General features: G+C 43.4%; 1 protein-coding gene and 1 non-coding gene across 4 annotated transcripts; one reads left to right on the forward strand and one right to left on the reverse strand.

Annotated features, from left to right (window-relative positions):
* Positions 1–3728: 3728 nt before the first annotated feature.
* LOC127006495 (HMG box-containing protein 4-like) lies at positions 3729–187206 on the reverse strand. Of its 3 annotated transcripts, none has more exons than XM_050876429.1 (9): positions 187046–187206; positions 176431–176561; positions 140454–140505; positions 133547–133734; positions 120766–120867; positions 110594–110669; positions 60858–60922; positions 49330–49547; positions 3729–3891 (listed from the first exon to the last, which is right to left on the reverse strand). In XM_050876429.1, exons 1-9 carry the CDS (start codon positions 187083–187085, stop codon positions 3744–3746), a joined length of 1020 nt encoding a protein of 339 aa, XP_050732386.1. In that variant the 5' UTR covers positions 187086–187206; the 3' UTR covers positions 3729–3743. The 3 variants fall into 3 exon arrangements, with proteins under 3 accessions (XP_050732386.1, XP_050732385.1, XP_050732387.1); XM_050876428.1 differs by lacking the exon at positions 3729–3891 and adding an exon at positions 30011–36309; XM_050876430.1 differs by lacking the exons at positions 3729–3891; positions 49330–49547; positions 60858–60922 and adding an exon at positions 99239–99458.
* On the forward strand, positions 112884–112960 carry Trnav-gac (transfer RNA valine (anticodon GAC)). Its single transcript has one exon. It is a non-coding gene; the product is annotated as a tRNA-Val (tRNA).
* Positions 187207–206654: the final 19448 nt, after the last annotated feature.

Consider the following 206654-nt stretch of genomic DNA (forward strand, 5'->3'; position numbering starts at 1 on the left):
TCCCAGACAAATACGTCCCCGTGACGCTTAAGCTGGTCCATAACACACCCATTGCGGGTCACCCAGGAAGAGACAAGACGCTATCTGTCACCAGACGAAAATTCTACTGGCCCACATTACGGGTTGATGTAGAAAAACATGTCGCACATTGCGTCGTTTGTGCTAAGCACAAGGGGTCCGTCAAAGGGCCAGCACCTATGTTGCAATACCCAGTACCAGAGGAGCCATGGGATGTTGTTAATATAGACTTATTACAGCTCCCCCAGAGCCAACATGGCTCGCGCTACTTATTGGTGTGCGTCGACCAGTTCTCTAGGTTTCTAGTTCTAGCGCCTCTCAAGGACAAGACAGCCACACGCGTGGCCCATGCCCTCGTGACTCACGTGTTGTGTCCACATACGTCTCCTCGAATTCTTTTGAGTGATAATGGCACCGAGTTTAGGAACTCAGTATTGAGCGAAAGATGCGCTCAGTTTAACATCACGCAATCCTGCATCACAGCTTACCACCCAGCTGCTAATGGGTTGGCGGAGAGGGCTAATAGGAAAATCTTACAGGTCCTCAGGCCTATCGTGAACGATCTCCACGATAACTGGGAGGATTGGCTATCGCATATAGCCGCTTCCATAAATACGTCGGTAAACGACTCTACGGGGAAGTCTCCCTACTACATCTTATATGGGGTGGAGAAACGTCTTCCGTACGACTTCCTAACAATCCCACAACAACCTCTCTACAACATTGATAGGTACGCACAACAGCAGATGCATATGTTTTCCAAGATACACTCAGAAGTTAGGTGTACGTTAAAAGCTACGAAGGTTGAAATGATGTCAAAACAACACAAACAGGCCGTCCCGGTGAATTTCAAAGAGGGTGACACAGTCATGATTAAGCAAGCGGAAAGGAGTTCGAAACTGGGGGCTAAATTTGTGGGTCCTTACCGAGTTGTTCGGAATGTCAGGGGAAATCGGTTCGAGGTTCTCGAGTCGAATAGTGGAGTCAGTCTAGAAGTTCACAGTGATCGTCTGAAAGTAATTCCCTCACCTTTGGACCTTGATATTGGTACTTCCCCCTCAGAGTCAAATGTTCAACAAGATAATCCCAACACCCATAGCTATAACTTGAGACCACGGGTTTAAATGCTTCATTCCCACCACTTTCAGATCATGATGTTGCGTTTTCTGACCATCTTGTTGTCCCTCGGCTCCCTGCTTGCAACAACACCCATCCACCTGAAGCCTGGTGCTCTCACGGCACACATAGGAGAGGTCTTCCTTATAGAAGATGTGCTCCTCGTAAAATATCCATATACTTCCTTGACCAACACCACGGACACAATCAGGATAGTCTCAGAAAAACTACTCGGCATGGCAGACGCCATACGGACTACCAAGACTAGGGAATCAAAGGCACCTTCTAGTACCAACTCTCTGACTCTTTTTCAACTACTGGAGGATAGGATTCTGTTCTTATGGGGAAAAGTTGATGAGGTAAACATGGATTATAGTTTTCACTCAGTTCACTCTCGGGTAAAGAGGGGGTTGCTCAACATCGTTGGGTCCGCCTCAAAGTTCCTTTTCGGTACGGCTACCGACGAGGACGTTCGCGATTTGCGGGACCACTACGCTCGTGTACTTTCCTTTGCTGCTCGAAATCGCAGGGTGATCAACGCCAATTGTAGAAAACTTGCGCGATTGCATACTAACATTGAGGAACTGCTAGAGCAGACAAATCAGATGGTAGAGGTTATCAACATAATTGTCAAACAGATCGACCAGGTGAATCAGTTTCTCCTCCTAGATCAGGCCTTGCATGTATTGGAAAACGTCATTAACTCCGTCGCAACGGCTAATCAGCAGGTTATTAGCAACATGGTTGATGCAGCGCACGGTAGAGTCACACCTGCCTTGTTCCCTCTACACGATTTGAGAACGACTGTCCAGATCGGGTATCAAAATTATAGCCTAACACCTTTATTCACCCCGGACATGAGTCAATATTTTTACCCCTTGATTGAGTCCAGCCTCACCCCTGATGCCATAATCATTCATGTTACATTTCAGACGGCGGACGTGTTTGAGGCACACGAAATTGTCCCGTTCCCTTTTTCAGCAAATGACAGTGTGTTAGCCCTGGACACGTCCCCGTCTCTTGTTCTAATCGCGAAGGATTTCGCTCTGTATTCAACGGGTAGCTACTCACTCTTGCAGTATTGCAAGGAGACGGTCTTCGGGCGATTCTATTGCTCTGCGTCTCTCTTTGCCTTCCTTCCAGTTCGGGGAGGGGTATGCGAGATCGCCCTCACCCGCGTGAACGCGTCTGACGCTCTTTCCCTGTGCCCTTACAAGCAGCTAACACCAACGCCTGTTTTCCATAAGAACTTTCAGGGTCTGCATTATTTTATTTCCCTCAGTCATTCTATGTATCGGTCTTCTGCCCGGAGGGTACCACTTATCAACGGGTTACTGGTCACTATGCCATAGCGGAAGCATGCTATATCCGCTCCACTAACATAACAACGTACTCGTCCCGGATCCGTCTGGTTTTCACGGCTAATATTTCCCATCGAGTGTTTCCTCTACGGTCTCTCGATGACATTCATTTCTCCAGCATCTCGTATGTGACTAATTCCCTTAATTCATTGTCTTTCGCAAACAAAACAGAGTTTGCGGAAACCCTGGAGGAAACGCTGCCTGATTATTTGCATCTCCCCTACCTGTACCCTGGATTTTTGGTACCAATGTTTCTGATGTTCGTCAGTCTCGTCGTCATGTGCTACCTTATTAGGAGAAACTCTGTCCTGCACGATTATTTGGTTGTGCAGACACGGCGACTGGATGCAGGGAGGCCACTGGCAAGGTAGTTTTTCCTTTTCTCAGACAAGTCAGGGGACAGAAACCTGGCTGCTCCTATACTTAACATTGTACTATGTTTCACTACTGTATTTTTTTTAGGAGCTAGATCAACGTTTCATTGTCTGTACCTATGCCAGTTGATAGCTTCTTATACATGTGTCCTTATATTTATCTTTTGAGAGGTTTCTTATGTTTCATGTCACACACGTTGTGGTTTCCCTCTCACTGTTTATATTATAACTCCACATCTGTTCTTACATAGCCAGTGTTTTAATATAATTGTATCATAGGCAGTCTAGTTGACAAACTCCCGCTATGTAAGTTCATGGTAACTAGACTGCTATTTAGATTTTTGTATATCACGAGGTCGCGATCACTGGTAGGTGACCGAGCAGTGTTATAGTAGGATATCAATGTATTATTATTATTTAATATCACCACGAATTAGGCATACAATTGTCAATGGAAAAACCCACTACAGATAGATCACGCCACCTTATTGGAATGTCGTCCGTCAGTGTTTACCGTCTCAGTTTTGTATACTTCGCACTCCGATGGTGCGTGGAGTCCTGCTTGACATACGTGACCGACTGTAACAATTATTTTCCAACCTGTAACTCGCCACACCTTCACGAGAGTCCGACTGACACACAACGACAGTCGCTCTCTCCTCCGTTTCTTGTACATAAAGGCTACGAATATAATTCGCCTTAAGGAAGCTGAAGTCTTAATCAACACCCTTTAAACGCCCCCCGACAAGCCCGTTACATTCTGAACTAAGCACCTCAATGGAATGTGTAGAGATTATTGCATGTATACTCATATTTTTTCCACAGAAAAATCAGATTCCTCCAATTTCAGACACATCTTTCCTTACAGTTTCAATTATCCACTTACCTCATGTTCCTTCAGCTTTTGTCCAATGTTGTTTAGAGACTCTCCCAGTAGCTTGATGTGTGCAGCCACATCTATTGGGTTGGTGCCTGTGACTCGGTAAGGAGCAGGGGAGGGCAAATCTGTCAGCCGTTGGCCCCTGCAAAAGGAAAATAGAAAAATAAAATTTGAAAATAAACATGAAAAGGATTCCATTCTATTACAAACACTAAGATGGGCTACATAATTATTGCTATATATGGAAGGAAAAAATACTACAGTAAGCCCTCTATAAATTGGACTAATTGGAGAGACCTCATCTGGTACAACCAAAAATCCGAAATATCTGAAGGTTAAAAAACAGAAGCTCCTGCGTACTCAAGCAGAGCTATTTCAGGGTTTACTAGTGATCTTGATTAATACTTGCATAAAAAAATAAGACACCACAGGAGAGGTGGAGTAGAATAGGCTGTATTAATATTAATTTATACGGCTCTGGAATACTACACTGTTATGCAGTGGAATGCTGGTGTTTGTAAAATTGTAAACAAAGATAAGTATGAAGGGCGCCATGCATGTGTGTCATGTGTGTCGAGTGAAATTTGAAAATAAATTTAACTATTGTCTATGTGTATGTGTGTAAATATGACCGAAAGATAAATTCAGCCAATGAACGGCCATGTTCCTTTTACCCTGTGCTGATGAAGGTTCAGGAGGGAAAGCACGTGAGAGGCTGACAGACTTTGCTTTGAAGTCACGTGGTCCAGACTCGCTCTAAATTCCTCGCTATAAACTATATCTTTATTTTTTTATTTTTTATTTTTTTTTACAACAAAGGAGGCAGCTCAAGGGCACACAAAAAAAGAAAACAATAATAAAAAAAGCCCGCTACTCGCTGCTCCTAAAAAAGAAACAAAAGAGGTGGCCGAAAGCAAGATCAAATACGGGAAGAGAGGTGTCCTGATACCCTCCTCTTGAAAGAGTTCAAGTCGTAGGCAGGAGGAAATACAGATGAAGGAAGATTGTTCCAGAGTTTACCAGCGTGAGGGATGAAAGAGTGAAGATGCTGGTTAACTCTTGCATAAGGGTTTGGACAGTATAGGGATGAGCATGAGTAGAAAGTCGAGTGCAGCGGGGCCGCGGGAGGGGGGGAGGTATGCAGTTAGCAAGTTCAGAAGAGCAGTCAGCGTGGAAATATCGATAGAAGATAGAGAGGCAACATTGCGGCGAAATTTAAGAGGTAGAAGACTATCAGTATGAGGAGGAGAGCTGATGAGACGAAGACTTACAATATCCATCCAGACACTGTTCAGACATGCGAGTATGTCCCGGATTCTTATTCAGTTTACGGATATGTGTCCGAAGCCCTGAAAGTCTTCAATATTCGGAATGTAGAGGTCCAGTTTATAGAAAGGTTACTGTGTCTTCATGTTTTATCTGTCACTTCGACTTTGATATTTGTTCAATAGAAACATAATCAAAATACCACATGCAAGGGGTCGCCATTATTCATCGCTAAATAAACAGATACAGAGTCATGTACTACAACACATTTATGCTGCAAACTTTTTCTTGTTGACAAATGCTGCCTCTTCCTGTTTTGGTGCCACTATTCTTATATGTCTGCAATCAATGACACCAATTACATCTGAGAATTGAGCTATGGGTACAAATTCTTCCTTCTTCCTTCTTCCATTGCAGATAATCATGAATCTCCTCAGTAAATCACCATTTGATAAGGCATTCAGAGTTTGTGCAATGACTACTGACGGTGGACTGGGACACTCCCATATCATTACTATTGCTCTTTCCAGTGGCGAGGTAACGTAATGTTAATTATGACCTATGATCTAGGTATACCTCTGTAAATCTCTGGAGTCAGTGCTTGGTTCCTCTTCGTATCACTTTGCAGAGCTTCCAGTACAAGATGAGTGACAAAAACTATGCCTGTACGGTTCAGACGATACCTCTTAAGTTCTTCGTCACTCAACACACGAAGAACGTCTCTCCTGGCACGGAAAGTCCCGAGTTGGGCTTCCCGGAGAATTTGTGGTGCCGCCATGTTGTCCGCTTATGTCAAACATACGGATCGCTGGGGGTGCTTCGACCTGCCATTATGCCTATGGTTTATTTTATGGCAAAACCATAGTACTTATGACTGACTTGGCAGACTTATGGTTGAAATCGGCCAACTTTCCTGCATGCTTATGACAAAAACATAAGCCCATGAAACTTTTGTGCTTACGGGCCCTGATGGTTGGCCCTAGCCCGTTGGTGGCCGGTAATGAAGTCACAGGAAAAAAAAAGTCACAATTTTGGTTAGGAGAAAAGTCACAATTTTGGCTAGGAAAGAAAGTCAGGTAATAAAAAAAAATATTCAAGTCATATGCAGTCGGCAGACTGAAGGATGGTAGTGACCAACGAGGTTGAAGAATTTTTTATTTTACTCTTCTCATAAGTTGTTGGTATGGGCATTGTTGTTCATGGTGGCGTCATGCACATTCCAGAAATGAGGAGCAAACATAGGTGGAATGTGACGCATTCTCAGAGGCATCAGGGCATCAGTGGACATGGCAAGTAGCTGCTGCATCAGTCAAAAGGAGCCACTAACATAAGTACAATCAAAGTACATGAGCAACTCCTCGGCTTCAGGTTTTGAGGTACCTCATACCTTCACCAACGGCCTCTAGGGGCAAAAAAGCTAGAGCATCAATCATGCCACAAAACTAACGAAACTCAGCATTGATATTATACTGTGATTTCAAACCCAAGTTTAAACCCAGTTTCTGGATCTAACGCCAAGTGGACTGCGCAAGATGATGAAAACAACCTCTGCATTCTACGTCGCGGCCAAACACTGCAAGAACAGCTCTCAGTACACCATCTTCAAAGTCAGTTACCACGGTCTGCATACTAATAGATTAGTTTAGGTCTGCACACTCATCAGCTAAAGCATGAAAGAGTTCTTCGTAGGTGGCACGAGTCTTGTTTGGAAGATGAATATACACTCAAGTAATAGCTGTATTACCAAAAGGCGCACGGATGACAGAAATCTGTTTGAAAATATTTGGAGCCATAGCAAAGTTGCCATCCATATATAAAGTGAAAACAGTGCTAACACTGCCCTGTATCTTTTTTTTCTGTTACTTTTTTTTCCTGTGACTTTTTTACCTGTCACTTTCTTACCTGTCACTTTTTTTTTTACCTAGATTCCAGCCCGTTATGGCGCAGGCAAATGTTTATAGTGACACCATCTTGTTTGGCTCATGCTGCCCCCTGGGGAGCTCATCTTTGATCCTCTCTTTAGAGAGAAAATCTAGAGTCCAGGTTGATAGGTGGTTTTCATGACAGCATGTGGGTAGTTTTAGGCAACTCGGTAGTGACTGAAAAATCGTGTGCAGAACTCGAACCCTGTAGGACGCGGCGCCAGCATGCTAACCACTCAGCCACTGCCTATAAACAGTATATTATTTAAACTGTTTTGCCTCGTTGTATGGCACTAATTGTGAAATATATACTGCAAAAATTGAAAGAGGTGAAATATAGAGGATCTTCTGTTCACATTTATTCACTAATGACTTTTAAATATTTCATTACCGCAACCTACTTAGTAGGAACACATAATAGTCAGAGGGGGGCCAAGAAGAGACAACGAGAGAGAGAGAGAGAGAGAGAGAGAGAGAGAGAGAGAGAGAGAGAGAGAGAGAGAGAGAGAGAGAGAGAGAGAGAGAGAGAGAGAGAGAGTGTATGTGTGTGACACTGACAGGCGAGGCAGAGCAGAGGCGCAGAGGAGGGGGGGCGGAGCTTGAGAGCCAGCCGGTGAATCAGAGAGGAGCGCGGCGCAGGACTGAAAACGTGTGCGACATCTCGTGAATATGCGTCCGGGCCAACGCTCGGTAACGATACCAATGTCGGTAAGCAGCCTTCTCTTTGGATCCGGGCCCAGTCCTCAGTCTACTCCCTGTGCAGGGATCAGCTGTTCGTCGGTACCTGGGCCCGGATCCACAAACATACTCACTGACTACACACTATTGATTGAGCGACCGACGTTAACTTCAGATCCACGAAGGAAACCTTACATTGTAGTTAGAGGCAGCTAGGCCGCTGATTGGTTGATGACGTCATTGGTCTTGCAGCGAATCACAAGCATGTTTACAGAACCGTCAGCCAAGCCTCCAGCTGCCGATTCAAAACAATACGTTCTCTTTACCCATTTTCTTCCTTTTTAGGTAAACTGCGCTAAATCGTAATCTAGGAACTTAATTACACTCAGCCCTCGATTTAACGGATTAAAAGGGGGGGAAGGGTGGTTCGTTGCTTGAAAATACTTACATACGATAAATACCATACGATAAATGCAAGATGGCGCCACTATAAACACTCGCCTGCGCCAGAACGGGCTGGGCCGACCATCAGGCCCCACCTGGAAGAAGCCTTGGGCCGACCATCAGGCCCCACCTGGAAGAAGCCTTGGGCCGACCATCAGGCCCCACCGGGAAGATGCCTACCGGCGCAATAGGCAATCAACGTAAAAAAAAACACAATAAAATTAGTGTTAAAAAAAGGTTAAGATTCGTTTTTGTACCGTGCCAGTATTTCATTACCTACCTTATGAGACATCACTAGCTCTTCATATATCTTTATTACAAACGTTCAACAATCATGGAAACGCTTTCAAAGTCCAATTCAAGGACTAGTTATTTTTGAAAATAGGGGATAATATTCACGAAAGCGTAGCCTCCTTTGGCGGCGGACGCGGCGACGGTGCAGCTGGTGTTGCGAGAAATACCTCCTCGCAGAAGTAAATACGCGTATGAGTAAAATTCTACAAGTGTGTTAGTCTCAAATGGGCAGATGAAACATTTTTTTCAGTTTTCAGTGTGTTATGAAATAATGTGATAATTGTTTCTGTCACAAATCATTAAATGACTGACTTTTCAATGGCTGTTGCACCCGCCGCCGCAGCCGCAAAACAACTCACAGAGAGAGGTTCAACATACATCCTGTCTATTCATTTCACTCACCGCTCACATTCGGAAGTGGACACACTAATTGAACAAAAGCAGGTAAATTAATATTTTTCCTGCTGTGTATTCCCCCCGTACGCATGGGTGGTGGACATCAGCGCGACTTGTTTTTGCAAGGAGGTATTTCTCCCAACACAGGCCCACGAATTGGACCACACACGCCGCCGCCATGTCCCGTCCCGCGCTTCGTATTTTCGCCGCCCGAAACCGCAAGCCAAATAAATTTAATCAAACCTAACTTAACCTACCTAACGGGAGGAGGGAGGGGGGGGGGGTGCAAGCAGTTTTGATGAAAAATATCTCTTTCTGTGATATTGTTATTATTTTAGGGTTTCGATGTTTCTAAAGCCGGTGTCACACCGGTCAAATCTATCCAGCAACGGACAGCATGTCCGTTGAGATTTTGTGGTCCGTTAAATCCGAAATCCGTTAAATCGGGGTCCATTAAATCGAGGGCCGAGTGTATTTCGTTGTTTGCTTCACAATTACGTCAAGGTAACTGCTGCTCGATGTCTTGTTATCTACGAACATGCTTAAGGGGAAGAAAAAGAAGATAAGGACGAGATTGAGAAAGGAAGAAAGCAAAGAAAAATATGGGACAAATATCGAGGCAGACAGGAACGAAGGAAGCTGGGGAAGTTAAGACTGCCTTGCTATCACTGCAGCCCAAATCATGGGCTGTCACCCAATAAAGGTCCATAGTCCCTCCATGGAGGGACAAATCTAGAGATGAATGGATGAATGGATGAGGAGGTAGGAAGATGAAGGAGGAGGGAGGTCTGGCAATCCCTTGGCCGGGCGTCGGTGTTGCCATACCGCCCACACTTATCATATGCCTCTCAAAGTGTGTATATCTCATCATTTTATAAAGAAATGGGCTTCTCCTACTCGCAAAGTTATATTTCAAGTTGAAAAACGCGATTTATAAGCATTTATATGTAAATATAATAATATTGTTAGCGTTTACTACACCTCCGAGGCAGTAGTTATTTAACAACAAATTTAGTGTCACACAGCGCGACGAAAAGCTTTGTGGATCCGCGCGGTAAATTGTGACGTCATCAAATAGTTGGTAGTTATTCGCAATTTTGTTGTCGAGCCCCAAGGCTACGCACTAACAGTTTGTGGATTCCGCCCTAGCGCGCGGATCCACAAAGCTTTTCGTCGCGCTGTGTGACACAAAATTTGTTGTTAAATAACTACTGCCTCGTATCATATTTACATATAAATGCTTATAAATCGCGTTTCTCAACTTGAAATATAGCTTTGCGAGTAGAAGCCCATTTCTTTATAAAATAATGATATACACACTTTGAGAGGCATATGATAAATGTGGGGGGTATGGCAACACCGAAGCCCGGCCGGGGGATTGCCAGACCTCCCCCCTACTTCATTTTCCTACCTCCTCATCCATTCATCTCTAGATTTGTCACTCCGTGGAGGGACCATGGACTTTTGTTGGGTGACAGCCCACGAGTTGGGCTGCAGATATAGCAAGATAGTCTTAACTTTCCCTGTTTTCTTTCTTCCGTTCTTCGTTCCTGCCTGCCTCGATATTTGTCCCATATTTTTCTGTGCTTTCTTCCTTCCTCAATCTCCTCTTTATCTTCTTTTTCTTCCTCTTAAGTATGTTCATAGATAACAAGACATCGAACAGCAGAGTTGCCTTGACGTAAATGTGAAGCAAACAACGAAATAATTAAGTTCCTAGATTACGATTTAGTACATTTTACCTGAAAAGGAAGAAAATGGGCAAAGAGAACGGGTTATTTTGAATCGGCAGCTGGAGGCGGCTACCTATGATTGGCTGACGATTCTGTAAACAAGCTTGTGATTCTCTACCAGGCCAATGACGTCATCAACCAATCAGCGGCCTAGCTGCCTCTAAGTACAATGTACGGTTTGCTTCGTGGATCTGAAGTTAACGTCGGTCGCTAAATCAATAGTGAGTAGTTATGTTATAAAAAAAAAAAGTCTGTTCGGAGCATGAAGTCGGTTCAAGGTGTGGCAGATTCCAGAATTCCCATGAGTGCAGCGCTGCCAGTTCGACCGCCAATTATCAGATTAGCACTCTCTCCCGGCCTACCCACCCACAACCCACCTGTTTATCTCTCTCTCTCTCCCTCTCGACCCGGGGGAGGGACCTAGGGGGACACACCGACCACAACCACCACCACCACTACCAACACCACAATGTGGCAACATGGGAAAAAATCACTGCCACATGTCATAGAATTTATACAAATCCTTGTTATAATCCTAAACATCGACACTCATTGTACTATGTAGCTTCCTTTACTATATACATAATATATAAAATATCGCTTTCAAATAGCACATGGATGGGAAATAAGAGAGAGGCGCATGTACGAAGGCTGATTTGGCAGCATGGGTAGAGGTAAACGACGATACCAGCTCCACCCTGAACCGACTTCATGCTCTGAACAGACTATAGTGTGTAGTTAGTGAGTATGTTTGTGGATACGGGCCCTGTGACTTTTGAGTAAATGAACCTGGCAACAATGAGTGGGGTGGTGACCCCTTATACCCGCACCCTTGAGTGCATAATATCCATTGGAAAGGAGGGAAGCAAGTACCACTACTCAGAAATACCTGCAGAATACATTATAAAATGCAGAAATAGCATATCAAACACATATATCACTTTTGGCTGAATCACAGTACATTCACACTGATTATGGTAACTTGAAATGTAAAAACGACGAATTCTCAAAATATAAGTTATTGACAATATTAGTATTACAGTATTGCTGATAATCTATAAAACGTATTTCCAAACGGACGTTTATTCAATATGGCAATGGTAAGAGCACATTGTGCCGTAAGCAATCCTTCTAAGCGGCATAGCATTTTTTTTGTGTGTGAAATGATATTTTACACCAAAAAAAGTAAATTTTATTAGTCAAGCGAGAAAAAAATAATCGGGGGAATCCAGGACAAAACATAGCACAGAGGTTACTTTTCAATATGCCATGAAAATAAGCTGTAAAGACATTATTGCAGCCCACAATATAAACTTTCAAATGTAGACTAAAAGTACGCGTCCCTTAAAGTATTCTGCAGACTTGACCTGCATTTCAACCATACTTTTGAATATAATGATTGGTTTGGTGGTTGTGGTGGTGGTGAGGGATCTTGTAGTTGCAAGTATCTTGAACTTGAGCTTGAGTTTTGGCGGGTAGCAGTTATTTGCATTTTCCTTGTATAAGCTGCCATTCGGCGGTTCTTCTCCACATGCCGTTTCCGCATTGACGTGATGCCAGTGAAGGGCTTCAGGGCAATAGTAAATGATCTAATGCCTTAGCAAGAGCTCACGAAGGAAGATCGCGGTATAAACAAAGCAGTCTTCCCTCAGGCACCAGTTCATCTGAGTGGGAGGTAGGAAAGCCGTGGTGGGTCAGGGAGAGGCTGCCAGATGCATGAAAATACATTGGTATGTGATTATTCTATCATAGTTATCAAAAATAATGTAACGAAGCGATTCCTGCCACCCCCACTGGGACTGGCTAGCCACGCCCACTTATTAGGCATTTAAACTCAAGCTTGGGGGGACATTTAAATTCGTGGGGGAAAAAATAAAGCTGCTATTTAATAGCTTATACATAGACGGTCAAACTAAAGCATTTAAATTATTTTCAAAAAAATTCAAATAATTTCTTAAGTTAAAATAGGGTGGCGGATCCTCCCCTTGAGGAAAGGGTAGCAAGTTGGCAACCCTAGTCTCAGTCCGCGAGGTAAACTCGTAGAAGTAGCACCCATGCGCTCGTGTCCGATTGCATTTGTGCTTTGGTATGCAATTTTTGCGTTTTCAGCACTGCATTACAATGTTTTTTTTGTTTTGTTTTGTTTTTTTGGTACGACAAGTAAAAAACACTATTTTTACGTGAAATCTGAATTTCACCTCCATGTATGAGTGTAACATGACAAGTGTCATTACTTGTGTACATTACTTTAAAAATGGAATGTTGACTTATTTCAATTTTCATTTTATTTAGATTCAAATAAAAATATTCCGAAATCTGAAAAAAAATCTGAAATCCGGAACATTTTCGGTCCCAGGAATTTCGGATAAGAGCTTCTCAACGTGTACTGCATTAACATTAAGTTAAGGGAAAATGTGGAGTTTTTTTCTAAATATATTTCGCCAAATTATATGTGCGTCTTATGCTCCGGTGAGTCTTATATGGTGGGAAATACGGTAACGGGTGTAGATATAAACAAAAGTTGTATGTATCAATAAAAGTGTATCTGATTTCTACCCATATATTTACATCATTCCATATTATATACAGTCTAGACATAGAAATGCAATTGGTGATTCAAATACTATTTAAATCTTCATTATACATATATCCCTCATATATCACTGGGTTGGCTATCGCATATTTCCTATATCACGGTAAAATAAAATAAAAATAAAAACTTTGGGGGCATTGCAGACATTTCTCGTGTATTGTGGGCATGTATTTTGATTGGTAGTGACCGATCGGAGTCTTTCGCTCCAAGACCAAGACCAAGCCCCAACCAGGCTAGGAGACCACTGAACTTAATAAAACTGGATTGGCTTTCTCTGTACTAGCCAGGTAGGAATCTTGAGGCCCGCAGCCACCTTCTTTAAATTCCCATGGGCCGAGGTATCTATATAAAAAAATTCCGGCATCATTGCTTGGTGAGTGGCAGTAGGATATGATAAAGCACTTCCTTATGATTTATTGAATTTTTCAATGCCCTAACTACTAGTTTTTCATTCCTTTATGTAAAAACAAACTCTCGTTACCAATCTCCATATGTCGTACGAAACAACACTTTCACGTTCTCTGACTATTACATCCTCTATATATCAGGGCTACTCAACTGGCGGCCTGCGGTCCGAACCTGGACCTTCTGACTGTTGTAACTGGACCCCGGGTTCCAGGAGTAGAAAATATAATTAAGTAACATTAAGGTCCTGATAATGGATTCTTGCAAGTGTGTTTCCTCGACTGACTGTAGGCCCTGCAGTCAGTCCAGGAAATACACTTGCAAGAATCCATCATCACGACATTCATGTTATTTAACTACAGAAGCCCCCCGCCGTTCACGGGTATTTGGTTCTGCAAGATTCCCGTGATCCGCGAATCCGCGATCGGCGGGACTATAATCAAATAGGGAAAGTAGGGTTTCGTTCTACCATCTAGATCGAATAAAAATAAAAATAAAGATTTCTAAGGCATTTCTAAGCATTGTTATATAGTTTTACATGCGCATAAATCACAAATTAAATAGGGACTGTAATAATTTAACACTCACGTTCAGGCAAGGGGTAATGTAGTCCCGGTTTTTCTCTATATATGTTGTGTTTAAGCTACTATTGCCGCTCTCCTGGTGATCTGAATTGTCTGATGTGATGATTAGTTTTGTTATTTAATGTCCTGACCCGCCCAGTAGGCGAGAGTGAGTATGTATAGGTTCGGGGCCTCACCGTCCTCGCCGCGGCCGCCATCTTGTTTGTTTTGTTCCGGTACCCGAAGCAAAACAAACAAGATGGCGGCCGCGGCGAGGGAGAGTGAGTGTGTAAAGGTTCGTGGCCTCACCGTCCTCGCCGTAGCCGCCATCTTGTTTGTTTTGCTCCGGTACCAGGAGCAAAACAAACAAGATGGCGGCCGCAGCGAGGACGGTGAGGCCACGAACCTTAACACACTCACTCTCGCACATTGTATATTCCGTTTCCTGACCCATAACTATTGCATAAAACATCCCTAATTAACGGTTTTAACAATAACTTTAACTGAATATCGTTATTAGTGCGGGGGCAGCGTTGCCAAGCTTGAAAGACCCGAAAAACATATGTGTATCATACTTAAGGATTATTTCGCTTACTTTAACGCTGTAATGTTCCGTTTGGGAAGGAAAAAAATGTTAAGTTATTCCAGTTCAATTAATCATGTTTTCTGTGTCTCAGATTATTGAGTTTTCACTACAGTGCATGTAGGATACCCCTTTGTGTTAATACTCATATGTATATCCATATACATTCAGTATATTATTAATTAATTTGAGTGTTTACTGGGCCCTTGGAAGGTCCATTTGTTGCTGTTCCCGGCGGTACGCCCGTACAAACTTTATACCCGTTACCCCTCCGCCACTGTTGCAGGCTCCGCCATGTTTGTTTACTCCTCAAAGCAGTAGCCTCGAGTCTCTAAGAAGGACCAGTTCTGGCAGGTCCCAGTAAGTATCAAGGATTTTAAATGTATAATATTGGGATTTACGACCGTTTTCACAGTCACTTTTCTTTGTTCTGATCGTTACCAATGAGCGGCGATCGACGCTACGTATAGTATTTCCACGTGAAACTGGCCGATGAGGTAGTGGCGGCTGCGGGGCAGCCCCGCCCCGCACCTTGCCACACACACTCAACACCTCGCTCCCTCTGCAGCCACAAATACCCCATCAGCCACTTTCACTTGGAAATACTGTAGCGGTGATTGCCGCTCAAAGGTAACGATCAAAAACAAAAGTGACTGAAAGTGGCACTTCGTAAGGATCAGACCGCGTATACGCGAGTTTTCATCCGCGTTCGGCGGGGGGTGTCGCAATGGACCATATTGGCTATACAGGCAGCACCACATGTGGCCACTCAACTCCAAGCTGAATTTTCCAGAGTTCAAGTTATAGACTAGAGTGCGTCCGAGGCTGTCTCAGGGATACACGGCCATGTTGCCGCCGTCACCCCAAGCCGATGATAGCACACACTTCGCTCCTACCCGATTTCAGTTTTTCTCCATGTCAAATAGTAGAGTCAGGAAATCGGGTAGGAGTAAAGTGTGTGCAGTCATTGGCTTGGAGCGGTGGCGGCACCAAGGCCTTGTATTCTGGAGGCAGCCTCGGACGCACTCTAATACACAACTTGAGTCCTATGGAAAGTACTGCTTTGACAGTTCACTGAGTGGCCACGTGTGGCGCTACCTGTATAGCCAATACGGTCCATTGCCCTACCCGCGTATAAGCGAATCCGTGAACGGTGAGGCCGCGAACAGCGAGGGGCGTCAGTATATAGTAAACTCTCAATATAATGGACTAATTGGAGGGGACCGTAGTCCGTTATTGCCGACAGTCCGTTACAAGAGGCGGAAATTTTAAAATACAGACAATAATACCGATGAACTTAATAAACGTAGGTATAATATATTTATCTATTGTGTATGTTTTCTGCATATATATTTCCATCGTATTTACGCCGCCCCACAACACACTTGGGGACGGACTGCGAGGCACTGAGGCTGCCAGATTGGCAATGGGGCGCTGTGGGAGGGCCGTATTGTTACGGGAATGGATAAAATTTTACAAGTGCGCCAATCTCGTACAGGCACACGATTTTTTTTTTTTTTTTTTTTGGGGGGGGGGGTTAGTTTTCGGTGTTATGAAATAATGTGCTAGCTGTTCTTGTACACCTGCCACCGCCCACCCCCTCAGCCGCAAAATAGCTCGCAGAGAGGTTCAACTTGCTTACTAGTAAAACAAAACCAGGCAAATTAATATTTTTCTTGATGTGTATTCCCCCAGTGCGCATGCGTGGTGGACAGCAGAGTGACTTATTTCTGCGAGGAAGTATTTCTTGCAACACCGCTGCCCTGTCCCGTCTTGCGTTATGTATTTCCGCCGCCCCGCACCGCTTGCCGAATAAATTTAAACTAACCAAACCTAACCTACCTAATGGCCGACCCCTTTAGCTGTGTCAGTACCGAAACTCACAAACACTTGGATATTTTCCATTACATTAACATCCTGGAAAGTGCATAAGACTTTCTAGCTTGTGGAGTAAATACGTTCATTTGAATGGGAACCACAAGGCAGAAAATATTTCATAAGATGGGCTCAAAAAGATTACAGTAACCCAAGGATGGGACAGCAGATAAAGGGAGGAGGGCGAAGTGGCTAGCAGTCGATATTGTAGTTACCGGATGCAGTTGGTTCAAAAACCATTCTCGGTTGGTCTCTGTGGATTTCTGACTGTCTGACCTTGTCTGTTATATCCGAAATTCGTTGTAAGCGGGTCCATAATATTGAGGGTTTACTGTATTTTTTATACTCCTGGAGCCTGCATGGGGTCCAGTTACACTATTTATCCAGACCTTTGCATACATTTGAACTTGTTGAGCAGCCCTGGCATATATATGTTTTGTTTCAAAGTACTATTTAACTGGATTGAGAAAGAACAAATGCTTGCTTGAGTTTACCTCCCCCCCAAAAAAGACCACGAAAATATTATCTGCATGCAGCGGCGTACCGAGGGGGGGGGGGGGGGGGGGCATGGGGCCATGACCCCCCGCCTTTTGCAAAGAAAAATAATAATGAATAAATAAATGTTACAGGAAAATAATAGGAATATGTATATTAGTATTACGATTATGAATGTGTGTGTGTGTGTGTGTGTGTGTGTGTGTGTGTGTGTGTGTGTGTGTGTGTTGAGAGCTCAGTGGCACCGAGTGACCGAGTTATTTCCCCTTTGGTTTTGTTTTGAGTTAATGGTAGGATATAAGGTGTGCTCTGAGTGAAAAAAAAAGTAAGGTGTTAAATGATGGGTTCATAAAATTGTGTGTAGAGTGCGATGTCAAGCTGTCAACTGAAAGCGGCGGAGGGGTGTTTGTAGCGGGAGCGGGGAGACAGGAAGAAGAGGAATACGAGATTGGGATGGCTCTGGCAGAGAGAGAGAGAGAGAGAGAGAGAGAGAGAGAGAGAGAGAGAGAGAGAGAGAGAGAGCACGAAAGTCGTAAGTGTGCCTTCTCTCCTTCTTGCTTCGCATATTTACTTATTTTAGGTGTAAGGTGCAGTCAAAGTGATTGGAGGACTATATAATTATACTGTAGAGGCACCAAGTGAACTTGTCTGATGACAGTGGTGAGTATGTAATATGATTCTGTATTATGACGGGGATGTCATATTCAATGTTCTGTTCAAGAAAAAGAATACCCATAATTTTAGTTAGTTTTTGGTTATACGAATTCTTTACGAATTATAACATTACCTTCTACTAGTTAGGAAACGTACTGAATCCTGGATCGGCTACAGTGAAGTTAGGTGCGCCTATTGTCGAAATTAACCGTCTCTGGAGAAGAGTAATCTATTAATAGCTTGCATGCAGGAGTTAATTTGTCTAACATGTTTGTATAATGACTCGCCCATAATTTTTAGAGCATTAATCTTGTTGGGTGCATTCCATGATTGTTTCGAGACAAGCGAATACCGTGACTCGAGTAGTGCATGCTATACTAGTGAAACCAATGCCAACGTTATCTTTCCATTTGGATGATAAGTCAGGTTTATAATCAACTATAAATCTATCATAAGGGTTAGCTAAGTTTTACGTAACCTCCTAGGCTCAGTGGAGCCGTATGTGGCGATCAGTCAGTGGGATTCACTGATATCCGAATCCTGAGTGACTCATCACCGCAAGGTGTTTACCATTTTGTCTCTTAAATGGACGAGATTTTAACTCTTCACTTGTGTGTGAGGTGTTAAAGCATAATTTCATCACCCTAAACACTACAAAATATTATAGCTACATACAACACATATCAATTCACTTCGACTAAGACTCCACCTGTGTGTTTCATGAAGCGTTACTGTGCCAGCTCAAATTCTACGCCTTCATTTACGAGTCCCGCTCACTTGGTTTTGGTAAGTGAACCCACACCCAACGCACGCAGTGATACCAACATCAGTAGCCTGTTCTCAATGGCTTCGTCCTTGGTGTCAGTTTGTATCGTGCTGAATGTGTAACGATAGTTTTTTGAGTGTGTGTACCGTCCCTTCGACAATGTAGGCACGGCCTCAGACCGTGCCTTCAATCCTTACCACAAGTCGCTCGTTGAAGGTAAATGCACATACACTCACTGCAACCTTCTTTTTACCTACCAGATCTAGTGCACACACACACATACAAACACACAGTGCTATTCATGGTGCTATTACAGCCATAATATTGTCCGTTTCATTCCGTCTGTCCACTCGTGAACGTAGATGTGGCACCTGCGCATTGTGAGTTTGTGTTTGCGTGAAGATCATTTGAATGTTTGTGTATTCAAAAAATCCTTAAACCATCGTATATAAACCGCAAACAGAAGATTTTGCATCGATAATATTCCATACAAGGACACGAAGAAGCAACTTGTATATCAAACAGTATAGTTTGATCAAACTCGAACGATCTATAGCCTTCCAGATACTCATATTTCATCTCAATAAGGGATATAAAGTGACATGCGACTCTGCAAGTGTCTATACATAAGGAATTTTGATGTTGCATGTATAAATAACATGGGTAGCGTAATATTCGAAATAGCCTAGCATCGCATTCAACAGTTATTATTTATGATTTCATGTTTTTTTCCCATTATTAATCGTTATTTACATGCAGTAAATTATTAACATACCCTTTGTTTGCACTTGCAGAGCCAGTGTCTTAAATGAAATGAGAAAGAATTTGAAAAAACACAGATCGTAGGAGAATGTGAGCCACGAAGGTTCCCGCCTGGCTGGTTCCTCTGTGCTTTGAAGGCGCGTGCTGTTGTTGTAAACGAGACAAACATATTCGCTGCAACTATAATATACGACTCTCCAATTAGGGAAAATATTTCATCAGGTTGTTTTAACTGAACTGCAACTATTTGCCACGCCAAATTTAGAAAATAAACATTTTTCCTCGAAGGTATGAGGGAAGACACGGGGTAGACCTTGCCTTCCCTTCGTCTCTCCCGCAGACTTTCGTTCCAAAAATGCTAGTGACTATAGGTGCGCACCGTCCTTTCCTTCGATGTTCGTCGCTAAACCTTCGTGACTCTTGGTACGGCCCCAAGACCCCAATAAAACCTCCCCCCCCCCTCCCCCCCTCTTCTTGGAGCGTGGGAACTAACTTGTCAAATGGAAAAGTCGCTGGGTTGTCGTGGTCCAGAGTCGGCACAGTGTGACTTAGAAGAGAATACAAATTAGTTTAATGGGTAACTATAGTCGGTCCAAATTTGCTTGGCCAATTTGCACCGAGAAGCCCCTCCCCCCTTTCACCTGATTGGCTGTTGATGACATCATAGATTGTATCAAAGACACGTACCAAATATATATGATTGAGATAATCTATCTTCTTTCATGATTAAAAAATATTCGAAACTTAATTGAATAACGACACTCTACTTAAACAATCAACGACATCACCCAAGAAACAAAGTACAATCATAATACTGCGAGTTTTTAAGGGAGAACGGGCCCTGCTAAACGAGCACTGAAGGCGATGATAGTTGGCTATCTATAAATAGCCTTTTCCATTTAGCGTAACCCGTTTCTGGGTCATGATCTGTAGAGTCCCTTGATAGATAGAGTCCCGACAGCCTAAGATTTGGACGCCATTATTGGCCCTGTCTTCGCCGCGAGACCGTGTGCTAGTGTTTGAAAAGCGCGGCGAAAACACAGGGCCAATAATGGCGTCCAAATCTTAGGTTGTCGGGACTCTATGAGGGACTCTACAGATCACGACCCAGAAACGGGTTACGCTAAATGGAAGATGCTAAAAGTAATGCACACTTTCCTTCATTATTTCCTACATAGCTCATTCACATAGGCATACCAAATATAATCACAAAAAAATATACTCTATAATAACTGAATACAGGTAGGAATCATTATATTGAGGAATAAGATATGTATCTGTGGCTTGGAGCGACGGTAGGCTACGTATGTACGCTCAGCGCAACAGCCACAGATACGAAACTTGTTCCTCAATACAATGATTCCTACTTGTATGAAGCTACTGTAGAATATATTTTTATGTGATGCATTATTTGGGTACATTATTACGTTAGTATTTATATATTTGGTATATTATATATGAAAAAATGAAGGAGCTTCAACCAGAATGGGAGGGGCTTCTCGGTGCAAATAGGCCAAGCTAATTTGGACCGACTATAATGCCTATTACACTAACTATAGTCGGTCCAAATTAGCTTGGTCAATTTGCACCGAGAGGCCCCTCCCCCATTCTGGCTAAGCTCCGCCCCCCTTTCACCTGATTGGCTGTTGATGACATCATAGATTGTATCAAACACACGTACCAAATATATATGCTTGAGATAATCTACCTTCTTTCATGATTAAAAAATATTCGAAACTTAATTGAATAACGACACTCTACTTAAACAATCAATGACATCACCTAAGAAACAAAGTACAATCATAATACTGCAAGTGTTCAAGGGAGAACGGGCCCTGCAAAACGAGCACTGAAGGCGATGATAGTAGGCTATCTATAAAGTAATGCACACTTTCCGTCATTATTTCCTACATAGCTCATTCACATAGGCATACCAAATATAATCACATAAATATATTCTACAGTATTCTACAGTTTTCCCCGCATTACACTTCGGTTTGGATGTAGCAGCCACCGCTGAAAGCTGTGTGCTCTGCTTCCCCGGTGACCCAAGAAAATGTGGCGCTGCAGCGCAGACTCGTTAAGTGTATTTTCATTGTCGCTGTCCTCGTCTCCCTGTCTGTCTTGTGCGTCTTCAATGTTTGTCTCTCTTGTTACTCGTTTATCTTCCACTGTCTGTCCTCGTCCTCCTATTGTTAACTCATATATATTGTTTACTACACACACTAACATTTATATGTCATCTACACCATACAAGATTCATACACACGCATACACACACAAATACCTTTTCTATGTGTTTTGTTTGTCCCTGTGATCTGTACGATTTTTATGTCAATAAACAACCCTGACGGATATTGACTTTCTCTATCCGTGAACCAACTAGCCTTAGAACACTCGCTACCGCCAACATGGCTTTCAACTTGTACCATTCTAGAGAACTCTTTGCCCCCACCCTCTGGCTCCAGTCTACCTTGCCCCTCTCCTGAACTTTGTCATTCACTTTACGCTTCACTTCCTTCTCCTCCCGCCCTGGCATCATCTCAGAGTGTGAAGTCCTCCAGCTCACATCTCTTCTCCCAGCGTATGCTAGACTTGTTCCACTTCGTCCCCTGTCCCGCCCACTCATATACCTTTCGAGCCCACCTATTCTCACTCATCTTTCTTAGCCTAGCTTTGTACTCTAAAACTGCTTTACCTATTCTTTCCTCAAAGGTGCTCCAGCCTACCCCTCGCACTGCATCTACCGCTGCATACCTATTGGCACCCAGAGCCAGCCTGCCTACTCTGTTCTGTACTACCTCTAGTTTATCTAGCTCTTTGACTGTCCACTATTCTTGGCCGTACAAGAGGCCTGGTACTGCCATGCCCTTCCATATCCCCTTACCTCATACCTATTAGCTCTACATCTAGCCATGCTTCCTAGCCTTCCTACCCACTGGTTTGCCCTAGAAATTCTATTCTGTTTGGTCCTATCAGTCCCATTCTCATCGACTATGATCCCTAGGTGTTTGTATGAACTCGTACGTCCTATGCTCATCTCTCCTAGCACCCAGGTCCTTCCCTCGTCCATAGCCTCAGCATTTACTACTACAACCTGACTCTTCTCTCTACTAAACTTCATATCAAAGTCACTCCCATAGTGTGCTACTACATCCAACATTTGTTGCAATTCCTCACTATCCTCACTCATGATCACAATGTCATCTGCATACAGGAGACATCCTAACCGTTCACTCTGCACTCTTATCCCATAACCCAATGTCCTCAACCTCTCTGCCAGCTCCTCTGTGTACAGACCGAACAGTAGCAGGGGGACAGCACACACCCTTGCCTAACCCCTCTACGACTGTTGACCCACTCTGTCTCTATATCCCCTAGGTTATATATTGCCCGTGTGTTCTCATACATACTATCTATTATCCCTGATATCCTCTCACTCACTTCTATCCTAGTCAACAATCGACTTAACAAACTCTTATTTACCCTATCATACGCTTTTTCTGTCAAGGAAAGCAAGGTATACCATTCCCCCTGTTCCTTTCATTCTTTCAATCACTGTGTTAACTACAAACATGTTGTCCTCCCCCCTTCTGTCCTTACGAAAAACATTCTGTTCCTCGCCCATTATCCTGTTTCTTTCACAGCATCTACTCATCCTGTCACTAAGCAGACCACTGAAAATCTTTCCTATTGTGTCTGTGACAGCTATCGGCCTATGATTTTTAACTCTTTCCTACTCTTGTGCCCCCTTTGTGTAGTAGTCACCCTACCTTCGTTCCACTTTCCCGGCACTTTTCCCTCAAACCAAATCTTTCTAAACAACTTATACAGCCCCTTTATTACACCTGGACCTTCTTTATAGAACTCATTAGGAATCCCATCCTTCCCTGTTGCTTTCCTAGCCGAGTTTCTTTACTTATTCCCTATCTCTTCCCTACTGAAGCATTCCCCCATAGTCTCAAATATTTTTCTGCTAGATTCCAAGTGTACCTCCCCTAACTCAACAGGATCAGTCATACTGTAGTGCGGCGACGGCCTGATGAACAAGCCTCCCATAACCCACTTAGCCAGTGGGGTACCTCTTTGGCCGACTCGGTAAGGAGTGGCTCTCCCGTCACGCTGGTCGCGGGTTCAATCCCAGGCAGCCGGGGAATACCCTCACTCTTGATTAATTTCTCGTGTTATTTCGATACACGCAGAGGCCGTGTTGAGAAATAGGAAGGATTTAGAAAAGAAGCTCGTCGGGGCATTACAATACCCACTATCTCCTCCCAGAAGTTTTGATTTCCATTTTTATTTCTTCTGCCCCTTTCATTACTCTGTTTCCCACTACTATTTATTCTAAGTTGGGCTGTTCCCTATTTTTCTCCCCCCTCAGGAAGGCATACCAGTCTCTTCCCCCCTCCTCTCCCTTCTCCCTGAGTTCCTCTACTATCTACCTGTCTCTGCCCTTGACTTCTTAATGAGTCGCTTTACCTCCCTTTGCTTGTTCCTATACTGCTGCTATGTGTTTTCATATTCCACTCTTCCTGCATCACCGTTCATTTCTTTCCTTAACCTCCTAGTTCTTTTATTCAGCTTCTTTCTCTCTTTCCTTGCCTTTTCAACATCTTTATTCCATCACCTCTTTCCCTGTCACCTACCCCTTCCTATCTCTAGTATTTCTATCCTCCCCTTGGCTATCTCATTAACTATCCTCCACCATAGCTGAGCACGATATCAGAAAACCTTATTCCCGATAACCGATAACTGATAATGGAAAACCTTGTCGGGGATAACCGACATTCGTTAACTGGAGACACAAATATAGGCGATAACTGATAACCGATACCCGATATAAATCCACAATTCCGATACTAGCTAGCGATAAGTCCGATAAGCGAAAAGATACTATATTGATATATATATAAAAAAAAAAAAAAAAAAAAAAACTAGATGAATTCAACTTTTCATTATTTGTATTTAGGAACCTTACAAAACCTGAAAACCACACGTTGACACATACATATGGACGGTAATACTAGAAACGCCTGAACCGGTGTTGTGTTATTTGGCGTCCCCACCGTCAAAAGCTGGCGCTTTTGTTTACAAACACTGGTCTCTCGTGAACTGCGCATTCTCAGACCAGCAAGCGTAGACCTGTACAGTCTCACAAAGTTTTTTAACCGTAATTAAGAGTTGCTGGAAAGCTGAATCAGACATACAGTACCACTACCACCATCCCCGCTGTTTCTAGAACGACACTCTGTACGCGTTATATTTATATGTACAAAGTGGCGTTCTAGAAACAGCGAGGATGGTGGTACTATATGTCTGATTCAGCCTTCCAACAACTCTTAATGTGTTAAAAAGCTTTGTGACACTGTACAGGGCTAGGTTTACTGGTCTGAACATGCGTAGTTCACGAGAGACCGGTGTTTGTAAACAAAAGCGCCAGTTTTTGACGATGGGACACCAAATAACACAACACCGGGTACCTTCAATACCATGGCATGCTCACAAACAAATATGGAATATCAAATTTGAGGCAGTGAATAATCATTTTGGGGGCAAAGTTAAATGATTTTTCTCTGATATATTGATTTTTGAGTCTAAAATAAAAAAAAAATAACCTAGTGTTTTAATGTTGATGATCTAGGTATGAAATCTATTCACCGAAGATATTTCATACCCCGAAGTTTTTTCATACAACACCGGGCGCCCGGGCCACGCATGCGCAGTAAGGAGGAGACAATGGTTTTATTCTGAAAGGTGGGAAAAAGTAGCGATTATCGCTAGTTTGGTTACAAAAGTAACGAAGATACCGACATATATTCAAACAAGTAGCGGATGTCCGATAACCCGATTTTGTTATCAGCGATAAAGTATCGCGATAACTTATCACGATAACGCCAAGCTATGTCCTCCACATCCTGTCATTCATTTCATCCACACCTCATTCTACACATTCTAGGTCTTTTCTAAAGGTCTCCCAGTCACCCCCTCTCATGTTCCAGTGGCAGTCTTTATTCCCGTTTCCCCCCTCCTCCTTTTGGCCCTGGCTAACAAAATTCAAGCCCATCATATTGTGATCACTCGCTCTATCTATGAGCCCCTCCTTGTCTATCCACATGTCCCTGACCATCATCCTAGCCTTCTCATTTACAATAATATAATCTATAGCTGACTCCCTTCCCCTTTCTGCCCAGGCTACCCTTTCCTCCACTATGGTTAAATTTACTCTTTCTAAATCATACTCCTCCACAAACTCTAATAACAATGTCCTATTTCTGTTTATTTCCTCTCCTAGGATACCAATAAATCCATTCATGTCTCCCATGAAAATTACGTACCTGTTCTTGCCTATTTTCTGCTATTACCCTCTCTATCCTCTTATACTTCCTTTCATTTTCTACCTTTGCACCCGTCCCTTCCACTGTCATGTAGCACACTACAATGATTAGGTGCTCCATCCTACCTTGTCCCTGTACCCTATTCTCACTGCTAGAATATCCTCGCTTGTCTTGCTGCTACCCACATCTAGTTCCTCAAAAGTTAAGCCTGAGTTCTGTTTTATAAATAAACCTACTTCCCCACCCTTCCTTGGGTTTTTACTCCTTCCCTCAGCTATGAAATTGTAGTCCCCTGAACTGACTTTTAATCTTTCCCTCAGCTGGGTCTCGGTGACCCCCACCACATGGAAGTCCCCCTTCCTCAATTCCTTAGCCATGTCCTCTAACTTCCCTACACCCCATCCCCTAACATTTGGACATCCGACACACCTCCCTCCCCTGCTCCCTTCTCTTCTGTCCCTGCCCAACATAGCTAGGGTTCTTGTTCCCCTTACCCCTATTTAAGTCTAGTTTCCCTGCTGGAGACCCTCCACTGCACCCTCTAGCAAGTTACTTTATCTTTCCACACCCTTCCTGCTAAGGTGCTAAGGTTCATCCACTGCAAACAGTTCCCCCCGTCCCTTGAAGTTATCCCACCCGTCCAGTTCACCTCAGGTCTTCAAGGTGATAGCCTCTGATAGGACATGCTCTGGCTAGCTCTTGGGTTGACCATGTCTGGTGGGATGAGTTACAGTGGTGCAGTGAGGGGAGGAGGCGGGGCCGGTGGGGGTACAGTTGAGTTGGTGAATTCTCTCTTCGAGAGAATAGAAGAGTTGGAGAAGACTGTGGAGGCCATGAGGAAGGAAAATCGAGTCCTTCGTTCATCAGGTCCTCAGACCGGCGATGTACATAGTACACCGTCACAAGATGGGGGCTGGCAGGTAGTCAAAAGCCATGGCAGCTGCTTAAGGTTGAAGAGGACCAATCCTGCGGGTGTGGAGTGCCGCAACTCCTTCCAGACTCTCTCTGAGCTGAGGGAGGGAGTGAAGGAGCAGGAGGCGAAGGGGAGGAGGGCAGATGACAAATCCCTGCCCAGAGGTGACATTTTGGTTGTTGGGGATAGCCAGGTCAGGTTTTTAGATAGGGCCTTCTGTGCTAAAGATAGGACACGTAGGACCAGGGTGTGTTTTCCTGGGGCGGGGATTAGGGATGTCAGCGACAGGGTAGAGTCGTGCATGTCAGGCGAGGGGGTCAAACCCATCGTCTGCCTGAGCGTGGGAGGGAACGACATAGGCAGGTTAGGTAGTGAACAGCTTCTGCGTCGCTACATGGAGGCTCTTCGAAGAGTTACGTCCAAAGGCGGGGTTCCTGTGGTGTGTGGGGTTCTGCCAAGGCGGCGGGTTGGTGCCATTTGGCTGTCCAGGGCTATTGCATTAAACTGCAGGTTGGCAGATTATTGCAAAGCCAATGGATGGACATTTGTCGACGCCTGGGACAGCTTTTTTGGCAAGAACCACCTATACGTACCAGAGGGAAGGGGTTCACCTTTCATGGGAGGGGGTACAGATCTTGTCTGACGCCCTTGAACGTGGATTGGGGGCCCTGCAGGGTTTTTTAGGGTAAGTAAGAAGGGGCCTAAGATGGCAATACCAAGTGGGAGCACTAAATGTAGTAATAATAATAGCAGCTGCAGGGTAAGGCAAGGGGTAGGTCTAATTGTGTACTATACAAACAGTAGAAGTATTAGGAATAAGATAGATTTTTTTTTTTTTTTTTACAGCAAAGGAGACAGCTCAAGGGCACAAAAAAGTAAACATTAATAAAAAAAAGCCCGCTACTCGCTGCTCCTAAAAAGAATCCAAAGAGGTGGCCGAAAGATAGGTCAGTTTCGGGAGGAGAGGTGTCCTGATACCCTCCTCTTGAAAGAGTTCAAGTCGTAGGCAGGAGGAAATACAGATGAAGGAAGATTGTTCCAGAGTTTACCAGCGTGAGGGATGAAAGAGTGAAGATGCTGGTTAACTCTTGCATAAGGGGTTTGGACAGTATAGGGATGAGCATGAGTAGAAAGTCGAGTGCAGCGGGGCCGCGGGAGGGGGGGAGGCATGCAGTTAGCAAGTTCAGAAGAGCAGTCAGCGTGGAAATATCGATAGAAGATAGAAAGAGAGGCAACATTGCGGCGGAATTTAAGAGGTAGAAGACTATCAGTATGAGACGAAGAGCCTTTGCCTCCACTCTGTCCAGAAGAGCTGTGTGAGTGGAGCCCCCCCACACATGAGATGCATACTCCATACTCCCCAGATTAAGTGAGGGGAAAGGCGTGTGTAGAGAAATTTTATATGATAGCGATCACAGTCATGGATAAACACTGCAGACAGACACTTTCTCCCAGAATTAGAGATTGAAGGGTATAAGTTATTCCACCAAGATCGAATAGGCAGGAAGGGGGGTGGGGTCGCACTCTTCGTCAGGGACAATCTTAAGTGTGTCATTAACAACTCAATCAAGGAAGATAGCAATACAGAATCCCTCTGGGTAGAAACAATAGGTAGGAAGGAGAAGCTTGTCATCGGAGTACTTTACAGACCGCCCAACCTTACCAGGGACAGTAGCCAACCCCTTTTACAAGAAATTAGTAGGGCGTCAAGATATAGGAATGTGTGTGTAATTGGGGATTTCAATTATAGGAACATAGAGTGGGATACTTTATCCGGAGACCAAGAGGCACAGGATTTGTTAGATGTGATACAGGATAGTTTCCTTAAGCAGTTAATTAGAACACCAACGAGGGAAGAAAATATTTTGGATTTGTTGTTAACTAATAGAGAGGACATAATAAGCAACATTGAGGTTGGGGATTCATTAGGTAACAGTGATCATAAGGAAATTAGATTTAATATTAAATGGGAGGATAGAGTCAGCAGTAACAACACATTAATACCTGACTTCAGGAAGGCGGACTACGAGGGGTTAAGAAAACAGCTGCAGAGGCTTAGGGGAGTGAGATCAGAAGTAGGTCAGGACCCAGAGCAGGGAGGGGTGTTAATCTCTGGTGAGGTCACTAGTCAGGTCAGTAGCTTGGAGGGTGAGTACAATAGTCTGGTCAGGGAGATTAAACTAGGACGGAAACAGTTTATACCTCACAGGGAAGTCAGGTCAACAGGTAATTACCCCCGATGGATGACAGACAGGCTAAAAACTGAAATAGGAAGGAAAAGAGGATTATATGTTAGAATGAAAAGGGGGGAAACTCACCTAAGGGATAGTTACAACGATTTAGCTAGAGCAGTAAAGAAGAACACACGTATGGCAAAACGTAATCATGAGATTAGAATTGCCAGGGAAGCAAAGACCAATCCAAAGGGCTTCTTTCAGCTTTATAAGACCAAGGTTAGGGATAAGACAGGGCCGCTTAAGTCAGGAGAATCACTGATTGATAGTGATGAGGAAATGAGCGAGGCGTTAAATAGATATTTCTTAACTGTATTTACCAAAGAAAGATTAGATGATATACCTCAGGGAGAACAGATCTACAGGGGAGAAGAGGTAGACGAATTAACCGACATCAACATAAATAGGGAGCTCGTGATTAGACAGATAGATAGACTTAAAGTCACTAAGGCGCCAGGGCCAGATGAACTTTTCCCCAGGGTAATAAAGGAATGTGAAACTGAAATAAGTGGGCAGTTAACAGAAGTATTTAGGAAGTCACTAGACACAGGGGTGGTGCCTGTTTCATGGAGGCAGGCACACATTATTCCAATATTTAAGAAGGGAGACAAATCTTCTATGGAGAACTATAGGCTGATTAGTTTGACATCAGTTACAGGTAAAATGATTGAGTCAATAATAGCTGATAGTATGTATTAGGGACCATATTGACAGACATAATTTAATTCACGACTCACAGCATGGGTTTATTAAAGGAAAGTCGTGCCTCACCAATCTTATATCCTTTTACAATAGAGTATATGAGGCAGCTGACAATGATGAGAGCTATGATGTGGTTTATCTTGATTTTAGTAAGGCCTTCGATAAGGTACATCACCAGAGACTGTTAAATAAAGTCAGGGCTCATGGGATAAGAAGGAAGGTATTTGATTGGATTAAGGCGTGGATTAGCGACAGGAAACAGAAGGTTACCATTAACGGTAAAAAATCCGAATGGGGTAGTGTTACCAGTGGGGTTCCTCAAGGTTCAGTTTTAGGCCTGTTTTTATTCATTATCTACATCAATGACATAGACAATGGGATAACTAGTGACATAGGTAAATTTGCAGATGACACCAAAATAGGACGCACTATTAGGACAGGGGAGGATGCTAGAGCACTGCAGGAGGATCTCAACAAACTGTCAGCTTGGTCAGGGAAATGGCAGATGAATTTTAACATTACCAAGTGTAGCATACTTAGTGTAGGAACACGCAACCCATTACACAGGTATAGTTTAGACTCCACAGCGGGGGGTGTTAGTGAACTCTGACCTAAAACTAAGGAAGCAATGTATTAGTGCAAGGAAAAGGGCTAACAGGGTATTAGGCTTTATTAACAGGACGGTAACCAACAGGAGTGTAGAGGTCATCCTCAGACTCTATCTAGCGTTAGTTAGACCACACTTAGATTATGCTGTCCAGTTTTGATGCCCACACTACAGAATGGACATCAACTTGCTAGAATCAGTTCAGAGGAGGATGACCAAGATGATTCAGGGGCTGAGGAACCTCCCATATCAAAATAGGCTGAAACATCTAAATTAACATTCACTAGAAAGATGAAGAGTGCGGGGAGATCTGATAGAAGTATTCATATGGGTCAAGGGTTACAACAAAGGCGATATAAGTAAAGTACCGAGAATTAGCCAGCAGGATATAACTCGCAGTAATGGATTTAAATTAGAAAAGTATAGATTTAGGAGAGATATAGGTAAGCATTGGTTTAGCAATAGGGTGGTGGGGGAATGGAATAGACTCAGCAATCACATAGTTAGTGCAGGGACGATAGCTTGTTTTAAGAGTAGACTGGATAGCTACATGGACGAGGACGACAGATGGCAGTGAGGTGTGGGTGCAGTAAGGAGACAGGGTACTGGAGCGTACGCCTGTACCGAAGGTGAACGAGGATCAAGCCTCTACCTGTAATCCCTGAAACTACACCTCACCCATCGTGAGTAGTGGGAGGGATTCTGGAACTGCCCTGTGTAGGCCACCCGGCCTCTTGCAGTTTCCCTATGTTCTTATGTTCTTATGAAACTGACCCTCCATGCTCTCACACAAGGCTTTCACCCTGAGGTTCAGGCCCATGAGCCGTGAGGCCCATTTCCCGCCACACTTGGCCTTAGGCAGCACACTGGACAGGATGAACCTCCTGCCACTCTCCCTCAACCTACCAAGGAGCTCCCTGTACCTCCTGAGTAGTTCCTCTGACCTCACCCTGCCCATGTTCATGTTAATTATAATGCAAATATATGTATTATGTACCTGATAGATGCCCTGCGCATTACTGTCCAGATCCAGATCCAGATTCTTTTCCAATTCAATGATAATGCTGTTGACTGCATTTGTCATTCACACAAAGGCTTCAATGTGGCCAAAACTGTGACTGATTCACTCAAATTAATCTCAACTACATATGCTTTACTTACCCATTAAACTGCTTCATTTTTTCTTTTACATCTTAGATTTAAAATATTGATAATCTTTCTAATGGGTAATCAAAAGATGTAACACAAAGACATTATTTTCGTGGTCTTTTTTGATAAACTCTTGCATTTGTTCTTTCCCAATCTGATGAAATAGAACTCTGAAACAAAACACATATCATATGTGCTATACAGCGGATGAAACAGTGAAATAATGCAAAAACTGTTGTTTAGTGTGACATTAGCGGGACAGGGAACGAGTGTTTATTTTTACATAAACAAATGAAAAGCTAGTAGTTAGGGAATTGAAAAATTCAATAAATTCATTAAGAGGTGCTTTATCATGTCCTACAGCCACTCAGCAAGCGTTGATGCCAGAATTTTTATATGATTACCTCGGCCCGTGGGAATTCAAAGATGGCGGCTGTGGGCTTCAAGATTTGCATGAAGATAACCAATCCAGTTATATTAGAGATCAGTGGAGGAGACAGTTTGTAAACAAACATCGTAGTTAATGAGTGTGGCCAGTGTCACCTCTGTCGCAAATGGACACAGGGCAATCCTGCATAGTTAATTAACCTGTTAGCAACACAACTCCTGCAGGCGAGCTGGTGTGCCCAGCAAAACTGAGGCTCAGCTGAATACAACAGAAATGGTATTCTACAAACAGCTTCACAATATTCCCTCGGCTGCTCTTACAAGTAACCCTTTACAGGAAACAGCAATCATAGCTGTAGAAAACATTTGTAGAAAGTAAAAAGATGCAGCAGAGGTGACACTGGCCACACTCATGTTCTCTTCTTTTTCTTGAGTGTTTTAGGGGGCTAGTTGGGCTGTGGAACCATGGCCTCTAGACCCCATCAGTGGTAAATGCTAGCAGATGTTGTTAGTTTGTCGTTCTGTCACCAGGGTAGGGATTAGATCCTGTGGAGTTGCCTCGACTTCTGTAGGAAGGTCTGTGTATGCTTGAGGGCTTGGAAGGCAGTGTTGGAGCTGAGGGTGTCACTGCCCAGCAGGTCCTCTAGAGTTAGTCTGTGAATGTAGAGCTTGTTTAAGGATGCTCTAAGGTTGGTGTGGAGGGCAGTGAAGCTGGAAGTGTTCTGGTATGTCAGGCTGCGTGGGACACCATGGGCAGTGTGGGTCCTGGACCATGTTCAGTCTGTGCAGGTGTGCACTGAGGCGTGTGTCCAATTCTCAGGCGGATGATGGCTATATCCAGGGGGTGACTGGGGGAGTAAGTCCACCGCCAGTGCAGGGTGTGGGAGTCTATGATGACTGAGGGTGCTCTGTCTTAGGTCTGCTGTCAGTCTGGTAGTCCAGTGTCTGTTGGAGGTCTATCGTAGGTGAGTCAGTAGGTCACTGTGGTCTGGGCCACCATCTTGGCAAAACCTTTCAGCTGAGCTCCATTACTGAAGCCATACATCTCAATCCCATGCCTGCAACTAGACTGATGGTAACTTTGCACTACACTGCATGGTTTAAGGCTCAACTGAAGGCAGGGCAGACCTACTCTGGAAATTATTGAAGTGTGGTAAGGGTATTTCAAATCTTGTGCCGGTCAGTTATTCGTAATTTTTCAACAATTTTTCTTGGATTTTTTTCAATCTTTGACCAGCCAGATTTATGCCAGATATTTGGGGGATTCTGGATATTCAAGATTTTACTGTATGCTGTTTTATTATTCAAATGTTTAGCTGGTTGTATGTTACTATTGCCTCTAAAAGTGAGAGAATGAGGGGAAGAATGGGGAAGATATGGTAAGTTGGTGAAGTCTCTAATTAGAATATATCACGCTTATTCTATTGTTTGACTATCGAGATTTTCTATATAACGGAGGCTTTGAAGCCCCAATTAGGTGTGGTATATGAGGGATAGATGTACTGTTTTTATTGTTTGCTACATCATGTAGCTTTTCTCCATCTCAAGGAAGCTTCACACATGCTTACAGTAAACAAGACCAAAGAGGATAAGAATAATAATATACATATATTAACAACTTACATGAAAAAATATTGACCAAAAAGGCTGAGTATACTTACTGCCAGGCAACTTGACCCCTGATCCCCAAACCCTCCTTCATCCTCTTTTCAGGATAATGTAACTTTAATCTTTTCTTACTAATATGATGATTTTTATGTAGGTAACGTTCTCAATCATAAAAAAAATTGCTAATCAACAATGACTCGATGAAGGGTTATAGTAAGGATTAGGGGACAAGTTGCCTAGTGTTGAGTCAAGCACCTAGACCCATTTTAATAATGCTGTTTTAACTACGACAGCTCCCTCTCTTGAGAAAGATCGAACTCAACTCATCCTATGCTTCTGCAGCCTCTTCCACTTCTTTGATCTAATGGAGGTTCTCATCTAGTTTTTCAGTTTTTTTCTTTAATTTTAATCCTACATCCTCATGAGATATCCACTTCCTTGATGCAGAGGAAGTCCTTATTTAGTATTCCTGCTGTCTTCTTATTCTTAATTCTGTGTCTCTGTTGGCTCTTCCACTTCTTCTTTGATCCAAAGGAGATTCTCATCAAATCTTGCTGGGGTTATTTCCTCATTTTTAATCTGTTTTTTCAGTAAACCTAAGTTGGTAAAATCACACATTAGATCTGAGTCCCCCATGCTATGTGGCTGGGAGCTGGGTGCATTGTCTTCTAGTAAACCTGTATGGACATTATCATAGGCTATATGCTCTGTCTGATGTGAGCTCACCCGTGAGTCTGACCAACTCTCTGGTGCCTGAAATTCACAGGTAACTGATGAACCCAGCTCTTCTTCTGGTGATTTCTCTAAGGTGTTAGTGGGTGACCTCATACTTACCATTAGATTATTGTGTATGTGGATGACCCTTTCAGACTCCATTACAGATGGGTCAGACAAAGGATCTGGACCCACATAAAGAGGGTCACATGTTTCACTCAAGTTATCACAAACTTCTTTATCCTCCCACCCTGTGCATGATGCAGGCCTTTCATGATTGTCAGGTGAACTTGGGATTGATTTAGACAGACTAAATCCTTCCTGAACTTCAAAATTTAGTAATGAGTCATCTAGTTCTCTTTGAGTTGAGTCATCTGCTGGTGATCCAGAATTTGACATACTATCACTCTCCATTAACACGACCTTCCCCGACTCCATCATGGAAGGATCACAGGTGGGATCTGGAGCTACACAGTGTGGCTCACATGTCTCATCAAAATTTTCATCAATTATGTTTTCCTCATCCACCTGTTCAGTATATGCATGTTTCTCTTGATTTATATTTACTTTGTCTACTATTGAGACTTTTTGACAGAGTTTTGCAGAGAGGAGGTGATAAATGGTGTAAAGTTGTGGTTCAGGGTGATAAGGGAGGTCTGCAAGAGCATCACCAGCTGCTAAGTAGGCCTTGAGTGGCTGCAACAACAAAGGGGGAAAATATGACATTTTGGAGTATTTTGCAGGAGGAAAGTGTTTAGGCCCAGTAAAGGGTACAAGGCCAGACTTTTGGAAAGCCTCCCCTGCCAGGTTTTCTTTGGACACCTGAGTCCAGGCATCAGCCAGGATAGATGGAAGAAGGTGATCTGGCAGTGGATGGATGCCAGTGAGAACAGTTAGCTGTTCCTGAGTATGGGCCAAATGGTGAAGGAGAGGTGGGAGGAGGTGGATGAATGGATCCATGGGATTGATAGGACTGTGGTGATGGGAGTGAAGGATGATCCTTTTAGCAGAGCAGAAAGCATCAGCAGCTGGTGATGCATGTGCAGGATGACCATGGACAAAAAGAATCACTGGCCGAGACACCCCATTCTGTGTCAGTCTTTCCTCAAAAAGACGTAACCATGATAGGAAGAGCAAGGGATCCCATCTACCATCAGGGGAGGCAATGAGGTCAACACTGTCCTCAGAGAGTGCCCACTGTGGGCTGTAATATCCCTTCTGAATGATGGCTGGCGAGTGAAACTGGCCTGCAGCAGAAAAGGTCAGTATGGCCCGAGCTACTCCTTGGTCCTTATGAGTCAGACAGTAGAGGTTGGATCTCCCACGTGCAACTATGACCTCAAGAGGTAAGTCACCAAGTCCCACTACGACTTCAGCACTGGTGAACACTCGAGGTCTGTTCTTGGAGGTAAGGAACTCACGTGGGTTCATGCCACAACGAACAAAGATGTGATCCTGGAAGTGACTGTGCCACTGGGTGGTGGCTGAAGGAGAAAGGACAGCCCACTCCTCCTGAGATACCCCTTCTTCACCGTACAGCTTGATGAAATTACCTGTGCACCCCTTTATCTTTCCAAACTTGCCCATGAAGCGAAGAACTTGCTTAACATCGGCATTCACAGGTAGGCGTCCCATGCGCCTCATCCTCAACAACCACTCTCTCACAGCTTCACGGGTTGGGTACCGACGCATTTCCTTCACCAGCTGGTCATATTTCTTACACTTCCCATCCCTAAGTATGCTGATATATGACAAGCACATCTGCAGTCGTGACGGAGACACACAGTACAGAGTGGATGCTTTCTCTAGTGTCAGTTTCTTCTGTGTCACACCTGCCACTGCCCGTACAAGGGACCAAGGGCAATATTGTGATCCGTCTGCAAAAATATCACGAAAAATGCTGTCCATGGTGTATGGTTTACCTCTTACTTCAACAAAAGGCTCAGGTGACTGGTCAACAACACTGGTTGGCTGGTGGCAGATACTGCTGTTGATCATGCTGTCATCTGTCATCACTTTTGTTTTTGTCAAAGCATTATTTGCGGTACAATCTCTTCCCAATATACCTTTTAGTTCAGGTCTTTCTCTTAACTCTTCCCTCATATTCTTTGCTTCCCTCCTTCCTTCCATTTCACCTCCAGTTCCTTCTGCCTCCTTTCCTCTGGTCACTGTCTTCCACCTCCCTTGTTTCTGGTTGCTGGAGTCAAATTCCTTGTTGCCTTTAAAGTGTTTCTTTCTCTGTAGGGGTGAGCCAGATGGTGCAGGGCACTTGGAAAGGTACTCACCCAGCCCCATCTTGTGCACAATGGTGTGTGATTCTTTGGGTGACATTTGGTCTAGATATTTCTTTTTGAAGATTGCTGCACCAGTGGAGGGAGATGTTTGAGATAAGTGAAGTGAGGGATATACACCTAGCCTTTTTGGAGCAATGGCAGCAGGCGACTCTTGGGATTGAGGCCTTTTCCTCCTAGACTGGGTGTTTCTGCAAAGAGGGGACGTCACTGATTTTATCAATGCGACCATACTTGCTATAATTACAAGTAAATAATAAAGGCTGATCAACACCTTAAACATTTGTTTAACCTTTTCAGTACGGCGACGCCAACATTGGCGTCACCGTATGGAAAGGGTTAATCCTCTTCTAAACCTCTTAATCCTCTTAATCCTCTTCTAAACCTCTTAAGAGAAAATGGAAGAGGATTAAGAGGTTTAGAAGAGGATTAATCCTCTTCCATTTCCTCTTAACCCTGCCCATACTGCGACGCCGACGTCTGTGTCACGTATTGAAAGGGTTAAGATTTTGACTGAAATGATGATAAAAAAAATAATAATATAATAAACTGAGGACTAAATTTTTGGGGATGTTTTAAGAAAATTATTTTGATTATTCATTTGTTGATAATTACCATGCATATATATTTGTGTAAAAGTCTAACTTTTTAGTGGTTATTTTGGGACCAACTTTAGAAGGTCCTTTGACATCATTTCTATTTTTCTACTACTACTATAGTCTAGCTCAGCCAAATGTGCGGCTGTGACGTAGGTCTCTAGGGCATAAGCGGGAGTACAGTGTTGTCATGTTTTTAACCCCACGTTGGTTCTCTCTCTCTCTCTCTCTCTCTCTCTCTCTCTCTCCACCTTTGCTGTACTGTACTGACGCATAGATCAGAGTAGATGGTAAAAACAACAAACAGCTTAGATAGGACCAAGAGGTCTGTTGCTGTTTGCTTTTCCGTTGTATTCCTTTGTATTTTCTCTCTCTCTCTCTCTCTCTCTCTCTCTCTCTCTCTCTCTCTCTCTCTCTCTCGTTTATTCAACCTGATTTATTATGTTATAATACAGAAATTGTGGGAAATTATACAAATAAAAAATCTCTCCACCTGTGTGGATGCCGGGAGTGTCTGGGTGGTGGCCGGGAGTGTTACCGCCACAAGGATTTGAATGTATTTTTTTTTTTTTCATACCTATGTCAGCTTATTTTAACGTACATTCCTCAATGATATAATTTAAATATAATTGTGAAACTACTTATCCATCTCAAAACGTAAAGGAAACTCAATAAGAAGTATAGCTTTTTTAAGCAACACTGTAAAATATGTATGCCACATTTCTTTATATGCTTATAAATATTTTATCCATAATAAGTTAACTGTTCTTTCATACGTTATAATGCTAAGAATAAATGTGTATGTATATTTGCTAATCATATTTGCCATGGTTTTACTTATATTAGAACATTTCTACATCGATGGCTAGGAGACACACGGCAACGCTGTACAAGGGATCCTGTACGCTGAACCCGCCCACAACCGCACATTTAGTTGAGCCAGACTATACTACTACTACTACTACTACTATTACTATTACTACTACTACAGTAAACCCTCAGTTATCCAAGTGCACCGTATCCGACCTCGCCCGTATCCGGGAGTTTTAAAAAATGTGATTCCCCTCCCCCCCCACCACCACCAAAAAAAAATTGTCGCGTGCCTCCAAAAGTCGTTCAAATTGCCCGCGCGATGCCTCTAAGTTCTGCCCAGGCGGCGTACCGCACCACCAAGGTGAAGAGATTCTCTTTACCTTGCGCACTACAACACAACAAGCGCCCTGCCCGCCATTGTTTACATTCACCATGGCCCAGTGAATTGCTTTTGTGTGTGTGTCCAACCTTCTCCAGGCATTGCTTTGCCTGTGGGTGGTGTTTGCAGTGCTTACCATGGCGCCATGATATATATATATATATATATATATATATATATATATATATATATATATATATAGACATATATATATATATATATATATATATATATATATATATATATATATATATATATATATATATATATATATATATATATATACAGTAATCCCTCGCCATATCGTGGTTCACTTATCGTGGTCTCGCTGTATCATGGATTTTTAAATTGTAAATATTTAGTTTCGTATCGCGGAGTTTTTGCTATATCGCGGGATTTTGCGGTATTTAGGTATTTTAATATATTTATTATTTTACTTATTTTGCAGTAAAAGAAGCATTTTCTACCCTAAAAAATTGTAAACAATATAAAAAAATTAAGAAAATATTAATAAGAACATATTAGAAGAATATTAAATCGAAATAAAATACATAGCGTACAGCAGATGAGTAAAGACTCGCGCGTATGGAAAACGCAGCTACGGCTGCTTCCGCTTGAGCTAGTTTGGAGTTTGTCCACGTGTGATCGTACACGGCACACTATTGGCTGATGGATGGGAGGCGACCAACCAGAGCACTGTGTTCTGTATCCTGGGCGCTGATTGGCTCAGCGACCATAGCATTTGTTGCTTCATCAGTGGTTAGCTCGGAGACAAAGGGAGAGTGTGTTACAGCTTGCTATCGTTAAATGCTCGAGAACTTGGCAGTGAGGACCCAGACAGGATGAGACAATGACTTAACTTGAACAAGACTTGAGTCCTAAACTTGCTCAACATGATTACTCCAAGCTTATCTAGTTTCGTGAACTCTTTGCGGCCGGAATAAACACGTGGAGAGCTACTGAACCGAACAGCTGAAACACTCTTCTTCTTCTTGTGACCACAACTTACCGACCACACGAGTAACCAACATGTTGGTGACAGAGTTTCTGACTAGAATTTTGATGAGTTTCCCGTGAAATGTAGGCGACTTTGAATCTCTCGAGAAACTAGTGGTTGGGTGACCTTGTTCACACGGGCTGAGGCGAGATTCACAGAGATATGCGTGCTTATATAAATAACATATAAAATATAATTATAAATTATATAAATAAAGTAAATGTAAGGTCGCTACTTCGCGGATTTTTGCCTATCGTGAGGGCTTCTGGAACCCAACCCCCGCAATAAACGAGGGATTACTGTATATAGGTCAGGTGTACAAAACCCTGTTAGGAGCGAATCTTGACACCCGCGTCCTTGGGGCCTTGGCGGGTGCTGATCAGAACCCCGCAACACCCCAACAATTTTTCTTACGTTAAGTCACTAATTATCGTTTGCAAGAGACGCCACGACGCCAATGCATTTACCGTGGATGGGAAAAGGCTTGCCTACACTAGCGTTAATGTAGATAATTTAATATTGCAAAAAACAAGGTAGGTAAAACCTTCTCGGGGCAGTTTGACGTAACCCATAATATTTTTTCGTTTTTACGGCTATAATACATCCTTCCTGCACTCGTTTCATATATCCACGTTTGCACAGGTGTAAAGGGCTGATGTGGGCGTATGGACGTGAGCTTAAGTAGCTCCGTTTGTGAGATAATAAGGATATATATTCTCAAGGCGAGCGGGGCTGGGTGGCTGCAGCGCGGCTGAAATGTACCCCGTAACATATTTTTCTTGTTTACGGCTATAACATATCGTCCCTGCACTCGTTTCATATATGTACATATGCGTGGACGTGGAAGGCTGTTGTGAGCTTACAGGCGTGATCTTAACCTGTCTGCGTCGGGTGACGGGAATTCCCGCTCGGGCGGAAAGCGTCGGGTGGCGGGAGTTCCCGCCATCCGACGCGCACGGCTTGGCCAAAAATAGCACCTCTTCCCAACATCATATCTATGCCGTGCTGCGACGTAGACACCTCAAATTTATTTAATCGTGGAGAGGAAGGATTGGCGATGAAAAAACAATATAAATTATTATGTTTTCGTTTGAAATTGCCACACGGGGCATTGATGAAAGACACCTATTTTACAAAATCTATCAGCACCGCCCGTGCGGTGCGAGGACGACAATAGTCCTCTAGCCCGACGCTTATGGGTTAAGTAGCTTCGTTTGTGCCGATGATATACTAAATGCGGTAGGCGAAAGTTGGGTTTTTGGGTCCATAGACTTAACCTACACCATATCCCGGGTGCCCCCGTGGCTCTATTAAAACGGATACCAGAGGGTTTACTGTACTACTGCAGTAAACTACCTTCATTTAGTGAACTCATGGTTCAGGCACCTCTATGGAGCAGTCGTCAGTATGCCTGGTTTAGAATTCACGGAACTGGGTTCGAATCCCAGCTAGGGCAGTCGATGTACAGCTCACCAAGTTGTTCATCCTCCTTTTCAGGTTGGTTGATAAATGAGTACCTGGGGAGACTTGGGGAAGGTAAACTGTGGCAATGCTGCATTTCGCATTGACCAGTGTCCCGGAGTGACGGGTTCTTACTTACTACAGGCGTCTGTTGTGCTAGACATATCGAAAGCCTTCGATAGAGTCTGGCACCAGTCTTTGCTTTCTAAACTGCCCTCTTTTGGATTCTATCCCTCTCTCTGTTCCTTTCTGGACGTTCTATCTCTGCGGTGGTAGACGGTCACTGCTCTTCCCCTAAATCTATCAACAGTGGCGTTCCACAGGGCTCTGTCCTATCACCCACTCTCTTCCCGTTATTCATCAATGATCTTCTTTCCCTAACAAACTGTCCTGTCCACTCATACGCTGACGACTCCACTCTGCATTATTCAACTTCTTTCAATAGAAGACCCCCTCAACAGGAAGTACACGACTCCAGACTGGAGGCTGCAGAACGCTTAACCTCAGACCTTGCTATCATTTCTGATTGGGGCAGAAGGAACCTTGTGTCCTTCAAGGCCTCAATAATTCAATTTCTCCACCTATCAACTCGACACAATCTTCCAAACACCTATCCCCTATTCTTCGACAACACTCAGCTGTTACCGTCTTCAACACTAAACATCCTCGGTCTATCTTTAACTCAAAATCTCAACTGGAAGCTTCATATCTCCTCTCTCGCTAAATCAGCTTCCTCGAGGTTGGGCGTTCTGTATCGTCTCTGCCAGTTCTTCTCCCCCGCGCAGTTGCTATCCATATTCAGGGGCCTTGTCCGCCCTCGTATGGAGTATGCATCTCACGTGTGGGGTGACTCCACTCACACAGCTCTTCTGGACAGAGTGGAGGCTAAGGTTCTTCGTCTCATCAGCTCTCCTCCTCATACTGATAGTCTTCTACCTCTTAAACTCCGCCGCGATGTTGCCTCTCTTTCTATCTTCTATTGATATTTCCACGCTGACTGCTCTTCTGAGCTTGCTAACTGCATGCCTCCCCCCCTCCCGCGGCCCCGCTGCACACGACTTTCTACTCATGCTCATCCCTATACTGTCCAAACCCCTTATGCAAGAGTTAACCAGCATCTTCACTCTTTCATCCCTCACGCTGGTAAACTCTGGAACAATCTTTCTTCATTTGTATTTCCTCCTGCCTATGACTTGAACTCTTTCAAGAGGAGGGTATCAGGACACCTCTTCTCCCGAAATTGACCTTTCTTTCGGCCACCTCTTTTGATTCTTTTTTGGGAGCAGCGAGTAGCGGGCGTTTTTTTATTATTGTTTTCTTTTTTTGTGCCCTTGAGCTGTCTCCATTGTTGTAAAAAAAAGAAAAAAAAGTTAACGATAGGGAGATGAGCACTGTGGCCATGTGCAGCTATAACGTATGCATCCACCTCTACCTTTGGTTTAGCAATAAGCGTTTTTTCCATTACTTTCCCCTAGATTTAGTGGAACAGTCCACTAAGTCAACATCTAATAAAATATTTCACAAAATCAAGATGCAATTTAGTGAACTACCTCTATTTAGTGAACACATGGTTTAGCAGTATGCACTTTTCCCATTATTTTTCCCTATATTTTGTGGAATAGTCCACTAAATCAACATCTAATAGAATAATCCACAAAGTCAAGATGAAATTTAGTGGAGTAAATCTATGTGTAAATGGCCGAAAGCATCAATCTTTGATTGACATAATAATGATAATCATCAGGGAGTAGGGGCTAGTCTATCCTGTTGAGTACATAGTGCAACATCTCCAACCTACCCAAACTGCTTTTTTCTCTCCTTTCCATTCAAGGTTTCTTTTATGTGTAGCCAGGGGATTTGTCTTCTCAGGGATCCTGCATCCTTGCCATGTGGCCAGCTGTCAGCCCACCCCCTGATTTGGGTTGTTTGAGGTCAGGGTGTGAGCCTCAAGTCTGATCTGCTTTTCAAGGGGGTCCAACTAGTGAGCTTTCTTAATGCATCCACATCAGGAGAGCCTGCTGTCAGTGGGGGGAGTAGGGCTAAGCCCACAGGATCCCCACATCTTAAAGGAGGAAGGGCCCCCTCGTCCCTCTGTTTTGGGGGTGGCTGGGAAGGGGCAGAAGTGGTACTCTTTCACAGAACCAGTCCCAAGATTAATCTATGGAGGGTTATGTGTGTGGGCTCCTCAAATGTCTTGATCCTATTGGACGATTACCGACTACCCTACCTACTGAATGACCTCAGAGGGATGAAGGTGGATACAGAAGAACTCTCTCAGACAAGGAGACCTGGCAGTGGTGGGGGTACATCTACTACTAGTCCGGCATGAATAAAGGTGCCCATCTTACAAAAGGAGGTACAAGTACTTCCACCCACCTGCAGCTATTTGTGGTTGAGGTTACTTTGGTTGCAATGTGTGCTCATTCTGAGATGGGCAAAACTGAGAAGAAGGAGGTGTTCTATGTTAAATTTGACTTCATAGTAGACCAGTGCCCTCAGGACATGCTAATTTTCTTGGCCAATTTCAGTACTAGTACAAGCACTGACAGGGTTGGCTCTGAGTTGCGTTGGTCCTCTTGGGTCATGTACCAGGAACACCTACAGCTCTTTCCTCCTAACTTTAACTCCTAAAGGGTGGGGGTGTAACGTGAAATCGGTTCTCCCCGTACGGCAGTGTTCTGACGTTTTCCTGAAAACTGCTCACTTTCCATCATCAATTTCACAAATCTCCCTCAGCCAGTAGTTCTAGATTTATGAGCATTCGCTTTATCCATCCAATCTCTTCAATCTGCCACAAACCTGAGGTCTCTATGTCATGAAGTGTTTCCATGGTGATGTGATGAAGTGCAGTAACTTTTAGCTCTCAGCAAGCCTGTGTTTGCAGCGGTGCATAGGCTGTGGTTGGAGCAGTGCAGCCAGCAGCCCTTCCCTTCCCTGCACTCAACCCTGCTACAAAGCCCCTTCATTAATCTCACAGTCTGAACTTGATAACCCTGAAGGGTGAAAGAATGCATCTTCAAGGGCCTCGGTATCACTTCCACCATCACCATAATGAGATTGATCTAGAGGATGGCCACCAAAACGGGGTCGCACAATAACGGGGCTCAGCCTTCCTGATAAGACAAGTGGTTGGGGTTCAATGCTGTTGATGTCACTGTCCACAACAAACACCACTTATGAAGCTTGAAAAAGTCACTTTCAGCTCTCTCCTAATTGTGCTCACACTGAGAGCTCTTTTGGGAGTAGGAGGAGGCTTATGAGGAGTTGAGGTCGCTGGCTGTGGACACTCGGGCATGAAATCAGATGAGGAAGATCCAAAAAAACCCTCCTCCTGCCATTGTTACAGTTACAGAAACACTGAGAATGGAATGGCATGGAGGAGTTGTGTGGCAGCCTAGGAGTTATGCTGACCCACAAATCACCATGCAAACTTCAAAATTACAGTAGAAAAAGGCAGACTGGAAAAATCCATCACCAGCCCTTAACCCCCAGGGTTGCCAGTGCCGTGTATTTACGGCGGCAATTTAGAAAAATCGCCGTGGTCTTATTTTGACTGAGAAGCTTTTTATACTTTGTCAGGACACTTTTCATAAATTTACCCCTCCTAGTCACTGATCTTCACCACCCCACCAAGCCTCAGGGATCCCGAGGGTACGGGTCCCTTTCCTGGAGGGAGGATGTCTCGAACGCCCAACTTTGCTCATGCCCTTGATGAGGCCCCTAGTGACTTCACAGATAGTGATGCGAGTGACTTTGAGTCTGATAGTGACCTTGATAAAGATTATGTATATAGTGATAGTGGTAGCTCGAGTGGTGAAGCGAGTGTGGTGCTGACGCCTCGCCACTCGCATTATGCCCAAGCAAAAAGGAAAAAGGCCGAAGTTTGATAGACGAGCTCCCTGGGGGGAGTAAGTCTACGGGATGTAACACTCCAAATATCGGAAGCTTCCGGCGCCTAGAAATCATGGAAATTTTAAGACATGAGTACTAAAATGTATCAATTATGTGTTGTTTAATTATTCTGAAAACTTTTCCGAAGAAAAATCCAAATTTGCTTGGCACCAGGGGAAGGTCTTTGCAAAAAATGCTTGGCATTGGGGGTATCACACTGGGCTATATTTCCTCCGACATCCTACCGCCAACCTCCGATTTCAGCCGGTACCTCCAACACCTCCTAGCACACACGTTTGTTTATGTTTATCTCCAGCTCCAGCAACAATGGCCGACCTCTTCAGGACGACGGGCTTCTATTCGAGAACCATTTTCGCCACAGCGCTTTTACTTCTTCACTGCAATGAGCTTGAAGCCAAGAAAAAGAGGCGTGTGTGGAAGGCGTGTGTGGAGGTGGCAGTGGTTAGCAAGGAGAGAACAGTTTGGGGCTGTTTATGTTAAGAGGTCAACTGACAACTAATGATGTTCTATTATAAAGTTTTGTTTTGGTTTCTTTTTTTTCTTATTCATAATCCTTATTCTATTGAAAGTTATGAAAGAAATAAAATCACCATGGCACACTAATTTGTTTTCTCAACAATTAACATGGAATGTCAGTTGACTGAATTTTCCTCCAGCAAATTGGTTCCTTCCTGAAAACTACGGGCTGCAAGTTTGCTCCAACAGTCGGCGGAAAAAGTGCTGGAGGTGGGCAGTAACGCCGATTAATCAGAGGTTGGAGGAAAAATAGCCCAGTGTAATAGCCCCTTTAAAGGCGACATTTCCACTTTATTTCAAAATTCAAATAATGAGCCGAGATATTTACAAAATATATAAAGTATTGTCATAATATATACGGTCAAGTCTTAATATGATAGCCGCAGAAGTTTCCGCTCAAAAAAAAATGTTTTGATTTTTGCCCATTTTTTTGGAACATTTTTGAGACGACACTTAACTACTATTTATGGTTGTATTCTTTTATTTTTTTCCTCCAGTAACTTTTATCACTTAAATAAAGTCTCACAAGTTTTTCAGATAGCTATATATAATATATATAGATACAATATTTTTTTTCGGCATTTACATTTTTTTTCATTTTTTAGTATTGTTTTTGCTATATAATTATTTTTTTTATCTATAATTATTTACTCTCTTGGGATTTTAGTCCTCTCATTGTTGTTTTGGGTGCAACAAACCATTTTGAAAAAGGTTTATTAGTTTTTACATAATGTCATTGAAATATGCAAAAAAAAAAGTATTTTGAGAAATTGGCTTTGAATGTTCTATGTCCTCAGTAAGTCAGTGTGAAGTCATTAGTGGGTCATCAAAATTTCTAGTATTTTTATGTTTATTTTACATCACGTATACATCTATTTGAGAGCATTCTGGCACCTGGTTTCTTCCTCTAATAAGGATATTATGCACTCGTAGGCACGGGTGTCCTGGGGCGCCATTTACTCTCATTGTAGTCAGATTGGTGTTCTGAAGTCAGTGGTCCCCTGAATGGTGCCTAAAGCCCTTCTGGCTTGTAGTCACTGTCATCCACCCTTGTTTTCTCCTCTGGCTGCTTCTTGTGTGGTGATGTATCATGCTTTCAAAATGACACATTCTGCTTTCTTGTCTGCAGTGACAGCTTTGGGGATGGGAATCTGTCATATAAACTTGGCAGCTAGTGGTGTATCAGGTGTTGAAGAGGTGCCAGCAACATATATTGGTGTATCAGACACTGAAGAGGTGCTAGCAATAGGTGTGGGGCAGGAGGGGGTGGTTACAGCAGAAACAATGAGACAGACCACACCAGGGGTGACAGGTGCCAGCTGACTCTCCTCTTCCTGTTCTTCCTATCTCCCTCTCTCCTTCCTCAGCCGTAGTTCATTCAGTTTCCTTATATTCCCCTGCATATCAGGGGTCTTTATGAAAGCCTTTGGAATTGATGAGTGCGTGAAAATAAGTATTGAGGTAGAAAAATGCAGCAGCATAGTCTTGCATTTCCAATAGCAAGCCTGCTTGCTAAACTCCACCCACAGATGACACAGAGTTTCATATTGCTCAATTTCGTAGAAATATAACGAGAAAATGTTTGAAAGATGTCTATAACAGAAAAGGTGGTGCACTCAAGTGTCAAGGAGCATGGTCCGCATGGTGGTGGGGTCGAAAATGGTCAAATATTACGTTATACAATGAAGTTATGACACCAGTTGCTTTACTATAGTCATCCTCAGGAAACCATAAAACAGAAAATTATTTTTTTTACGAAAACTATAGGAAATGTCCCCGTTAACCTGGCAGCCGGAAAAAAACTGTTACCCGCCCTTAGGAGGTTCATAAGATTCAGGAGGTTGACCATTGCAGGCTCTTGTTACCACAGACCAGAACTGCACTGATAGACAAGGTATAGCAATACTGGAGGAGTAGCTAAGGAGACTGACTATATTACATATCTGTCTACCTGTATTCAAAGGTTACTATGCAGGGATTTACCCCAAAAGGCACAGAAGCAGTCAAAGAAGAATTTTCCTGGTGTAACTCCAAAGAAAAGGATGATGTATACATGCGTATAGCAGCATAAAATATCATAAGTAGCATTATTCATCATTAAATTATTAAATGAATCATTAAATGAATTGAAGGAAGTTATCCAGTTGACACCCTCTTTCTGTAAAACCCAATTAAAACAAAGTGGCAGTTATTTAAATGAATACAAAGGAGGTGACCTTATATGAAGAGGAGTCAGCTTGTTAATGTCTTTTTTTTTTTTTTTTTTTTTTTTTACGTCGCGGCCTATAGCGCTGGTAGGCTTCTTCCCGGTGGGGCCTGATGGTCGACCCAAGGCTTCTTCCCGGTGGGTCCTGATGGTCGGCCCAGCCCGTTCTGGCGCAGGCGAGTGTTTATAGTGGCGCCATCTTGCTTTGGCTCATGCTGCCCTCCCGGAGCTCATCTTTAATCCTAGAATCTAGAGTCCGGGTTGATAGGTGGTCTTCTGGACAACATGTGGGTAGTTTTAAGCCACTCGGCGGCGGCTGAAAAATCCCAGCTTGGTGGCACCGGGCGGGGATTGAACTCGCGTCCTCCTGAACGCGGTGGTGTTACTCTGTCGATTCAGCCTGACTGGGCAGCATGGCCAAGGTTGCCAAGCAGGCCGGTTAGTTTACATCATGAAGGGTTACCAAGTGTAATTTCATTATATCTGAAATTATACAGGTAACTCTCGATTTACGCGAGTTTGGTTTACATGTTTTTTAAATAGCGCGGGGTCCAAAATCCAAATAAATGTTTAATTTACACGTTTTTTTCACTTAAACGCGATATGTTATGGAGTGGCCACCAGATGTCTCATGCAACTGGACTCACACAGCGCCGCGGCCACACAGCTGAGCTCAGTTCTTCCTGCGCGCCACTTGAACAACAATACAGTGCCCACGCTGTCAAGCTACTCAACAATAGAGGTGCGCAGATACCGGTACCAGCTATATGGTACGGTAGCAGTACCAGACTGCTCGGTACCGGTACCAATACTAGCCAGTCGCTCATGGTGTCCCTCTGATCCTCTCTCTCTCTCCTCTCTCTCTCTCTCTCTTACCTCTTCTTTGATTTACATTGTTTTTGATTTTTTTATTGTTTATTTGATTTATATTTCACAGTTGTTCGACTACCTCCTCAGAGTTCAGAAAGGACACAATGCAATAGGCCACACACACCAATACACCACCTCATCACATATGGGCTGATCACCCTCCTGCGGTTTACCTACGACTCCCTGGTCACCCTACTTATCCCATACCTAATACCCACCCCAAGGGTCACAGCACTCGCTTTTGTTAGTCTGATTTTGTAAGGTGGTCTGGAATAGTGGTATGAGTTGTCCGTGATGTGTGGATAAGTACGTGTAGTGGAAGGTAGTAGCAACTAATGTAGTACTGCTGTATGTGGTGCCACCTATGTGCAACTATGATATGGGTGTTATTAATTGTGGAAGTTTACTTACAGACTGCCAGCTGACTGCCCATGTGAAGTATGGCTACTGGCTACCCTGACTATGGCTGTAATACTGACGGCTAGTCACTGAGGACTCAGGAAGGTGAGCTGGTTTTTTAACCGTTCTTTCATCAACTTGAAGATTCACTTGAGCAGCTATTATTAATGCTTTGTTTCGCTAATAGATTACCAACAATTCCCAAACAACCCTTAATTCCTAACAATAGCAAAAAAATATCATTCCTTATACATCCCAACACTGAAATTCTGTGTGTAGTATTTGGCTTGTTTTGCTATATATCTTGCTCTATGCTTAATGATGGTGACTAAAATGTTCCCAATATTATCTTAGTTTATAACACACATTTGATGTATGATTATTTTTCAAAATATTGAATTTTTATTGAATTTAAGTCAAAACTAAAATACAAAGTTTTCTCTTAAGCTTGCTTGATGATTGTGAGATGGTATTTAAGTTATATTATATCGCGTGACCACATGTGGCTACCCAAAGAACTGTCAAAGAGGTACTTTTCTTAAGGAACTCCGTTCTTTTTTCTATTTCGGGATTCCAGAATGCAAGTTATTGTTTGGAGTCAAATGTCAAAACATGGTTATTCTTAACAATTATAATCATCTATATCTTCTCTAATTTCAAATGGTAGATGCAAGAATTTCATCTGAATTCTTAAACTAGTCTTATACTTCTCCATGACTTCAGTAAATGGTATTTGCCAACAACAAACTTTCATCTCAGGATGAAGAATGAAAACTTGGGCCAAGACATTTACACAGTCATCTTCACAGTAATCAGGAAAATCATTTAACTTCATGCTCCATATGAAGCCTTACTTATCCTTTTTATATATTTATTTTCATTTATATATAAGGGCTCAATCAAGGATAGGAGGCACAAACCAGTGCCTGGTGTGTCTATTGATTAATTTACACTTGCTCTTGTGCTTAAGGTTAATGGTTCCTGCACAGGCTGCACACTTTAAAAGCTATTGGTTGCTTTTTTAAATCAGAAATTCTTATACGTACAAAATGTAACACTTACTTCTGTCCCGGTTGTCGATGGTGTCCTGCCCCTTGTGAGGTCAAGCTGGGTGGAGGGGGGGTTGGGTTGGGGTCTGGCCTAGGGGCTGGCTTTACTCCCCCTTTGTTGATGAGGTTGGCCCGAGCTGGGGGTGGGGGGCGGGATGGACGGCCAGTGGAGATGAGGCCGCCCTTCTGATTACCCTTGGCTGCTAAACGTTTGGCCCGCCGCTTCCAATTCTGTCATTGATTGTTAAATAGTTGAAAACACTGAGTTCAATTCTAATAAAATAATGTATGTACTCATTGAAAAGTCAATCTCATTTAACAGTAAACTCCTCCAATGCTATATTTACATTAGAGAAAAATGTAATTGGCTGAGGGATTTAATTTCTTCAGAGGTTCTGTGTCCCTGTATGTACAGGGCAAGCAGTCATCTCAGTTCTACATTGGTTGGAGTGAAGATTGCATAAAACATATCTTTCAGCCTAATACAATAAAGAAGGTTGTAAAGATAAAGTTGGAAACATATGCTATAACTGTGTGTCCGTGCTCATCTCCGTCTCATTGGCCTTTGAACCTGTGGTGAATAGGAACCCATTACCCCGGGACATGGGGCTAGTGTGACAATCGGGTTACCACAGTTTACCTTCCCTCCATTTCCCCAGGTATCATTAGGGGAAGATGCACAAAAATGACTTTTTGACTCAGACATCAAAATTTGGGTTTTAACAGTTCTGGTACCCTTGAAATGTTCCAAGTTTTCTGTGAAAACAGCATGCTGATATCTCAATTCCTTCTATCTTTGATTTGGCCTTGTTTACGTTCATTTAAAGAGCCCCGCCGCACGTCAAGCCACATGTTTTGTTGTTGCTCATGACTGAAGGATTTTGAAGCATTATTTTATGTTTTTTTTTTATGTTCTGGTAGTATTTTATAATATTAACCACCATCTGTCAATATCAAGCAGCTCTGGGTGGTAAGTGAGGTGCATCAGTAAGTAACACACTCGGCGTCTCCTCAGACCCTTTGAGAGGAGGGAGTGTTGACGCTTTGTTCAATTGCTGAACGCCTTTCTCTCTTGTTTGACTGTCCACCTGTTTCTGAGAAGAGTCATGGGTCGTCAATCAAAGTTAAAGACGAGGCAGAGAGAAAGAATGGAGATGATAAACAAGAGTGAAAAGGAGTTAAGACAAAGAGACCCACCACACATGTGTGCAACCATCGGATGCTGCTTCCTCGCCACCCCCATGAGAAAGCATCAGGTGCCAAAAAAGCCTGAATATTATATATAATACACACTGGTTTGCCTTAGTTTGTCATTCTTAGCCATAATGTGTAAAGTTACGCTACATTAAGCCTAAAAACATCATGAAAGACACTCTTCAACATGAAACTGCTCATAACTTAAAACTAACATTATTGACATATGGAGTGCAATTACTCTGTTTTTAAAGTAACTGTAGATATAAAGGTATCATTGGAAAGAAGAAAGGGAAAACTTTTCATCATGAGACATTTTTAAAAAGATAAAACCAAATCCCAGTAGATTTCTTTATAACAAAAAATGAAAGAAAAAATTGTCACCAAATTTTCATATCTTATTTTTCGTATATGAAACGCGATAACTAAAATCTGCTATATGTATCCGTTGTCTCCAGACTTAATTTCAAAACAGTTGGTTTAAAAATAGTTAAGATTTTGTAAAGAATGTTAATGTCATTTTTTGGCATTTTCGGCGTATATTATAAATACGTACTATTCTTGGCAAACAACCAAACCCATGCCTTCGATACGTATACAATACACGTACGGCTCTGGTATTCTCGGGCTCTTGCAAGTTGCAACCCCGTCAGTAGTCACTACTCAGTACACTCTGTTGGTCGTGCGGTTCTGAACTCGCCACAATGTCTAAGTGGAAAGGACAATACGATTCTTGGAGAAAGTTGGAAAGTTTTGTTTAGTCGGCGCAACATCTATGGTCATATGCCGGAGAGAAACAGGTGGGGAAGGAATTATAGGAGAAGGGAACAGATCCCAGGAGACGGGACACAACCCCCGATTAATACCTGGTACCCATCCACTGCTGGGTTGAGAGGGGCGTAGGGTATCTGAAAAGCCGCCCAAATATTTCCACTCCGCCCGGGAACCGAACCCGGGCTCTCTCGGTTGTGAGCCAAGTGTGCTAATCACTGTACCACGAAGCCCCCGATTATAGGAGAAAGTACCAGGATACGTGGGAGAAGGATAATGGCAATACATGGCAACGATAACATCTTCGATGATTTATACTTAATTAAGGTAAGTTTAACTATTGGAATTAGTTCATTTTTTTCCACTCCGCCCGGGAATTGAACCCGGGCTCTTTCGGTAAGAAAAGTGCGAATAAGCAGAAGAGAGGAGGAGGAAATGTGCAGGGATAAAACCGTACAGGTCACAAGAAGAAAAAGATGTGGCCACGTGGCGCAGCTTGAACACCAAACACAACACACAAGACACACCGCCACAGCGCACCAGTCACCAGTGTGCCGGGCACCTCAGTGGTGATGGTTAAGGCGGCTATTACTCAGGAACAATATTGGTGGAGCAGGGTGCTGCCTGACAGGGCTATTCAGTGATTGTGGGGCGGACATGGGCGGATTAGTCTGGGGGTATTTCTGCTGTGCAGCGACCCAGTCAGCTGACACTTTCTATGGTACATGTGTGTTGCCTTCAGCTTCAATCCTCTGTTTTTAATATAGTATTACTATCAAGTGAGCTTCATAGTTGTTAGGGTGACGCAACACAATGTTAAATTGTTGAGAGGTTTATTCACATTATGTTGGTATATAATGGCAGTGAGCTTATGGAAGTTAAGTAACAATATTATTTACAATTCATCATTCTGTTGGTAATGGTAGCGAGCTTACTGAAGTTAATTAACAATGCTATTGACAACTCATTATTCTGTTGGTTATGGTAGCAACCTTTTACTGAGTTACAGGTAACTCTTGATTTACGTGAGTTTGGTTTACGCATTTTTTAAATAACGCGGGGTCCAAAACTCAAATAAATGTTTAATTTACACGTTTTTTCCACTTATACGCAATATTTCATGGAGTGGCCACCAGATGTCTCACGCATCTGGACTCACACGGCGCCACGGCCACACAGCTGAGCTCAGTTCTTCCTGCTCGCCACTTGAACAACAATACAGAACCCACACTGCAACGCTACTCAACAATAAGGGTACCAGTACCAGTACCAGTGCTAACGGTACCAGCTATACGGTACGTTACCGGTACCAGACTGCTTGGTACCGGTACCAATACTAGCCAGTCACTCATGGTGTCCCTCATTTCTTCCTCACACAAGTGAGACTGAGACTTAGTGCCTGAGTGGATATCTCAGTGATATGGATATTCTCTCTCTCTCTCTCTCTCTCTCTCTCTCTCTCTCTCTCTCTCTCTCTCTCTCTCTCTCTCTCTCTCTCTCTCTCTCTCCACTGAATGAAGTGAATATTTATTTTTCAATAGAAACCTACCTCTTGTTTGATTTACATTGTTTTTGATTTACGCGACCTCTTCAAGGACACAATACTCACGTAAATCAAGAGTTACCTGTACTTTACAATACTGATTACAACTCATCATTCCAGTCACCAGCAGGGCATACTCTTCACACAACATTTCATAACATATATATATAGATTAGTCCTGGCCATAGCTAACAAAACTTTTTTTGGTCCAAATTAGCTTGGCCAATTTCCACAGAGAGGCCCCTCCCCCATTCTGGCTAAGCTCTGCCCCCCTTTCACCTGATTGGCTGTTGATGACATCATAGATTGTATCAAAGACACGTACCAAATATATATGATTGAGATAATCTACCTTCTTTCATGATTAAAAAATATTCAAAACTTAGTAGGCGCACCTAACATCACTGTAGCCGATCCAGGATTCAGTACGTTTCCTAACTAGTAGAAGGTAATGTTATAATTGTATTTTGTAAAGAATCCTTATAACCAAAAACTAATTAAAATTATGGGTATTCTTTTTCTTGAACAAAACATTGAATAAACAACAGAACAATAATTTGAAAAATTGGCCAAGCTAATTTGGACTGACTATAGTCAAGTTTCTATGGTGCATAAAATGTCTCCCTTCAACCACCGATTGTTATGGGTTCACAAAGATGATCATGGGGGCAAGGGATTCGTGTGGGGTAATTTTTTTTTTTTTTTTTACAACAAAGGAAACAACTCAAGGGCACACAAAAAAGGAAACAATAATAAAAAAAAGCCCACAACTCGCTGCTCCTAAAAAAGAATCAAAAGAGGTGGCCGAAAGAGAGGAGAGGTGTCCTGATACCCTTCTCTTGAAAGAGTTTAAGTCGTAGGCAGGAGGAAATACAGATGAAGGAAGATTGTTCCAGAGTTTACCAGCGTGAGGGATGAAAGAGTGAAGATGCTGGTTAACTCTTGCATAAGGGGTTTGGACAGTATAGGGATGAGCATGAGTAGAAAGTCGTGTGCAGCGGGGCCGCAGGAGGGGGGGAGGCATGCAGTTAGCAAGTTCAGAAGAGCAGTCAGCATGGAAATATCGATAGAAGATAGAAAGAGAGGCAACAATGCGACGGAATTTAAGAGGTAGAAGACTATCAGTAGGAGGAGGAGAGCTGATGAGACGAAGAGCCTTAGACTCCACTTTGTCCAGAAGAGCTGTGTGAGTGGAGTCACCCCACACATGAGATGCATACTCCATACGAGGGCGGACAAGGCCCCTGTATATGGATAGCAACTGGGCGGGGGAAAAGAAATGGCGGAGACGATACAGAACGCCCAACCTCGAGGAAGCTGATTTAGCGAGAGAGGAGATATGAAGTTTCCAGTTGAGATTTTGAGTTAAGGATAGACCGAGGATGTTTAGTGTTGAAGACGGTGACAGCTGAGTGTTGTCGAAGAATAGGGGATAGGTGTTTGGAAGATTGTGTCGAGTTGATAGGTGGAGAAAATGAGTTTTTGAGGCATTGAAGGACACAAGGTTCCTTCTGCCCCAATCAGAAATGATAGCAAGGTCTGAGGTTAAGCGTTCTGCAGCCTCCAGTCTGGAGTCGTGTACTTCTTGTTGTGATGGTCTTCTATTGAAAGAAGTTGAATAATGCAGAGTGGAGTCGTCGGCATATAAGTGGACAGGACAGTTTGTTATGGAAAGAAGATCATTGATGAATAACAGGAAGAGAGTGGGTGATAGGACAGAGCCCTGTGGAACACCACTGTTGATAGGTTTAGGGGAAGAACAGTGACCATCTACCACCGCAGAGATAGAATGGCCGGAAAAGAAACTGGAGATAAAGGAAAAGAGAGAGGGATAGAAAAGATACCAAGGGGGTGATCACAAGCCCACACAAAAGGGGATGTTCACGTACTACCAAGTAACACACAACAAGTGAGGTACCAGCTCAGTCAGTGTGCTAGGGAACCTGTGGTGGTGACCCGGGTGAGGTGAGGACGGTGTGTGTCAATTCAACTCTTTAAGTAACCTTAACATTGTATCAAGAGAACACACTAACAAGCTTGGTCCCTAGGAGCTGAGTTCAACGTACCTGTGGGGGTGAGGTCGAGACGGTGTGTGAGGGAGACTCCCTCACACAGTCGGCTTCTCACCTCCCTCCCACTGCCCGTGGCTAGCCAGAGGCTAGTGAACGCATTTATCGGTGGTTTAGTTAACGTACAATTGGCCTGCTCTACCAGTTCAGAAGGAGTTCCGAAACAACTGGTTCTCTCTCACTCAATACAGGTGAAAAATTCTGCTCGTCAATCCTCCGTGAAAAAACTAACTAATGATCATTCGGCACCTTCAGCCGAGGCGTAGTCATGCCACCAGCTCCACATCTGGTTCATCTGTCTTGCGGTTCGTAACCACCTGATTCACGAGCAACACATCAGTTATTACAGGTTATTGATTTCTCAGTTTTCCCCGCATTACACATGTTGGAAAGAACGGATAGCTGTGGATGACTAAATTGTATACCAGTATTTATCGTATGTAAGTATTTTCAAGCAACGGACCACCCTTCCCTACTTTTAATCCGTTAAATCGAGGGCCGAGTGTATTCAAGTTCTGTAATCACTCCTGCATCTAACGGTGTTAACCAAAATGCCCTATCTAGTGCATGAGGTGAGTTATGGGCATAGCTGGGCATTATCGCAATAAGTTATCGCGATACTTTATCGCTAATAACAATATCGGGTTATTGGCCATCCACTACTTATTTATTCATATATCGGTATCTTCATTACTTTTGTAACCGAACTAGCCATAATCGCTACTTTTTTTCCGCCTTTCAGAAAACAAAACGTTGTCTCCTCCCTCCTGCGCACGCATGGCCTGGGCGCCCGCCGTTGTGTGAAAAAAACTTTGGGGTATGAAATATCTTCGGTGAAGAGATTTCATACTTTAGATCAACATTAAAACACTAGATTATTTTTTTATGTTAGATTAAAAAATCACTATATCAAAGAGAAAAATCATTTAACTTTGCCCCAAAAATGATTATTCACTGCCTGAAATTTGTGATCCCATTGTATAGAAAGCAAACAGAGACCAGCGGCTTGTGTTATCACGTGGCACGTGGCCTCTCAGCTGCGTCTTGAGTGACGAAGTGAGTGCCAGTTTTCTGGGTTCCAGTGCTTCAGTGCTTCTTTACTGAAGTGACTGTTAAAGTGTTAATGGTGATAAGTAAGAATAACTGAATAAGTAGTAATGGGCCAGTTCACGAGAGACCAGTGTTTGTGTTTGTTAACACAACATCGGTTCTGGCGTTTCTAGTATTACTGTCCATATGTACAGGTCAACGTGTGGTTTTCAGGTTTTGTAAGTTTTCTAAAATACAGATAATGAAAATTTGAATTCATCTATATTTTTCTATTTGAAATATCAATATAGTATCGTTTTCGCCTATCAGACTTATCGCTACCTAGTATCGGAATTGTGGATTTATATTGGGTATCTGTTATTGGTTATCGCCTATATTTATATCTCCAGTTAATGAATATCGGTTATCACTGATAAGGTTTTCCATTATCAGTTATCGGGTATCGGGAATAAGGTTTTCTGTTATCGTCCCCAGCTATGGTTATGGGTCTGTGATGTCACTACTACTGACTAGGCAAGCTCACAGGAGAAAAGTTAACTATCAACTCTTCTCACAGCACGGCCTCCCAGCTAGTGTTTTCACCATTACTAGTCTGTTTACTGAGGATGCAAAAAAAATGCAAGGAGTGGTGGAAGAAGAGGAACTCTTCATCAAACCAATGTTTTCCTCATTTCTGGAGAGCTTTTGTTAAACCTTTCTCATGTTTGTTTTTCATATATATATATATATATATATATATATATATATATATATATATATATATATATATATATATATATATAACGGTAAGCCCTTATTTATCGCGGGGGTTAGGTTTCAAAACCCCTTGCGATAGGCAAAAATCCGCCAAGTAGCGACCTTATATTTATTTTATAATTTATAGAATCTATAAATTATATTTTAAATATATTATTTCTGTGAATCTCGCCTCAGCCCGTGTGAACAAGGTCACCCAACCACTAGTTTCTCGAGAGATTCAAAGCCGCCTACATTTCACGGGAAACTCATCAAAATTCTAGTCAGAAACTCAGTCACCAACATGTCGGTTACTCGTGTGGTAGGTAGGTTGTGGTCACAAGAAGAAGAAGAGCGTATCGGCTGTTCTGTTCAGTAGCTCTCCACGTGTTTATTCCACTACCGCAAAGAGTTCACGAAACTAGATAAGCTTGGAGTAATCATTTTGAGCAAGTTTAGGACTCAAGTCTTGTTCAAGTTAAGTCATTGTCTCATTCTGTCTGGGTCCTCACTGCCAACTTCTCGAGCATTTAACGATAGCAAGCTGTAACACACTCTCCCTTTGTGTCCGAGCTAACCACTGACGAAGCAACAAATGCTATGGTCGCTGAGCCAATCAGCGCCCAGGATACAGAACACAGTGCTCTGGTTGGTCGCCTCCCATCCATCAGCCAACAGTGTGGAGTGTACAATCACACGTGGGCAAACTAGCTTAACCTGAAGCTGCCGTAGCTGCGTTTTCCACACGTGCGAGTCTTTGTCTACTCATCTGCTATATGCTACGTATTTTATTTCAATTTAATATTCTTTTAATATGTTCTTATTAATACTTTCCTAATCTTTTTATATTGTTTACAATTTTTTAGGCATGAAAATGCTTCTTTTACTGCAAAATAAGTAAAATAATAAATATATTAAAATACCTCCATACTGCAAAATCCCGCGATATAGCGAAAAATCCGTGATACGAAACTAAATATTTACAATTTAAAAATCCGCGATACAGTGAGACCGCGATAAGTAAACCATGATATGGTGATCCACGTGGTGTCGTCTGCTAAAGTAAGGGCAGTCGCTCATGGTCACCCGTGGTACAGTTGGACAAACCTATAGCTTCTGGTAGTTTTCTGTGTTATTTTTTTTATTTTTTTATTTTTTTTACATTGCAGCCTATTGCGCCGGTAGGCTTCTTCCCGGTGGATCCTGATGGTCGGTCCAAGGCTTCTTTCCGGTAGGTCCTGATGGTCGGCCCAGCCCGTTCTGACGCAGGCGAGTGTTTATAGTGGCGCCATCTTGCATTGGCTCATGCTGCCCTCCCAGAGCTCATCTTTGATCCTAGAATCTAGAGTCCGGGTTGATAGGTGGTCTTCTGGACAGCATGTGGGTAGTTTTAAGCCACTCGGCGGCGGCTGAAAAATCCCAGCTTGGTGGCACCGGGCGGGGATTGAACTCGCGTCCTCCTGAACACGAGGCCGTTACTTTGACGACTCAGCCACCGCCTGGTATAATCTGCTAACTCTTTCTGTTATATGTCATCAAATCATTAACATCATGATTGACTTTTCAATGCCTATTAAACGTAAACTGCCGCCGCAATCGCAAAAAAGCTCGCAGAGAAGTTCAACTTGCTTACTGCTTCCATATTTCCCTCACTGCTCACAAAGATCACAAGCAGACAAAAAAGAACAAATCCAGGCAAATTAACACTTTTAATGCTGTGTATTCCCACAGCGCGCATGCGTGGTGGACAGCAAAATGACTAATTTCAGCAGGAAGATATTTCTTGCAACACCGGCCAGTGTAGTGGACCTTTTTTTTCTTTTGACCTGTAATGCTTTGTATCGCTTCTTAGGTCCTCCTTCTTCACAATTCACAATTTATACTTCACAACATGCACTTAGGGCTGCCTTCACAGTCATTTTGTTTGTTTTGATCGTTATCAGTGGTGGGGATCGCTGCTCTAGTATTTCCACATGAAACTGGCCGATGGGTAGTGATGTGATGTGATGGTGTCGGAGGTATTGCCTTTACAACGGCACCTTGTGGCGGCTGTGGGGTTAGCCTCGCCCCGCACCTTACCACACACTCTCAACACCTGTCGCTTTCTCTGCAGCCACCACTACCCCATAGGCCAATTTCACGTGGAAAACTACAGCGTTGATCACCGCCATTGGTAACGATCAAAACAAACAGTGACTGTGAAAGCGGCCCTTATTTACTTCACAGTGCGCACTTATACACTTCAAAAGAAGAAGAAGAAGAGGAAAACATCACTGGGAGATCTACAATTTTCATAGACTCGAGAAAAAAGTTTTTTGGACTGTGGTTCCCCAGCACGGGGTGTTCTCTTATCTTGTTAATCAAGTAGTAAGCTAAGCAGCTCTGCCAGTCCATTTTACGAGTCTCTTGGCGGGCCATCTTCCACTGCTCCTCACTCCTCAGCCACTGCCGTCATCTGTTTGTTTACATACAACCGTAAGGTACCCACATACCCACGCTCGTACCCACAACCGTTTTCTATTCATACGGACAACCAACAACTCGCTCCCGGTTGGGCATACGGGCAACCGCAGTTGCCCATAGCCCCAATGGTTGGACACCGCCTTTTAAGGCAGCACGTGTGACGCCGATGCTAGGTAGACGTGACCCGAACATGTCAAAGGAACGTGAAACTCGTGGCGGTAATGCGTGAAAGTCGTGATGGTAAGAATTTAGGATTAAGCGCTAAACTCGAGGATCGCGAAACTCGAAAGGGCACTGTATATATATATATATATATATATATATATATATATATATATATATATATATATATATATATATATATATATATATATATATATATATATATATATATATATATATATATATATATATATATATATATATATATATATATATATATATATATATATATATATATATATATATATATATATATATATATATAGTATGAAAAAAATTATTTGGTGCACACGTGGGTCTGACTTTTGGGTTTCATAATTACTCAAAATAATCACTCACATTAAAAAAAAAACCTACGATTGGCTGAGCTCTGAAAACACGCTTGTGATTCGCTGGGAGTCCGATGACGTCATCGCCGGCGCTCACCCGGTCAGCGGCCTCGCTGCCTTAAGGCAGTATCACACTTGGACAACCGGCAAATCCAAATTTTCCGGGTGTGCGTCACACACGGCCAAGGTCAGTTGCCCGTATCCACGTCCACAACGTAAACAAAGCACTTGCCCTGTATCAACATGGCGTCGTCTGCTAGAGTAAGGGCTCTCGCAGCTTGTGCCGCGCATCATGGCGACTTGTGCCGCACATCATGGCGGCTTGTGCCACGCATCATAGCGGTTTGTGCCGTGCATCATGGCGGCTTGTACTGCACATCATGGCGGCTTGTGCCGCGCATCATGGCGACTTGTGCTGCGCATCATGGCGGCTTGTGCTGCACATCATGGCGGCTTGTGCCACGCATCATGGCGACTTGTGCTGCGCATCATGGCGGCTTGTGCCGAGCATCATGGCGGCTTGTGCTGCACATCATGGCGGCTTGTGCCACGCATCATGGCGACTTGTGCTGCGCATCATGGCGACTTGTGCCGCGCATCATGGTGGCTTGTGCCGCGCATCATGGCGGCTTGTGCCATGCATCATGGCTGCTTGTGCTGCGCATCATGGCGGCTTGTGCTGCGCATCATGGCGGCTTGTGACGCGTATCATGGCTGCTTGTGCCGCGCATCATGGCGGCTTGTGCTGCGCATCATGGCGGCTTGTGCCGCGCATCATGGCGGCCTGGCACAATTTTCAAAATTCAGTCGTGGTGGCTGCTCGCGCTAACTGAGCCTTTCGCGCTAATTAATTTTTTTCTTGGTAGATGGTGGCTCGCGCTAATTGCGGTTCGCGCTAATTGATCTCGCGCCAAGTGGGGCTCTACTGCATATATATATATATATATATATATATATATATATATATATATATATATATATATATATATCTATATATAGATATATATATATTAATTGTATATTTACCATTATCTTTCTCCTAGATGCTAAATTAATGAAGCACATTGAAATAAAAGCTTAATACAAAATGGGTATAACAAGACTTACTTCAAACTTTTTGTGTTACATTGACATACTACTGTAAACATAATATTAGCACACTCACATATTTCTGTGTGGTCGGGACCAATGCCCAGAGCTCCCCCAGTCTCTTGTTAACAGCAGAAAAATCTAAAAAAAGAAAAGCACAAACATTACTGAGTGTCTTAACAATGGTAGTGAGGTCTGGTGAAGAAAATACACACACACACACACACACACACACACACACACACACACACACACACACAGGTTATTCATCACCTGTGGGTATTTACCAAATAGGTAAATACACGCAGGTGATGAATAACAGCTTCCATAGTTTTCACAAAAGAAGACAAATTTGTACAACCACCGGGCCAGGAAAGAGGAAGGGTTATGCAGGAGATACAGTTAACAGTGCAGGAGGTCAAGGAAAGTTGAACAAGCTGGATGTGTGAAAGGCGACGGGGCCGGATGGAGTATCAGGGTGGATCTTGAAAGAATGTAGTGAGCAACTCGCAGAGAAACTGCACTCCATAATGAGTGCCTCCCTGAGTGAAGGAAAGGTACCACAAGATTGGAAGGGAGCAAACACAGTACCAATTTTTAAGGGAGGCAAGAGAGAGGACCCATTAAATTACAGACTGGTATCACTCACTATAGTTTGTTCACTTAAGCTAGATTCCTGGCACCTAGGCAGGTTGGTAAGCTTGCAGCTGATTGGCTGCTCCGCTCTCCCTCTTACACTCATGTTGGACCACATCTTTCATGCTCGAGTGAGACATGTTTCTTTATTATATGCCATAGCTCACCTCATATATGAGCTAGCCAGTTTTGGTTGACACCATCAGACTCAGCAGTGACTGTAGAATCAAGATGTATTTTAAAAACTCGACAAAACAAATAAGAAAATGGTATTACAATGAGTTGAACCGTGAAGATGTTAAAAAATGTATATAACATGTTTTACCTATGCTCACTGTTTTCAACAGTTGTTCATTGACTGCAGAAATATATTATTACATCATGTAGGAAAATTTCTCATGAACACGATAGTGTGATCAGAATGCAGTTAAAGCTCTATGTATTGAAAACACAGAGTTATTTATAGCAACATTTCACTCGCCCCAACCATCACAGCGCTCGAGACACCCTGTATGATGATGTTAAAAAAAATGAGTGTCGCGCGCCATGATGGTTGGGGCGAGTGACATGTTGCTATAAACAACCCTGTGTGTATATGGTTGTCAAGATTAAAAAGGTCAAGGCTGATGAAAGCAATGTTTTAATATTACGATGTGATTATTGTGATTCTTATATGTTATATATTGGATCTAATTCTTGAGTTAGAAAAGCACAATGCAATCAAAACTCAAGGCTGGATGATTCTTGAAGATATGCGAGAGCCTGGTTAAAAACAGGTGGTCGGATTTCTTAAAAAGAGAGAAAATTATCTCAGATTGCCAGTTTGGATTCAGGAGAGGGAGATCTTGCGTCACCGACTTGTTGTGTTACTACTCAAGGGTGACAGATTTGATACAAGAGAGAGAAGGCTGGGCGGATGGAGTGTACCTGGATTTGAAAAAGGCATTCGACAAAGTACCGCACAGAAGACTAATTTGGAAAATTAAAAATAGGGGTGGAGTGGGTGATGGACTGATTAAGTGGCTGGAGGACTTCCTAACTAACAGGGAAATGAAGACAATAATCAGGGACAAGGTTTCCAACTGGTGCCCTGTGATGAGTGGAGTCCCGCAAGGTTCGGTGTTGGCAACAATAATGTTTGTTGTTTATATAAATGATACGGTGGATGCAGTGTCCAGCTATGTGAGTTTGTTTGCAGATGATGCAAAGCTATTGAGACGAGTGAATAATGTGAAGGATTGTGAGGCATTGCAGAGCAGAGGGACCTGGATAGAATATCGGAGCGGAGTGGTACATGGCAGATGTGTAATGCGGGGAAAACTGAGAAATCGATAACCTGTAATAACTGATGTGTTGCTTGTGAATCAGGTGGTTATGAACCGCAAGACAGACAGACGAACCAGATGTGGAGCTGGTGGCGTGACTACGCCTCGGCCGAAGGGCCGAATGATCATTAGTTAGTTTTTATTACGGAGGATTGACGAGCAGAATTTTTCACCTGTACTGAGTGAAAGAACCAGTTGCTTCGAAACTCTTTCTGAACTGGCGGAACAAGCCAATTGTATGTTAACTAAACCACCGATAAATGCGTTCACTAGCCTCTGGCTAGCCGCGGACAGTGAGAAGAGGTGAGAAGCAGACTGTGTGAGAGAGTCTCCCTCACACACCGTCTTGACCTCACCCCCACAGGTACGTTGAACCCAGTTCCTAAGCACCAAGCTTGTTAGTGTTATCTTGATACAATGTTAATGTTACTTAAAGAGTTGAAATTGACACACCGTCTCGACCTCACCCCCACAGGTTCCCTAGGATATTGATTGAGCTGGTACCTCACTTGTGTGTCATTATAAAGAGTATGTGAACATTTCCTTTTGTGTGGGCTTATGATCACCCCCTTGGTATCTTAACCCCACACGAATACCTTGCCCCATGATTATCTTTGTGAACACATATCGATCGGTGGTTGAAGGGAAATATTTTATTGTATAATTATGTACCATAGAAACTTGACTAGGGTAGTTTTGTTAGCTATGGCCAGGACTCTGTATCTCCATTTATTTTATGAAATTAACTGTGATTGGGTGAGCCCTTTAAGGTGATTGGAATGATGAGTTGTAATCAGTATTGTAAAGTAACTCGGTAAAAGCTCGCTACCATTACCAACAGAATAATGAGTTGTCAATAGCATTGTTAATTAATATCAGTGTGCTCACTACCATTACCAACAGTGATGAATTGTAAATAATATTGTTACTTAATTTCAATAAGCTCACTACCATTATATACCAACATTAGGTGAATAAACCTCATAATTTAACATTTTGTGTTGCGTCACCCTAACAACTAGGAAGCACACTTCTAGTAAAATAATAAAGACAGAGTTGAAGGCAACACAGATGTAATAGGCGCACCTAACAATACCATAGCCGATCCAGGATTCAGTACGTTTCCTAACTAGTAGAAGGTAATGTTATACTTGTATTTCGTAAAGAATCCTTATAACCAAAAACTAACTAAACTTATGAGTATTCGTTTTCTTGAACACAACATTCAATAAACAATAGAACAATAATATGAAAATACGTATAGCCACTGTTGCCAGATTGTTGTACTCAGAGCACGGTATTGAACGGTTTCTGACGCCTAACTATTGCCAAGAAACATCAGGATCTTACTCTTTTAACGATAACTATAAATTAGTTTCGTTTTTGGAGCCCAGAAGACAGTCTTGGGGCAGGAAGTCGGGAAATGTAATCGGCTGAGTGTGACAATCTGGCAATAATCTGTGGCCGAGGCAGCAGCAGCCTGCCATATTGCGGGTATCAGATACCTAAAGTAGCATACTTTTACTGCGCAAAACAGGTGATGTCACTTATTGTGACTTCGTGAGCTTTCATACTTATCTATTTGTGTATATTTCATGGTGACAAAACTTAAATTACTAGTTTCATTTTTACAAGTGACACAAATTTGTGACTGTTTATCACAATAGAATTTCACTCTAATAAGTGAATCAGACTCCACAGAAATGTTACCAGTGTGTGTATGAATGAATACAAAGATAAGCACATACTTTGATTTAACTTTAGGATGTCTCGTGGATCATTAATAAATAAAAAAAATAACCGGCTAAGCTACTCTTTAGCCATTACCTTTAATGGCGCCCAAAAAAAGTCCCTCCGTTAAGTTTGTACCCCACATTTGGTAATGTTAGGTGCACCTATTCAACCTTGGGAAATGTAAAAAAAATGGAGTTTGGTAGGAGTGGTAGATGATGTGAATATGAATGTGAGATGGGAAGTGAGATAATATGCAGAGAAGTGGAAGAAAAAGATTTGGGAGTGACTGTCTCAGAGAACATGTCACTGGACAAACACATCAACAGGATAACGGGACAAACTCTGAATTTGCTGAGGAACATAAAAACGGCATTTGTGTACTTGGATGAGGAGATGATGAAGAAAATAATAGTTACAATGATAAGGCCATGTATGAAGCAGTGGTCTGGTCTCCTCACGAAAAGAAGAACATAAGAAAGCTGGAAAGAGTGCAGAGTGTGGCAACTAAGATGGTACCGGAAATTAGAGATTGGACTTATGAGGAGAGACTCAATAGAATGGGGCTCACAACCCTGGAGAGAAGAAGAGAAAGAGGAGACCTGATAGTGGAGTACAGGGTGGTGAACGGAGTGGAGTATTTGGACAGACAGGACCTGTGTGTGTGGAATGAGAGAGAAACGAGAGGACGAGGAAAGAAGTTGAGGGCGATCACGTGTAGGAGAGATGTGAAGAAGTTTAGCTTCCCAAACAGAAGCATTGAGCTGTGGAATAGACTGGAGGAGGAGGTGGTTTGTGCAAGAAACATTCATGATTTGAAGGAGGAGTTGGATAAGAGGGGATATGGAGACGGGACAGCGCGAGCGTAGCTCTCTTCCTGCATGTTACAACAAGGTAAATACAAATAAGTAAATACACACACAAACACACACATGTGTACAGTGGAACCTCAGGTCACGAATGCCTCTCATCACAAACAAATCGGTTCACGAACAAATTTTCCGAGCAAAAAACGTCTTGGGTGACAAATGGTGTCTCGAGCTACAAACACGCAAGCCAGCAACATCCTGGGGTGACAAGCCGGGAGTATCAGCGGGAGACCATCAGTTGCTGTATAGCTTTGGCTAAATACACAATATGGAAGGGACTCCCTTTCCAAACAATAACATCTCTTCCCTTTCCCTTCCTCACCACCTTCCACTTATTAAAGCTTGTGTCACACTAGGCCTTTTTCCTTCAACTGCGTTGGCAGTAGGGGCAACTAGCAACTCCAACTTTTCAAGTTGTGCGTCACATATGGCCAAGGTCAGTTGCCACATCTACAATGTAAACAAAGCAGTCGCCCTGTATCGACATGGTGCTGTCTCCTAATAAAGTAAGGGCTGTTGCAGATTGTGCTGCCGTTACCCAAGTTATGAACTTGTTGCTGCAGCTAAATGAAAGGAAGAAGTGGTTGTGGGCACAATCATGACTTCAAATATGGGAGGACAGGAATATTTTTTTTTCAAATCTTGTTAGAGAACTGTTGAGAAGACTGGGAGTCCTACTATTTTGAACTGTGGTTCCACAGCATGGGGTGTACTCTTATCTTGTTAATTAAACAGTAACAAAGCAGCTCTGCCAGTCCACTTTACAAGTCTCTTGGTAGGCCATCTTCCACTGCTCCTCACTCTTCATTCACTGCCGTCATCTGTTTGTTTACATACAGCTGTGCGGTTGCTTGCACCCGCAACTGTTTTCCACCCATACAGATGGACCCAACAGTTGGGCGTATGGACAACCGTGGTTGCCCATAGCTCCAGCGGTTGGAGGAAAATGGCCCTTGTGACACCGCCTATTGCGCCGTCAACTCTCCTCTGTACAGGTACGGTAAAATAAAAAAAAAAAATTATGTTTTTGTCTATATTTTATTTGTTTAGTATTGGATTCCTCTTTTCTGTGTTAGATTTATTGATTTCCACTGGTTTTGTGTTATGAAATGTGCACAAAGTACTGTTATAAAAGTTAAAATAAGCTATCATCTAGGGTCCAGGAATGGATTAATCAATTTTACATTGACTTCTATCGGAAAAACAGTTTCGGTTTATGAACACTTCGGGTGACGAGCGCCCTTCAAAAACAAATTAAATTTGTGAACCAAGGTTCCACTGTATATCATACATTGATATATACTCATATAAGTTTCACTTTTGACATTTTTTTAAATCAAATTCACGAAGTTGCTTAACCCTTAGATTACGGTGATGGTATATATATATATATAAGTACACTACCACATGCCCCACCCATACAGGGACCATATATATAATCATCACACTCTACGCTCCCTATGTTTCAAATATACTGCCCATTTTTTACTCAAAAGAATGGTGGAGGCATCTGGCATCCGTACACACTCTCATTCGTCTCAGCGCGTACCCTACTGAAGGCCACAGATCATTTTCCACTTTTGTTCGGAATACATCTGTCATGTCTCGTGACGCATCAAGCAGTTCCTCTGCTCCGGGCGGAAGTAAAGCGCGGGCAAATCAAGGTGACAGTGACTCTGATGACTGCTATGGTAGTGACACTGAGAGAGAGAGAGAGAGAGAGAGTGTGTGTGTGTGTGTGTGTGTGTGTGTGTGTGTGTGTGTGTGTGTGTGTGTGGGGGGTACTTCCACTCAACGGGTCACGGCCACAAGAAAATGCGCAATACAGGTAACTCTTGATTTACGCGAGTATTGTGTCCTTGAAGAGGTCGTCTAAATCAAAAACAATGTGAATCAAACAAGAGGTAGGTTTGTACCTTTATTGCCTACTGTATCACTCTGACTCCTCTCCCTCTCATGGTTCCTCCTCTGGTTGCCCTTCCCCTCGTGGTAGCACAGCAGCGAGGGTGTTGTTGTTGCCGAGTAGTGTGGCAGCGTGGGTACTGTATTGTTGTTCAAGTGGCACGCGGGAAGAACTGAGCTCAGCTGTGTGGCCATGGCACCGTATGATTCGAGTTGCATGAGACATCTGATGGCCACTCCATAAAATATCGTATTTAAGTGAAAAAAACGTGTAAATTAAACATTTATTTGGATTTTGGACACCGCATTATTTGAAAAGCGCGTAAACCAAACTCGCGTAAACCGGATTACCTGTATTTTCGGCTGTCATAACTTTTTTATCATTATTAGGAGAGAAGTTTTATTACACCACCATATATACTAGATCATCATCATCATTTCATCGACGCCTGCTCCTAGGAGCTCCCACCAGGGGATGGCCACAGCAGAAGAGCTTCCAACTTTCTCTATCCAGACACTCCCTCCTTGCCTGCTCAATGTTTCTCAAAGATCTTTCCCCCCTCTCCCTAATGTACTCTTGCACCCTACCCCTCCATTTCACTGGAGGTCGTCCTCTAGCATTCCCTCCCTCTATCTCACCCACATACACCCAAACCACTTTAAAGTCTGTCGCTTCACTTCTTCCACCATCACTTTACTTTTGTTGACATTTACTTTCAGCTTTCTCCTGTTACAGACACTATCAAAAACACTGACCAAATTTTGTAGGTCACTTTCATTTTCTGCAATGAGCACCGCGTCAGCAGCAAACAGTATCAAATTCAGTACCCACTTCCTTCCCTCATCGAACAGTCTTACTCCAACTTCTCCAACTTTGCCCTTCATCTCTCTAATAACACCATCCATATAAATATTGAATAACCATGGTGACATGACGCACCCTTGTCTTAAGCCCACTTTTATCTCAAAATGTTCACTTGTTTCTCCAGTAATTTTGACACATGCAGATGCATCCTCATAGAAAGACTTTATTGCACTAAGCAGTTTTCCTCCCACACCATAATTCTTTAAAACATCCCACAATGCAATCCAATCGACTCTGTCATAAGCTTTTTCCAAATCCATGAAGGCAGCGTATAGTTTCTTTCCTTTTGCTATTATTTTTTCTACTACCATCCTGAAGGCAAATATCTGAGCCACACATCCCCTTCTCTTCCTGAAGCCTCCTTGTTCTTCACTGATTTTCTCTTCTGTAAGTCTTTGCACCCTCTCTATTATGACTTTTCCATATACCTTTTCGGGTATACTCAGGAGACTTATACCTCTATAGCTCCCACATTCCCCTCTCCTGCCCTTCCCCTTGTAAACTGGGACAATGATGACTTTTGTCCAGTCTGCTGACTCCCCCCCCCCCCCCCCCTCCCATGCTACTTCACATATCTTGACCATCCATTTAATGACCACATCTCCTCCACACTTCAACATTTCTGCTGTGATTCCATCAATTCCTGCTGCCTTTCCATTTTTTAATCTTTTTATTGCCTGATTTACTTCTTCATATGTTATACTTCTTTCTTTATATACTCCTCCTCTACCTCTACTCAAAACTGCTGCTGTTACAGCTGCTGGACATCCATCCTCAAAATTCATTAAGTTTTTGAAATATTCTCTCCATCTCTCTTTCACAGCTTCCCTGTCTTTCAAAATCTTTCCATTCTCATCCATAACTCCATTTATTTTACTTGAGGAGATATTTTCTGCATTTCTTTCGTTTTTTACTTCTTTCCAATATGATTTCCTGTTCCCTTTATATTTTTCACTTAAGTCTTTTTCCAAAGTCTTCATCAACTCTCTTCTTACTTTCTTTTATTGCTTGTTTTAATTTCATTTTGCATTCTCTATATTTCTTTTCCTTTCCCTTTTTACTTGCTCAGCCACATTTCTTTCTTGAGTTTTCTTAAAAAGTTCCCTTTTCTCTTTTACTATCCTCCTTATCTCTTCTGTCCACCATGAATTTCCTTTTTTTTTCCATCTCTCACCACTTTCATCCCTAACACTTTTTGTTGTGGTTACTATTATTTCTTTAAATGTTCCAAAACCTTTTTCAATATTTGCATTATCTTTTACACTTTCCCATTTTTCACTTAAGGCCTCTGCCATTTCATGGTTATACTCATCTTTTATTTCTTTTTCCTGTAACTTTTCTATCTTCAATATTTCCTTTTTTTTTTTTTTTTTTTTTTTTTTACAGCAAAGGAGACAGCTCAAGGGCACAAAAAAGTAAAAATTAAAAATAAAAAAAATCGCTGCTCTAAAAGAATCCAAAGAGGTGGCGAAAGATAAGTCAGTTCGAGGAGAGGTGTCCTGATACCCTCCTCTTGAAAGAGTTCAAGTCGTAGGCAGGAGGAAATACAGATGAAGGAAGATTGTTCCAGAGTTTACCAGCGTGAGGGATGAAAGAGTGAAGATGCTGGTTAACTCTTGCATAAGGGGTTTGGACAGTATAGGGATGAGCATGAGTAGAAAGTCGAGTGCAGGGGGCAGGGGGGAGGCATGCAGTTAGCAAGTTCAGAAGAGCAGTCAGCGTGGAAATATCGATAGAAGATAGAAGAGAGGCAACATGAATTTAAGAGGTGAAGACTATCAGTATGAGGAGGAGAGCTGATGAGACGAGCCTCTCTGTCCAGAAGAGCTGTGGTGGAGCCCCCACATGAGATGCATACTCCATGAGGCGGACAAGGCCCTGTATATGGACAGCAACTGTGCAGGGAGAAGAACTGGCGGACGCCCAGCCTCGAGGAAGCTGATTTAGTAAGAGATGAGATATGAAGTTTCAGTTGAGATTTTGAGTTAAGGATAGACCGAGGATGTTTAGTGTTGAGGAAGGTGATAGCTGGGTGTTGTCAAAGAATAGGGGATAGTTGTTTGGAAGATTGTGTCAGTGGATGGGTGGAGAAACTGTGTTTTGAGGCGTTGAAGGACACCAGGTTCTTCTTGCCCCAATCGGAAATAATAGTAAGGTCTGAGGCTAAGCGTTCTGCAGCCTCCAGCCTTGAGTCGTTAAGTTCCTTTCTTTTCAAACACCCACTTTTCTTTCAGCTTTAACTTTGCCAGCACTGCAAGATGGTCAGATCCATCGAACATTCCTCTTACTACCTTCGCGTCACAAATTTCTTTTCTAAGCCTTTCATCTACTGCCACATAATCAATCAATCCTTATTGCTCATTATCTTCTCCCCTCCTCCATGTGTATCGGTGGATATTCTTGTGCTGAAAGAAGGTGTTTGCTAGGAACATTCCCTTCTCAGCACAGACATCCACCAGGCACTCTGTTTTCATTCTTCCCAGGTATCCCCCATTTTCCCACCACATCCATCACACATTCATTACCCACTTTAGCATTCATATCTCCCGTCATAATAAGTTTCCTTTCTTTCTCAAAACTCTTCAAACATGCATTCACTTCCTCCCAAAAAGCTTCCCTTTCTCCAGTCCTTTTTTACTTTTCACATTTACTGGTGCATAAATACACACCCATGCATACTTTTCTAAACCTACTTTTCCTTTCACCACACAATTCTTGATCCCTTCCAACCATAATCAGTCACACCATTCCACACTCTTTCAGACATCACAATAGCACATCCTTCCTTACTCCTGCCTCTATACTTCTCATCTATCCCCATCCATACAACTCCCCCAGGCACACCCTCCCACGTACCCTCTCTACCATCACTCACACCAGATCCTCGAATATGTTTCACTCACTCCCAACACATCCACTCTACCATTTACAAAATTTTCAGTCATCACTCTCCTCTTTCCCAAGACGAGATGATACAATTTCCTAGATGACTATATAATTATTGCAAAGAAGAAAGATACCATTTCCACCTCTTTTAAATGTCTAAATTTTCCCCATGCACAGCATCCAGAGAATTATCTCGCCATCCGTACTCTGAGGGTTAAAACAAAGACACTTCTCAGGAATATTCTGCTGGTAATCTTGTTTTCCTAACTGATTCCTAATAAGAAGGTGGTGGATGAGGGGTCAGCATGCAGGCATGGTGTCCTGGAAGACCCAGGTTTAACCCATTCCAGAAGCAAAGATGCTTGCCAACCTCCTGGTGCCAGGCAATTTAAATTTTTTTGGGGGGTTAGTCACTATATTATGACACAAAACAATAAATATGTGCATTTTGGGTACTTAAGTTGATGTTTTCTATGACAGAATGGCTTGTGCAGTTATGATATCGGGGGTGAAAGTTGGTGCCCCTGGACCATGGACTCAATGAATTTTTGGGTAGATACTGTGAGGTTTATAGTGATGTAGTTTCTAGCGTACGTACTCTCATACAGTAGAATCTCTTTTATCCAGCATTCAAAACAACGGCACCCTCAAATGGATCTGGAACCCGAATTTATAAAATATTCTTCCTTTTTTTTTTCATGCTGCCTGTAGTGCCTGTAGGCTTTCTTGAGGGGCCTTACTGACGGCCCCAGCCCATAAGAGGTGCAGGCTGATTTTGTTTAGAGTGGCTGCCATGATGCATGACTCTTGCTGGGTCCATGCTGCCCCCTGGTGCTCCTCTTGACTGAAATCACTGAAGTTAGGATTGATTGAAGATCCAGTGTGGCAGACTGATTGTTCCCCCCTGGTCCCCCGCCCTACTGTGTATGTGCCTTCCTGTGTTTACATGTGCTACTCGGCCCACTCCAAAATAGATTCACCTCTGGAAGAATCGGTCCGCTGAAGTTCACCAGTACCAGTATAATGTGCGAGATGATTGTGTATGCACCTATTGGTGCTCTTAACCCCTCAGAGCCGCAAGGGTTTTTCTCAGGTGATCTCCCATGATGCAAAAAGTCATCGAAAAATACACTTTGAAACTGAGAAAAAGTCATAAAAGATGTTTTATAGAAAATTTCCTGGTGCACCCTGCTGTGAAATCCGTTTCTTCCTAGGTTTTCACATTTGGCTGGAATTCCATGATTCCAGAAAAATTCCAACTTTTTACTGGTATGATGTACACACAAAAAAATTGAAGAAAAGTTGCTCATTTTATCAATATAGAGTCTGAAAAAATATAATTTATAATCTTTGATGAGGAAATTTACTGCCTACAGAGAGCCAAAGTTGTGGTGAAACTCAATAAAGTTTTGGTAAATTTTTGTATTTTTTTCATTCTGGAATGAATATTATTGAATTAAAGTTGTAGAAAATCATCCACATAACTCATCTGTGAAATCAGATTATGATTTGGACTGATGTTTGGCTGGAATTCCATAATTCCCGAAAAATTCCAACTTTTTACTGGTACAATGTACAGGAAAAATTATTGAAGAAAAGTTGCTCATTTTATCACGATGGAGTCTGAAAAATAGTTTATAATCTTTGACGAGGAAATTTACTGCCTAAAGAGAGTCAAAGTTGAAGTGAAACTCAAAAAATATTTTTTGTGGTTTTTCATTCTGGAATGAATCTCATTTTATAATAGTTGTAGAAAATCATCAGTATAACTCAACTGTGAAATCAGATTATAATTTGGACTGACCGTTTGGCTGGAATTCCATGATTCCCACAAAATTCCAACTTCCACTTCTCACTCCTTTGAACACTCCTGTGAACAAGATATTGGTTCATCTAGAACAGTGGTTCCCAAACTTTTTCTGGTCGTTACCCACTTTTCATACATGATCCTTGTCCATGGCCCCCCCCCACAACCATAACCCGTGACTGTCTACAGTCCTACACTCATTAGGTCCATATAAAAACCACTCTAGCAAATCCTGTAATTTTATTGATTCCATTTGTTATTTTTTCTTTTATTAATTATTAATAAAGAAATTTATTTTGCCTCTGCTGAATCACATACAATTATTGAAATGGTACCCAAGAAGTAATATAATGCACATAAAAAATCCATAGAGTAATAAAAAATTGCATTATTGCGAAAAGCTGTTTCAGCAATAATCAAAAAAAATAAGAAACAAAGAAATTCCACGGGATTGAAAAAGTGTATTAATCCCATAATGTGATCTGATCTTTGAATCTTACAAATCTGATAACTTTGTAATTCTGAAATGAAATGCTATCATAGGAGTCATAATTAACTGCCACAACCATGGCCTTCAGTGGCCACACCCACCTCCTCCCAGACCATTTGCTTCTGAACGTTCATGCCACGTTCATGTTTCCTTCACTTTTGAATCCCCATTACACTCAGTGTGAAGGGTGATGTTGCAGATTATCAACAAGCTTCTTGATTCTTGGTTTTGTTTCACTTAAATCACACCGTGGGTCATGCTTCACTTCAAGTCTGTTCGATATTTCGTTTTAATGTGGAGTAGTTGAGAGAATGCAGCCTCATGAGAATAAGTTGATGAAAATGGTAGGAGGTGGCAGCTAAGTCACATAAGTTTGGGTATGAAGCTGCCATTGATGACCAAAATACTGTGAGAGATTCAGTTTCAAACTTCATCTTAGCTCCTGAATCCTCCTGAAGTGTCAACAGCTCAGTTTGGCCATCATCATTGTCATCAGGAATGCATGTCACTGCAGCAGTGAAGGGGGCCCTTACTAGCCGAGAAGTTAGGCTTTGGATATCTGGGAAGTATCTTTTAAACTCCTTCCAAGGCCTCAAGATGTTGGGTAATCAAGTTCTGCGTAGCAACATCACTTCTCTACAATTTCTGACACTGTCTCCAGCATTGCCAAGTTTCCCATTCAACTTTGCGCCTCAATTCTCCATCTTACGAATGAAAGCTTTGATTTTGTCCACAAAATCGATTATCAACTTCCTTTCCTTGGAGTTCAGGTTCAGTGTGTTCAACTGTCTAAATATGTCAACAAGATAGGCTAGCCGTATTTGAAGCTATCTGCAGACCATGCTGACAGCAAATCTTGCTTGTTCTGTATTCTGAGAAAGAGGCTGATCTCTTCTCTGAGCTCAAATAAACGTTGAACTACATTTCCTTTTGATAGCCAGCGAACTGCTGTATGAAATAGGAGGGTCTCATGAGCTGCATCCATATCTTGGCAGAGTCTCTTGAAAAGGCGTGTGTTAAGAGCACTACCTTTTACAAAGTTAACTGTCTTTATAATTGTATTCAGAGTGTCCTGTAATTCTGAGGGTAGCGTTTTTGATGCAAGAGCTTGCCTGTGGATCATGCAGTGAAGAGGGATAGCATTTGGTGCTTTTTGTATAACTCTTGTAACAAAACCTGACTGAGAACCCAACATGGCTGGAGCCCCGTCTGTGCATATCCCACAAAGATTGCCCCAGTCAAGACCTTCAGATTCAAAGAATTCTGTAAGTTTCTGCATTACATCTTCACCTTTTGTAGATTGTTCAAGAGGCTCACAAAACAAGAATTCCTCCTTCAGATCCTCATCATGAACATACCTTACAAAAGCCAGGAGTTGTGAGCAGGACTGGACGTCAGTGGACTCATCGAGTTGAATACTGAATAATCCAGCTCTTTTGATTTCCTGTATCACCTGCTCTCTGATGTCATCAGATATTTGGGAGATTCGGCATTGCACTGTATTATTTGAGAGTGAAATAGCATTCAGCTTTTCAGCACTTTTCTCACCCAAAACAAGCTTTACCATTGTTTTGGCACATGGCAAAATTAATTCCTCCCCAATTGTGTGAGGCTTCTTTTTCTTTGCTATTTCAAGGGCTACAAGAAATGATGCCTCCACTACGGCAGCATTTGTTGATGAAAGGAACCACTGGCATCAAGTCGCTGTCTCTTCATGTTCAATTCTTGTCGACTAAAGAAGGAACGATCTTTGCCAACATGTTGAGGATGCTTGGTTTCCAGATGTAATCTAAGCTTACTGGGCCTTAGTGATTCAGCTGTGAGTATTTTGTGACAAATCACACACTGAGGCTTCACTACACCTTTATCAGTGATGCTTGTAAATCCAAAATCCAGGTAGTTGTCATCATAGTTGCGTTTCTTATTAGAAGCCATCACTGTACCTGCAATGCACAAACAAAAACTGCTATTTCTAACACAAAACATATGTCATCACCCATGATTAGAATAATAAAATGATAAATATGAGGTAGAAAGGAAGTTAGATTTAACGTTACAAAAAAGTTATAGAATGTGCATAAATACAGCAGATATTATTTACCTTCTTAATATACTTCATGATGCAGGGCTTACTTACCATTAAAGTGGTATTGATGTTGGCTTAAGTTCATATAATACTGAAGTATTCACAGGTGGGAGGAAACTGATTATATGGGGAGGCACACACGGTGATCAATGTTGTAACTGTGAATGTCTGGTTAACTGAATAATATGAACATCCTTGCTGATACGTAAGATTCAAGACCAGGTTATCATACAGAATACACAGCTTAGGAAGCCTTAGATTAGAATTATGTTGAGTTAAAATTATCTTGCTTCCCTAATACATCCCCATGTCTTGTTTTATGTCAAGAACACAGAATCAGATAAAAAGAAAAAAAGGGACGTATTACCCATGTGTCTGGCAGCAAGGCATTGCACAAACCTGTACTGAACCTGTAAGTTCCCTCCACTGGCTACCTACCCGCTAAACTCCTTTGGTTTTATTTATGCATAGCCTCAGATTATGGCCCCCTACATTCTGCTATATGGCCCCCCAGGGGGCCATGGCCCCCAGTTTGGGAACCACTGATCTAGAACATCAGGTAAATCAGTGGAGGTGTCAAGACTACGCTCAGCACACACACAACGAGCAGAAACTAATGGAAGACCACAAAAACAGATACAGTACCCTCTCAAGTTTCGCGCTCGCTTTGTTCCGAAGGTTTAGCACTAAACTCGAGGTTCGCGAAACTCGAGGTATTGAAAACACTGAAAAAGTGCTTATCTGTTCTGTCCCATGTTTTTATTTTATTTTTTATTTTTTATTACATGTGGGCTATGGCACTGGTAGACTATCCATATGGGCCTGATGGTCGGCCCCGAGCCTGCCATGGCCCAGGCAACTGTTTATTGTGGCGCTATTATAACTGGTTCATGCTGCCCCACGAAGCTCACTTTTTTTCCTCCTTTACTCCCTTGTTATCTCAAAATACATACCTTGGAAAAAGGAAGAAAACAGGAAGAGAGAATGGGTTGTTTTAAAGCCACAGATGAAGCCTTACAATTGGCTGAGCTCTGAAAACACACTTGTGATTCGCTAGGAGTCTGATGACACCATCGCCGGCGCTCACCTGGTCAGCAGCCTCGCTGCCTCGGGGCAGTGTCACACTGGCCGTTTTCTTCTAGCCGTTGTGGCCACTGGCAACTCCTGTGCGCCCATCCGGGAGCGAGTTGTCGGTTGTCTGTAACCTGCTGGTGTCTCACTGGGCCATTTTCTTCCCACCGTGTTGGCGGCAGCTTGGGCAACCGGCAAATCCAACTTTTCCGGGCCAGGGTCGGTTGCCCGTATCCACATCCACAACGTAAACAAAGCACTTGCCCTGTATCGACATGGCGTCGTCTGCTAAAGTAAGGGATGTCGCAGCTTGTGCTGCCATTACCCAAGTTATGGACTTGTTGCATCAGTTAAATGGCAGGAAGAAGCTGTTGTGGGTGTGGCGTGTCTGTGGATCCTCCGTGCCAGTTCTCATTGTCACCATTGTGCGTGAGCGGCCAACCCACCCATCTAGACTCTGACCACATAAACACATAGATCGAGTAACAAAGACACACACACACACACACACACACACGCACACACCAGAGTGACCAGACTCATCATGAACCATGGCAGATGTTTCTCACAAACAAAAATGGCTTTGCCATTTCCTAGAGTGTTAGAACTTATTTGGTGAGTGGTTCACACAAACCAAACATACCCAATGGCAAGAAGAGAGCAGTGTTAAAGACGACTGCTCTTTTCTTGCCAAGAGCCAGGTTTGGTTCATGTGGGCCACTCACCAAATGCGTTCAAACACACGCAAAGAAATGGTGAAGTCGTTTCTGTTGGTCAGAAACATCTGCAATGGTTCTTAATGAGTCTGGTGTGTGTGTGTGTGTGTGTGTGTGTGTGTGTGTGTGTATTTGTTTGTTTGTTGTTATTCGATCCATGTGTATGGGTGGGTTGGCCGCGCACACACAGTGGTGACAATGAGAACTGGCATGGAGGAGCCACAGGCTTGCCACACCCACAACTGTTTCTTCCTTCCATTTAACTGCAGCAACAAGTCCATAACTTGGGTAATGGCAGCACAAGCCGCGACAGCCCTTACTTTAGTAGACGACGCCATGTTGATACAGGGCAAGTTCTTTGTTTACATTGCGGATGTGGATACAGGCAACCGACCATGGCTGTGTGTGATGCACACCAGGAAAGCTTGGAGTTGCTGGTTGCCCTAGGTGGCGCCAACGCGGCAGGAAGAAAAAAGCCCTGTGTGACACCAGCTTACGGATAACCGTAAACTCGCTCCTGGTTAGGCGCACGGGCGTTGCCCGTAGCCCCAACGGTTGGATGAAAACGGCCACTGTGACACCGCCTTAAGGAAGTGAAGCCGCTGATAGGGTGGGCATCGGCGATGACGTCATCGGACTCCCAGCGAATCACAAGCTTATTTTCAGAACTGTCAGCCAATTGTAAGGCAGCCGCCTTCAACTGCGACTTCTTCAAAACGACCTGTCCCCCCCCCCCCCCCTCTCTCTCTCTCTCTCTCTCTCTCTCTTGCCATAGCCACAATGTTTGGAGGAAAACGTCCAGTGTGATACTACCTTTAAAGGTAGCGTGCGTGACGCCAATGGTAAGTAGACGTGACCCGTACGTGTCAAAGCAGCGCGAAACTCGGAGTGATAATGCGCGAAAGTCGGGATGGTAAAAATTTAGGATTAACCGCGAAACTTGGATGGCGCGAAACTCGAGAGGGTACTGTAGTCTGAGGGAATATAATCGCTCTGCAGATGCCATGATGCGTAGGCAGGAACTGTAGACTATTTTTAGCACGGAGTCATCTAAGGGGCAAAAGAGGTGCCAGTTAGTCACTTAGGATCGACATATACCGTATTTCGCGGCGTATAACGCGAACCTCAAAATTTAAGAACAATTTCGAAAAAAAAAAGTTCTTAAAATGCTCAGAAATATGTATGGTTAAAGAACACTGGCGATGTACAGTTTCCTGAAATTTATATATCTTTGGTGTAACCTGTACTGCTTGAATTGACGTGTCTTTGAGTAAAGCAATGAAAATGGCGGCCGGGCTGGTGTTGTGAGAAATACATCCCTGTACATACTGATGATGCACAGCTTCTGATATCATAATTAGCATATTATTCTCACCATCACTTGTAAGTTATGACATACAACTAGGCAAGACACAATTCACACGGTTCTGGTGACACGCGGCATACAGCTGTTTGTTGTATGGGTGTGGTTGTGTGGTTTTCAAACAATGCAAATGGCAGCTGGGCTGGTGTTATGCAAAATAACTCCTTGTACAACTCATGAAGTACAGTTTCTGATATCATATTTACCCCATTATTCTCACAAATATTAATAATTAATATATTATAATGTTTCTTCCTTTTCTTAGCAGCAACTCCTCATTGTCTACTTCTTCCATTTTAACCCTTTCAATATGATGATGACTACGTAGGCGTCATGAAGCCCCAGTAGCATATACGATGACGCCTACGTAGGCGTCATATTTCTATTTTGTTTCTTCTTCTATTGAGTTGTCCCGTACAGGTAACTCTCGATTTACGCGAGTATTGCGTTCTTGGAGAGGTCGCGTAAATAAAAAACAATGTAAATCAAACAAGAGGTAGGTTTCTGTCGAAAAATAAAAACCGTATTTTTCAGCGTATAGCGCGCACCTTTTTCACATAAAAAATGCCTGAAAGTTTAGCCCTGCGCCTTGTACGCCGAATGTACAAATTTTTAATGATTGTTTTCTTCTTTGGGGTGTTTTTAAGGGTCTTTTTTGTCTTATCCAATAACAACGGCAAACTTTCCTTTATCATTGTATATAATCCTTCATAGTCCGTAGCTGTCTCATAATATGTTACCATAGAATACAGGGTGATCTAATAACTACTATACAAAATTGAAATCGATGGAGGATTGCCCATGCCTTGTTGTTATCCCGTTTTTCCGACGGGCGCCATTTGAATGATCTTGATCTTGATGTCATAGGTGGCTTGATTGTATGACTAAGGAGCAGTACAAGCTACATAAAAAATCATATTGGAAAAAAATATCCATGTGTTCATTATTAATTATGAATATTAGTGAGAATAATGGGGTAAATATGATATCAGAAACTGTACATCATTAGTCTTGTACGAGGAGATATTTCGCGCAATACCAGCCCGGCCGCCATTTGCATTGTTTACAAACCACACAACCACACCCATACAACAAACAGCTGCATGGCGTGTGTCACCAGAAACGTGTGAATTGTGTCTTGCCTAGTTCTCTGTCATAACCTACGAGTGATGGTGGGAATAATATGCTTATTCACTTCATTCAATGGAGAGAGAGAGAGAGAGAGAGAGAGAGAGAGAGAGAGAGAGAGAATATCCATATCACCGAGATATCCACTCAGGCACTCAGTCTCAGCCTCACTCATGTGAGGAAGAAATGAGGGACACCATGAGTGGCTAGCTAGTATTGGTACCGGTACCGAGCAGTCTGGTACCGGTACTGTACCATATAGCTAGTACCGTTAGTACCGGTAACTGCCCACCCCTATTGTTGAGTAGCGTGGCAGCGTGGGTACTGTATTGTTGTTCAAGTGGCGCGCGGGAAGAACTGAACTCTGCTGTGTGGCCGCGGCGCTATGTGAGTCCAGTTGCGTGAGACATCTGGTGGCCACTCCATAAAATATCGCGTATAAGTGGAAAAAACGTGTAAATGAAAATTTTTTTTTTTGGATTTTGGACCCCGCGTTATTTAAAAAACGCGTAAACCAAACTCGCGTAAATCGAGAGTGACCTGTACTTTGTGTTGGTTACTAAGTAAAGACGCCGTATGCTGTCCTTGAAATCCTATTGCTCCTCCCACCATCCTTGTTCCCACCAATCACAAAAAATGAGCTACAGTATGCACCGCCTTCTTCCCGCCTTGTGTCTAAAATTAGGAAGTCTCATTGGCTGTCTCTCTCTCTCTCTCTCTCTCTCTCTCTCTCTCTCTCTCTCTCTCTCTCTCTCTCTCTCTCAGACACCGAGGCGCCGACACCATCACGTCTCGCCCACCTCTCTCTCTCTCTCTCTCTCTCTCTCTCTCTCTCTCTCTCTCTCTCTCTCTCTCCCAGACACCAAGGTGCCAACACCACCACTCCTTGCCTATCTCTCTCTCTCTCTCTCTCTCTCTCTCTCTCTCTCTCTCTCTCTCTCTCTCTCTCTCTCTCTCTCTCTCACACACACACACACACACGTACACACATACATTGTCTGTGATGACAAAGGAGTATCTGGCAGCTCTCTGACTGATGATAACAGTTGTATTTGCTGATAATTTCTCGACATTCTTCCTCCTCTACACAATCATCTGCTTTCTCTATTTCTTTCCCCCTTGCCCCTTTCTCCCCTTTCTTTATTTTGCTTTTTTTTTAATTTGCATTGACGTAATTTATATTATGCATAGCAGGTATATGTTGACTCGTCGTGTATGCTGCTTTGCAAATACGGGATAAATGTAATGAGGGCTTTCAGCAGCATAATGTACACCCTCTGGACCCACCGAAGAGGCGATGCTTCTGGCATTTTGCTTCAGCTCGGTGGGACGACCTGAGGATGTACTCTTCCGATTTCCCGTGGAATGATTATTGCTTCCAGGATAGAGACCCCTCTGTGTGTGCTCAGCGCATCACAGAGGTGATTGTCTCTGGAATGGAGACATACATTCCTCGTTCTTTCTCTACTCCTCACGCTAAGAAGCCTTGGTTTAATCATGCTTGTTCTCGTGCTGTCAATGATAGAGAGGTAGCTCACAAAAGGTACCAGAGCCTTCAAACTAATGCTAATTATGAACTTTACATTTCTGCCCGAAATCGTGCCAAATCTATTCTCCGACTAACCAAAAATTCTTTCATTAATAGAAAATGTCAAAACCTTGCTTTCTCTAACTCTTCCCGTGACTTCTGGCATCTAGCCAAAAACATCTCCTCCAACTTCACTTCTTCATCTTTCCTCCTCCTCAGTCCTGACAGCAACACTGCCGTCTCATCTATCTCTAAGGCTGAACTCTTCTCTCAAACTTTTCTAAAAACACCACTCTGGACGATTCTGGGCATATTCCTCCTACTCATCCCCCTCTGACTCCTTTATGCCTGTTATAAAGATTCTTCAAAATGATGTTTTCTATGCCTCTCTGGCCTCAATCCTCAGAAGGCTTATGGACCTGATGGAGTGCCTCCTATTGTCCTTAAAAACTGTGCCTCCGTGCTGTCACCCTGCCTGGTCAAACTCTTTCGCCTCTGCCTGTCAACATCTACCTTTCCTTCTTGCTGGAAGTATGCCTTCATACAGCCTGTACCTAAGAAGGGTGACCGCTTCAATCCCTCAAACTACCGTCCTATTGCTTTACTTTCTTGTCTATCTAAAGCTTTTGAATCAATCCTTAACCGGAAGATTCAAAAGCACCTTTCCACTTCTGACCTTCTATCTGATCGCCAGTATGGGTTCCGCAAGGTGCGTTCTACTGTTGATCTCCTAGAATTCTTAACTGACTCTTGGTCATCCTCTCTTAGCCGTTTCGGTGAAACTTTTGCTATTGCGCTGGACATATCAAAAGCTTTTGATAGGGTCTGGCACAAATCTTTGCTTTCTAAACTACCCTCCTACGGTTTCTATCCTTCTCTCTGTACCTTTATCTCCAGTTTCCTTTCTGACCGTTCTATTTCTGCCGTGGTAGACGGTCACTGTTCTTCCCCTAAATCTATTAACAGTGGTGTCCCATAGGGTTCTGTCCTATCTCCCACTCTTTTTCTGTTGTTCATTGATGATCTTCTTTCCAAAACGAACTGTCCTATCCATTCCTACGCCGATGATTCCACTCTGCATTATTCAACTTCTTTTAATAGAAGACCCACCCTTCAGGAACTTAACGACTCAAGGCTGGAGGCTGCAGAACGCTTAGCCTCAGACCTTACTATTATTTCCGATTGGGGCAAGAAGAACCTGGTGTCCTTCAACGCCTCAAAAACACAGTTTCTCCACCTATCCACTCGACACAATCTTCCAAACAACTATCCCCTATTGTTTGACAACACCCAGCTATCACCTTCCTCAACACTAAACATCCTCGGTCTATCCTTAACTCAAAATCTCAACTGGAAACTTCATATCTCATCTCTTACTAAATCAGCTTCCTCGAGGCTGGGCGTTCTGTACAGTCTCCGCCAGTTCTTCTCCCCTGCACAGTTGCTGTCCATATACAGGGGCCTTGTCCGCCCTCGTATGGAGTATGCATCTCATGTGTGGGGGGGCTCCACTCACACAGCTCTTCTGGACAGAGTGGAGGCTAAGGCTCTTCGTCTCATCAGCTCTCCTCCTCATACTGATAGTCTTCTACCTCTTAACCCTATTCGTTCCGACCCGGGCCACATTTGCCCCCCCCTGAGGATTTTTGTCAAAACGATCATTTTTTTTTTATTACCAAGTTTAAAAGAAAAACAGACCTACTGATAAACGTAGAAAATACCGTAGATTAAGATGCGATATCAAAAATAACCATAGGAGCCTCCGTTATCTTGCTAAACACGAATATTTAGAAACACCGACGCGAATCATTTTGAAGCACGGCGATACGCTGTGAAAAAAAACCCAACGTTCAAACGCCTCCGGATGACGATATTATTACTGTTATAAGTATTAATATACCTGTATTGTATAGTGCTATACTGCATGTTCTGCATCTTTTATGTTAACAAAGCTTTAGCTGATACACTAAACAGACCAACAAACAAGCTAGCTGTAATAAAAACATAATAAAAACGTACACAGCCCGCTGTGTACGAGAGTTATTCAACGGCAGTTGGCGACACGAGCTTGTGATTGCGGCGAGGCGATGACGAATTATGGCACATACAATACTTATTTTGACACTACCATAAGGTGATAACTGTGTCTCGTACATATGTTAATTTCTTGTACTTTGGCCAGACAATTCCTATATATAGCTAATAAAGAAAAAAACGTACGTGCTTGGAGTCAGAGAGAGAGAGAGAGAGCCAGTCATAGGCTATTTGACCGTTTGAACCTAGCTCCCTCTCTTCCATCTTTCATATATATATATATATATATATATATATATATATATATATATATATATATATATATATATATATATATATATATATAACCAGGCAACAATGATAATACCCAAAATAATATCAGTGCCAGTGTCACTTGCTGCGAAATTTTCATGCCATTCATATTCAGTTCCTTTCAATATAAGCAAATATACTCTTATCGGCAAAAAATTTTTTAGCGTAATAAAAAATACTATGAAAGATGGAAGAGAGGAGCTAGGTTCAAACGGTCAAATAGCCTATGACTGGCCTCTCTCTCTCTCTCTCTCTCTCTCTCTCTCTCTCTCTCTCTCTCTCTCTCTCTCTCTCTCTCTATATATATATATATATATATATATATATAAATACTATGAAAGATGGAAGAGAGGGAGCTAGGGTCAAACAGTCAAATAGCCTATGACTGGCCTCTCTCTCTCTCTCTCTCTCTCTCTCTCTCTCTCTCTCTCTCTCTCTCTCTCTCTCTCTATAAATAAAGATATAAATATATATATATATATATATATATATATATATATATATATATATATATATATATATATATATATATATATATATATATATATATATATATATATATATATATATATATATACCCAAAATAATATCAGTGCCAGTGTCACTTGCTGCGAAATATTCATGTCATTCATATTCTGTTCCTTTCAATATAAACAAATATACTCTTATCGGCAAAAAAAAATTACTTTCTATAAATCACTGGCCTCGTATGGTTTATTTTGGGGGACCTGGATGCATTGAGAGAGAGAGAGAGAGATTATTTTGGGATATCAAGACGAATAGGAAAGCGAAATTTAGCGTAATAAAAAAAATACTATGAAAGATGGAAGAGAGGGGAGCTAGGTTCAAACGGTCAAATAGCCTATGACTGGCCTCTCTCTCTCTCTCTCTCTCTCTCTCTCTCTCTCTCTCTCTCTCTGACACTTATCATCAACGCCACCATCACGACCACCATCATCACCACCATCATCATCATCACCACCATCATCATCACCACCATCATCATCACCACCATCACCATCATCACCATCATCATCATCACCATCATCACCACCATCATCACCACCATCATCATCACCACCATCATCATCACCACCATCATCATCACCACCACCATCATCATCACCACCATCATCATCACCACCACCATCATCACCACCATAATCATCACCACCATCACCATCATCATCACCATCATCATCACCACCATCATCACCACCATCATCATCATCACCATCATCACCATCATCATCACCATCATCATCACCACCATCATCATCATCACCACCATCACCATCATCACCATCACCACCATCATCATCACCACCATCACCATCACCACCATCATCACCACCATCATCATCACACCATCATCACCACCATCATCACCACCACCATCATCACCACCATCATCATCACCATCATCATCACCACCATCATCATCACCACCATCATCACCATCATCACCACCATCATCATCACCACCATCATTACCATCATCACCATCATCACCACCATCATCATCACCACCATCATCACCATCATCACCATCATCACCACCATCATCATCACCACCATCACCATCACCACCATAATCATCACCATCATCATCACCACCATCATCATCATCACCACCATCACCATCATCATCATCACCATCACCATCACCACCATCATCATCACCACCATCATCACCATCATCATCACCACCATCATCATCACCACCATCATCACCATCATCACCATCATCACCACCATCATCACCATCATCACCACCATCATCATCACCACCATCACCATCAACACCATAATCAATCTCACCATCATCACCACCATCATCATCATCACCACCATCACCACCATCATCATCACCACCATCATCATCACCACCATCATCACCACCATCATCACCATCATCATCACCACCATCATCATCACCACCATCATCACCATCATCACCACCATCATCATCACCACCATCACCATCATCACCAAAAAGGAGGAAGAAGAGGATGAAGAAGAGGAAGAGGAAGAAGAGGAGGAAATAGAGGAAGAGGAGGGAGAGGAGGAAGAAGAAGAGGAAGGAGAGGAAGATGCAGAAGAGGAGGAAAAGAGGAAGAAGAAAAGGAAGAGGAAGAAGAAGAGGTAGGGGAGGAAAAGGAGGAAGAAGCTAGAAGAGGAAGAAGAAGAGGACGAGAAGCTAGGAAGAGGTGGAAAAGAATAGAAGAAGAGGAGGAAGAAGATGAAGAAGAGGAGGAAAAGAGGGAAGGGGACAATAAGGAGTAAGAAGAGGAAGCAGGAAGAAGAGGAAGACTAGGAAGAGTATGAAGAAGAGGAAGAAAAGGAGGAAGAGGATGAAGAAGAGGAAGAGGAAGAAGAGGAGGAAATAGAGGAAGAGGTGGGAGAGGAGGAAGAAGAGAAAGAGGAAGAGGAGGAAGAAGAAGAGCAAAATCAAGAAAAAGTAAGAAGAAGATGATAATGAAGAAGAAAATCAAGAGTGAGAGGAAGAATCAGCAAGAACAGTAGGACGAGAAGCTAGGAAGAGGAGGAAAAGTAGGAAGCAGAGGAAGAGGAAAAGGAAAATGAAGACGAGGACGAGGAGGGGAAAAGAGGGAAGAGGGAAAAGGAGAAAGAAGAGGAAGAGGAGGAAGAAGAGGAAAAGGAGGAAGAAGAGGAGGAAGGAAAGGAGGAAGAGCAGGAAGAAGAGTAAGAGGAAGAAGAGGAGGAAATAGAGGAAGAAGAGGAGGAGGAGGAAGAACAGGAAGAGGAGGAAGATGAAGAAGAAGAGGAAGAAGGAAGGGAAGAGGAAGAAGAGGAAGAGGCAGAAGAAAAGGAAGAGGAAGAAAAAGAGGCTAGAAGCTAGCGAGAAAAGGAAAAGGAGGAAAAGGAGGAAGAAGAGGAAGAGGAAGAATAAAAGGAGAAAGAAGAGGAAGAGGAGGAAGAAGAAAAGGAGAAAGAAGAGGAGGAAGAAAAGAAGGAAGAAGAGGAAGAAGAAGAAGAAAAGAAGGAAGAATAGGAAGAGGAGGAAGAAGAAGAAAAGAAGGAAGAATAGGAGGAAGAGGGAGAAAAGGATTTTATTTCTTGAGAGGTTCTTTTCACTCATTATTCACTATTGCTTTACACCATTGATTAGGTTGCAGTACTTAGTGTTCACGAGCGTTATTGTTGTTCAGAAAAATCAATACGATGCTAGCTATACGAGCGCGAAAAATCTCAAGGGGTCGGAACGTATAGGGTTAAATTCCGCCGCAATGTTGCCTCTCTTTCTATCTTCTATCGATATTTCCACGCTGACTGCTCTTCTGAACTTGCTAACTGCATGCCTCCCCCCCTCCCGCGGCCCCGCTGCACTTGACTTTCTACTCATGCTCATCCCTATACTGTCCAAACCCCTTATGCAAGAGTTAACCAGCATCTTCACTCTTTCATCCCTCACGCTGGTAAACTCTGGAACATTCTTCCTTCATCTGTATTTCCTCCTGCCTACGACTTGAACTCTTTCAAGAGGAGGGTATCAGGACACCTCTCCTCCTGAAATTAACCTCTGATTTTGGACACTCCTTTAACCTCTGTTCGGGAGCAGTGAGTAGCGGGCCTTTTTTTCTTTTTTTTTTTCTTTGCGCCCTTGAGCTGTCTCCTTAGATGTAAAAAAAAAAATAAAATAAAAAAAAATTAATAATATACGGAGGCGACAAGCAGATACATGCCGGCTCAGGTTTCCCGCACGGCCGAGCACGCCGTATATCAGCCAGGCGGGCTTTTTGAACATCCGGCGCGAAGGGGTTAATCAATAATTTATAAAGTTGTATTAGGTCTCCCCTTTCTCTTCTTTGTTTCAGTGTTAGTAGGTCCATTTCCTTGAGCCCTTTTTCATATGACAATGCCTCCAGTTCAAAAATCATTTTTATTGCCATCCTTTGTATTCTTTCTAGTTTCTTTATGCGTTTCTTTTTATGGGGAGACCACACAGTTTCTGCATATTCCAATTTTGGTCTAATCATAGTGGTTATTATTTTTTTCATCATATCCTTATCCATGTAGTGTAATGCTAATCCTATATGTCTTACCATTCTATACGTATCCCCGGATATCCCATTAACATAACTCTCAGACTTTTGATTATCCTGTATTGTCACTCCCAGATCTCTCTCTTCTTGAGCTTCTTACAATATTTCTCCATCTCCCATTCTACATGTCCCTTTTGGTCTCCTTTCACTCTTTCCCATTTCCATTACATGACATTTCTTCACATTGAACTCCATCTCCCATTTCATACTCCAGTCCTAAATCTTATTCAGATCCTCTTGCAAAATTTCACAGTCATTACTCTCTCTTATATGTCTCAGCAATTTCACATCGTCTGCAAACAGGCTCATGTAACTGCTTACTTTCTCCAGCATATGATTTATATATACTAGGAAAAGTATTGGTGACAATACTGATCCTTGGGGCACTCCACTATCTACAATTTTCCATTCTGACTTCTTGTCATTTACCACTGTTCTCATCTCTCTTCCCTTTAAGTAACTTTCCATCCAGTTTTTCATTTTCCCTTTCAATCTTCCTTTATTTTCAAGCTTCCATAGTAATCTTGTATGTGGAACTTTATCAAAAGCCTCCTTCAGATCCAAGTACATGCAATCTACCCATCCATTCCTCTCCTGTGTTATGTCTGTCACTCTTGAGTAAAAGCTCAGTAGGTTTGTTACATATGAGCGCCCTTTTCTAAAGCCATACTGTTTTTCTGTAATTATATTGTGTTCTAGTAATTTTGTCCATAGTTTCTTTATTACTTTCATGCATATTTTACAAACTACACTGGTCAATGACACTGGTCTGTAGTTCAGAGGTCTTTCCTTTTTCCTGCTTCTATATATAAGGACAACCTCAGCCCTCCGCCATTCCTTTGGTAATTTACCAGTTGATATTGAGCACTTCATACAGTCGTCCCTCAAATAGTACGGTTTCGGTTTTATATGGATTGTCATGTAAGAATTTTTTTAGGGTTTTTAAATTTCCCGCTCATCGCATCAAGTAGCCATGGCGTGAGTGGCAACACTGTTCCAGCAAAACACCTGCTGAAAGCACCCCAAAGCATTCGAGAAAGCTGTTCACCTTGCAGACGAATTCAGATTTAGGAGAAGTTACATTTTTTGCAGGGAGAGCAAACCACGTGAATGAGAGCAGTGTTCGCTGAATCTATCTTAGTGTAAAAGAAATTCTTGCCGCAGTAACTGGCAGTGCCCCAAGAGTGCTGCAAGAGTGGAGATAAAGGCCGTCCTTTTACTAAGCCTCGTCGTTGCTACGGTAACGGCGTACGCTGATCTTCCTGGTGACACATAACATGCATTACTAGCTGTCCTGGCTGATGAACTCCTTACAACAGAAGATGAAAAGGAAGCTGCAGTGGTTATGGTGGCACAGAGAGGTGAAATGCAATGGAAACACTTATATGTGTTTGTTTGGGCCGCCATATTTGGTGATGACGTCATCACAGCACAAAGGCGCTCCACCTCTCAAAGGCGGGAGCCAGCGGATGTGTTGAGTTGGCAACTCGTGCTGCCATGTCACATTTGAGAGCACTCGTGATGTTCCGAGAGTCCCGATTCCCTCTCTCAAATGCACCCCAGGAGTATTTCTAGGGGGGGCACTAATTTTATACGGATTTTTGAACAGTACGGAGGTCCTGGGTCCCTAACCCCCGTACTATTTGAGGGACGACTGTAAGCATTTTTTCAATATAAAACCTGAGACTCCATCCAGTCCTATTGCTTTCCTCTCTTCCAGCTCCTCCATTGTTTTGTATATCTCCTCTTTAGTTACAATGACTTCATCCATATGAACATTTATCTTGTCATCTCGTGATACACTGAATTGCGATTCTTTTGTAAAAACTTGCTGGAACCTCTTGTTTAGCAGCTCTGTCATGTCTTTAGGATCTTCGATTATCTTATTTCTATCTTTCAGTCTTTCTATTTTTTACCTTGGTTTGATTTTTTTCATATATGAATCAATACAAGTTTAGGTTCTTCCTTGCACTTTTCAACAATATCCTTTTCATATCCTTTCTCTTCTTCTCTCCTTATTTTCACATATTTATTTCTTTATATCTTAAAATCTTCTTTCTTCCTTTGATTCATATTTCTTTTCAATCTCTTCCATGCCTTCTCTCTTTTTTCCTTTGCATCTGCACATCTTGCATTAACCCATAAGAGCTCAGCATTGATTTACTTACCTTTTACTCCTCCAGGTCACTAAAAAGGCAATTTTTTTTTTGATCTCATATAACTCAAAATGGTTACAAAAATAAAGAGTTGAAGCTCGAAATCGCCATTTTTAAATGTCCAGCTGGAGCTTTAAATTTGGCTCGCTCAGTGATGCTGCCAGACCTATGATTTTGGAGCGAGGCAACCTTTTTTTTTTGCATCGTTTTTTCAATATTTTTTCATCTGCGAAATATATGTGTATAATAGATACTTATTCATAAAGAAAAACACATGTTTTCGTACAAAAATGATTCAATTTGCAAAATTTGAGTACTTTTTCCCAAAACGTTTTTATTTTTATTTTTTATACTTACATACTCTACCCTAGCTTCTCAGAATTGCAGCAGGGTATGATATTCTTCAAAACAAGGCTCAATGTCTAGAGGTACAGTAGAGCCCCATTTAGCGCGAGAATTAGGTGGATGAACGCGGTCGCGCTAACTGAATTCGCGCTAATTGAATAAAGTAACCAATATGAAAAAAAATATTTGATGCACCCGTGGGTCTGACTTTTGGGTTTGATAATTACTCAAAATAATCACTCACATTAAAAAAAAAAAAAACCTACGATTGGCTGAGCTCTGAAAACATGCTTGTGATTCGCTGGGAGTCCGATGATGTCATCACTGGCGCTCACCCGGTCAGCGGCCTCACTGCCTTAAGGCAGTATCATACTTGGCGGCTTGTGCCGCGCATCATGGCGGCTTGTGCCGCGCATCATGGCGGCTTGTGTCGCGCATCATGGCGGCTTGTGCCGTGCATCATGGCGGCTTGTGCCGCGCATCATGGCGGCTTGTGCCGCGCATCATGGCGGCTTGTGCCGCGCATCATGGCGGCTTGTGCCGCGCATCATGGCGGCTTGTGCCGTGCATCATGGCAGCTTGTGCCGTGCATCATGGCAGCTTGTGCCGCACATCATGGCGGCTTGTGCCGTGCATCATGGCGGCTTGTGCCGTGCATCATGGCGGCTTGTGCCGTGCATCATGGCAGCTTGTGCCGTGCATCATGGCGGCTTGTGTCGTGCATCATGGCGGCTTGTGCCGTGCATCATGGCAGCTTGTGCCGTGCATCATGGCAGCTTGTGCCGTGCATCATGGCAGCTTGTGCCGCACATCATGGCAGCTTGTGCCGTGCATCATGGCGGCTTGTGCCGCGCATCATGGCGGCTTGTGCCGTGCATCATGGCAGCTTGTGCCGTGCATCATGGCAGCTTGTGCCGTGCATCATGGCGGCTTGTGCCGTGCATCATGGCAGCTTGTGCCGTGCATCATGGCGGCTTGTGCCGTGCATCATGGCAGCTTGTGCCGTGCATCATGGCGGCTTGTGCCGTGCATCATGGCAGCTTGTGCCGTGCATCATGGCGGCTTGTGCCGTGCATCATGGCAGCTTGTGCCGTGCATCATGGCGGCTTGTACCGTGCATCATGGCGGCTTGTGCCGTGCATCGTGGCAGCTTGTGCCGTGCATCATGGCAGCTTGTGCCGCACATCATGGCGGCTTGTGCCGTGCGTCTTGGCGGCTTGTGCCGCGCATCATGGCGGCTTGTGCCGCGCATCATGGCGGCTTGTGCCGTGCATCATGGCAGCTTGTGCCGCGCATCATGGCAGCTTGTGCCGCACATCATGGCGGCTTGTGCCGTGCATCATGGCGGCTTGTGCCGTGCATCATGGCGGCTTGTGCCGTGCATCATGGCAGCTTGTGCCGTGCATCATGGCGGCTTGTGCCGTGCATCATGGCGGCTTGTGCCGTGCATCATGGCAGCTTGTGCCGTGCATCATGGCGGCTTGTGCCGTGCATCATGGCGGCTTGTACCGTGCATCATGGCAGCTTGTGCCGTGCATCATGGCAGCTTGTGCCGCACATCATGGCGGCTTGTGCCGTGCATCATGGCGGCTTGTGCCGTGCATCATGGCGGCTTGTGTCGCACATCATGGCGGCTTGTGCCCTGCATCATGGCGCCTTGTGCCGCACATCATGGCGGCTTGTGCCGTGCATCATGGCGGCTTGTGCCGTGCATCATGGCGGCTTGTGCCGCGCATCATGGCGGCTTGTGCCGTGCATCATGGCAGCTTGTGCCGTGCATCATGGCAGCTTGTGCCGCACATCATGGCGGCTTGTGCCGTGCGTCATGGCAGCTTGTGCCGTGCATCATGGCGGCTTGTGCCGTGCATCATGGCAGCTTGTGCCGTGCATCATGGCGGCTTGTGCCGTGCATCATGGCAGCTTGTGCCGTGCATCATGGCGGCTTGTGCCGTGCATCATGGCGGCTTGTGCCGTGCATCATGGCGGCTTGTGCCGTGCATCATGGCGGCTTGTGCCGTGCATCATGGCAGCTTGTGCCGCACATCATGACGGCTTGTGCCGCGCATCATGGCGGCTTGTGCCGTGCATCATGACAGCTTGTGCCGCACATCATGGCGGCTTGTGCCGTGCATCATGGCGGCTTGTGCCGTGCATCATGGCGGCTTGTGCCGTGCATCATGGCGGCTTGTGCCATGCATCATGACGGCTTGTGCCGTGCATCATGACGGCTTGTGCCGTGCATCATGGCGGCTTGTGCCATGCATCATGACGGCTTGTGCCATGCATCATGACGGCTTGTGCCGTGCATCATGACGGCTTGTGCCGTGCATCATGGCGGCTTGTGCCATGCATCATGACGGCTTGTGCCGTGCATCATGACGGCTTGTGCCGTGCATCATGACGGCTTGTCCCGTGCATCATGGCGGCTTGTGCCATGCATCATGACGGCTTGTGCCGTGCATCATGGCAGCTTGTGCCGCACATCATGACGGCTTGTGCCGCGCATCATGGCGGCTTGTGCCGTGCATCATGACAGCTTGTGCCGCACATCATGGCGGCTTGTGCCGTGCATCATGGCGGCTTGTGCCGTGCATCATGGCGGCTTGTGCCGTGCATCATGGCGGCTTGTGCCATGCATCATGACGGCTTGTGCCGCGTATCATGGCGGCTTGTGCCGCGCATCATGGCGGCTTGTGCCGTGCATCATGGCGGCTTGTGCCGTGCATCATGGCAGCTTGTGCCGTGCATCATGGCGGCTTGTGCCGTGCATCATGGCGGCTTGTGCCGTGCATCATCGCGGCTTGTGCCGTGCATCATGGCAGCTTGTGCCGCACAAGCCGTGCATCATCGCGGCTTGTGCCGTGCATCATGGCAGCTTGTGCCGCACATCATGACGGCTTGTGCCGCGCATCATGGCGGCTTGTGCCGTGCATCATGGCGGCTTGTGCCGCGCATCATGGCGGCTTGTGCCGTGCATCATGGCGGCTTGTGCCGTGCATCATGGCGGCTTGTGCCGTGCATCATGGCGACTTGTGCCGTGCATCATGGCGGCTTGTGCCGTGCATCATGGCAGGTTGTGCCGTGCATCATGGCGGCTTGTGCCGTGCATCATGGCGGCTTGTGCCGTGCTTCATGGCGGCTTGTGCCGTGCATCATGGCGGCTTGTGCCGTGCATCATGGCAGGTTGTGCCGTGCATCATGGTGGCTTGTGCCGTGCATCATGGCGGCTTGTGCCGTGCATCATGGCAGGTTGTGCCGTGCATCATGGCAGCTTGTGCCGTGCATCATAGCGGCTTGTGCCACGCATCATGGCGGCTTGTGCCGTGCATCATGGCAGGTTGTGCCGTGCATCATGGCGGCTTGTGCCGTGCATCATGGCAGGTTGTGCCGTGCATCATAGCGGCTTGTGCCGTGCATCATGGCGGCTTGTGCCGTGCATCATGGCGGCTTGTGCCGTGCATCATGGCAGGTTGTGCCGTGCATCATGGCGGCTTGTGCCGTGCATCATAGCGGCTTGTGCCGTGCATCATGGCAGGTTGTGCCGTGCATCATGGCGGCTTGTGCCGTGCATCATGGCAGGTTGTGCCGTGCATCATGGCAGGTTGTGCCGTGCATCATGGCAGGTTGTGCCGTGCATCATAGCGGCTTGTGCCGTGCATCATGGCGGCTTGTGCCGTGCATCATGGCAGGTTGTGCCGTGCATCATGGCAGGTTGTGCCGTGCATCATGGCGGCTTGTGCCGTGCATCATGGCAGGTTGTGCCGTGCATCATGGCAGGTTGTGCCGTGCATCATGGCGGCTTGTGCCGTGCATCATGGCAGGTTGTGCCGTGCATCATGGCGCTTGTGCCGTGCATCATGGCGGCTTGTGCCGTGCATCATGGCAGGTTGTGCCGTGCATCTTGGCAGGTTGTGCCGTGCATCATGGCAGGTTGTGCCGTGCATCATGGCAGGTTGTGCCGTGCATCATGGCAGGTTGTGCCGTGCATCATGGCAGGTTGTGCCGTGCATCATGGCGGCTTGTGCCGTGCATCATGGCAGGTTGTGCCGTGCATCATGGCAGGTTGTGCCGTGCATCATGGCAGGTTGTGCCGTGCATCATGGCAGGTTGTGCCGTGCATCCTGGCAGGTGGTGCCGTGCATCATGGCAGGTTGTGCTGTGCATCATGGCGGCTTGTGCCGTGCATCACGGCAGCTCGTGCCGTGCATCATGACGGCTTGTGCCGTGCATCATGGCAGCTTGTGCCGTGCATCATGGCAGGTTGTGCCGTGCATCATGGCGGCTTGTGCCGTGCATCATGGCAGCTTGTGTCGTGCATCATAGCGGCTTGTGCCACGCATCATGGCGGCTTGTGCTGCACATCATGGCGGCTTGTGCCGCGCATCATGGCGGCTTGTGCCGCGCATCATGGCGGCTTGTGCCGCGCATCATGGCGGCTTGTGCCGCGCATCATGGCGGCTTGTGCCGCGCATCATGGCGGCTTGTGCCACGCATCATGGCGGCTTGTGCCGCGCATCATGGCGGCTTGTGCCGCGCATCATGGCGGCTTGTGCCGCGCATCATGGTGGCTTGGCGCAATTTTCAAAATTCAGTCGTGGTGGCTGCTAGCGCTAACTGAGGCTTTCGCGCTAATTATTTTTTTTTCTTGGTAGATGGTGGCTCGCGCTAATTGCGGTTCGCACTAGGTGGGGCTCTACTGTATATCACACTCATGACAGTAGTAGTGAGTGTCGCTCCGTTTTCTTGGTCATCTTTTTGTGTGACTGCAAACATGACAGGCTTTCTCGACTTTTTTCTTTTTCATGTCTGGTCGTGGCTGCAAGGTGCAGGGAAAGTGCCGCCCTGTGAGGCGTACAGGATTGTCAGCAGCATGACGTCCTGGGGTAGGGCGCTCCACAGCATTTTCTTCCAACAACTGACGCACCGCTTCGAAGACAAAATCTTGTAGAGTAGGATTCTTGCTTGTCTTCTCTTTGAATAATATGTGAGCATTCAGCATCGTTATATCAACTAGGTGGAAATTAGTTTCTTGTACCACTTGAGTGTTTTATGGGCACATTCTATGGAGGAAATCATAGCGTCAGATTTGTCTACTAGACGCATGTTGGTATTGTGGTCAAGCATACACTCTGGTTTCATAATGCGTTGTCTGGTGGTACTATCAATGTTGTGGCTGAGAACCATTTGAGGGTGGTGGATGATGGTGAGAAGTGTTACCTCTCATTTATCTTTCCATATAACTGCGAGTGTCTTTGGCTTTCTTGTAGGCACAGTCTCCCTTGTTTGATAGAGGAGGAAAATATGGCATGTATTTTCTATGCTTCCTCACAGTTCCACACCCACCTGTCTGTCTAGACCCTAGAGGAAAGAAACTCAAATAGTGCTGGGCTTGTGTACCAGTTGTCTACGTATAGTACATGATTTTTTTCTAGATATGGTTCCATAAGTGTCATTACTATAGCTCCTGACAGTCCCAGGCTCTTATCATCAGTGACCTCTGTCCCAACCCGTGTATACAACACAATGTCCTGCACAAAACCAGTCTTGCAGTCACAAAGTGCAAATAATTTAAGGGCAAACCTGTGGCGTTTTGATGGTATATGTTGGCGGAGACTGATATTTCCACGCAACATCAAACTCTCGTCAATGTTGATGTTTTTGTGGGGATAAAAAGCCTCCTTGAACTTACTTCTCAGATGATCAAAGACTGTCCGAATCTTGTTAATTTTTTTCAGTTATTTTGTCTGCATATGCCTCCAAGTTATTAGTGCTTGCAATATATTGACGAATCTGTTCACTGGCATGACTTTGCTGAAAATTGGTGACTTGGCTACAGGGTCGGTAGTCCAATAATCCCTGTAGTTATTTTTCTTGACCACTCCCATCAGCATCACCAGAGCCAAAAACATCTTCATCTCAGGTACTGTAACATCATACCATTGATATTCGCGAGACTCAGGACTCAACATTTTCCCTCCTCTCATGAAATGCACATAGCAGTTTGACTCAGTTACAATTGTTTCCAAGACATTGTAATAACAAGGGAGTCAAGTCGAAAAAAAAAGTTATTTTTTTCCACGGGTCGGAACCCATAAGCTCTTTTTCATGGATTTCAATACCTTGAGTTTCGCAATCCTTGAGTTTAACACCATACCTTCAGAATGAAGCAAGCGCGAAACTCGAGAGGGTACTGTATGTTGCCTACATTTTGTACGAGCCAGAACAATGTAAGTATACTTATATGAATACTCATACGTAAACATGCGCGAATACATGTAGCGACACTTAAAATTACACAGCACCATTAATACAAAGCCAATCACTTTCATTTTTTGGCTGTGAATAGTCTTTAGGTATGCCTAGAGCCCTATGGAAAATATTCTGAAAGTTTCCCATATAGAAAGGCATAATGGTATTTCTTTTAGTATGTTCATCAAACATCGCTTAAAATCGTGTTTTTTTGTCACTCTTTCCTCTTAATACTCCTATCTCCTTTACCCTATCAACAATATCTAATCATAGGTCCCTAGCTACTTGTACAATCAACACTCCCTGCACTTTTCACGTAAATCTGATTGATTTTAGATTTTCTGCAATTAAAAGACAAAATTTAACCTTTAACTCGGTCCATTTAAGCCCGCGCCAGACATTTAATACTTGCGCTACGAGAAAAACATTGCTCGAGGATTATTTCTAGATGGTATAAGAACATTTTTAACCCAGTTTTGCAAAATGCTATATTTTGACCAAAACAGCCCCCCCAGGTGTCGCGTGCCCCCTTAAGTACTCTTCATTTCACTGAGTATACCATAGATGGAAACAAGTGTATTTTATCAGCGATATTGAACTATAATACATTGTCATTCGCATTGGAATTCGGAAGCAGAGCAAAAGTAAAGTAGTAAACAAAGCATATTTTAGCTCTTATTCTTATTCCTTTATTGTCCACACACATGTGTATGTTGTTTCTTTCTCATTAGTTTTGACCTTTCTTATCTTCCTCTTTCTCTCTCAGGCCATAGGCCGTTTTGTAGTGAAAACACTCCATTTCCTGCTCAGTGAGGGGAAATATGAAAAGTGTCGGACCACAGTTTTGCAGCAAGATGTATCCCACAGAGAGAGAGAGAGAGAGAGAGAGAGAGAGAGAGAGAGAGAGAGAGAGAGAGAGAGAGAGAGAATGATAAAATAGAGGTTACAATGAAGAAAAAAAAAAAAAAGATATAGTATGTACTATGGGCTATTTTATGCATTAAAGAAAAAATTGTATGGGACGAGATTGAACGGTGATCATGTTAGTGCTTGCTTGTACTGTTGTACACTGCCATGTACAGTCATCGTCAGAGGCAGTCATGGCGCGCCGCCTTGGGTTGAATGACGAACAAATTTACTTGGAGTTATTCATTTAGTATTTAATTTTGAACAATAACTGAAAAGTCAGAATGATTGAATCACTGATTCTGGTAACTGATACCGATTGACTGATTGAGTACGATTCACTGAAAAAAGAAAAAAAAAAAAAAAAAAAAAAAACCCTCAGCATGCTGCGCTGCAAATGTCTTCGATAGTTTTCTAAGTACCGCAAAAAGTACCGCAGGATTTTTTAATGCGGTCTGCGGTAGTGCGGTATTTTCAGAAAGTTTGCGGTAGTGCGGTACTTTTTTTGTGATGCAGTACTACCGTACTAACTACCGCACTTGCCCACCTCTGGTAAATACACACAGCCGAGACACCAAAAGAGGCACACGCACCGGCAGATAGCTCCGCTGATGAGCTGATTGGTGCCGTACCAATGGGGCCTAGAGTAGTGTTTACAAGGGACCTGGGTGATGAACACTGTGGTTCTGTCTCCTATTATTGTAAGATGAGTGGGAGGGAGGATGATTTGGGGTGAAATACACCGAAGGGAAGAAGAGGTGGAGCATGAAGGAGGGTATGACAGTGATGATGGAATGTATGATTCTGCAACTTTTTTGGGATTCGCGAATAAAGAATCGGCTATTTATAAGAGAATTTTGCTTATGGAGATGAAATTGAAAAAGTGGATCAGAACAGTAAAGTTGCAATTAAGATTGCAGAAGGCAACAGAGGAATTATTGTACAGAACAATTAAGTTAAGGGAAATAGAAGGATGTAAGGAAGTATATATAAATAAAAATAAAAATGAAGAGGAAAGGAAGAAATGGAATCAACTTCAAGCAGAGGCAAAAGAAAGGAATAATGCACGATCTGAAGAGAAAAAAAAGAGGTATTTTTTTGGCGAGTTCTGGGAGATTGAATCAAGAAATGGTACATAAAGGAAAAGCCAAAAGAGAGCAGAAGCTAGACAAAATTGAAACTAATATGGGATTAAGAGTGATGTATACGAATGTAGACGGGTTAATATATAGTAAGCTGGAATTACAAGACTACCTACAGGAAAAGGAGCCCAAGATAGTATGCTTAACAGAAACTAAACTAAATGAGAGAGAGAGAGAGAGAGAGAGAGAGAGAGAGAGAAAAAATAGGCTGCTCTCTCTCTCTCTCTCTCTCTGGGATACATCTTGCTGCAAAACTGTGGTCTGACACTTTTCATATTTCCCCTCACTGAGCAGGAAATGGAGCGTTTTCACTACAAAACGGCCTATGGCCTGAGAGAGAAAGAGGAAGACAAGAGAGGTCAAAAATAATGAGAAAGAAACAACATACACATATGTGTGTGGACAATATACACATATGTTTGTGGACAACATAAACACGTGTGTGGAACTCCTCCTCCCTTGAGTTGCCAAGCAGCCAGCCAGCACACTATATCATAAGCACCCCAGGGGCAACGGAATCGTGTGTGTGCATGTGAGGACAGGAACACAATCCAGTGGGGAAATGCAGAGAACATAAGCAACCTTGCTAACCGATTAGCAACATTGTTATGTGCAATAGCAATGTTTTGGACTTGCAGAGAGCCAAACAGTGACGTCACGACCTTGCTAGAATAACAACTGCCTCGGAGCAGTTGTTATTCTAGCAAGGTTTCATACCTTAAAGTTTTCTTTTACTTAAAATAGCAATTCAAGAGTATAGAAAGCAAATCTATGTAAAACTTTGATATGTCATACACAAATACGAGTAAATAACAATAGCTGGGGCAGTTTCTCGCCCTCCGGCAGTCATGGAGTTCCTTTACGCTGTATGGTATGCTCGCGCACACAGGAGGGAAAGGCGTTTTCGCGATCGCCTTCACCCTTAAGTGATAATGAACTCATCAAACACTACTGGTTCCCTTGATGTAAGCTGATTCAACTCATAGAAGAATTGGAGCCGGCACTGCGAAGGAGGACAAGGAAGGTTCATGCTGTTCCTCCTCACACACAGGTCTTGATAGCCCTGCAAATATATGCAAGTGGTTCCTTTCAGCACGTTATTGGAGACGTTACTGGTAGGTTATTTCCAATGTCTTTTGCATGTTTCTATACTGCGGTCCCCACAGCCTTGTGTACAGTGTGTGATTTGTCTTTCCTCCCTCTACTCGTGTGATGGGTGTAGTGTCAGCCTTCCCTCCCTTCCCACCTGTCGACTTCTGTACATACCCAAATTTTGAACCATAAAGATGTTGACTTGTTGAGTTTATAGCAAGGTCAGTTAACACTTGGTCCATCCCAATGCCAGTCAATACAGCTTCCACTGAAAATTATTCCTTTACATGAGTTCAATTACTACTACTTAGGAGGGACACACCGGTACCTTATGGGTATTATTTCGGTCTTTCACCAGTCTCAACATGGCTTTTCTTACCCTTCTTATCAGATAGATCTTCTCATTCTAAGTAATTTCAACCCCATATATGCCTACCACAAATCATTTAAAATCCTGACAGCGATTTTTTAAAGTTAGTGGGTTTCTTGCAGGCACCTCGGGGAGCAATGTGGGGGGCTGAGAGGGAAAGCGTAACACCCAGGGGGGTTGAGTTCAAAACAGGCTGAAAACTACCAGAAAAAAATAGTTTTGTCTGGAATAGAGAGACTGGTGAAAAAACGAAAATTTACCATAACGTGTGTGGAACAACAATTAAACCCAATCAAACATCAAACCAGTATTTTTTTTTTTTTTTTTTTTTTTTACAGCTAAGGAGACAGCTCAAGGGCGCAAAGAAAAAAAAAGAAAAAAAGGGCCGCTACTCACTGCTCCCGAACAGAGGTTAAAGGAGTGTCCAAAATCAGAGGTTAATTTCAGGAGGTGAGGTGTCCTGATACCCTCCTCTTGAAAGAGTTCAAGTCGTAGGCAGGAGGAAATACAGATGAAGGAAGATTGTTCCAGAGTTTACCAGCGTGAGGGATGAAAGAGTGAAGATGCTGGTTAACTCTTGCATAAGGGGTTTGGACAGTATAGGGATGAGCATGAGTAGAAAGTCGAGTGCAGCGGGGCCGCGGGAGGGGGGGAGGCATGCAGTTAGCAAGTTCAGAAGAGCAGTCAGCGTGGAAATATCGATAGAAGATAGAAAGAGAGGCAACATTGCGGCGGAATTTAAGAGGTAGAAGACTATCAGTATGAGGAAGAGAGCTGATGAGACGAAGAGCCTTAGCCTCCACTCTGTCCAGAAGAGCTGTGTGAGTGGAGCCCCCCCACACATGAGATGCATACTCCATACGAGGACGGACAAGGCCCCTGTATATGGACAGCAACTGTGCAGGGGAGAAGAACTGGCGGAGACGGTACAGAACGCCCAGCCTCGAGGAAGCTGATTTAGTAAGAGATGAGATATGAAGTTTCCAGTTAAGATTTTGAGTTAAGGATAGACCGAGGATGTTTAGTGTTGAGGAAGGTGATAGCTGGGTGTTGTCAAAGAATAGGGGATAGTTGTTTGGAAGATTGTGTCGAGTGGATAGGTGGAGAAACTGTGTTTTTGAGGCGTTGAAGGACACCAGGTTCTTCTTGCCCCAATCGGAAATAATAGTAAGGTCTGAGGCTAAGCGTTCTGCAGCCTCCAGCCTTGAGTCGTTAAGTTCCTGAAGGGTGGGTCTTCTATTAAAAGAAGTTGAATAATGCAGAGTGGAATCATCGGCGTAGGAATGGATAGGACAGTTCGTTTTGGAAAGAAGATCATCAATGAACAACAGAAAGAGAGTGGGAGATAGGACAGAACCCTGTGGGACACCACTGTTAATAGATTTAGGGGAAGAACAGTGACCGTCTACCACGGCAGAAATAGAACGGTCAGAAAGGAAACTGGAGATAAAGGTACAGAGAGAAGGATAGAAACCGTAGGAGGGTAGTTTAGAAAGCAAGATTTGTGCCAGACCCTATCAAAAGCTTTTGATATGTCCAGCGCAATAGCAAAAGTTTCACCGAAACGGCTAGAGAGGATGACCAAGAGTCAGTTAAGAAGGCTAGAAGATCACCAGTAGAACGCCTTGCGGAACCCATACTGGCGATCAGATAGAAGGTCAGAAGTGGAAAGGTGCTTTTGAATCTTCCGGTTAAGGATTGATTCAAAAGCTTTAGATAGACAAGAAAGTAAAGCAATAGGACGGTAGTTTGAGGGATTGGAGCGGTCACCCTTCTTAGGGACAGGCTGTATGAAGGCATACTTCCAGCAAGAAGGAAAGGTAGATGTTGACAGGCAGAGGCGAAAGAGTTTGACCAGGCAGGGTGACAGCACGGAGGCACAGTTTTTAAGGACAATAGGAGGCACTCCATCAGGTCCATAAGCCTTCTGAGGATTGAGGCCAGAGAGGCATAGAAAACATCATTTTGAAGAATCTTTATAACAGGCATAAAGGAGTCAGAGGGGGGATGAGTAGGAGGAATATGCCCAGAATCGTCCAGAGTGGAGTTTTTAGAAAAAGTTTGAGAGAAGAGTTCAGCCTTAGAGATAGATGAGACGGCAGTGTTGCCGTCAGGACTGAGGAGTGGAGGGAAAGATGAAGAAGTGAAGTTGGAGGAGATGTTTTTGGCTAGATGCCAGAAGTCACGGGAAGAGTTAGAGAAAGCAAGGTTTTGACATTTTCTATTAATGAAAGAATTTTTGGTTAGTCGGAGAGTAGATTTGGCATGATTTCGGGCAGAAATGTAAAGTTCATAATTAGCATTAGTTTGAAGGCTCTGGTACCTTTTGTGAGCTACCTCTCTATCATTGACAGCACGAGAACAAGCGTGATTAAACCAAGGCTTTTTAGCGTGAGGAGTAGAGAAAGAACGAGGAATGTATGCCTCCATTCCAGAGACAATCACCTCTGTGATGCGCTGAGCACACACAGAGGGGTCTCTATCCTGGAAGCAATAATCATTCCACGGGAAATCGGAAAAGTACATCCTCAGGTCGTCCCACCGAGCTGAAGCAAAATGCCAGAAGCATCGCCTCTTCGGTGGGTCCATGGGGTGTACAGGAGTGATAGGACAGGATGCAGAAATAAGATCGTGATCGGAGGAGCCCAACGGAGAGAACAGTTTGACAGAATAAACAGAAGGGTTTGAGGTAAGGAAGAGGTCTAGAATGTTGGGCCGATCTCCAAGACGGTCGGGAATACGTGTAGGGTGCTGGACCAACTGCTCTAGGTCGTTGAGGATAGCAAAGTTATAGGCTTGTTCACCAGGATGGTCAGTGAAAGAGGATGAAAGCCAAAGCTGGTGGTGAACATTGAAATCTCCTAGGATGGAGATTTCAGCGAAGGGAGAGTGGGTCAAGATATGCTCCACTTTAGAATTCAAATAGTCAAAGAATTTTACATAGTTGGTAGAGTTAGGTGAGAGATAAACAGCACAGATGTATTTAGTAATAGAATGACAGTGAAGTCTTAACCAGATGGTGGAAAATTCAGAAGAGTCAAGGTCGTGGGCACGAGAGCAAGTGATGTCGTTGCGCACGTAGGCGCAACATCCAGCTTTGGATTGAAATTTAGGATAGAGATAGTAGGAGGGAACAGAGTAGAGATTGCTGTCAGTAGCCTCAGAAACCTGTGTTTCGGTAAGGAAGAGAAGGTGAGGTTTAGAGGAGGAGAGATGATGTTCCACAGAATGAAAGTTAGAGCGAAGACCGCGAATGTTGCAGAAATTGAGAAGAAAGAGGTTCAAGGAGTTATCAAGACACCTCTCGGGTCGGCAGCCAGAAGGGGAGTCCTCCCTGGGGGAATTTGTGGTCCCCCCCCCAGTCGGGGACTCCGAGGCTTGGTGTATGTGCGCCATTTTGAAATTTTAATTTTGGGAAAAGGTGTACATGGGGGTCGTCTAATATGCGAGAATATGGGCGGTTCAAAGCCTCGCATATCGCAAACTCGCATATTAGGAACCTTAAAAAGCATGTAAATAATGGTATATGGGCGGTCAGCCACATTTTCCCAAACTCTTTAACCTAGTATATCTTTTTCGTATCATATAACTAAGTGGAGATACACATCACCAATGTACACATAATCCACAGTAGATTCACCCATACCTAACTCCCGTCCAAATGAAGAATTGCCTTTTCCTTTCTTTTTCATGTCTATCACTTTTAACTTAGTTTCCAATGTAATAAACTGCTTTTTCGAGTTCTTTGGAGGCGCCATAATGGCAACAACAGCAACAACAATAGCCCACAGGCTAGCTTGCACACAGCACAGACACAGCTTGTGAGAGCAATGGCTGCTTTAGACGTACTGATGAAGAGAACACGTGGAGCCGTCTCACAGAGTAGAGTTGCCAGATTGCGCCATTGTTTATTTCCCTTCGGGAAGTGAGTAACAGCAAGTTCATTATTTGGTAGGAAATGGATGTTAGCGAAGTCGGGAACATGAAATGAATGAAAAAAAAACTTTTCTCTTACTACCGAGTCAAGTCACCGCTCCCACGTGCTCCACCCCCCAAGGGGGGGAGGGAGGGAGGAAGGAGGTCGCATATGAGGTGGTTCGCATATCCCAAGTTTGCATATCAGGCGACCCCCCTGTATATGTTGTGTGAATGCAGTGTGGTGTGGATAGAGAGAGGATCTGTCTTTAGAGAGCATGCTGAACTACTCTCCGGTGTTGGTGAGACAATAGGGAAACGGTTTGTGAGGACATGGGAAGGGTCTTTGGAGGGCTTCAGCTCCCTTCTCACCTCCCATATATACCTTAAGTAGTATAATTTATTATTTATAACGTAAATTACAGGGTTATCTCCCAGCCCTCAGATGACAGCAGCAGCAGCTCACTATAAAACTCACTACGATTGGTTGTTGACTCCGATGACATCATTGCAAGCCTCCTGCCAATCAGTTGCCTTTCCATCATAGCAAGGTACCACCAACCTTGCTATGCCTCGTTTCTACATCCCGAGTTTAGCAAGGTTGCCGAGTAATGCTGTTAGTACTGTTGAACCTCACTAACTCGGACCCCGGCAACTCAGACTTTGAGCTAAGTCGAACTCTGACCGACCCAGGGACTAAAGTCCGAGTTGTGGTTGTGCTCGACAGTACAGACTCTGACCGGCAGGTGGCCATCGGTCCGTGTTGTTTACATAGCAGCGTCGCAAGCACCATGTGGTTGCTGCTGTTACTTCTATTATTTTCAAGCCAGATTGTGATTGACACATGTGACTTTTTGTGCCAACATGTCCTCAAGAGCTTCAAGACCAAGTGGGGTGAAGAGGAAGGTCACCCCCGCATTGGCGCCGCCTGGGCAGTGTTTTCGTTGGGGCCCGCGTGTGTGTGACTGTGCCCACCATGGGCCTGGGCTCCTCAATTTACGAATTCTTGTTTTTCACATGTTGCGCGGGACCCCCCTCCCTTCTTCCATCTCTTCTTTCTCAAATAGAAGAGATGGAAGAAAGGAATGGAGTCCCGCGCAACATGCGGAGGATGGGAATCGGCAAATTGAGAAGCCCAAACCCACAACAAATAAAGCCATGCATGCTTGGGCAGCGATGGGGATTCCACTCAGGCGGCGCCGAAGGGGGCCTGGATGCCAACGCTCATCATGGCCATCACCATCATCAGCCACCCGTCAGCTGTTTGGGCCCAGCGCGCGGCCGTGCCTGTCTGCACGTGTGCGCTTGGCCGCCCGGATGGGTGGCCAAGTGCACCAGATAAACCTACCCAGCCGTTAAATTGAGGGTCAAGTGTATTTTAGGTTTGCTTTTGAGGTTCTTTGTTTTTGTTTTTGTTTTCAAATCCGTCTATGTCAGACATTCGTGTCGAGGCTCAACAGTATTAGCAAGGTTTTTTAGCAATGCTTTCTCTGCATCTCCGCACAGGCAAAGACCCATTTACTGTAATCCTCCCCTGCATGAATACAGATGGAGAGAGACCACAGGGAAGAGGCAGGAAGGAAGGAAGAAAGAGAACAAAGACAGCGGAATGGGTGTGAGGGGGAGGCAGGGAGGGGAGGCTGCACCTCCCACGTGGCCCCACGTCTCAGAGCCCCAGATCCGAAGTGGTGGTGAGACAATGCACTATAGTCCGGCAAATCTTAAGTGGCGGCTCTGACGTAGACAGCCCGGTAGACACTGGTGCTATGTCTCCAACTGACCTCGCGCACCGTGCCTCTCACACCCTTCTCTCTCTCTCTCCCCGTGTCTCTCTCTTTCTCTCTCACTCTTGTATAAAAACAAATATGGTTTTTATGATTGATTCTCTATCTGTGAGTGAATACAAAGAAATTTGTACAACACTTGGCAGCGTTGCCACCGCGGCGTTGTCAGCTCAAGTCAACCCAACACACCGCAGTTGCCAGTTGCTCTGCCTGCTTTAATTATCGCATTTCTGCCATTTTTTGGTGTGTGTCTGCCATCTGCCATACAATATCAGCCATATGGCATAATTATGATAAAATATGGAGACTGTACCTATATATGGAATGCCAGGACCGTCAAGCAAATTTTGATGTGAGTCATCCAGGTAAATGGTGAGGTTCCGCTGGAGATGGCCAGGGAGTGGGGAAGGAGTGGTCGCTAAGAACATTAAAATATTACACTTTGACCTTATTTACACACCACCCAAGGGGTAAAGAGTCTTGGTGCATTTTTTGAAGAGGTTTATTATTAACGATTTTATAAGCCGGGCTAGTGGTGATAGATTTTGTAAATAGGTGTCTTATGCAAGCTCTGATGTGGCAATTTCAATTTCATCAATAATTTATCTAATTTTTTTCATCACGCCAATAATTTATATTAAATAAATAAATCCTTGTCTACGATTTAATGTGCAGCATAGATAAGATGGAATGTTGGTTATGTTGGGCCAGCTGGATGCCGGATGCGCGGGAACTCCGAACTCCGCCACCCGGCCTTCATGGCGGAAATTCCGTCCACCCGACACGGGTTAATATTATTATTATTATGCATTGTCGTGCACCATACTCCCCGAATGAGAGTACACCCCCACTTTTCTCGCACACACACACACACACAGAGAGAGAGAGAGAGAGAGAGAGAGAGAGAGAGAGAGAGAGAGAGAGAGAGAGAGAGAGAGAGACATGGTGTGCGAGTTCAGTTGGAGACGTGGCAACAGGGTCGAGCGGGCTGTCTACGTCAGAGCCGCCACTTAAGATTTGCCGGACAATAGCCAGCCACTTGGCAACTCGAGGGAAGAGGAACTCCACACATACACATGTATCATTTCTTTCTCATTATTTTTGTTATTTTCTGTTACAATTGATTGTTATTGTGAGGTACAAATGCGTGCAAGACACACTTACGTTCTTACACAATAATAATAAAAATGAAAGTCAAATAAGACACTGTATCATATACTATCGTACAATATCTGGGAAGAAATAACACATATGTTGGCTAAAGCATGCCAGGAAGCAGGAGACGCGTCCTCAGATATGGTACTTGGCACGCAAGGATGCAGTATACGCGTCTTGTGCTGAAGGGGTTAAACCTCGCCTCTTAAGCTTGTCTCTTATACATTTTATAGTTTTGTGGATGCTTTCACTGACTATAATTTTGCAAATTTGAGCTTCATGCCAATTACATTAAAATTTGGTGCAAAACTGTGTGCATCACTGTATTCTTGAGGTGTCCGTTTCACTGATTAATTTTTTTTAGGCCAATTTTTATTATTTAATTATACAGTAAAACCTCACCATTTGCGCCCTCGCCATTTGCGCGGCCCTAATTTGCGGCCATCATCCCACCATTTGCGCATGGGTCTTGTCATTTGCGCACCTCGCCGCTATGGTAACGGCATCTCACTGGCAGCAAAATGGCATCCGCTAATCTTCTGAGGACGTTTACTAGCTGTTCTGGCAGCAAAATGGCGTCCATTGATCTTCTGAGGATGTTTACTAGCTGTTCTGGCAGCAAAATGGCGTCCATTGATCTTCTGAGGATGTTAACTAGCTGTTCTGGCAGCAAAATGGCATCCATTGATCTTCTGAGGATGTTTACTAGTAGCCTTTTCCATTTAGCGTAACCCGTTTCTGGGTCATGATCTGTAGAGTCCCTTGATAGATAGAGTCCCGACAGCCTAAGATTTGGACGCCATTATTGGCCCTGTCTTCGCCGTGAAACCGTGTGCTAGTGTTTGAAAAGCGCGGCGAAAACACAGGGCCAATAATGGCGTCCAAATCTTAGGTTGTCGGGACTCTATGAGGGACTCTACAGATCACGACCCAGAAACGGGTTACGCTAAATGGAAGATGCTATAGCTGTTCTGGCAGCAAAATGGCATCCATTGATCTTCTGAGGATGTTTACTAGCTGTTCTGGCAGCAAAATGGCATCCATTGATCTTCTGAGGATGTTTACTAGCTGTTCTGGCAGCAAAATGGCGTCTGCTGATCTTCTGAGGACATTTACTAGCTGTTCTGGCAGCAAAATGGCGTCCGCTGATCTTCTGAGGACATTTACTAGCTGTTCTGGCAGCAAAATGGCGTCCGCTGATCTTCTGAGGACATTTACTAGCTGTTCTGGCAGCAAAATGGCGTCCGCTGGTGAGCTACAACTGTCTACCACCCCCGCGCCCTCTGCTGCCAGTGAAGAACACTGCCAACGTACACAACATGTCGTTTCCCGCCTTAACCCGATCGCCTCTCCTCGTCTCAAGGTGACTGTGATTATTCAATGTTTTCTGCCTCACCTTTGCACCACCATCATGCTGCACGCAGCGTCATCGAAGCCTAAGCCCCGGAAGAACCCGATGATGACCATAGCACAGGTGGAAGGGATTAAGAAGGTGGACAGTGGAAGAAAAAAGCGAGAGATTGGCCGTGAGTATGACGTGTTTCCTGCCAGCAGACTTTTCTTTTTTTTGCTGGCAGGGGGGGTTTTGGGCTGTGACCGCCCATATGTATTTTTCCCTATAGGTTATTAAGTTCGCCATTGGCGCACCTTCAGACCGCCCATATGTGTGCAAATGGTGAGGTTTGGCTGTATGTTAATTGGGGTTGTTCTGAGATGGGTCTGTGCAGTTTTCAGTGGAATTCGAATAGTTATCAGTTTAAACGTTTTTTTCAGGTTTTCCACCCTTAACCCTTTCATTGTTAAATCCTCGCAGCGAGGACTAGCGTAACTTGCCAATGGTGCTAAATCCTCGCTGCGAGCTCCAGTCGCACTCAAATTTCCCGTGTGAGTGATGCGACTATTTCTCACCCCACAGCATTGCCAATTCAGTGTTTTTTCCTCCAAAGCTGGTGGAAAATCAGATCAGCCTAGTACGGAAAAGTGCAGAAAATCTACAGACGAGTAACTGGTGGATGTTGTTGTCCAATATAGCGGCATTGTTGCATAGCTTCACCTATCACCTGACTGATATTTTGACCAAATAGTTGTAAATTTTGCAGTTGGCAATACTACCCTGCCAGCACCCCATCAAGATATCTACTCAGTAGTGTCATGCCCCGGTAGCTTATTTTTCTATCTATTTCCCAACATGACCTCCACGTGTATCGAAACAACACACGAGAAATTAATCAGTACCAGGAGAGGGTATTCGCCGGCTGCCTGGGATTGAACCCACGACCAGCGTGATGAGAGAGCCACTCCCTACCGAGTCTGCCAAAGAGGTACCCCACTGGCTAAGTGGGTTATGGGAGGCTCATTCATCAGGCATAGTCGCCGCACTACACGACTTTCCCCTCTATGTAGATTAATTTCTGTGTGTTGAGACCTTAAGACTGTGATCCATTGTGGTGCACTATTTCACAACGTCCCGTAGAGACAAACTCCAACACTTCCCATTTTCTATTACCCGTGGAGCATGGGCCATCCTACCTGTTGCCCCTTCAGGGAAACTCAACAGAACTGCAGGAGAGGATGCCCACGGCTATGCCACCACTCTCATGCCCCGGGAGCTTATTTTTCTATCTATTTCCCAACACGACCTCTGTGTGTATTGAAACAACACACGAGAAATTAATCGATACCAGGAGAGGGTATGCGCTGGCTGCCTGGGCTGGGATTGAACCCGCGACCAGCGTGACGAGAGAGCCACTCCCTACTGAGTCGGCCAAAGAGGTACCCCACTGGCTAAGTGGGTTATGGCATAGTCAGGCATAGTCGCCGCACTACAGTAGTTGCCTCAATATGGCTGACTGCCGCACACGCATAAATGTACGTCTTCACAGGCAACACCCTGAACGTGCCTGTCCGTTCACAGGAGAGGCTTATATAACCGAATCTTATAGATCTTGGCCTCCTCTTTCCAATGTTTTTTTTTAGTTTTTCAGCTGTGATGAACAGTTTTTGAGATACAGAGGTTGAAAGATCTAGCACTAGAGTCACTTACTGAACGTGCTTGTAAGTTCCTGAGAGAGGCTTACATAACCATATCTTATAGATCTTGGCCTCCTCTTTCCAATGGTGTTTTTGTTTCTTTGCTGTGAAAGGTGGGTTGATAGCTGAGACATGTGAGGATGCAGAGAGCACACCACAGCTCTGACTCACGATTCAGAGTTCCCAGCTAGGAAATGAGCAAGTGAAGTAGAAAATAAAAAAAAAAAAATGGGGAAAAAACAATATTTGTTGATTTTTCTGCTAAGAGTACCACACATATGCGCATGAAAGCTCAGCGCTCCGAGACACGCTGGCATGGTAAATACAGGTAATAAAAAAAAAATTTCCGACCCAATTTATCTACGTACATATATGATAGTATACCATTGAAAAGACATGCTTTCTGTATTTCTATGTAATTTTTTTGCAGAAAACAATTTTTCTGAGGTAAACCCTTGACACGGATCCCTTAATTTGGGTTTGAGTTGATTCCACAAAAAGAGCCATCCAGTCCCAGATCATTTTATCCCCCCTGCTAAAGAGCACAAATCCCATTTGATGTGAATTCCTTTGGTATCTATTTCATGCTATATATAAGGTATACTGAATTATAAAGAAAAGAGGATATGGTAATAAACTGAGGAAGACAAGGTGCCTGAGGGATATCAAGAAACACAGATTTCTCATAGATGAACTGATACCTGAAATGACCTTGAAAAGGAAATAGTACAAACTGTTCATGAACTTAAAGCTTGATAAACTGAGATTTGGAGATATGTACCTTCAGTTTAGCTTGATTCTCATATATCACAAGTAAAATACTCATATACTGACACAAACACACACACTTACCCATATTCGGGTTTGCTTGAATAATTCCAGGACGGACTTCTCTTGCCCACAACATGTATGCAGTAAAACGAGACTTCTGTAAAGAGATATAGTAATTGGTAAATATCAGAGCTGGGCATCGCTAACGAATTTGAACTTCCATTATCACAAATCCGCTAACTTATTCCATAACTTTCGCAATCACAATTCTGCAAATTTTGAGATTTTGTTTAAATCACAATCGAAAATAGCTACACATTATTTGCAGTCTTCTGCCACAAAACTTAGACACCACAAACGCAATCCACAAACAAAAATTCTTTTATCAATAGCCCTCGAGTCTCTTTTCACTCTATTTGCGACGTAATGCTATAGCTAGGCATTCAAAGTTTCAATTTTTTTTAATGAACAAGAGTATAAAGAAAACTATTTTTTCATGCCCAGCTTTGACCATACATACGCTAATGGTACTTCAAATATGGATGATTTGTAATCATACTAATTAATTTGTAATATTCTGATATGCATCTATTTTAAACTTATTTTTAATGAGAAGGACCAAAGGAAGTTCATTAGTGTGACTATTTCCATATTCATATGCCCTGTCTCCTTCAAAATACTTATAATGTTTATAATAAGATCCCCTCAGAGGTTTATGTGAATAAGCTTTTTGTAAAAAAGTAGAAAAGGCAACAACTTAAAAAAGTTTTGACGTTACTCAGTTTTTATTTTAATATTTGAAGAATCTATCAGATTGAGGCTGTCCCTTACATACATCAAAAGAGATTTAAGAGTCTAAGAAATCCTCCTCCAAATTCTCCATTGTCACCTCCTCCACTTCCTCCACCTGCTGTTCCATGGTGACATTAATTTCTGGCTGTGGTGCATTGGACAGCTTCACCAGCTTGGCTTGGTGTAGGATCTGTAGGCCTACTAGCCACGCTAGATATCTTTAGGTATTTGTACATGGTCACGAACTCACGCACAGGCAGTGCAAGAAGTTGGGGCAGCGGATGTGAACACATACGTGGTCCACTACAAAATGACATACTGGCCACCAGTAGGTCTGTCATACAACTGAGTTGCGGGAGATGAAGAGCCAGTACATGTTCACAAAGGCGAAGTCAGTGGCGATTGGGAGGCAACTTGCCTTAAAATAGAACTGCTGGCCAGTGACTTGTAGTACACGACTTGAATCTCTACTTGCCTCATGTAAATTAGCCTTTAGCAGGGGTAGGTGCACTGGGAACCACGCTAGCTCTTCCACATGTCAGCAGAGGTTAGCGGAAGTAATACCGCAAATGCTAAGCCACAAATTAGCAATCTTTTTGTAGCATACGCAAATCTGCAAATGAAATGGATCTTCCGCTATTGCGGATTTGCGGACTAATTAGTGGAAGTGCCTAGCACTGGTAAATATATATATATATATATATATATATATATATATATATATATATATATATATATATATATATATATATATATATATATATATATATATATATATATATATATATATATATATATATATATATATATATATATATATATATATATATATATATATATATATATATATATATATATATATATAAAATATATATAAAAAACTACACTAGAGAGAGAGAGGGAGAGAACGGGAAGAGAGAACGGGTCGTTTTGAAGAAGCAGTTGAAGGCGGCTGCCTTACGATTGGCTGACAGTTCAGGAAACATGCTTGTGATTCGCTGGGAGTCCGATGACGTCATCATTGACGCTCACCCTTTCAGCGGCTTCACTGCCTTAAGGCAGTATCACAATGGCCGTTTTCGTCCAATCGTTGGGCCTACGGACAACACCTATACGCCCAACCGGGAGCAAGTTCATGGTTATCCATAAGCTGGTGTCACACTGGGCTTTTTTCTTCCCACCGCATTGGCGCCAGTTAGGGCAACCGGCAACTCCAACTTTTCCTGGTGTGCGTCATACACGGCCAAGGTTGCTTGCCCGTATCCACATCCACAACGTAAACAAAGCACTTGCCCTTTATCAACATGGCGTCGTCTGCTAAAGTAAGGGCTGTCGCGGCTTGTGCTGCCATTACCCAAGTTGACTTGTTGCTGCAGTTAAATGGAAGGAAGAAGCTGTTGTGGGTGTGGCATGCCTGTGGTTCCTCCATGCCAATTCTCATTGTCACCACTGCGCGTCGCGGCCAACCCACCCATCTTGACTCAACAACATAAACACATGGATCGAATAACAACACACACACATACACAAACACACGCGCACGCACCAAACTCATTAGTGTGTGGGTTTCCACCTGGAGGTGGGCGTGGTGTAACGGGTAGCACGTCCGCCTGACATGCGGAAGGTCCCGGGTTCAATCCCCGGGTAGTGCCTGCCTTTTCTGGTGAAACCCCTGCCACACCCCACCAACATGGCGCAGTGAGTAGGATCCAGAGCAGCGATACTCATCCCCCGGAGATGTGTGGGTTCTCACCTAGAGGCAACCATGGTGTAACGGTTAGCACGTGTGCCCGGCAAGCGGAAGGTCCTGGGTTCGATCCCCGGGCGGTGCCTGTTTTTTCTGGTGAACCCCCCTACCACTCCAACAATTAGGAACTATTTCAGATGTTTCTGACAAACAGAAATGACTTCACCATTTCTTGAGTGAGTTAGAAAGTATTTGGTGAGTGGCTCACATGAACCAAGCCTAGCTCTTGGCAAGAAGAGAGCAGTCATCTTTAACAGTGCTCTCTTCTTGCAATTGGGTATGTTTGGTTTATATGAACCACTCATCAAATAAGTTCTGACACTCTCTAAGAAATGGCGAAGACATTTTTGTTTGTGAAGAACATCTGCCATGGTTCATGACAATCTTGTGTGTGCGTGCATGTGTGTGTCTGTGTGTCTTTGTTGTTACTTGATCCATGTGTTTATGTGGTCGGAGTCTAGATGGGTGGGTTAGCCACTCACGCGCAATGGCGACAATAAGAACTGGCATGCAGGAACCACAGGCATGCCACACCCACAACTGTTTCTTCCTTCCATTTGACTGCAGCAAAAAGTCCATAACTTGGGTAATGGCAACACAAGCCACGACAGCCCTTACTTTAGCAGATGACGCCATGTCGATACAGGGCAAGTGTTTTGTTTACGTTGTGGATATAGATACGGGCAACCAACCTTGGCCGTGTGTGACGCACACCCGGAAAAGTTGGATTTGCTGGTTGCCCTAGCTGCCGCCAACACGGTGGGAAGAAAAAGGCCCAGTGTGACACCAGGTTACGGACAACCGACAACTCGCTCCCGGATGGGTGCACTGGCGTTGCCAGTAGCCACAACGGTTAGAGGAAAACGGGCAGTGTGACACCGCCCCGAGGCAGCAAGGCCGCTGACCGGGTGAGCGCCGGCGATGACGTCATTGGACTCCCAGCAAATCACAAGCGTGTTTTTAGAGCTCAGCCAATCGTAAGGCTTCATCTGTGACTTTAACCCGTAAGTGGTCAATCACATACAAGTACGTGAAATTAGAGGTTACTTCGAGTGGCCAATCACGTACAAGTACGTTTGTCACTTTCCCGCCTTCTACTGGTTGGAAATGCCATCTAGCTACATGAATTATTTTTCTGGAAGTGTCAAGCATATATCAACACAGCGTCCTGCCATTTGAACACACGCGTGAGCCTTCCCACCCCAACCCCCCTCTCACTGCCCACATGCTGCTGCTTACGTAACCCGTCCCCGGCCATCACTTGTCTCTGAGTCACAATGGCAGGGAGGCGTCACCGCTCTCTAACTCTCGCTGAGATTGATGAGCAATTACTGTCTTGAAGAAGATATTGGTGACCAGGACAGTGACATCAGCAATGATGATAGTCATGATGACCCTGATTAGGTATTTGATCATCAAATAGAGGAAGAAGACAAGGAACTTGAGTTGAAATGGGCACCCATAATACACATACTTATCGTAGATAATCATTTGTAGGTATAAAAAGATCGGTAAACGACAAAAAAATTCATACGTCTCGCAGCACCGCCCAGCAAGCCAAGTTTAAAGGCCCAACGGGACATTTAAAAATTGAGATTTCAAACTTTAGCTTTTTTTTTTAGTTCTGGGATCATTTTGAATCATACAGAACAATACAGTACCCTCTCGAGTTTTGCGCTATCTGAGTTTCGCGATCCTCAAGTTTAGCGTTTAGTCCTAAATTCTTACCATCCTGACTTTCGCTCATTACCGCCCCGAGTTTCGCGGTGCTTTGACATGTACAGATCGCATCTACCTACTGCCGGCGTCATGCGTGCTGCCTTAACCCTTACATTGCGTGCAGTGTGGACGTGACTATCCCCTCAGGCGCAGTCGGGCAGCCCAATTGGGGGTCTCTTTTAACCTCTGTATCTCAAAAACTATTCATCACAGCTAAAAAGCAAAACCACCATTGGAAAGAGGAGGTCCAGATCTATAGGAGTCGGTTATGTATGCCTCTCTTGCGAACGTACATGCACGTTCAGGGAGTGTTGAATGTTAACACTTACATCGGTGCGTGCGTGATGATCAGCCATATTGAGGGAACTGCGGGCATTTTTTTCTTCAGATTCTGGCAAGGGAGTATTGCCAACTGCAATATTTACAACTATTTGGTCAAAGAATCAGTCAGGTGATAGGTGAAGCTATGCAAAAATGCCGCTATATTGGGCAAGAACATCCACCAGTTACTCGTCTGTAGATTTGCCGCGCTAGCCTGATATGATTTTCCACCAAATTTGGTGAAGAATCCACTCAATTGGCAATCCTGTGTTGTGAGAATTAGTGTTGGAACATTCTCATACGCGGGAGATTTGAGTGCGGGTGGAGGTCGCAGCGGGCGTTTAGCGCCACCAGCAAATACGCCTAACGCCCACTGCAAGCGTTTAGCAATGAAAGGGTTAAGAGGCGGTGTCCAACCACTGCGGCTATGGTCAACCACGGTTGCCCGTATGCCCAACCGGGAGTGAGTTAATTGTTGGGTGTCCGTATGAATGGAAAACGGTTGTGGGTACGAGCGTGGGTAAGTGGGTACCTCACGGCTGTATGTAAACAAACAGACAACGGCAGTGGCTGAGGAGTGAGGAGCAGTGGAAGATGGCCCAGCCCACCAATAGAGTCTTAAAATGGACTGGCAGAGCTGGTTTGCTTATTACTTGATTAACAAGGTAAGAGAACACCATGTGCTGTGGAACTATAGTCCAAAAACCTTTTTCTCCAGTATATGAAAATTGTATCTCGGTGTTGTTTTCCTCTTTTCCTTCTTCTTCTTTTGACCTGTAATGCATGGCAGCGACGGTGAGAAGTAATAGTGGAAAATAGCAAAAGGGCATAGAAAAGGACAGAAAAACACCCGAGTTCAGGGTGAAGTGAATAAGTGCACACTGTGAAGTAAGTGCATGTTGTGATGTATAAAAGTGTGGAGAAAGAGGACCTAAGAAGCGATATAGAGCGTTACAGATCCTCTCTTTATCCACACCACACTACATTCACACAACATATACACCTTTTCCCAAAATTAAAATTTCAAAATGGCGCACATACACCAAGCCTCGGAGTCCCCGCCTGGGAGGGGGACCACAAATTCCCCCAGGGAGGACTCCCCTTCTGGCTGCCGACCCGAGAGGTGTCTTGATAACTCCTCGAACCTCTTTCTTCTCAATTTCTGCAACATTCGCGGTCTTCACTCTAATTTTCATTCTGTGGAACATCATCTCTCCTCCTCTAAACCTCACCTTCTCTTCCTTACCGAAACACAGGTTTCTGAGGCTACTGACAGCAATCTCTACTCTGTTCCCTCCTACTATCTCTATCCTAAATTTCAATCCAAAGCTGGATGTTGCGCCTACGTGCGCAACGACATCACTTGCTCTCGTGCCCACGACCTTGACTCTTCTGAATTTTCCACCATCTGGTTAAGACTTCACTGTCATTCTATTACTAAATACATCACCGAAGAGGCGATGCTTCTGGCATTTTGCTTCAGCTTGGTGGGACGACCTGAGGATGTACTTTTCCGATTTCCCGTGGAATGATTATTGCTTCCAGCGCATCACAGAGGTGATTGTCTCTGGAATGGAGGCATACATTCCTCGTTCTTTCTCTACTCCTCACGCAAAAAAGCCTTGGTTTAATCACGCTTGTTCTCGTGCTGTCAATGATAGAGATATAGCTCACAAAAGGTACCAGAGCCTTCAAACTAATGCTAATTATGAACTTTACATTTCTGCCCGAAATCGTGCCAAATCTATTCTCCGACTAACCAAAAATTCTTTCATTAATAGAAAATGTCAAAACCTTGCTTTCTCTAACTCTTCCCGTGACTTCTGGCATCTAGCCAAAAACATCTCCTCCAACTTCACTTCTTCATCTTTCCCTCCACTCCTCAGTCCTGACGGCAACACTAACGTCTCATCTATCTCTAAGGCTAAACTCTTCTCTCAAACTTTTTCTAAAAACTCCACTCTGGACAATTCTGGGCATATTCCTCCTACTCATCCCCCCTCTGACTCCTTTATGCCTGTTATAAAGATTCTTCAAAATGATGTTTTCTATGCCCTCTCTGGCCCCAATCCTCAGAAGGGTTATGGACCTGATGGAGTGCCTCCTATTGTCCTTAAAAACTGTGCCTCCGTGCTGTCACCCTGCCTGGTCAAACTCTTTCGCCTCTGCCTGTCAACATCTACCTTTCCTTCTTGCTGGAAGTATGCCTTCATACAGCCTGTACCTAAGAAGGGTGACCGCTCCAATCCCTCAAACTACCGTCCTATTGCTTTACTTTCTTGTCTATCTAAAGCTTTTGAATCAATCCTTAACCGGAAGATTCAAAAGCACCTTTCCACTTCTGACCTTCTATCTGATCGCCAGTATGGGTTCCGCAAGAGGCGTTCTACTGGTGATTTCCTAGCCTTCTTAACTGACTCTTGGTCACCCTCTCTTAGCCGTTTCGGTGAAACTTTTGCTATTGCGCTGGACATATCAAAAGCTTTTGATAGGGTCTGGCACAAATCTTTGCTTTCTAAACTACCCTCCTACGGTTTCTATCCTTCTCTCTGTACCTTTATCTCCAGTTTCCTTTCTGACCGTTCTATTTCTGCCGTGGTAGACGGTCACTGTTCTTCTCCTAAATCTATTAACAGTGGTGTCCCACAGGGTTCTGTCCTATCTCCCACTCTTTTTCTGTTGTTCATTGATGATCTTCTTTCCAAAACGAACTGTCCTATCCATTCCTACGCCGATGATTCCACTCTGCATTATTCAACTTCTTTTAATAGAAGACCCACCCTTCAGGAACTTAACGACTCAAGGCTGGAGACTGCAGAACGCTTAGCCTCGGACCTTACTATTATTTCCGATTGGGGCAAGAAGAACCTGGTGTCCTTCAACGCCTCAAAAACACAGTTTCTCCACCTATCCACACGACACAATCTTCCAAACAACTATCCCCTATTCTTTGACAACACCCAGGTATCACTTTCCTCAACACTAAACATTCTCGGTCTATCCTTAACTCAAAATCTCAACTGGAAACTTCGTATCTCATCTCTTACTAAATCAGCTTCCTCGAGGCTGGGCGTTCTGTACCGTCTCCGCCAGTTCTTCTCCCCTGCACAGTTGCTGTCCATATACAGGGGCCTTGTCCGCCCTCGTATGGAGTATGCATCTCATGTGTGGGGGGGCTCCACTCACACAGCTCTTCTGGACAGAGTGGAGGCTAAGGCTCTTCGTCTCAGCAGCTCTCCTCCTCATACTGATAGTCTTCTACCTCTTAAATTCCGCCGCAATGTTGCCTCTCTTTCTATCTTCTATCGATATTTCCACGCTGACTGCTCTTCTGAACTTGCTAACTGCATGCCTCCCCCCACCCGCTGCACTCGACTTTCTACTCATGCTCATCCCTATACTGTCCAAACCCCTTATGCAAGAGTTAACCAGCATCTTCACTCTTTCATCCCTCACGCTGGTAAACTCTGGAACACTCTTCCTTCATCTGTATTTCCTCCTGCCTACGACTTAAACTCTTTCAAAAGGAGGGTATCAGGACACCTCTCCTCCCGAAACTGATCTATCTTTCGGCCACCTCTTTGGATTCTTTTTAGGAGCAGTAAGTAGCGGGCTTTTTTTTTTATTAATGTTTGCCTTTTGTGTGCCCTTGAACTGTCTCCTTTGCTGTAAAAAAAAAAAAAAAAAAAAAAAAAAAAAAAAAAAAAAAAAGGTCCACTACACTGGTACCATTGTAAAGGCAATACCTCCGAGTCGCTGACACCATCACATCACATGGCAGCGACGGTCGGGTCCACTACACTGGCCGGTGTTGCGAGAAATATCTCCCCGCTGAAATTAGTCATTCTGCTGTCCATCACGCATGTGCGCTGTGGGAATGCACAGCAATAAAAGCATTAATTTGCCTGTTTTTTTTCTAGTTTGTCCACTTGTGATCTTTGTGAGCGGTGAGGGAAATATGGAAACAGTAAGCAAGTTGAACCTCTCTGCGAGCTATTTTGCGGCTGTGGCAGCAGTTTACGTTCAATAGGAATTGACAAGTCAATCATGATGTTAGTGATTTAATGATTTATAACTGAAAGAGTTAGCAGATATCATAACACACAAAACTACCAGAAGCTATAGGTTTGTCCAACTGTACCACGGGTGACTGCGAGCGACTGCCCTTACTTTACCAGATGACACCACATGGACCACAAACGTGTCTCCAGAACTGCCAGCCAATATTGTAAGGCAGCCGCCTTCAACTGTGGCTTCAAAACGACCTGTTCTCACTTCCCATTCTCTGCCTATTACCAAGGTACGCATTTTGAGATAACAAGAGAGTAAAGTCGAAAAAATTGTGATAAGGGAGTAAAGTCAAAAAAGTTTTTTTTATGGGTCAGAGCCAATAAGCGCTTTTTCATAAATTTCAATACCTCGAGTTTCGCGGTCCTAGAGTTTAGCGCCATACCTTCGGAACGAGGCAAGTGCGAAACTCGAGAGGGTACTGTATATGAAAACTGATTTTCAGTGACCAGGATGAGTATATGGGATGTAAAGGTATGCTGACCTCTTAGGGTTAAAACGACCCCATTCTCTCTTCCTGTTTTCTTCCTTTTTCCAAGGTACGTATTTTGAGATAACAAGGGAGTAAAGGAGGAAAAAATGTGAGCTTCGGGGGGCTGCATGAACCAGTTATAATGGTGCCACTATAAACAGTTGCCTGCACCATGACAGGCTCGGGGCCGACCATCAGGCCCAGATGGATAGTCTACCGGCGCCATAGCCCACATGTAAAAAAAATATAAATAATAATAATAATAAAAAAATAAAAATAAAAATAAAAAACTTTGGGTCAGAACAGATAAGCACTCTTTCAGCGTTTTCAATACCTCGAGTTTCGCAATCCTCGAGTTTAGTGCCATACCTCTGGAACGAAGCGAGCGCAAAACTCGAGAGGGTACTGTAGTATGTCATAGTTTTCATCTCTAAGTGATACCTTACGCTGAACCAAAGGGTGCCCTGTGACTTATGCCCTTTTGGAGTCTTCATTCACGTCTTGGACCACTGCACGGTTTCCCTTCTCCCATTAAGATCAATTTCTTTATGCATTGATTTTTCTCAAACTTCTCTTAAATGCACATTTTCTATGGTTGTGAAACCAGACAGAACCTCTTTGAGATGCAAGCTATCCAATTTGCTGTTCTTACACGAAGATATGAAAGGCATGAAAAGATCCACTGCTAACCACCAGTGTCATGGGGGTGGTATTTCCACTTCTCAGAGCACATGACAACTTCATCTGTTTGGTAAAATTACAAATTTACAAACATTTACAAACATTTTGCTTGGGATTCCAACCCAGGCCTCTGAGACAGGAGGTGGAGGCTTTAGTATCAACCCAAGGGGTACCCCATGGCTTAAGGCCTTTTGAAGTCTTTCTCCTGTCTCATGCTATTACAGTATGACATATTCCCTATCTCACTTAATGTGAGGGGGTAATAAAATCAAAATACATTTTACCATCGACACATCATAGTTGATCGATACAGATTGAAAAATGAAGCAAATGCCCACTTTATGCTGACACAATATACAAGTTAAAGGTAGTGGGAGGTAGCTGTTGCCATTGAGGGAGCACTGCTTTTGACAGACTCACTAGGACAGGGTGTACAGTTATATGCTTTCCTACCCCTTTATCCTTGCGCTGGGCCTTCTTTCTCCGCACCACTTGTCCTCCCTTCATCACAATGCTCTTCTTTCCTTGCTTCTCAGAGAAGTAAAGGGATTGTGCCTGTAGAGGAGATTAATATTAACACACAAGTAGCATGGCACACTAACTGTAGTATTCAAATGTATTATGGAATTCAACAAGGGTAATTATAACTTGATAAGGAAAAGCACTAATAATAGATATTAGAGCTGAAATGATGGGTACAAACTGGATAAATTTGGGTTCAGGAAAATGGGCAAAAAAATGTTCATGAGTATTGGATGAGTGGAACAAGATAAACAAATGGATAGTTAATATTAATATGATGGAAAGTTTCATATGGGCATAATACAGATTTAATGATGAGGAGATCAAAAGGCAAGTCATGGATTCTAAGGAATTACTATGTGAAGAATGATTTGCTCTAGCAGACATTACTATACCCTTCTGTATCCTATAAATAAAAAAAAACGAAAAAAAACCTAATATATATCTATATATATATATATATATATATATATATATATATATATATATATATATATATATATATATATATATATATATATATATAAATATAGATATATATATATATATATATATATATATATATATATATATATATATATATATATATACATATTGTTACGCCGGACGGGTTACTTGGGTTCCGTGTCGCCCTCAGGAGACTCCGTGGGATGGGGATATGTAAAACACCTTGCACAGCTTCTGTAGTTTAATATTCCTCCTTAGTACAATTCACTCTGACTCTTCACTGACTACTAGCTGACTATGACTTACTATGAGTGTGACTGACTCCTCTTGCCCTCTTCTCCTATATATATACTGAACAGTACAGTCTAAAACGTTACAGTATATTTGATCATACAAGAATGAACATGTAGCAAAAATTTGTGCGAGTTGGCAACACTTCCCGCCTGGTGCCTGACCGTGCCCCGCAGGGCGCGAACAGGGCCTTGCTCCCCGCCCCCCTGCTCGCTCCTCCCGGAGTCTTTCAGAGGCCCACAGACCCCGGGGGAAGCTTCCGGCACAACAATATATACAGTGGATATACCTCATGATTTAAACTTAACCCTTTCATTGCTAAGCGTTCGCAACGAGACTATCCCCTCAGGCGCGCTCGGGTAGCCCAATGGGGGGTCTCTTTTAACCCTTTCAGTGCTCCGGACCACGATCGTGGCTTTCAGGGAAATGCCTCCTGACCACGATCGTGGTCCCATATTTGACGAGCCACAGAATTAAATTGCGCGCCTCCTGGCTGCTGCTTGTGGTCAGCTGACACTCTCCCATCCTCGCTCGGCTCATGGGACGCGTCACTAGTTGTGTGGTTAGGAAAATATAGTCACAATGGCAATCACACCGTAAGTTATCAAATGCCCATTTTTTCACAATTATTATTATTTCCAGACGTCGCTAGCGGCTATTTGTGCATTTATTTACTGAAATAACATAAGTAATGATAAAATCTTGTTGTTAGAGAGCAGATATGCCAGATATAATTCATTTATTGGTAGTATAATGCGATTTCAGATATTACCATATATGGGCATGTGGATCCTAGCTAATGACTTCCTCTCGATATTGTTTACATAAAACATTACAATGTACCCGAACACAAACAAAGGAGGAGGATTGTATGGGACCCTCAGTCCGTGTCTGTCATGAAAGATGTGTGATTCTCGACCCTCCACCTCTCGTGGCCACCTACCTCCCCAGCCGCCTGATACGCACTCCGTGCGGCTTAAAAGGCCCACAATTGTTAGCACACCAGATGCTATTGCCATGATTACAGCATCTGGAGATGAATACTCAGATGAGGAGGAAAATATTGATGAGATAGCACCTGATGTCTCCAGCACTGAAAGTGAAAACTCATATTCTGAGGCAGACACCGAGTCATCTGATGCCGTTCAGATCAGCCTCCCAGCCCACCACCACTGCCTCCTCCTCGTCCTCCTCCTCCTCCTCCCACACGTGATGCGCAGCGTGCTGACGCCTCCTGCCTGCCCTCCGCCGACGCGACAACAGCCTGCATTTACATGGACAGATGGTGATGATTTTATTCCAAATGAGTATGATTTTGATAATGCATCAAGCGGAATTTCTGACGCTAGTGGCATCACAGATGACTCCACTATCCTAGATTTTTTCAAGCTGTTTGTGGACGATGCTGTCATAGATCTGATTGTTTGTGAAACTAATAAGTATTTTGTATATTGTGGTGGTTTCACAAACTTGTCACCCTTCTCAAGAGCTAGGAGGTGGAAAGACACAACTTCCCAAGAAATGCATGTATTTCTGGCTCTCACGCTGCTGATGCCCCTTGTGAAAAAGCATGCTATTCGTGACTATTGGAAGAAAGACAGCATGACCTTCCTTCCTGTCTTTCCAAGATATATGTCACGGGATAGGTATCAGCTCTTACTGCAATTCATTCATTTTGCTGACAACACCTCACAGGACAAGAGTGATTCACTTTGCAAAATTCGAGAACTCTTCACAATGATGAATGTGAACTTCACCAAATATTTTACTCCCTTTCAGAAACTTGTGATTGATGAGAGCCTGGTACTTTTAGAGGCAGGCTTTCATTTAGACAGTACATAAAAGTAAGGCTCACCGTTTTGGGATAAAATTATTTGTGGTGTGTGATTGTGAGACAGGTGTTGTGATGAAAATTCTTGTCTACACAGGAGCAACCACAGACAATATATCCCCAAACGACCCCTGGGAATGTCAGGTGCAGTAGTGAGGACTCCTGGATAATTATCTGAACAAGAACCACATGCTTTACACTGACAGGTGGTACACCAGTCCCATCCTTTGCAAGTTTCTTCATGACAATGGGACTGGTTCTTGTGGCACAGTGGGCCCAAACAGGAAGGGCATGCCAAAATTTCTCGACATTGCCCGAGGTACATGTGCTCGTCAAAAAACAGAAGACATGTTAGCCATAAAGTGGAAGGACAAGCGTGATGTTCACCTTCTGACTACATTCCATAAGGGTGAGCTACAAGATACAGGAAAAATTGACCCTAAGACCAAAGACCCTGTCATCAAGCCTGATGTTGTGAAAGATTACACATTGAACATGAGACTGATAGATAAAGCTGACATGCAAATAGGAAATGTGGAATGTCTAAGGAAATCTGTGAAGTGGTATAAAAAACTCTTCTTTCACTTGACTGACATCTCAGTGCTGAATGCCTACAACTTCTACCTGATGAAAACTGGTGAAAGGATGCCCCTGAAAGATTTCGTGCATGAACTGGTGTACCAAATGCTAGAAACATATGGGACATCTACATCAGCCTATCATGGACGCCCAGCTTCTGATCTTGGACACAGACCAGATCGTCTGGAGTGTAGGGAGTATATGTCCAGGCATTACTTGATCGCGATACCTCCGACTGCCACAGGAAAGAAAGGTATCCTTCAGTGCTTCGTATGCACTAACACAAAGCGTCGTCAAAGCAAGAGTGTACAAAGTGGAAGTGTGCAGAATGTGACGTACCGTTGTGTAGGTGGATGCATGAGGGATTACCACTCCCTCTCTGTCTATTAGTTGGTAGACAGGCAAGAGACTAATTCTTTTTACCTGTGCTAAAGGTACTACACTGAAATTCAGCAGTGATGAGCAGTTCTTTTTGTTCTGTTTTATTGAAAAGAAAGCAAGTATTTATGTTGGTTTTGATACATTTAGTGAAAACTACATTCATTTTATTTCTTGCTCTCAAAAAAAAAAAAAAAAAAAAACATTTTTTTGTGTTATATTGGGTAGGAAGCCAGTATTTTATGTTGAATTTGATAATAATAGTGTGTACATCAAGAAAACACTCTGAAAACATATTTTATATTATTTGTGTGAATATAATGTATACAAAAGTGTGATAAATAATTACCCTAGTACATTCGTGAGCAGCTCTGAGCAATTGCAGTTCAAATCAGGCAAAAAATTCTGTGTAATTTAGTGAGAACACCTGCACAACTTGCGGCGGAAAATAATCACCCGCTAAGATGGCAATACTCAACAACGCACAACGTACCACCAGGAAACCAACTTCCCCTCGTTATTGCACCACTTTCCAGGGTGAGTAGAGACCTTAATTTTTTACAGTAGATGCGTAACACTCTATTATGCATGAGAATAATGATTTTTTCCATATTTGCAAGACCCGATTTTTCGGCCAAAAATGCGTCTCAAAGGTATGACCCAAAAACCTATATGCGACCTGAAAGGGTTAACCTCTGTATCTCAAAAACTATTCATCACAGCTAAAAACCAGAGAGGTCCAGATCTATAGGAGTCGGTTATGTATGCCTCTCTTGCGAACGTACATGCATGTTCAGGGAGTGTTGAATGTTAACACTTATGTCGGTGCGTGCGAGATGATCAGCCGTATTGAGGGAACTGCGGACATCTTTTCTTCAGATTCTGACAAGGGAGTATTGCCAACTGCAATATTTACAACTATTTGGTCAAAGAATCAGTCGGTGATAGGTGAAGCTATGCAAAAATGCCGCTATATTGGGCAAGAACATCCAACAGTTACTCGTCCGTACATTTGCCACGCTGGTCTGATATGATTTTCCACCAAATTTGGTAAAGAATTCACTCAATTGGCAATCCTGTGTTGTGAGAATTAGTGTTGGAACATTCTCATACGCGGGAGATTTGAGTGCGGGTGGAGGTCGCAGCGGGCGTTTAGCGCCACCAGCAAATACGCCTAACGCCCACTGCAAGCATTTAGCAATGAAAGAGTTAATTGGTTTATTTAGGCTGTTTGAATTGAAAATGTTTGAATTAGGAAGCAATTTATCCCACTGATTTAATGTAATGTAGAAAAAAATAATCCGTTCCAGGCCCCAAAATCCTCATATTGCCAGATCACTCAAATATTATCAACCAGACATATATTGTCAACTAAATATTGCCAACACATGTAAATGTATTTTGGGGGGGAAATGGAGGAGAGGGAAGGGAAGGACACAGACGTAAGATCATGGAAAATATCCCACTGATCCACCGGCGCTACGCACAGATTTCACGGAGTAAAATGTTGAGAGGCCGTCCTCCTGGAGATGGGCCTTATGTGTGTGTGTGTGTGTGTGTGTGTGTGTGTGTGTGTGTGTGTGTGTGTGTGCATATTTACCTAGTTGTATTTACCAAGGTGTGAAATACAGGAAAAGAGCCATACTAGGCTTGTGCTGTCCCGTCTCCACAATGCTTATCATCCAGTTTGGCTTTAAATTCATGAATCATTTTTACACACACAGTCTCCTCAACAAGTCCATTCCAGCGGAGTCAAACTGTAACTTGTTGATGCCTGCCTCTCTCTCTCTCCCTCTCTCTCTCTCTCATACACACAAACACACACACAGTGCGCAGGAAAAAATGGCAGTCGCAGGTTGGCGGTTTTTGAGGCTGGAGTCTATGGTATCACATTCACTGACCTGGCTACACTGATGGTTTCGTCTGCAGCCATTTCTTTGTGTTCGAATTGTGATGCACATTCAAATTGGAGGACAAAAATTTGTTTGATAAATATGTTCGAATTGGGAATTGTTCGAATTGAAAGGCGTTCGAATCATGAGGTACCACTGTGTGTATGTGTGTGTGTGTGTATATATATATATATATATATATATATATATATATATATATATATATATATATATATATATATATATATATATATATATATATATATATACACAGGTAACTCGATTTACGCGAGTATTGTGTTCTTGAAGAGGTCGCGTAAATCAAAAACAATGTAAATCAAACAAGAGGTAGGTTTCTATTGAAAAATAAATATTCACTTCATTCAGTGGAGAGAGAGAGAGAGAGAGAGAGAGAGAGAGAGAGAGAGAATATCCATATCACCGAGATATCCACTCAGGCATTCAGTCTCAGCCTCGTGTGAGAAAGAAATGAGGGACACCATGAGCGACTGGCTAGTATTGGTACCGGTACCAAGCAGTCTAGTACTGGTACCATACCGTATAGTTGGTACCGTTAGCACTGGTACTAGTACCAGTACCTGCGCACCCCTATTGTTGAGTAGCGTGGCAACGTGGGTACTGTATTGTTGTTTAAGTGGCGCGCAGGAAGAACTGAGATCAGCTGTGTGGCCGCGGCGCTGTGTGAGTCCAGTTGCATGAGACATCTGGTGGCCACTTCATAAAATATTGCGTATAAGTGGAAAAAATGTGTAAATTAAACATTTGTTGGGATTTTGGACCCCGCGTTATTACAAAAACGCGTAAACCAAACTCGCGTAAAATGAGTTACGTGTGTGTGTGTATATATATATATATATATATATATATATATATATATATATATATATATATATATATATATATATATATATATATATATATATATATAACTTCACCTATCACCTGACTGATTCTTTGGCCAAATAGTTTTAAATTCTGTAGTTGGAAATACTACCTTGCCAGCACCCCATGAAGAGATCTCCTCAATACGGCTGATCGTCGCGCACGGACTGACATTTGTGTTCACAGGCAACACCCCCTGAACGTGCTTGTACGTTCGCAGGAGAGGCATACATAACCGAATCCTATAGATCTGGGCCTCCTCTTTCCAATGGTGTGTTTAGTTTTTAGCTGTGATGAATAGTTTTTGAGATACAGAGGTTAAAAGTGACCCCCTTTCCCCTGTTTGGCTGCCACAGTGCACCTGGGGGGATAGTCGCCACCCTCGCCATGCGCAATGAAAGGGTTAAAGGCCGCCATTTACCAGAAATGGCATTCATAATTGAATGAAACATTCTCTTCTCATTCTAAGGAGCAGCAGAGGTACAATGACCCCTACCACCACCTGCACAACCACCCAGGCAACAACCTGGGCACTGTTTAGCTAAGGTCATCACCTTAACACAACTGTTCGCTCCATTGCGTAATGCTGCCCATTTGGTGACCATTTTGTCAATCATACACAGGGCAGGGGTGAGTTTGGTTCCATATTTGGCTATGCAACTTCTGCGCAAGCCAAACTGGATAGTTGATCATCTGAGCAAAACAAAATGGCTACGTACAACAACAACTCCGACACAATGCTCCCTCATCAGCTCTTATGGGCAACCACTTATCAGAAACAACAATCATAGTTGAATGACACATTCATGTGGCAGAGGTGACACTGGCCACAATCTCCCCTTCCCTTACATCCCCCTCTCCCCTTTCATCAAGAAACCAACTTCATCAAAAACTTTTGTGAGTGCAGTGCATTTGTGGTGGCGTGAAGACACTGAGGAGCAGAAATGGCCAGTGTGACGCCGACACAACCTTTCCATCCAGCCGACGCCCAAGGTCCCCCCTGGTACACCAGCCCGACCATCGTTCTGCTGGGAGAAGTCGGTTCATGTGCAGTGCAGTGTTGAGGCCCATCACTCAGATGGGGCAGTGCAGTGCAATGCAGGTGAGAGACATTCCCACACCTACTGCCGCTTGATCTGCCTCTTCCCATCTTGTCTCGCCGGCTGGGTGGATTATCAGATCATAGCTAAGCCCATAAGCTGAGTGACAGCCGACACCGCCATCAACCATCAGCTGCGACCTGACCCTTTTTGACCTGGGGTTGACCTGGGGCTTTACACCTGACCCGCCTCCCGGAAAACAACACCGCCTCACACCAACGCACTGCATCCCCCCCCCTGCGCCCTCTTCTATTTCATCACAACTCTCCCACAATATAAATCACGGACCCCCTATACCCCTTCCATATTGTACTTTTCAACATTGTGTTTTTTAATGTGTATATTTTCAGCTTAACCCCTTCTATCCGATCAGAGGTATATGGGCACCCCCCCGTGATCCGGCTAAATCACGAAAAAATCGAGTGTTACAAAATTGAATGGAAACATTTTTATCATCAATATACTTATTATGCGCATATACTGGTAAAATATTTTGGCAATACTCAATTTAGTTTCGCCGCAACAGAGCCTTGAAGTTGGAGTGCGGCGTGATTTGGCAACCTCCGCTCCGTCCCGGGCGAAGGAGGAGGTGGGGAAGCTGGGTCCTCCAGCGGCACGCACTACTGCGACTCCCGCTTCTCAGAGACGATGTTCTGCTGTTAGACTGTTTGTATATGTTGTGTGTATTTGTACATGATAAGAATTTTCAGTATGTGATGAATTTTACCACACAAAATGAAGTGCATGAAATCGTATAACACAGTCTATGCACATGTAGTTTACATTGCACAGTTACATATTTGCCTTTTTTGCATAAATAATGTTTCCTGTATTTACAAATACCGAACAGAATATATCATTTTATATAAAAAAAAAAAAGTATCCACTATTGTATACCTTAGCTTATGATACGTACATAACTTATTTTACAGTCATAGTACTCACAGTAACATAACTATTTTCCTTACACTATAACTATACTGTACATATTTACACAGACACGGTTTTGGTGAGTTTTCGTTTTCTCTATGGGTTTTCTGTGTGCCACAAAAAAGCAGTCCCCGAGGCACAGCCCCACGTCACACTCAGGGCACAAACTCGTCACTCGGGTTCTCTTGTTTTTCAGTTTACAGACAACACACTGTACAAGGCAGTGTCTGTTTTCACCAGGCTTCTTTGGTGTCAATGCCAAGTGATGTCTGGAGATGTAGGCTGCCCCTTGAAGCCTGTCTGGTCTCATCGTACTGCGACGACCCCGTGTCAGTGATGTGACAGTGCCATGTTCCTCAAGGAGCTGATATGACACGTTATACACAAAATCCCTGAACTTGATCTTAGGCTTCGTGGGGTCGTGGCGGCCACCAACCAGGTGTTGTAAGCATTCAGCATTGTCAGGTCAACTAGGTGAAAAAAAAGTTTCTGGTACCATTTCGTCGACTTTCTGACACACTCGACGCCACTCAACATGCAGTCTGATTTATCAATGAGACGCATGTTTTTGATGTAATCGATGACGACGTCGGGCTTCTTGATGGGCTTGCCGGTTCTATAGTGTTTTTTGTCAGTTTCTTTGATTTTTCCTTCGTGGATGGTGGAAAGTAAGTGAACATCCCTCCTGTCAGTCCATTTTATGGCCAGGATCTTCTCAGTCTGACGGCGGGTTATGGTTCTAGGTTTCTTTGCCCTCTTCTGTCGACGTTTGATGTGGGCCGTGATTTTGCTATCGTCTTCAGTATCAGGAGTCTCACTACTGCTGGGGTGTGGAAGGAGAACTTGGTCATCCCTATGAAACTTGGGCATGTACTTTCTCTTGGCCTTGACTGTGCCACATGCCTGTCTTCTGTTCATGCAGGTACTCACAAAGGTATGGGCTGGTATACCAGTTATCGGTAAAGAGTACATGCCCACTGCCGGTGTAGGGTTCCATCATTTTCTTTACTATCTGTCCTGATAAGCCCAGAGGATCGCCAGGACGTAACCGGAATGTCGGTGTCGGTGCCAGAGTACACAATGAAGTCTAGAATGAAGCCTGTCTCGCAATCACAGAGTGAATAGTTTTACTCAAACGGTGGCGCTTTGATGGAATATACTGCTTGAAAGCTACCCTTCCTTTGAACAGCATCAGGCTTTCATCAATCACTACTTTCCTAAAAGGGTAAAAGTATTTCCTGTAGTTCTTGAGGATCATGGACATAATGGGTCGAATCTTCCACAGGCGATCTTCCTTGTTGGGCTGGTCGTTGTTTGCGAAATGAAGGAATGACATCAACATTAGGTAGCGGTCCCTAGACATGAACTTGGGGAATAGGGGTGTTGATATCATTGGATCACGCTTCCAGTAATCTCGAAGGGCATGCTTCTTGATTAGGGGCATCACCAGAGCTAGGGCCATGAACACAAGTAGCTCCTCAGGAGTAGTATCAACCCAGGAGGTAAAACGACTGCGGGGGCTAATGACCTCCGTCTTGTGTTTCACCCAGGCATAGTACTTGTTTGTTTAGATTGACGATGACCCCAAGATGTCGATAGAAAAAGGCCCTGAAGAAGTCCTTCTCAGTCGCTTCATTGTCGCAGGGCCAGGCAGAACGCAGACCCGAGTTACTAGGGTCAATGTCATGCAATTGTGGTATGAAATTGTCCCCCGGTGTCCATTGAAATTCCTGAACCAAAGTATGGCTGGGTTCAGGCTGTGTGTCTTGCTGATGTTCTTCCGCGTCTTCCTTCTCCTCCTCCTCCTGGTCACTCGTGAAATAGACAGAGATGCCGTCAGCATCGTCACTTGATTCCCCAACCTCCCCACTATCGCTGTCAATCACCCAACCCTGTCGCTTACCCTCCAAATCTTCGTCGCTGTCAGAAAAATCGTCTTGTGTGGCGAGTATGGCGACAAATTTGGAGGGAGTGAGGCTGGTGGTAGAACCTACGTTGGACTGGCAGGGTGGCGTGGGATTAGTGGTCGGGCACTGGGTGGACAGGGTGTTCTGTACTGGGACAGACTTCACCTTCCCTTGGACTCTAATACCACCTTTTCTACCATAAAACGTCCCTATAGAAGTGCCACTAGTACAAGGCTGAGTAGTAGTAGTAGTACTGGTAGTAGCAGTAGTAGTAGTAGTAGTAGTAGAGGAAATAGTTTGGAGAGAGACAGTTGTGGTGATAGGCAGTGTGCTAGGCTGTGAGTGAGTAGATAATGCACGCGCTGTCCTCCTCTCCCGTGTGGTCGACCTCGCACAGTCGACCTGCCTGCTCGACCTACAGAGGATCCATGGGTGGTCTTGGCACCCCTTGAAGCTGCTGGGGCACCAGTAGAGGCCATAAATGTCAATGCAGAGGTGGATAATAGTGTAGGCTGGGTGGTGGTGGTAGTCACTATAACTGGGCTCAACCCACTTCCTCGCCTCTCATTGCCCTCTGAGGCCCCAGAGGATGAGATCGCCTTTCATCCTCACTGTCACTAGAATATACTAGCTTTCTTTTCTGGAGGAACCATTTTCACTAAGAAAATGATCAAAAACAGCAAATATGGTGCGCATCTGGGAATCATGACTGTACTCCTGGCGACCTTGGCAAAGTGAGCGTGGTGGGTGTAATTGAAATTTTTCCCACCAGAGGCGTAGTGGGAGGGTAGGAGTACCAGTGTAAGCATTTTGACAGCGTTACCAATTAAAGCGCATTTGTGGTGCACTGCTAAAGATCCTGTCACCCGGGTGGCGTATCGGACTTGTGTACCAATTCCACCCGGGTGGCGTATCGGATTTTACGGGTTAACAGCTGCAATCACCAATAAACCAGTTACTATTACAGTCGTCCCTCAAATAGTACGGTTTCAAATAGTACGGTTTTGGTTTTATACGGATTGTCATGGAAGATTTTTTTTTAGGATTTTTAAATTTCCCGCTCGTTGCACCAAGTAGCCCTGGCATGAGTGGCAACACTGTTCAACCAAAACACCTGCTGAAACCACCGCAATGAGTTCAAGATAGATGTTCACCTTGAAGAAGAATTCAGATTTAGGAGAAGTTACATTTTGGGATGAGTTACGTTGCCGTAGGGAGAGCACACCACATGAATGAGAGCAGTGTTCGCTGTATCTATCATCTTGGGTCTTGGTCTTAGTTCGGGAGGTAGTTGTCCCTTTCGGTCCCAACTACAGCCTTTGAAACGGCTTATTCCCTCTGGGCAAACACCCTGAAAATCATAGTGAAAAAGAAATTCTTGCCGCAGTAATTGCCAGTGCTCCAAGAGGGCTGCAAGAGTGGAGACAAAGGCCGTCCTTTTACTAAGCCTCTTTGTTGCTATGGTAACAGCGTCTCACTCCCAGCAAAATGGCGCACGCTGATCTTCCTGGCGACGTTTAACATGCATTACTAGCTGTCCTGACTGATGAACTCCTTACAGCAGAAGATGAAAAGGAAGCTGCAGTGGATATGGTGGCACAGAGAGGTGAAATGCAATGGAAACACTTATATGTGTTTGTTTGGGCCGCCATATTTGGTGATGACGTCATCACAGCACGAAGGAGCTCCACCTCTCAAAGCTGGGAGCCAGCAGACGTGTCGAGTTGGCAACTCGTGCTGCCGCGTCACGCATCTGAGATCACTCGGGACGTTCTGAGAGTCCCGACTCTCTCTCAAACGCAGCCCAGGAGTGTTGTTAGGGGGGGCACTAATTTTATACGGATTTTCGAATAGTACGGGGATCCTGGGTACCTAACCCCCGTACTATTTGAAGGACGACTGTATTAGTATTATAGCTATGACAATGTCTTTGTTTGCAAAATTAGTACTCTGCCCCTTCCCCCCCCACAGCTTGGCTATCAGCGCAACTTGTTCGTCCAGTTGCCAATCACTGCACAAAGTTTGGTGACTGATGGGTCAACCAAATGCAAGGCAGCTTTCACTGTTGTCAATGGAGTCGTGCACTTAATGAATAAACAGGAGAATGGTGGCAGCGTTGACCAATCACTGTACAAGGATGGTCAATGACAGCACAATTCACCTGCCGTGTACCGCATGGCCCAGGTGATTCAAATCCACCAATGCAATCCAGGTTTTGCGTACATGATGCCAGGTTTCAAGTGCAAGATAAAACGAGGATGGGAGCTCTTAGGTTGTACATGATGCTAGTGAATCGCAACAGCAGAAGGTGCGATGTCAGGGGGTTGGGTGTACTATTATTGGTACTTTTTTTCAGGTTTAAACTTATTTCACAATTACACACATAGCCTTGGAGGTTCAAGGTTTATACATGTATATACTATAGAAAAAATCCCTACACATAGCCTGGCATACCTGAGTGTAACTGGACGTCTCTCTTGACACGTCTGTCGAGTCTTCGTCCACTTGGAGAGAGTCTGAAAACTCTTGCAGATTCCCTTCTCCCCCATCTTCACCCCCAACACTCTCTTCCTCCTCTTCTTCCTCTTCGCCTTCCTCCATCTCCTCACCTTCTACTCCCCATTCCTCAACTTCAAGAGGCTCTGTGAAGAAAGAAAAAACATTGGTTAAGGTGGTTGTGGTTTAAGATTTAAAGGCTTATGGTAATAGTTCTTGCACAGGAAGAAGTGTCATGTCAAGAGATGTAAAGCTAATGAACATTCTTGGGTGCCCTGTGTGAGTAGGGCCAGTCTCTTTGGAGCCAACATTGTGGACCCACAGACATGCGGGCGACAATACCCAACTTACCGTTTACCGTTTACCGTTGATGAGGTTTCAGGCCCCGGTCCGCCGCCGTAGCAGCACTCCACAGGGCCGCTAACATTATAACAGTAATATTAGCACCTAAAGTTGTCCTCAATCCTCATATTTGTCAAGTCGTAGGATTTAGTGAATAAGTGAGTCTTCAGCGCTTTCTTGAAGATTGCCAGACTGTCACTGTTCTTAACATCCCCTGGTAACTCATTATAGAGCAGCGGGGCACTCTTCTCAAATGCTCCGAAACCCAATTCCAGGTTCTATCAATTTCACAGATGACTTGCACTAATTCAAAAGTATCCCACCTTTCTGATGCTTTTCTCCGAATCTTCTTAAAAGAATTCGAAAGAAAGATCCCAACACCACCGCCCCTTCTTGTCTCCCTTGGAACATGTAGAAAGGTATGAGTTACTGGCATCATCTCACGAATCTTGGCGACGTCATATTCATTTAGCCATGTTTCAGTTACCGCTAAAATGTCAAGATCCTTTTCTTTGATGAGATCACGGATATCTAGAGTTTTATTTCCCACAGACTGAACATTTAGCAGACCACATTTTATCTTTGTATCTGAGGAATTAGTAGCCATGATCCGTTATGTTACGAATTCTCTCAATTCCAGTCTGAAAAACACAACACTGATTCAGACTTCTTGTGCCTCACACAATTTATACATTTGCTCTCAGTCCCGGGGCAGTCTTTCGCTTTATGGTCTCCTGCACATTTATAACATACTGGGTTCTCACCATTGGCCTTGGCAGTGCATTTGGACTCAATATGACCATATCTCTGACAATGATAACATATTATTGCATGGTATCTGTCTCTCACAGTATACATCCCCCATTCAAGTTTTATTCTATCATGGTGCTTGTAGATTAGCTCTCTAACAATTGGATCACATTTCAGGATATAATGCGCTGTGCCACCAGCAGCAGGCTTACTACAAATTTTCTCAATTTTTCTCCTCAACTTGTGGAATCGAGTGTAGGAACTCATTTCTTTTAAGCAGTGTCTCAATTATCTTATCCCCAGTCTCCTCCTTGTGCACATTACAAATCATGATCTTTGGCCTCAGTTTTCCCACACTTTTAGTATTGACTTTCTCCACAGATTACAATTTTTGGGCTGCCTCATTCCTCATATTCTCTTCATCAAAATTCATTATAATATTACCTCCAATAGTGAGTCTTGAATCAGTAATCTGAATGCCATGTAATGCTTCAAAAACTTCACTTTTCAACTCTGTAGCCTTTTTATCTTGTTCAGAGGCCTTGACAAAAAGTAAATTCAGTAAAACCCCGATTATCCGAAAGCGGATTATCCGAAAAAACGGATTATCCGAAATTGATCTGGATAATGCAGTTAAAAAAATTTTTTTTTCTATACTAAAACGTTATAAAACATCAAAAATAAATAAAAGTAACTACATATGTACTATATTAACACATTTAAAATTGATAAGAACAGTTAAAATGAATATGCTTTCTAATACGTATTGCCGAAATAGCTTGTGAATAGATCAATGTATTAGACAAAAACATTAAACAAACTCTCAACAACACAGCAAGGACGAGGTGGTGCGAACAAACTACTGCACGACTACTCTCACACTCTCAAGACAACGACACAAACACGACTCCCTCTCCACTCCATGCCACATTCCTTCCAACACGCGATAATATGAGTCATCATACTGTGTCTCCACCTGCACGATGCATCAAGGTCACACTTGCAAGCTTGCACAACCATTCACAATCGCACTCTGCAACATTCACAATTCAGATCTGCAACGCTCACAAGTATCAACATACACTGGTCCAGACAAGGAGACACACAGACAAACATACAATAAAACATTTACATCACATGTTTTTACTTTGTTTAGCGTTTGTTTGGTTTCAAAATCAAAATGGCGGCGATCAAAATGGCGGCCATAAATCCGGATTATCCGAAAAATCGGCTTATCCGAAAGAGGCTTCCCCCCTTCCATTTCGGATAATCGGGGTTTTACTGTTCTTAACTTTCCTCTTACGTTTGATGACCTCAGCCCAAGTTGCATCTGCTGACTCCACATGCTCAGCCCGTTGCAAAATGACCACCACATCCTGCGCCACCTCACCCAGCTCCTCCTTCACGCTGACTGCTCATGACTCAACTTCTTGTTTCACTTCTGATATTCCCTTAGATAATTCTAGCTTGAATTCTTCCATTTTTTCCACAATTTTGGTAGCCAGAGATGCTTTATGAAGGCATGGGTTGCAAATCCAATTTACTTTAGATATATTCTCCGACTTAATTCCAGACAGATGAGCACACTTCAGATGACACCACTTAGGGCACAGACAGCACCCTATCCACTTATTGCCTGTGGGATCCGCACAAACGTAACAGAACTCCACCGAGTTCTTGGCTCGGCCAGCCATGTCGACTCAGCGCTTTTGCAAGCAAGGCGCAGAACCTCCGACCCGCGCGGTGACTCACTACTCACTTAGACCTACAGAATAGCAATAGCTGAATGTTGAAATAATGTGTACTCTTCATGATAAAAGCAAGCTACAACAAAACTAATCCTGTTGCTATGCATGAAAATTGGCCTCTTGATTGGCTCCATCTTGTTAATGGTACAGGAAATGTCTTTTAAAGTGAAGCCATTCTTTCTTGGCTCATTCTGTTGCCTGGAGTGCCACTTGATTCTCTTCTGAGAGTTTCACTTGAAACAGGGCAGCATATTGGTAGTCTAGACCAATCATCAATGACTGAAAATTGTCCCCTTGAAGTGTCAGGCAGGGCTTGACCAGGACACCACACCAGCATGCTGACCACTCAGCCACCACTTCTTAAAATTGCTGAATTGCTGATGGTACTCAAAACATTGTTACCGTATTTTGCGGCGTGTAACGCGCACCTTTTTCACATAAAAAATGCCTGAAAGTTTAGCCCTGCGCATTATACGCTGAACGTATAAATTTTTTATGATTTTTTTTCTTTGGGGTGTTTTTAAGAGTCTGTTTTTCGTTTTATCCAATAACAACTGCAAACTTACCTTTATTATTGTTTATTATCCTTCATAGTCCACAGCTGTCTTATAATATGTTACCATGGAATACAGGGCGGTCAAATAACTACTATACAAAAATTAAATTGGTGGAGGATCTCCCATGCCTAGTTGTTACAGGTAACTCTCAATTTATGCGAGTTTGGTTTACGCGTTTTTGAAATATCACGGGGTCCAAAATCCAAATAAATGTTTAATTTACACGTTTTTTTCACTTGTATGCAATATTTTATGGAGTGGCCACCAGATGTCTCACACAACTGGACTCACATGCCGCCGCGGCCACACAGCTGAGCTCAGTTCTTCCCGCGCGCTACTTGAACAACAATACAGTACTCACGCTGCCACGCTACTCAACAATAGGGGTGGGCAGGTACCGGTACCAGTACTGGTACTAACGGTACCCGCTATACGGTACGGTACCGGCACCAGACTGCTCGGTACCGGTAATAATACTTGCCAGCCGCTCATGGTGTCCCTCATTTCTTCCTCACATGAGTGAGGCTGAGACTGAGTGCCTGAGTGGATATCTCGGTGATATGGATATTCTCTCTCTCTCTCTCTCTCTCTCTCTCTCTCTCTCTCTCTCTCTCTCTCTCTCTCTCTCTCCACTGAATGACGTGAATAAGCATATTATTCTCACCATCACTCGTAGGTTATGACAGAAAACTAGGCAAGACACAATTCACACGATTCTGGTGACATGCGGCATGCAGCTGTTTGTTGTATGGGTGTGGTTGTGTGGTTTGTAAACAATGCAAATGGCGGCCGGGCTGGTATTGCGCGAAATAAATCCTCGTACAAGATTCATGATGTACAGTTTCTGATATCATATTCACCCCATTATTCTCACTAATATTAATAATTAATAATGAACACATGGATATTTTTTTCCAATATGATTTTTTATGTAGCTTGTTTTACTCCTTAGTCATACAATCTTAAGCTACCTGTGACATCAAGATCAAGATCATACAAATGGCGCCCGACGGAAAAACGGGATAACAGCAAGGCATGGGCGATCCTCCACCGATTTAATTTTTGTATAGTCATTATTAGATCGCTCTATATTCCATGGTAACATATTACAAGACAGCCATGGACTATGAAGGATTTTAAACAATAATAAAGGTAAGTCTGCTGTTGTTATTGGATAAGATGAAAAACAGACCCTTAAAAACACCCCAAAGAAGAAAAAAATCATAAAAAATTTGTACATTCGGCATATAACGCACAGGGCTAAACTTTCAGGCACTTTTTATGTGAAAAAGGTGAGCGCTATACGCCGAAAAATACGGTATTTATTTTTCGACAGAAACCTACCTCTTGTTTGATTTACATTGTTTTTGATTTACGCGACCTCTTCAAGGACGCAATATTCGCGTAAATCGAGAGTTACCTGTATCCCGTTTTTCCGTCGGGCGCCATTTGTATGATCTTGATCTTGATGTCACAGGTGGCTTGAGATTGTATGACTAAGGAACAGTACAAGCTACATAAAAAATCATATTGGAAAAAAATATCCATCTGTTCATTATTAATTATTAATATTAGTGAGAATAATGGATAAATATGATATCAGAAACTGTACATCATGAGTCTTGTACGAGGAGTTATTTCACGCAATACCAGCCCGGCCGCCATTTGCTTTGTTTGAAGACCACACAACCACACCCATACAACAAACAGCTGTATGCCGCGTGTCACCAGAACCGCGTGAATTGTGTCTTGCCTAGTTGTCTGTCATAACCTATGAGTGATGGTGAGAATAATATGCTTCTTGTGATATCAGAAGCTGTGCATCATCAGTATGTATGAGGATGTATTTCTCACAACACCAGCCCAGCCACCATTTTCATTGCTTTACTCAAGGACACTTGTCAATTCAAGCAGTACAGATTACGCCAAAAATATATAAATTTCGGAAAACTGTACATCGTCAATGTTCTTTAACCCGTATATATTTCTGAGCATTTTAAGAACTTTTTTTTCCGAAATTGTTATCTTAAAGTTTGGGGTGCGTGTTATACGCCGGTGCGTGTTATACGCCGCAAAATACAGTTACTTCGCAGTGTGCACTTATTCACTTCACCCTGAACTTAGGGTTTTTCTGTCCTTTTCTTTCCCTGATTTTGCTTTTCTATGCCCTTTTGCTATTTTCCACTTATACGTTTCACCGTCGCTCCCATGCATTACAGATCAAAAGAAGAAGAGGAAAACAACATCGAGAGTTCTACAATTTTCAGAGACTGGAGAAAAAGGATTTTGGATTGTGGTTCCACAGCACGATAGGTAGACGCGACCCATACCTACATGTCAAAGCACCACTAAACTCGGGGCGGTAATGCGCGAAAGTCGGAATGGTAAGAATTTAGGACTAAGCGCTAAACTCGAGGATCGCGAAACTCGGATAGCGCGAGACTCGAGAGGGTACTGTATTTACAATGCAACAGAGAAGAGACAGTGAATAGGATCGTGAATTCAGTGACTCAATAGGCTTCCCATACAAATGTCTTTATCACTCTTGACAGATGACAAACTAATGACAGGATCTGCATGACAAGATGAAAAGTGAAACATGAGACCCAATGCTAACTAGATAAAAAAAGATTCCAGGGTGTACAAGGCTCAGCAATTTTATAGAAGAAAAAAATTGCGCTTCCAAAAGGCGTACAGCTTGTTCCCGAAGAAGCCGCCAGAGAGTCGTACAGCTGTTTACGGGTTAGAGCCTCCTTGTAGGGAAAGGAAGTCAAGAGAGATGGTTTCAAAGCTTTGCAACCTCTATTTGACTGATATGATGTGTGGGGAGGTAAGCCCTGGAGATATGGAATGGTGGTAATATGGAACATGCTGTTCCATATTACCACCCCATGACATTTTCATAATTGGTTAGCAGAAATTCTAAACTATTTTGTATTTCCCAAAAACTAACAACATCATTTTAACAAGTGATCTGATGACTAATCAACATATTATATATTAGTCCTATTTATTCATTTATATGGGAATACAGGTTTTAAATCTTAACTAAAAAAGTTTCACCGAGCAAGAATTAAATAATTGCCCCTCAGAGCAACGCACCTCGAGTGAGTGACTCAAGAAGCACTTTGGTGGCCTATGGGGAAGTAATGTCATGTTTAACGTCAGTTACCAACTGACAGCAGCACGTACTGTATGAGCTATGGCCTGGTTCATATTACCACCCTGGTCCATAATCCCACCTCCTCCCCTACTAATTTTGATACAATCCTTTTGCTTAACAATCTCCTTTCTAAGAATAAAGCTCAATTGTAATGCAGTGATATTTGTACTAGATCCTGCCTCCCAGGAGTGTCATCTCTTCTCAACCTTGTGCCTGACTTTACCTTATGTCATAAAATTTAGAGATAATTAATATACTCATTCACTCACTCATGCTCAGACTTTCTCTCTCTCTCTCTCTCTTACCATCTTTCACATCAATTATTTCTTCATCCATGTACGAATCCGAATCTTCACTCTGAAAATAGAAGAAATATGCATCATTAATTTATTCAAACAGAGAGATTGTGACTAAACTATAAAATAAATACAAAAAAGTAGTAGTCTAAAAAAATTCCCTTTGACCTCTTCCATCTGATGACCGATCTATATCATACTACACTTAGTCTCCCATGAAAGAAAACTGTTTTGTAGCTGTTTTCTGTGGTTTGTTATCTAAAGAAAATTGTTGTGAATGACTAATCTATTTATGCTGACGCCTGGGAAAAGAGGGGATGAGAGTGTTGTGTGGCAGTAAATATGGTGCGGTGAAAATGGAAATTCTCTCTCTCTCTCTCTCTCTCTCCCCCACAAGGAGAGAGAGAGAGAGAGAGAGAGAGAGAGAGAGAGAGAGAGAGAGAGAGAGATTGCGCTGTCCCGTCTCCATATCCGCTCTTACCCAACTTTTCCTTAAAATCATGAATGTTTCTTGCACAAATCTCCTCCTCCTCCAGTCTATTCCACAGCTCAACGCTTCTGTTTGGGAAGCTAAACTTTTTTACATCTCTCCTACACATGGTCGCCCTCAACTTCTTTCCACGTCCTCTCGTTTCTCTCTCGTTCCACACACACAGGTCCTGTCTGTCCAAATACTCCACTCCGTTCGCCACCCTGTACACCACTATCAGGTCTCCTCTTTCTCTTCTTCTCTCCAGGGTTGTGAGCCCCATTCTATTGAGTCTCTCTTCATAAGCCCAATCTCTAAGTTTCGGTACCATCTTAGTTGCCACTCTCTCCACTCTTTCCAGCTTTCTTATGTTCTTCTTTTCGTGAGGTGCGTATTTACCTAGTTTTACCTAGTTATGAAATACAGGAAAAGAGCCATACTAGGCTTGTGCTATTCCATTACCATAATGCTTATTATCCAGTTTGGCTTTAAATTCATGAATCGTTTTTACATGCACAGTCTCCTCATCAAGTCCGTTCCATGTTGTTATGCTTCTGTATGGAAAACTGTATTTCTTGATGTCTCTCCTACAGTTGCTCTTCTTCAATTTCTTATCATTGCCTCTTGTTACACTTCTGTCACGTACCACTAGGTCTTCCCTGTCCAATTTCTCCAATCCCTCTTGTATTCTGTACAATGCTATTAGGTCCCCTCTCTCTCTTCTGCTCTCCAGTGTTGTTAGTCCCAATTTCTCCAGTCTTTCTTCATAGGTACGTTCTCTCAGAGTTTCCGGTAATTTAGTCGCTGCTCTTTGTATTCTTTCCAACTTTCTAATATCTTTCTTCAATCTAGGTGACCACACTAATGCTGCATATTCCAGTTTTGGACGTATCAGTCATCAATGTTATTAGTTTCTTCACCATTTTTTCATCTAAATATGTAAATGCTGCTTTTATGTTTCTAAGAAGATTGTATGTTTCCCCAGTTATCCGGTCTATATGTTTTCCAAAGGATAACTTGTCTGTTATGATCAATCCCAGATCTTTTTCTTCATTTTTTTTTCATGATTCTTTCATTACTCAGAGAGTAGTTCCCCAATATTCGTCTTGGGAGTTAAAATCGCGTCAAACCTTAAATTCTCACATCAATGCATTGATGCAGCAAATAAAGCGAACAGAATGTTGGGCTTCATTAAAAGAAACTTTTTATTCAAGAATAAAGATGTAATACTTCCGCTCTACAATAGTTTAGTTAGACCCCACTTGGAATATACAGTACAGTTTTGGTCTCCTCACCAGGCAAAGGACATTGCTAAATTAGAAGGTGTTCAGCATCGGGCAACAAAAATGATCCCTTCCTTGCGCGACAAATCCTACAAAGAAAGGCTTTCCACCCTTAACATGTTCTCTCTTGAGAAACGTCGCCTCCGAGGAAAACTGATCGAATGTTTTAAAATACTTAATGGTTTCACGAATGTAGACAGAACAAAATTGTTTATGATTGATGACACTTCGCGAACGAGGAACAATGGCATAAAACTCATATGTAGACAAGTAAATTCAGACTGCACCAAATTTTACTTCACCAACGTTGTAGTACGAGAATGGAATAAGCTCCCACTGTCAGTGGTCCAGTGTAACACTACTGACTCCTTTAAAAACAAGCTCGACCATCACTTCCTTGAGCTTAATATTAACTAGAGTAGAAAAGTAACATTTTGGAGCCATCTGATTAATGAAGAATCACTTAGGTTTAAGGACAGACCACGTAGTCTGGACCATGGGATCTGTGTGGTCTGATTTTCTATGTAATTCTATGTAATACTGCTCCTACCAAAATCCATCACACTACATTTCTCTGTATTGAATGTCATTCCCCATTTGCGTGACCATTTGCTTATTCTATTGAGATCTTGGCTCAGGGCTACAGTCTTCCTCATTAGCAGCCACCCTCATTATTTTAGCATCATCAGCAAACATATTCATATAGCTTGTCACCCCTTCTGTCATATCATTAATATAAATTACAAACAAGTGTGTGTGTGTGTGTGTGTGTGTGTGTGTGTGTGTGTGTATTTACCTAGTTGTGAAATACAGGAAAAGAGCCGTACTAGGCTTGTGCTGTCCCGTCTCCATAATGCTTATTATCCAGTTTGGCTTTAAATTCATGAATCGTTTTTACACAGTCTCCTTGTCAAGTCCGTTCCATGTTGTTATGCTTCTGTATGGAAAACTGTATTTCTTGATGTCTCTCCTACAGTCGCTCTTCTTCAATTTCTTACCATTGCCTCTTGTCACACTTCTGTCACGTTCCACTAGGTCTTCCCTGTCCAATTTCTCCAATCCCTCTTGTATCCTGTACAATGCTATTAGGTCCCCTCTCGCTCTTCTGCTTTCCAGTGTTGTTAGCCCCAATTTCTCCAGTCTTTCTTCATAAGTATGTTCTCTCAGAGTTTGCGGTAATTTAGTCGCTGCTCTTTGTATTCTTTCCAACTTCCTAATTTCTTTATTCAATCTAGGTGACCACACTAATGCTGCATATTCCAGTCTTGGACGTATCATCGATGTTATTAGTTGCTTCATCATTTCTTCATCTAAATATGTAAATGCTGCTTCTATGTTTCTAAGAAGATTGTATGTTTCCCCAGTTATCCGGTCGATATGTTTTCCAAAGGATAACTTGTCTGTTATGATCACTCCCAGATCTTTTTCTTCAGTTTTTTTCATGATTCTTTCATTACTCAGAAAGTAGTTCCCCGATAGTCGTCTACTGCTCTTACCAAACTCCATCATGCTACACTTCTCTGTATTGAATGTCGTTTCCCATTTGCGTGACCATTCGCTTATTCTATCGAGATCTTGGCTCAGGGCTACACAGTCTTCTTCATTAGCCATCCTCCTCATTATTTTAGCATCATCAGCAAACATGTTCATATAGCTTGTCACCCCTTCTGTCATGTCATTAATATAAATTACAAACATAACAGGACCCAACACTGATCCTTGGGGGACTCCACTCATCACTTCCATCCAGCTTGATTTATTATTCCTAATTACTGTTCTCATTTCTCTCTTTGTCAAAAAGTCCATAATCCAATCCAATATTGAACCACCCAGACCTCCAACATGATTAAGTTTCCATATTATCGCTTGTGTGGTACTTTATCAAACGCTTTCTTTAAGTCCAGATACACACAATCTGCCCAACCATCTCTTTCCTGTATTGTATCAATTACTCTTGAATAGAAGCTGATCAGATTAGTTACACAAGACCGTCCTCCTCTGAATCCGAATTGGCTATTTGTTAATACAGGTAACTCTCGATTTACGCGAGTTTGGTTTACGCGTTTTTTAAATAACGAGGGGTCCAAAATCCAAATGAATGTTTAATTTACACGTTTTTTTTCCACTTATACGCGATATTTTATGGAGTGGCCACCAGATGTCTCATGTAACTGGACTCACACGGCGCCGCGGCCACACAGCTGAGCTCAGTTCTTCCCGCGCGCCACTTGAACAATACAGTACCCACGCTGCCACGCTACTCAACAATAGGGGTGGGCAGGTACCGGTACCAGTATCGATACTAACGGTACCAGCTATACGGTATGGTACTGGTACCAAACTGTTCAGTACCGGTAACAATACTAGCTCATGGTGTCCCTCATTTCTTCCTCACACGAGTGAGGCTGAGACTGAGTGCCTGAGTGGATATCTCGGTGATATGGATATTCTCTCTCTCTCTCTCTCTCTCTCTCTCTCTCTCTCTCTCTCTCTCTCTACTGAATGAAGTGAATATTTATTTTTCGATAGAAACCTACCTCTTGTTTGATTTACATTGTTTTTGATTTACGCGACCTCTTCAAGGACACAATACTCACGTAAATCGAGTCACCTGTAAACTGTTTTCTTCTAAATACTTCACCCATCTGTTTTTTTATAATTTTCTCACACATCTTTGCTACTACACTTGTTAATGACACTGGCCTATAGTTCAACGGGTCTTCCTTACTTCCTCCTTTATGTATTGGGACGATGTTAGCCCTCTTCCAGTCTCTCGGTACCTTCCCTTGTGCTAGTGTGTGTGTGTGTGTGTGTGTGTGTGTGTGTGTGTGTGTGTGTGTGTGTGTGCGTGTGTGTGTGTGTGTGCATTTACCTAGTTGTGATCCACAGGAACAGAGCCATGCTCGTGCTGTCCCGTCTTTCCAACTATTTCCGTCTAATTTGGCCTTAAATGTGCTTATTGACTTAGCCTGTACCACTTCCCTCTCCAGCCCATTCCAGGCCCCAACACATCTCTGTGGGAAGCTGTTCTTCTTGACATCTCTTCTACAAATTCCTTTTCTCAACAGTTTTCCATTTCCTCTTAAGGTTCTCTCTTCTCTTATCAAAAGGTCATCTCTATCCAATTTCTCTAGACCCCATCACCCTATACACCGCTATTAAATCTGCTCTTTCTCTTCTAATTTCCAATGTAGGGAGGTTCAGCCTCAGCAATCTTCCTTCATAAGGCAGGTCGCTCAGACTTGGTGCCATTTTTGTTGCCACTCTCTGTATCCTCTCCAGTTTTCTAACGTGTTTCTTAACCCTTTCATGGCTAAACGCTCGCAGCGAGCGTTAGGCGTATTTGCTGGTGGTGCTAAACGCTCGCTGCGAGCTCCAGCCACACTCAAATCTCCCGCGTATGAGAGCATTCCAACAATATTTCTCACAACACAGGATTGCCAATTGAGTGAGTTCTCCACTAAATTTGGTGGAAAATCATGTCAACCCAGTGCGGAAAATCTACGAACGAGCAACTGGTGGATGTTGTTGTCCAATATAGCGACATTTTTGCATAGCTCCACTTATCACATGACTGATATTTTGACCAAATAGTTGTAAATTTTGCAGTTGGCAATACTGCCCTACCAGCACCCCATCATCATGAGATCTACAGTAGTTGCCTTACGGCTGACCATCGGGCACATATAAATGAACGTCTTCACTGGCAACACCCCATGAACGTGCCTGTACTTTCGCAGGAGAGGCTTACATTACCGAATAGTATAGATCTTGGCCTCCTCTTTCCAATGGTGTTTTTGTTTTTTAGCTGTGATGAATAATTTTTGAGATACAGCGGTTAAAAGAGCGAGCACTAGCGTCACTTCCTGGTGGTGCTAAAAGCTCGCTGTGAGCGCCAGTCGCACTCACAGCAAAAAACACCCCCTGAACGTGCCTGTACTTCTGCAGGAGAGGCTTATATAACTGAATCTTATAGATCTTGGCCTCCTCTTTCCAATGGTGTTTTTGTTTTGTAGCTGTGATGAATAGTTTTTGAGATATAGCGGTTAAAAGAGATCCCCTTCCCCTGCTGGGGTGCCCGAGCGCGCCTGAGGGGATAGTCTCGTTGTGAGCGCTTAGCAATGAAAAGGTTAAGTGATGGCGACCAAGCCATTGATGCATATTCTAGTCTAGGGCGTATCAAGGTCACAGTTAGTTTCCTTACCATGTCCTCATCAAGGTATGTGAACACTGCTCTGATGTTCCTCAGCAGGCTGTATGTCTCAGCTGATATTTTATTCACATGTCTCTCTGTTGACAAGTTTTCTGTGATTACCCCTCCAAGGTCTTTTTCTTCTTTCTTCTTGTCTAACTTATCCTTACCCAAGTTATAATGTCCCTCTACTCTCATTCCACTCTTTCCAAATTCAATAACACTGCACTTTTTGGTATTAAATTCCATTTCCCATTTCCTGCTCCACTGCCACACTGTGTCCAGGTCTCTCTGGAGCAGCAAACAGTCATCCTCTTTTTCCACTCTTCTCATTATCTTAGCATCATCGGCCAACAGACTCATATAGCTATCCACTCCTTCTGTCACATCATTAAAATATACTGCAAACATAATTGGGGCCAACACAGAGCCTTTCAGAACTCCACTCATGACATTTTTCCAACTTGAATTCCTGTCTCTAATAGTTGTTCTCATCATCCTGTTATTCAGAAAATCCTCCACCCACTTTAGAAGTCCTCCCCCTAATTTACCCACTGTCTCCAGCCTCCACATCAACCTCCTATGCAGCACCTTGTCAAAGGCCTTTTTCAAGTCCAGGAAGACAGCGTCAGGCCATCCCTCTCTCTCCTGCACAACATCTATCACCCTTGAATAGAAACACACCAAGTTTGTCAGGCATGATCTTCTTTTCTTAAATCCGAACCATCTTTCTGTGATGATTTCATTTTCCTCTAGGTGCTTCGTCCATTTCTTTTTCACAATTCTTTCGCATAATTTTGACACTATGCTCGTAAGGGAAACTGGTCGATAATTAAGTGAGTCGTCTCTTCTTCCGCTCTTGTAGATGGGGACTATGTCAGCTTTTTTCCAGTCCAGAGGGACTACACCCTCAGCCAATGATTTTTTTATAACTTTGTGTATTTTATCCGCCAACTGATTCCTACACTCCTTCAGCACCCAGTTGGAAACACTGTCAGGACCCTGTGACTTCCTCACATCTAGATTCTCCATTTCATTAGTTATCTCCTGCACTGTGATTTCTATGTCACACAGGCAGGGCCCTCTTGGGCCTATTCCAGTTGGTACGTCAAACTCGCTTTCTCTTGTGAATACTTCTTGAAAGCTTTTGTTCATCCCATGCTTCGTCACTTCCCCTTGTTGTCCAGTCTTCCCAGTTTACTTCTTTACAATTAAAGTCTCCCATAATTGTTAATTTATTGCATGCTTTCATCATGTTGTCCAAACAGATTCTAGTATCTCCTAGCATGTTGTTATAGTCCTCCACTGACCACGATGATGTCTTAGGCAGCACATACAAAACTACATATTCTCTTTTCCCCATTCCTTTTCCTAATTCCTTCAGCAAAACCTTCACCATACACAACTTTGTCTACCACAATACAGTTGTCCCTCAAATAGTACGGTTTCCAAGAGTACAGTTTCGGTTATATATGGATTGTCATGGAAGAATTTTTTAGGATTTTTAAATTTCCCGCTTGTCGCACCAAGTAGCCATGGTGTGAGTGGCAACACTGTTCTACCAAAACACCTGCTGAAAGCACCCTGAAACGTTCGAGAAAGCTGTTCACCTTGCAGAAGAATTCAGATTTAGGAGAAGTTACGTTGCGGTAGGGAGAGCATACCACATGAATGAGAGCAGTGTTCGCTGTATCTATCTTAGTGTAAAAGAAATTCTTGCCGCAGTAACTGGCAGTGCTCCAAGAGTGCTGCAAGAGTGGAGATAAAGGCCGTCCTTTTACTAAGCCCCGTCGTTGCTATGGTAACGGCGTCTCATTCGCAGCAAAATGACGTACGCTGATCTTCCTGGCGATGTTTAACATGCATTACTAGCTGTCCTGGCTGATGAACTCCTTACAGCAGAAGATGAAAACGAAGCTGCAGTGGTTCTTGTGTTTTTTTTTTTTTTTGTTGCGCGGTGCTGCATCTTGATAGGAGGCATCGTACAGGCCCAAGGGGCCAAGGGCTTGGGGTTCGAGGGGGGGCCTTCTGGTGCAAGCCGTTCTGGATGTTTATAGTGGTGCCATTTGCATTGGCTCATGCTGCCCGGACCTTGAACTTCGTTCTTGATTAAACGCTTCGGCTTCCTCAGAGGTTGGGTGGTCTTCAGGACAGCATGTGGGTGGGTAATTAAGTTTTAGCGTGGTGTGAAAATCCGGTGGTGGTGGTGAAGTTGAACCAGCGTCGCCCATCCCATCCGGTGTGAATATGGGCATGGTGGGCTATGGTGGCACAGAGAGGTGAAATGCAACGGAAACACTCATATGTGCTTGTTTTGGCCACCATATTTGCTGATGACATCATCAGAACACGAAGGCGCTCCACCTCTCAAAGTCGGGAGCCAGCGGACGTGCCGAGTTGGCAACTCGTGCTGCCGCGTCACACATTTGAGAGCACTCGGGATGTTCCAAGAGTTCCAATTCCCTCTCTCAAATGCAGCCCAGGAGTGTTTCAAGGGGGGGACACTAATTTTATACGGATTTTTGAATAGTACAGAGGTCCTGGGTCCCTAACCCCCGTACTATTTGAGGGACGACTGTATCCTTCTTTGTCAAAAACATCACCCCTCCTCCCTGCTTCCCCTTTCTATCCCTCCTCCAATTATCGTACTTCCCCTCTCCCAGGTTAGGTAAAATGATTCCTTCGCTCAGCTTTGTTTCCGCTATTCCCATAATGTCTGGCCCAAGTTCTCTCAAATACACATTAGTTTCTCCTTGTACTGATATTAATTCATTGATGTTTGTGTACGCTACTTTTAGTTGCTTTCCCTTCTGTACCACTTCCTTAATCTCATATCCATTACTCGCCAATAGTACTCCTTCTTCTCCGACTCCGTCCTGTTCTCATTTTTTTCATTCACTTCATGCCTCAGTTCCTTAATCTTTTCTCTTCCATATTTAGGTCTCTCTGAATCCATACATTCTTAAACTCCTCTTTCCTCGCCAGCTTCCACATCCTTGCAAGTACTTCCTCCGCTGCAGTCTGTGACCGAAATCTGATTTTAAGTGGCCTCTCCGCTCCTCCCACATTCTTTCCAATTCTCGTTACCTCTTCAATCTCTTCAATAATCCCCCCACCTTCCTCCTCCACTTCCCTCACAACCTTCCCCGCAACATTTTTCTCCTGTGTTATGTATGTGTGTGTGTGTGTGTGTGTGTGTGTGTGTGTGTGTGTATTTACTTACCTAGTTGTAGTTTTACAGGGCCTGGGCTTTACACTCGTGTGGTCCCGTCTCCATATCTATATTTATCCAACTTTTCCTTAAAGCTTTGTACACTCCTCGCCGATATTACATCCTCACTCAGTCTGTTCCAAACCTCTATATATTTCTTTACGGGAAGCTATATTTTTTTTTATGTCTCTCAAGCATCTTCCCTTCCTCAGTTTTTTTACTATGTCCTTTTGTGTTCCTGGTGGTAGTTTCTTCTTTTAGTAATAACTCGACGTTATCTACTTCTTCCATTTTGCTCAATAATTTGTAGATTTGTATTAGGTCTCCCCTTTCTCTTTTTTGTTCTAGTGTTGGTAGATCCAGTTCCTTTAGTCTTTCCTCGTATGTCAATCCCTTCAGTTCTGGAACCATTTTTGTTGCCATCCTTTGTATTCTTTCTAGTTTCTTAATGTGTTTCTTCTTATAAGGAGACCACACTACCTCCGCATATTCCAACTTTGGTCTGATCATAGTGGTAATTAATGTTTTCATCATATCCTTACCCATGTAGTGGAATGCTATTCCTATATTTCTCACCATGTTATACGTATTACCGAATATCCAATTAACATGACTCTGGCTGTTTATTATCTTGCATTGTTATTCCCAGATCTCTATCTTCGTGTACTTTCTTTAATGTTTTACCATCTCCCATTTTATGTCCATTTTGGTCTTCCTTCACTTTTTCCCATTTCCATAACATGACATTTCTTCACATTGAATTTCATCTCCCATTCCATACTCCAGTTCCAAATCTTGTTTAGGTCTTCTTGCAGAATTTCAGTCTTTATTGTTTCTTATGTCTTAGCAGCTTTGCATCATCTGTGAACAGGCTCATATAACTATTTACTCCCTCTGGCATGTCATTAATATATACTAGGAAAAGTATTGGTGCCAATACCGATCCCTGAGGCACTCCACTCTCTACAGTTCTCTGTTCCGATTTTATGTCCTTAACCACTGTTCTCATCTCCCTTTTCCTTAGGTAGCTTTCCATCCAGTTCTTCATTTCCCCTTTCAATCCTCCTTTATTTTCTAGTTTCCATAGCAGTCTTGTATGTGGAACTTTGTCAAACGCCTTCTTCAGGTCCAGGTAGGCGCAATCAACCCGTCCGTCCCTTTCCTGTATTTTATGTCACTCTTGAGTAAAAGCTCAGTAGTTTGTCACACATGAGTGCCCTTTTCTAAATCCATACTGTTTACCTGTGATTAAATTTTGCTCCTCTAGAAATTGCATCCATTGTTTCTTTATCACTTTCTCACATATTTTACATACTACACTGGTCAATGATATGGGTCTGTAGTTCAGGGGTTCTTCCTTCCTTCCACTTTTGTATATGGGGACCACTTCAGCCCTCCGCCACTCCTTAGGCACTGTACCAGTTGTCATTAAGCATTTAATCCCTTCAACATAAGGACGCGTATACTGCATCCTTGTGTGCCCCATACCATATCTGAGGACGCGCATACTGTGTCCTGGCTCGCTTTAGCCAATATACGAGTTATTTTATCTCTAGATTTATGCTTACATCTCAAAATTATCAATTAATTTATGTTTCTTTATGTGCACCATTTAATTCTGCATGTTTTCATATATAATACATGATGATTATGTTGAGTTTATGGCTGAAAACTTGTTATATTCAATAGCAACATTTGAAATTTGGCGCACGCAGCGATCCTGGATACAGCGCAGGGCGCTGTTTTGGCCCGGCCGTAGTGAGTTTCTTTATGTACACAATTTAATTCTGTATGTTCTCATATATATATATAATACATGATGATTATGTTGAGTTTATGGCTGAGGACTTGTTATATTCAACAGCGACATTTGAAATTTGACGCGCGCGTCGATCTTGGATATGGCGCAGGGTGCTGTTTTGGCCCGGCAGTAGTGAAGGAGTTAATGATGTCATATATCGGTCTAACCAACTCATTTCTGCATTCTTTCAATATATACCCCGAGACTCCATCCGGTCCTACAGCTTTCCTCTCTTTCAGCTCCCGCAACAACTCATATATCTCCTCTTTATTTACTGTAACTTCTTCCATATGAACATATATCTTGTTTTCTTGTGGCTCATTAAATATTGATTAATTAGTAAAAACTTGCTGGAACTTTTTGTTTAGTAACTCCGCCATGTCTTTAGGTTCATCGACTGTCACATTCCCATTGCTCAGTCTTTCAATTGTTTCTCTTGGTTTAATCTTACCATTTATGAATCTATAAAATAGTTTAGGTTGTTCCTTGCACTTTTCCACAATATCCTTTTCATATCCCTTTTCTTCTTCCTTCCTTATTTTCACATACTCATTTCTCACTACCTTAAAATCTTCTTTATTCCTTTGGTTTTTATTTCTTTTAATCTTTTCCATGCTTTGTCTCTTTTTTTCTTTTGCCTTAGCACACCTTGCATTTAACCAGTCTTTTTCCCTTTTCTTTAGGTCTGTATTCTGGTACAAACTTCTTAACCCCTTTTTATATACCTCCATGAAAATGTCATACTTTTCTTGCACTTCACTTGTTCCCATTAGCTCATCCCAGTCCAGCTCTCCATAATATTTCCTAAGATATTCCACATCTGCCTTCTTATAGTTTAACCTGTTTCTTTTATATGATTCATCCTCTTCACTTCCTTCCTCCTCCATTTCTATCTCTATGATTAAGTGGTCACTCTTTCCCAGAGGGCATCCATACCTTAATTCATCCTTCAAGTGTATTCCTCTTGTTAACACCAGGTCCAGTCTCGCCGGTTTATCGCCACTTCTATATCTTGTGTTTTCCTTCACCCTTTGCATCATCAAGTTTTCCATCATCAATCTTAACAATCTTTCCCCCATGCCATATCTCCACCACCGCTTTCAAACATCTCCCAATCTACCTCTTTACAATTAAAATCACCAACTAATAGTACTCTTTTGTTTGCCTTGAGTATTCTACTTAAACTCTGAATGGTATCTTCAGTCATGATTTCATGTTATTCTTTACTCCATGAGTTTGTTCTAGGCAATACATACGTTGTTGTGATCGTCATCCTTTCTCTGTTTTTGTTCTTCAAATTTACACTCACTATTTCTGCTTTTCCTTCTCCATATACTACTGATTTTACTCATAACTCCTTCTTTGTCATTATCATCACTCCTCCACCACCTTTGCCCACTCTATCTTTCCTCCATACATTGTATTTTTATCAAACACTATTTGGATGTCTTCATTTAGTTTAGTTTCTGTTAGGCATACTATCATTGGCTCCTTCTCATGTAGGTAGTCTTGTGATTCCAGCTTATTAGATATTAGTCCGTTTACATTTGTGTACATCACACTCAATCCCACAATTGTGTCGATCTTATCTAATTTTAGCTCTATTTCCTCTTCTCCCTTATATACCACTTTCTGACCCGATCTCCCAGAATTCTCCTAAAAATACCTCTTTTTCCTCCTCAGATCTTGCATTATCTTTGCATTTCTTCCTTTCTTCTTCATTTATATATATATATATATATATATATATATATATATATATATATATATATATATATATATATATATATATATATATATATATATATATATATATATATATATATATATATATATATATATATATATATTGAGGGTATATATGGGCAGGAGATTTTCTCTTAAACATGTCTGGTTAAACATGATAGTCAGTTCAATGTTGACTATTTTCTTAAGAAAATTCTCTTTCTCTCGGATAATAGTCCTATTCTCTTTTGTCAATTTGGTGATGACTTCACCGTAAATGGTCATCTTTGTTGCCAAATCGCGATTTTGGGTTTCTTAACCCTTCTTCAGTGGCTTGAAGTGTTCAGTGGAGGAGTTGTTTTCTTCTCGCTGGTGGAGAGAGAATCCAGAGAAGCGATGTTTCCCTTCGCTTTGTTTGACTTGAGGATGTCAAGGAAGTCAGCTGCTGAGGTCAGGCTGTAGGTCAATTATAGTGTGCCTTGTTATCACAATTTTTTTTCGACTTTACTCTCTTTGTTATCTCAAAATACGTACCTTGGTAATAAGCAGAAAATGGGAAGTGAGAAGAGGTCATTCTGAAGCCGTAGTTGAAGGCAGCTGCCTTACAACTGTCAGGCAGTTCTGAATACACTCTTGTGATCCACGTGGTGTCGTCTGCTAATGTAAGGGTGGTTGCTCGCGATCACCCGTGGTACAGTTGGACAAACCTATAGCTTCTGGTAGTTTTCTGTGTGTTATGGTATAATCTGCTAACTCTCCGTTATATATCATTAAATCACTAACATCATGATTGACTTGTCAATGCCTATTGAATGTAAACTGCCGCCGCAATTGCAAAATAGCTCGCAAAGAGGTTCAACTTGCTTACTGCTTCCATATTTCCCTCACTGCTCACAAAGATCTCAAGCGGACAAAAAAGAACAAATCCAGGCAAATTAACACTTTTAATGCTGTGTATTCCCACAGCGCGCATGCGTGGTGGACAGCAGAATGACTAATTTCAGCGGGAAGATATTTCTTGCAACACCGGCCAGTGTAGTGGACCTTCTTCTTCTTTTGACCTGTAATGCTTTGTATTGCTTCTTAGGTCCTCCTTCTCCACACTTTTATACTTCACAACATGCACTCAGGGCCGCTTTCACAGTCATTTTGTTTGTTTTGATCGTTATCAGTGGTGGGGATCGCTGCTCTAGTATTTCCACGTGAAACTGGCCGATGGGTTGTGATGTGATGTGATGGTGTCGGAGGTATTGCCTTTACAACGGCACCTTGTGGCGGCTGTGGGGTTAGCCTCGCCCCGCACCTTACCACACACTCTCAACACCTGTCGCTTTCTCTGCAGCCACCACTACCCCATAGGCCAATTTCACGTGGAAAACTATAGCGTTGATCACCGCCATTGGTAACGATCAAAACAAACAGTGACTGTGAAAGCGGCCCTTATTTACTTCACAGTGCGCACTTATACACTTCACCCTGAACTTAGGTGTTTTTCTGTTCTTTTCATTCTCTGATTTTGGTTTTCTATGCCCTTTTGCTATTTTCCACTGTTACTTTTCACCGTCGCTGCCATGCATTACAGGTCAAAAGAAGAAGAAGAAGAGGAAAACATCACTGGGAGATCTACAATTTTCATAGACTCGAGAAAAAAGTTTTTTGGACTGTGGTTCCCCAGCACGGGGTGTTCTCTTATCTTGTTAATCAAGTAGTAAGCTAAGCAGCTCTGCCAGTCCATTTTACGAGTCTCTTGGTGGGCCATCTTCCACTGCTCCTCACTCCTCAGCCACTGCCGTCATCTGTTTGTTTACATACAACCGTAAGGTACCCACATACCCACGCTCGTACCCACAACCGTTTTCTATTCATACGGACAACCAACAACTCGCTCCCGGTTGGGCATACGGGCAACCGCAGTTGCCCATAGCCCCAATGGTTGGACACCGCCTTTTGGCAGCACTGCATATATATATATATATATATATATATATATATATATATATATATATATATATATATATATATATATATATATATATATATATATATATATATATATATATATATATATATATATATATATATATATATATATATATATATATATATATATATATATATATATATATATATATATATATATATATATATATATATATATATATATATATATATATATATATATATATATATATATATATATATATATATATATATATATATATATATATATATATATATATATATATATATATATATATATATATATATATATATATATATATATATATAAATATACGGGAGTAGTCTGAGAAACTAGGCGGTTCAAAGCCTACACTCCATAAATTATGTGGGAACCTTAAAACATGTAAATAATGGTATATAGGCGGTCAACCACATTTTTTAACTTAGTTTCCAATGTAATAAACTGCTTTTTTCGAAGTTCTTGGAGGTTATAATAACAACAGCAGCAACAACAATAGCCCACAGGCTAGCTTGCACACAGCACAGACACAGCTAGAGCAATGGCTGCTTTAGACGTACTGTTGAAGAGAACACGTGGAGCCGTCTCACAGAGTAGAGTTGCCAGATTGCGCTTATTGTTTATTTCCCTTCCTTCAGGAAGTGAGTAACAGCAAGTTCATTATTTGGTAGGAAATGGATGTTAGCGAAGTCGGAACATGAAATGAATGAAAAAAACTTTCTTACTACCGAGTCAAGTCACTCCCCATTGCTCCACCCCCAAGGGGGGAGGAGGAGGAAGGAGGTCCATGAGGTGGTTCGCATATCCCAAGTTCGCATATGTATATATATATATATATATATATATATATATATATATATATATATATATATATATATATATATATATATATATATATATATATATATATATATATATATATATATATATATATATATATATATATATATAAATATATATATATATATATATATCTCTCGAAGTTTCAGCTATCCAGTTTCATGATCCATTAATTTCGTGGTTAGTCCTAAATTCTTACCATCCCGACTTTCGCCCATTACCACTCCGAGTTTCGCGCTGCTTTGACACGTACGGGTCACGTCTACTTACCATCGGCGTCACGCACGCTACCTTTAAAGGTAGTATCACACTGGGGCGGGATTCATCAAACCATTTACCGGACCTCTGTCTCGTAAGTCTTGCGGTATCTCCGCCCACCCAGTAAATCGGCATTCATCAACCACTTACCGGAGCTGTGGTAAGGCCAAAAGTTACTGCGGCTCCGAGCACCCGTAACTGAGTTACCACAGGCGTGGGATGTGGGTAGACACTGCCACGGCTCATGTTCGGAGGTGATTTTGAGGCTATGTATTTTTTACCTCGTAACGTACCCTACACCATCAGAAGCAGAAAAGCATGCAGATTTAGGATCTGGGCTTGTAGAAGCGATGTGACGAAAACCAGCTGAGTACGAAGGAGTTGAAGAGAAATAAATGCAAGAAAATGTGTACCCCTATTCATTTAATTTTGATTTTTGTATGAGTATTTACACATTATTGTTACAATTTTAAGCTAGTGTGATGCAGAATTTTCTCAGAAAAATAATGGTGGTCTCCATTTTTCTCAAAAATGAATGTTGGGGTCAGGAAACGGGGTGGGAGTGAGGTGTGTGAAGTCGTCGGTTTGGGATGAACTGGGCAGACCCGTGCACGGCCTCAGGCCGGCTTCAGTTGCAGGCCGCACTCAATAGTATGTAAGTCTGTGGAACTGTCCACCCACATGACTTTTCCCTACTTGTTAAAACACTGCAGAGGAAATAATGTTCTGTCTGTGACAGTCACCTCCCGTCTCAAGTCTCCAATATTCTTGCTGTGGAGTTTAATGTAAAATTTTGCTCTGACCTCCTCCACACTACTCACGAAGCCACTCGATCACGCCATTCACCTCAGCAGCCACAACTTCCCACGCCCACACCCATTGCTTGGCTGCACCATTGAGGCATGATGACAATGGCCCCCTAGTCAATTTTGGTTGAGAGGGGTGAGTATGGGCAAACATTAGAATAATACCCAATCTTGTGATAGCGAGGCAGGCAGCTGGCGTTGGCGACGGAAAACTATGAAGGTAACATACAAAAATGTTCAGAATATAGCTAGGCTACATATGCGAGTATATTTTTATTTCCAGAATAAATATACAAGTAACGTGCATTTATTCGTAAAAAACGCATCTAATTGAGGGATCACCACGCTAATTATTTGTTTTAAGGCAGTATTTACCCCTGTACAATACACGTCTTGATTTTGAAGTCTGTGTATTAGTAAACAAACGACACAGAGAGAGAGAGAGAGAGAGAGAGAGAGAGAGAGAGAGAGAGAGAGAGAGAGAGAGAGAGAGAGAGAGAGAGAGAGAGAGAGAGAGAGAGAGAGAGAGAGAGAGAGAGAGAGAGAGAGAGAGAGAGAGAGGGGGGGGGCCGGGTAGAGATAACAGGTCATTTTGAAGCCGCAGTTGAAGGCGGCTGCCTTATGATTGGCTGACAGTTCTGAAAACACGCCTGTGATTCACTGGGAGTCCGATGACGTCATCGCCGATGCTCAACCTATCAGCGGCTTCACTGCCTTAAGGCGGTGTCACAATGGCCGTTTTCGTCCAACCATTGGGGCTACGGGCAATGCCCGTATGCCCAACCGGGAGCGAGGTCACGGTTATCCGTTGGCTGGTGTCACACAGGGCTTTTTTCTTCCCGCCGCGTTGGCGCCACCAAGGGCAACCGGCAACTCCAACTTTTCTTGGTGTGCGTCACACACGGCCAAGGTCGGTTACCCGTATCCACATCCACAATGTAAACAAAACACTTGCCCTGTATCAACATGGCGTCGTCTACTTAAGTGAGAGCTGTCATGGCTTGTGCTGCCATTACCCAAGTTATGGACTTGTTGCTGCAGTTAAATGGAATGAAGAAACAGTTGTGGGTGTGGCATGCCTGTGGTTCCTCCATGCCAGTTTTCATTGTCACCACTGCGTGTGCACGGCCAACCCACCCATACACATGGATCGAATAACAACAAACACACACACGCACGCACACACCAGACTCATTAAGAACCATTGCAGATGTTTCTGACCAACAGAAACGACTTCACCATTTCTTTGCGTGTGTTTGAACGCATTTGGTGAGTGGCTCACATGAACCAAACCTGGCTCTTGGCAAGAAAAGAGCAGTCGTCTTTAACACTGCTCTCTTCTTGCCATTGGGTATGTTTGGTTTGTGTGAACCACTCACCAAATAAGTTCTAACACTATAGGAAATGGCGAAGACTTTTTTGTTTGTGAGAAACATCTGCCATGGTTCATGATGAGTCTGGTCACTCTGGTGTGTGCGTGTGTGTGTGTGTCTTTGTTGTTACTCGATCCATGTGTTTATGTGGTCAGAGTCTAGATGGGTGGGTTGGCCGCTCACGCACAATGGTGACAATGAGAACTGGCATGGAGGATCCACAGACACGCCACACCCACAACAGCTTCTTCCTGCCATTTAACTGATGTAACAAGTCCATAACTTGGGTAATGGCAGCACAAGCTGCGACATCCCTTACTTTAGCAGATGACGCCATGTCGATACAGGGCAAGTGCTTTGTTTACGTTGTGGATGTGGATACGGGCAACTGACCTTGGCCCGGAAAAGTTAGATTTGCTGGTTGCCCAAGCTGCCGCCAACACGGTGGGAAGAAAATGGCCCAGTGTGACATGCACAGGTTACAGACAACCGACAACTCGCTCCCGGATGGCGCACGGGAGTTGCCAGTGGCCACAACAGTTAGAAGAAAACAGCCAGTGTGACACTGCCCCGAGGCAGCGAGGCCGCTGACCAGGTGAGCGCCGGCAATGCCGTCATCGGACTCCTAGCGAATCACAAGCATGTTTTCAAAGCTCAGCCAATTGTAAGGCTTCATCTGTGGCTTTAAAACGACCCATTCTCTCTTCCTGTTTTCTTTCTTTTTCCAAGGTATGTATTTTGAGATAACAAGGGAGTAAAGGAGGAAAAAAAGTGAGCTTCGTGGGGCAGCATGAACCAGTTATAATAGCGCCACAATAAACAGTTGCCTGGGCCATGGCAGGCTCGGGGCCGACCATCAGGCCCAGATGGATAGTCTACCAGCGCCATAGCCCACATGTAAAAAAAAATAAATAAATAAATAAAATAAAAAAAAAAGCCACGGGACGGAACAGATAAGCGCTTTTTCAGTGTTTTCAATATGGAGAAAAACTGAAACTCGAAAAAGTACTGTATATATATATATATATATATATATATATATATATATATATATATATATATATATATATATATATATATATATATATATTATATATATATATATATATATATATATATATATATATATATATATATATATATATATATATATATATATATATATATATATATATATAATATATATATATATATATATATATATATATATATATATATATATATATATGCAGTCCAGCGCCACAGTGTTGGCCCATGAAAATCATCGCCAATATCCCAGGCTGTTGATTATCAAGACCTGATATACACCAGAAAAAGCGACAACTGTGTTGGTGGCGCTATCATGAGTAAGTGGGCGGAGCTTAAGTCCCAGACAGACAATGAAGCTCTCGATTCACGCTGTGATTGACAGAAATGTCGATTTTTTTTTGTCCACCGCGACCGCGTGTTTTCTGACTGTACCTTTACGTTTTTTTATTATTATTTTGTTATAATGCGAGGTCCTGAGCTGACAAGTGAGCAAATTACGAAAATATCGCCTGTGGCAGGAAAATGTAACAAAAGATATTTCAAGCCAGACCAGCATACCTTCGCGGTGTGCAAAGATGAACAAGAAAATGTAAGGATGGGGCTCTGTCCGCCACTTCAGATGAAGGGACTGGAACCGGCTAGGAAAACATCAAGAGGACTCTCGAAGTGATTCAACGACAGGTGGAAGCTGAACCTAGAATCTTTCAACTAAAAATTAAAAGAAAAGACCATACTCTTTTTGTTTCTGTTGAAACCATCCAGCAAACGCCTCAGAGCGACCTCTGCCATGAGCATCGGTACGGCGTAAAACCCATTCTAACTGAAGCAGAAGCAAAACGGAGTTCAGTTTTGTCGGAAATATCTGAAGTGGGACAGTGAAGTGGAAGAAGGTATTATGGGTGATGAGGCTACGTTTTTGTGTCACTGGGTGCGAACCCACATTACCATCCCAAGTACACTCAGGGACAGTCAAGCACCGGATAGTGTCATGGTATAGAGGTGCCTTTAGGTACTATGGTAAGGGCAAGCTTGTTGTGTACCTAAAAACAGTGAACAAGGAAAGATATTTGGAACTGTTGTGCTTGTGATCATCCTGGGATTGCTTTGATGCCTGCAGAGTGAGGTGTTCATGCAGGACAGAGCCCCCTGCACACACAAATTAATCAAGGAATGGTTGGGTTGTAACAGTGGACTACATACAGGACTGGCCTGATAATAGTCAGATTTTAACTTAATCCCGAAAATCTTTGGGGACTCATAAAGCGGCCAGCTCACGAGGGGCGTGACACATAGCTCTGCAAAGCTACGTGAAGGAAATTCAAGGACATCTGGGACAATTTGGAACCCACCATGCTCCAAAGACTTGCTGAATCCATTCCTCAGCGCAGAGAGTTTATATATATATATATATATATATATATATATATATATATATATATATATATATATATATATATATATATATATATATATATACATATATATATATATATATATATATATATATATATATATATATATATATATATATATATATATATATATATATATATATATATATATATATATATATATATATATATATATATATATATATATATATATATATATATATATATATATATATATATATATATATATATATCTACTTCTCTTAGTTTAGTTGTTCTGTATAGTATTTCTTCTGTTACTTTCTGTGACTTCAATCTTAACTTAACCGGCCTTGTTTTGCCCTCTATGTAAGGGCCCATTCTACAGATTTCTTCTACCTCCTCCTCTAGGTCTTGACTTTCATTGTCATTTAAGTTTTTCAGCAGATCCTTCACTGACTTCAGCTCTTCCTTTTCCCTTTTAGGTTTATAAGTAATGTTCTTCTCTTTCATTCTGAATATTATTACACTTTTTTTTCTTATCTGCTACATCTCTTACTAAATCATCTTTTTTTTAATGACCTTGACCATCTCTTTTTCTACGTTTTCCTTTTCCTTTTTCAGTTGCTTCTCAATTACTTGCTTAACGTCTATATTAGCTTTTTTGTGCTCTACTTTCCAGGTCTTCATATCACCCAGCATTTCCTCCTTCACTCGTTTTTCCTCCTTATCCATTATCACTTTTGGGTCTTCATTTTCTTTATGTACAACTCCTAATCCTTCCTTCACCATACTTTTGTATTTCGCTGGCTTCTCTTTCAACTCCCCATTCTCCTGAACCAGGCGTTTCTCTCTTTCTTCTAGATTCCTTGCTCTAGATCTTAGTTCACTATGCAGTCTCTTACCTTGGACATCCTCTTCTTCTATGACTTTGACTCTGTCTATCCACATATTTCACTTCTTTTCCACCAGCAGAACTTTTTTTGTATACAGATGTTTCCATATAGCCGCCACCGAACCCCGAGAACGCAGGCTCTATGTTTTCGTAACACTCGTCACTTCCCAAGCCCCCCACAGCTCCTTCTAGAACATTCCGCCTTGTTACCCTTCTTCCTCCTCCTCTCGATGTCCGTGACCCTTCATCTTCCCCACTCATCTCACTCAAGCTTTTTAAAATTCTTTAGATGGTAGACGGACCACCCGTGGACATCACCCTGGCCCTGTATCACAACAACCTGGCTGGCGAAACAGCTGATCCTGGAGACGGGACTAGGGACCCCGGTGGCCTACGTGTTGTTAATGCCGTGACTTTCCGTGTGTGTATTTACCTAGTTGACATATGGGAAAAGAGCTACACTTGTGCTGTCCCGTCTCCATATCCGCTCTTACCCAACTTTTCCTTAAAATCATGAATGTTTCTTGCACAAACCACCTCTTCCTCCAGCCTATTCCATAGCTCAATGCTTCTGTTTGGGAAATTAAATTTTTTCAGATCTCTCCTACACATGGTCACCCTCAACTTCTTTCCATGTCCTCTCGTTTCTCTCTCGTTCCACACACACAGGTCCTCTCTGTCCAAATACTCCACTCTGCTTGCCATCCTGTATACCGCTATCAGGTCTCCTCTTTCTCTTCTTCTCTCCAGGGTTGTGAGCCATATCCTACCGAGTCTCTCCTCATAAGTCCGATCTCTAAGTTCCGGTACCATCTTAGTTGCCACTCTCTGCACTCTTTCCAGCTTTCTTATGTTCTTCTTTTCGTGAGGAGACCAGACCACTGCTTCATACATGGCCTTATCATTGTAACTATTATTTTCTTCATCATCTCCTCATACAAGTACACAAATGCCACCCTTATGTTCCTCAGCAAATTCAGAGTCTGTCTCGTTATCCTATTGATGTGTTTGTCCAGTGACATGTTCTCTGAGACAGTCACTCCCAAATCTTTTTCTTCCACTCCTCTGCATATTATCTCACTTCCCATCTCATCATCATATTCACATCTTCTACCACTCCTACCAAACTTCATTTTTTTTACATTTCCCAAGGTTGAATTACATCTGCCATGTACCACTCCACTCCGATATTCTATCCAGGTCCCTCTGCAATGCCTCACAGTCCTTCACATTATTCACTCGTCTCAATAGCTTTGCATCATCTGCAAACAAACTCACATAGCTGGTCACTCCGTCCACCATATCATTTATATAAACAGCAAACATTATTGGCGACAACAACGAACCTTGCGGGACTCCACTCATCACAGGGCACCAGTTGGAAACCTTGTCCCTGATTATCGTCCTCATTTCCCTGTTAGTTAGGAAGTCCTCCAGCCACTTAATCAGTCCATCACCCACTCCACCCCTATTTTTAATTTTCCAAATTAGTCTTCTGTGCGGTACTTTGTCGAATGCCTTTTTCAGATCCAGGTACACTCCATCCGCCCAGCCTTCTCTCTCTTGTATTAAATCTGTCACCCTTGAGTAGTAACACAACAAGTCGGTGACGCAAGATCTCCCTCTCCTGAATCCAAACTGGCAATCCGAGATAATTTTCTCTCTTTCCAAGAAATCCGACCACCTGTTTTTAACCAGGCTGGAGTAGGTAGGAAGACACCTACCGAACGGGCGCAAGCCACTCCCGGTGAGGTATATATGGGAAGTGAGAAGGGAGCTGAAGCCCTCCAAAGACCCTTCCCATGTCCTCACTAACCGTTTCCCTATTGTCTCACCAACACTGGAGAGTAGTTCAGCATGCTCTCTTAAGACAGATCCTCGCTCTATCCACACCACACTTCATTCACACAACATATACACCTTTTCCCAAAATTCAAATTTCAAAATGGCACACCTACATCATGCCTCGGAGTCCCCGCCTGGGGGAGGACCACAAATTCCCCCAGGCAGGACTCCCCTTCTGGCTGCCAACCCGAGAAGTGTCTTGATAACTCCTCGAATCTCTTTCTTCTCAATTTCTGCAACATTCGTGGTCTTCGTTCTAATTTTCATTCTGTGGAACACCATCTCTCTTCCTCTAAACCTCACCTTCTCTTCCTCACCGAAACACAGGTTTCTGAGGCTACTGACAGCAACCTCTACTCTGTTCCCTCCTACTGTCTCTATCCTAAATTTCAATCCAAAGCTGGATGTTGCACCAACGTGCGGAACGACATCACTTGCTCTCGTGCTCACACCTTGATTCTTCAGAATTTTCCACCATCTGGCTAAGACTTCATTGTCATTTTATTACTAAATACATCTGAGCTGTTTACCTCTCACCTAACTCTACTAACTATGTAAAGTTCTTTGACTATTTGAACTCTGAAGTGGAGCACATCTTGACCCACTCTCCCTTCGCTGAAATCTCCATCCTCGGAGATTTCAATGTTCACCACCAGCTTTGGCTTTCATCCTCTTTCACTGACCAGCCTGGGGAACAAGCCTACAACTTTGCTATCCTCAACGACCTAGAGCAGTTGGTCCAGCACCCTACACGTATTCCCGACCGTCTTGGAGACAGGCCCAACATTCTAGACCTCTTCCTTACCTCTAACCCTTCTGCTTATTCTGTCAAACTGTTCTCTCCGTTGGGCTCCTCTGATCACAATCTTATTTCTGTATCCTGTCCTATCGCTCCTGTACACCCTCTGGACCCGCCGAAGAGGCGATGCTTCTGGCATTTTGCTTCAGCTCGGTGGGACGACCTGAGGATGTACTTTTCCGATTTCCCGTGGAATGATTACTGCTTTCAGGAGAGAGACCCCTCTGTGTGTGCTCAGCGCATCACAGAGGTGATTGTCTCTGGAATGGAGGCATACATTCCACGTACTTTCTCTACTCCTCACACTAAAAAGCCTTGGTTTAATCACGCTTGTTCTCATGCTGTCAATGATAGAGAGGCAGCTCACAAAAGGTACCAGAGCCTTCAAACTAATGCTAACTATGAACTTTACATTTCTGCCCGGAATCGTGCCAAATCTATTCTCCGACTAACCAAAAACCCTTTCATTAATAGAAAATACCAAAACCTTGCTTTCTCTAACTCTTCCTGTGACTTCTGGCATCTAGCCAAAAACATCTCCTCCAACTTCACTTCTTCATCTTTCCCTCCACTCCTCAGTCCTGACGGCAACACTGCCGTCTCATCTATCTCTAAGGCTGAACTCTTCTCTCAAACTTTTTCTAAAAACTCCACTTTGGATGATTCTGGGCATATTCCTCCTACTCATCCCCCCTCTGACTCCTTTATGCCTGATATAAAGATTCTTCAAAATTATGTTTTCTATGCCCTCTCTTGCCTCAATCCTCAGAAGGCTTATGGACCTGATGGAGTGCCTCCTATTGTCCTTAAAAACTGTGCCTCCGTGCTGTCACCCTGCCTGGTCAAACTCTTTCGCCTCTGCCTGTCAACATCTACCTTTCCTTCTTGCTGGAAGTATGCCTTCATACAGCCTGTGCCTAAGAAGGGTGACTCCAATCCCTCAAACTACCGCCCTATAGCTTTACTTTCTAGTCTATCTAAAGCTTTTTTGAATCAATCTCAACCGGAAGATTCAAAAGCATCTATCAACTTTTGACCTTCTATATGATCCCCAGTATGGGTTCTGCAAGGGGCATTCTACTGGTGATATTGCCTTACTAACTGACTCTTGGTCAGCCTCTCTTAGTGCTTCGTGAAACCTTTGCTACTGCGCTGGACATATCAAAAGCTTTTGATAGGGTCTGGCACAAATCTTTGCTTTCCAAACTACCCTCCTACGGTTTCTATCCTTCTCTCTGTACCCTTATCCCCAGTTTCCTTTCTGACCGTTCTATTTCTGCTGTGGTAGACCGTCATTGTTCTTCCCCTAAATCTATTAACAGTGGTGTCCCACAGGGTTCTGTCCTATCTCCCACTCTTTTTCTGTTGTTCATTGATGATCTTCTTCCCAAAACGAACTGTCCTATCCATTCTTACACCGATGACTCCACTCTGCATTACACAACTTCTTTTAATAGAAGACCCACCCTACAGAACTTAATGATCAAGGCTGGAGGCTGCAGAACGCTTAGCCTCAGACCTTATTATTTCCGGATTAGCAAGAGTATCTGGTGTCCTTCAACGCCTGAAAAACACAAAGCTCCACCCATCCACTGACACAATCTTTCCAAACAACTATCCTTTATTCTTTTGACAACACCCAGCTATCACCTTCTCAACACTAAACATCCTCGGTCTATCCTAACTTCCGTAACTAACTAGAAACTTCATATCTCATTCTTACTAAATCAGCTTCCGAGGGGCTGGGGCGTTCCTTGTACCATTCTCGCTAGTTCTCTCCTCATTGTTAACCATATACAGGGCATTATCCAATTGCATATTATGCATCTCATAGTGTGGGGGGCTCCATTTCACACAGCTCTTCTGGACAGAGTGGAGGCAGGCTCGTCTCATCAGCTCTCCTCCTCATACTGATAGTCTTCACTCCTTAAATTCCGGCCGCAATGTTGCTCTCTATCTTCATCGATATTCACGCTGACTGCTCCTTTCAATTCGCTAACTGCATGCCTCCCCCTCCGCGTGGCCCCTGCTGCACCTTGGGATTCTTTCACTATGCCTGTCCTTACTGTCCAGTGGCTAGGCAGTATATATTGGTATGGAGGTACCTCACTCTTTCATCCTCTCACGCTGGTAAACTCTGGAACGATCTTCCTTCATCTGTATTCTCCTGCCTACGATCTTTGAACCTTCAAGAGGAGGTGGTATCAGACATATCTCCTCTCGTATTTGACCTTGCTTTCGGCCACCCTTTCGACTGTTCGGGAGCAGTGAGGGGCTTTTTTTACTTTTTTCTTACGCCCTTGAACTGTCTCCTGTAGCTGTAAAAAATCGCGTTTTTCTCAAAACTAGTACAAAATGAATATAAAATATTTTTTTGCTCTTTATTTTCCGCACGACTTTCATGAAACTTAGGACATACAAGATCATATATCGTACTAAATATTCTACAAGTTTTTTTTTTAAATCGGCATAGTTTCGAAATATGGGAAAATTATCCGAAAACAATAAAAAAACATTTTAGAGATTAAAAAAATAGTTTTCAAAAAAACATCTTGACAAATTACTAGAATAACAATGAATTACCAGATGTGCTTGTCACAAGGAGATCACTAAAAACAATTGGCTGAGAAAAATTTATTCAAAGTTTTCATAAAAATAACGAAAATAATTTTCTTAATTTTTCATTTCATCCGACCAGCTTGAAATGTTCATATTTTAACAACAAATACTAATATATACAACATATATATACTATTCATGACCATATATGCAATTTTAGTCCACGGCGGACTTTCCCTTCCATATGCACTGGACTATGTTTTGCATGACTTCTCTGTGCGCTTTTCTCTTGTCTGAGACCTTGTACTGTTCTCCCTGTACACATCAAATGCTATGTGTGTTTGTGGAGATATCCTGTGTTGAATGAGATGGGACAGGAACCTACTGGCCATATCTTTGCAAAGTGATGGTAGCAGGGAGCAGGCAGCGACTGGATTACAGCAGGCAGCTTATATCACAGCATCATGCATCAACAGCTTGTCCAGGCTTGTGATTTTGTCTCCCGAGTCAAGTTATTCAAGCTTATGCATGGTGTCTGATTTTTTACATGTTACCATTGTACCATCATGACTGAAGATGCTCATGGGCACAGGGCATTTTCAAATGCCATCACCCTTTGAAGTGGGACCTTCTTGACGGCACATAATAGGCGAAGATGCAACCCTTGATAGATACATTCTTGATTTTGACTTTCTTTTCATTCTTTCATGGTCTTGATGTTTGACCGACTTCTTTCTTTTCATCTCTTTGGGTTGTCAGATGTCAGGACTGAGGTGTGGCCATGTGTACAGGTGCCCTTGTCAAGTGCACTACAGAGTTTTTTTCTGTGTGTTGTGTGCTACTATGCTTTTCTGTCTATGGCATCTGGTACTGCTGTGTGGTTGAACTTTTGTGGATGCTTGGAGACCCCTGAAGCATGTCACGTATCTTCTTCACATCAGAATTCCATCTAGTGTCAGATGGTTTCGTCTTTGTCTGTGCTGGCTGGTTGTCATCAGGCAGGCTGGTACCTGTACCCTTCTTGAATTTTGCAGCAGTGACAAGTCGGGCTATAAACCACCTTACTAATGCTTGGCTTCGCATTGTAAGACCAATGATCCCTCCAGCTCTTTCATATCTTTGTTCTGTGTTGTTTCCAATGCATAATCCAGCCAAAGACCATTGAAGTAGCCATCTGAGAGCTTAATAGTGTGTGGTAAAAGAGTTTAAAAGAAAGTTCATAATATATACCGCCGCACCGATTACCTGAAATAAACACACACGCGAAAAGATGAATTGATACCAATGATACTGTGTGTCATGAGTAAATTTTCTTAAAAGCAAAAGATTTAAAACACGCATTCGAAAACGATTGAAATGACAAAAAAAAGAAAGGAAAAAACACTCCATACCTACCAAAAAAAAAAAAAGAGAAAAAGAGGAAACAAAAAACAAAGATGCCTTATGATATGATGTGACATGCCGAAAAATTCTGAAAACAAAATATAAAAATAAAAACATTACTGAACTTCTTAAAACCTGAACAATGTTATGTAAAATTTTTAGCATAGTTTAACCCAAAAGGCCTGGCAGCGGATAACGTCCCCATGCATAGTACTCGCTCGGCAAAACGGGACCAAAGAATAATAAAATGGTTGGCTGTCTGTCGTGTTTGGCATACAGAAATAAAACTCTGTGTGTGTGTGTGTGTGTGTGTGTGTGTGTGTGTGTGTGTTTTGTGTTACAGTGACATGAGGTAAGAGAACATTATGTTAGACGAAATGAGAGAAAGAAAAACCTTAATTCTTAGGTATAAAATAATCAAATTGAATATTGCGATCTGCAAGTTGTTGCAAGTTGGAATGGACACTTAAGTTGACCACTATATTCCAATCATTAACGTATCGTGTACGAGTGTGATTGCCATTTATGAGGCGAAGAGTGAAGAAAAGAGAGGCGGAGTTGGGAAATAAGAGTACCTGGATAATTATGTTAAAAGAGGAAAGAGATGCCAATAGAGAATAGAGGAGAAAAAACTAAAACCTTGTACTGTTGATGCTCATTTGTGTTCACGGAATAAGGCGCCTTTATAGATCCTTAGTGAAAAAAACTAATGAGAGAGAGAGAGAGAGAGAGAGAGAGAGAGAGAGAGAGAGAGAGAGAGAGAGAGAGAGAGAGAGAGCGAGAGAGAGAGAGAGAGAGAGAGAGAGAGAGAGAGAGAGCATATGGGTAACACCTGTAGTAGTAGCTGTTGTTGGAGTGACAGTCCTGGCTATGGAGTACTGTTGGGGGCTTGTATAATGTTTGTATAATTGCTCTCATGCACCTTGTTGCCACTGGTATTCATGATCATCATCATCATTTCATCGACGCCTGCACCTAGGAGCTCCCACCAGGGGATGGCCACAGCAGAAGAGCTTCCAACTTTCTCTATCCAGACACTCCCTCCTTGCCTGCTCAAAGTTTCTCAAAGATCTTTCCCCCCTCTCCCCAACGTACTCTTGCACCCTATCCCTCCATTTCACTGAAGGTCGTCCTCTAGCATTTCCTCCCTCTATCTCACCCACATACACCCTTCTGGTCATCTTACTCTCCTCCATTCGCTCCATGTGGCCAAACTACTTTAAGGTCTGTCACTTCACTTCTTCCACCACTCCACACTTCTTCCCTTCACCCCTGTGACACATTCCAAAATGCTCGTACACACTTTCATTACTCATTCCATCCATTCTACTCACACCACAAGCACTCCTCAAATAACTCATTTCCACTGCCTACACTCTAGACCTCTGACTTTCACTCCAGGCCCACGTTTCACTTGCATGTGTGAGGGTTGGTACTATCATTGTATTTCTCAAATCCCTCTTTACCGCCATGCTCACACTTCTGCCATTCATGATTCGTCCCAAGGACCCTACCACCCTTCTTCCTTGCAATACCCTTTCTCTTATCTCTCCCTCCATACCATCATGCTTACACATAACTGATCCAAGGTACTTAACTCATTGACCTGCTCCATTTCTTCACCATTCAAAATTATTTTGCATTCTTTTTCACATTCAATTCCCACTCTATATGGGCATACAAAATCTACAACCTCACTTCTACTTCGCTCACAAACCATCACTTTACTTTTGTTGACATTTACTTTCAGCTTTCTCCTATTACAGACACTATCAAAAACACTGACCAAATTTTGTAGGTCACTTTCATTTTCTGCAATGAGCACCGCGTCATCAGCAAACAGTATCGAATTCAGTACCCACTTCCTTCCCTCATCGAACAGTCTTACTCCAACTTTGCCCTTCATCTCTCTAATAACACCATCCATATAAATATTGAATAACCATGGTGACATGACGCACCCTTGTCTTAAGCCCACTTTTATCTCAAAATGTTCACTTGTTTCTCCAGTAATTTTGACACATGCAGATGCATCCTCATAGAAAGATTTTATTGCACTAAGCAGTTTTCCTCCCACACTATAAATCTTTAAAACATCCTACGATGCAATCCAGTCGACTCTGTCATAAGCTTTTTCCAAATCCATGAAGGCAGCGTATAGTTTCTTTCCTTTTGCTATTATTTTTTCTACTACCATCCTGAAGGCAAATATCTGATCCACACATTTCCTTGTCCATTTAATGGAATGATACCCTTATATTTTGCATCATCCTGTAGGTTTCTCCAAATAGCTTGTTTACATGCTTTTCTGGGGATAGTGTGTCTTGCATCGTTACTCCTAAGTCTTTTTCTTCATGTACCACCTTTAAGTTTTCTTCTCCCATCCTGTATGTTTTTCTTGGTCTTTTTTTACTTTTACCCATTTCCATAACATGGCATTTATTTGCATTAAATTCCATCTCCCATAACTGGCTCCACCTATACACTCCATCCAGGTCTTTTTGCAGTTCTTCACAGTCTTCCTCCGTCTTCACTTTTCTTATTAAATTTGCATCGTCTGCAAAAAGACTCATATAACTTTTTATACCCATCGGCATATCATTTATATATATTATGAACATTATTGGTGCCAGAACTGAGCCTTGAGGAACTCCACTCTCTACTCTCCTCCAATTTGATTTCTCTTCTCTAATCACCATTTTCATTTCTCTTCCTGTTAAGTAATCCTTTATCCACTCGATGACCTTTCCGCCCATTCCTCCCCATTTCTGTAGTTTCCAGATTAACCTCTTGTGTGGAACCTTGTCAAAAGCTATTTTCAGATCGAGATATACACAATCAGCCCATCCTTCTCTTTCTTGCACCGCGTCTATTGCTCTTGAGTAGAAACATAGTAAGTTGGTGACACACAATTTCCCTTTTCTAAATCCAAACTGTCCTTCATTTATCATGTTTCCCTTTTCTAAATGTTCAATCCATTGTTTTTCATTATACTTTCACAGATCTTGCACATTACACTTGTTAATGAGACTGGCCTATAATTTAATGGTTCAGTTTTATTTCCACTTTTATAAATTGGTACAATGTTCGCTCTCTTCCACTCTAAGGGCACTTTTCCTGTGTTTATAGAGCATGTTATTATGTCATAAATTGGTTCCAATAATTAATTTTTACACTCTTTTAGCACTTGAGCAGAGATTTCATCCAGTCCCACAGCTTTCCTTCCATTTAAAGTTTTCATCGGCTGCAACAGTTCCCCTTTCTCAACCTTTATATAATTTAGCTTCTCTTCATTATACTTTTCGAGCCCCCTGTCTAAGTCGGTCTCTTTCGTAAATACTTTATGAAAATTTTTATTTAATATTTCAGCAATTTCACCGTCCTAATCGTAGAATACATTTTTTCTTTTAGTCTTTCCACTCCTTCATTTCTTTTTAGCTTCCAATTTATGAATTTAAAAAACATTTTTGGTTCCTCCTTACAACTAGAAACTATTCTTTTTTCAAAATTAGCTTCCTCTTCTCTCCTTATTTTCACATTCATTTCTTTCTTTTTTATATTTTTCTCTGTTATTCTTATTTGGTCTTTTCTTTAAATTCATCCATGTCTTATTTCTGTTTCGTTTTGCTGTTTCACACCTCCATCCAAACCATGTTTTCTCTCCTTTAGCTTTTACTGTATAGTATGGAACTCATACAGTCAAACCTCACTATCTGCGCACATGTGGGCGGTCTGAAGGCGCGCAAATGGCGAATGCGCAAATGGCGAACTTGATAACCTATGTGGAAAAATACATATGGGTGGTCACGGCCTACCCCCCCCCCCTTCCAAAAAAAAAAAAAAAAAAGTCTGCTGGCAGGAATCACGTCATACTCACGGCCAATCTCTCGCTTTTATCTTCCACTGTCCACCTTCTTAATCCCTTCCACCTGTGCTATGGTCATCATCAGGTTCTTCCGGGGCATGGGCTTCGATGACGCTGCTTGCAGCATGATGGTGGTGCAAAGGTGAGGCAGAAAACATCGAATAATTGCAGTCACCTTGAGACGAGGAGAGGCGATCGGGTTAAGGCGGGAAACGACATGTTGTGTACGTTGGCAGTGTTCTTCACTGGCAGCAGAGGGCGCGGGGGTGGTAGACAGTTGTACCTCGCCAGCGGACGCCATTTTGCTGCCAGAACAGCTAGTAAACATCCTCAGAAGATCAACGGACGCCATTTTGCTGCCAGAACAGCTAGTAAACGTACTCAGATCAGTGGATGCCATTTTGCTGCCAGAACAGCTAGTAAACGTACTCAGATCAGTGGATGCCATTTTGCTGCCAGAACAGCTAGTAAACATCCTCAGAAGATCAACGGACGCCATTTTGCTGCCAGAACAGCTAGTAAACATCCTCAGAAGATCAACGGACGCCATTTTGCTGCCAGAACAGCTAGTAAACATCCTCAGAAGATCAACGGACGCCATTTTGCTGCCAGAACAGCTAGTAAACATCCTCAGAAGATCAACGGACGCCATTTTGCTGCCAGAACAGCTAGTAAACATCCTCAGAAGATCAACGGACGCCATTTTGCTGCCAGAACAGCTAGTAAACATCCTCAGAAGATCAACGGACGCCATTTTGCTGCCAGAACAGCTAGTAAACATCCTCAGAAGATCAACGGACACCATTTTGCTGCCAGAACAGCTAGTAAACATCCTCAGAAGATCAACGGACACCATTTTGCTGCTAGAACAGCTAGTAAACATCCTCAGAAGATCAACGGACACCATTTTGCTGCCAGAACAGCTAGTAAACATCCTCAGAAGATCAACGGACACCATTTTGCTGCCAGAACAGCTAGTAAACATCCTCAGAAGATCAACGGACACCATTTTGCTGCCAGAACAGCTAGTAAACATCCTCAGAAGATCAACGGACACCATTTTGCTGCCAGAACAGCTAGTAAACATCCTCAGAAGATCAACGGACACCATTTTGCTGCCAGAACAGCTAGTAAACATCCTCAGAAGATCAACGGACACCATTTTGCTGCCAGAACAGCTAGTAAACATCCTCAGAAGATCAACGGACACCATTTTGCTGCTAGAACAGCTAGTAAACATCCTCAGAAGATCAGCAGGCACCATTTTGCTGCCAGAACAGCTAGTAAACATCCTCAGAAGATCAACAGGCACCATTTTGCTGCCAGAACAGCTAGTAAACATCCTCAGAAGATCAACAGGCACCATTTTGCTGCCAGAACAGCTAGTAAACATCCTCAGAAGATCAACGGACACCATTTTGCTGCTAGAACAGCTAGTAAATGTCCTCAGAAGATCAACGGACACCATTTTGCTGCCAGAACAGCTAGTAAACATCCTGAGAAGATCAACGGACACCATTTTGCTGCTAGAACAGCTAGTAAACATCCTCAGAAGATCAACGGACACCATTTTGCTGCTAGAACAGCTAGTAAATGTCCTCAGAAGATCAACGGACACCATTTTGCTGCTAGAACAGCTAGTAAATGTCCTCAGAAGATCAACGGACACCATTTTGCTGCCAGAACAGCTAGTAAACATCCTCAGAAGATCAACGGACACCATTTTGCTGCTAGAACAGCTAGTAAATGTCCTCAAGGTGCACAAAAGGCAAGACCACCTGCACAAATGGTGGGATGATGGCCGCAAATTAAGGCCTCGCAAATGGTGAGGGCGCAAAATGGTGAGTGCGCAAATGGTGAGGTTTTACTGTATCTCTATTCCTCTGTTGTAGATATTCATAAAAAGGTCATATTTCTTTTGAATGTTAGTACTCCTTTTCATATCACTCCAGTCTACCCCGGCAAAGAAAGTCTCGAGTCCAACGTAATCTGCCTTTGCGTAGTTTTTCCTTTTTTCCTTACATACCTCATCTCGATGTTCATATCCTTCCTTAGTTTTCATCTCTAATAGCTCATGGTTGCGCTTTCCCAAGGGGCACACATGACTGACTTCTTCATCTAGCTCAACATTTTTTGTGAAAATTAGGTCTAGTCTCGATGGTTGGTCATCGCCTCTCGGCCTTGTTTTTCCTTTGACCCACTATGTCAGCAGGTTATCTGTTGCCAGCTTCAATAGTTTACTTCCCCAGGTATTTTCTCCACCCTGCGTTGCATAGTCTTCCCAATTCACCTCTTTGCAACTGAAATCTCCCGCTAATATTACCTTTCTATTATTCTTTATTCCGTCTGTCAGTGCCAGTACTGTTTCTTCTAGCATAGCGTTGTATCTTACTTCATTCCAACTTTTGGTTTTAGGGGGGACATAGGCTGTTATTATGTTAGTCTTTTCTCCACTGTTTGCCAGTATCTGCACAGCCATCACTTCTGCACTGTCCTTTCCATATCTCACTTCCGTCACTTTCAGGTTTTGTTTCGTCATTATCATCACTCCTCCTCCCTTTCCTTCTTTCCTATCTTTCCTCCAAATGTTGTACTGTTGTGTGTGTGTGTGTGTGTTAAATGTGCTGGACAAACTGTGGTAAAATTCTGGGGGCATATACTGAATATTGGCTATAAAAAAAAGTGTGTTCAGTTGAAGCTTGCATCTGGAGCCTAGCGAGACGTTTGTAAGCTGCTCTGTGATTGGCTGCCGCTCCTCTCACTCACTTATCACTGACACACTCTTTAAGGCGACACACATCTGTATTTTTTGCTCTAGCTCATCTCATATGCAAGATCAGTCGTTTTGGTTGGTACCATTATACTCAGCAATGATTGTAGATCTCACATATGTTTGTCAATTCTCTGCTAACCAAAAATTAAAGAAATTACAGAGTGGTGAAGTGAAAGATGGAGTTATAAATGTTTATGCCCATTTTATTCTTCGCTGATTATTTCATGGAACTGCTAAACGACAGTTCATAAAAATGGTGGCATCTGATGGGGACAGTTATCCTGAACACGATGGTGTTGTCATATTTTAGATAAAGTGGAAACGAAGTGTGCACTGTGAAGTAAATAAGGGCCGCTTTCACAGTCACTGTTCGTTTTGATTGTTGCCTATGGCGGTGATCGATGCTATAGTTTTCCACGTGAAATTGGCCTATGGGGTAGTGGTGGCTGCAGAGAAAGTGACAGGTGTTGAGAGTGTGTGGTAAGGTGCGGGGCGAGGCTAACCCCGCAGCCGCCACAAGGTGCCGTTGTAAAGGCAATACCTCCGACACCATCACATCACATCACTACCCATCGGCCAGTTTCACGTGGAAATACTAGAGCAGCGATCGCCGCCATTGGTAATGATCAATACAAAGAGGATGACTGTGAAAGCGGCCCTAAGTGCATGTTGTGAAGTATAAAAGTGTGGAAAAGGAGGGCCTAAGAAGCAATACAAAGCATTACAGGTCAAAAGAAGAAGGTCCACTACACTGGCCGGTGTTGCAAGAAATATCTCCCCGCTGAAATTAGTCATTCTGCTGTCCACCACGCATGCGCGCTGTGGGAATACACAGCATTAAAAGTGTTAATTTGCCTGGATATGTTCTTTTTTGTCTGCATGAGGTCTTTGTGAGCAGTGAGGGAAATACGGAAGCAGTAAGCAAGTTGAACCTCTTTGTGAGCTATTTTGCAATTGCGGCGGCAGTTTACGTTCAATAGGCATTGAAAAGTCAATCATGATGTTAATGATTTAATGATATATAACGGAGAGTTAGCAGATTATACCATAACACACAGAAAACTACCAGAAGCTATAGGTTTGTCCAACTGTACCACGGTTGACCGCGAGCAACCACCCTTACATTAGCAGACGACACCACGTGGATCACAAGTGTGTATTCAGAACTGCCACCCAGTTGTAAGGCAGCCGCCTTCAGCTGCGACTTCAGGACGACCTCTTCTCACTTCCCATTTTCTGCCTATTACCAAGGTACGTATTTTGAGATAACAAAGAGAGTAAAGTAAAAAAAAATTGCGATAACAAGGGAGTCAAGACGAAAAAAAAAAAGTAATTTTTTTTCCACGGGCCAGAACCAATACGCGTTTTTTCATGTATTTCAATACCTCGAGTTTCGCGATCCTTGAGTTTAGCGCCATACCTTCGGAATGAAGCAAGCACGAAACTCGAGAAGGTACTGTATAATACTAATAATAACAATAGTAATTCTGTAATAACATAATGAATACTGCTGCAGACCTACTACTTACCATTGTCTTGGGAGTCGCCACTTTCTGGGGTCTGTCTGTTCTGCGTTTAAACCTTGTGTCGATCTCATCAGGCGACTCAAAGTCTGTCAGCTTGGAGGACTTCTTGCGCACCCTTCCTGATCTTGATATTCCTGTGGGTAATAAAAGGTTTAAAACACAAAACACACACCCAAGGTTGAAATACACAGCAATAGTATGGTCGCCAAGTACAAGGCTAAATATGAGGAAAGTAGAGAGGATTCAGGGGGCAGCAGGGCAGTGAGGAGACGTTGGCTAAGTGGTCAGCATACGGGCGTGGTGAGCCCATAGACCAAGGTTCAAGTCCAAGGAAAACACACTGATATTTCAAACCAATGCTGAGTGGCAGAAAATTACCCATTGCCTAGATCTTCAGTCAACAGTAATTTCAATGACTTCATTCAAGAGGAGCACCAGGGGGCAGCATGGGCCATGCAAGAAGCATACATCATGGCAGCCACAATAAATAAAATTTGCCTGCATCACCAACGGGCTGGGGTTGTTCAATAGGCCCCTCGTCTAGAGCCAGAGGGGCGACGTGCCATTTTAACATTTTAGAGTTATGGGTTGTGCGAGACAAGCGTAACCCTCCTCCATAACATACAATCGGCTGTCTGGCAAAAACCGACCATGTGACTGGTTTACAGAGGTATCAATACCATGTACTTTTTCGGCACCAGATAGCAGGTCAGGTCCAAGATTACAAGCCATAGGGGCGAGCACACAAAGTCCCAGGTAGTGCAGATGACTAATAAGCGAGCAGCGTGTGATTACACAACCTCCCGCTTGCCCAAATGGCGGCGCGACTCATGCCTGGGGCCCCAGTCATTCCCCGTACTGAAAACTTTAACACAGTCATTTAATTCCTCGTGGATTTACCCCTATTTTTGTGCTTCAAACAGAAAATCATGAATTCTACATCCAGTGACAGTGACCCGGTGCTCCCTGGACCATCTCTGAAGCGGAAGAAGTGCGTGGAGATGTGGAAGAAGGTGCAGAGGAAGGCAAAATGTGATAGTGGCCAGGATTACAAGAGTGTGAGGGGTATGCCTACGGTATCCAGAGCTGTGGGTCCACCTTGCTATTGCCCACAAAAGTACTATGATTTGGTGGTAATGGACCACATTCAGACCAATTTTGAATATTTCTATGCTTTAGCCTTTCATGATAAACAAACTGAGTACTTAGCACTTCGTGTGATGTCTAGGGACGTGAAATGAAGCAGTATCAAGGATATAATTAAATCAATTAAAAAATAATTATCTTCAATTTGGCAACTAATGTATATTTTGATCTTAATAACATTTTTGATGATTTACATAGTATGTTATTATGCACCTATTATGTTTTATTATTGTAAGTTTTAGATTTTGTTAATACAGTAAAACCCCGATTATCCGAAATGGAAGGGGGGAAGCCTCTTTCGGATAAGCCGATTTTTCGGATAATCCGGATTTATGGCCGCCATTTTGATCGCCGCCAGTTTGATCGTCGGCATTGTGTCTTGCTTTCTCGTTTGGATGAATATCACTTTGATCTTGCACCTTGGTGATGTAGAAAGAAGTGAGGTCGAAGCACAGGTAGAACGCGATGCGACTGCCCAGTGTGAAGTGTGTGACGCGACTGCCGCCGACTGACGATGTAAACAATGAAACCAAACAAACACACGCTACGCTAAACAAAGTAGTACGCTTAAAACATGTGATGTAAATGTTTTATTGTATGTTTGTCTGTGTGTCTCCTTGTCTGGACCAGTGTATGTTGATACTTGTGAGCGTTGCAGATCTGAATTGTGAATGTTGCAGAGTGCGATTGTGAATGGCTGTGCAAGCTTGCAAGTGTGACCTTGATGCATCGTGCAGGTGGAGACACAGTATGATGACTCATATTATCGCGTAACTCGTATGTTGGAAGGGGAATGTGGCATGGAGTGGAGGGGAGTCGTGTTTGTGTCGTTGTCTTGAGAGTACGGTGTGAGAGTAGTCGTGCAGTAGTTTGTTTGTTCGCCGCACCTACGTCCTTGCTGGGGCGAAGGTGCGGACGTGGTGTTGTTGAGAGTTTGTTTAATGTTTTTTGTCTAATACATTGATCTATTCGTTACAAGCTATTTCGGCAATACGTATTAGAAAGCATATTCATTTTAACTGTTCTTATCAATTTTAAATGTGTTAATATATTATGTAGTTACTTTTATTTATTTTTGATGTTTTATAATGTTTTAATATAGAAAAAAAAAAAAATTTTAATTGCATTATCCAGATCAATTTCGGATAATCCGGTTTTTCGGATAATCCGCTTTCGGATAATCGGGGTTTTACTGTATATGTTTTTTTATTTTTTTTATTTAACCTTAGGCTTGCGTTTCCTCTGTCATTAGTTCACTAATTTCTTTCTTACTCGAACATAAAATATTTTTCTATTATCCTAACAAACGTAAGTGTTACTTTTTTGTATCGGGCTTCATTTATTTAATTTTTCTTCTTTTAATAGTTAGGTGCTTTTAGATAATATGGAAAAATATGACCTTTAAAAAAATCTAATCACATACATTTTCTCATTAAGAGTTGAATTTATATAATCCTGAGTTTTGTTAACCCGTACAGTGTTTAGTACGTATATATACATACCTCTTAGGGAAGTGTTTAATACGTAGGTATGCATATGCTTGCTCTTTTGAGCAATTCTACGCCCTTTATTTTTGTTTCTGTATATAACATTTTTCATTGACAGTAAAAAGGAATATTTTGACAAGTCAGTAATGCATGTTTTCATATATATACATATTTTTGGGGCGAGTACTTCCATGGATCGAATGTTTCTAAGATTTTACGGACATTTCGGATAATTTGTTTTCTTTTGATACCAACGTCAACATGGATATAAAATCAAAGGATTACAACAAATTCAAAACTATAGTAATGCAGAGGGGAGGAACTTGTGGTTCAGAGATGTGAAATGGCCTCTCTGGACACGTGCACGCATTCCAACAAAAATCATTATATAAGACGGTACAGGTAAGTTACTTTCTTCTAGGTAATTACTCCTTGATTCTATAATCAGTAGAGCGTGTGGAATTATAAATTACGGTTCAGAGTAATTGGAAATGAAAACTGATCTTCGTAAGCTTCATAGTGTTATGTTGAACTTTCAGAACTACGGGTGTAGTACACACGGCCTTGATGCGAGCAGTGTTGCTTGATGTGCATCCAACCATTTTGTTGATCTTACAATTCCTGTTTTATTTTAGGTTTTTGTGATGTAAAGAAGTACTTATACATTACTCATGCTTTAGGGTTGTGGGAAGTGTTTATAAAGGCTTTAAAAAAAATTAAAATAAATTTCCTTTTCCTGGTATGACATTGTGAGCTCTGAAATGGAGAAAAATAAGAGGACAAAAACTCTAGGGTAGCCGTGCTTCCATTCCTCACATATAAATAATATATATATCAAATGACATGTAATTTATTTTACATTTTATGGGGAAAATAAAAAAAATATGAAAAAAATGCAACCTGGCATGACCTCTATCTATGACAAAAGACGACACTGTATGGGTTAATGTCATGCAAAAAATAAAAGTGAAAAACATTTTAAAATTTATTCATACTTAGTTTTGAGAAAAACGCATTTGAAGTTTGGTTTTCATTTTCGTGCCCCAGTGAAGTTACAGTGCTGCAAACATGCTTTTCTATGAATGTTATGGGTTCAATAATCACATACGGTACCAATGCATGTATATAATGATATGACACCTGGTCCCCCTTTATAGAAGGCATTAGTTGCTCAAGGGCGAGGGTGCCAGGACGCGCCAAGCCCCTCATTGTCGCCTGGTTTGGTCGAAAAGTTCCCCTGTGCATAATCCTCACTGGTACTTCCACTGTCCTACTTCCTCTTCCTTTTCTTCCCCTTGGTTGGAGTCATTCTTCTTTTCTTTCTGAGTTCCAGTCCTTGTTCTATGCATACAGCTGAGGTTCCCTTCCAACCAGTGTTCTCCGCACACTGAGGGTGGAGGCCGTAGAGCCTTGAGCCTTGATATGATGAGAGGCACCAACTAAAGCCGGTATTTCACGGGAACGGTTTTGCTCAGGACCCAGACCTTCGGGCGGTGACTTTCGCGCAGCTGCTGTGCGAACATGACATGCACTAATCACACGAGGATGCTACGTACGTTTGATGGGCATTGAGCAATCTTGGTCTTGACCTTGACTTTCAGGGACCGTATACCCACTTTCAAGTAGAAATAAATGTTGATTAATTTCTGTCGGTCATATTATGTTTTAGTATAGTTATTTGTACACCGAAAACAAAAATGCATTTACATTAAATTCACACCTCACCCTTCCTCCCTCCCTCCCTCACCTCACTAAGATGAATGAGATGAATTTGAGAGTTGCTCAGTTGATACAAATACGGCTGGAGATATAAATGTAATAGTTACCAGTTTTAAAGACAGAGAAAGCAGAAGGTGAATGAATCACAAGTGCTCATGAGTAGTATTGTGGAGCGACAACATTGGATTGCAAAATTCTTATCAGAACCTAACTAGGAATAAATATGATATATGCAAGGTCCCTCCCTACCTATAACAACTCAAAGTAGTATAAGTAGAGAGAGAGAGAGAGAGAGAGAGAGAGAGAGAGAGAGAGAGAGATTTACATAGAAAATCAGACCACACAGACCCCATGGTTCAGACTAGGTGGTCTGTCCTTAAACCTAAGTGAATCTACACTAATCAGATGTCTCCAAAACGTTGCTTTTCTACTCTAGTTAATATTAAGTTCAAGGATGTGACGGTCGAACTTGTTTTTAAAGGAGTCAATCGTGTTACACTGGACCACTGATGGTGGGAGCTTGTTCCATTCTCACACTACAACGTTGATGAAGAAAAATTTGGTGCAGTCTGAATTTACTTGTCTACATTTGAGTTTTATGCCATTGTTCCTCGTTCACAAAGTGTCATCGATCATAAACAATTTTGTTCTGTCTACATTCATGAAACCATTAAGTATTTTAAAACATTTGATCAGTTTTCCTCGGAGGCGACGTTTCTCAAAAGAGAACATGTTAAGGGTGGAAAGCCTTTCTTCGTAGGATTTGTTGCGCAAGGAAGGGATCATTTTTGTTGCCCGACGCTGAACACCTAATTTAGCAATGTCCTTTGCATGGTGAGGAGACCAAAACTGTACCGCATATTCCAAGTGGGGTCTGACTAAACTATTGTAGAGCAGAAGTATTACATCTTTATTCTTGAATAAAAAGTTTCTTTTAATGAAGCCCAACATTCTGCTCGCTTTATTTGCTGCATCAATGCATTGATGTGAGAATTTGAGGTTTGACGCGATTTTGACCCCCAGGTCCTTAATGCATTGAACGCTTGTGAGTTTAATGCCGCGCATTTCGTAATCAAACTTCTTATTTCTTGTTCTAACTTGAAGGACCTGGCACTTGTCTACATTAAAGGGCATCTCCCATCTATCAGACCAAGATGAAATTTTGTGCAAATCCTCTTGGAGGCTTTGCCTGTCTTCGTCAGTGAGAACCAAGTTACCAATCTTTGTGTCGTCTGCAAATTTACTAATGCGATTATTGAGTCCAACATCCACATCGTTGATGTAAATAATGAAGAGCACTGGGCCAAGAACCGAGCCCTGAGGGCCGCCACTAGTTACCGGCGCCCACTCTGAGTTAAATCCGTCAATCACCACTCTTTGTTGTCTGTTGCTCAACCAATTCGTGACCCTTTGGTTTACTTGACCGTCAATACCTATTTCCTTTAATTTATAAAGTAATTTATGATGTGGGACTTTATCAAACACTTTCTGGAAATCAAGATAGACTACATCCAATGATTTGGTTACGTCAAAAACTGAGAAGAGGTCGTTATAAAAGGTCAATTGATTTGATAGGCAGGATCTTTTGTTACGGAAGCCATGTTGTGAGTCCCCAATTAATGAGTGGCTTTCAAGGCAACTCACAATTTTGTCTCTAATTATGCTCTCAAGTAGCTTACCTACAATTGAAGTTAGACTAATGGGTCGGTAGTTACCTGGTATTTTTTTGTCTCCTTTCTTAAAAATCGGTGTCACGTTAGCCTTTTTCCAATCCGAAGGGACGATGCCTTGTCGCAAGGACATATTGAATATGGTTGTGAGGGAGGAGAGTATTTCGCTCTTTGTTTCTTTAAGCAGTATAGGATATACTTTATCGGGTCCGGGACTTTTATTTGTTTTAAGTGAATGGAGAGCTTTAAGGACTTCATCAGTTGTTATTTCAAAATTAGGCAATGCATGCTCGAGATTTACATTAGTACTAGTGTTGGTGGTAGTGGGAGGAAGACTGTTAGTATTAAACACCGAGGAAAAGTAATTGTTCGAGAGGTTTGCAATGTGTTGGCTGGCAGTCACTTGGGCACCGTCGCTGTTTGTTAAAAGTCCAACTCCACTTTTGATCGCCTTTCTGTTGTTTATGTAACTGAAGAAAGATTTCGGATTATTTTTACAGTTGGCTGCAATATTTTCTTCATATCTACGCTTTGCCTAACATACTAATCTTTTTACTCGTCGCCTGGCATCGTTATAAAGTCTAATGTTTTGGGGCGTGCTTTGTTCTTTCTTTAACCTGTAAAACAATTTTCTCTCCTTGACTGAGTGTTTAGTTTCGCTATTAAACCAAAGTGGGCTTTTATTAGTGTTAATTCGCTTCTCGCACAAAAGGACGAATGTGTTCTGCTGAGTAAGTGATTCTTAAAGCTTAGCCAGGCTTCCTCTACATTGCCGTCATCTGATAGTTGTATTTCTGTTAGTTTTTGTCGGATTTCTACGAAGTTAGCTCTTTTGAAATTGGGCACCTTTACTTTATTTTCAGTCACTGATGTTTGAGCTCTAATGTCGACGCGCACTAATTTATGATCGCAAGAACCGAGGTGTTCTCCTACCATGACATTACTGACTAGGTTATCTTGGGTCATTATAACAAGGTCAAGTATGTTATTTTGTTGAGTTGGTTCAGAAACCAGAAAATTATCTAAGCCAAATGGCTTAGATAATTTTCTTCTAGAAATTCGATCATTCCATGTGACTCGCCTTCTGTACCTGACAGTGTCGCCCAGTCGATATGAGGGAGGTTAAAGTCTTCTAATATCAGTGAGTCGTTATTAAGTGACTGCCTTAAAACGCTGTACATTTCAAGGTCGTCATCGAGTGATTGCCCGGGAGGCCTGTAGGTGACATATTTAAATAGACTTTTTTTTATATTTAAACTGACTTTTAGATTTAGATTTAGATTTAGAGAGAGAGAGAGAGAGAGAGAGAGAGAGAGAGAGAGAGAGAGAGAAAGCGAGATCGAGCGAGAGCTATCTATAAACTACTATAAACAATCTATGAAGCTACATATAAAAATTCAAAGTAGTACAATAAAGTGGAGAGAGAGAGAGAGAGAGAGAGAGAGAGAGAGAGAGAGAGAGAGAGAGAGAGAGAGAGAGAGAGAGAGAGAGAGAGAGAGAGAGAGAGAGAGAGAGAGAGAGAGAGAGAGGAGAGGAGAGAGAGGAGGAGAGGAGGGAGAGAGAGAGAGGCGATGAGCTACGCCATTGAGGTGGAGGAGCAGTTGAACCAGCCGCCAATCAGGGTAGAGGAGTGAGCGGCCTGGCTACCTGTGCAGCAGAAAATAGCTCCAGCCTATCCGTTCTAGTACCCCCTCTGGTTCATGAGCACGAGTCCACTCCATGAACTTTTGTTCATGGATGGGGCATGCTGCACCAAAAGTATCCCCGTGAAATACTGGCTTAAGTTGTGTGATTCACTAGAATGCATTGATAAGTCATTATTATGCATTTTTCATTGCAAAAACACACAGTAATGACCCCCAGAGTGCCACGCCCACACATGGGGTGTTTAAATCCCTTCGCTAGGGGCATTTAAATTTATGGTAGACAAAAAAATACACTACCACTCTGAGCATTTAGGCCATTAGATGTTGGGACATGGAATTCAATATCAAATATATTTTCAATTTTTATTTTAATATTCGACGGCAAACTCTCACCTTCACATAAGCAATTAAATCTAACCTTTCCTGACCTAACTTAACTAATCTAACCTAACCATACCTGACCTGCGCTCCACTGCCAAAATGATACAGAAATAAAATTCCTTAGCCATAAAGGACAGCTGGCAGGAATTCCTGCTCGGGCGAATAAAGGCAGAAAGGAGGGGTGCGGGAATTCTCATCTTCCAGTTTCCCACCAAGACTTGTACTCCCCAACATCATATCTCCGTCGTGCTCCCTAAGTTTCTTCCATCATGTAAATGAAAGATTGGTGATGTAAAAGCACTAAAAACACTATTTTGACAAATTTTATCAGTAATACTTTCTAAGAAGTCCGCCTCCCCCTCCGCCACTCCAGCCCCCCCTACCCCCCAAGACAAGCTTGGGGAGCTGTGGGGAACCGGGGTTTGGGGGGGAAGCCAAAATCACTGATATATGGGCTTCCAAAATTTCCTTAGAAAAATCCCTAAATTAATGAAAATTCCCTACATGTGGGGGGGGGGTCCAGGCGGGGGCGCAGACGACCTTGGTTAGGAGGTCGTAAAGCTTGGTTGGAGTAGTTTAAATATGGGTTAAGATTTGTTTTAGGTCCGTGCCAGTATCTCATTACCTACCTTATGAAACATCAGTATCTCTTTATATATCTTTTCTACAAACCTTCAACAGTCATGGAAACGCTTCGAAAATCCAATTCAAGGACTTTTTTTTTTACTCTTGAAAATAGGGGATAATGTTTACGAAAGCGTGTTGCCTCCTCTGGCGACGGCCGCGGCGACGCTGCAGCCGGTGTTATGAGAAATACCTACTCGCTGAAATAGGTCACACATACATGTTGACATGTTTGGGGGGGGGGTCTAGGGGGGGCTTAGCCCCCCCGTTAGTAGGTCGTAAAGTTTGGTTGGAGTAGTTTAAATATGCTCCCCGACCCTAAACCCTCTGCGAGCTATTTTACGGCTGCGGTGGCTGCAGCGTCGCCGCGGCCGCCGCCAGAGGAGGCGACGCGCTTTCATAAACATTATCCCCTATTTACAAGAGTAAAAAAAAGTCCTTGAAAAATCCAATTCATGACTGTTGAAGATTTGTAGAAAAGATACATGAAGAGATACTGATGTTTCATAAAGTAGATTATGAGATACTGGCACGGACCTAAAACGAATCTTTACCTAAATATGCTCCCCACAAAAAAAAAATTTCCGGCGCATCATACATGTGGGGGGTCCAGAGGGGGGTGCAGCCCCCCTTGGTTAGCAGGGGGGCAGGGGGGGGGGGGCTGTTAGGTTATAAAGTTAGGACTTTCCTTACTTTCGAGACCAGGGAATTTTCCTTCATTTAGGGATTTTGGTTAAGATTCGTTTTAGGTCCGTGCCAGTATCTCATTACCTACCTTATGAAACATCAGTATCTCTTCATATATATTTTCTACAAACCTTCAACAGTCATGGAAACGCTTTGAAAATCCAATTCAAGGACTTTTTTTTAACTCTTGAAAATAGGGGATAATGTTTACGAAAGCGTGTCGCCTCCTCTGGCGGCGGTGCAGCCGGTGTTGTGAGAAATACCTCCTTGCTAAAATAAGTCACATATACATGTGGGGGGGGGGTCCAGGGGGGGGGCATAGCCCCCCCTGGTTAGAAGGGGGGGTCGTAAAGTAAAGTAAAGTAAAGTAAAGTTCGGTTGGAGTAGTTTAAATATGCTCCCCGACCCTAAACCCTCTGCGAGCTATTTTACGGCTGCGGCGGCTGCAGCGTCGTCGCAGCCGCCGCCAGAGGAGGCGACGCGCTTCCGTAAACATTATCCCCTATTTTCAAGAGTAAAAAAAAAGTCCTTGAATTGGATTTTGAAAGCGTTTCTATGACTGTTGAAGGTTTGTAGAAAAGATATATGAAGAGATAGTGATGTTTCATAAAGTAGATTATGAGATACTGGCACGGACCTAATACGAATCTTTACCGGGATTTTTCTAGGGAAATTTTGGAAACCCATTTTTCAGTGATTTTGGCTTCCCCCCCAAACCCCGGTTCCCCACAGTTCCCCAGACTTGTCCTGGGGGGTAGGGGGGGCTAGAGTGGCAGAGGGGGAGGCGGACTTCTTAGTAAGTATTACCATTTTATCAAAGCAGCACACACTCTGTGAGCAGAAAATCACCCTCTATCCCATCTTAAGTGGTTAATATGGTACATCCCCCCTTAACCAAATCCTACGATATTTTGAAAATAATGTCTCACAAACGAGTAACTTGCGACAGAAAGCAATACAGCAGTGTTGTATGTGTACAAAGCACTTCATTAGCACAAAGGTCTCCACAGTGAGACAGGTAAAGTCTGCCATTTCCCGTTGGTGAGGTTTCAGGCCCGGGCCGCTGCTAATTTAACTTTTACCTAACCGAATCCAACCTGACCTGTGCCCCGCTTTCCGAATGGTATAAACCGAAATAAACCCCAAACGTCGTCAATTTGCGATTCATAATGAAAAGATTTAGAGGACAATTCGGTATTAGTCAGGCGAGATGGCCGTAACACATTTAAGGTACCGTAACCATGAACAAAGTCCTCACCTGTAGCCTCACTGGTCTTGTTTTTCGTGGGGCTGTCCATCTCGCAAGTCCCTAGCAGCCACTGAGGAACGAGGTGTAAATGGCACACAAACAGTCAAACAATTAAGCCACCACTAGACCAGCGAGTCCTTCAAAGACTGCACCGTTGTTGTTAGGAGTTAACTCGCAGCTGCAAAATAGCTCGCAGAGAGTGGGTCAACTTGCTTACATTTTTATATTTCATTCTCTGCTACCATTTACTTATCCTGTTTCGGCTCCAATACATGGCACAAACATCAGATAAATACTTTTAAACAAGAGAAGGCTTTAAAACACACGAGTAATGCAGATATTACCCACGTTGATTTTGACTAGTTTTTGCTTCTTTTGTCCGCTGGTCTGGTGTGTTGGCTTCTTGCAGGCAATATCAAGCATCACAAGTGGACAAACTTGAACAAAACCATGCAAATGAACATGTTTTTCCGCTGTGTATTCTCAAATGCGCATGCGTACTGGACATAAAAGCGACATATTTCTGCGAGGAGGTATTTCTCGCAGCACCGACGCCATATTTGTCCCATTTTTCGCCGCGCTTTTCAAACACTTGCAAAAGCTTTCTCCCGTATTTGTTTCACAGTCATAGGGGTAGTCCAACGAAACTGAGGTAGCCGGGAGTGCTCCCCAATGGAGCTTACCAATGCAATTGATTAGTAATAGCGTCTTCCATTTAGCGTAGGTACAGGGAGCTCCTTGGTGGGTTGAAGGAGGGTGGCAGGAGATTCATTATGTCCGGTGTGCTGCCCAAGGCCAGGTGTGGGGGGGAGTGGGCCTCGCGGGTCATGGGCCTGAACCGCAGGGTGAAGGCCCTGTGTGAGGGCATGGGGGGTCAGTTCCTAGACGGGTGGGATAGCTTCAGGGGACGGGGGGAGCTGTTTTCAATGAACGGAAAGCACCTGCAGGAAGGGGGCAGATAGATTCAGCACAGAGCTGGGCACTTAATTCCGATCATCAGTCCGATCGTCCGATCTTCCGATCTGATCGGAACAGCAATTGGCGATCGGAATGCAAAGATTGGATCATCTTTGTAAAAGGTAATCGGACTGTGGAGATCGGAACTTCACAAACTAACTTCCGATCACCGATCGCAGAAAAGAAAGTGGTCAACGTTGTCATGGCAACAAGTTTTACATAGATTTACATAGAAAATCAGACCACACAGACCCCATGGTCCAGACTTGGTGGTCTGTCCTTAAACCTAAGTGATTTTACATTAATCAGAAGACTCCAAAACGTTGCATTTCTACTCTAGTTGATATTAAGTTGAAGGAAGTGACGGTCGAGCTTATTTTTGAAGGAGTCAATCGTGTTACACTGGACCACTGATGGTGGAAGCTTATTCCATTCTCGCACTACAACGTTGGTGAAGAAAAATTTGGTGCAATCTGAATTTACTTGTCTACATCTGAGTTTTACGCCATTGTTCCTCGTGCGCAGACTGTCATCGATCATAAACAATGTTGATCTGTCTACATTCGTGAAACCATTAAGTATTTTAAAACATTCGATCAATTTTCCTCGGAGGCGACGTTTCTCAAGAGAGAACATGTTAAGATAGAAAGCCTTTCTTCGTAGGATTTGTTGCGCAAGGAAGGGATCATTTTCGTTGCCCGACGCTGAACACCTTCTAATTTAGCAATATCCCTTGCATGGTGGTTGGACCAAAACTGTACCGCATATTCCAAGTGGGGTCTGACTAAACTGTTGTAGAGCGGGAGTATTACATCTTTATTCTTGAATACAAAGTTTCTTTTAATGAAGCCCAACATTCTGTTCGCTTTATTTGCTGCATCGATGCATTGCTGTGAGAATTTGAGGTTTGACGCGATTTTGACCCCCAAGTCTTTGACGCATTGAACGCTTTTGAGTTTAACGCCGCGCATTTCGTATTCGAACTTCTTATTCCTCGTTCCAACTTGAAGGACCTGGCACTTGTCTACGTTAAAGGGCATCTCCCATCTATCCGACCAAACTGAAATTTTGTGCAAATCCTCTTGGAGGCTTTGCCTGTCTTCGTCAGTGAGAACCGAGTTACCAATCTTTGTGTCGTCTGCAAATTTACTAATGCGGTTATTGAGTCCAACATCCACGTCGTTGATGTAAATAATGAAGAGCACTGGGCCAAGGACCGAGCCCTGAGGACGCCACTAGTGACAGGCGCCCACTCTGAGTTAAATCCGTCAATCACTACTCTTTGTTGTCTGTTGCTCAACCAATTCGCGATCCATTGGTTTACTTGACCGTCAATACCTATTTGCTTTAATTTGTAAAGTAATTTATGATGCGGGACTTTATCAAACGCTTTCTGAAATCAAGATACACTACGTCCAGTGATTTGGTTACGTCATAAACAGTGAAGAGGTCGTTATAAAAGGTTAATAGGTTTGATAGGCAGGATCTTTTGTTTCGGAAGCCATGTTGTGAGTCCCCAATCAATGAGTGGCTTTCAAGGTAACTCACAATTTGTCTCTAATTATGCCCTCAAGTAGCTTACCTACAACCGAAGTTAGACTAATGGGCCTGTAATTACCTGGTACTTTTTGTCTCCTTTCTTGAAAATCGGTGTCACGTTAGCCTTTTTCCAATCTGAAGGGACGATGCCTTGTCGCAAGGACATATTGAATACGGTTGTGAGGGAGGAGTATTTCGCTCTTCGTTTCTTTCAGCAGAGTTGGATATACTTTGTCAGGTCCAGGACTTTTATTTGTTTTAAGTGAATGGAGAGCTTTAAGGACTTCATCGGTTGTTATTTCAAAATTAGGCAATGCATGCTCGAGATTTACAATAGTACTGGTGTTGGTGGTAGCGAGAGGAAGCCTGTTAGTATTAAACACCGAGGAAAAGTAATTGTTTAAGAGGTTTGCAATGTGTTGGCTGTCAGTCACTAGTGCACCGTCGCTGTTTGTTAAAGGTCCAATACCACTTTTGATCGCCTTTCTGTTGTTTATGTAACTGAAGAAAGATTTCGGGTTATTTTTATAGTTGGCTGCAATATTTTCTTCATATCTACGCTTTGCCTGACCTACTAGTCTTTTTACTCGTCGCCTGGCATCATTATAGAGTCTAATGTTCTCGGGCGTGCTTTGTTCTTTCTTTAACCTGTAAAACAATTTTCTCTCATTGACTGATTGTTTAATTTCGCTATTAAACCACGGTGGGCCTTCTCGCACAAGGGGACGAATGTGTTCTGCTGAGTGAGTAAGTGATTTTTAAGGCTTAGCCAGGCTTCCTCTACGTTGCCGTCATCTGATAGTTGTATTTCTGTTAGTTTTGTCGGATTTCTAGTTAGCTCTTTTGAAATTGGGCACCTTTACTTTATTTTCAGTCACTGATGATTGAGCTTTAATGTCGACGCGCACTAATTTATGATCGCAAGAACCGAGGTGTTCTCCTACCGTGACACTACTGACAAGGTTATCTTGGGTCGTTATAACAAGGTCGAGTATATTATTTTGTCGAGTTGGCTCAGAAACCATTTGGCTTAGATAATTTTCTTCTAGAAATTCGATCATTCTATGTGACTCGCCTTCTGTACCTGACAGTGTCGCCCAGTCGATATGGGGGAGGTTAAAGTCTCCTAATATCAGTGAGTCGTTGTTATTAAGTGACTGCCTTAAGACGCTGTACATTTCAAGGTCGTCATCGAGTGATTGCCCGGGAGGTCTGTAGGTGACAGATATATTTAAATTGACTTTTGCAATGTTTACTCGCACGCACAAATGTTCAACGTTACTGTTTCCCGGTGTTTTGTCGGTGGGTTGCAAATAGCTTTTGACATAAAGGGCGACGCCACCGCCTCTACGGTTTACACGATCTTTATTGAAGAGTCTGTAGCCATCTATGTTGTATTCGGAACTTAAATCAATATTTGTGGTGTCGATAAATGTTTCGGTTATAGCAATTATGTCAAAATTTTCTGTTAAAGCAAGACATCTCAGTTCATCAAATTTGTTTCTTAGGCTACGCGCATTGAAACTAAGGATTTTTAAGTTATCTAGAGGCTTGGTAATACAGGTGGTGGTACTTGCGGGACTGCGGACTTTTTACAATTATTTTTATACACGTTGCTACATAGTTACTTCAAATAAGCGTCTTTATTTATAAAATTAAGCGATAATTATTGATCGTTAATTTATTTAATCCTGGTAAGGTATCGTGAACGAGACGCGCAGGAGCAAAGTCGCTTTACTTGCTTGGCGGGACTTGTTACACGACGCCATGACAGTGTGGTGTGGGCTGCAGCAGGATCAAAGGACACGGTCAACCAGCGCGCAGAAAATTACGTCAGCAGGTGAAGCGAGGAGAGATGAAATAGAAAACAAAGTATTAATTCACGTCGAACGGTAACGCAAATAAAATCGAAAGTATTTACGTCGAGCGGTAACGTAAATAAAATCTAAACAGGCTTTCATTGTCTTTGTCTTTGATTGAGGAATATCGTATCTTCTATAGGTTTCTGTAGTGAATTTAACACACAAAGAAATTACGTACACACATCTTTAGGTAATGTTTATTGCATATACTCACTATAATTCATTTGATTGTTTATATATGCATATTCTAGACACAGTATAAAAATACAAAACATGCTAAATACCTGTTTGGCCACAATCAGAGAGCCTAAACATTAAATCTAAGAATAATGACTGCCCTTCCCTTTGTTATGGCTCACAGTAGTAAGCATGGGGTTGCCTTTGTAACGGCTCACATCTTGCTGTGTAATAATAATGCGTACTGTTGTGCTGGAAGCTTCCCCCGGCGTCCATGGAGCTCTAGAAGGCTCCGGGAAGAGCGAGCAGGGGGGCGGGGAGCAAAACTCAGGCGCGCATGGGCGCGCCAGGCGGAAGTGCTGCCCGCACATATACTGCAAATATACTCGCAAATATACTGTAACATTCTAGACTGTACTGTTCTGGATATATATAGGAGAAGAGGGCGAGAGGAGTCCAGTCCCAGTCATAGTAAGCTAGTGGTAAGTGAAGAGTCAGAGTGAAGTGTACTACTAAGGAAGAATATCAAACTACAGAAGCTGTGCAAAGTGTTTACATATCTCCCTCCCACGGAGTCTCCTGACGGCGACACGAAACCCAAGTAACACGTCCGGCATAACATTTGCGTCAGGAGTGTAGGCATTTGTTTTTTCCCCATGGAGACTCGTTCCCAAGCTGCCCAGAGGGACGACATGTTGACTGAACTTTTGGAAGCCTTGAGACTACAGGGGGAGAAACAAGAAAGAGCACAGCAACAACAAGAAAGAACACTCCAAGAACTCAAAGAACAACAAGAAAGAGCGCACCAAGAACTCAAAGAACAACAAGAAAAAGCACACCAAGAACTCAAAGAACAACAAGAAAGAGCACAGCAACAACAAGAAGGAACACTCCAAGAACTCAAAGAACAGCTAGAAGATCGCTTCACAGGATTACAGCAACAGCCAAAAGCAGTACAAGATGGGAGTGAATCAGTGCGAAGAGAAATGACTGATGTGACCACGAACTTGGGACAACGCCTGACAGAAGTGGAGAAAGAACACACAAATCTTCAACAAGAGATGGAAGTGGTACGGGAGACGACACACAAAGAAATATTAGAAGTGACAGAGTGAAGGCCCCTTGAAGACTGCTTGGCTGGAAACGGACAGCCAGTGCCTGCAGGGGCTAGTTGTACCCAAGATGCTTCTCCTACGCAAGTCCGGGGTAGTTTGAGTCCTGTTTCGCCTAAGTTTATCCCCGCAAGAAGTTCCGCCAGCCCCATGAGTCTGCTGGGTTCGCCTGTTAGAAAGAAGCCTCAGGAGTTTGATGGCAAGGTCTCCAGGGAGGCTTACCGCGCTCAGTTTGAGCTGTTGGCAGCTCGGAATGGATGGGATGACCACGAGCGCGCGGTACAGCTGGCCACTAGCCTGAAAGGGGCGGCGCTGGAGGTCTTTGCTCAGCTCGACAATGCGACAAAGGGCAGCTACAGGGGGCTGGCACAGGCGCTGGAGCAACGATATGGGACCAAGCACCAGAACGAGCTCTTCAGGGTTAGGTTCAGAACCCGCAACAGGAGGCGCGGCGAGTCTCTTCAGGAACTCGCTTAGGACCTTGAGAGCATGGCGCACAAGGCATACCCAGGTGCCACCCCTGACCTGCTGACGGTTTTGCTGCGTGATCAATTCATCAATGCCCTGGACAGCCCTTAGCTGAAGATACAAGTGAACCAAGCTAAGCCAACATCAATGCAGGAAGCTCTGGCACGTGCCATGGAGTTTGAGTCCTTTGTTAGGTCTAGCTTGTCAAGCTTCAGGGACGAATCGACTTCTGGCTTTCGGGCACGAAAGGGCGCTGTCAGCGACACAGACAGGTTCCAAAGAACGTGCTGGTACTGCGAGAAGGTTGGGCACAAGGAGAACGAATGCTATAAGAGGAAGAAGGAATATGAAGGTGGCGCTAAGAAGAAGCCCAGGGAAGGACCCAAGTGCTGGACCTGTGGAGAAAAGGGGCACTGGAAGAATGAGTGTCGGAAAATTGTGCCCCCAACGAGGGACCACCACGCGGGAAACTAAGAAGGACTGGTTCACGGGGGCAACGACCAGTCTGTCCTGTACATGCCCCGAGGAGAGATGAGAGCAGTTGTTAGAACGGGGATGTAGAGAATGGATGGTGTTGCTGCTGGGACTATGTATGGATACGACTGAAAAGATGATTGTGGCAGTGAAGGAGTACTTGGAGAGAATGTGGTGTGCCAGGTTTAGAGAATATATTGTGTATACTGTGTATTGTTCCTATGTATTTTTCGGTATTATTATCACAGTGGTCAGAATAGGATTTTGGGGTTGAAACTACTTTTTTTCTGATAGATTTCGATGTGCTGATTAGAAATCTGACAATTTTTTCCGTTGCAAATTTTTTTGCCCCCCCCCCCCATCCCCTATACTTTAGGTTAGATTAGGTGGGTTAAGTTAGGTTATGTTCGGTTATGTTTGGTTAGGTCAGGTTAGGTTAGTTTTGGTTACGTTAGGGGGCAGGTTTTTTTTTAATTGAAAAAATAAAAATGTTTTTTTTCCTTCCCCCCTGGAATTTAGGTTAGTTTTGGTTTGGTTAGGAGGGGGTGGGGGGGCAAAAAAAATTGTGATGGAAAAAATTATCAAATTCATAAAGAGCACATCGAAATCTATCAGGAAAAAATAGTTTCAACCCCCAAATCCTATTCTGACCTCTGCGATAAATTTACCTACTTTTCTTTACAGGAGTTGCTGTTCCAAAGGCCTGACTCAAGGGGAAGCTGTTGAGTCTCCTGTAAAATCAAGATCAAGCGGTTTTTGGAGGGAAAACACCATAACCAGAAACAGGGAAACTCCTCCACTCACTGGCCTCACTCCACATCCACAGACCCACAGTATCTGACCTCCTGAATGGTAACCAAGACCCTGGCCTGGCCTTCAAGATCCTAAAACTCGCCAGAACCTTTCTCAAGAAAACGGAGCAACTCAAGTCAAACAGTCATCCACCTGCTACTTGCACCTTTGGAGCACTACCTAGAGGCTGTGGTACCACAGCCTTCACGGGCCCCAGCAAATACACAACAAGAACATGTGTACAGTAAGATCGCTCTTGCCCTCCCCCGTCTTTGGTGATTTCCTTGTTGCTCTGACCTGCCGTTTGCATCTAATACTAACAGTATGATGTGTGTGGATGTGTTTTGTGTGGTGTAGTACAGTACGGTAGCTACGTATGTTGCTCGTGTTACTTGTGTAATGGTGTGCAGTTGCCTTTTTTCTTAACATCGTCAGGAGAAAACCTGTTTGGGGCGAAACATATGTGTCTCAGTGTGTACATTTTTTTCTAGATCAATACACATCTATATAGGTGTGTGAGTAAGTGTGAGTGGTTATTCCTTGTGTGTGAGTGCGGGTTTGGATGGTATACCTACGTAAATTTTGCACTCATTACGCAGAGTGCACCCTCACGCTCATACCCATTCCTGCTAATGTAACTAAACCTAACCTAACTAAAACTAACCTAACTAAAACCAACTGTTGTGCTGGAAGCTTCCCCCGGCGACCATAGGCCTCTAGAAGGCTCCCGGAGAAACGAGCAAAGGGGCGGGATAGCAGGCCGTCCGCGCCCACGGGCGCGGCCAGGCGCCAGGCGGGAAGTGTTGCCAACTCGCATATATTTTGCTACATGTTCTTGTATGATCTGAAATATACTGTAATATTCTAGACTGTACTGTTCTGGATATATATAGGAGAAGAGGGCGAGAGAGTCAGTCCCAGTCATAGTAAGCTAGTGGTAAGTGAAGAGTCAGAGTGAAGTGTACTACTAAGGAAGAATATTAAACTACAGAAGTTGTGCAAAGTGTTTACATATCTCCCTCCCACGGAGTCTCCTGACGGCGACACGGAACCCAAGTAACACGTCCGGCATAACACTGGTGTCAGGAGTGTAGGCATTTGTTTTTCGCCATGGAGACTCGTTCCCAAGCTGCCCAGAGGGACGACATGTTGACTGAACTTTTGGAAGCCTTGAGACTACAGGGGGAGAAACAAGAAAGAGCACAGCAACAACAAGAAAGAGCACTCCAAGAACTCAAGGAACAACAAGAAAGAGCACACCAAGAACTCAAAGAACAACAAGAAAGAGCACACCAAGAACTCAAAGAACAACAAGAAAGAGCACAGCAACAACAAGAAAGAGCACAGCAACAACAAGAAGGAACACTCCAAGAACTCAAAGAACAACAAGAAAGAACACTCCAAGAACTCAAAGAACAACAAGAAAGAACACTCCAAGAACTCAAAGAACAACAAGAAAGAGCACAGCAACAACAAGAAGGAACACTCCAAGAACTCAAAGAACAGCTAGAAGATCGCTTCACAGGATTACAGCTACAGCTAAAAGCAGTACAAGATGGAAGTGAATCAGTGCGAAGAGAAATGACTGATGTGACCACGAACTTGGGACAACGCCTGATAGAAGTGGAGAAAGAACACACAAATCTTCAACAAGAGATGGAGGTGGTACGGGAGACGACACACAAAGAAATACTAGAAGTAAGTGACAGAGTGAAGGCCCTTGAAGACTGCTTGGCTGGAAACGGACAGCCAGTGCCTGCAGGGGCTAGTTGTACCCAAGATGCTCCTTCTACGCAAGTCCGGGGTAGTTTGAGCCCTGTTTCGCCTGAGTTTATCCCGCAAGAAGTTCCGCCAGCCCCATGGGTCTGCTGGGTTCGCCTGTTAGAAAGAAGCCTCAGGAGTTTGATGGCAAGGTCTCCTGGGAGGCTTACCGCGCTCAGTTTGAGCTGTTGGCAGCTCGGAACGGATGGGATGACCAAGAGTGCGCGGTACAGCTGGCCACTAGCCTCAAAGGGGCGGCGCTGGAGGTCCTTGCTCAGCTCGACAATGCGACAAAGGGCAGCTACAGGGGCTGGCACAGTCGCTGGAGCAACGATATGGGACCACGCACCAGAACGAGCTCTTCAGGGTTAGGTTCAGAACCCGCAACAGGAGGCGCGGCGAGTCTCTTCAGGAACTCGCTCAGGACCTTGAGAGCATGGCGCACAAGGCATACCCAGGTGCCACCCCTGACCTGCTGACGGTTTTGCTGCGTGATCAATTCATCGATGCCCTGGACAGCCCTCAGCTGAAGATACAAGTGAACCAAGCTAAGCCAACATCAATGCAGGAAGCTCTGGCACGTGCCATGGAGTTTGAGTCCTTTGTTAGGTCTAGCTTGTCAAGCTTCAGGGACGACTCGACTTCTGGCTTTAAGGCATGAAAGGGCGCTGTCAACGACACAGACAGGTTCCAAGGAACGTGCTGGTACTGCGAGAAGGTTGGGCACAAGGAGAACGAATGCTATAAGAGGAAGAAGGAATATGAAGGTGCCGCTAAGAAGCCCAGGGAAGGACCCAAGTGCTGGACCTGTGGAGAAAAGGGGCACTGGAAGAATGAGTGTCGGGAAAAATGTGCCCCCAACGAGGACCACCACTCGGGAAACTAAGAAGGACTGGTTCACGGGGGCAACGACCGGTCTGTCCTGTACATGCCCCGAAGATATCAGTGTGCAGGAGAACCACCATGACAAGCTGCCAAGTGGAGGGCAAGGTTGACGGAGTGTTGTGGCCTGTGGTCGTCGACACAGGCTCGGAACGCACATTGGTGCGGCCTGACGTGGTGAGTCATCGTCGGCTTCCTAAGACGCCGCATCGACTGTGCGGAGTCACAGGACACTATGCAGAGCTCAGAGGCCCAGTGGACGTGAAGTTTGAGCTCGGAGGAAAGGAAGAGTTCCTCTCTGTGTACGTGGCCGACATGGATGACCCCTGCATCCTAGGTATGGATTATCTTGTCTCCCACAGGTGCGAGCTGACTTCCGCGCTAAGCAGCTGACTGTAAGAGGAAGGAGGGTGCCACTGACGACTGTGAACAAGGAAGACTTGCCAGTGACGGTCAAGCGCACCACCATTATTCCTCCGAGGTCGGAGATGCTGTTACCCTGTCAAATTACGGGTGCTCCCCCGGCTAGCCTGTGTGTGGTAGAGAGTGGAAGTCGATGCCCGGTAGAAAACGGGGTGATTGTAGGCAGTACTTTGGTAGACCCTGCTGCAGCGGAAGTGCCTGTCGTCGTGGCCAATGTCTCCTTCAGCCCAAAGAAAATAAAACAAGGGACCATGGTGGGGTTGTGCCAAGAGATCGACCAGAAACCAAGAACCTGTGTCTGCAGGAGAACCTGACGAAGCCCCAGGAGGAGCTGCCTGACTACCTGCGCGACCTGTTTGACAGGAGCTCCAAGTGTCTAGAGGAACCCCAAGTGGAACAGCTCAGGAGCTTCTCGTGAAATGCAGATGTGTTTTCCACAGGAGACCTGGACTTGGGGTGTACGGACCTGGTAGAGCACCACATCGACACAGGTAGCCACCGCCCAGTGAAGCAAGCTCCTCGAAGGATGGCACCAGCCCGTCGCAAGGAGATGGATGAGGTAATGGATGATCTCCGGCAACAGGGTTAATCGAGCGGTCCAGCAGCCCGTGGGCGTCTGCTGTAGTGCTCGTCAGGAAAAGGACGGTTCCCTCAGGTGCTGCGTGGACTACCGAGCCCTCAACGATCTCACCATCAAGGATTCATACCCACTCCACGGATCGACGACACGCTCGACGCCTTGGTGGGCTCCAAGTGGTTTTCAACACTGGATATGAAGTCTGGGTATCACCAAGTCAAAATGGCGGAGCAGGACAAAGAAAACAGCCTTCTCCTACGGTCAAGGCCTGTGGCAGTTTAAGGTCATGCCCTTTGGCCTGTGCAACGCGCCGGCCACGTTTGAGCGGCTGATGGAGAGGTGCTGGAGGGACTTCAATGGAAGACGTCACTCATCTACCTCGACGACGTGATTGTCTTTGGCCAGACCTTCGAGCAGGAGATGGAAAGGCTATCAGAGGTTTTCGCCCGGTTTAGAGCTGCACACCTTAAGCTCAGCCCGAAGAAATGCTGTCTGTTCCAAAAGGAGGTCCAATACTTGGGACACATCGTGAGCGAGTCTGGAGTACGCACTGATCCTGAGAAGGTGGCTGCGGTAAGGACTGGCCGACACCCACCAACGTGAAGGAGCTGCGGAGCTTCCTCAGGTTGTGCTCATACTACCGCAGGTTTGTGAAAGGCTTCGCTACGATTGCTGCACCACTGCCTCCTGACGAAGAAGGGCGCAAGTTTGAGTGGACACTGGAAACTCAGGTTGCCTTTGAGAAGCTCAAGGAGGCCCTCATCAGCTCGTCCGTACTCACCGAACCAGACACCTCTAAGCCTTTTATACTGGAGTGTGATGCCAGTGATGAGGGGATTGGTGGAGTGCTATCTCAGGCATGTGCCGACATGGAACGGGTTGTGGCCTACTTCAGCAAGAAGCTCACCCCAGCCGAGAAAAACTATTGCGTGACCCGGAAAGAACTCCTGGCAGTAGTCAAGAGCCTTGACTTTTCCATGCTTACCTGGTGCAACTTTCACCATCCGCACGGATCACGCTGCATTGCGGTGGCTGAAGTCACTGAAAACCCTGAGGGCCAGCTTGCTCGCTGGATAGGTAAACTAGAGCAGCATCACTATACTATTGTGCACCGATCTGGACTAACACACGGTAACGCGGACAGCAGCCGGCGCCCCTGCCTACCTGAGTGTCAACATTGCCTCCAGAGGAAAGCGTCCAGAATATGTGCCGCCGCACTACAGTGGAACAGACACCGGAGGTGCCATGGGAAGACTTGGGAAAACTGCAGCGGAGGACCGAGATCTGAGACCAATTATGGAGTGGCTGAGTCAGTCGTCAACGCGACCTGGGTGAAGTAATCTCGAGAGAAAGCCCTACCACCAAATTACTGGACTCAGTGGGACACTCTTCGGATAGACGACGGTGTTGCAACGACGCTGGGTCTCTCATGATGGTCTTGACCACTACTGGTCCACGGTGTTACCTGTGAAGTCCCGGAAGGCTTCTTTAAAGAAATGAACGACAGCATCACCAGCGGACACCTAGGGTAAAAGAAGACACTGAGTCGCCTGCGCCAAAGGTTCTACTGGGTTGGCATGAGGAAGGACGTGGAAGAATGGTGTCACGCGTGTGAGGTGTGCTGTGCAAAGAAGGGCCCCAAGAAGCGTCACCGTGCCCCACTGCAACTATACCAGGTTGGAGCCCCCATGGAACGGGTGGCAGTGGATATAGCAGGACCCTTGCCTCTGACGACGAACGGAAATAGGTACATCTGCGTCACAATGGATTACTTCACCAAGTGGCCGGAAGCCTACGCCATCCCTGACCAGGAAGCCACTACCATCGCCAAGGTTTTGGTGGAGGAGTTCTTCTGTCGCTTCGGTGTGCCTAACGAGCTCCATTCCGACCAGGGAAGGAATTTTGAGTCAACAGTCCTTGTGCTTCTGGGTATCAAGAAGACCCGGACCACCCCTCTGCACCCACAGTCAGATGGAATGGTGGAGAGGTTTAATTGGACGTTGGGCCAGGAGTTGGCCAAGCAGTGCAACAATGATCAGTCTTCATGGGATCAGAAGCTGCCTGCGCTTCTCATGGCCTACAGGTCTGCCGCCCACGAGACTACGGGGTATTCACCGGCAAAGCTGATGTTTGGACGTGAGCTGCGATTGCCGGTGGACCTACTGACAGGAAGGCCTCCTGGGGAAAGCCTTCCAAGGGACGCCTCCAGTTTTGCCCGTCAACTAGAGGAACGGCTGGAAGAGGTGCACCATCAAGTCCGAGGTGCCTTGAAGTTCTCCGGGGAGGCCATGAAGCTCGGTTACAATATGAGGGCAAGCCACGTTGACTTCAAGGAAGGAGACCAAGTCTGGCTTTACAACCCGCAGAGGAAGAAAGGACAGTCTCCGAAGTTACAGAGCCCCTGGGAAGGCCCTTACACTGTGCTAGAACGCCTCTCCGACGTGACTTACCGAATCCGGAGAACGGAAAAGACCAAGCCGAAAGCTGTCCACGTCAACCGCCTATGGAGGTACCACGGTCCGGGAAACTACACCTGGAACAACTACAGACATCCAGCAGCCGACGAAAACGCAAGGGACGTCCAGGACCGAGAGGAGGTCGACGACGACGTAGGCCTCCTGGCCCTTTCAGCCGAGGGAGATAACCTCCCGGCTTCGGCAGATGTTCCAGGGACACCCCAAGAAGCGGACGACAACGAGGCGCACCAGGAGACAGACGCGCAGGAGGCAACGAACAGAAGACAGAGACAACGCAGGCGTCCACAGCGATACGACGATTATTATGTTTTTGATTAATTCTCTTATGTTTGTACATAGTTAAGTGTGTGATCGGGACGATCACAATTAAGAGGGGGGGATAGTGTTGTGCTGGAAGCTTCCCCCGGCGACCATAGGCCTCTAGAAGGCTCCCGGAGAAACGAGCAAAGGGGCGGGGATAAAGGCGAGCCGTCCGCGCCCCACGGGGCGCGGCCAGGCGCCAGGCGGGAAGTGTTGCCAACTAGCATATATTTTTGCTACATGTTCTTGTATGATCTGAAATATACTGTAATATTCTAGACTGTACTGTTCTGGATATATATAGGAGAAGAGGGCGAGAGAGAGTCAGTCCCAGTCATAGTAAGCTAGTGGTAAGTGAAGAGTCAGAGTGAAGTGTACTACTAAGGAAGAATATTAAACTACAGAAGTTGTGCAAAGTGTTTACATATCTCCCTCCCACGGAGTCTCCTGACGGCGACACGGAACCCAAGTAACACGTCCGGCATAACACAACCTAACCTAATGTAATCTAACCTAATTTAACTCTGGTTGGAATGCTGTGAGCACGAGGGTGCACTCTGTGCAGTGAGTGCCTGTAAATTGTATGCTGGTGTGAGTGTGCACTTGCCAGCTAGTGTTATTGCATGTGTAGTGGATTGTTGCTGTTGACACCCCCGGTGGTGGCCAGCTGACGTACGGGTGAATAGAAAAAGGTGAGTGTGCAACAATAATTTTAATTTAGGTACCAGCTGTTCATTAATTGTACCGAATTTTCCCTTGCCTTGGTGGGTATTTTATGTTGTAGGTACTGTTATGTAGTACATGTAGTAGGCGTACTGTACAAGTTTATCTACTCTGTATCTGTTCTTTGACTTACCGGGTACTGCTGTATATATGTAGGCTGTGTGTTAATAGCTATAGGCCTGACCTTACCCTATTTATTTGTTGTTGTCTGCAATTGGACTGAGACTAGTGAGAGAATTTTTACCGAAAATTCTGCCTCTTGCTATAATACTTCTTAGCTATATACTGTTAGGCACGGTAGGAGGAGGCTTGCTTTGTTGACTATTATTTTGGGTATCATTAGAGGGTAAGCCTGACTTCTGGCATCTAGCCAAAAATATCTCCTCCAATTTCACCTCTTCCTCTTTCCCTCCTCTCCTTAACCCTGATGGCAGCACCGCCATCTCATCTGTCTCTAAGGCTGAACCCTTTGCTCAAACTTTCTGTAAGAACTCCACCTTGGACGATTCTGGGCATATTCCTCCTACTCATCCCCCCTCTGACTCCTTTATGCCTGTTATTAAGATTCTTCCTAATGATGTTTTCTATGCCCTCTCTGGCCTCAACTCTCAGAAGGCTTATGGACCTGATGGAGTGCCTCCTATTGTCCTTAAAAACTGTGCTGACACCCTGCCTGGTCAAACTCTTTCGTCTCTGCCTGTCAACATCTCTTTCCTTCCTAATGGAAGTATGCCTTTGTACAGCCTGTGCCTAAGCAGGGTGACCGTTCCAATTCCTCGAACTACCGCCCTTTAGCTTTACTCTCCTGTCTATCTAAAGCTTTTGAATCAATCCTTAACCGGAAGATTCAAAAGCACCTTTCAACTTCTAACCTTCAATCTGATCGCCAGTATGGATTCCGCAAGGGGCGTTCTACTGGCGATCTTCTTGCTCTCTTAACTGACTCTTGGTCATCCTCTCTTAGCCGTTTCGGTGGAACTTTCTCTGTTGCGCTAGACATATTGAAAGCCTTCGATAGAGTCTCTGGAACAATCTTCCTTCATCTGTATTTCCTCCTGCCTACGACTTGAACTCTTTCAAGAGGAGGGTATCAGGACACCTCTCCTCCCGAATTTGACCTTGCTTTCGGCCACCTCTTTTGATTCTTTTTTTGGGAGCAGCGAGTAGCGGGCTTTTTTTTATTATTGTTTTCTTTTTTTGTGCTCTTGAGCCGCCTCCTTTGTTGTAAAAAAAAAAAAAGAAGCCATAACTGAATCAAATGTAGAAGATTTGGACTGATTTCTGCGCTCTGTCGAGTGTATATAATGACTGCTGGTAATCCAAATTGCAATAATCAGAGTATTTCTTCATGAGGACATTATTTGAAGTTGTTTTAGTTGTGCAGTATGGGCTGTTTTATATAGCTCTTGCACACCCACCTACCCCTGTTATGTTTTTGTATTAACCACATTTGAGTGGCACGACCCCGAGACAACTGGACTTTCATGCTCTTAGGAGAAGCAATTTATGTATTTGCACAAAAGTAGTAGACAGGTATAAATCATATTCTGCTGTTATTCATATGTGTTGATTTTATTGCATTGAGTAATTTCATTTACTATTTTCCAGCAAACCCATGTTCAGAATTAGTTGGTTGGCTAGCTATTCATGGCCTATGGAACCAGTGCATTATTTTCAGTAGGGTGAAAAATAACTTGTGTTTTTGTAGTTTTCAAATAGCAATAAACCAGGATTTAGTTTTAAGTACATATTTTTTGCCTCAGGTTGTTGTTGGTGATTCCTAGGCTGCCTGGCCCCTGAGAAAGGTCATTGCTAAGACTGGACTTTCTTACTGTGCTCTCATGGAGTGTATTCTATGTTGTTGGCACATCTGCCTGATAAATTTGCCTCGGGTTGATAAGCATGGATACTGTACTTAGGCCAACAGGATGATGTTCCTGCTGCCCACAGATCCATTGTTGGAGCTCAAATGACATCCCTATGTACATCAGTTTATTGCCTTTTGTTGACAGTAATTTCTTGGTTTCAAATCCTTGAAAGGTGACTTTCAAGGATTTGAAACCAAGAAATTACTTTCAACAAAAGGCAATAAACTGATTTACATAGGGATATCATTTGAGCTCCAACAATGGATCTGTGGGCAGCAGGAACTATCATCCTGTGCATCTAGGGGAATGTTGCCCATGCATGCCCATATGGTTACCACATGGGGCCCACTCTGCCCAGGGCCCCACACAGATACCCTGTTGCATCCCCCATCTCTGGTCCGTGTGGGCGAATGTGGGGCCCATATTTGCCTATCCGGGGCCCACCAAGATTGCCCAACTGGGAACCCATATTTTTGCCCACAGTTTCCCATATGTTGCCCACATGGGGCCCACATTTTTTGCTAGATGGGTAGCGAGGCAACAGCCACGGCTGGCATGGGTCATTCTGGATTTCATCTTCCCGTGCGGCGCAGGTAAGCTCCAGCTCGCTAGAATACGGCTGCCTGGGAGTGAGAGATAGCCCTAGCCGACGTTCATTAGTGATTGATTCTGGATTTCATCTTCCCGTGCGGCGCAGGTGAAGTGGTGAGAGCAAGCTGGAGGCCGGTGTCCAGGGGTAGGAAAGGCGAGTGCCCGCCATCTTGAAGTCACCCAACTGAGAGTCGGGAATGGACCCAGACGCCAGTGATTAACGAGGGTCATGCCCTCAGTCATGAGTGCCTAGGCTGAGAAAAGGTAAGGGCGAGCCAGTCAAGTCCCTGCCGCCGCCCACGAGACCAGCAGGCCTTTAGGCAAGGCACGACAGCATACTGTGTAGCTCTCAGGCCTCCACCAGCCGAGGATATTGTGTCAAATGGGTAAGGGGCTCCCGCTGTGTGGACGAGGGGCTAACAGTGACCTCACCCCCCGTTAACTGTAACAGTCTGCTCTTTCCCTCATACTAAACTCTTTTCTTCCTGTTTTTTTTTTTTTTGTGTGTGCACGCCGATGCAGGAAGTTGATATCGGATTGTCTAGCCAATCGGGCGGTAGCCCTGTGATCTATACCTACATATGTTCATCTCTCTCGTGTGTAGCATTTATCCATAGGAATGTTAGGGACTAGAAGAAAGGTTTTCACGTTTGTAAACAAAACATGCTACACTTCCCTCGTCTAGTGAGGATATGGTTAGAACCATAGAACCATAGACGACTTTTCTAGAAGAGGCTTACGCCTGTGACTCCAGCTCCATAGCCTCAGTTATATTATTAGGTAGGGGGTTTTGTGTGGTGGATATTTTGAACTTTGTATTCAAATTTTCAATTTTGTATTAACCAAAACATGCTACACTCCCATCGGGAGTGAGGATTATTGTTAGGGGGAAGGGAACCTGGGAAACAAACCAATAAATTGTATTCTGCCTATGTCCTGTATTAATGCACACAGCCTTCCTAGCCTACGGTGCAGTCTCGCAATCTCCCCCACCACGTCCTCCGAAGGTAACCACGACCCCACACTACCAAACTTTGGACTGAGGATACCATCTACCTCAAGGAACAACCCATAGTAAGTTGGGGAGCGGCAGACACTATCTACCAGGTGGGACAGTTGTTGAGGTCAAGTGTTACCTGGCCTGCCAGGGCAGGGAGAGTCTGGGGACTAAACAGTTGGTTTAGTTCCGTCCCACCTGGTTCATAGAACTGCCGTTCCTCGCTTACAGGCTTTGGGGGTTGTGCCATATTACAACCTCCTGGTGGCAGCTTACAGAGAGGGAACACAGCAGGGAATCGAACCCAGCCCTCTCTGAGGTTGAGGAATAATAGCGTCACTATTCTTCCTCTTCCTCCCTTTTTTTTTCTTTTTTTTCAACATGTGATGACCAGGGGTCGAACCCGGGGCTGTCACATCGGTAAATGTGATAAATGAGATAACCTGCTCCCCTTGTATGTCGGTAAATGTGATAAATGAGATAACCTACACCCCTTGTATGTCGGTAGATGTGATAAATAAGATAACCTACACCCCTTGTATGTCGGTAAATATAATAAATGATATAACCTACACCCCTTGTATGTCAGTATATGTGATAAATGATATAACTTACACCCCTTTGTATGTTGGTAAATGTGATAAATGAGATAACCTACACCCTTTGTATATCGGTATATGTGATGAATGAGATAATCTACACCCCTTGTATGTTGGTAAATGTGATAAATGAGATAACCTGCATCCCTTGTATGTCGGTATATGTGATAAATGAGATAACCTACACCCCTTGTATGTCGGTAAATGTGATAAATGAGATAACCTGCACTCCTTCTATGCTGGTATATGTGATAAATGAGATAACCTACACCCCTTGCATATCGGTAAATGTGATAAATGAGGTACCCTACACCCCTTGTATGTCGGTATATGTGATAAATGAGATAACTTACACCCCTTGTATGTCGGTAAATGTGATAAATGAGATAACCTACACCCCTTGTATGTCGGTAAATGTGATAAATAATATAGCCTACACCCTTTGTATGTCGGTAAAACTGATAAATGAGATAACCTACACACGTTGTATGTCAGTAAATGTGATAAATGAGATAACCTACACCCCTTGTATGTCGGTAAATGTGATAAATGAGATAACCTGAACCCCTTGTATGTCGGTAAATGTGATAAATGAGATAACCTACACCCCTTGTATGTCGGTAAATGTGATAAATGAGACAGCCTGCACCCCTTGTATGTAGGTAAATGTGATAAATGAGGTACCCTACACCCCTCATATGTCAGTAAATGTGATAAATGAGGTACCCTACACCCCTTGTATGTCAGTAAATGTGATAAATGAGGTACCCTACACCCCTCATATGTCAGTAAATGAGATAAATGAGGTACCCTACACCCCTTGTATGTCGGTAAATGTGATAAATGAGGTAACTTTTTTTTGTTTACATCTCAGCCTATAGCGCCGGTAGGCTTTCTTCAGGGGCCTGGTGGTCGGCCCAAGCCCGTCATGGCACAGGCAATTTTTATAGTGGCGCTAGTTATGCTTGGCTCATGCTGCCCCCTGGAACTCATTTTTGATTCGTTTGTACGGTTTCTTTTAGAATCCGGGATGATTGGT

Source organism: Eriocheir sinensis, chromosome 33 (assembly GCF_024679095.1).
Source record: "Eriocheir sinensis breed Jianghai 21 chromosome 33, ASM2467909v1, whole genome shotgun sequence".
NCBI lineage: Eukaryota > Metazoa > Arthropoda > Malacostraca > Decapoda > Varunidae > Eriocheir > Eriocheir sinensis.

Coding starts and splice junctions, on each gene's coding strand:
- LOC127006495 (XM_050876428.1), bottom strand. CDS start 187,085: ATGGACAGCCCCACGAAAAACAAGACCAGTGAGGCTACAG. Junction 110,670..120,765: donor CCCAGCGCAAGGATAAAGGG/GTAGGAAAGCAT, acceptor ATCTCTTTACAG/AAGTCTCGTTTTACTGCATA. Junction 36,310..49,329: donor CATCGACAACCGGGACAGAA/GTAAGTGTTACA, acceptor CCCTCTTTGCAG/AAACACCCAGTCTAGGAGGA.